Source organism: Ochotona curzoniae, unplaced genomic scaffold, assembly GCF_017591425.1.
Source record: "Ochotona curzoniae isolate NIBS_2020 unplaced genomic scaffold, NIBS_Ocur_1.0 scaffold_3223, whole genome shotgun sequence".
In the NCBI taxonomy this organism is placed as follows: Eukaryota; Metazoa; Chordata; class Mammalia; order Lagomorpha; family Ochotonidae; genus Ochotona; species Ochotona curzoniae.
The window spans coordinates 6015186-6233834 of record NW_024467108.1 but is presented as its reverse complement, the minus strand read 5'-3'; the positions used below and the strand labels follow the sequence as shown (position 1 = coordinate 6233834).

Genomic DNA, 218649 nt, shown 5'->3' with positions numbered 1-218649 from the left:
AATTGTGGTACTTTGTGCTGGCAACGCTGGGGTGAAGCAGTCGTACACACACACACACACACACACACACACACACACACACACAGCTAGCGGGTAGGCGCACACAGGCCCAACAAAGCTGCACATGCACCTGCACCTTCACCCATAGTCCCACAGTCCACCTCCAGGAGTCTACCTTGATATACTGCCAGCAACATGGAGATGAAACTACAGATGTAGAAGGTTTTCACTGAAAATGTAAAAAATGTTTATTATCTATGAGAGTGTGGGGAGAGAGCAAGAGAGAGAGAGATTCTGTTGACTTTGGCGTGAGATTTGGAGCCAGGACCCGGAACCTCCACCCCCAGGTCTCCCACGTGGCTGGCAGGCCCTCACTGCCTAGGCCGTCGCCTGCTAACTCCCAGGGTCTGACCAGCAAGAAGCTAACGCCAGGAGCCCAGAGCCAGAACTCATAGCTGGGCATCTGACGTGGGATTCGGGTGTCCTAACTGGGGCTCTCACCACTGCGCCTGCCCGTCAGGCCGTTTTTTAATTGCAAAAGGCTGGGAACAATGGACATACTGCTACTTGCTACTTGGAGGAGCAGCTGAGTGAGCTAGTGTGCACAAGGGGGCGCTAAGCGACTGCCAAAGAGAAAGGCCTCTTCGAATTGACTGTGTAAAGATTCCAGCCTTCTTCCACCAGGAGGGCCCCATCCCTGCTCACCCCTATCCCCTTCAGCACCGGGCCCAGCACCCCCTGAGGGCCAAGGCCACTTCCTGTTCCCTTCACTCCCCTCTGCTGCCCCTCCCTGCCATCCAATTCACCCCACCCTGTCCACTCAGCTCCTCCCTCACTTTACTTATCTTCCCCTCCACTTCTGCCTCTGCCAGGCTGTGCACCTGTCCACTCTTACTAACCACCTTACTGCCCCTCAGACCCCATCACCCCCAATGCCCAGTGGCCTTGCCTGCTGCACCCCAAGGGCCTGGAGGATGACGCTCACCAGAGAGCTAAGGGCCCCGGGAGGGTCAGAATTTGTCCAGCAAGGAAGACAGCCCAGCCCTGGGTTAGGCCACACCCATGGAGCTCTTTGTTTTGCTGGGCTGCTAATGGCCGGAGCGCCTTTCACCCAGACGACTCATGGAGCCCCTGCAAACCAACGCAGGTGCTGGTGTGGGCAGAAAGTTGGAAATGCGCCTGTGCTGTGGGAGGTGCTTAAGGAAAACAAAACACCTGTGATAAAGGAACACAGCAGCCCGTGGCAGTCTTGGAGGCTGCAAGTCCTGCCTGGACCCCTCAATAATGTTATAGGGCAGTCCAGCCTGTCCCCAAGGAAGGTGCCCCAGAGGGAGTCTGCCCTGTGCTCCCCAGTCTAAAGACAATGGGAGGAGGAGCTGCACCTGCTTCCCCTTGTCCAGGGAAGAGGGCAGGCGGAGAAGGAGCTTTGGGAAGAAGCAGCTCTGCTCCTTTGTGGGCCCCACCCCAGGCTGGACATACACTGTGCACTCAGCTCTCAGCAGTCACCCAAGTCACCCACTTGACCTGCCGGGTGACAGAAGTGGGGGCTGTTCCTTCATTAGACCGTGGAACCCTGCCCTCCCCAGTTGGAACTGAGGGGGCGCGCTCACTCTTGGGTTCTGTCTGCAGGGTGCCCATTCTTTCTGACAGATGCCAACCGACCCCTGGTGACCTTGCTCCCTCCCCTAGCCCTGCTTCCTGCCTCACATCTGTATTTCTTCTTTGTGAAGACAAGCAGCTCTGTTCCAGGAACCTCTGCTGCCGTATGAGCCCTCGCAGGATTCCTGAGATGCAAGCCCTGCCCTGGGGCTGTAGTCCGACTGGCAGTTCCCTGGGCACCTAGCTCTGTTTCCCACCCACCACGTGTTGCTGGACTGGCCTCTGCACCAATCTGGGCCCTCTTTCTCCTGGGGAGGGGGAGACATCCTTTAGGACTTGGGTGGAGTGGTGGATGGGACACTGGACTGGGGGAAACTGAGGCAGGATTTCCCCTTTGTACTTTGCCCTCCATCCTGCCTGGCGCGTCACCTCTGGTCTCCAAGGGCTCCAGCTCTCCGGTGGCTTTGTCCTGGGTGTGTCTTGTCTTTCTAACATGTTGTTGTTGTCGAAGTGTCCTGGACACTGGGATCCAGTGGGAGACACAATGCCCACGAGTGCCCTTGTGACTAGGTAGCCAAGTGGTGGCCTTTGAACCCCAGGCCGGGGCGGATGGTAGGTGTGGTGGTGGGGGAAGCGGGTGGTACCCAGGAAAGGCACACAGGATGCCTGAACTCTGTCCACGGTGACCTTGGACAGGTGCCTCCCTCCCTGGGTCTCAGTCTCCCCACCTGTCAAATGGAGATGACACTCCCTGTTTTCTGGTTGTTGTCTGGGTGAGGACCTGGAGAACCCAAGGGCTTAGAGACATTGTTAACATCTTATGTCCATGTTAATGTGTGTGTTTTAAAACATTTTTTATTTTAACTTTTTTCCCCCAAAAAGTTACATGGAAGGCAAAATTAGAAAAAGAGAGAAAGAGAATTCCCCATCCAGTAATTAACTCCACCAGTCAGAGCCCAGCCAGGCTGAAGCCAGGAGCCAGGAGCTTCATCTGGGTCTCTCACATGGATGCAGGGTCCAAGCAAGGGCTTACCTTCTGCTGTTTTTCCAGGCACATCAGCAGGGAGCAGGATTGGAAGTAGAGTAGCTGGGACTGGAACCAATGCTCATATGGGATGTCCATTGTGCCACAACATTAGCCCCAAAATATATTGTAACTTTTAAGATGATTTCCTATCTAGATTGTAACTTTATAATATTCTTTCGGCTTTTACTGTAAGTGGTGCTTTTTAAAAAACGATTCTTCCCAATTGTTTGTATAGGAATTAAATTGGGAAAGATGTTTGGTGTAGCAGCGAATAAGGTCGTGCTTGGGACGTTCCCGTCCTGTGCTGGGAAACAGGGGCTGCACATGGGTTTTCTGAAAGGATGGGTTTCTTTTCTTTTACTCATCTCCAAGGTCCCTGGGTTTTTCCAAGTAGACTGTTAATTCTGGAAGAGGAAGACCGCCCCCTAGTGGGCAATGTGGAAATCGCTAAGGAACTTAGCGTTCCATTCAATAAAGGACTGGTCCCAAAGGGTCGCATCTGTTCTTGGTGTAACGGGCAAAGTGTCTCCATTTCTCGGCGATAGTCTTCCTCACCACGCTTGTCCGGGGTCTCTGGGACCGTTTCCTGGGGGTCTGAGCCTTCCTGATGAGCTTCTCTTGTCGGGCGGGTCGGGTGTGGTCAGAGTGGCGCTGGCCTTAAAGGGGACTGGGCCTCTCCGGCTGCTCACGGCCAACCTTCCCAAGTGCGCTCACCCTGAAATCAGTCGTGCAGGCTAAGGCAGGATTTGTCCGTCTGAGAGCAGTCGGGCTAGTTGGGAAGAAACGGAGATCAGGGGGCCGCATTAGGGGCAGGCTGATAAGGACACCCACGTCTCACTGCCAGAGCACCTGCCAACACAGACCCTTGGAGGCAAGGTCTGTCACTGGGGCCCTGCCATTCACTTGAGAGAATCTGACTGAACTCTGTTGGCTTCGGCCTGGCCCAATCTGTCTCTGTGTGTCTCATAGAAACAATACACACTGGGTTATTCAGTGTGATAATCTAGACATTTATGTTCCCCCACGGCTTGTGTGTGGAACCCACACCCTTTAGGGGAGCTAGGTGGAGGGCACACAACATTCGAGCCCTTATGAAAGCAGCCCCCGCTCCGCCCCCTTCCACCACAGGAGGACACTGGAGGCAAAAAGGAGCAGCCCATAGCAGATACTGAGTGACCGTGGACTTCCAGCCGCCTGTTATAAAGAGTCTTGCTCATCGGCCATCTAGTCCCTGGCGGTGTTGGGTCTGACCAAGCACCAGGAGGCCAAGGCTGTGGACACAGAGTGTGGGCAAACTCCCAGGGAAGGCTGAGCTGAATATCCCAGCCCCGGTGCTCAGGGCAGCACAGCTGTGTGTGTGTGTGTGTGTGGGGGGGGGTGGTACTCTGTAAGCCTCTTGGTTTCCTGCCTCACCTTATGCCATGGGTACATTCTGGGGGTGTCTGCCCACCAGAGCACCATTTGGCAAGCCGTGATGGGAGATTTATGGGTGTCATGGTCTGGGAGTGACACTGGTGACTAGGGGAGAGGGGACCGGAGTGTGCTCCCCATCTGCTGGCGGGCACCCCTATCTGTGGGGAGATGTTGGCAAAGACAGGCGGGGCAGGGATGTGGTGGCCGGCTAGCAGCCTCCCTGCTACAGGAGATGCGGACGGTGCTGGTGGCTGATCTTGGAGTGAGAGCCCGAAGGCAGAGAGCCTGACCTTGCCTGGCCAGAGTCCCACAGAAGGACAACGGGAGGCGAGCAGCAGCTGGGGCATGAGTGCTGGGCTATGCAGTCTGAGCTTTGCCAAGAGGCAGGCGAGGAGGGCACTTGGTCAGTCTCCTAACTTCCTGTCCAGGCTCAGTTTCTCATATCCACGTGACACAGTTGGGACTGCTGCTTTGCTCTTTTGCTGTTTCCTGGACTTCTACTTGGGCCATGGTGACTGGTGGCTGCTGGGGGTCAGGCCCACACTGGCCCTGCAGGCCCCAGTTATGGCCCTCCCAGCCTGCCAATCCTGGTCCTGCACTTGGGCTCCAGCCCCACCTGCACACTCCCTAACCCTTGTCTTACACAGCCACTCATCACATGACCCCAGCTCCCAACACATTCCACACACTGCCCTCCCTCCCTAGCATCCCGTGGACTCTGCCACACCCCCTACAACTTCCCACACCCACCTTGGCTCTCCCAGGCTGAGTGGCCTTGAGGTCCTGGCGAGGAGCCAGTCTCAGCCCTTCACGAGTGAGTGTTGGTGGGCACAGGTAGCTAGCTCTGGTCAGGGTGAGTGTGCAGGTGACCACAGTGGGCATGCTACCTGGTGGTGGCCGTAGGTTCCCTGGAGGGTTATTGCCCTGAGGGGGTCTTGGGTTCCCCTGGGAGAAGGCAAGGATGGGAATAGCACTTGGCAGGTGACACGGATCCCAGGCACTATACTTTTCTTGCTCGATTGCCTATGATCAGTGAGCTTGGGAGTCAGGTGCCAGGAAGGCCCGTGGCAGGAGCCCTGGAGCTGGGCTGCAAGAATGAACGAGCTCTCCTAGCTTCGTGGTGCCTAAATCTAGCAACGCATTAGAATCTCCAAGGAACTTAAATAAAAGCCACCTACCTGTCTGGGGCCACCCCGGGGCCAATAACGTCAGAGACTCTGAAGACAGGGCCAGGGCGGAGGTATTTTCCGCCCTGTCTCCCTGTCCCCGAAGTCATTCAACGTGCACCCGAGGTTCAGATGCCCATGCCAAGAGTCCAAATCACAGAGTGCAGGTCAGGCATGCTCTCAGCACGGGAAAACTCCCTCCCCGGTATGGAGGCAGGCAAGCTGGGGGCCCAGCGCAGCCCCCCGTGGCTTCAGGACAGCTGGTGTCCGCGGCTGCAGCTCAGCGCTGAGCTGTGAAGCGCCTTCCACATGAGCAGCATTTGGTAGGGCGCGAAGCGGTGCACGATCAACAGCTCGCGGTAAAAGCAGGGGTCAAAGGAGGGATGGTGGGAGCCAGGCAGCTGCACGCCAAAGGGGCGGATGCCATTGTGGCCACTGGGGGCCAAGCCGGCGCGCTGCAGGCACATGCCCATGTAGGCATCATCAATGGGGATGAGTGGGGTGTCACGGGCGGCGGCACGCAGGGCCTGGGCAGTATGCCTGGACAGCAGGAAGCCGCCGCCGCTGCAATACACCGGGTAGGCAGGCTCTGCAAAGAGCTGCGGGGGCACAAAGTATTTGCTCCTGCTGTCGCGGATGGGCACGGAGCCGTCCATTAGCTGCCCGATGAAGAGGTGGCGGTCGGGCGCCTGTGACTCCAGGAAGCGGAGCACGTTGGCTGTGTGCACAAAGACGTCGTCGTCGCCGCTGAGCACGAATTGTGCCTGTGTGCAGCGCTCCTCCAGCCAGTCGAGTAGGCGCACGTGCTTGAGCGTGAGGTTCAGGAAGGTGTCGGTGAAGTTCCAACTGCAGCAGGTCGCCGTGCTCCTGCGCCTCCAGCGCCACCAGCTCTGCTAGCTGAGCTGCGCTCTCCCCGGCCTCGGGCGGCGGCGTGCCCAGCAGGAAGAGGCGGCGCACCTGCCGACCTCCGTAGCTGCGCTCCTGCCCCCACGTGCGCCGGATGAGCTCGCGTCGCTCGTAGTTGGCGGGCGACGACTTGACGGCCAGCAGCAAGAAGACGCCCCGGCGGCCAGTGCACTTGGACGGTGCGTCCCACAGCAATGAGAAGTAGCGGCAGTGTCGGTAGAGCATGAAGTCTTGGATCCGTTCCGGCAGCTGCTGGAAGTCGGCGCCGGTGTTTGCAGAGGCGTTGGCCACGCACGGGGGCTCCTTGTGGGTCACCTGCGGCTGCACAGCAGTGGCAGGAGTGCCGTCTATGGGGTCCTCTGGCTGGGTCCTCGAGGCTTGCTGGAGCGATAGATGCAGCGCCAGGAACCCCAAACCGAGCAGAAAGCAGGCCAGCATCTGGAACGTGCTGTACCTGCGGCAGAGCAAAGCCATCTGCAGAGGAAACCGAGTCCCCGGTAAGCTTGGTGTTGTCTTTGACCTTCGTGACCACCCTTGCCCCTTCAAGTCTGTCCTAGCTCTAGCCCCAGCACCTTCTCGACTCTGCTGTCCTGAGGTAAGACAAGACAGAAAATGGGAGCAGTCGCCGAAGTATCCCAGGTCTTCTGGAGTCTGGAAGCAACCCTCTACCCTTCAGGTCTGAGTGTCTCGCTGCCTCCTGCCGTTCCCTACGCCTTGGTACCCAGGATGGGCAGGCTTAGCATGTGCAAAGCCTCAGTCTCCAACTGCTTGTGGGTCCAGGACCCCCAACCCCCACCCTGGTACCAACATCTATCAGATACACCTCTGGAAGCCCCGTGCCCCTTTCTGCCACCCACCTTAGCTGGATCCACTCCTCTTCTGTTGACCCAGCATCACGTCCTCCTGTTTATTCCCTCTTCCCCATCCCTGGTCAACCCGGATCCTTTCCAGGTTGCCCTGTGATGCAAGTACAAGGCCGGAGTATGGCTGTGACCCCTTAGAATCCTGACCTCAGCACTTAAAACTGCACCTCACAGCGCATCAGTTGAGACCGCTGCATGTTCTCAGCTAGGTTTAAGGGTCAGCACCTGCCCTGTGGGACTGGCGTGTGCCAGTCCTATGGCCCACTAGCAGGTGACACCCACGACCTGGCATCCTCTCTTTTGCTTAACCAAACTGTAATTTCTGACTACCGAAGCTGACTTATCTTTAACTTTTCAGATAAATTTTTTTTTTTTGAGGATCCCAGAAATAGCTCTTGCAGAAGCATGCTGAGGTGTAAAGTAATCTGGGCCTCCCCTGGTCACCATGATCAGAGGATAGGTTTATGATGTGCCTATGTCTCCAGCCAACCAGGCCTTTATCAACTGACCAGGAAGCAGCATGAAGGGGCCCCTGCCCTTTGTTCTCCTTCCTGACCCCACCTTGGTTTCCTTTTGTTCTCTTTCGGCAACCTGAGATTTTAGAATGATCTTTTTTTTTTTTCATATTTATTTGATTCATCTCTCTCTCTCTCTCACACACACACTTGTGCACACACATCTTCCCTCTGCTCATTCACTCCCCCAGATGTGTGCAAGACAGCCAGCATTGGACAAGGCTAAAGGCTGGAGCCAAGAACTCTGTTTGGGTCTCCTACGTGAGTGGCAAGGATCCTACTCGTCAGACCATCTTCTGCTGCCTTCCCAGGCACAGGAAGAGGGAACTGGATTGGGAGGAGACAGCTGAGACCCAGATGGGCATGCTGGCATAGGATGCCAGTGTCCTGAGGTTCAGCGTTGTGTCACATGCCTGCCCCAGATTGGCCAGTTCTGTCTAGCAGATATGTCATCCCCTTTAGCAGCAGACTGAGCAAATGAAGCAGCTGCCTGCCATGCTGCTCTCAGACCGGCCTTCTGGTAGAAGGCTCTGGACTGTGTGAATTGCAATGCAACATCGTGTGACCAACCCAGCTGGCCATCCGCCAGGTTACAGCCCTGCGCTGCCAGAGTTCGTCCTAGCCTGGAACTTTCCACTGCGTATTCCTCTGCTTGCAGAAACATCCTTCTTCCTCTTAAACAAACAAACAAAAAAAAAGCCAAACTTCAAATTCTGTGTTCCACAAATCTGTTAAAATTATTTTTAAATTTTTCACTTTATTTGAAAAGCAGCAAGACACAGAGAAAGAGTGATAGAGAACTCTCCCATTGGCTCACTCACTTCTCAATATCTATCAGCCAGTCTCAGCTTCCCAGGAGGTACATAGCAGAAAACTGCATTGAAAGTGGAGGAGCCGGAATCTGAATCCGGCACTCAGGTAGGATGCACGTGGCCTAAGTGGTGCCCTAACTGTTGAATTCAACATCCACTCTTTGTCTATTCACCCCCTGGGGCCACTTGAAAAGGCATAGTCTTGGGGAAGCTTTCTTGGGACTCAACGGGAACAGTTGTCTGTGATGGACAGTCCTCGGGGCACAGGGGTTTGCTCCGGGTTGGCCACCGTCCTCTTCCCAGGGCCCTGCAGTGGTGGTAGGAAATGCTGGGTGCCCAGGTTGTTTCCACCTCTTGAGCAAGTTGATTTAAGCTCTTTTATACACACCTCTTAGGGGTTACTCTGAAAACTAAATGCTAATGGTTATAAAAAGAATTTCACATTGTAAGCTTTGATATGATGATGATCAGGGTGCTACTACATGGTTGCTGGATGGCTGCATTTCTTGCTTCTGTGCTCCATAAGCCTTTCTAGATGGAGCAGCTTATGCCCAGAAAGTGTTAATTTTAATGAACTTTCCTCTAGTGCTGTGTGGTACCATCCAGGGACAGGCTGGGCACAAAGGAGGCATTAGGAACATGAACCACAAATGCAGGGGATCCTTGACCTGAGAGATGGTTGTTGCTGGTGAGAAGACAAGAAAAAGGCAGGCAGCAGGGTGGGTGTTAAGATGCCACTTGGGACATCTGCATCCCAGATCTGGGTATGTAGGTATGAGTCGGGGCCCAGCTCCTGCCTTCAGCTTCCTGCTAATGCACACCCGGGAGACAGCAGGCCAAGGTTCAAATATCTGTCTGTGCCTTGCTAACAAACAAAACAAGTGGGAGAACCTTGCAGAAACCAGTGCCATCACTGCGTACCTGCTAGAAAGATTAGATAAATTTCGCTTTCTTTTCACATGCTGTGTTTTGGGGTGTGGTGTCCTGGGAGGAGTGGAAGTTGGGGAACAGGGCTCCTTTCTCTATTGCTCTACCTGGGGCACAGTCCCATGCCTGGCTCATTTGGGGCAGGCAGTACTTTGGGTTTTCCAATGAAAGAAAGAATAAGAACATAGGATTCAGGCTCTGAGTTACTGGGTTTGAGTCTAGCTCCATTCATGAGGAAGTAAACCCCCTAAGTTTCATTGAGATGAGGAAGTTAACACTCAGGAGAATAGGAAGAGAATGCCGTGAGCACCAGTGCACCAAGTTAAAGCCTTCTTCCCCCTCTTCCCTTCTCCTGCCCCCGCAAACCATTTCTAGAAGGGAGAAAAAAATGATCTTTGCCTTCATAAGTCAAGGAAACTTGCATTTTTTTTTTTACCTTGATAAAACTGCTCCAGGCAACTTTCAGAAAAGGCATGTGGGGCCAGGCCCTTTTCTTGAGGCTTGACTGTTTCTGGCTGCTGTGCCAGCTGGGCAGCTCTGGGTCTCATCCCCAGCTCTGTGCTGGATCCGCTCTTCCTCAGAGTACCCCTCTAGGAGCCCCAGATCTCGCACCTTAGTGTCCCAGTCCCAGACCCTCAGGACTTTTGTGGAGCGGACTGTGTGGGTGAGTCCGGCTTCTCAGCCCACCTGGCAGAACACAAGCATCTGTGTACCCCTCCTGCCACAGCCGCAGCCCAGGGTGCTCACTGCCCAGGACGCTCACTGCCCCACACTGCTCGCTGGTCTTAGTCTGCTTAGAATGTCCCCTTCTTTTCTCTTTTTGCTCCTTTCCTGGTTTGATGCCTGGCTGGCTGGTCCTGGGTCCCCTGATGGCCGCCTACATCCCCAGGGTATTCCCGGGGAGTGGGATGTGCACAGAAGATGGCACAAGAGCCTTCTTACCTGTGAGGGCTTCAGTCCCAGACCCCAGAGGGCGGCTCCCGCCCCGGGGGCTGCCCTGGACAGGAGCTAGTATCCTGCTCCCTTTCCTCTGTGCCTCCATCTGGATCTCAGGTGCTTGAAGGGGAGGGGATAAAGGCACCTCCCTCCCAGGAGGGGGAAGCCCAAGCCCCTGTCTTACCTTGCGTGTCTGAGAGGGAAGAGGTTGACAGGAGCCGCCCCAGATTGGAACCAACCTTTAACCCCCTGGATTTTTACTCTGAAGTCCCCACCCCCAGCTCCAGTGTTCTTGCATTTGACCAATCCATAATATCACTCCTCCTCCTCCTCCACCTCCTTGGGGGTAGGGTGCTGAGGGGAGGGGAGCTGCAGGCTTCCTGCCGGCTCACTCTTCGGGATTACACCCAAACATTTCTCCTAGGAGCCTCTTGACCGCTCCACCCACCAGCTACCCTGTGCCCTTTAGGAAGGCAGATGGGTCTCCAATGAGATGCTGCAGGGTCAGCCTGTGCTGCGGGCTGGAAAGCAGCTGCAGGGCAGGGATCAGCAGGGTGTTCTGGGCACACAGCACATGTTTCTTTGTTTGGTAAGCTGCACATAAAACAGAGCAGGGTAAGCTGCATGTAAAACAGAGTGTTAGAGTGTTGGTATAATGTTAGTATGTTAGAATGTTAGAATATTAGCGTTAGGCGATATTAGGTCCTTTGTGGCAATGAGCCGCTGCTTTGCTAGGTCAGGAGGTGCCTGAACTGTGGGAAAACACGTTAGCAATAAATCTGTCCTTTGGTCCTCTGTAACCTTATCTATCAACTAACCCGGGTGCAGGAAGGTAGGGGCACAGTTCCCTGGTCCCAGGGACTGGAGGAGCCATAAAGATAAGGGTGCCAGGATGGGATGAGCCGTAAACAATAAGTGTGGGAGCATAAATAATGAGTGTGAGAACGGAATAGACTGCTTGCACCATAAGTCTAAATTTGTTACTTTTGAGTTGACTTTGATATATGTTACAGCCAAAACAGGGTATATAATCTCCAGCCTTATGTTAATTCGGGGTCCAATCCGCTTGGCTGGCCTGTGCGCCCCAAGTGTGATCTGACCCCAGCATGCTGGCACAATAAACTGTTTGCTTTTTGCATTACCAGCGAGGCTCTTTGTTGTTTTCTGGGGGTTGACTGGCTCGCACCATAATGTCCCGGAGGGGGGTAGCTCTGGCCCGGACTCTAACAACAGCAGGGCTTTTAAACATGGGAGTGACACCTGTGGATGTGAATTTGGCAGAAGGTAAGGTCTTCAAGCCTTATCAAACCACAAGGCATGGATATATTGCCATGAATCAGCTAAGACCTGGTCCTTATAGAATTAGTCATTTATTGGAAGAGGTGAGCCAGATCTGACGATGTTGTAAAATGACGTGATGTGTACCAAGCACAGGCTTGGGGCAGGAAATGTGTGTGCGTGAGGGAAGGCTTCAGAACTGTGTGATAGGGGCTGTCATTTGGTGCCAGGTAAGCTGCTGTGTGGGCCATCTGTATTCCCTGTCTGTGTGCCTGGAGACCCAGCCCCTGCACCTCAGAGCCAGAATCCCGAGAAGCATCAGTTGGTGGCTCATATATTTGAGTCTCTGCCAATCACGTGGGAGGCACAGATCAAATTACTGGCTGGGCATCTGGGAGATCTCTGATTCTGTCTCTTTCTGCTTTGCAAAAACTTAAAAATTAAAAAAAAGTACTCTCAAGCAAAGAACCACATTTTATCAGGTGGCTCTTGCTGTAAATCTTCCCTTCGCTTGGTGGCCTAAAATGAACACCAATGGTTGCATCTTAGGATTCTGTAGATTGACAGGAGGGTCTTGTGCTGCACTCACCTGGGTGGGCTCGTGGCCATGTTCTGCCAATGGAAAGCTGGGTCTGGGCTTGGCTGGGATCAGGCCTCCTTTCTCCCACCTGCTTTCCTCCTGGCCGTCTTGTGCCATGACCATGTCCGATTTCAATGTGACTTTGGAGGAGATCTGGTTTCTACACTCGCTCTGATTCACTTCCACCACATTTTGTTGCCTGAAACCTTGTATGACTACCCCAGATGCAAGAGGTAGGAAGGAGTTCCAAAAACTTGTAGCCATTCTTGACCTGTCTCAAGAGTTTTGAAGGTAATAAGGAGCTTCCCAGCAGGCAAGGAGATGTGCAAGCTCTGAGTGGGAAGAAGCATGTGTCTGGGCAGCATGCAAGGTTGGGTGTGAGGAGCAGTAACTAATGGGAGTGATGGTTCCAAGATGGGTTAGGGTACTCTGAGAAATGGGCCTGGCATACCATACCTGAAGTTTTAACTTAAAAGTTTTTCCAAGATTCTAATTTCAAGGGCTCATTATAACAGCCCGCATGCTGGTTTGTGTGCTGGGGAGAACAAGACTGCATGGAGGGGACCCAGAGGGAAGTGGTTCATGGTCCAGAGGAGAGAGTGAGGCCCAGGTCAGACTGGCAGGGACAGGCATCCACATAGCTAGGTGATGTATTGGATATTCTGTGAGGATGTTCATTCCTCAGGCTCCTTGTGTGTTTTACTGGCCTAGGGGGCCTTGCAGGAGTGAGGAAGAGGGAGAAGCGTGTGGGAAAGGAGGGCAGGTACAGACAGAGGCCTCAATGGGGCTAGGCAACGGCACCTGGAGAACCAGGGAATCCAAAAGACTTCCTGCCATGTCCATGGAGGTGATACAAGGACTGGGAGGGGCTGGAGAGCAGCCAGGGCAAGACAAGCTTGGCCCTCCCCAGACTGGGAGCCCACTCGCCTCTCAGAGTCAGGGCCTGGCACAGGCAGGCGTCTCAAGGCTGATGGAGTGACTGCATTTTAGAAATTGATTTTCTTTAGGCCCCCTCTCATCCTTCCCCACAACCTTACCCCAATACAACCACCAAAATCCCATCTCATCTTTTTCTCTTGAGCAGAAACGTCTTTGGGGGGAAGACCTGAAATGGGGGAAAGTGAGATGGAGGTGAAATTAAGCAGTCAAATGAAGACTTTAGCAGTCAGCTGGGCCTTCTCTAGGAGTGTCCTAAGGCTAAGCCCTAGGAGTCAGTGAGCTGGGCAGAGGGGGCATGGCTTCAGCAGGATGTGTGCTGTTCAGCTGCAGAATCCCAGCTCCCTTGCAGCCCCATTTTATGGTGGGTGATGTAAAAAGCTCCTATTCTGCTACACTGTAATTTGGACAAAGGAAGGTTGAATAAAGCAAGGCAACTTGTTCATGCTTCTAAGACAAACAAAAAGCTGGCATGTGATGACCAGGAAGAGAAGTTGGACAGTTTCTTGTTTTTGGTGAGAGATGAGCAAGAGCGACTGCCTCCTCCTCCCCTTTGTCCAGAAACTTTGACGTGCCCCTGGAAGGCCCAGGCCTGCCACTCTTGCAGAGGGAAGGAACCTGTTGAAATTTACATTCATGCTACCTTATGGTGCTAACTCTAAAACAATGTTACATTTTACAGAGGTAGGATTCAACATTTAAAGTTAAGTGGCTTGGCCATAATCACACAGCTTCAGTGGAGGACCAGGACCTAACCTAGGTCTTCAGACACCCAACAATGACACGTTGTCTCTGATAGGAAATTGTACCCATGCCATTGAGCTTCCCCCCATCTGCTGCCCCAACAGTGTGTTGTTGGTGTTACTGCCCTTACCCATCAGGCTGCCTGGCTACCTCTGCTACAGACCTGGGGATCTAGTAGTCAGGCCCACATCGAAGACTTCCTTTCCAAGTCCCTGGGATTCCTTTTGGTTTGAAGTAACCTTGTCCTTCAAAAGTTCTCCATGTAATTCATAGTTTGGCTTCTAGGTTTGTCTGAGAATCTTATCCTCCATGCTCTCCTCCACTTCCAAACCTTCTATTATGTATGGTCAGTTTTTAAATTGATACTTTCAGCCTGACCTCTGGGGAGATTGGAGTTCAGTCCCAGATCCACCTTTCTTGTCCTTTAGAGTTGGACCAGGATGTCGCACACAAACTCAGGAGACCCACACTTTCTGCATGTTAACCCCCAAACTTCTTCCCAAATCATTCCTAGTTGATTTGCTAGCTACCACTATCTGTAATGTGGTGTGTGCGTATGTGTGTGAAAGAAAGAGTGGGAGAGAGAGAAAGTTTAGAAAGGTGCAGACTTCACCAGCTGTTGGCCTTGCACCTCAGCAAGTGTTACACTGTTGGGAGAAAAGCAGTCAGCAGTTGGCAGGCATCCTAGGCCTGGTTAACGCCAAATTTGTATTTATTATACCACTGTATCAGCATACTTGCTCTTTTCTTAAAGGTATATGGGGAAGGCAGGAAATGCTGGGCCAGGACATGTCACCCTAGCCTTCAGGCAAGAGGGCTGCCTGGTGAAAGGGGTTTAGGGATATGTTGGAGTGGGAGCAGCTGAGGGCATGTTTGACAGGGAAGGAATGACTTCTGGAGACTTCCACAGAGTGGGCCTTTTTATTCACAGGTAGGTGGGGGAGCTGAGACAGAGTGGCTTAGAGAGGGGAAACTGGAGGATATGTCTGGGTCAGGCCAAGGTACCTGTCCAGGTGGGAAAGCTGGGCTGGGCTAAATAGAATCACCCACCACCTGCTGGCCCATTGCAAAAGCTGGGGTTGGGAGCATGCCTGGCTATGCTAGGCTGCAGCAGCCACCAGTGAGTATTGGAGCATGGGGTGGGTCCCCTGAGGCTGAGCTGTAGCACCCATCAGAACATAGAGAATGGGGTCTGGAGGCATATTCTTCAGGGAACTTGTGGGTTCACCTCTGTGGGACTGCATTACCTGACAGTTTATAGAACTCTTGGGGGGGGGTAATGGCAAGCTGAACCAGGCTGGACCACAGAATTCATTTGACAGGAGCCCACCAGACACTTGCAGGAGCTGGGGCTGGGAGCATCCTTGTAGGGAAACTTGGGGAACTCCCCTACTAGGCAGCAGCTCCTGCTGGGGAGCACAAGAGCTGGGCTAGGGCAGGGCCAGGCCTGGCAAGGCCACAGCACTTGTCAGCATTTGTGCGGCCAGGTCTGGGGATAGGCTGTGAGCCAGGCCACAGCACATGCTGGCATGCAGAAGATCCAAGACAGGGTATGGCCTGTGACGGACTGGGCTAGGCTGCAACACCTATAAGTAAGAGCTGAGACTACAGGAGAGTCATGCATGCAAGGGTAGGTTGAAGTACCTTCCAGTATGTGTAAGACCAGAGACTGGGAACAGACCTGATAGGGGACCTTGGGGACTCCTCTGCTGGGCTGCAGTGCCCATTGGTGAGTGTGAGAGCTGTGGCTGGGGTGGACCAGGCAGACAAAGCTGCAACACTCACTGACATGCATGTGAACTGAGTTTGGGGGCAGGCCAGACTAGGCTAGGCTCCAGCACTGCTAGCACTCATAACAGCCAGCATGGGTATGGGACAGGCTGGGCTAGGCTGTGGCACTCATCAATGAGAGCTGGAATGGGTAGGGCTAGGCCACAGTGCCTGCCAGTGTGTGTCAGGACTGGGGACTGGCCATGTTAGTCTGGGCAGCAGCACCCACCAGACACATGAGATCCATTGCTGGGTGTGGGCCTGGTAGGGGAACTTGAGGAACTCCCCTGCTAGGTATAGCTCCCACTGATGAGCTCAAGAGCTGGGCTGGGAGCAGGCCAGATTAGGTTGGGATACAGCACACACTGGCATCCGTGTGAGCCAGGTTTGAGGGCAGGGCAGGTCATCTCAGACTGGGCTGCAATACCTGCTAGCATGCACAAGGCCCAGGGCTGGGAGTGGGCCTAACAAAGGAACCTTTGTGTCTTCCCTGCTGGGCTGCTGCTTCCACAGGTGTGAAAGCTAGGACTGGGGGCTGGCCAGGCTGGGCCAGGCTGCTGCACCAGCTGGCAAGTGCTAGCAATGGGTGCAAGTCATGTCAGGCTGAACGTAGGAGTGAGTTGGGCTGAGCTAAGCTGCAACACTCATGGGTGTGTATAAGAGCCAGATGGGATGTGAGCTGAGCCAGACTAGGCCACAGCAGAGGCTAACATGTATAAAAACTGAGGCTGGGGGCAAGCCTGGTGGGTTACTGGGGGTTTCCCTGACTAGCCCGCAGTACCCACTGGTATGCATGAGGACTGGGTCTGTGGCCAGTTGGGCTCGGCTAGGCTACAGTACCTGTTGGTTCATGTGAGGTATGGGACTGGGGCAGAACTGACCAGGCAGCTTGCATCCACTCTGGTAGACGCACTTGTTGGTGCAAGTGACAGACCAAATCTGACCCTGCGCTAGCTGTTGCACACAAGAATCAAATTTGAGGCAAGGTTTCTTGGGAGACTCACCAACTAGATGTCTGGGCTCAGATCCTGGCCACAGAGAACATCACAATATATGTGATATATGTGGAAAGACCTTGGAATGCACATATAGGGGCTGGGCTTCCTCAGTTGATGATTTTTGTGCAGTGGATAACATGCCCAGATGCACATGGAGAAAATGACAGCCAGTTCTCTGGGTCAGCAGTGGACATCTGCTGGCTTGCCAGAGGATGGAAAAGCAGGACAGGCTGGACAATTCTTCTGGCCGATCTTTGCAACACATTCCTGGATCTGTGGGTGCACTAGTGTAGCTTTTGTCAACCAATAGACCTTGGATTTTCTCAACCCTGGAGCAATGAAACCAATAACTTCTTAGAACTATCAAAACCACACAAGTGACACCTGTGGAACACTCTTCTTCCTGTTGGGGTGTCTAAAGTGTCATCAAATGACTGTCCCCCATTCCTGGGTGTTGATGTAGCGTGATAGGAAGGAGTGGTCCCTTCCTCTCCTCCCCTGCAGAGGAGAAAACAAAAACTGAAACATCTGTCCCACCCACCTTCCTCCATACGTGACCCACCCCACCCTAATTGGAGGCACATGGGCGTGCATTCCTCTCAACTATGTGAACAATATTACAAATAGAAAAGCAAAAAAAAAAAAAAGGTGTATACTATTCAGAAGTGGAATTAAAAGTAATCCCCGTTTCTTTTTGTTCATTCCCTTCACAAAGTCAGGTGAAACTGTGCTGTGGTTCACTTCTTCGTGCTGTCAGCAAGGGCTCCTGGTTCACATCTTTCCTGTTCACACCCAACTGTAGACCTAGGGAAGGCTGCCTCTCCCTAATACACAGAGGAGGAACTAGTTGAAGAATCAACCATATGGTCAGCAGTGACTTAATTGCCTATTCCAGGAGGAGGCTTAACTAAGAAAGTTAATATTTGAAAGGTGTGGTTTGGGGCCAGCACTGTGGAGTAGTAGGCTGAGCCTCCACCTGTGATGCTAGCACCAGTTCAAGTCCTGGATGCTCTGCTTCCAATCCACCTCTGTGACAGTGTTCCTTGGAAAAGCAGGGGAGGATGGCCCATATGTTGGGTTCCTGTGCCCACATGGGAAACTGGAGGAAGCTCCTGACCAGCCCAGCTCTGGCTACTGCAGCCATGTGGGGAGTGAACCAGTGGATAGAGGATTTCTCTGTCTCTTCTTCTTGTAACTCTTCTTTCAAAACAAAAAATTCAATTGAAAAAATTTTAATTTTAGCCTTGTAACTCACTCAGGTGTGGAGTAGAAAGGCCCCACAGCATATGTTAGGAATGTAATGACAAGCCCAACGTAATCACTGAACATCCTTCCTTTGTACGGCCTTGCCATGACCTAAACAGCTTCCTTGAACGAATCAGAGAAAGGCTTGTCCTCTGAGATGCAGCCCCACCTACCTGGCAGGCTGAATGCAGGCTGGGTTTTAGCCCTGCGCAATTTCCTCCTTCAACGGTGCCCACAGACAGTGAGAAGCTGTGCACTCCTGAAAGGTGGCCCCACATTTAAACAAGGGGTTTAACAAGGGTAAACCAGGGGTTAAACATTACCAGAAGTCTCATTCAAAACACTATCACTTAGTACTTCAACCTAAAAATCAGTCATGAATACTCAAATATTCAGCAGTTTAGATAAAAAATACATTATTCTATGATGTTTTAGAAAAATGACTGCAGTAAATCAAACAGAAAATATGAGTCAGTAAATATTAGAGATTACCTATAAATGGTGAGTTCCTTGTAAAGACTCAGGACTATTTATATTTTTATTAGATAAGTTCTAGTAGAATAAACATTTGCAGACAAATATGATCCTAGTAAATGTGATATTAGCTGAAATGGGTTATCTGTTGGTCACACAGTTCACTTAGAAACATTAAAAGCATAGAAATGCTCCATAGTAAGCAATGCCCAATCAGTATACTAAACAGAGTTTTGGTAAATCATCTTCTTATTATTGTTTTAAAGATTTCTGTATTTGAAAGGCAAAGTGTCAGAGAGGGGGATCTTCCCTCTGCTGGTTCACTCCCCAAATGGCTACAACAGCCAGGTCTGGGCCAGGACAAAGCCAGGAGCAAAGAACTGCATCCTGTCCACCTGTGTAGGTGGCAGGGGCCCAAGAAGTTCCATGCTCCACTAGCTCTTCAGTGAGTACATTAGCAGAGAGCTCATCAGAAGCAGAGCAGCTGGGATTCACACTGTGCGCCTATTTGGGAGACTGACATCACAAGCAGTGGAGCTCAGCTTGCTGTACCACAATACTGGACCCAATAGTCTGTTTCTTAAACCGATTCATTTATTCATTTGTATAAATAACTTAATTCTAAAAAGAGCCAGAAAGAAACCAATGCTAATTGTGGAAGGGGCTTTTAACAGTTCCTTTAAAAAAGTTAAAGAAAAGTATACATGGATCACAATAGCTTATAGGTCTTGAATAATGACCATGTGGCATAGTTTTTAAGACATGGGAAAAAGATCTCAACTTTCTGGAAGTCAACTCAAAAGCTGAATACAACTAGCAATTCTGGATTTTATAGTGTAGAATGGAATTTATCAGGAAAACAAAATTATGAGCTTTTCTTATTTTCTGAAAAGGTTTTAGGCATTATGCTGGAGGCTGCTGCCAACCCAGTAAAACAGATGTTGAACAATAATATGTGAATCAAACACAAATCCTATGATTTCATTCAACAAAGAGCTGAGACATATAGTTTTGGTCTGACACTCTCCCGAATCATTTCACAAAGAAGGGCATCTGGGCAATGCTGCTTTGCATATGGTCTGTGGTAGGGGAGGCACTCCTACAGCCACAGAAAGGCAAACTTATTTTAGGGTTTGCAGGCCACAGAAGTTTTCTGCCACATATTCTGCCTGCCTTCCTGTTGCTTTAAACCATATCTTTAAAATGTACTAACCACTCTTCCCCTTTAGGCCAAACAGCTGCAGAATGGGTCTGGCTGGTGGGTGGCAGCCCTCTGACACTCCGGTTTTTTTAATCATTCTGCTTTAGGTACAGGTGGTCTCCAAAGGAGAAGTATTAGGGACTCATATTTATATGCTAAAAAGATGTAGTAAGTGTGCCCTGATATAATCTTAAGAGATAATTCTGAGATCCTCATTTAAAAGTGATGACCGGCAGATCTGTCTAGGAAGTGCTGGGAAGGTTTCAGAAGCTTTCCAACATTTCTTGAATTAAAAAATTTTTTTTTAAAATATTTTTTTGAGAGGCAGAAAGAAGGAGAAGGTGGTGGGGAGGAGGAGCTTCCAGCCACTGATTTATTTCCCAAAAGCTTCCACGGGCTTGGCAGCTGAAGGCCACTCGGATCTCAATCCAGGTTTTCCCATTGGAAGCAGGGACCCAATCGCTTGAGCCATCACTGCTGCCCCTCAGTGTCTGCATTAGCAGGAAACAGAATCAGGAGCCAGAGCTGGGAAACATGTCAAATGCGGGTTCCTACTCTGGGCATTTAAGGAACCAGTGACTAGATACAGTTTAATTACCATGTTGTGCTCTTTAAAGCAGTGAAGTGGGTCATTAGTAACAGTGGAAAAGAAACTTGGGACAATTGCAGGGTATATGATGAGCTGTGGTTGATGGAGTAATACTGACAGCTGCTCAGATAAATGGCTGGAGAACTTTAGGTCACCTGCAGACCTGTAACTGAGTTTGTTAATTTGGATGTTCTGGGTTTTTAGTGGGAAATACTCTTGTCCACTTTTTTTCTAAAACAGGTAGTAACTTGCTGGGTTTGCTGAAAAATGAAGACTTGGGCGGCAGTGGTAGACATGATGGCTGAGTGTGAATCGGCAGCACTAGATTCTGAAGACCTTGCTTGAATTCTTCAGTGGTTTCTTCCCTTCTAACTGCCCATCAGAGAAAGGCCGATGCCTTGGTGAAATGTTATTATCATTTACATGTTACTGTCAATGTTTAAAAGTTTACTGGGTAAAATCAGAATTTTATCTTTGGTTTAATTTCAAATGACTCTTAATCTGAGTAGAGAAAAGCTGGGTGGGCTTGCGATCTTGAAGAAATGGGTAAGTCCAGTGGCATGTCCATACAGACTTTCGGCAGTGTGGAAATGACCCTTCCCCGAGCCCCACAATGACAGTTAGACATTAGGCAAGAAAGTTTCTCCTGGTTCTTGAAGGAAGTGCAGGAGTTTAAAAACAGTACTGGGATTTGTCAGCTGGGATCACTGTGACATGCTTCCTTTTCTCAGTTTTATAGCTCCTCCATAAAAGGGTATAACTTTGAAAGAAGTTATTTTCTTTGAGAGGCAGAAAGAGAATGAACAAACACGCTCATCCACTGGTTTACTTCTCAAATGTCCAAAATGGCCAGTAACCAAAGCTGACAGCGGGGACACAATCTGAATTTCCCGTGTGGGTAGTGGGAACACAGCTCCTTGAGCTGGTATCACTGTTTCCCAGACTGGCAAGCAAATGCAGGTACTTGGAGGAAGAGCACAGGCTTCTCAACTACTGGGCCAAATGCTTGCCCAACTTTTAACTACATTTTAATTCTTATTTCCAAATCGTTAGACCATAGCAATTAAAACATAATTTTAGATATTAAAAAAAACAAGACAACATGTTATAGCATTGACAGGATAAAGAATTTAAACAGAGGTAGATCTGCAAAAAGCCACAGTTGCAATTTCCAGTGACTGATTCTTTCTGGAATATCAGTTTTATAGAAATGCTTGTCCAGTGGTACATGATAAGCTACGGGGCCAAAAAAACTTCCTATCATGTAAATATGGAGTGGGAGCTAAAACTGTCAAGCAGTAAGTAATTTCTTTCAAGGACAAAATATTAGGGGATTCATGTAACTCCAAAAAAAATGTTCAAATTGTCACATACTGTTAGGGACATTCGTTTTATAACAGAACTTAATAGAGACATTCAAAAGATTTTCATGAACTATATGCAGAAAGTTATTGGTTTCTTGATTTTGATTTACACCTCCTCTCCTTAGCATAAGAAAATTCCTTTTTGCATACACAAAATTCAGACTTACTGAAGTTTTACATTATGTTTAAATCACAGTATTTGTCTACTTCTGTTACTTGGATTCTCATTTGCAGATTATTCAAAAGCAAATCATTATCACAAGGAAAAATGAGACTACCTCAGGGGTGGGGATCTCATAAAAGCTCCAAGGTAGGGAGGGGTGGCTAGAGAGGCAAAGCACAACCCCAACACCTTTCACTTAGAGTTTCCTGAAAAAAAAAAAAAAAAAGAAGAAGAAAGGTAACATTACTTTAGTTTCCCTTAGTGAAATAAACAGATGGCAGTACAAGAGGAATACTGAAATGTATAAGCAAACTGCTTCTCTTACGCCCTCATAAAGCAGATGCTTTAAAGAGACTTCGCAATAGGGTTCAGGGAGGAGCACGTTCCATTTCAAGAGACATGTTCAGTAGGAAACTGGGTTTCTGTGTACTTTAGTAAACAGGAAGATTTTCAAGAAAACAGACTGGAGAGATGGGGAGCAATCCACCCAGAATACTAGCGGGTAAAAAGAAAACCACTGAAATAAAGGTCGTTTAGCAACATCCCATAGGTCAGCAGTTATATAGATGTAAAACCTAGAGTATTTACTTTAGTTGCTATCAAGAGCTACTGTGTGAGGAACAAGCTGATGTGGAAAATGAAGAGACTGGCTTTTGTATGCTCAACACATCTAAGACGTTATATGCTGAGCTTTCATGCTGAATGTTCTACATTAGAAACTAGCATCACTGAAGGATTGGCCACAGTCTTACAGGTCATCCAGGGGTACGGGTGCCTTTCCAATAAGGTACTGGACAACTTTATTCAAGAGTTTACTAAGAGTGATGGCAGCTGAATCCCTCACTCAGCAAACCACTCCGCTGATCTCAGTCTGCAGAATCTCTGTCTGTCAGTGCTTGACAAGGTCTGGCAGTGCGGTCATGGAGTGTCTGTTTCTACCTGTGGGTTCGCTATGAAGGATTAAGCCTGGATGAAAAGTAATGGTAGGAAACTGGTTAATTAATTCAAGAGTTCAATGACTGGTAGTCCAGGTAATTGGAGCTGAAATATGGCTGGAGGTCAACTTTGAGAAACGAGAAAGAAATCATTTGGACTGTACACTGGAATGGTTGTTTTATGTCATGATCCAAATTTCCCAGGTATACGTGTGCCAGTGTTTTTCTGGCCAGAGGATCCCAAAGCTGGAAGCATTCGGCTGGTGGCATGTTGGTGTGCTAAGGGACAGGCTCATAGCAAGGCAAGTAGGACAAGGGAATAGTTCTTGGTTTTAAATTTGCCCCGCGCTACTTAGTGAATAATGAAAAACTCAAAGAAGTATTTACTACCTGTGCATCAGAAAAAAAAAACATTATTTTTCTTCTAAGCAGATACTCAGGATTTCATCATTATATTTTAAGTATCTGCACCTTCTTTTTTTTCCATTTGTGAAAAAATGATTCAATTTGGTATATCTTTAAATCTGAGTTAAAACTAGCTGCCTTACAATGAGCTTTTACTACCATTTCTTAGCACCTCCTGTTCAGGTACTCCTCAAGTTATAACTTAGAGCTGCCCTCAACTCTTTATCTACTCCCTCCCAGAACTAAAGGAACAGATCTTTCAACCAGCTTTATGTAAACAGTATCCTTTACTAGTTACCCTGTTACACTTGCCTGGGCATAACCAGAACATTTTCAGAGACGGGGAAAATACTGCAAAATTTCAAAGGTCAGCTTTCTGTTATTCCCTGATAATTTCAGCAAATTATGCTACTGAGATGGAGTACAGATAGTCCACATCACCGTCATGTTTGTCTAGTCCTAAGAACAGCGGCAACCTGAAGATCTACAAAGATCCAAGGGAACACAGCTACCACCTTGAGATGGCAGGGCTCCTGCAGGTGCCATGGGCTTCAGAAAGGTCTCAACTGTGAGCACACATGGCCATCCAGAGCCCATGGCTATCTGGGAAGTGATAAGCATGAAACTTGGTGACAAGGCCGAGCTGTTTACAACACTCAGGCCAGCACTGGGATGCGGGGAAGAACTCCCCAGAATCCTGCAGCTGGCTTTTTTTTCCTATCTTGGAAAATGATCCAAGAGGTTCACATGACAAGTGCTGGCTGAAGCTGACCACCTGCATATGGGGTTTTATCAATCCTTAGATCATTGTTTTCATTATTAATCAAATATTAAGGAAATTTATAATTTACATACAACTTTTGTTAAAAAAAAAAAACCAGAAAATAGTTAACTTCCTATATCCAGTACAAACTGTTAATCTGTTAAGAAAAGCTCAATTACCCCAGCATTCAAGTATGTACATACATATCATTCTCTCTTTCTTCATAAACATTTTAGGATGAGATAAAGCCATGAGCTAAGCACCCAGCAGGTCCCATTCGTCATGTTCTGTGTGGCTGGCAGCGTTAATCAGAAAAGGCCTCCTTTATTGCGATGGACATGATATATTTGAACATGAAGATCTCTAAGGATTTTCTTATTCCTTCTGCGAGGCTTATGGTAGGTATATTTTAGTTCTTGGTAGAATAATTCATCAGTGGTTCCTGAGAGGCTCAAACATGATCACTGGCCAGATTCCGAAGAGAAACTGTTTGGAAATAAGTTAGGGCAGAATGAGAGTAGTTCAAATTGTGGCATGCCATCTCTCAGCATAAGAATAAATCTGTAGGGCTAAGACAGTGCTTGGTTGGTTTGCTAGTGATTGTCCTGACATTAGAGGCCTGTACTCCTTCCAGACTTGCATCCCATCTCAGAACGTGTTTTCACTTAATATATTTAAATGTATTTTCAAACATGGAGCTGGGCATGTAAATCCTCCATGATCCTAAAAACAGCTAATAGCTCCCTCTTACTGTTGAAGTAAGTTGCTTCAAGGTTTAAGGAGGAGAGACTTTTCTAGGATCGTTAATAGTCGTAAATGGAAGATGGAAGATTCAATGCCTTTTGGTTCCAAGGCCTCTGCTCCCCCCACTGGCTCTCTGTTTCCTTCTGTCTTCTTCGTCCTTCATCCCATTCTGCCAAAGTCTCTCCTTCCCCCAACACACATGCACACACAGCACTTGTGGACTTACCTTCACTTTTGGTCTGTATCTTAGGTAAAGTGTTCTTGTATATAAACTGAAAGAAAAGGGAGAGAGGGAAAGTTCTTCAGACTAATCTTTAATCCATGCAAACTGGCACACTGACCACTTTAACCAGAGTGCTTCCAATATACAAAGGAAAAAATAACACGGGCGTATTTCTTTTTTGCTCATTTACCATGTTTTTTTGAGCAGCTACTCCATGCAGAACATTTGGCAAGATGCTAAGGAAGACAGAAATGATTGGCTCATAGACTGAAGGATGCCTGTACCTTAGTAATGAGTGATCCACTAAATGCTTGATCTGATTCCAATTGAAATTAGTGAATCCTTCAGTTCTGGGGTATAAGGATTAAGGTAGAGTTTCTTTGGGTATTTTGGAAATCGGTCTGTCAGCTCTATATGGGTTAAATACAGGTATAAGGGTTGGTGTTGTAGTTTGGAGGGTTAAATGCAGGTACAGAGGATAACCAGGAAGGTAACAGAGTCTTCTTCATAGCACCCTTTAAGTGAGTCACCTCTGGAGGTTAGATCAAAGTCTAAAAGTAGTGTTACAAAGTATCTGGCATATGATTCAGTTATATTTATCATTTTATTGTAAGGGAGAAGGAGTAGGGGAGGGAGGGAGAAGGTAATGGGAAAGGAGGGAGGGAGGGAGGGAGGGGGAGAGAGAGAGAGAGAGAGAGAGAGATGCTCCCATCTGCTAGTTTATTTCCCAAATGGCAACAATGGCAGAGACTTTGACAGCTGAAGCTGGGAGACAGAAGTTGGAATGTTGATTCAAGTTTTCCTATATGAGTAGCAGGGACTCAAGAACCCAATGACCTGAGCCATTACTGATACTTCCAAGGATCCTCATGAGTAGAAAGGTGGAGTCAGGAGTCAGAGCTAGGAATTGAACCCAGGCACTCCATTTTAGGACATAGGTATCCTTAGCAGTGTTTCAACAGCTAGGCTAAACAGCTGCCCTCAAATACTATTTTGTTAATAAGTGTCAGGGCGGGTGTCATGGTGCAGCTGATTAAGCTTCCATTTAGAGGACAACTGTGTCCCCTGTCACAGTGCCTGTTCAAGTCCCAGCTCCTCAGCTTCTGCTCCAGCTTCTTACAGATGCAATCTGGGTAAGAGCAGATAATGGCTTGAGTACCTGGGTTCCTGCCACCTATGTGGGAGACCCTGATGGAGTTCCAGCATCATAGTTCTGGCCTGATCACACCTGGCTTTTATGAGCACTGGGGTATGAGCCAATGAATGCAAAATTTCTGTCTCTCCCTCAGTTTGGCTTTCAGAAAGATTGAATTAAAAATAACAATAGGAAATTGCCTCCTGTTTGAAATACAACCTTAGTAGTATGTTTCAGATGCCAATTTCTAAAATAAACTTTCTATTGTTTTTGCTTCTCTTTAGGAAAGAATCATGAACTGGGGGCAGAGAAGCCCTGCATTCTGTGATTCTAGGACTCCTTTAATGCAAGGAGTGGTACTTGACCAAGAGCTTTACATATATTTTATTCTTAAACTACCTACTAGATGGGCTTTAATCATCTCACTTTGCATATAAGAAATGGTCCAAGAAAGGTAAGCTATTTCTTTTAAGTTACCACAGCTAGTAAGGGGCAGAAGCAGGGTCTGAATACAGGTTTTGTGTAGCCAACTGTTAAGTAGATCCTGGACAAGTCACTTCTCTTTAGGCCCCAGCTTCCTTCATCAAATGAAGAAGGAAGGTTTCTGACATTGGTGCAGGGATGTAGAAAACTCTCGAAAAATCTAGTCTGGCCCTGCCAAGGCAAATGCAGGCAGGAATCAGCATTTAATAAATCAGTGGTAGGCTAATTTTTAAGCTGATAATTGGCCCATGAATGATGCTATAAATATCCAATGGCCCCTAATGGAGGAAAGATTCCTCACCCTTGATTTAGGAAGAAAGAAAATTCTGGCCTCAAATCCAGGTAATAACACTAATTGGCCATGAGATCATCTGCGAAGTACTTCCCCCTCTGACTTCTTTCTCCAGGAATAAAACGACCACTTTAGGGGATCATTATGCAGACTAAAGGAGATAGTATACATAGATATAAATAAATAATGTCCTCTGCCTAAATGAAGCTTTGTGTTAAAAATCAAACTATTTCTATGGAAAGTTTGAGACATACAGAACTATTCATCACATAAAGTTGTTAAAATTATCTTTCCCTTTATTATAGCATTTATAGTTAGGCTTGCTTAACTGCTGACACTGGTTATCTAGGCTTTTCTTGCTACTTAGTTGTACTATGTATGATAGTTAAGTTACTACACCTCAGTTCTAAATCCATTTTTTTCACAATTGATATAAAAATTGCATAATTTACATAATTTCATGAGTTTGGACATATGCATACACACCTGAAAATATCACAACAAAGTAATAAACATGTTCATCAATATTGAGAGTTTCCTTGTGCTACTCTTCTTTATTTTTTTAAAAAAAAATATTTATTTATTTATTTATTTGAAAGACAGAGTTAGAGAGAGAGGGGAAGAGATAGAGAAACCTTCCATCTACTGGTTCGCTCCCTGAATGGTTGCAACAGCAGGGCTGGGCAAGGCTGAAGCCAGGAGCTTGAAACTCCATCTGCATCTTTACCACTTCCCCAGGTACTTTGGCAGGGAGCTGGATCAGAAGTTGAGTCCCTGGGCATTGAATTGGCATCCATACAGGATTCTCATGTTGCAGGTGGTGGCAACATGAGGTGCAGCACTGTGCCATAGTGCTGGCCTCTTTTTTTCCCTCATATGCAAATTAATTTTTCATTTTTCAATAAAGATTTTCATTTAGTTGACTTAAAAATTATGGTATCTTTTATGTTGCTATAAAATTTTTATATTTACAATGTCAAATGGTTGAAAAAAGGGCATTCTAAAACTTACTTTATGATTCTGTCCTAACTTTTGGATCACTCTATTGTTGTTTTTACTAAATTAAGTAACATTGTGATAAACATTTTTGTGTTTACATACATTCAATTTTATGGATTATTTATTTGGGACAAATTCCTGGGAATATAATATCTGGATTTTACAAATGTGAACCTCGGGACTGGTGTTGTAGTGTAGCGTGTTAAAGCCACCACCTGGGATGCTGGCATCCCACACAGGCACTGGATCAGTCCCTGGCTGTTCCACTTCTGAATTTCTAGATGGAAGATCTCTCAGCTTCCTGCTGATTTTGTCTCCTAACATTTCATATATACACCATCCTAGCCAATGAGTAAAGGAAACAAAGCAGAACAAAACACAAGCTACTTCAATACTGGGCTTAAAAAATTCTGTTTCCTACCTGAAAAGGATGTGAAGATAAGAACCAAGGCCAGTTAAAATATGCCACCACGCATGAAACTGGGTGGTGACACCTATGAGAGGTGGCACCTTCTTTCTAAAGTTCCTGGGTAGAAGGGAAAATCACATTAAAATTTAAAAATATTTAGTAACTAATGCTGGCAGTCTTGGAACACTCTGAAATAACATTCTCAAATATGGTTATTATTTAATTTCCTTAAGTCTGCTATAGTCCACCATGTTGTTTTCCACAATGTATTTTGAAAAATAATATTCCTGGCAAAAATTTCTTGAGAAAATAATTCTTGAGGTAAAAGAAATATGACAAACATCATATAGTTAGTCACTGTCTTAGATTTTTAATACATGTTAACAGATTAAAGGCTTTGAAAAGTCCTACTGTAAATAACATAGTTTATCTTTCCTTTCTCTTCAGATAAATGAAGAATCTATGAACATTCTTCAGGTAATTCTTATTAATACTTTGTGGAACACGTGTTTCTGGAACATATTTTGGCAAACATGACTCTAATCAGCTACAGACTTACCTGGATACACACTTTTCTTTTATACTACAAACAAATGTCACCTCTTATAGTACCATACATACTACAAAGTCCTTTTATAGGTGTCATTTCACTTCATAGTCAGTGATTATTTGGGGAGGATATTAGTTTTACTTTATAGAGTAGGAATCTAAAATTCAGAAACTTTTAAATGAGTTGCCCAAGTCAGTTAGCTAGGGACAGCTGAGTCCCAAAGTCTAGATCTTCTGATTCAATGCATACCATGGCATTACTATTTACTTGAGACTTCTGAGATGATTCCTATCTCCAGGAGCCGACATTATTTCTTAGTGGTTCCTTCCCAGGGGTGATGCTCTCTCCCTCAGCAGATGAAAAGCTTTGTGGGGTATGCTCCTTTCTCATTCAGAAGCCCTCATCTAGATCTCTGTTTTCTAAGCATGACATGTGGCTTGTATGTCCTCATTGAATGTCTACAATTACCTGTTTAACTCTCTGCCATAAAGAATTTCAAACAACACAAAAGTAGATAAAATGAAATGTACTGGTTACACTACTTCAACAACTTACCAGCTTATTGTCAATCTGTGGCATCTAAACTCTCATCTACTTCTACCTTTCATGTTACTTTGAAGCAAATCCAATACATTCTATTATTTTATTATAAATCATTCCTAATTATTCAAGAAAGATGATGAAATGGATTCCAAAAATACATTTAAAATATGATGAGCTGCAAAAGTTCTGAGATGCAATACATAAAAACCCAGGCCCTACAGACATTATGAGGTATTCTCCAAACTTTCAGGTATGTTAAATAGGTATTCCCAGAATGTTACTGAGGTGCATCCATCTTTTAAATGTCAACAATGGTAAAAATCCATTTCAGGTCACTATTATTTCTACAGGCATAGTAAACTCTATGTTCATAAAAAATTTTCTAAACATATTTCTCAAGGAATAGAAAGTTTTGTCTTACCTCAGTGACACACAAAATATGTTATCTATATTCCATAATAAAAATCCAAATAAAAATACACCTAAGGAGGTATAACCCAGTCCTCTAAGCCATGGATAGACCCTGTGGAGGGAAAAAGAAAACAAAGGGAAACTTTTCTTAGGTCATGTCACAGACAAAGCTTGAAGTTAACACCTTTATGAGAAGGAAAGTTTTCATTAGTATTAAAATTAAGCCTATCCTTTACATTCTGTAATAAATATGCCTACTGTATTTACTCATTAAAAGGCACTGACAAAGAACAGACCTCCAAGACTTTGCTAAGTATGTAAGAAAGGCAACTGAAAGTGTCCAACAACATTTTTCAGTGTCAAAGAGGAGATGTGGTGGGTGGTAAATTTATTTTTTATTTGTTTGTTTAAACACACAGAAGCTTTTTATTTAATTTGTTCTAATTTATTTAATTTATTTTTATTATTATGTGACACAGTTTCATAGGCTCTAGGATTTCTCCAGCCCCTCCCCGTGTCCTCCCTGCCCCCCATGATAGATTCCTCCACCTTGTTGCAGTATTACAGATCAAATTCAGTTGAGATTCTTTCATTGCAAGTATATATCAAGCAAAAAGTCTAGCATCTAATTGTCCAGATACATTCAATGGTTTCTAGGGGAGACCATCTCTGGTCTGGAAGTAGAGCTGGCAGAATATCATCTCAGTCAATTAAAAGCCCCAATTTAACATCAACAACAATTTACAATATTATGGAATTAATTGACATAGTATTGAGTAACCAATAAGTTAGAAAATGCAAGTTCTTAACCACATCCTGTGACTACTTCATTGACATTTTGATTTTAGTTTATATACAACCAGCTTCTATACACCTTAAAATGGCTAAAGGGTACATTCAGTTGTCTCGTGTCTATCCTCACTTTAGTTTTTAGCAGTCTATAGCATTGAAGCATAATTCTACTGAACTTGGCAGATTTTAGGATAGTCTAAACTGGCTTATAACTCTAGCAAGGCATATGTCAACAGTTGAGTTGTAGAACTGTTTTAGGAGGGGTGTGCAGAGAAATCTTCCACTGCCCAGTGAGTAACTAATCTGTGTGTCCTACCTAGTAAGGTTTATGTGAATCCTTGCTGACCATTTCCTGTCTGGTTCTAAGCTTTCCTTGTTGTTTTCTTTCTATTTTAATTTTGTTAGTTTTTTTTGGGGGGGGGGTGGTGCTCCGGAGCGACCCTGATGGTCATTGCAATAGAGGATGGGGATCCAAAGTTGAACTAAATAAGGACCAGAGAAAGCTCCTTTCCCTAGTCCTGAAGGAAGTTTACTGTTCTGTTTCTATGGACCACTCAGGGCTCCTGGCTGTTGTTCTGATAACCTTGGATCCTGCAAGGAAGGATTTGGGCTTCTTTCATCCCATGTGGTAGATCCAAGCGTGGGTGGATGACCTCAGAGTTTTCGGCCTCCGAAGGCTCTCCAATTCCCAGTGGTCTCCTTGGCCGTTGTGATGTAGTCCTTGGTGAGGATCCAGGGTTCTCTACGGTTGGGATACAAGCCTCCTCCTGTCCACCTGCTCTACTCTGGGGCACCCCTGCTCTGTGCATATGACTTCCTGTTAAGAGGTTGTCAGGATCGTTCTAGATTCCACCTATATGTTCCTGATAGGTTATACTTCACATCATCCTCACATATTCTAAGGAGATGGAAGACATCTCTACCTTCCCGCCCCATTTCCGAGTAGCATAGGGTCTAAAAGTATAATTACAATCCTTTGATGTAGGTCATAAGCAGTCTGACTCACATTGATTGTTGGTTCACATCACAATAACATTGCATGTGATACAGGCTGTTTGAGGTTGATAGTATTACAATTTACAGGTACTATTCTTCAGATTGACATTATTTCATCTTAAATTAAGGCAAACATGTGGTATTTAACCTTTTGGGATTGGCTCATTTCCCTTAGCATAATGGTTTCCAATTGGGCCCGTCTGACCACAAAGAAATGCATTTCGTTTTTTTAAATAGCTGAGTAGTATCCCATGGAGTAAATGAACCACAGCTTTCTTATCCATGGGTGGTAAATTTGAATCAACACAGGTTGAGTTACATACTCTAATGTCAAGTACTCTAGTTAACACACACACACACACACACATTACATCAATAATATAGAGCAATTCAGAAAGTTCATGAAAAACACATTAATTGAAGAAACTGTTGGCTTCAAATTTTTAACACTAAAACAACTTGTATTATTTTTTAAAATGTTCACCTGAGACAGAGAAAATAAAAGGGATGATGAGGAGCTGGAATCTGCTTGCTGACCCCCTGACCTCCAATACCTGCAACGGTCATGACTGGGAGCCAGGAGATGGAAACTCAACCCAGGCTTCTCATGTGGCTGGCAGAAACTTATTACTTGAGTCCTCTTTGCTGCCTTCTGGGGTCTACTTTTAGTAGGAAAACTGAAATCAAGGGCCAATGTCATGACTGATTCTAGGTACTCCAATCTGGGATGTTCTAACTGGAGGCATAACTGCTTGGCCAAATGCCTACTCCTGAACTTATCTGTTAGTTTCATTTCCATGAATTTCTTATTGTATCTTTGTACATGTTGAAAATTCTTTACCAAACCCTATTCTAAGCACTTGGGAAAGTAGCAATGAATAAAGAAAAAGTACTTTGCTCCCAAGGAATTATATAGTTGGGGAAAATAACCAACCAATATATAATTGGTTATGAATGCTTTGAAGAACAAGACTTGGGAATGGGAGAATGATATGCAGGTATTTGGATGGGGTGTGAATACACACGTGCGCACACTCACACAACACACCCTGAAACTCTTCAAGTAGATAATATTTTTTCTGCTTTGTTGATGAAAAAGCTGAAGCTTATTTAGTGACTCAAAATAATGAAAGTAGCTTTATTTTTATGGTTTTATAGTTTTAATGAAGTTTTTATTTTTATTGTTTTATAGTTTTAATGAAGCATAATAGACTTACATTAAACTGCATAGATTAAAGTGTGTATCTATATACATCCATGGAACTATCACTAAAGTCACAACACACATCCACTACTTTTAAAAATGTAGTTTGCATTTTTTAAAGATTGGAATAAATACAATCATACCATACTTATATTCTTTCCTGCATGACTTCTTTCATCTGACAAGGAGTTTGGGATTCGCCCATGCTAGGTATAGCAATATTTCCTTTCCTTTCACTGCTGAGGATATAGCACAATTGGTTTATCTATTCAAATCCTGGAGGCATTGTTTCCAATTTTTGACTACTTATTTACAAATAGAGTAGAGCAGCTATGAATATTAATAAATAAGACTTTGCATGAACATATGCTTTCACTTTTTTTGGATAAATAGCTGGGAGAGGAATGGCCAGGTTGTACAGCAGGTAAATGTTTACCCTTTTAAGATAATTGTGAAATTATTTTCCTACAACATTATACCATTTTATATTACTACCAACATATGAGTGTTCCATTTGTCCTCTATCTTTGCCAACATTTGGTATGATGTCAGTCCTTTTCATTTTAGCTGTTCTGGTACATATGTAGCAGTATGTCATGTGATTTTAATGTGCACCTAATGATTAATATTGTTGAACATCTTTTCATGTACTTGTTTGCCATCACATACTTTTTTCAATAGTATTATCTGCCTTATTATTGAGTTACCAGATTTCTTTGTGTACTGAATAAATACTTTGTTATATACATACATACTGCAAATATTTTCTCCAAGTCATTGACTTGTCTTTCATTTTATCAACATAGTCTTTTGAACAAAAAATGTTTATAGTTTTGATGAAGCTCAATTTAACACTTTACAGTTTGTTTTTATGTATCTGTGTCCTAATTAGTGAATTTTCACATAACTAAAAAATAGGATTTATTGAGGTATGAAGTTGCTATTGGAACAAGGACTTCTTTTTTTTTTAAAAATTTTGTTTTATGACACAGTTTTTTCATTGCAAGCATGAATTATGTATAGAGTCCAGCTTCTTATTGTACAGATAATTTCAACCATTTCCTTGGGAGACCATCCCTGGTCTGAAGGTAGAGCTGGCAGAATATCATTCCCTCCAATGAAAAGCTCCAACATAACATCAACAAACAATTTACAACATTATGGAGTTAATTGACATGGTTTTGAGTGGCCAGTATGTTAGAAAATGCAAGCTCTTAACCACATCCTGTGACTACTTCATTGACATTTTAATTTTAGTTTATATACAACTGGCTGCTATACATCTTAAAATGGTTATAGGGTACTATTCAGCTGTCTCATGTCTATTTTTATTTTTATATTTAGCAGTTTATAGTACTGAAGCATAATTTTTACTGAACTTGGCGAATGTTAGGATAGTCCAAACTGGCTTGTAACTCTAACAAGGCATATGTTAACAATTGAGGTGCAGAACAGTTTTAGGAGGGGTGTGCAGAGAAGTCTTCACTACCTTAGTGAGGAGTAACTAATCTCTGTGTCCTACCTAGTAAGGTATATTGAGTCCAAGCTGACCCGTTTCCTGTCTGGTTCTAAGCTTTCCTTGTTGTTCTCTCCATATCTAATCTAATTTTAATTTTTTTCCTTGAAGTGTCATAATTTTAACACTTATACTTGGGGTTATAATCCATTGTTGTTAAAGTTTTATAATAGCATTAGGCTGAAGTTAATTTTTTTTCATGAGTATATCCAGTTTCAACACAATTTGCTGAAAAAATGATCCTTTCCTCACTGGATTACCTTGATGTATTTACTAAAATTAGGTCAGTATGGGTGTAGGGTTTAATTTTAAATGTTCTAAATTTCCTATTCATTACCAACACATTGTCTTTATCGGTGAAGCATAGAGTAAATCAAATAATCTAAGTCCTCTAACTTTGTTCCTCTTTTCCAAAACTATTTTGGCTATTCTAGATCTTTTGCATTACCACATTGGTGTCAAAAACAGTTTCTCATTTTTTGCCAAAACACCTGCTAAGATTTTGTTTGTGATTGTATGGAATTTACATATCAGTTTGTGAGAACTGACAATTTACTAAATAATATTGAGATTTATAATTATAATATGGTATATCTCTCCAACCATTTAGATCTTTGATTCCTCACAGCAAAAAACTATATTGTAGTTTTCTATGCACAAATCTTGTATATATTTGTTAATGTAATCCCTAAATATTGGCTGGGTTTTTTTTAAGATTTATTTATTTTTATTGCAAAGTCAGACACACAGAGAGGAGGAGAGACAGAGTGAAAGACCCTCCGTCCAATGATCCACTTCCCAAGTGACTGCAACGGCTGGTGCTGTGCTGATCCGAAGCTGGGAGCCAAGAACCTCCTCCAGGTCTCCCACGTGGGTGCAGGGTGCCAAAGCTTTTGGGCCATCCTTGACTGCTTTCCCAGGCCACAAGCAGGGAGCTGGATAGGAAGCAGGGCTGCCAGGATTACAACTGGCATCCATATGGGATCCTGGCGTATTCAAGGTGAGGACCTCAGCCGCCAGGCCACCACACCTGGTGGAGTTATTTGCTGTTTTTTGATGTTATGTTTTTACAAATTTCACTTTTCAATTGTTCATTGATAGTCTATAGGAATGACTTTTGAGTAATACCTAGAATTCTATGATCCTGTCATTGCTTCTAGTTTTTTCCCCTGTACATCTTCTATACTATTTTTTATGTTATCATCTACTAATACCACATTGGATAGGACTTCAATTATAAAATGTTGAATAGAAATGGTAAATGTATAAAGCCTTGTTCATTTTTGCTTTTAAAGGAAATTTAAAAAAGTCTCATGGGGTTGGTGGCAAAGCATGTGAAGCTGCTGCCTGTGATGCTGGAATCCGCATGGGCATCAGTTCAACACCTGGTTGTTCTTCAAACTGTTGCCGTCCTTGCTAATGTGCCCTGGAAAGTAGTGGAAGATGGGTCAAGTGCTTGGGCCCTTATACCCACATGGAAGACTTGGAAGAAGCTCTCTTCTGCTTGGTCCAGTCTTGGCTATAGTGGCCATTTGAGCAGTAAAGCAGTGGGTGGAATACTTATCTGTTTCTTCCCCTCTCCTGTAACTCTACCTTTCAAATAAATAAGTAAATATTTTAAAACATTATGACTAAGCGCATTATATTTTGAAGAGTTTGTAGGTAAAGAGTGCTTTGCTTCAGGAGAAGGGGTTTAACCCAGCAGTTAAAATGCTTCCCTCTTATATCAGAGCAGCTGGATTTGGTACTTGGTTCTGACTCTCTACCCCAGCTTTCTGATAAAGCAAACCATGGGAGGCAATGGTGATGGTTTAGCTCATTAGGATCCTACCTCCCAGGTGGGGTGAGGGATTGTTTTCAAGGCTCCTGGTCCTACATGGTTACAGGTATTGGGGGAAATATATTACACAGCTGATGGGAGCTCTCGGTATATCAGTCTATCCCTGCCTCCCAGATTCATAAGAAAAAAGTTTTAAGTTCTTTAGTGCTAGTAGTTTGTAAATGATTTTGATTTTTAAAAGATTTACTTATTTATTTGAAAGCTGGGATTACAAACATAGAGGGAGGGAAGGAGGAAGGAAGGGAGAGTGCTGGAGGGGAAAAGAGGGAGAGAGAGAGTGGAGAAAGGAAAAATCTTTCCATTCTGTGGTTCACTTCCCATATTGTTGCAGCATCTAGGGCTGGGACAGGCCAAAGTTAGGATCCAGGAGTTTCTTCTGGGTCTTCCATGTGGGTCCAAGCACTTGGGCCATTTTCTGTTGCTTTCTGCAAAGCATTAGCAGGACAGCTGGATTGGAAATGAAGCAGCCAGGATTTGAACTGGCGCCCATATAGGATGCCCGTTTCCCAGGCAGTGGCTTTACTCATGACACAACAATGCTGGCCCCACAGATTTTGACTTTACCAATTTATTTTCAAGATAAGAAATGTTGAATTCTACAGAATGCTTTCTTTAAATCTATTATGACTATGTAGTTTCTTTCTATGTTTTAAAAATATGATAAATGGCAACAATAGTTTTTAAGGAATATTTTGTTATTTTAAGTATAAATAAATAAAAGAGGCAATTAATTTAAAAATTACCAGGAAAGCACAAACCTGGCAACATATACATAAAAAGCACTAATGCACTGTCTGATAAAAATCTGCAAAAGAAAACCTGAAGAATATAGTAGTCTGGCTTCAGTTTTTCAGGGTTTATCACAATTTCCATTTGGTGAAGAAAAGAGTAAGTTCCAGAAATCACAGGGCTCAACACTGTGAAGGCATCTGGAGGAAATAATGTGGGCCAGGTGCTGAGATGGGAGGAAAGTACTGCTGTTTTCTGCCACTAGACTTACTTACCATGGCCAATCTTCAGCTTTCAGAAGAAGGTCAAAGCAAAACTTCTGTGGGGTGAAATGAATGTCTTTGGTTATCCAGGTAGCAGAGCATGGAGGAGAGAGTAAGATCATCAGCACACGGTCCATGCAAGCTAAGTACAGATAAGACTCTGGGGACATCCTACCTGTTGTGTTACCAGGTATGAGAACACATAATATAGCAAGTCCTCAAAAATAATCTCTCTGGAATTACACTGCTTCATTCTTGACCAGTCTGGTGTGTGGGTATCTCTTCCTTTTACCTTCACTTTGGGAACTGCCTTCACCTCTGTCTTGTGTTGGATCTCCTGTCCTGTATCCCATGCCTGTCTCATTTTGATGAAACACATCCCTTACTGGGATGGATGTGTTCTTCAGCAATAGTTTATAAGATATAAGCTTTTTTCTTCTTAAAATTTGAAGGTATAGAAATACATTTTCTTCATTTTTTTTTTAACTAATAGTTTTGTTGAACACAGGATATTACGGGAGTCTCTTTTGTTTAGAAATCTGGAGGCATTTATCTGATGTCTTCTAGTTTATAGTATTGGGAAAATCCAAAGCAGTTCTGAGCCATGAGCCTTTGTATGTCTAGCTGCCACCCGATTCTGTGAACTGTGGAATCCAAAAATCACATGGCTCTATTTCCATTCATCGTGCTGGGCATAATTTTTTTTTTCAATTTAATAGCTTAAGTTCTTCCATCATAGAATATTTCCTCAAATGATTCTGATGATTTCCTTCCTTCTCTTTTCTGTTCCCTTCTTTCCTTTTTTATGTTGGTTATTCTATTTTGGCTCAACATGATCTAGTAATATTCCTAGGGTGTCTCTTCTGTTGTTCATTTCTTTTTGTCCTGTACTAGTGTGGATTCTTCAACTGTATCACTCAAACTTTTAGGCTTTCTTTTCATTGTATTTTTAAAATTTTAAAGTATTTAAGGAACTCTTTAAACTTCCTTCTTGAAACAGCATCCTATTCTTAATTCATAGGTATACATGAGTTAATGATACTTATTGTTTTTGAATTTCATTCTTCCCGTGTAAGTTGGTTTCTTAGGTTGATTTTTCTTCCCTCTTATCATTTGTCTTGCTTTCCATATTTCACATTGGGTGAATTCATCATACATTTGCTATTTCCTCATTTTAAAAGGCTAAGAAAAGTGAATACAAGCTGTGAGCATATGATTGAGGTCTTGGTGTATCAACCTTTATTCCTAGTAGGGTTATTTTGCTGTGTCAGTCAGTGGGGAATCCCAGTATCAGTATTTCAGGTCTTTCAGGCTGCTGTTATTTACTAACAGAAGTCTTGATTAGATGCTTGGAAATCTTGCAGTCACCATTCAGAATGGTATTCTAATTTTCTGGTTTCAGGATGGTGTTTATACAACTGTGTCTGGGAAATACAGTCCAGACACATTGTTTAGACTTTCCAAAGAAAAACCTTCAAAGATCTGTAGTTGTTCAGTGTTAAGGAGTGGGTGAAGGGATCTATGGATATTATCAGCTTCTTAAACAGTTTTGAACCAATTCTCCTCTAGACTCCTTCTCTATCATCTTTTCTAAATTGCCTGGTGTTGCTACTGCCTGATACTTGAGAAAATTTTGCGATGTAAACTGAAGGTTTCTGGCTTAAGATCTGGCTTTCTTGAGTGGTTAAGTCAGCAGTAGTCCAGCCTTAAATTTCAATTGAGTTGTCTGTGGTTTAGACTTTAAGTAAATTCCTTTGTTGTAGTCTTAGTAGGGCTTCAGAAGGGAACAAAATTAGACACCTGGTGATCTTTAATATTGTGTGTCTTTTTTTCTCATTCATTAGTTGTTGTCTTTTATTCTTTCCATCTTCTCTCTTGAGATTTATTCTACTGATTGGATTTCTAATTTTTGAAGTTGTATGTTTAGTTTGTTATTTTTTTGAGTTTTAATTTTTTACAAATTTGTTTATCTGAGAGACACATGGAGGAAGTAGGGTGGGAGGATGCAGAGAGAAGGAGGGAGCAAGGAGTGGAGGAAGAAAGAGAAGGAGAGAGGAAGGGCACTCCCATCATTGGTTCACTCCCTAATTGTCTGTAATGGTTGGGGCTGGGGTTAGGTTAAGCTGAAGTTAAGAGCTAGAAACTGATCTAGGTCTCCAACACAAGTGGTAGAGACCCAGATACACCAGCCAGCATTGCTGTCTCCTCTGGCTGCTAGAGTGTGTGCAAGTTGGAAAACCAGGTCAAGAGCAGAGCTGGGACTTGAAACTACGCACAGTGATATGAGATAGTAGAGGCACCCCAACCAGTGTTGTAGTGTTGTTAAGGCCAAAGACTCACACATAGTTTGTTTCTGATGCAAACATCCAAGAGCATAAATCCTTCCCCCCCATTACATTAGCTACTCCCTACTTGATTCGTACTGTTTCCATTATAACTACATTCTAAGTGTTTTAAAATTTCCCATTATGAGTTCTCTTTTTTACTCACAGGTAAGTAGAAGTATAGTTTTAAATTTCTAAAAAATGTGGGCTATATTTATTTTGTTTAAACTAATAGAGAAAATGTGTGCATGATACCAATTCTTCAAAGTGTGCTGAGCTCTGCTCTAAAGCTAGTAGGTTGCTTTGATAATTATTGCATGCATGCTTGAGAGAGCTCTGTATTTTTTTTTAACTCCTGAGAGCATTTAAACTTTATGGAATCGCTTTATGGTTTTCTTTTGAAAACTATATCTGAAGGCCATCATCACTACTCTGGTGCTTTGGGGTCATTATTCAATAAAAAAGAGTTACTGAAACACAAGCACTGTCACACCAGACTATCTGATCTATTAGTCTAGCCAGGTAGTAAGTGACTAATGGGTGGATAAATTATCCAACATGGATATGCAGAGAAAGGGATGATTTATATCCTGGCTAGGATAGAACTGGATGCTGGATAGCACAAGATTCTATCACATTACTCAGATGATGTATAATTAAAAACTCACAAGTGTGTATCTCTAGAATTTTTCATGTTATATTTTTAGACCATTGATGACTGGGGATATCTAAAACTAAAAAGCAAAACTGGATCCAGCACAGTAGCCTGGTGCCTAAAGTCCTTGCTATGCACGCACTGGGATCCCATATGGACACTGGTTCGTATCCTGGATGCTCCACTTCCCTTCCAGCTCCTGGCTTGTAGCCTGGGAAAGCAGTGGAGGATGGCCCAAAGCCTTGGGACCCTGTACCCTTGGTGGAGACCCGGAGAAGGCTTTCTGGCTCCTGGCTTTGGATCAGCTCAGAGGATCTTTCTCTCTGTAGATATGCCTTTCCAATGAAAATAATGAACAAGCTTAAAAAAAAAAAAACCTCCTTAAAAAGCAAACCACAGCTAATGTGCTAGGGATTGTTTTACTGGCAAACTCCATTTTTATTTGTTTCTAAACATCTTTACCTAACTCCAGTTCTTGAGATATATTTGGATATAGAATTCTAAGCTGATGGTTAATTTTTCTCTCAGTGCTTAGAAGATAACAGCCCATTGTTTTGGCTTCCAGTGTTGCTTTTTACCTCTACATGCTATCATCTTTCTCCTTGGATTTCAGCAACTTCTATATGTTTTTTTTTTTTTTTATAAGCACTGACCTAGATGCAAGTACAGATAAGAGAAACTGCTGAAGTATAAATACTAGAAACAATGTTATGCTTTAAATTTCAGTGGACATGTCGGATAAGCAAGATAATACGCTTTCCAGGAAAGGTTCATGAACATCAAAGAAAATCTTGCCAAAGGATTTTTTTTCCTCTTGTTAACTAGGAAACTAAAGAATTGGGAAGCCTCTGGATCAACTGCTACATCCATCATCCCATTACCTTCAGAAAGCTGGCATTACACCTGTTTGCTCCAGTCATGATGCATATCCTAGATCCAAACTGGGAATGAGATCTTGGCACAGTACCACTTCTATTCCTCAGTTTGGTTCTGAATTCAAGCTTTAGGTGATACATATGGTTGGCAGAACCTGAATGCTATCTAGAACCTTACCTGGGAAAGCAATGTAGGAAATGTGACTTTTAAAAGAATCTACACAAGGGTGGGGGAATGTCTGGCATAAGGATGCCTGAGGTCTATGAAATCATTTGGTCTGGCTTTGCCAAGGCAACCACAGGTAATTAGCAGGCCCACTTTTTAAGGTGGTGATTTCTTCTGTCCCACAAATGACGTTATTAATATCCAAATGATCCTTAGCAGAGAAAAGGTTCTTTACCTTGATAATGTAGGAAAGTATACTTGGAAGAAGTGAGCTGATTTATCAAATCTACCATGGCTAAGAAAGATTTCTTTTTATTAATACTACCTGTACTTGACATTTTTCTTGAAGCTGAGAAGTCATGTCATTTGTTAATTCTAGGAAATTTTCATCTGTTATTTTTTGAAGACTTCTTGTTTACCCATTTTTGCTATTCTCTAATTTTGCAACAGTGATTAGATGCATGTTATTTCTGTAAAGTATTTTCTACTTTTCCTTTTTTGAACTTTATTTTTTGAAAGGTAGAATGATGGGGGTAGAGAAAACAAACAGCGAGAGTGTACACCTATGTCTACTAGTTCACTCTCCAAATGACGATAAGGGCCAGATCTGGACCTTGCTGAAGGCAGGAGCAAAGAATTCCATTTAAGAGGTCTTCTACACAGGTGGCAGGGGACTAAGTGCTTTGACCATCTTCAGCTGCCTTTCCAGGCACATTATCAGGAAGCAAGATCAAAAGTGGGGCAGTTCAGATTCAAATTTGCATCTTTCTTATGAGATGCTGGTGTTTGAAACAGTGGTTTAACCACTATGCTGCAACACCTACCTTGTTCGCTTATTTCTTTAGACTTATTTTTCAGTATATTCTCTTTTTAGCTGTATTGATTTGCTTTTTGACTTATAAACAGTATTTTTTCCTTTCAATGGTTTTATTTTAAAGTCAGAAGTTCCTTTGTTTTAAGTCTCATTTTCATTAAACTTTTTTTTTTAAACGTGGAGAGTGATTAAGGCTGAGACAAGAGATCTTGCCCTTGCTGATTCACTCCTCAAATGAAGGCACCCAAGTGTTTAAGCCATTGCCCACTGCCTGTGCTAAAAAGGTTCAATGGAAAATGGTGAGAAGGCCAAGCAGAGAGGACCTGGGACTTAATTTCCCTACTAATAATGAGCATTAGTAAGCTGTGTATTCCTTGAAGATTTTGTGGTGGCTATGTGAGTAGCCTCGACCTCCATCTTCATGTGGAAATAACAGAGCACTCTTATCTTCTCAGATGGTGTTGCATGAACTCTACTGGTAAGTTGGAAATTCAGTTACTGGTGAGTTGTAACAAGGATATACCTCTGTGATGTTAATGGAGATCACATGGTGAGAGATAGGCATTCCTGCCCTGCTTAGCCAGAAAGGCCTTGTAGAGTGGGACAGTAGAACTCACACCTCAGCCCTGAGGCTAAGGATGACCCTCCTCCTTTGTTATGTTACTAGAAGATGTTCAGGAGGAGCTTTGGCTGGACTATAACAGAAGATCTAAGTTTCATGTTACTTGTGATTCGAAAGAGGAGTAAGAGGGCCTGGCTTAAAAAGTACTGGATGAAATATTGTCTAAAAATTTCTAAATCTGACAAAACAAAACCAAAAACCAACAACTTCAGAAAAAGGAAGGAAAGTATAAATAATGCATTTACAAAACTGAGTCGACATTAAACAACGTTAAACCCAAAGATAATCGCATTGAAAAATGCCATATCCAAACTTCGGAAACTAAAGACACAGAAAAACTTAAAAAATTTGAGATAAGCAACCCCTTACCTGTAAAACCAATTCAAATAAAAATAAAAACAGGTATGGAAGTTCACTAAGGAGAAAGGAAAAAATGAAAAAGTCATATATGAACAATAGTGAGGATAAAGGATGATGCAAAGAGAAAAATACAGGAAAATAAATCATTTTCTCCTCTGAAGTTTGCTAAAGTATGCACTCCAACTTAGGCAAAATCATAATATTGTCTGATGTGAGTAGCCCTCTAAATACATATAGAGAAAACATTTAAGATAATTCACTTTTTTTGTTTTTTAAATTTGAGAGGTGAATTTATTTCACAAACTCTTAATGGCTGGGACTGGGGAAGAGCCAAAGCTGGAACTCACTCTGGATTCGCACATGGGTGGCAGGAACCCAATTCTTTGAGTTATCACTGCTGTCTCCTAGGGTCTGCATTAGCAGGAAGCTGGAGTGAGTAGGGAACCACTACAAAAGTTCTTCCTTTTCCAGGGGGCAAGCAGCCATTGCATCTCTCACAAATATTTGACCATATCTCACAGGAAAGGGTACAACCTCACATGCCCAACTAGACCCAGCTGTGCAGCTGTGATATAATCACCCAATCCCCAAAAGTACCCTGAATACCAGGAAAAAAGTGGACCAACAGAGGATTGGGGCTGCCCCTACCACCAAGCGAACTTATTCTCTGGTGTTTGAGGACTCATTTCCCAACTCCCCTCTGACCCTGTACTTTGGCTGCCATCACAGCCATCAACATTCTTTTCTAGGACCCGCACCCCCACAGCCTGCGGTCCTGGATTTGTGGCTGGATTTGTCACCTTCAGAGGTTCTGCTGCCATTGGGAGACTGGAGGACACACCCCTTCATATCCTGTAACTCTGACAGTATACCTGCCACTTTCAAAGACTCCAGTGCCATTAAGCAATTGCCTCATGGGGCCTGAAGACAAACCTCTGAGTCCATATTCCCGGCTTTTAGCTGCCACCAGCACTACCAGTAGTACTTGCCTCTATGGGGACCATAGTCACTGCAAAGATTCGGTGCTATTTCCACGGGAACATTCAGTCTAGACAACGGAAGCTCTTTCACTGCAGCTGAACAAGTGGTTATTCTTCTGTGTCTACTCTCAAACCAAACCCAAAGCACCTTCCCATTCAATACTCTACAATCCATTTAAAATCAAAGTTTTCCATGGGAAAGCTACTCCACAAAATTGGAAGAGGTGATTATTACTAAATGCATGGACATCAATGTAGAGATACAGGAAGCATGAAAAAGCAAAGAAGTATGGCACTTCCAAAGGCACAAAATAACTTTTCACAAATTCTCCAAAGAGACCCCAACATAGAGGAAATCTACAAAAAGATAGAAAAATTATTCAAAATAATTATTCTAAGGAAACGATGAGATGCAAGAGAATACAGGTAGAGAATTCAAGAAGGGGAGGAAAACAGATTGAGAAACTCAATAAAGATAGACATTCCCAAATGAGCCAAATAAATCTCACAGCTGAAGAATATAATTAATGAAATAAAAAAATACAAGTGAGATGTTCAATAACAGACTAGACCAAGCAATTACTTCATGGAATAATTCAGGCACAGAAAGACAAATACTGAATGTTCTCATTCATTTTAAAAGCTGAAGAAACAATTCTCTAGAAGGGAATAGAATAGCTGTCACTAAAAATCAGGAATGACAGAAAGACGTTAGGCAACAGATATCAAACTGGAAACAATTAGTTCTAGTGTCTATAAGACATAAGAGTAACTCAAATCTAAATTAATTTTTAAAAAAGGTTTCAAAATAACCAGGAGAGCCTGAGGATTCCAACATATAGAAATAATAAATCTTTGAGGAGATGGAAATTCTAATTGCTCTGCAATTCTAATTGTTCATTACACAGTATCTTTGTGTACCAGATTATCATGATGTATCCTATAAATAGGTACAAATGTTACTAGTCATTAAAAAAAAATCATCTATCTCAGAAAGAATGTAAAGTATCCATATCTGTAGCAAATTTCAAGAAATCTGTAATAAATTGTCCTAAAATTATATACTTTATCAAGGTGGTCAAATACAAGCTAAACATAAAGTTAACTATATTTTTATATATTGGCAATGGACATGTGAACACCAAAATTTAAAATCATAGGCCAGTATTGTTGCTCGGCAGATTAAACCACAGGGAGACCTGGATGAACTTGCTCCTGGCTTTGGCCTGTTCTAGCCTTGACTATTACAGAGATCTGGGAAGTGATATCTGCTTCTCTGTCATTCCTTCTCTCTGTGTCACTATTTTCCAAATAATGAGTAACTATTAGAAAAAAGGGTATCTAAATAAATGGAGATACAAACGATGCTCATGATTTAGATGACACAACATAGTGAATGATATTTAATGTAACAAATATCAACAAAAATTTGAATAAAGATATTATTCTAAAAACATATATGGAAACAGATAGGAACTTGAAAAACTAAAATAATTTTTGAAAGCAAGAACGAATGGGAATAATCAGCGTATATGCTTTGAAGACACTATAAATCTATAGTAATGAATATTATATGATTATTTGTGGAGGAACAAACACATTGGTCAACAGAATAGGCATTAAAAATAGCCCTACACAAATAAAACCAGATTATTTTAACACTTTTAACCATTTTTAACACAGGAATTGAAGGGAGAAGGGAAAGTCTCTATAGTGGTCCTGGAGCAGGCGGACATCATTATGTTAAAAGACAGAAACACATGCTACATGTTACATCTTGGTTTCTCTATCTCTCTCTAAACTATTATTCATTTTGAAAGGCAGAGATACAGGGAGAGAGGAGACTGACTGAAAGATCATCCATCCACTAATTCATTCCCCAAATGGTCACAATGGTTAAGGCTGGGCTGGGCCTAACCCAGGAGCCTGGAACCCCATCCGGGTTTCCTAACTGGGTGTAGGGGCCCAACCACTTAGGCTATCCTATTCTGATCTCCCAGCAGGGAGCTGGGTCAGAAGTGTAGCAGCCAGAATCTGAACTGGCACTCATATGGGATATTAGCATCACAGGTGGCAGCAGCTTAACTGGCTGCACCACAATGTTGGTCCCTGTCATATCACATACAAAATTAACTCAGAACAAATCTCATACTTAAGTGGAAAATGTAAAACTAAGTAATCTCTTAGGAAAATAGGAGGAAATCTTTGGGATCAATGGCTAGATATAAAATTCTTAGATTTGACTCTAAAAGCATAATCCATATCAGGAAGAATTGGTTAATTTGACTTCATCAAGTTTGTTTTTGGTCATTAGTTACAGATTGGAAGAAAATATTTGCAAATCACACACTGACAAAAGAATTAAAGTCTCAAAACTCAACTCCAGAAGCAAGAGAAACTATATCTGCTATGATTTGAATAATTATTTGTCTTTCTATGCTCATGGAAGAGTTTAATCCCTAGAGTTTTATGTTGATACTATTAAGAAGGGAGGAACCAAACCTGATTATCATGCTTAGAGGTAGGCCTTTGGGAAAGTGAATGAATTAAATTAGGTCATTAGAGTGGGGCCCTCATGACTGAATCTTGGTGGCTTTAGGAGGAGAGAAACTGTAAGCACAGCTGCTCCTACCAGGATATAATGTGCTCAAAACGGACTCAAAGGCTGAATCATACTTGTTGGACTTCGAAATTTCAGAATCCTAAGCTAAAATTAGGTCCTTTTCTTTACAAGCAGCCTGTCTCAGATATTTTGTTATAGCAACAAAAAGTTGTCAAATATATTAGGTCTTGTTGTTTCTTTTTAAAAATTGTTCTAAAACAAGAAAAAACAGCAGAAACATAAATATTTCTCCAAAGATGATATACAAATGGCAAAAAAATATATGAAAGTATGTTCAACATCATTAGCTACTAGGGAAATACAAATTAACAGTAATACCAATACAGCTATTAGAATGGCCAAATAAAAAACACTGATAAGACCAAATGCTGGTGAGGAAGTAGGGAAATTAGATCACTACCACATTTATAATGGGAATGCAAAAAATGGAAAACCAGGGCCCAGTACTGTGGTGCAGTGTGTTAAACTTCCCCCCACCGCAATACTGACATCCTATTTGGGCACTGGCTCATGTCCCAGCGGCTTCACTTACAGTCCAGGTCCTTGGATTTATTCCTATTAAAAAAAATGAAACTAATCCAGGTTATTATTTAACAGAAGAATGAAACTATGGGAGTGCTCTGTATCATGGGATATTACTCAGCGGTAGAAAGGAATGAACTATAAAAACATTCAACAACTTTGTTTAATCTCCAGAAAAGTATGTTGGATTTAAAAAGCTAATCCCAAAGATTATACAGTATACAACTCCATTTATATAATATTCTTAAAATGACAAAATTATGGAAATGGAGGGCAGGTTAGAGATTATTACGGGTTAAATCAGGAATGTGGAGTGAGGTAGAGTTGGGAGTGAATTAGGTGTGGCTATAAAGAAACAACATGGGGATCCTTGTGATGGAAGTGTGTTGAATCTTCATTGTGTCATTAACAAATTCTGGTTGTGCAACATACTATAGTTTTTCCAAGACACTACACTGGAGGAAATTGGTAAAGGATTCAGGGGATCTCTATTATTTCTTTCAATATAATTTTCTATAATTATATCAAGGTTAAAAGTTTAATTAAGAGATAAACGGATTTATGTATCATTCCACGTATTTATTAGGCACCTGCTAAACAGCAAGGTCATGTTTAACATACATACTCCCATAAATGTTAGTTCTTAATGTTCCTTAACTCCTAAAGATTATGCCCACTTTCCAAATGATCTTCCCTAGGATAAGAATTCCTTGTGAGGTTAATGGCCGTCCTTTAAGATGTTCTGTAGCTGGGCAGATTTGAGAAAAATATAGTTTTTAACTGTAGAATTTTTCAAGGTCTTTATTATACCATAAACATTATAAATCTTCAAAAGGAGATCATGATATACAACTTTTTTCAGATTTCTTTGAATTCTCACATGAATTTAAATTGCCCTCTCCCTTATACTTTACCATAATGACTGTTGGCTTACAATTTTCTGTCAACATCTTTGCTGGAGTCGGCTTCGGTATGTTCTTTAATTTAGGCTATAGGTTTATAAGACTAAATATACCTTATTTACAGTGTTGGTGGTCCAAACGACTTACCACGTAACAATATAAATTGATCGTAGGACTAATGTGAAAACCAACATCCCATACATGACCTGAATTGGAAAAGAAAAACAAGTTAGCACAATCACTTATTTTTTTTTGTCAAAGTAAGTTTATTTTGTCTACTAAAAGAGCCCTCCAAATTCAATGAATACATTTATTATCTCTCCTTACAGTTTAAAGAACAAAATTTTAAAAAATGTTTGATTATATAATTGAGTAATTTTAACTTCTAGGGAAAAATTAAGACCTTATTTATAAATAAATAATATCAGAAGTATAATTTCAATTCTGAATGGTTACATGAAGTTTTGACTATTTGCACAAATCTAAACAAATGATACAATTTTGCTCCAATCTTCATGACTCCCCCCCTCCTCTGGAGCTTCATTTTCAGCAAATAATTGTGTTTCTGCCTACACAGGCAACCTCATTTGTGTTCTTTCTCCTGTTGCCAGTCTCCAAAAATAAGAAGTAACTACTTGTTGACCCAGGTCATGCTGTTCTGTGCTTTGTACTATATAAGCTCCCACACATTCCTAGACTTCTTTCTTTTCTACATTGAGGCCTGAATGTCTGTCTATTACTACATGGAAAAGTAAACCTAGTGGGAACATTTAATTTTCCCTATTGTAAATTTTAAATACAAAAAATTTGTACAGAGTACAAAATATATAGTTGACAAATATTTACAAAGTCAACAACTGGAAAAGCACCACTCAGGAAAAGAGAATGATCTGTTCATAGCTCAGAGATGCTATGTCTCTTGTCAGTGCAACTGCCTCCCTTAAGAAAAATCACTTTCCTTTTATAATAAGTCTACCTTTTCTCCTTTTTAAAGTGTATTTACTAACTTATACTGGTTACTTAAACATACAATCCTAAAATTCTATTTATTTCTGAATTATAATAAGATTTTAATTAAATCTTAAATTGTGATACATTAAATAATCTGAAATTATTTTTATGTAATTTTATATAATTGAATTTTTCTCTTTATGACTGCTATATTGTAGATATCCATGGTTTATTCATTTTTTGATGCTACATACCAGTTAATTGGATAAGACTTCCATGACTTGCTTACCTATTCTTTTGCTGATGAACATTTAGTTTCCAGTTTGCATCCCAATGGACACTTTTATTAACATTGCAGTAGAAACATAAGTTTTTCTAAGGTATGCTCTTATGTATTCAATTATAGGATCAGGGAACATATATACTGATACTATCAAAATGACTAAAACACCAAACTATTTTCTGAAGTGGTTATATCTATTTATATTCCAACCAATGTGTATGAGTGTCTCTTTCTCAGTAAAATGTGAAACATCAGGAATAAAAAAAGTGACATGGGAGTTGAGAACCATAGCATGAGGCAGTCAACAGCCTACATCTCACCTGCACTCGCTTTCCTTGCTCAGGAAGACACAGAGCCACCGGAAGGCCACTAAAAGGTTCTGTGCTCATGCTCATCTAACACCATGTTTCAAAACAGCAACCCAAACCAACATCAAGCTGTCCTATACCCTCCAGAGGAAACAGAATGAACATTTCTGGGCAAGGCAGGCCAAGCCCCAGGGAGGGTAGACACATTGTCTAGAGAAGTCTGCAGATTAACATGGCTTTGGGTATCATCGAGCATCTGTAGCTCTCATTTTCATATAGCCCCTCCAAGCTTGGCAGCAGGACTTCAGACTCCTTGGTGGTTTCTCTCTTTTTAAAGCTTTATATATATATATATATATATATATATGTCAGACTTACAGAGAGAAGGAGAGACAGAAAGAAGATCTTTCCTCCAGTGGCTTACTCCCCAAGTGGTTGCAATGGCTAGAGCCAAACCGATCCAAAAGCAGGAGCAAAGAGCTTCTTTTACGTCTCCCATGTGGGTGCAGGGTCCCAAGGCTTTGGGCTGTCCTCTATTGCTCTCCCAGGCCACAAACAGGGAGCTGGATGGGAAGTAGAGGAGCTGGGGACACAGACTGGCACCCTCGTGGGATATAGGTGCGTGCAAGGCAAGGAGTTAGGCACTAGACTATTGTACTGGGCCCCAGTGATCTTTTTCTGAAATGACTGAAACAGCCTGTGTAGGTCAAAACCTCCACGAAGACCTCTGCTGGTTCCTGTTCATCCTCTGTCTATTGTTCTGGTGCTCCTGATGCCCCAGAAGCACATGCAGGATTCTGAAGTATCTCAGCTGTGTCAAACGCTTTGAGGAAAATGAGCTCCTCCTTCATGTCGCCTGTCCGTGAAACAACACCACCAGCTGCCACTGCTGCCTTGCTTATTATGTTTCCATAGGTGGTTTATTTTTAAGGACTTTGTTCACTTTAGAAAATAAATTTTAAAGCTTATTGGTGTAAATTTGTTTATCATATTACACTAAACTTTTAAGACATTTTTGGTGGCAAAAACCCAGTAAGTTTTACCATCTTAATTTTTCAGTGTACGGTTTAGTAGTTTTAAGCATATTCACAATGTTGTGCAAGAGATTCTTAGAATTGTTCGCTTTCAGCTTCCCTTTCATCTATCCCCTAGTAACCACCATTCTATTTTCTGTCTTTTTGAATTTGACTACTTTAGATACCTTCTAGAGATGGAATCAAACAATGTTCTTTTTTGATTGGCTGATCTCCCTTAGCATAATGTCCTCAAGATTCCTGCATGTAGTGGCACAGGACACAGTCTCTTCCTTTTTGAGGCTCAATGATATCCCACTCTATGTGACACAGTACACTTTGTTTATTCATTCAGACACCAGAAGATATCTGGGCCATTTCTACTGCTGCTGCTGCTGTGGGCGGTGTTGATGGAAATATGGGTAGGCAATTGATTTTTTGAGTCTTTGCTTTCAGTAGATTTTCAATAATCTCTTATATATAAGAAATGAAAAATGTTTTCCTCATTCTTTAGTTGTCTGGTCACTATTTTGAATCTATAATTTGTTCTGGAGGGTTTTTTTTAAATTACACATTTTATTTATTAGTAAGGCAGAGAGTGCTCTGCCAGAACCTAGGGGAGAAGCATTGTGCAAATTAATTATTCAACACTTCTGACTCTTAAGTTGTCTTACCCATAAAAAGAAGATGACAAATCCTATTCAGATTTTATTTTTAATAAAGTAAGGTAAGTCAAACTATATAAGCAATGTGAATAGATATACTAAACATATAATATTTGTCTTAGACTAGACATAATATAATACTAAAAAATTTTACTTTCCATCTTTTTCAAATATATTTATGTTAGTAGTGTCCTTATATCTCTAGGTGATAATAAAATGGCATAAATGAAACAATAAAATTTAAAGAAATCTGTCATTTATTTTTTCCCAGTTTACATAGTATGCTCCTTATCACAAACTCTGAGGGTCAAATGAGAAGGGAGAAGCATTGATATATTGCTGTGTCATGTTTAGAAATCTTTTTAAAAATAATCATCTTTAGGAGACCTCTATGTCGGCAAGATTCTTGCAACAAAGTTCCGAGACATCAGATGAGATCTTATCTGACGTATTCAATTATTGATTTGTTCAATCAGCTGCTTAAAGAGGGTCCATTAACTTCTTAAACATTCTTTTTAATTTGTTTTATGGATGCTTTCCTTTTTTATCTTACTTAAGGTGTAATGTATTCCTATTCAATGTGTGAGCTATATGCTCTGGCCATTGCCCTTTATAGGGTCAAATTAAATAAATGGCATTTAGTTCTCATCTGATCACCTTGGATTTAATATAGTGGGGAAATTATATCAGTATTTTCCTCCTCAGGGAGCTTATCTGATATGCAAGACAAATAATCCAGGATGTAGCAAACATTTTTTAGAGTATTAACCCTTTCAATCCTAAATTTTCTCTCACTATGAATCTCCCAAGGCTTCCTTTCAGGAGCATTTCATGATTTCTCTGTCACTTGATATCTTCATATGTATCTTTATTACACTGCATTATTATTTATTGCCTGTGCCTTGAGCTATCTTGTATTAATTACTTCTAAACTATGTCTGTAAATAAAATCTGTGTGGGACACTTTTCAGGTGAGGAAATGAAGAAGTAGAGAGAGCAAGACACTGGCCCAGGAGCATGGGGTCAAGGTTCCAACTCTGAAGCCATCGCTAGTTTAGGTTAGACAACGCTGTGTGCTTTTCTATTGTTTTACCATTGAAAGCTATTTTAAATCTTGTCATTTACAAATTGCAAAACAATTTTTCTAAGTTTCTATGTATAAGAATGTCAAGAGTTACATAAGGAATGGGGAGCAACACTCAAAACTTGGACAAATACAAGAGTCTCAGAAAAAGCAGTTCTTTTAATGTACAAAAAGAACTGATTTTGTTAAAGTCATACATATATGGTCTCAATGCTAATTATGTAACATATCAGCAATAGAATATTATGGATTAGACATCTGAGACAAAGGCATCTTCAACTAAAACACTCTATAGTAGTGAGAAAATAAAGCATAACAGTGAGCCACTTTCCCTAAACAGCTTATTAAAGCCAAAGTAAATAATAAGAAATATACCAAGTAAGTATTTTTAACCTAAAATACTAGTTCCAATCCCATTTTGAAGTTTTGAACCAGATGGACTCTAAACTGTCACATCATTTTATACTATTATAATCTTCAAGTTTTGGGCTACTATAGATAAGAAATTCACTTTAGAAAACTGAATGAAAATTGTCTTTCCTTTCCATTAGTTGCTGCAAAACACCAAGGCTGAAACAGATATCTGAATATTAAAATGGGAGATTATTGCAACTGAAAGCACAAAATACAGGGAAATTATGCTTATTAAAAACATTTAAAGAATAATTGGGGCCGAAATTGTGGCAGCAAGTTAAGTTGCTGCCTGTAGTACTCACTGGCTTAAATCCCACTTGCTCCAGTTCCCATCCAGCTTCCTATTACATCTGAGAAAGCAGCAGAGGACAGTCCAAATGCTTGGGCCTTATGGGAAACCCAGATGAAGCTCCTGGCTGGAGCCTGGCCTAGCCCCAGCTGTTATGACCATGTGGGAAGTAAGCTACACACACACACACACACACACACACACACACACACACACACACACACTCACACTCACACTCACACTCACACTCATGGAGAGAGAAAGAAAGAGAGAAAGAAGTAGATATGCTTTCTGGTTCTTTTTGCCTGTAAGAACAAAGGTGAACTCGCATTACTGAACACCAAGAACCGGATGGATCTGAAGAGTGGCTGTCACAGGTACATTCCTGTAACCTCCTACCGGTTCTTGAATTGGCAACTGTGGTTTTACACAATGAAACTCTGCCATTTTATTTTTCAAAATTTGTATCTGTTATAATTTCTTAGAATGAGAAAACACAAAGTAGACATGTGTTATTAAGCAATCACATTATGATAATTTTAAAAAATTACCTGATGGAATATAGGCTCTTTTACTTTAAGGTAAACCTGCAAAAACATTAGATGAAACAGATATAAATGAGATGCACAATGGAGAAGGGAAACAAATCTATTTCAATAATGCTGCAAGTCCCAGATCTCTGTTGCTTCCCTTACGCTATTTAGGACTGACTTCAACCCTATAAATCCAATCAGATTAGGGTGGATGGCTCTAGGCAAATGCTAGCCTTGCCACAGACAACAAAGTGCTTCAATCTGTAACGCATTCCTCTGGCCTCCTCATCTTTGCATCAGCACCAAAGAAAGACAAGGAAACATGGATTCTACCAAAATATGAAGAGCAATTATGTTGAGAATTTCTGTAGTAGATCAACAGGAGAGGAATGGAATTGGAGACAACAGCTGAGTTCCAACTTACCTGCTTATTACATGTCATGAGCGTATTTAACCTAAAGATTCACTTTTTTCCATATGTAGATAATGAAGAATAATGATAGTGAATAAAGATAAGTTGAAATTGGTGTAACTGCCTACTACACAGTGGGTACTGTTAGTGAAGACATAAAACCAATTTCTTGTGCTCATCTCTGCTTCCAAAATTTGCCAACTCACTTGTATTCCCAATTACACAAACCCTAATTTCAGGTGCCAATGACATGTGGGTGATTAAATTCAATGCTTGCTTAAGATTTAGCAAAGAAATATTCCTCTAAAGGAGCACAATATTTAAATGACATGGCATAGAGGAATTGATCATAACTTAAATCCTAACTATGTCGTGGTCCATATCATTTACAAGACAAAATTCAAATGTCTCAGCCTGACATTAAAAATCTTCCATGGCTCCTATTTTTTGTTGGTCCCTCTGTTGAATTCTTGTCTCCTTCTAATCCTAGGTCCCAGAATGTACTATGTTTCTTCAAATATGTTTCTTCTGCATCTTTAAATATGTTGTTCTTTCTTCAGAAATACTTCTCATTTGAAAATATTCATCTTTCAAGAGCCAATTCTAACTACACCTCTTAAAGTTTTTCTGATCCCTTTTCCATATAGCAGAAGCAACGCTCATTCTCCTATTATCACTGTCCAGATACAAACTTGGCATCTTTTAGTTGTCCTTCCCCATATTAAGACAATCATCTTTTTGAAAATAACAACTGGTGTTCAATGTATTTGTATCCTGATAAAATTTTATATAATTTTGCATTTTGGCTATGCTAAGTTCTTGTTTGTGGAGAAAGTATCTATTGTTACTACCAAAAGTCCAGATTATTTCCTTCAGACACCCACAGAATTTTGAAAATATATTGTGTAACGGTGGCCGTGAGCTCCTGGGGCTTTCAGCAAAGCCTCACGCCTGGATCGCACACCGCGGATGCCACACACAAGTGGTGAGCTGCCACTTGGGTTGGCTGGAGCCACATGGGCTGCTCTACTGCTCGTCCGAGAGCCTGACAGCCTACGGACTGGAGCTGAGGGCAGGGCCAGGAGGAGGTGGGACTAGGGCCAGGGAGAATGACTTCACAGCCACTCGGCCAGGGAGTTCTGAGAATTCTGTACTTTGTTTGCTGCTTAGATAGCTCCATTTTGAACCCTCAGTGCTTTGTGAATGTGAATCAATCTTAACGATCCCCAATGACAGTTAATCTTCCTCAGATGAACCTGTAATTATTACTGTCTCAAACCATGTGTTATGAAAAATTGCAATACCTAATATACTGTCAAAATCTTGTGCTACTCAGAAATGGAACGGGAGAGCAAGGATGTCTTCCATTTCCTTTGAATGTGTGAGGAAGACCTGTAGAGTAACCTATCAGGAGCATAGCACGTAACCTATTGACAATAGACTCAAAACGGAATTAGACAATGGTAAAAACACAAAGATATACAGGGGGAATCAAAAGAGACCCTAGCAACCTATTAACAGGTGGTCACATGCACAGAGCAGGGGAGGCACCCAGAATGGAGCAAGTGAACAGGAGGAGGCTCGTGTTCCAAACCGGGAGACTCCCGGATCCCCACCAAAGACTGTCAGTACTGGCACCAAGGACTGCATCCCAACTGCCAAAGAGACTACGGGGAACTGGAATGCCTTTGGAGGCTGAGAACTCAGAGGACATCCCTCCCCCCCCACCCGCTTTTCTCTGGACCTACCACTCAGGATGGAAGAAGCCCAAGCCCTTCATCATGGGACCCAGGGTCATCGGAACAACAAACAGGAACCCTGAATGGTCCTCAGAACCAGAAGAACAGTAAACCTCCTTCAGAATTGGGGAGAGGAGCTTTCTCTGGTCCTTGTTTGGTTCCAACTTTGGGTCCTCACCCTCTCTGCAATGACCATTAGGGTTGCTCCAGAGCCCCCCCTCCAAACACACACACACAAGTTAGAATAGATAGGCAGAGAACAAAAAGGAAAGCCTGATCAGCATAAACTCATACATACTTCACTAGGGAGGACACGAAGATTAAGTACTCCTCACCAAGGTATTGAGAATTTCTCTGCACACCACCCCTCCTAAACTGTCTCGCACCTCAATTGTTGAAATGTCATCGAAGTAGTCACAGAATGTGGTTAAGAACTTGCATTTAATCTTAATATATTGCTTATTCAATACTATGTCAATTAGTTCCACAAAATTGCATATTGTTGCTGATGTTATGTTGGGGCTTGTAATTGACCGGGATTTTACTTTGTTGGCTCTAACATTGGACCAGAGAGGGTCTCCCCAAGAAGCTGTTGAACTTATCTAGAAGATGAGATGCCGGACTCTATGCTAGGTATATGCTCGCAGGGAAGGAATCTCAACTGAACTTGACCTGTGGATACGCAACAAGGTGGAGGAATCCACCATGGGGAGAGGATTGGGGAGGAGAGGAGGGAATTCCAGTACCTAAAAAGCTGTATCACATAATGCAATGTAATAAATTAAAAAATATATATATATATTGTGTATGAGACATTATATACCTACAACTCTAAGTTCAGTAGAGGAGAATGATTCTAATCTGAAATCCTTTTTGCAAAATACTGATTTCTTTTTATACAGATAATGCTATCAAATCATGACTTTATTAATAAAAGAAATGCAAGAGGTCATGCATCTTTTATTTTAAGGCAAAAGACTGTGGAATGTTTACTATTTTCCAGGTGTTAGGTTTCATAACTAATATGAAAAATATACTAATACCATCTTCATTTTACATGCAATGCAAATTAAAGCTGAATGGGAATTATAACTTACCCATGTTTCCATAGTTACTCATTACCATTGTTGGATCCAAACTCAGATCTGACAGACTCCAAAGCATGTTTCTAACTATATAATCTCTTAACCTACAAAGGGATCTATTCTTGATTCTGCTACCAATTCTTTCTATATAAATTTGGTAGGCGAGGCAAATCATTGACACTGTGGACTTTGTGCTCTTTCTTTTATATATTTATAACTATATGACTTTCTTTTCCTCTCTGGAATTCAGGGATCCTCTCACTATTTGTCAGTACGTAGTTCAGACAAAGGAATGTAGAAACTTAGAAAAATAGTTTACATGTACATGCTCTTCCAATCCCCTACTTTAATATCTCAACTAATTGAAAATCAGCTTCTGCCTTCAACTGCTGACAGTATTCTTGTTAAGGTTACCAGGACTTCAATTAAAAAATTTCTATCAGTTAGCCCTCAATCTTCATTTCACTCATTTGTTCAGAGTCAAATAATGCTACATACTTTTTATTTCTAGATATCTTTGACTATGTGACATCAAGTTCTTGTAGCTGTCAACATCTCCTGTTAACTTAGTCTCTTTCAAAAGTTCCATTTTTTCCCCAAAATATTTGGTCTTCAAGTGCCAGTATTCCTAAGTATCGTATCATTATAGTCATCTTGATGGTCTATACAATCTGTGCCAGTTTATTACCACAATGCTAGCACTACCCAATACCTCGACAACTCCCAAATCTACATCTTCAGCTCAAGCTGTCAAGCCTTAGATATTATTAGTATCTATATGTTCCAAGTAGAACTTAACTTATGACAAAAACCTACTCATTATCTTTCCTGAAAAAGCAGCTTATCCATACTGTATATCCTGACTGAGGAGTCAGTCATTCCAGACAAATCCATTCTTACTCCACTTGTGTTCTAATTAGCTTTTCTTCATTGCCACAGTCACATTTCTTCAGTCTGAGTCTACTATCTTGCAGATCAAATGCAAAAGTCCATGGTCTACCCTCTAGTCCCTAATCCATCCTCCACAGAGTGATCTTCCTAAAAGTCTATGATTATGTCTTTCCTCTACTTTAAACTTGTTAATGGTTCTACATGGTATGGATGATAAAAATCAAACTCATAAATAGGGCACATCAGGAAGGGTCATTGTAATCTGGCATTTGATTAACTAGATTCATCACTGCTCTCCACTTGCATATGTTCTACTCATACAAAAATATCTGATTGTTTAACGAGGCAATGAAGGTCAAGTACTCAGTATAACATCTGGCATACAGGTGGTAATTAAATTAGTTGTAATTTAACAGGTTGTTTTAAGGCTCTTTGTCTATGGACACACAAAATTCTAGAAATGGTTCACCATATACTTTCCCAGAGGCCTGAAACACTAATCATCAGTTAAAACCCAGTTTAACTTCCTTCTTTATAAAACTTTCCTTGACTTCTAAAACTGGTTTTATCGGTTCCTCTGTGACTAGTTCTTATCTCCAGTATTCTAGTTGTCATCTTGAGAAGCAATTCTTTGCCAACATGTCTTAGTTCTCTAATAGAATGGAATGAATCCCTCATGGAGAGCAACTACTTTTTAGTCATTGTTTTATTAATCATTGTTTTATTTCTAGTGTGTGTCATGGAGACTTTCAATGTTTGCTGACATGAACATATTTCTTAATTAAAAAAATTCAATTTACTTGAGGAAAAGAGCACCTGGGTAAGATCAGAAGTGACTGCCTAGCACAATTTAATAGAAAGGGATTAACTACTAAAGCAGTCACACTAGGCACAATAGAGCAGATCAATGTCTTGTTTTGGCAAATAGGAAGTAATATGCCCATCCACGATGAGAGCTGATTTTCTTGTATTGGTACTACTTTTACAGAAACAAATTTTAAAAGTCTCAGTCTTACAGTGAAAAACTGTAAACAACACTTGAACAGGAAACAAAGGAGCATCTCTGTGAGGTATTCCAGTTTTGTGCAGGAACATTTCAGTTTGAGCAGGATGGGGTCAACAGTGGGGGTAGAATGTACCAAACTCCATAAATGGTCATTTCACATATACTTGATCTGTGAGAAACAAAATATGACTTACTGTGGTTACTATTAAACTGAACAGAACTAAGGCAAAAATCAGATGGTAGTTTACTGAGTTCTTGCTCTTGAAACATTCAAACCTTTAAAAAAAGAGAGAAAAGATTTTTTAGAATGTTACTAGAAAGAAATAGAATGTTATGTATCACTTGCTTATGTAACTGTGTGATCTAATTAAATTCATAATTTCTTCCTGATGTAGAGTAACTAGGTAGTTAGCTCAGGTCTGAGTGAGCTGGAAGTTCCTCTAAGCCCCAGAGTGTAATGTCTTTATCTGTCAAATCAACCTCAGCCACCTTTCTAAGATGCCCCTGTGTTTCATCTGGAACCAAGAAGGAGCAGAAGCCACAAGGATGTATGAAAACAAAGCCTCATGTGAACATTACGGAGGGGTCATAAGCATCCCAGATGGTTTCAAGCATGATGAAGCACCACCCTTGCCTCATAAAGCAGACGGGGAATGGGTGAGAGCACTCCCTTTCAGAAGTGGACCTTGATGGGGTGCTACTCAGATTTCCTGCCTGGCTAGGTACAACTCTCTGGCCCACTCAGAAGGGCTATATTTCTCTCAATGCGGGGGCGCACTGTCACACATGAATGTATGCCTTCTCACTCACTGTTAAATAAATTGTTTTTCTATTTGCACACCTATGTAAATGTTTTCACATGGGTTATTACCTCTGTGAGGCAAGAACCCAGAATACAGTCAAAGTAGAGATGCAGGTGAAACTCAGGTCTGAGGATGCTGTTTGGGGACAGTGAACGTGAGTGAACAAGTGAGGGAAAAACAGAGGAGTGATCTGCAAGGAAAGAAAAATGAAGGAGAAATCAAACATAGGAAGTCAAGTGGAGAGGAAAGGTGGAAGAGGGAGGGAACAGGCAGCTTTTTCAGCTCTTGTGAGAGAAGGCTGTACTTTCTGCTACTGGGCTCTCTACAAATTTTTCATGTTCTTTCTTTTTTTTTCATGTTCTTTCAAAAAAGTTATTTCTTAACTCTGGCTAGCTGGAGAGGGTTTATATCTTGTGACTAATGATCCCTAATTAAAGAACACTACTACAGGGACTGGCATGGTGGCCGAGCAAATTAATCCTCCTCCTGCAACATCAGCATTCCATTTGGATGCCAGTTCATGCTCCAGCTGTTCCACTTTTGGTCCAGTAGGGGCTCATGGCCTGGGAAAGCAGCTGAGGACAAGGACCTGCACCCATGTGTGAGACCTGGAAGAAGCTCTTGGCTCCTGGATTTGGATCAGCTCAGTTCCAGCCATTATGGCCATTGTGGTGAACGTATGGATGGAAGATTCTCGCTCTCTAACCCTCTGTCTCTCCTTCTCTCTGTAATTCTGTATTTCAAATAAAAATAAATTTAAAAAAAAAGCACTATTACAAAACTATTTTATTATAATTCTTCCTTTCCTTATCTTTAGCCAGTCAAACTTGACTGTAAGTTCCTATATGCAGGCTTGAAAAATATCAACATATTTAGTCAACAGGATAGTGCCTGACAACAGAAGATGAGAAAATAACCGGATATTAGCAAGTATCCAACTTTTGAAGACTGCAATGGCCAGGGCTGAGCCAAACCAAAGCCAGGAGCTTCACTGGGACTCCCAGGTTGGTGCAGGGGCCCAAACACTTGGGACATCTTCCACTGCGTTCCTAGGCTCATTAGCAGGGAAAGAAAAAGAGGTGGCAGAAACCCTAAAATTTGTTCTCTTCTCCCAGACAATGAGAGTAAAGATACTATGGCTCCATTTTCTTATTATGGCAAGCTCTATCCTTTCCTACTCTACTGAACTTTGTATGTGTCTAATTTTGATTATATCGCATGGAGGCTGCCTATTTCTGATTCTGTGTTCTTTACTAGACCACAAATGTGTTGAGGTAAAAGACTACTTCTTACATAATTTTCAAATTTCCAATGTCCAAATAAGCAGCTTAATTTCATCTCCATGAGAAACTGATAGTAACCTCTAGTTTTACAAAAGAAGAAATAGAAAAATTAAATGACAAACATGAAGATATCAAGTTAGTAAATATGAAGCGAGAAATGGAACTAGAAGTTTAGCATTCCTACCATCTAAATGATACCTGATATAGTGTAACCAGGCAGTTAGTAAGATTTTAGGTGAGATGAAAGTCTTGAATTTCTGCAAAGTGATGCTATCTATCTGTTAGCTTGATAAGTTCACCTTCTAAGGATGCACGCTAAGACCTTATCCCATGTATATGCTTAATCAGAGTACAACCCATTTTCTTATAAAGGGTTAGAAAAGCAGGGAGAGACAGGTCTAGGTGTGCCTCTTTCATTTTCATTTGGAGGTGCTGTTCTAGTTTTCCCTCTTGCTCACAGTTAATTCTTTGATTTGCTCATGATAGATATTTCTCTCTCCTTTTTTTTATATAAAGTCTTTTATTTTTATGTTGACAATCTTTACATAGTTAATTAGGGTAAGAAGGTTCAAGGGCTACAGGAAAGTGGATAATACTAGTATGTTTTGATAGATATTTCTCTATGGAAGAGAGCTCATATTCATGCATGAATATGCTTTCTTTCCTCACTGTTAAATAAATTCTGTTCCTATCTGCACACGACACAAATCTCCATACAAAGATCCACTACAGGAGACAAAACTCTAGACTGGAAATTAATATATTCATCACCCACATCAATATTCAATGTTCCTTAGCACTTTGAGTATAACCACAGGAATGCTCTGAACCAATTCCATAATGAATTTCTGGTTCTTTTCAGCCTGTTCATCCTTCCTAGTTCAAGAATATTTCCTTTTAAGATAAACAAATCTCAGAATAGATTTTAATGTGTTATGAAAAAGAGCTGATCTAGAGCCAGTGTTGTGTTAAATAGGGTAAGCCCTTGCCTCTAACAGTGGTATCCCACTTGGATGCTGGTTTGAGTCCTGGCTGCTCCATTTCCAATTCAACTCCCTGCTAAAAGCCTGCAAAAGCAGTGGAAGGTCTGAGTGCTTAAGCCCCTGCTCAGTCCTGGCCATTGCAGCCATTTAATCTAGGGAGTAAAACACCAGATGGAACATTTCTCTCCCTTTGTCTTTCTCTCTCTGCCTTACTCTCATTTTCTGTAATTCTTTCAAGTAAAAAAGCATTTTTTTAAATCTCTAAAAATCAGTAAATACATACAGTATATCTGAAACTATTTTTTTCAGATTGGGGATAGATAACTATATAGCAAGGGCCAATTTCTCAGGGTGAATCTGTTGTAAGTGAAACTCTACTGGCACACAGTTATATTCATTTATTTACATATAATTAACAACTGCTTCCACATTTCAAAAGCAGAGTCGAAGAGCTGTAACCCTTGTACTGCAAAGCCTAAAATATTTATTCTTTGACTCTTTATTAGTTAGGTAGATCCTGTTCTAGATCTTGTTGTTACTAAACTTTGAAACAGAGTTTTAATGCCATGTAATCTTCCTTTTATTATTTCCAGATAAAAATTTGTCTTAGTAATTAAAAATATGAGCCAACAATGATATGGTGTCTAACAGTTTACTAAACATAAAAATAGACCTGCCTTTCCCCAACAATGGCAATTTCTTGAATAAATCTGCTTCCTAGTATCAACTCCTTTGAATTGCCTGTACAGCATCAAGCAGCCCAGGCTTAATTTTATCTGATAACATTCTTACAGCAAGTTACAGCTTCATTTTGTCTATAAAATGGTATAATATCCATTTACTCTGTAAAATCATTAAAAAGAAGTTATAACACAGAAGCTATAACACAGTACCAAGTCAATAAATAGTCCAATGTGCATATATATATATATACATATGTATATATTTAAAAAGCTGTATATATTTGAAAGTCAGCATTTATAGTAAGGGAGGGAGAGACTGAGAAACATCTTCCATCCATCACTCCCTAAATAGCTAGAGTGGCTAGGGCTGGGCTGACCAAAGCCAGGAACTAGGAGCTTCTGCCAGTTTTCGCACATTGGTACAGGGGCCATCTTCTACTGCTTTCCTAGATGCATTAGCAAGGAGCTGGATCAGAATTGAACTGACACATGGGATGCCAAAATTGTAGGCAGTAGCTTAACCCCCTAACCAACAATGCCAGCCCTAACCACTTATTTTTTCAAGACTGATTTTATTTCCCTAACATTCAAGAACAGAAAGTTAGCTTGATATTGAAATAAATGGAAAACAATCCAAGAAAGAAATCTTGGACTAGACTGGTTTGTAAGCTTTTTCATTGTTCTCTTCCATCTCTGTGAATAGTTAACCAAAATAATCATAGTCTTGAAAGTACTTATTTTGATTTAGAATAGTTTATATAAAACAAATATTTATTTAGTATACAACTTCAAAGCCAAGAGGAGAGTAAGATGACGTACTCACTATACAACTAGGAACATACTCCTCTTTTCAGAATAGCTTCTATTAACAAAGAAACTTTATCTAAAAATTTATGGCATAATTACAAAATATTTATTAATATTTATTCATAGTCATTACTCAAGGAAATGGTTCCTAGCGTAATGCCTGTGACATAGGGAGGTGGAGAAAACTGCCAAGCCACCTGAAAATAATGGTTCATGTTATCTCAAGACATACAGGATATGGGTTTGATTTCCCAGGCTGTGAAGATAAGTGCACCCCCTCCCAGGACCAGGCTCAAGCCAGTTAGATGGGACCGAGCTGACTTATACTGATCCATAGCTCATTATACACTCATTGTAACACACTAGTGAGCTAAATGATATTCTGTCAGTTACAGGAAACATTGACCTCCTTGAAACAAAGGATACCAGAGTATCAGGCAGCCTTTCCTGTTCTGCACCACCTAGTTAAATTTCTATCCGCATTACAACATTATTTCCCTTTGAGGACAGGATACTTTGCAGGACCAGTAGATTCAAACTTCATTTTAATCTCACGTCTACGTTAAATAACATACCAGCACCATGATGGTTGGCAATCACCATGAAAACTATGAGGCTTTAAAAGGAGACAAAGAAGGTGGCTCCTCTTCTGAGAAGTACATTGCTCCTTTCCCAGAAAATCCATGAGTATTCTTCCCACATATTGGCATGCTGCTCCCTCATTCCTGTTGTCCTGGACCTATGACTACTCAGTCCCCAGCAGTGGAGTGCTGGGGTCAGTGTAGTAGGTGTGGACAATAGAAAGGTGTGAAGAGAACAGCTCCCCTGTTTGGAAGGGCCTGGGGGAGCTTCCCACTGCATGGCAGGGCACGGCGGATGTCTCTACAACCACCTGAACACAGTTCTACCTCCCTTTGCAAGGACACTCACCCACCCCGCTAAGAATTATGTAATCTATTGAGGCATTGTTGTTTGCCCCTGCAAGATGGTTTTTATAACCAATGTGAGCTTGGGAGTTAATGTTGCTGATAATATCTTGGTGAACGTGCCTTTAACAATGTATGCTGTCTCGGTTGCTCTTATGACCCATTGGCTGGAACAGCTCAAAAATGTCTGTGCTAACATCATAATACATGCTTTCAAACTAAGAGTTATTGAGTCTAGTTGTAGTGGGAATTTATGTTTGTAGTTTTTCTGTTTCTGATCTTTAGCTTTTCCCCTCTGTGATTTATTTTTTCCTCTAACTGATAAGTTGTAGAATGAGAATTATAGTAGAAGTGCATTACTGATTAATAGTGTGTACTGAGGAATTCCTGGATGCAACGTCAGAATGGATGATGCCCTGCCTTAAGGTGAAAGAATTTGCAGGATTATCTTTGGAAGCAACCACTTGTCAATTGTAGAGTTGAAATCAAAATGGAGTAAACATGGCTCATTGCTAACTGCAATTCTTTTTGCCTTTATAACTCCTGCTTTACTTGTTTAGCTAACAAACTGTGTGAGCTTGTAGGCCTAATGGCCAACTAGTGCCAATGGCCCCAATCTCCATAAACCAAGGCCCATACTTATTAACCCATAGATAATTCAAGATCGGGGTCTGGTGTCACAGGTGGTACCAAGGTTAGAGCCCAGAACTGAGGAGAGCCCAGGCACAGGCTGGCAAGCTGAGATAAGCAAGGAATGCATAATCCTTCCTCACTTACCTGTTATAAATTGAGCCCCGCTTGAAGCTATGTCAAACTGACCTTAAAGAAAACTTTGTAATCGTATTGCTCGGGGTGCGCGCTTTGTGGTTGAGTGGATGCAGCACCATAACGTAAAAGGTCTGTGCCAGAGTTTGTGACTGCTTCTGTATAAACAAAGGGGACAGCTTCCTTGCATGGTCCATCACAATCCTGAAATTGTAGTGGTCCATTTTTTCTCTCTACATCTACTGCATGCACCTTTCTCTTGTTCTGAACTCAGCTGGAGCTGGCCTCTGGCAAGTGGAGCGGTTCATATGTGGTAAAGGCTTGTGCTTTCCTACTGTTTGGCTAATGAATAAAGCTTGTGCTATTGATCCTCAGTTTCAGTTTCATCACTGGCTTTATGATACCAAATGCACAAAGGACCATATTTTGGGGCTCTCTATTCACATAATGGGGGTAACAAATTGGGAAGGATTAATGGACCTCTTGCTCTGGGGAAACTAAGTTGTGCTCCTGTCTGGATGCTGAAGGACTGCAAAATGTCACTCTGGTATAGACTGAGTTGTATTCAACAGCCAAAAAAGGATCAGATTTGGGGTGGCTCCAAGAGAAAGTGGTGAGGAAAGAACCCCCAGGGATAAGCAGATTGAAGACATCTGTCCAAAACCAGGGCCATGCAGACATCTGGCACAAGGTGATCAGTCGCATCCCAAGTGTGGAGCCTGGGTTTTTAAAATCCTAGAAAGGGGCAGAGGAGGCTCACTGGTGCCATCTGTACTAGGGATTCCATCCTGGAACCATTAAGAGTTGGCAGAGTGACCATGACACTCACATCCATTACCTGGGCTATGGAGCATTATGTAGGATGGCTGGTTGTTTATTTTATGTGCACATTCTATGCTTTAGTGGACACCCGTATCACAGTCTTCTTGTCTGTCCTGATTCTACCCCTTGCCTTTTATTCTGAAATTTCATTTTTTACTCTCTTGTGTTTCCTAAGGAGGGTAAGTGCTTCTCTAAAAATGCACTCCTCTGCTGTTTCATTTAATAGCTCCCATGACTTGTTTTCTTTTTTTTTTTTTGTATTTTTTATTTATTTATTTTTTATTGGAAAGGTGGATATACAGAGAGGAGAGACAGAGAGGAAGATCTTCCGTCTGATGATTCACTCCCCAGGCGGCCGCAACGGCTGGAGCTGAGCCAATCTGAAGCCAGGAGCCTCTTCTGGGTCTCCCATGTGGGTGCAGGGTCCCAAAGCCTTGGGCCGTCCTCCACTGCTTTCCTGGGCCACAGGCAGGGAGCCGGATGGGAAGCGGGGCTGCTGGGATTAGAACCGGCGCCCATATGGGATCCCGGGCGTGCAAGGCAAGGACCTTAACCACTTGCGCCATCTCGCCGGGCCCAACCTGTTTTCTTAACTTACATACATTTTTTCTTTGAATTTTCCTACATACAAAAAGCTTTTTCTTTACTATGATCAGTCTGCCTTTTGCATTCTATTATAATCTTTCCTGGCTAATCTCATTTCCTCCACCTTCACAGCAAGGCTCTGAGCATTTTTGCATTTTATAAAGACCCTGATTGAACTAAGGGTTTGATGATCCTCTGATCCCATTTTACACCTCAAAATGCCCTTCCTATTCAGAGGAAGCTACAGAAGTCACAGTTACAGGCTGGTGGAACTGACTTCTTGGGTTTTCAATAAGTGAGATCCAGAGATTGAGGAAAAGATGAAAGCACAAGAAAATGGTCAATCCGTTGGCCTTCACTCTTCAGGTTAGCCTGGGCCCAGGGAACAACAGGGTCCCTCCAATAGAGGTCCTGAAACTCCAGGTCACTCAAATTCCAGATTAGGAGGATCCAGGAAATACCAGAAGACCAGGGAACAACAAGTTTATACACTAAAAGGAAGAGGGTCACTGGAAAGGAGAATATCTCCCACACTTTCAGAGGCAGCCAGATGGCACATAAGGGTCTGACCCACCCTGGTAGATGGCACAATTACCAGAAAGAGAAGACTGAAGGGGCCAAGAGGTTCCTTACAAGTCCTTTAAAGTTACCACTGACCACATGGGAGCAGAGCACAGAGGGGGAGAAGTTGATCTTTAAGTCCACATGGGTCTTCTACTCAGTCTTGAAACAGTCAGAAGAATGGTATAACCCAAGACAACTGTGCCACTATGGGAATGGAAGGAAAGTCAGTAATAACAGGTCTTTCTTAGTGCACTCAGAGTATGACCTAGATGGACAGGTATTGGCCCATACTTTAAAAATGTCTGAGTTCCTGATACCCCTATTAAGGTGAGATCTTTTCTATACATTAGGAATAACTATGTATCTAGCAGATAAAATTCATAAAATTAAAAACTTTAAAACTGAAGAAAAGATCCTCTCTTGGTTCAAGACTTCCATACCTCAGTCCTGGAAAAATTCATTCACCAGTAAATTTACCAAGGGACCATTCCCAGATCTGGACAAAAGACAAGGTGAGGAGAGTCAGAACAGCCTTCTCCAAGTTAAGTAAAAACAAAGACATATTTGTCTCAATAAAAACAATATTCCTTTTAAGCAGAAGAACTTAATAAGAATCACACCTGCCATTGATGAATTGTTAAAACAGGAGTTGCTTCAGTTGTGATAACTCCTTTGTAATACATCTTTCCTGTAAAGAAAACCCACTGGTAAGCTTCCTTTGGTATAAGTCCTGAGGGTGATAAACGAGGGAGGCCACAGAGGATAGGTGGCCCCTAATCCAAACCCCTTACTCTCTACCCTTCTGCCAGACAGGATATAGTACTCTTTCCTGGAGTTAAAAGATACTTTCTTCTATATGTCTTTAACTTCAAAATCCCCATACCTCTTTGCTTTCCAATGGCACAATTTTCAGAGTTCCCTTACATATCCAATTTCGTGGACAGTCTTTCCCCAAGCATTCCACAAAATCCAGGTACCACATTTGGGGAAGCCCTAGAAGAGATCTTTGCTGTTGAATGAGGGACTCTACTTCAACATGTAGATCCACATTGTCAGTCCCACCAGGGCATTACCAGTTTAGAACACAAGGGCAGTTCCTAATCTCCTAGCTGAAAGAGGCTACAAAGTCTCACACAAGAAAGCTCAAATTTCCTGTGGACAGATAAGAAATGTAAGCCTTCTTTTGAAAAAAGGAAACAAAGAAATGATATATCAGTTTCAAATTCTGAGGCTTGCTGGGAATGGCTGGATTTTGTTGGAAGTAGATCTCTAAATTACCCATGACTTGACTTCTGTGTGAACAGGTAAAAGGAAAGGGTTCCATTTGGATGGAATTCAGAAAGTAACTGGGCATTCTAAGACATCAGTGAGCTTAATGTTCAGCTCATAAGCACCCCAACACTTGGTCTGCTTCACTTGAAGAAACTCTTCTATGTTTGCACCATAAGAGAACAGTGTGGCCCTTGGAATGCTAACTTCAAAGCTAGTTTGCTTACACAAGTAGTAGCTCATTTCTCTGAATGAATATCTACTGAATGGCTACCCTGCCTCTGCTCATTGGCAGTTATTGCCCTTCTTTTAAAAGATGTGGAAAAACTAAGTTTTTGGCCGCTCCTAACTATTTGGATGCTCATCATACCCTGTCTCTGAAAACAGAAATGGAAGGAGGAGTAGCTGTCACTGGCAGACCTCTTCAACTATAAGTAATATTTATAACCCCAGTATACCTTTCAGAGTGTACCACCACATCCTAAATTTTACAATTCGTCTTCCTGCTAATGATGGCTAAGTGTCCCAAAGCTGTCTAGAAATACTAAAAGAGATATGTTGCAGTAGACCAGAACTCAAAAGCAAATATCAAAGCCTGAAGTTCAATAGTTACAGATAAGAAGGAAAATAGGGGAAATACAAGATAGTTCTCCTAAGTGAACTGCTGAAGCTGGAGCACTTTCATCAACACAAAAAAACTGAGTTAACTGCTCTGCTCAGGACACTGGAGTTGGGTGAACAAGTAGCCTTTAAAATGCTATTGATTCTAGACATTCACATTCCATCCTACAAGCACATGGAGCCATATGTTAACCTCTGAAAATAAATGGGTCAAAAATAGTTTCAAAACCTTTCATCTTTTGGAAGTTATCAAAAAGCCTAAAAATGGCTGTAATTCACTGGTAAGTACACCAAAAAGGGGTGCATTGAAACAAGGAAGGGAAACAACAGAGAAGATTTAGTGGCCAAATAAACTGCAAAGAGAGGGGCACAGAAGATAAAGCAGCATGACTCTCCAGGGCAAAGGAACAAGGAATAAAAGAATGGGAAAAAAAGTAAAGGCTTCCCATAGATGTAAAGGGATGATTTAAAGAGTGGCAGATACCAGTTGGGGGTTAAAATACCTTACTTGTACCTAGGTTATACAGATTAAGAAGGAAAATAGAGCTAGCCAAGAAAAGGACAATTGTATGAAGGAAAATATGGTATGCCAGTGAGGCATATCAGTCATTTGCTCTTCCTAGGCCTTTTGCTGTCTTATTTCTCTTGATTTTGGAGTTTATCTCTTAAAATGTCTCATCCATGTCCAAACAAGTGAAGGCTATAAAATTTATTATTTAGGAGTATGAACAGCTAAGTCTTCAGCCAGATGATATTCAGACTTACTGAGGGTTAGTTAGAGAGAACTTTGAATCCTCTCCTAGGTCTCTTGCCAGTTCTCAAGTTCAGCTTGAAGAAGTTATGGAAGATAACCTGTGTCCCCCAGTATTTCTCAAGAAGGAGGAATGAAAAACATATTAAGAATGAAAATAAGAAAAGCGGGTTTATTATCAAGGACAATGTCTGACAACCTATCACAACAATTTCTCTTTGAGACTAGGATACTTTGCAGATAATAGTTTCCAATGGAATTACACCAGTAGAACCAGAGAGGCAATATGGCTGCCTGAGTAACCTTCAGAAGACCAAATTTCCTTATAAACTAGCTCTTTTTTTCTAAATAACACTCCTACTAGTGCCATGACAGTTGATAATCACTATGATACACAAGAAGAGACCATAAAATGAGACATAAATAGCTCCTGGTTCCAAGAATTATGCATCTTTCTCAGAAAATTCATTAACATTCTTCCAATTTATTGCATGTTCCTCCCCTCATTCCTGTTGCTCTGCATCTAGGACTCCTCAGCTTCCAGCAGTGGAGATGATGATTTGTGAGTTAGGCTCCCACTTGTCCATTCCTTTGCCACCAAATAAAGCTTTTGCTTCTGGGGTTCAGCTCTGACTTCAGCATTGGCTTTGCCATATTGAATGTATAAAGCATCCAACTTGGGGTCCTATCCACATAATGGGGCCTCCCAAAACAGGGGAGACCAAACACAAATTATGCAATGTAAGTCAAATTAAGATGCTATCTAGATTGGTGACAGGCTTTTGAGATCACAACAGCATTATTATGACTCCCCACAATTTACATTCTGCTTTAACAGGATAAAATTTATAATCTACATGATTATACTTTTCTAGCAATGTAACTGGGTTGTTATAGTAATTCATTATAAGACAAACATGAGATTTAAAACACATTAAGCAACTGAATTTTAAACATAAGTACTTACATGCAGTACACAAATATGCAACAGCTATAAATCATTGGAAGCTCATCCAACAACTATAAAAAAAAAAAAAGACAGATACCAGGCTTGAATATCACTGAACTGAAACTATTATACAGATCACAATAAAATATCAGAATGACTGAGACTGCCACCTTATTTGGCTATTTTTAATGTGATTATTATCATTTAATCACCCTGAGAACGTACGGTTCACTGTTTATGAACAAACTTATCCACCCATCTGTCTTAATGCACACACCTCTACGGGATATCTGACTCCCCATTCCTGGCCTGTAGCTTTATAACTGTGCTGCTCATATCATTGTAATACAAACTAGGATATCATGCTTTCATGAAAGAATGCCATCTACAATCTGTAGGTCTTTTTCGGAATTGTTTTGTACTTTCCTTCTTCCTATAGCACTGGTTAAGTAAACACTACAGCAGACCATCTATGTGAACTAAAGTGCTGCAGTGAGCCCCCACAGACAAGGCTAAAAATAAAAATAAAAATATAACTATTCCTTACCAAACTAAAACTGCTCTGTTTATCTGACCTTCTCAGAAATCAAGATTAGAGAGATAATAGCCAAATTTTCCAAAGGGGATTGTTTCAATTTGCATGACAATGAAGGTTTTCTGAGTTAATTCTCACACAAAAAGTAAACTGAAAAAACCTCAGTTATTTTTCTATTGCTTTTTGTTTATGCTTTCTTTGGGCTTTTCTGTCTACAAAACCAACTTGTTCAGCTCAGCTCATTAGAATACTTTTTAAATTTGTATAAAATGGGAAATAAAGCGAGAAAGTGGGAGGGAAGAACACAGAGAAATAGAGAGATTGTCTTTCATGCATTAGTTCATTCCCCCAAACACTTGCAGAAATTGATACTGGGCAGACGGTAATGGCCAGGACCAGAAGCTTCATCCCGGACTCTCATATAGCTGGCAGGCACTCATGGAGTTGGACCATCACAGAGATGGGATGCAAGGTTTCCCTAGTGGTGGCTTAATTAGCCCACTATTACATTGCCTAATCCCATTAGAATACTTCCACTATTGAAAATAAAGCCTTAATTTTTTTCGTTTGACACACTTTAAATGGATAATGATATGCATATTAACATACATAAAGAGAAGTAAAAGCAACCAAGCAAATTACTCACTAATCTGGGTAATCTATGCCCTAAAAAACTTAGTAGCAATAATAATGAAACTGAATAGTTCCATAACTGAGTTTCCTCTTGACATCCTTGAAACTCAGATGTCTCCTGCTGTGCCTTCATTCATTTCCATGCTAAGCTTTTGTCAAAAAAATTTTTTTCTTCATTATTTGACCAGCAGCAAAAACAGAGAGGGAAGGAGGGAGAGAAAGTGTGCACTCCCATTCCCTGGACCACTTAATGCCAGGGCTAGTCATCAGGAACTCAATCCAGATCTCCCATGTGGGTAGCAGGAATCCAGCTGTTTGACCCACCACGACTATCTCCCAGGATCTGCATCTGCAGGAAGCTGGAGTCCGGTATTGATCCCAGGTATTTGGATGGATGTGAGCATCTCGACCTCTAGGCAAAATGCCATTCTAGCCTATGGTTTAACAATAACTTCAGGCTATAAAGGTCTGGTTAGGAGGGTTGTAGGTCAGAGGGAACTGGGCATGTGTAGAAGGAAAACCCTAACCTGTGGAACCAAAGAAACGGGGAGCATAACCAGAACTTAAACACAAAGAGTCCATTAAACAAAAAATTTGGTCTGGGATCCCATCGTACTTTACCATAATGACCTGATTCCAAGCCCCTCCAATCAGAACTTGCCTTGTCAGTGTTTCTGCACGCAAGTCTTTCCTAACCAATCCATAAAAATTTCCCTGGGTTTCCAACTGGGGAGACAGATTTGGGTTACGACTGTCTCCATGTGATTACATACATGGACAAACCCTTTCTTTTCCCGAAAGACATTATGTATTAAACTGCATGCTGGAAAGCAGTCTGGGTGTTACTAACAGGTTATTTCTAAACTTCAAATCAATTCTATTGAGTTTATCTGTTACTGGCTGCATAATTAATTCTTTAATAATACATCTTTATGTGCCAGGCAATGTGTTAGAAGCTGAGGATACAACAATAAACAAGACACAGTCTAAAAAATAAAGGAAATGATGAACATGATTAAAAACAAATTGGGTAGGCCTGGTGCAATGGCTAATTCTCAGATGGTAAGGGCTGGGATCCCACATGGGCGCTGCTTTCTGTCCCAGCTGCTTCACTTCCCATCTATTTTCCTGCTGCCTTGGCCTGGGAAAGCAGTTGAGGACAGCCCAAAGCTTTGGGACCCTGTACCTGTGTGGGAGACCAAGAAAAAGCTTCTGGTTCCTGGCTTCAGATTGGCTCAGCTCTGACCTTTGCGGCCACTTGGGGAGAGAAGCAGTGGATGGAAGATCTTTCTCTGTATCTCCTTCCCTCCATAAATCTGATCTGCCTTTCCAATGAAAATAAATAAATCTTTTTAAAAGATGGGGCGTAGTGAGAAGGTAATGGCAGGAAATGAAAAGTGTTTGTGGAGATACATTTTATGGAAGAAAGTATATGCAAAGTAAATGATGGTAAATTATTAGATGAGTAAATTAGCAAAATCCTGATAAATTATTAGAGTAGAGGGGAATGGAAATACAGATGTTACCAAGGTCTTATGATTAAGCATGTTATAGTCATTATCTCATTTAATTTCTACATTTCTATATATTCTATTACTTCCATTTTAAGATGAGAATTCTCAAGTTTAGATGGTTTACATTGCTTGTTTGATATCATAAAGGTAATAAGTAACAAAACTAGATTTTGATATGAGTTAGAACATATCTCTACATTATACTGTGTCCAAAATGTGTCACTTGAGTAATTTTTAGAAGTAGAACAAAAATAAACAAAAATAACAAATATAAACTGGCACTGGATCATGATATGCTACAGCTAAACTGACTAAGTTTTATGATTTGCAGGAGGATCTATTTTACACTAACCATCTATTATACTTTTGCCTTCTTTATTCTAGTTTTCTGGTTTTCATGTGTTAGTAAAATATTAGTGTAGTCATTTTACATTTCCACAACTTCCTGATTGCTGAGAGCCTTCATATCTAAAATCTAGGCAGCACAGAAAAACTGTCTCATAGAGCTATCCACAGTTTTTCAATGGCAATGGAAATAAATGCTATCACTTTTTCATTCATTGATTCAACTAATATTTATTAAATATTCACTATGTGCTTAGGACTATGTTATAAGACAAAATAGTCCTTGCTTTCATGGTGCTATACAATATAACAGGCAAGAGAGACAGTGAAGCATGGGATGCGCTTTCATTTTTAGTTAGCAGACAAGGGGCAAGGCAGGGAAGGAGATGGAAAGAATGAAAATAACTGAGTGACAGAAACCTATCCATCAATTTGCTCTTCAACTGGCCATGCTGAAGCCAAGAGTCTGGAATCCTGGTCTCCCTTATGGTTGGCAGGGACCCAAGTACTAGAGTCATCATCTACTGTCTACCAGGGTATGTATTAACAGGAAGCTGGATGGAAAATGTAGTAGCCAGGACTTGAATCAGGCACTCCTGTATGGAAGCAGGTACGTCCCAAGCATCAGCTTAGCATCTGTGACAAACATCTGCCTAATTAAGTATTTAATTATAATTGCATGCTCTGCTGCTTGGCCGCAGCTCCCACTGGTGAGTGCAAGAGATGGGACTGGGGGTGGGCCAGGCTAGGCAAGGCTGCAGCACCTGTTAACATGTGTGTGGGCTGGGTCTAGGGGCATGCAACAGCTGGGACAGGGTTTGAGCCAGGCCTGATTGTGTCACGGCACCTGCCACTTCGTGTGGAGCCTGAGGTTGAGGACAGGCCAGGCTGGGCTTGGTAGTACCACCTGCAAGTAGAGCCGGGACTACAGGTGGCTTGGGGTGGGCATGTGTAATAGTCAAACAGGGTATGGGCTGGGCTCGCCCAGATGTACCACCCATCAACAGGGTATGGGCTGGGCTCGCCCAGATGTACCACCCATCAGTTTACATGAGTCAGGGTTGGGTTTGGGGGTGGGCATGGTGAGGTTTTTCATGGTTGCCCAGGGTAGGCCGCAGTACCACTAGTTTGTGTGAGATGGGACTGAGGGTGAGACTGAACAAGTAACTACATCCACTGGTATATGTGTTGGCTGGTGTGGGACATAGAACAATTCTGACCTTACACTAACTGGTGCACACAGAAGTCTGAAGACATCTCAAGTGGGGCTTCTAGGAGGACACCCTGGCTAGACTATTGGACTAAAATCCTGTCCTCGGGAAAATCACAATATATCTTGTCCAGTCTTACAGTGCATGTATTGAGCCCGGGCCTTCCCAGGTGCTGATGCACATACAATGGACAGCATGCCCAGATGCACACAGGGAACATGACAGCCAGCTCATCTACACTAGCAGAGGACACTGAGTGCCTTCTCAGAGGATGGACAGCAGAATAGGTGGACAACTCTCCTGGCTTAGCTTTGCAGGAATTGTCTGGGTCTGTGGATGCACTGAAGTGATTTGGTTAGCTAATATCTTGCAAAGTTTTTCTTAATGAAGCTGACAACATCTCAGAAAGATCAAAATCACTCAAGTAACAGTCTCACAACATTCTTCCTCATATCAGTGTCTCTAAGGCATTATCAAATGACTGTTTTCCATCCTCAAGTGCTGATACAGTTTAACATCAAGGAGTAGCCCCCAAACCCTTTCCTTCCTGCAGAAACAAGAGGGGGGGAAAAAAACCCAGAAACATTTATCTTATCCATCTTCCTCCACACCTTGAGCCTCCCCACTGTATTCAGAGGTCTATATGGGTATGCATCACTCTCAACTATGTAATCAATATTAAAAATTTAAAACAACAAAAAAAATTTTAAAAAGTAAGTGCAGTGAGCTATAGAGGACCAAAATCATAAGGGTTTTAAGTCAAGGCTAAGGAAGTTGCTATCTGGATAAGGTAGCAGAACTAGGAGTGGATTCAGGGGAACTGGTTTAAGAAATATTTAGGAAGTGGGCCCGGCGGCATGGCGTAGCAGCTAAAGTCCTTGCCTTCAACACGCTGGGATCCCAATCCCATATGGGTGCTGGTTCTAATCCTGACAGCTCTGCTTCCCATCCAGCTCCCTGGTTGTGGCCTGGGAAAGTGGTAGAAGACAGCTCAAAGCGTGGGACCCTGCACCCACACAGGAGACCTGGAGGAAGTTCCTGGCTCCTGGCTTTGGATCAGCATAGCACTGGCCGTCGCACTCACTTGGGGAGTGAATCATCGGACGTAAGATCTTCCTGTCTCTCCTCCTCTCTATATATCTGACTTTGTAATAAAAAGAAATAAAATTTTAAAAAAGAAATATTTAGGAAGTAAAACAATTAGGCATTGTGATTAATTTGATATGGAAGAGAGGGAGAAAAAAACCCACAAAAACCAACAGATCAGCAGATGGTAGCATAGGCAGTTCACTGAGATTGTGAAAAAGGAGACAATTCTAAAAACAGTTCTCAACATTCAGAATTTGAAGAATCTGTAAGATAGTCAAATTGAAGTGTCACCCAGGTAACTGGAAGTATTCATCTAAAGCTCTGGAGCAAGATCCAGACTCCAGATACGGGCTGCTTGCTTTTTGAAAATGGACTATATTGAACTGAATATATTAAAGATCATAGACTTAAAAATCTGAGGGATACAAATAAAAGGTCTATTTTAAAACCATAACCAGGGGTCATTGTTGTGGTAAAAAGGATTAGGTTCTGTCTGCAATACCAGTATTCCGTATAAGCATCAGTTTGAGTCCCAGCGCTTTACTTTCAATTCAACTCTTTGCTAACACACCTGGGAAAGCAGAGAGCCCAAGAGTTGTTGAACCCCTACCACTCAAGTGGAATACCTCGATGGAACTCCAGGCTCTTGGTTTTAGCCTAGTACAACCCTGGTTGATGTGGCCATTTAGGAAAATCAGCTGGTGGATAGAAGATCTGCCTCTCTGTGACTCTTTCAAATAAAATAAATCTCTTAAGAATTAAAAAAAAAAATTAGGGCCAGAGTTGCAGCATAGCTGGTTAAGCTGCCTTCTACAACACTGACATCCTATACGAGCATGGGTTGAAGTCCTGGCTGCTCCACTTCCAGTGCAGCTCCCTGTTAATGACCTGGGAAAGCAATACTGGATAGACCTCAAGCTTGGTCCCCTGAACTGATGTGGGAGACTCAAAGGATCTCCCAGCTTCCAATTGGACCAGTCTGGACAGTTGCTGCTATTTGAGGTATGAAGCAGCAAGTGGAAGATCCCACTCTGTTTCCCTCTTTGTAACTCTGCCTTTCAAGTAAATAAATCTTAAAAAAAAAAAAAAAACAAAGACAATAATTAGCAAATTATGATTGATAGAACAGCAGAGTTCTGGAACGTGTATAAAGATGGGTATGGAGGGTTAACAGTGTCCAGATTACAAACTTTATGGTTTGAATTTGTAAGCTTGAACTGTAAGAAATAGTAAAAAGGTTTTAAAGGTAATATGATATCTGCCAAGTATGGACTTTTGAAGATTTATTCCATCCGCCACATTTGTCTATGCCCTAGCAAACAATGCCAGAGAATGGAAGCAGTTGTGTGTAAGAAAAAGATGTCTGTGCTAGTGTGATGAATGGTTGGGGTTGGAAGACGTTCTAACAGTACTAGGTTGGAGATGGTGGTAGAGATGACAAATTAAGATAGTGGCAATGGAGATAGCTGGAAATAGATTGGTTCATGAATCACAAGAGAAGTTGAATTAAGAGGTTTCAGTGTTGTATAAATAAGAAAGTGAGACACTAAAGATGAATTTCAGGTTTGGGACAATAGCTTTGAGTATAGGTGATTCCATTCATTGAAATAGGAGCAAAGGAGAATGAAGGCCAACATTTGTATAAACAAATAAATAACATTCCAAACATCTATTATTTATATTATAAATCCAAGTTATCTTATATTTTTAACATTTAACTTATGCTTGTCTTTGCATTACAAAAGTATGATGAGAAAACATTTTTCTTCATATTGTTTTCTAGGAAAACATTTTTATTTATGAGTATTACATGGATACATTTCTTCTCCATCATTATTCATTTTTTTCTAATATCAAATACAAGCTTGGAAATATGTATCTGTATATACACAGATATATAACTGGGAAAAAGCCAAAAACAAAAGAATGCCTTGATTAAATGGGATTTATCCCAGAAACTAAAGGTTGATTCTACATATGAAAATCAATCAATATGATTAGCTATGTTAATAATGGTGAAAAATCAAATGATCAACTGTCAAAATACAGAAAATAAACACTTGAAAATTCCAACACCTTCTTATGATTAAAATACTAAGTAAACCAAGAATAAAGGGCCGGGAAGCGGAGTCAGACTTTGGCAATCTAGTCAAATGCATCTGCAAAAACCCATAACTAACATTATAACTGGAATTAGGAATAAAACAAGGATGTTTACTTTCTCTACTCTGTTCAACAGTGTACTGGAAATTCTGGCCAGGACAATTGGGTAAGTAAAAGAAATAAAAGGCCAAGTAAAACTTTCTCTATTTGCAGTTGTTAAACAAATATTTAATTGTTAAGGAAGAACTAAAACTATATTTGAAGATAACATAACCTTCTTCACAGAAAGCCCTAAGGAGCACATAGAAGCACACCGAGTAGAGGCAGTAAATCCATAAGACTGATTATCAGAATACAAGATCGGAATGTAAATATCACTGGTATTTTTGTAGACATGAAAAACCAAAAAATGAATTCAGCAGAACAGTTACACCTACAATAGCATCAAAAAGATTAAAATACTTAGCAGGTAATTTAACAAAGACTTGCATACTAAAAATAAAAATATCATTGAAAGAAATTAAAGATATACATAAATAGACATCCCCCATTCATGGATTGGAAAACAACATACATTGTAAAATTTTTATGTGTTTATTTTAGAAATGGGGGAGAAGATTAAAGAAAGACAGTGAGACACACACAGAGATAGAGATCGACAGAGATATCTCCCATCTGTTGGTTCCCTCTTCCATTCCCCAAACAGCTGGCAATAGGCCAGGTTAAAGTCAAAAACTGGGAACTCCATCCATCCACCATGTGGATGACAGGGACCCAAGTATCTGGACCACTACCTTCCAGCATGTGCATTGCAAGAAGATGGAATCAGAAGCAGAACAGGTTTACTTGACCAAGGTACTTCAAGGAATGTTGGAGTCTCAAGAGGGATCTTAACTGCTGTACCAAATACCACAGAAGACTTAAAATGTCAATTTCCATCTCATTGTTCCTTAAGATCAAGAATAAGATACAATGCCTGGTTATGGGGTGGTGTCATGGCACAGCAGGAAAAGCTACTATCTGCAATGCTAGTACCCTATATGGGCATTGGTTTGTGTCCCAACTGCTCCACTTCCTATTCAGCTCTCTGCTGATGGTCTGGGAAAAGCAGCAGAAGATGATCCAAATACTTGGGTCCATGACACCCACACTGGAGATGCAGATGAAGCTCTTGGCTCCTGCCTTTAACCAGGCCTGGCTTAGTCCTGGCTGTGATGGCCACCTAGGTGTGAACCATCATATTAAAGCTCTTTGTCTGTGTGTGTGTGTATTTCTCCCTTTCTGTTTGTAACAACACTTTCCAAAACAAAATCCATAAAAAAAAAGTCTGCTCCTTCTAATTCTGTTATTCTCCAATGCATTGAAAGTTCTATCTAGAGCAAGTAAGAAAAGAGAATGAAAATGCATCCAATTGTTATTAGACTGCTTTAGGCAATGGCCTCTTACAACAAGCACAAGCATCCAAAATCCAAAAATAAATAAATAAATAAATAAATAAATAAAATTAATTCACCATAACTAAAAACTTTGTTTCAAAAGATTCATTGAGAAAGTGAAAAGACAGCTCACAAAATAACACGTGCCATATAATTAATTAGCCCAATATCCTCAATATATAAAGTATTTTAAAAATGCACAAAGGATCTAAACAGCTGTTTCTTCCAAGAAGACATACAAAAGACCAATAAACACATGAGAAGATGTCCAATGTCATTAGTCATTAGGGTATCCGGCACTGGGGCCAACCTTCCAGGGCACTGACACCAAAACCAAACTGTGTCCACTATGAGGCAGTCTCCCCACTCCAATCAGAATACAACTACACCAAAACAAACAAACAAACAAACAAAAAAAAACCTTTCCAATTTACATTAGGTTTCTCCTGGTATTGCACTCCACGACCCCCATGCCAAATGGATATTTTGTATGTCCCACTCAGGTTTGATTTTCCACGCTGGGCCACTCTCCAATATGGAAATTCTCCTTTGAGAAAAGGCTTCAATATCATAGGCTGAGCCAGAACATCCCTCTCTCATTTTGAAGGCTTCTGATAATGTTGACAACATGCCCCCTAGAAAGTTCATGTCTCTCATTAAAAACCAACCAGAATTATTTATTTATTTGAAAGGCAGAGTTACAGAGAGAGATAGACAGAGAGAGAGATCTTCCATCTATTGGTTCACTCTTCAAATGCTATAACTGCCAGAGTTGGGGTGGTTCGAAGCCAGGAGCCAGGAGCCAGGAGCCAGGAGCTTCTTCTGAGTCTCCCACATGGATGGAAGAGCTCAAGCTCTTGGGCCCTCTTCTGTTGCTCTCCTAGGCACATTAGCAGGAAGTTGGATTGAAAGTGGAACAGCCAGGACTTGTAGTGCCCAGGTGGCTATACCACAGTGGCAGCCTCAGTTTGTATCTCTCACGTACCAAAGGACAAGGGAGATCAATCTGGGGATAAGACTGCAGGATTTGAAATTAGCTAAACTGAATTTGGGGTACGTTTATAACCTGTAGGTGATTTTGGTCAAATAATTTAACCTCTTCTAGTTCCAGAACTAGGATTCTTAAAAACACAAGTAATAACTATATGAAAGCTGTTTTCATTTTTTAATTAGACAGCATTTGGTGACTGGTAGAGCTAGCAAATTGCATTCTTTCTTAACATGTTAACATGCAAAGCTTCATTTTCAGAGTTATTTAGCTGTTGATCACTGGTTTGCTTATTATGATAATTTGTATTTTCCATAGAGTCATTAAATATTTGTCTTTAGAAATTTTATTTATTGAAAGGCAAAATGACAGAGAAAGAGGAAGGCACAGAGACAGAAAAATCTGCTTTTTAATTTACTCTCCAAATGCCCAACATTTCAATGGGTAGGACAGTCAAAGTCAGAAGCTAGAAACTCCATCTGGGGCTCCTACATGAGGTAGCCAGTATCTGCTACCTCTCAGGTGCATTAGCAAGAAGTCAGTTTGCAGGAGAAGGAGGAACTCATTCCCAGGTACTTCAATACCTGATTCAGGTATTCCAAGTAGATTTCACCTGCTGTGCCAGAATGCCTTTGCTCAGTTGTTAAACATACTGACCACTGCCATTTCTTCCAACACACTTCACAAGTGTTGTCAAATATACTGAACATTTTAATGACACCCTGCTTCTGCTTCTATCACAGGGTATATCTAGTGTGTCTTTTCCTCCTTTTTTCAACTAAAAGTTTTCAACTAATTCTTTCAGATTTTGTTTAAATGCCTTCAAGTCCTGCTAGATTCTTCCCAACCATGCTGTATTGCCAAAGATTATTCATAGTTTATTACTGTATATAGGACTGCTTTTCCAGTTAGAAAATCTAGGAATACATATGCTCTATGCTGTATTAAGGCCACATCAGTGTCTTATCCATGTGTAAATTCTCCAACTCAAGCAGATTATTGGGATCTATCCTAATAATTAATTACTATACACATAATATAGCTGTAATCAAACATCCAAATTTTTGCATATGCAGATCTTTTCAGAATGTCACTGCCTAATATAGTAGCTAGTAGCCACTACAACATGACTAAGGAACACCAAAATAAACCTAATAAATATTTCCATTGGAAAAAAAAAAAACATGTTTCAGAATGTGAAATACCTCATCAGTAAATTTTATATTGATTATATTTATAGGTTGAAGTAATACTTTAGATATACCAGGTTAGATAAAAATGTTAATTTCCTATATTTCTTTTACTTATCTCAATGTAGCTACTAGAACATATTTACATTTGAAAAATTAAAGACATTTATTTATTTGAAAGGCAGATTTATAGAGAGAGAGAAAGAGAAGAAGAGAGAGAGAAATTTTCTACCTGCTGGTTCACTCCCAAAATGGCTGCAAGGGTTAGGTCTGTGCCAGCCTGAAGTCAGGAGCCCAAGGCTTCTCCCAGGTCTCCCACATGGGTGCAGGGGTCTAAACACTTGGGCCATCCTCTGCTGCTTTCCCATGTGCATTAGCAGGGAGCTGGTGTGGAAGTGGAGTAGCTGGGACTTAGTACTCTGATACGGGATGTTGATGTTGTGTGCAACTGTGCTATACCAGCCCCAGAATATTTTAAATTATACACATAGCTCACATTTATTTCTAAATAAAAAAGTGTTGTTTTAGAAAGTTCTGAGTTTACTATGAGAAACCAAGGGGTCAACTGTTTGAAGACTAGACAGCTGGTATCCTTAGAGCAAGAATAAGAACTACAAATCTTTGAACAGTTCTAACACACCTTACCAGGTAGTAGGACTGGATCATTTAAGTAGGTGCTATAAAGACATGAAAAACTGTATGCATCTAAGAATAAGAATGCATTGCCCTAGTGAACTGATTAAGTCTTTTAAGGATGTTTCCCTATGATTTTTTAAAAAATAATTTTAAGGTTTATCTATTCATATATTTGAAATCCAAAGCAACAAAGAGAGAGGGAAGGTAGAATAGAGTAAGACTTTCCATCCACTGGTTCTCTGCCTAAATGCTCACAATAGCTTGAGCTTGGCCAGGCTCAAGCTAGAAGCCTAGAATTCCTTCTGGGGGTTTCTCACATGAATGGCAGGAGCTCAAGCCCTTGGATCATCTGCTGCTGCTTTCCCAAGACCATTATCAGGGCGCTGATCAGAAGTGGAGCAGTCAAGATAAAAATCAGCATTCCAATATGGAATATTGGCATTCAAAGCAGCAGTACCACAGTGCTAAGCTGCTGTACCACAATGCTAGTCCCATGTGAGTCTATTTTCTAACGCTGCTCTAGAAGCACACATGCTGGCAAAGAGGCAGTCCAGAGGCTCCACTGCTTTGACTTGTTCCCTTTTGGACAACTTGTCTGCTCCATCCTTAACTTCACTCGGTTAACTTGAATCCTTTGATTGGAAAACAACCCTAGAGAATTTAAATCCTAATTAAAAAAAAATGAAAACCATAAACTTCATGGGTGATGATTTTAAAAATGTTATTTATTATCTGAAAAGTAAGGAGATGAAAGGGAGAGCGAGAGATAGAAGACAAGCTTTCATACATTGGTTTATTCCCCCAATTGCCCAAGGCAACAAGGGCCAGCCTTGCTGGGAAGCAGAGAGCTGGGAACTCACATCCATGTCTCCTATTGGTGACAGGGACCCAACTATTTAAGCTACTATTGCTGCAAAACAGGGTGTTCACTAGCAGGAACCTGGAATCAGGAGCCTGGAGTGGTTGTTGAATCCTGGCACTCTGATATGGGATTTGAATTATCTAGATGGTTAGGCCACTTGCCCCTATGACTCTCATCTATCAACCACCCTTTAGTTAAGCTTTTTTCTCAAATTTGAAGTATGTCTGGAGTCTCTGGATTAACAGAACGAAGCATTTAATCAATTTAATCATTACTAACCTGCATTTCGTATTTCAGAGTCATGTGGAAGCACCAGGATCCCATTCCTACCACTGAAATTAAAACAAATTTTAAAATTAGCATACAATTCTTTGGGATTACCAGATGACTTGAGAAGACAATAATACATTTCAAAGCATTTGATTTTAAAGGAAATAAAGTTTATAAAATCTTGTGGCAAGATACAGCTGACTAAGCTCTATAATTGATAAAACAAACATAAGATAAATATTTCTCTCAACTTTTCTGCACTAAGTGATTTATTATTACAAGAATACTCTACTACTTCTAGAACATATTATCTAACAGTCAGGTAAATTTAATGCTTATACTGATTAGCTACTCATTGTCGAACCCCTGCTCTTCGGAAGCACAGCATTATAGCAGTTGTGCTATACGCTTACGAAGAGACTATCAGTTCTGCTTGCTCCCAGTCATGTTGCTGCCACTGAATTTAGTTACCAGGAATATGACTACAGAAAGAGAGCTGCTATTTCTATAAAAATCATTTAAGATGCTACAACAGGTTTCATAAAAGTTGCTAATAACAACTGCTGTTAAATTAGGTTTGAGTGATGCATCTCTAAAGCTTAAGAAAAGCAGTCATTTGTGATATAGACATCCCACACTAGAGTGCCAGTTCAAGCCCCAGCTTCCTGTTAATGTGCCACAGAAGTCAGTGGAAGATGGCTTAAGTGCTTGAATACCAAATGCCCATATGTTAGACCCAAATAGACTTTCTGGCTTCTGCCTTTGGTTAGGTCCTGATCTGGCAGTTGTGACTGTTTGGAGACTAAACCAGTGGTTGTAAGAACAATCTCTCTCTCATCTATCTCAATCTCTCCAAACCAGCGGAAGTAAGAGCAATTTCTTCTCTCTCTCTTTCTGTGTGTGTGTGTTCCCTCTCTGTTACTTGGCCTTGCAAATAAGGAGCTACATCTAAAAAGAAAGTCTGATTAGGATTTGGATTTTACCCTAAGGGCAAAATAAAACTGTTACAAAACTGCATACACATATATACATAAGGAATTGGCATGATATGTTTTACATTTTAAAATATATCACTGAGGAAAAAGAGAGAATGCGGAAACAATGGTCTTACCCACTTTCCTGTAGCCCTTGACTTTTTGTGCCAAAATCAACTATGCAAAGATTATCAGAATAAAATAATAATGTAAAAAAGGTTAAAAAATATATCACTCTGATTGCAAGGCAAATGATATCTAAAGGAGCACTTCCTAACTATGAGAGTAAGAAGATTGTTATGGAACCTCATATGCTCCATTTATTTATGAAGTATATATGATGTAGTGCTAACATTTTAAAACACACACAATTGAGTTTTAGAAAAATGTAAACAAGAAACATGCACAAACAGTAGAGGTTTCTTTTTGCATCTCAACAGATCAGTTTTCTGATGCCCAGATATGGGAACATCATACTTGGTTATTTAAATGACAAAGAATAAACCCTTTACAAAGGCTACATGTGGCTTCACAATCTGACTTCACTTCTTCACATTATAACACTTGCCTCTGCTCTGATCTAACTCTTAACTCCTGTCTGCTTTGCTTCATTCACCCTGAGCTTACCCTGTCCTGTCTGCCTAGAATGCTTGTTTATTCTCTCCATCATATCATCTTTCCCACAGCTTATTCTCTGCTTATTGAAATCTTTTGCAATCTCTAGATTAATTTAATGTTTTTAAGTTCTTTATCCCTCTAAAAATGTTTCTTTTGGTATAGACATACTATGAGTATGATATATCATGCCTTTTAAATTTTCACTTCAATTTATTCCCCTGAATCTCCTACACTAAATATTCCTTTGCTCCCTTTACAATTAAGTTCACCATACAAGGCATTGGAGAAATAATGGGTACTCTTTTTCCAAGACACACACACACACACCCCTTCAAGGCAGCCATAATTATTCCCATAATGTGCTAGAAGGCAGTTTTTAAAAAATGTAAGAAGTTAACCAAGACCACATGACTAGTAGGTGGCCTGGCTCAGAAACAAAACCTGTCTGACCCCTAAAGTCTTTCTATATACCTGCCCCTGGAAGCAATCAACAGAAGTATCAGAATTTTGATATAGTTGTAGGTAGGCAGATATACAAAACCAAAACTTTTTACTAAGGAAAATAATCTATATTTCAAGCCATTATGAAGTCAGAAGGAAGTTCAGCTAAGAAAAACACAGTGGTCTCAATTAGTGATGACACTAAAAATGAGAAGCAGCAGATTCTAGAGATTACAAAGACAGAACCTAAGCACTTGGAGAATAAGTAAATATGGGAATCCAGTGAGGAGGAGGAAGAGGATTTGTCAAGAAGAAAGATGTGATTTTTGCAACTAGGATCTAAGAAACCTGTGGTGCAGGAAATGGTATGCAAACAGAACTGGGTGAAATAAATGTGGATGCCTAAAATCAGTTTCTTAAAGTGAACCAGGTGGAATGCAAACACATTTCCATGCTTTACAAGTCATCAAAGGAGAGCTAGGGAGCCTTTTGAGGGCTTCCTTTGTAATTAGTGATTAGCTCTAGTGCCTGTAGACACTAAAATGTTGAAAAGAAAATGCCAACAGCCAAAGCATTTAGTTTAAAATAATTCTCTGGTTCTGAGAGAACCCTGTGATTCCCATCTCTATTCTCAGTCTTGTATCCAATGCCACCACCCAGCACAGGTCAAGACTTCACTTGATTATAGCCCTTCTTTCCCGAGTCACCAATTTCGACCTCTTGAATGCATCATCTACATATTCTCTCATATCTCCAAAGTCCACCCCCCAATCCCTTTATTCATCAGTGCCTCTTCAGTTTCCTGAAGTCTCAAAAGAGGGGCCTCAAATTTGTCATTTGTCCTTGCTTCAAAACTATTCATATCACTGAATCAGCCCCGTCTTCCATTTACTCAATTTCAGCGTCTAATAGCTGAAACACTTGTCTGTTTAGCCTTTTGTAACACTCAATTCCCTTTTATAGGTTCTGTTCTTGATGTCTAAATTCAAAAGCACAGAGAGGCATTTGAATAAAACAGGCTAAATGAGGAGAGACAGAGAGAGCTACCATCTGTTGGTTTACTAACAGATATTTTCTTAAGAAAATTTAAAGTATACTTTCAAAATCATAATTACCACCGAGAGGCCAAATATTAGGATTCTTCATTCATCAGAAGCATTCTATAAAACAATAGTAAAATACTAATATTTGCTCATTCTGGCAGGATGACATGAGAATCTTACTAACTTCCTCGTACTTTTTACACTTCTAATTATTTCATCACTCATAATTTTTACATTTAAGAATTGGTATTATATAATTCTTAGTTCTATATTGCTATGTAATACTTAGTTCAGTGATTCTTGGCAACCTAAAACTAGTTTTGAAGAACTTCGACTCACAAACAGTCCTCTGGTGACTCCAGATGCATGTCATGTCAACTGACAGATGCAGAACAACTCTTCCAAAATGACTTACAAATAAATGTATTTCCTTTACCTAAAAAATTAATTTTGGAGGGCTGGCATTGTGGCATAAATTAAGTTGCCACCTGCAATGCTAGCATCTCATACAGGTACTAGTTTAAGATTCTCCACTTCCAATCCAGCTCCCTGCTAATGTACGTGGGAAAAGCAGCAGATAATGATCCAAGTCCCTGGGCTACTGCCACCCCCATGAGAAACTCAAATGAAGGTCACGGCTTGTGGCTTCGGCCTGGCCAACCCCTGGCCACTGAGGGGGTGACAAAAAAACATCTTCCTTTCTCTAACACTGTCTTTAAATTAAATAAAATAAACTTTTTGAAAAAAAAAACAAGCTGAATGAAAGTTTTTTTTTAAAAAAGGAGGTATTGAAGTACAGATGGAGTATTGGGTTTGTGATCAATTGGATAGATAATACTACAAAAAAAGTGCAGGCTGGTTGTTACTATGAAGAAATACAAGAGTACTTCAAAAAGTTTCTAAAAACATACAATTAAAAGATAATTTTGCACCAAAAAATCCATGTATACTTTTTAAAATCTTTTTTTACTTTTTAATATATTTTTTATTTTTTTATCATTATCATTTTATGATACAGTTCCATAGGCTCCTGGCATTTCCCTTATCCCAGTCCGAATCCCTACCCCCACCACCTAGTTCCTCTATATCATTACTAAAGTATAGTTCTTCATACACAGTCATATGTCCGTCATTGCAGACATGGACAATGGCAGAGAGTCCAGCATCCAATTGTCAAGATATAGTAAACAGTTTCATTCTAAGCCCATCTTTTTCTGGAAGTAGAAATGCATATTGCATTGTATCCTCACATCTAGATATGTTAGTCTCCATTTCACAGCTACTATACATCCCCTCAAATGAAAAGTCATAATACAAAATCAAAAAAAGAAAAGTAAAAATTTACAATGCCATGAAGTTAAATAACATGTTACTAGATATGACAGTCTCCATTACACAGCTACTATACACACCTTAAATGAAAAGCCACAAAACAAAATCGATAAAGGAAAAAAAATTAACAACCCCATGAAGTAACATGCTACTGAATGACTAATGTGTCGCTGAAGAAATGAAAATCAAGAACCTTCTTGAGAAAATGATGCTACGGTATGATCTATGAGTCACTGAAGAATTTAACCAGAAGAAAGTGTTTTGAAGAAGTGAAACTAACAAGACAATCAAAATCCATGAGATACAGTTTCTGCTGATCTTTGTTGGTGAAATGTGTCTCTTCTAGACAACAAATAGATGGATTTTGTTTTTTAATCCAGTCTACTAATCTATGATGTTTGATTGATGAGTTTAAGACACTGACATTCAGAGCTAATATGAGTGGTGGTAATTTGGTCCCATCATTTTAGCAATGGGTTGTTCACTGATGTAGCCTTCTGCTGTTATTTTTCTAGGATGTTCTTCACATTTGCCTTTGGTTTTGGTGGGTGCTATTCCTCTTCTCTGTCAAGAGAATATCTTGAAGTATCATTTGTAGGGCAGGTTTGAAAGAGGCAAATTCTTTTAATTTTTCCTTACGTGGAAGCATTTTATTTCATTTTCAAAGACAAAGGAAAGCCTTGCTGGATATGTTATCCTAGGCCAACAAGTTTTTGCTTTTAGATTCTGGAATATGTCAAGCCATTCTCTTCTGGCCTATAGTTTCCTGTGAGAGGTCTCCTGTGAGTTTAATTCACATTCCTTTATATGTCAATTGATTTTTTTCATGTATACACTTAAGGATCTTTTCCTTATGTTCAATTGAAGAGAGCTTGAATATCATGTGTCTTGGTGAAGATTGCTTTTGATCAGGCCTGTTGGGACTTCTGTGCTCCTCCTGGATATTGTTTCCCAATTCTTTCTCCAGATTAGGGGAATTTTCCCTTATTATTTCACTAAATATATTTGTAAACCCAGTTTCTCTTTCTGTACCTTCTGGGACTCTCATAACTTATAATTGGCCTTTCAGTAGTGTCTTTCAATTCTTGAATACTTTTTTTGGCCTGATCCAGCTCTGCTTCCAGCTTTTTGTTTGTTTCCCGCTGATGACAGCATTGTTTTTAGCCACTAGGCTATCGCACTGGCCCCTTCATGAACTTTTTGAAGTCATATCATATAACCTTACTATAGTAACTTACATATACACACACAGCCATAATATCCTATTATTAGCCTCATCAATGTACTCTGGGTTACTCTCTCCCTTCTTACTGACCACAAGGATGGTGCTACACTCACAGCAGATGGGCTGACAGACTAACTCAGCAACTACCGGGCTGCAATAATATGAAATCATTACTGTCATAGAGTCAAGGACCTCCAACATGTCTATGTGGTAACATAAAATAGCATGTTAACTAAAATGGCACACATAATCTTTCAAATGTGATTAAGGACCTTCAGCTGGGAAAATTATTATGATTATTAGGGTCTCTAAGCAACTAGGTCCTCAACTGAGAGACTGGAGGAGAAAATATTGGGTTGAGGAGGCAACTTGAGGGAGGAGAAAGGGCGACCCCAGCACCAACTAAACTATCAAAAAACAATCAAAATAAAATTTATCTTACCTGAAGTCAGAGTCAGAGGGTAACATGCTGATGCAGAGTGGTCAGAGCAGTTACTAGGTTTGAATATGGAGGAAGGCAGCAGTGAACCAAGGAAATGTGGAAGCAGAGAAACTGGAAAAGGCCCAGAAACTGACCGTGCTCTTGTGACTCCAGAAAGGAGCTGACCCTGCCGTTATCTGATCTTTGCCTCGTGAGACCTGTATAAGAATTCTAAGGTATAGACCCATAAGGCAATAAATTTGTATTATTTTTTTAAAGACTTATTTTATTTTTATTGGAAAGGCGGATATACAGAGAGGAGAGACAGAGAGGAAGATCTTCTGTCTGATGATTCACTCCCCAAGTGAGCACAACAGCCGATACTATGCCAATCCGAAGCCAGGAGCCTCTTCCGGGTCTCCCACGTGGGTGCAGGGTCCCAAAACTTTGGGCCGTCCTCGACTGCTTTCCCGGGCCACAGGCAGGGAGCTGGATGGGAAGCGGGGCTGCTGGGATTAGAACCAGCGCCCATATGGGATCCCGGGCGTGCAAGGGGAGGACCTTAACCACTTGCGCCATCTCGCCGGGCCCAAATTTGTATTGTTTTAAGTCATTAAGTCTGTGACAGTTTTTTTATTATTATACTTCTTTTTATTATTATCACTTTATGATACAGTTCCATAGCCCTGGGATTACCCTTATCCCCTCCCTAACTCCTCCCACCCTTACTAAGTTCCTCTATATCATTACCAATTCTGAGATTCTTTCTTAAGTCTCCTTCATTCTGTTTTGGAGACTCTCCACTGAACTTTTAATTTGCTCCACTGTATACTTCATTTCTGATATAGCAGCTTTCATTGGACTCATTTCCAGTGTGACATATTCCTTAAATTCCTTGAACTCCTATACTATCTGCTTCTCATTGTTGATAAGGAGTTTTATAACAAGTGTTTTGAATTCTGGATCCCCTGTTTTCTTGATGCCTTCCTCAGTTAATTCTGAGGTTGGCAGAGGGTTTTGCTCCTTTGCAGGAATGTTTTCAGTAATATTCATTGTGCCTTTGTCTCTTCTTTTGCTCTTGGTCGTTGTACTTCTGGTTAGCAGATTCTTCTCCTTGGTGCAGGTTTCCAAGCTGTGTCACCCACAGGTCTGCAGTTCAATTTTACTGATTGCAGTTCGCACCCTGCTCTTTATTTGCAGTCACTTGTGTCACTCCCTCCAGCATGTTTCTGGTCCGGGTTCTTATGTTAGTTTTCCACCACGGTCTCAGTAGCCTCAGCTCCTGACTTACCTGTCTCCACCTCCTGTGATACCGTGCTGAGGCTGCACAGTTGTCTGCATAACCTTTCTCCCACTTTGTTGGAGCAAGTCCCAGGATTAGGGAGATACCAGCTGTCCTATATAGCTAGGTTGTTGGTGGCGCTGATCTTGCCAGAACCAGTTGTCCTTTAGGTCTGGGTGCCACACGGACATATTTTGACCTGTACAATGCCACAGTCAGCATTATTTTTCTGTGGGACTGGTGCAATGCAATGAGCTCAGTGAGTTTTCACCGAGCTCAGCACATGCGCAGCTCACTGTTGTCCCCTGCAGTCTTAAAGTTTTTGCCACAGTGTACAGAATGGCGCCTGATGTGCCACTACTAGAGTTCTTGATCTGCTGGCCATCAGTTCTGAGGGCTACCCAGACCTGTCTTGGGTGGAACTTGTAGGATGCCATGTTGTTGTAGTTCACTGAGTCAGAAATGAGTTCACTCCCAGCTCAGTTTATGCTCAGTCCCTTCCCCTGCCTTTGCTTCCTTATGCAAAATGGTGCCCAATTCAGCTCTAGGGGATGGAGTGGGCTGTAAAATCCACCCTATTCTCACACTGTCCCTCTGGGATTTGCTGCTCTGTCTCTGCTCCTTGTCAAATCAAACAGACCAGCAGGATGGACAGTTCTTTGTCTGGGTTCACCTCCTGAGCTCCCAGTGAAAGCTCCTACCCACCTTGTTGCTGGTGTAGTTTTGGCTGCCAGTGCAAATCAGATCGCCACTCACTGCATGCCACTGGGGTATCACTCACTGCAATACTACACCGTTCTGTCCTCTCCTGGTTCCTGGAATGTGCCCTCTCTGCTTCACACTGGCTAATATTTCTCCATCTGTATAAATGTGTCCTTACCCTGTTTCACCATCTTGATTCTCCATTTGTAACTGTTTGTTATAACAGCAACATGTGATTGCAGTTAGTAGTAAGTGGCTAGTACATTGATTACACAGATTTTAGATTTGTCTTTTGAAAGCTTAGTTTGTGAATTTTGGCTTGTCTGCAAACCCAACTGAAAAAATAAAAAGACAAAACTATAGACTTGAGAAATATTTACAATACATATGATATCTGGAACAGAAGACCTATGTTCATAAAATATGTGATACAAAATCACTTTTTAAAACCTTAATTTCAAGATGCACAAAAAAGTTGTACAAATGTATCAAAAGAGCCAGTAAAATTAAAGTGTTCAACACTATAACTCATCAGATAAATGAACATTAAAATCTCAAATCAAAATGGTTAGCATAAGACCAACAATACCATAGGTGGCAATAATGTGGAGTATCTGAAATGCTTGTATTTTGTCAGTGCGAGAGTAAAATGGCACAGACATTTAAAGAAAATCACTTGGCAGCTTTTAAATAATATTTAATGATGTAGAAATTGTATTTCTAGAAATACACTCAAAAGAAATGAATACATATGACCCTGAAAAGATATGTATAAGAATCTCCATAGGAAGGCCCAGTGTGGCAGTCAAGTAACTAAAGTCCTCGCCTGATATGTGCTGGAATCCCATGGGTACCAGTTCATGTCCCAGCTGCTCTTCTTCTCACCCAGCTCCCTGCTTGTGGCCTGGGAAGGCAGTAGAGGACAATTCAAAGCCTTGGGAACCTGTACCTGCATGGGAGACACAGAAGAAGCTCCTGGCTCCTGGCTTCGTATTGGCTCAGCTCCGGCTGTTGTGGCTACTTGGAGAATGATTCAGTGGATGGAAGACTTTTCCTTCTGTAACTCCTTCTCTTTGTATATCTGACTTTCTAATAAAAACAAATAAGTCTTAAAAAAAAAGTCCATAGGGTCTGGTCTGATGGCTCCCGAGATAACCCTCTGCCTGCAAGCAGTGGCATCGGTTCATTTTCCAACTGCTCCACTTCCCATCCAGTTCCCTGCTTACAGCCTGGGAAGGCAATAGAGGATGACCTAAAGCCTTGAGAGCCTGTACCCATGTGACTTGCCAGTGTCACTTTAGGCCAAAGCCAGGAGCCAACCCCATTCTGGTCTCCCACATGAGTCTAAGGGACCCAGGAACTTGTGTTATCTTCTGCTCTTCCAGGTTACATTAGCAGAGAGCTGAATCAGCAGCAGATCAGCCAGGGCTCCAATCAATACTGTAATACGGAATGCTGGCACTGCAAACAGCAGTGTCACCCACTATACCACAACACTGTTCTGTAGGTTGAACATATTTATTCAATAAGCAGTTATATGAAAACTGCACGTATACACAAAGCAAGAACCATTAGCTACAAAACAAAAAGTTTTTCTGTGAGATGATAGGGTTATTGCTATTTTGCACTGCTTTCCTAATTTTTCTTTATTGTTATCATTTAACAAGTTAGAAAAATAATCACTGACTGTTTTTTGAGAATGGACTAAAGAGAAATAAATAACACAGTAAGCAAATCATAAAGTGATTTCTGAAAGTTCTTTCCATGGCAAACTGATTTTATGTTGTTTCATCACTAAGTGTAACCGTTACAATTTAAATGGCTATCTGTCTAGCTCACAGGATGGCTCAGTGGTTGAATCCTTGCCTTGCAAGCTCCAGGAGGTCATGTGGCTGTTCCACTTGCCATCCAGCTCCCTGCTTCTGGACAGGAAAGGCAGTAGAGGATGGCCCAATGCCTTGTGGGACCCTGCACCCATGTGGAAAACCCAGAAGAAGCTCCTGGTTCCTGGCTTCAGATTGGCTAAGCTCTAGCTGTTGTGGCCATTTGGGGAGTGAACCAGCAGATGGAGGATCTTTCTTCCTGTCTCTCCTCTTGTAAATCTGGTCTGTCTTTCCAATAAAAATGAATCTTTTTTTTTTTTTAAAGGCTATTTGTCTAGTTTGCAGTATTCTAAAGCATCCACTTAGGCTCTCCTTCTTATGAATTACAATGTTATGAGCATTTAAAATGATTTTTCTGGAGCCAATATTGTGGTGTAACAGATTAAGCCTCTGCCTGCAACAGTGACATCTCATATGGATGTTGTTTCATGTCCTAGCCAATCCAGCTCCCTTCCTTATGTGCATGGAAGGGCAGGAGAGGCTAGCCCAAGCACTTAGGCTTCTGCCACTGACAGAGGAGACCCAGATGAAAGATCTAAATAGAGCCTCTAGCTTCAACCTGCCTCAGTCCTGGCTGTTGTGCGACTTGAAGAGTGATCAGCAGATGGAAGTGCTTTGCTTCTTGCTCTTTCCCCCTGCCCCCTCTGTAACTCTATCTTTCAAATAAGTAAATCAATTTAAAAATAAAATGTTTTTCTTCTCTCTATATAATTTAATGATTCTGAAAAAGTTTACTTAAAATAAACATTGACATCATTTCCCCTTCAATTTAAAGAACAGCAGCTTATTTACTAAGACAACTATTAGGAAAATAACTGGTGGACACAGCATTGATTCTATTGATCCAGATAGGACTTTTTTCATAAATATGTGTATTTGTGATTTAATACTGCAGAAAAACAAACCAAGAGAAACATGAAGATATTTGAGAAAGGCACAGATCCCAAGGGCAGCTTTAACTAGGAGGGCAAGTCAAACTGAAGCCAAGCTCACCCAAAGATCTGGCACTTGCTTAGGGACACAGATTGGAAAAAATATTATGAATGCTTTTAATGTTAGGTTCCTCAATTTGCCCATGCTGACCTTCTATCCATTCTTTACAGCATTTAACCACAATTGTTAAGTACATATTCATTTGGGAAATCACTTGGTTAATGTTTGTCCATCCTACTAGATTATAAGTTCCAATGAACAATATTGTGCGGTATATACCTAGCATGTAATAGATTCTCAGTAAATATTGTGGAATAAATTGAAAGTGAACTAAATTTTTAGGCTCCAAGCCAGGACACAGTGACACTTACAAATTTCTAATAATCTATTTCTAAATTATTTTCCCATAAAGCTAAAATTCCTAATACTTTCAGCAAAATCTCCCTCAACTCCAAAAAGTAAGTGTAAATTAGTAAAACAGTATGGGTTTTTGGTCATAAAATACTGCAAATCATTCTGTTATGTGATGGATGCTCTTGATTTGAAAATCAAATCTGCTTCCTGATTTGGTATTTGGTATTTCTCTCCCCTCTCTCCATTAAGAAAATAGACACATACACAGGATGTACATGTTTTCTGCTGGCTAAGTACAGACTGGAATACTCACATTACATGAGTGCCTGGGCTCAAATCTCAACCCCACTCCTGATTCTAGCAGATCCTGGGAAGAAAGTTATGTTCAAGTACTTGGGTTCCTGTCATTCACGTGGGAGACCTGGACTGAATATTCCCAGCTTCCAGGTTCAGCACGGCCCTACCTCCAGAAACTGTGAGTATCTGGGGAATGAATCATTGAAAAGAAACCCTGTCTGTCTCCTTTTGCCTTTTAGAAAATTAAAATATACATATATATTCCCATATGCATACATGTATAGTTAGAATTTGTACAAATATGACGGGGAGACTTAGTCAAAATTCAAAGAATATAAAGAGGTTTTAGTAAGATTGTTATTTAGAGGCATTTAAAGTACTCATCCATTAATGTACTTATCAACTTGTATCTGGTATTTTTGAATTTTAGGAATATAGACAATGACTCAGTCTCACTTTCAGGAAGCTTAGTCTTACAGATGGAACAGACACTTGAAATAGTACAGAGTTTACATATACTCTCACATATCCTTAACCTTTATGTCATTTCCTTTTTACTGCCCTATAAATTAAGGAAAAAAATGTATTGAAAACAAAGCAACAGACATATTATTGTTATTTTCAGAACCATTTAAGAGTAAGTTACAGACATATGACTCATATCCTTAAACAGTCCAGAAAATATAGTTGCCCCCATATGCTTACATTTCATTTCCACAGATGAAAAATATGTGAGAAGGAAAAACTGCATCAACTGTGTTGGTTTTATACAGAGCCTTTTCTTGAAATGATTCCCTAAGCAATACAGTAAAACAACACCATAGAGCATTTACATTGTTAGGTATTTCAATTATCTACAGATGACAAAATATACATGGCGATGTGGATAGATCATGTGCAAATGCTATGCCATTTAGGATCTTGCATGTGGACAGATTTGGATGGCCAAAAATCAATTCTCCACAGACACCAAGGATGACTAAGCAGTCACACTCTTTTTTTTTTTTTTTTAAGATCCTCTGTCAGCTGATCACTCTTCTCTCAGTATGATCGTACTACAACAATCAAATTCAGGAAAATTACTAGCACAGTATTATTACGCATTCTACAGTTCTCATTCAGGTTCTGCTGATTTGCCAAATATTATGCCAGAATTTGAACCAAGTACTCTAATATGGGATACAGGTATATCAAGCGGCAACCTAACTACTGTGACACATGCCTGTCCCAGTACAGCTGTTTTTAAAAACATCCCTTATTGGTTTTTTTTTTTTATCTGATCACTATTTTCTCCATTTGGCTGCACTTCATTTCTGCACTTTCAGCTGTAACACTCATGTTTCCTTTTCTTTGCATCACCTCAAAAAAAAACCTGCTATCAGTTGTACCATTGCTAATGATGTTAACTTCCGTTACTTGAAAGGTAGTATCTGGTCCTCGTTTGTTTTCCCTTCTATAAATAATAAATAACTTGTTAAGAGATAATCTGAGGTTGCAATTATAATGTCACAAAACATTTTCACCCAATAATCTCAGCATTTACATTTATTAGTTGGCACCCTACTGTTTAAGAAAAAGGGTTTCCATCCTCACCCCAGTTGTCCAGTTTTTGGAATCATATAACCCAGTGGATTTTTTTATACTGTGTGTTATAAACCATTACATTCATTTTTCACTTTGAAGTTCAGGTTATCTTATTTGGCAAAAGATCTTCTATGTCACAGTGACATGATCAGTCTATTTTCTGAGCCTGTTCTTACTTTCTGGCATGACAAGATGTTCCAGACTGACTCATCATGTATTTTCCATGACTCAGCTCAGAAATTACTTTTCCAAAAATTTTTGGTTCCTTGTTTTAGAAACCAAGGTCTGGGCAGCAAATGCATTCATTGCTACTAGAAAGTTGCTTCTTACTGGTTCTTTCAGAGGACAGACCATTTGACATCAACTTAATAAAAAACCATGTTGACACCTCGAATTCCAACCTAACACTATTGTGTATGTCCTTACAGGTAAAGTGAGTCCCTTGGAGGAAGCAGATAGTCAGAGTTTGTATTATATTTTAAAGATTTTTATTTATCTGAAAGGCAGAGTGATGAGGGTGGGGGTAAGCCACAGAGAGGGAGACAGAGGTGGGGAGGGGGAGAAGAGAAAGAGAAGAGGGAGAAACAGAGTCATCTTTTTCAGCTGGTTCACTCCCAAAATGCCTGCAAGAGTCAGGGTTGAGCTAGGCCAAAGCTACAGTCAAGAACATGTGGGTAGCTCACAAGGATGGCAGAGACGCACATTAGCAAGAAGGTGGATTGGAAACACAGAGGAACCAGGACTTAAACCAGTAACTCCAATTTGGAATGTGGGCATACCAAGTGTTGGTTTAATCTGTTGTGCCACAACATCTGCCCTAGGAGTTAAGATATTTATTCATTTGGCCATACTGTGTCTTCTAATTATGGAAAATTTAGTCAATCATATTCATGGTAATTATTGATAGGCAAAGACTTACTATTGTATTTTGTAATATTTTCTAGTTATTTTGAATATTCTTTCTTCCTAATGTTTTCCTTGGTGATTTTCCCCTCAATAATTCTTTAGTACTCATGTTTTGATTCGATGCTTTTTATTCTTAGATTGTTGTTATAGGTTAACCACTTATGTCAAGCAAATAACACAAGTGGATACTTAAACCCCCCCACCTTTGTATTTTGAATTTGTACTATTGTACACAATATATTCGTTACAATTATATTATTATTTTTAATACTTTTGTCTTTTTTTCTTCATTTTAAGGATATAAATGGTTTGTACCCCACTACCAACTATCCATTACAATTATATTATTATTTTTAATACTTTCATCATTCACTGTTCATACTAAGGAAATAAGTGGTTTGTACCCTACCATTACATTATTAGAGTATTCTGAATTTCATTTGATTATACATTTACTCTTACCAGTAAGTTTTATACCTTCAATTGTTTTCATATTGCTCACTGAGGTCTTTTTCTTTCATCTCAATGCAATGACTTTAGTATTTCCTGCAAACTGGCCCTTACAGCGATAAACACCCTCAGCTTTTGTCTGGGAAATTTTTTATCCCTTCATTTCTGACAGACACATTTGCTGGATTCAGTATTCTTGATCGGCAGATTATTTTTCCTTTTCTATCAGCGCTTTGAACAGATCATCACCCTTTGTCTGAGTGTGGGAGGGTTCTGCTGAGAAGTGAGCTGCTAAGTATTCTGAATGCCCCTTGTGTGTTATTTGCTTCTTTTTTCCTACTGCCTTTAAGGTACTGTTTGTTTTTGATTTTTTACGAATTTGACTGTTTCAGTCTTTTGGTAGTTAGCCTTGGACTGAATCTGATTGATGACCTGTGATCTTGTTGTACCAGATATTTGTGCCTGTCTCCAGGTCTGGAAAGTTTTCTGATACGACTTCTTTTGAAAAGAATATTTATTTTATTAAAAGGGCAGATTTACAGTGAAAAGGAGAGACAGAGAAAGATTCGTCTGCTGGTTCACTCCCCAAGTGGCTGCAACAGCTAGAGCTGAGCTGATCAAAAGCTAGGAGCCAGGCATCTCTTTCAGGCCTCCTATATGTGTGTGCAAGGTTACAAGGATTTGGGCCATCCTCGGCTGCTTTCCCAGGCCATAAGCAGGGAATCAGAGCAGAAATGGAGTGTCTGGGACATGCATTGGTGCCCATACGCGATGCTGGCACTAGAAGGTGGAGGATTAACCTTTTGAGCCATGGGCCATGGTGTGGCCCTTCCACTACAATTTCTTTAATCTATTTTCTCTATTGCTTGTTAACTCACCATGCTACAACAATCCCTTCTCTACTCCCTTCTGAACGCAATGACCTGTACACGTTGCTCTTCTGATATTATCACATAAAATTTTTAAGTTCTCTTTATTCCTTTCATCTCTTCTCACTGTATAAATTAAAATAGCCTGTCTTTAAAGTTCATGGTTTCTTTTGCTTAATCAATCCTGCCATTCATACATTCTAATGAGTTTAATTTCTTTCATTGTATTATATTTTTCAGCTCCAGAGTTCTGTTTAATTTTTTAAAATTATCACTTAAATTTTTCTGTGAAGTTTATAATACATCTCGCTAAACTGTTTCCATATGCTTTCTCAAATTTTGCTGAATTTCCTTAAAACAGTTATTTTGAATTCTTTGATAGATCACATATCTCCATGCCGTTGGGATTCATGATTGGCATCTTATTTTTGCCCACATGGTGAAGTAACATTTCCTGGCTTGTTCCCAATGCTCACAGACACGTGCCCACGTCTGCTCATGTTAGATGTTTACTCTAGTCTTCCCTTTCTGGCTTTGTTGTATTCATCCTATTTTATTGACACCACCAGACTTGTTTCCTATGTCAGCAAGCACTGCAAATATTTCATCAAAGGGGGTGTCCTAGGCCCAGATTTCCTGCAAGTCTTGCTTTGAAAAAAAGTTGATGCAGTGCCTTTGTCTCCAGGGAGGTTATCCAGGCTGTGTGGCGAAGCTGGCCAGTCACCGAAGTCAGCAATCTATCTGAGTGACCCAGACGGTTAAATCTCCCAACAGTTCCCTGCACAGGTGGGATATTCCCCAAGTGCCATTAAAGGGCTGGTGCCAAAATTGGCCCTTCTCAGCATCTACTGTAGGATGGAGGCTAGTAAGTCCATCCCTGTGGCCCACATAGGCATAAATACTCCAGCAATTTCTATAGAAGCAGAGGGGCTGGAGAGGTAACTGGGCGCCCTCAGAATCTGCCATGCATAGGAGGCTTGATAGTAAAATACAGGCAAGCCTTCCTTTGAAGACTATGCCAGAACTACAGCTGAAGAAGGCTGCTGTGGAGCCACAGAATAACTAGTTTTCAAATCTACTAACAAGGTCCACATTAGCGAACAAACAAGCTTCTATATCAAAGCATTTGTATGCATGGTTCCACTTAGACTTCCGGGAAGATGGTCTTGACTGCTAGCTAAGGGCCAAGCAAGTTTGTAGTCACGCCCTTTGGAGTACAAAGCTATGTATATGGGTTTGAACCAAGAAGCACTCAGTGACAAGTCCACCACCTGCTTGCGGATCTGCAGTCTCAACTCTCCTGTGTCTTGGGTTCCATTGGAGTTTCCAAGAGTACCACGGCTCGAAAACAGACTGTGCTGGACAGGGGGCAGGGGCTGACCTCCTAGCTTACCATCATGCTGACATCAACTCTCACGTGTTCTATTTTCAAAAATTTTAATCAATTTCTTTGCTTGAGGCTGCTTAATACAGTTAGAAGTGTTGTGCTATAATCTTCAGCTTTAGAGTTACTTGTGGGAGGGAACTTGTATTAGCCAAAGGTGATTTTGATGCTTATTTTCTGCTTTCTTTCTTTTTTTTTTTTTTAAAGATATACTTTTATTGGAAAGGCAGAGAGGAGGAGAGACAGAGAGAAAGATCTTCCACCCGCTGGTTCATTTCCCAAGTGGCCAAAACAGCCAGAGCTGAGTTGATCCGAAGCCAGGGGCCAGGAGCTTCTTCCAGGTCCCCCACAAATGGGTGCAGGGTCTCAAGGATTTGGGCCATCCTCTACTGTTTTCTCAGGCCACAGACAGGGAGCTGGAAGGGAAGTGGAGCAGCTAGGATATGAACTGGCACCCATATAGGATTCCAGTGCACGCAACACAAGGACTTTAGCCACTAGGCTACCGCATTTGGCCCTTCTGCTTTGATTTTGCAGTAATTTTTAAGGAGGTATAAGGTAGTATATTGTTTATGTAGTTAACATTTTTTTTTCCTGCAGTTAAGATTTTAGGTGGCTTACATAACTCCTATCTCAATACTGCCCCCTTCTGTCAGAATAGTGAAGCATACCCTCCCACAAGCATATTTCAAAAAGCTCATGAAAAAAAAAGGAATTAAAATGAGGGGAATCCAAAAATTTCATGAAAAGTATATTTTATGGAAAAATGATTTGTGGATTTCAATTGTTTTGTGCAAAAATAAACTTATTGCTTAATTTTATTTTTTCAGAAGACAGAAATGGGATGGAGGAACAGAGAAGGGGTTGACACACTTTATAATTCTTTTGTTCCAATGGGATCTTAATTTCCACCTCTAACTTTCTTGTATCATTCACTACAGTCTCTCCAACAAAGGGTATCTCTCCCTTTCTATTTAGAATGATGGCTTTCCCAAATGGCTGCCTCAGGTCACTTCCTAGTCCTTTCCCTTCAGTCAATGCTGTGACCCTCACTGAAGTGACCTTCAGTAAGATTTTAGGATGTTTTTAGAGGTTTGGGAATTATTGGGGGGGGGGTTCTTTTTGATATTTTGTCAGACTTGGGTCCCTGACTTCTCCCTCTTCTTTTCCATACAGTTTCAAGCCCTAGTCCATACCCCACATTTGAAAACCAGAGTTTGGTATTCATTTATTTTTAAAATTTATCTTTTAGAGAGGTGCCTCACTCTTGCCAAGTGCCTGCCCATCCTCTAGAGGCTTGGGGCTTGAGCTGGGGACTGGCAGAGCTGAGCAAGCCTGGGAACTCCCATGTGTATCTGGGTCCAAGGCAGGCTGGCATGCTGACATGGTTTGCTGGAGGATGGAGCTTGGGTATTTGCTAGTGTGTTTGAGTCCCAGATGGGGGAGGGTTAGCATCCCAAGCTGTTTCGTGTGCTGGAGGATTGGATCTAGTGTCCCAGGTGGGCAGGAAAGACTTTAAGCCAGCACATTAGCTCATCAGAAGACCAGGCTGGGGAACCCATGTGCTCATGGGGCTGTGGGTTGTTCAGAGAAGGAGGTATAGGATGTGTGGGAGGGAGGACCACTAAAGGAATACTTTACAGGTGAGGAATGACCTTCTCGGGGGACTTTCACTGACATGGCCACTGTACTTGCAGGTAAGCGATGGTGGGAGGCTGAAGCCGAGGGGTTTGGAGGAGGAAAGCTAGAGAACCTTTCTGGGTCAGACAGATGCACACACCCACTTGGGAGACCTGAACTAGGCTAGCTAGCATGACCACCACTGATCATCATCCCACCATCCACCATCATCCTACCACCACCATCACCCATGCTAGATCGAGGATCAGGAGTCTACCTGAAAGGTCTAGATCATAAAACAGGTAACATTAGCCTGGGCCATAACATTAACCAACATGCAAGAGAACCGTATCTGGGAGCAAATTCTGTGGGGTGATTTGTGGGCTCACCCCTGTGGGACTGCCATAACAGATGGTTTGCTCAAGAGCTAAGAGGGTGATGGACTGATCTAAGCACGACCATGGAACCCCCAGACACTCATGGGTGCTGGAGTTGGGAACAGGCTGGGCTGGTCCAGGCTGCACCACCCATGGTACACACAGGAATAGAGTGTGGGATGGGCTGGGCCTCAATACCCACCAGCACACATAAAGGCTGAGAAAGTGGGGATAGACAGTGCTGTGTAAAGACCTAGCACTCACTGGCACACATGAGATCTGGGTCTGGGAGTGTGCCTGGTGAGGGAACTGCTATGATGGGCTGTAACTCACACTAGTGAGCATGTGAGTCAGGCCTGGGTGTTGGTCAAGTCAGATCAGACCAAACCGGGGGAGGGGGTGGTGGCAGTGGACCGGGAAGGGGCAGGGCAAACCTTAGCACACAGGCATGTGAGGAGACCAGATGGAATGTAGGCCATGCTAGGCTAAGCTATCACACCTCTGGTTTGCATGAAAGCCAAGGATGGGGAAAACTGGGCAGGGCTAGGCTGCAGTACCCGTCAACAGAGTTGGGACTGGAGCTGGGCTGGGTCACGTCAGATTGCAGAAACTGATGGCAAAGGCCAAGACAGGGGATGGGCTATGCCAGGCTGGGTCAGATCAACCACCACTACATGTAATATCTGTGGCTAGGATCAGGCTTAGTTGGAGAGCTAAGGGGATGTTGAGCTGGGTTGAAGTTCCCACTGGTGAGCATGAGAGCTGGAATGGGGGCTATGAATTGGGCTGGACTCCATTACCTGCTGGTGCTCACAAGGGCCAGAGAAGGTGAAGGTCAGGCTGGCCTAGGTCTCAGCACTCGCTGAGCTGAGTGTGAGGCTGAAACAGGCATGGCTGGGCTGTAGCACCCAACAGTAAGTGCCAGAATGGGAGAGGGTTAGTTGGGCAAGGCCAGTGCATCTGCCAGGTCTGGAGGTGGGCCAAGCCAGGTTGGGCCAAGTATCCACCAGTATATGTGAAATCTGCCACTGGGAGGTGGCCTGATAGAGGAGCTCAGGGAACTCCGTCAGGATCCAATCCCTGCAGATGAGTGCAAGAACCAAGGCTGGGAGAAGCCCAGACCAGGCCAAATCACATATACGTGTGGGTCAGGTCTGGGGGTAGGATAGGCTGAGCCAGTTCATAGCACCCACTGGCAGATGTGAGAACCAGGACAGGGTACAGAACAGGCCAGGTCGGGCCACAACACCAGCTAGTTCACATTAGGGTCAGGATTAGGGACAATGCAGGCCTTGCTCGGCTGTAGCACCAACCAGCATGAGATGAACTGGGGGCAGACCAGGATAGGCCAGGTTGTAGCACCCACTGGCAAAATGCCAAGGTGAGGTAGGTCATGCCGCACTGGGCTACAGCATACGTAATGCTCAGTGGAGAGAGGCAAGTTCAGTAGGGGAGTAGCATGGGCTCCCCTGCTGGGCCACTGCTCTGGTTGATGAATGTGAGAACTGGGACCAGGGGAAAAGCAGGCTGGGCAAGGTACAACACCCATTGGCCTGCATGTGGAGGAGAGTCAGGCTGGGCTAAGCAACCATTTCCACTGGTGCATGCATGAGTCAGAGTAAGTGTGGGCTAGTTGGGCTTTGTCAATGAGTTCGCTGGCAAGGTTAGGAATGGGAGCAAGTCCTGTCAAGCTAGACCATAGAACATCACCTGGAAAGTGCAAGATTTGGGGCTGGGAGTAGGACTAGAGAACTGTGGGAACATTCCTGATGGGCTGTGGCTCCCACTGGTGAGAGGTGGCTGGACCTGGCTGGACAGGTGGTAGCAACTGCCAGTATAAGTTGAGTTTGATGGCGGGGTCACTTGGGTTGGGTTAGCCAGTAGCACCCATTGGTGTGCACCATAGCTGAATCGGATGCAGAATAGAACGGACCAGTCTGCTACACACACTGTTATGCACAGGAACCAGGGCTGGGGGTGGACCTGGTGGGAGTGATTGGGGGTTGCTCCAGTTGGGTTGCAGTTCCCACTGGTGCATGAGGGAAAGTATGCATGAGGGCAGGGTTGGGCTGGGCCACAGTACTCATTGGTTTGTGTAAAAGATGGGGCTGAACAGAGAACTGACCCAGCAACTGCAACCACCAGTGTGAATGTAGGCTGATGTGTGTGATGGACTAAACCAGACCCTGGGCTGGCTGGCATACACCGGAGTCAGGTCTGGGGTCACTTCAGATGAGGTTTCTTCGGGGACCTTCCAAACTGAACCACTGAACTCAGAACTCTAACCATGGGGAAAATCACACGATCTGTGGCCTGATCGTGGAGCACATGTGTCAGAACTGGGCCTCCTCAGTTACTGAAGCCAGTGCAGTGGACGGCATGCCCAGATGCACATGGAGGATATGGCAGTCCACTGGGGCCCGCAGAGGATATCCAGTACCACAGCAGAGGATGGAAGGTAGAACAAATTGGACAACTACCCCAGCCAAGCACTGACAGCAAGCATTTGGGCAAATGAAAACTAAGTGGACCATGTCAACCAATGGACCTTGGAAGGATTTTCTCATCCTTGGAGCAATGAAACCAACAGCATTTCAGAACTACTTGAAACCATCTGAGCAGTACCCTCAGAGCATGCTCCACATGAGGGATCCTGGATGACACTGGGTGGCCACTCCCCAGCCCCGTCACCAGGTATTGATGCATCTGGGATGCTGGGTATGACTTTTCCCCTATTCTTCCTTCTGCAGGAAGGGAAGAAGAAAATTGGAAATAATTATCTCACTCACTTTCATCTATTCCGTGACTCTTCCCACCCTAATCAGTGTTTCAGATGGGCATGCATCATTCTCAACTATGTAAACATCATCAAAAAATAAAATATCTATCTATCTCTATATCATTTTTTAAAAAATTTATTTATTTATTGGAAAGTCAGATATACAGAGAGGAAGAGAGACAGAGAGAAAGATCTCTGTCCGATGATTCACTCCCCAAGTGAGCGCAACAGCCGCTGCTATGCTGATCCGAAACCGGGATCCAGGAACTTCTTCCAGGCATCCCACATGGGTGCAGGGTCCCAAAGCTTTGGGCCGTCCTCGATTGCTTTCCCAGGCCACAAGCAGGGAGCTGGAAGGGAAGTGGAGCTGCCGGGATTAGAACCGGCGCTCATATGGGATCCTGGCGCATTCAAGGCGAGGACTTTAGCCGCTAGGCCATGCCGCTGGGCCTCTCTATATCATTTTTAAAGAGTTACAGAGAGGGAAGGAGAGAAATCCTTCCACGTAGGATTCACTCCCTAAATGGCCATAACAACCAGATCTGGGCCTGACTAAAGTCAGGAGCTAGGGATTCCTTCTGGGTCTCCTACATGGATACAGGGGCTCAAGCACCTGAGCTTGCCTCCACTGCATTTCCAGGTGCATTAGAAGGGAGCTGGATGAGAAGTGCAGCAGTCAGAACTCAGATAAGCATCCATATGGTATGCCAGTGTTACAGGCAGCGGCTTTGCCTGTTACCATAATGTCAGCCTTGGGATTTATTTCTTATTTTAAAATAATTTAAAATTCATAATAAAGTTACATATTGCTTAGTGACAGAGATATAGTCTGAAAAACATGTTCTTAAGGAATTTCATTGTTGTGCAAAGATCACAGAGTGAATTTATACAAACCTATATGGCACAGCCTGACATATGCCTGGGCTATTTTATATGGCCTATTGCTTCCAGACTATAGCATGTTACTATACTGAGTACTATGGGCAAGAATAACACAATGCTAAGTATTTGTGGTTAGAGTCTACGGGAATGTAAGCTGTTCTGCACTTCAGTAAGTAAAGAGTGAATCAATGGGAAAGCCTAGAATATTATTACACACTAACAGACTTCACAAACACTGCACACAAAGATGCGTAATAAGCAAGACTGAGAACCAAAATTAATAAGTAAGGGAAAGAGTCCACATGAGAGCTGCACCTTGTTTTCTTCAGACAGTGTTACATACCTGTTAGTGCTAGATACGAAGCAATGTACCGCTTTTCCAGTCCATCTCTAGCACTTTGAATTGCACCAAAAATTGGAGGTATGATCATAATCAAGTTACTCACTGTATTCCCTGCAGAAGAGAAACACAGAAAAAGGTACTTAAGCAATCAATGACATTTTACTTTTTAAGATTTATTCATTTTTATTGGAAAGGCAGATATACAGACAGAAGGAGAGACAGAAAGATAGATCTGTCTACTGGTTCACTCCCCAAGTGGTTGAACTAATCCGAAGCCTAGGGCCAGGAGCTTCCTCCCGGTCTCCCATGCCAGAGCAGGGTCCCATGGCTTTGGGCCATCCTCTATTGCTTTTCAAAGCCACAAGCAGGAAGCTGGAAGGGAAGTGAAGCAGTCTGGACACAAATTGGCATTCATATGGGATTCCGGCTATGTAAAGCGAGGATTTAGCCACTAGGCTATCATGCCGGGCCCAATCAATGACATTTTAAATAAAGATACATTCACCTTGCCACAAACAACAGTTAAACAAGTGAGTTCTCAGAAAGATGGTGGGAAGATATTTTCAAGCTGCTCTAGGAAGTGATTCTGTACTCAACAACAAAAATCCTCACAAGAATCCAAGTAAGATAAATCCAAGTAAGATAAAGATAAATCAAACTAAGATTTTTCCACAGCATATTCATGAAAGGCAATTATAAATTCTGGCATCAAGTGGAAGAAAAGGATCTTAGAAAGAACCTCAGAGATAATGTGCACGCACACACACACACACACACGCACACACACACACACATAGAGAATTGGAGACAGTAGCCGATGCCTATGCTGCTGAGTCCATGCATACAGTATTAAAAATCTATAGAATTAACGTTGGAGTTAAAAAGCAAAAGCAACAAACTGAGGTTTTTTATTCTGCATGTTACTGCAGTGTGAATGTGGCTTATCCCCTAGAGTTCACATGTTGGATATACAGCCCCCAGGGTGGCAGTATTAGGACTAGTGGGATAGAATGTCTATCAGCTACTGCATGCTTCAGTTTCAGCTCAACACTAATGTACCTAGAAGTCAAGTGCTGGGAACTGGGTTCCTTGAACCTGGGGCTCAAGTCTAACTTAGCTAGGGCTCTTACAACATTATTTGGATTTTTGTCTAATTTTAAATGTACTGTCCTAATAAGATGAAAAATTACAAACCATTTAGGGGAAAAAATAAAGTAGAATAAAATAGCTCCAGGTAGTTTCACAGATGTAATAACATTTGAGCTAAGACCCTATAAAGAAAGAACTAAGGCTATTAAGTACAAGGTATTTGACATTCACATTTTACGTGTGCTTAGTTGCTCTCATAATGACTTTGTGAAGTACTTACGTCTCCATTAAACAAATGTAGGCAGGGATACAATACCTGTGCGCCTCATGTGGACTAGATCAGGGAAAAGCCAGGCTGGGCTGATTGTTCCTACTGGTGCAAACAAAATTAGAGTGGGTGAGGGTTGTTGGGGCTTAGCCACAGCATCAGCTGGCAGAAGCTGGCAATGGGGGCTAATTCTGTCAAGTCAAACCACAGAACCACCTGGAGAGTGCATAATGTGGGAGTGGAGGAGGCCTGGGAGGGAAACAGTGGGCTCCTCCCTCTTGGGTTACCACTTCTAAGGGAGGGCATAAAACTAGGACAGCAGCTGGGGTGGCTAGACAGAAAGGCACTCAACAACATCCATGAGGGCTGGAAGTTGAGCTGGTTAGATGGAACTAGGCTTTAACACCCATTGGCATGTATGAGAGCTGAATGGGATGTGGGACAGACTGGACTACTGCTACACATACTGGCAGCATGGGAACCAGGGTAGGGGGCAGGCCTGCTGGGGGTTATTGTGGGTCACTCCGACTAGGCTGCAGCTCCTACTGGTTTATATGAGGGCCGGGTATGTGCTGGGCAGCACCAGGCTGGACTGCAACACCCATTGGTTCCAGTGGAAGTTGGGAGTGAAAACAGAACCAACCCAGCAATTGCAACCACCAGTTGATTGGGGTGATGGACTGTGCCGGGCCCTGTACTGGCTACTATACACAAGAATCAGGTCCAAGGACACCTCAGACAAAGTTTCTTTGGAGATCTCCCCAATAGAATTGCCAGACTCAGAACCCTAACCACGAAAAGACAGGACAGAACAAGTCAATCAACCACCTCAGCAATATGTTGGCAGTGAAAAACTGGGCAAATGGAGACTCTAAGATGGACTATGTCAATCAGTGGAATCCTCAAGGACCTCATCGTGCTTGGAGTGGCAAGATTGGCAGCGATTCATAACTGTTGAACTATCAAAACCACTTGAGCAAGAATCTCAGAGCATGCCCCACATCAAGGACCCGGGGTGAGTGGGAGACTGGGTGGAACTTCACCCTTAAAATCTCCCTTTACCTCAGATACATGAAGGAAACAATATGGAAATAATAATCTTACCCATTTTCCTGTAGCCCTTGAACCTTTTTACCCTAACTAACTATATAAAGATTGTCAAAAGTATAATAAAAAAATGGAAAATAAAGATTTATTTTAAAATTATGCATCTAAGAATTTGCCTATATCAATTGCTATGATCAATTTCATTTCATGTGTTAATTAAGTTCATACGTAGTTCCCTGAGAATTTTTAGTGCTCATTGGTATTTGACATCATCTGGACATTGAAAATTTAAGTTTTATTTTTTCCCTTTCCTGTGCTTACCTCCCAGAAGCCCTATGCACACTGCTTCCATACTCTGAACCTGTGCTGACTCCCCTAGCTCAGCCTTCCAAGACAGCCAAGTGAAGGCCTGCTCGCTCTGCCGTTGGTGTATTGTCATTGTTTCAGCACCAGAGGGCGCTCCATCACAAGATGGTGCGTTTTTCAGAATGAACCAGGATGATAACATTTCCTGTCAGCCTGTTCCTGAGCGCAGAGCAGAGGGCAGCCGGCCTGTGGCCAGAACCATGGAATTCCAACTGGCTCGGGGCCTCACTGTGGAAGTACCAGCCCTGGGTTTTTGCGCAAGCTCTTTCCTTTTGTCAAGAAGGTCATTAACGGGCCCGGCGCGGTGGCGCAAGTGGTTAAGTCCTCGCCTTGCACGCCCGGGATCCCATATGGGCGCCGGTTCTAATCCCGGCAGCCCCGCTTCCCTTCCAGCTCCCTGCCTGTGGCCTGGGAAAGCAGTCGAGGACGGCCCAAAGCTTTGGGACCCTGCACCCGCGTGGGAGACCCGGAAGAGGCTCCTGGCTTCGGATCGGCATAGTATCGGCCCGTTGCGCTCACTTGGGGAGTGAATCATCGGACGGAAGATCTTCCTCTCTGTCTCTCCTCTCTGTATATCCGCCTTTCCAATAAAAAATAATAAAAATAAATCTTTAAAAAAAAAAAAGAAGGTCATTATCTGTTGTACTGCCTGAAATTTGAGCAGCTCTGTGGTCAACTATGCCACAGTGCAGATCACACCCAGAGCCCAGAGCCAGTAGAGATGAGCACAACATGAAAACAAGCCAGGCCCACACGGCCTGGAGCTGAGAACCGACAAACTGACAACCAGCGCAACTCACTGCGCAAAAGCTATGGATGGCCGACAGTCCCCCAGCAACCAGATGGGTTTCTAAAATAGAGAAATAATGAGTTTTCTTCTTTCCTCCAAATTTCCTATAATGTGGTTATACTGTTTTTATAACTTAAAATTAAAGTGCCAAAAGGACAAGTGATAAATTAGGGCTAACTTACTACTGCTAAGAGTTTAACTTGATTTGGGTTTGACGGCTCACAAAATTCAAAACACGTTCTTTTCTGGAAATAAAAGCTAATGATCACAGTGTACTATTCCATAACATTTAAAAGTTTCTTTTTCTTCAGGAGGGCAACCCTGTTTAAATATAGATTTAAGAGATTAAAAACATTGAATATCATGCTACTTTTCTACCACCCCCCCATATTCTCCTTATATAATACAAATTATAGGCAAAGTGGAAAGCACTCCAGTGATTTTAAAATTTCTTCATGTCATCTTTGAGCAAAGGACAGGAAACACTCAAATGCTAAAGTACTGGAAAGAATAGTTAGAAGGAAAAAACAACGCACAACAGGGTAAACTTGGAAACGCTGAAAGCAGAAGACATTTGCCTTAGCCTGACAGCAGGTGGAATCAGTGCGCCCAAGGGTCTGAGGAGCTCTTCAACCCTTGGCAGTATGCAGAGCCCTGAAGAGATCAGAGAAAGTTTGTAACTCCATTGTCTTTACGGTTGTATAACCATCACCCAGAGCTAAGGAGAAAGTGGAGGCATTAAAGCCCGGTGAAGCCGGAGGAGTGATGTGTCCTGCTTCAGTGCCGTTGTAAGGGACTTGCTGCACAGTCAGCAAGCCAGCTAGGTGAAAGCCACGCAGCACTCTCCACAGTAAGTTCATCTGAGGAAATATGTTACCGATTTTGTCTAAATAATGTTAAACATTCTCAGAACATCAGAGACTTCAGGGCTGGAAGGCTAAGCATTTGGGAGGCCGCCTAATTTATCATCCCAGTTATACTAGATACCATTTTGTTCGTGTCTACGCTTACTTTCTAGCTGTGTGAACTTGTGCAAACTAATTTATGTTACTTATTCTCCTGATCTGCAAAATGAGAAAAGCAGTTACACTTAAATTATCTCAGTAATTAAATAGGAATAAAATATGAACAAGACACATAAATACCATTTCTGATATGAGAAAGGTCCACTGAATCTTATAAAGGAAATGTCATAGTCTTGCTATGCTGAGCTTTAGCTACCACCTGGCAATTGCCTTCTACTTCAGACCAGCAATATTTAAAAACAAACAAATAGGCCCAGTGCAGTAGCCTAGCGGCTAAGATCCTTGCCTCACACATGCCAGAATTCCATATGGGCGCCAGTTGGTATTCAAGTAGCCCCGCTTCCCGTCCAGCTCCCTGCTTGTGGCCTGGGAGAACAGTGGGGGACAGTCCAAAGTAGTAGGACCCTGCACCTGCACACACGGGAGACCCAGAAGAGACTCCTGGCCTCGGATCAGTGCAGCTCTGGCCATTGCAGCCACTCGGGAAGTGAATCATTGGATAGAAGATCTTCCCCTCTGCCTCTCCTCCTCTCTCTGCATATCTGACTTTCCAATAAAAATTTTTTTTAAAAAAAAGGATATTAGCATACTAGGTATTCCTTACATGGGTTTTTAATTAAGATATCTATCAGAATAAAAACAGAAAACCAATGTAAGTATATCTCACTTTAAATAGTATCAGACACAAAATCAATTCAGTTTGACAAACATCCATTAAGTGTTTTCTTTGGGCAAGATCTGGAGTTAGCAGCTGATAGGAAAAGTGAATAACTCTGATTTGAAAAAGTATGTGTAAAACTTCAATGTGAACCACCAGTAAGGGAGAATGACAGGACCTGTAAGCACAAACCTGGAGTGGAGGAAATTCAAGTCGATAAGATAGTGATTGCTGAGCAATGACTTGAATGATGGAAAGAAAGAAAAGTTTTATCACTATTAATGTAAGAGTTATCCTAATTTCTTTGGGGAGCATATAGTAGCTAAAAGTTTTTAGTTTATGAATATTACTTTATTCACTTTGTTTTAAATTATGAGTGGAAATTCATCAATGCATAAATCCTTTAAGTGCATTTTAAGTTATAAACAAAATTAACTTAAATGAATAAAAACAGATTGTTACTATCAAATTCACTATTACTAATTTTTTTTTTTGAGACCTAAAAGTCATGAAGTTGCTTTATTTTTTTTTAAAGATTTGTTTTATTTTTATTGGAAAGTCAGATATACAGAGAGGAGAAGAGACAGAGAGGAAGATCCTCCGTCCATCGATTCTTTCCCCAAGCAGCCACAACGGCTGGAGCTGCGCTGATCCAAACTCAGGAGCCCGGAGCTTCCTCTGGGTCTCCCACACAGGGGCAGAGTAGTCCCAAGGCCTTGGACCATCCTCCACTGCCTTTCCAAGCCACAAGCAGGGAGCTGGACGGGAAGTGGGGCTGCCAGGACATGAACCGGCACCTCTGTGGGATCCCAGCATGTGCAAGGCAAGGAGTGTAGCTGCCAGGCATCAGGTTCTTTTCTTTTCCTTTCTTTCCTTTCCTTTTCTTTCCTTTTCTTTTTCTTTTTCTTTTCTTTTCTCTTCTCTTCTCTTTTCTTCCTCCCTCCCTCCCTTCCTTCCTTCCTTCCGATGAACTTATTTATTTGAAAGGCAGAGCAAAAGAGACAGAAAAAGAAAGAGTTCCATGGTTGCAGTGAAAGCCAGCTGCCCAGAATTCTACCCAGGTCTTCCATGTGGGTCCAGGGGTCCAAGCACTCAGGTCATTCTCTGTGGCTTTAGCAGGGAGCTGGATCACAAGTTGAGTCCTGGCAGCTCGGCTCTGATCCAGCTCCCTGCTAAAGCCACAGAGAATGACCCAAGTGTCCTGGCAGCCCCACTTCCCGTCCAGCCCCCTACTTGTGGCCAGAAGGCTCCCAGAGAGAAACATCAGCCCAGGACATGTTATGCAAGTACTTTCCTCCAGCATCAAAGTCTTTAAGGTCCTTCAGCAGCTCCTTGCGGCTATCAAGTCCAATATCCATGAGAATGCCTTTGATCTTCTTTCATGCCTTTCTAATGCTGTCAAGATTTTCCACTGGTATTTGAAACATTTTTGAAATTTTCTGCAGCAGCACTGTGTCCCCTACACCCCGGGACACCCGCCTCAGCAGGAGCCCACCCCCGGTGCAGCCTGTCCCCTCCTCCTGGCACAGCCAGAAAGAGAAAAGATCCACTACTACTATTAAAATCTCACCAACAGCATCTTCCACATTTTTTACTTATTTTCATTAAATTTTTATAATGCCGTAAAGATTTCCTAAATTGCCATAAAATATGCAATAAGTTTTACAAATAGCTTTTTCTTGTGCAAACACAAGAGGAAAATGGTTTTCCCTTCTGAATCCCCACACTACCTCCACCTTAGTCTGCTCAGCCTCAGGGACACCCACAGATGACTGATGTGGGTCTGTAACCTCTGAGTCTGTAACTTCTTTAAAAACAAAACAACAGAGCCCACAATAGTGCAGTGGTTAAAGTCCTCGTCTTGCACGCACTGGGATCCCATACGGGCGCCAGTTCTAATCCCTGAGGTCCCACTTCCCATCCAGCTCCCTGCTTGTGGCCTGGGAAAGCAGTCGAAGACGTCCCAAAGCTTTGGGACCCTGCACCCACGTGGGAGACCTGGAGGAAATTCCTGGCTTCTGGTTTTGGATGAGCACAGAACCGGCCATTGCAATCAATTGGGGAGTGAATCATCAGCTGGAAGATCTTCCTCTCTGTCTCTCCTCCTCCGCATTTCCAAAAAAAAAAAAAAAAAAAAAAAAGCAAAACAACAACAAAAAGCAATGCATCATTAAGTTTCCACTGACTTAAGAGATAGATAAACAGAAGACCAGAGAAAGAGTTTCTATCTATTGGTTCACCCCTAAATGCCCAAACAGCCAGGACTTGGAATGTAATTCAAGTCTGCCACATGCGTAGCAGGAACCTAATAAACCTGAGCCATGCCCACTGCTTTCCAGGGACTATAAGAACAGGAAACTGGGTGGGTCTCAGAATGGGGCGTCTCATGCCTGGATCCCAGATGACAGCCACCATGTGTACGTGGTGAGCTGTCCCCCGGCGGCCAGTGCGCCATTTGGTCCCAGGCTCCACCTGCTGGCCACCCTGCCAGGGAACTCTTGGAGCCTAGTTAGCTCCAGTTTGAACCCACTGTGCTTCTAGGACGTGCAGCAATTGTAAAGATCCCCAATGACAGTAACTCTTCCTTTGTAAAACTTGTAATCACTGAACAATGCTGACCACCAAATACCAGCCCATGCAAACGCTGAAGAACCTAGGCGTTTTCTGCCTTTTGTGATTCTGCCTTAATGGCTTGGCTGGGGGCTGTGTGAACCTCAGGCCTGATAGTCTACGTGACACCCGGCAGGACACCTGGCAGGTCACGTAGGCAGACCACTCCTCAGGAAGGAGGTACCTTGTGTTTGATAAGATTCACAGCCCAATAGCTTATCAATTTGTACTTTTTAAAAGTTGCTTGTTTCAAACCCGCCAATAGAAGCCTGCTAAGTCATGACTGCATAATTAATAGCCTGAAATGTATAAGAACTGGGGGGCTTGGGCTCTCGCCCCGGCCCTTGGCTCTTCTGGCTGGCGCTTGTTTTGTCCTCCTTGCAGCCTCTGCTGCAGCTGCCCCTCCCCCGCCCAGCCATGCTGGGCTGGGGGAGGTGGCTGGGTTACCTAGGCTAACCTGAATAAACCACCTTTTTGCCTCAGCACCGACTTCAGACTTGATGATTATCTGGGGGTTTCAAAAACCGGCACAACAACGCTATGGCTTGGGGCTTGTCCTGCAGAATTATATCATGTTACCTGATATGATGGATCAGGAGAAGGGTCACATTAAGTAAGCCATTATATTAACTAGCACTCAAGAACCATAACCGGGGGTAAATTCTGTGAGGGATGTGTGGGCCACATCCTGCGAAAATTCTAGCCCCACTGGTTATCTCAAGAGTTGGGGTGGTGATGGACTAAGCTAGGTGTGACCAAGGAACCTGCCATCAATTACAGGTAAAGGAACCCCCAATAGTCTGGACTGGTCAGGGCAGCAGCACCTGAATGTGCATCCTGAATAGGATGTGGGGTGGGCCAGGCTGCAATGTTCACCAGCTCATACAAAGCCAAATGGAAGTCCAGACTGCGCCGGGCACTGGCCTAAACCCAATGGCATGTATGAGAACTGGGTCTGGGAGTGGATCAAGTGGAGGCACTTGGGAAACTCCCCTGGCGAGTCATAGCTCCCGCTGGTGAACATGTGGTCCAGACCTGGAGGTTGGACAAGCTGGGAAAAGTAGCTCCAACAGCTGGCAAATGTGTCAATTGGTAATGGAACAGAGTGGACCAGGCAGAACAGAGCAAACCTTAGCCCACAAATGAAACTAGAGACCAGGATGGAGCACAGGTCATACTGAGCTAGGCTCTTGCACCTACTGGTCTGCGTGAACCAGGAACGCTAAGCCACAGTGTCTAAGGCAGAGGTCAGGACAGGTGAGGGGCTGTGCCAAGCTGAGTCAGAGCAACCACTGGCATGTGCATGATCTATGGCTGGGAACAGGCCCGGTTGGGGAGCTAAAGGGACAACCCTAGCTGGGTTGAGGTTCCCACCAAGGGGTGTGTGAACTGGAATGGGGGCTGTGTTCTGATCAGAAAATGGTTGTAGTCTCCCTTAGCACAAATGTGGACTGGGATTGGATGCACCGAACCAGGCCAGACACCAATACCCTCTGGTGTCCTGGAGGACAGGGATAGATGTGTGATGGACCAGGCAAGGTCTCAAACCCCTACTGAGCCATGTGTGAGCCATATGTGGGAATGGACAAACCATGGCTGGGCTGAAACATCCAACAGCAAGTACCAGTTTGGGTTGAAGGCCAGTCATAAAAAGCCACTGTTCCTGCTATGACTGGAGGTGGACTGAGTAGGGCTGGCTCATGGACCCACTGGTAAGCGTGAAACCTGGCATTGGGAGAGGTTCTGATGGAGGAGTCTGAGCAACTCCTCTGGCAGGACACAGACCCGGCAGGTAAGCGCAAGAAACATGATAGGAAACAGCCCAGAACAGGCCATGGAAAGTTACCCACTGGCATACAATTGGCAGGGGTTGGGGAAAGACCAGGCTGAATCTGTCCACGTCATCCACTGGCAAATCCAAACACCAGAACAGTGTGGGTAGAGCCAGGTTTGGTCGCAGCAAAGACTAGTACACAATACAGAATACCAAGGTGAGGTTGCCTATACCGGAAGGGACTGCAGTGCCCAACCATCAAGCATGAGAACAAGGAAGGGAGGGAGCAGAGCCGGCAGGGGAATAAGGGAGGGTTCCTTTGCTGGACAGCTACTCCTGCTGGAGAGCGTGGGCTGGGATGGGGGCAGACCAGACTAGGCAGGGATACAACACCTGTGGGCCTCAGGTGGACTAGATCAGGGAAAAGCCAGGCTGGGCTGATTATTCCTACTGGTGCAAACAAAATTAGAGTGGATGAGGGTTGTTGGGGCTTAGCCACAGCATCAGCTGGCAGAAGCTGGCACTGGGGGCTAATTCTGTCAAGTCAAACCACAGAACCACCTGGAGAGTGCATAATCTGGGAGTGGAAGAGGCCTGGGAGGGAAATAGTGAGCTCCTCCCTCTTGGGTTACCACTTCTAAGGGAGGGCATAAAACTAGGACAGCAGCTGGGGTGGAATGGGGTGTGGGACAGACTGGACTACTGCTACACATACTGGCAGCATGGGAACCAGGGTAGGGGGCAGGCCTGCTGGGGGTTATTGTGGGTCGCTCCGACTAGGCTGCAGCTCCTACTGGTTTATGCGAGGGCTGAGTATGTACTGGGCAGCACTAGGCTGGACTGCAACACCCATTGGTTCCAGTGGAAGTTGGGAGTGAAAACAGAACCAACCCAGCAATTGCAACCACCAGCTGATGGGGCGACGGACTGTGCCGGGCCCTGTACTGGCTACTATACACAAGAATCAGGTCTGAGGACACCTCAGACAAAGTTTCTTTGGAGATCTCCCCAAAAGAAATGCCAGACTCAGAACCCTAACCATGAAAAGAGAGAAGACAGAACAAGTCAACCAACCATCCCAGCTATATCATGGCAGCGAAATATGGGGCAGAGACTCTAAGATGGACTATGTCAATCAGTGGAATCCTCAAGGACCTCATCGTGCTTGGAGTGGCAAGATTGGCAGCAATTCATAACTGTTGAACTATCAAAACCACTTGAGCAAGAATCTCAGAGCATACCCTACATCTGGGACCTGGGGAGGGTGGGAAATTGGGTGGGCCTTCTCCCTTAATATCCCCCTTTAAACATGAAGGAAACAATATGGAAAAAATAATTGTCTTACCCTTGAACCTTTTTACCCTAATTAACTATGTAAGGATTGTCAAAATATATTAAAAAAAAAAAGTGTAAAAAAAAAAAAAGAACAGGAAACTGGAGTAAGGAGCTGGAACTGAGTATGAAACCGCAGTGTAGCAAGACATCTTAACCAGTAGCCTAAATCCCCGCTCTGACATCCTTAACTCATAAACAGGTCTATCGTTTTAAAGAATGATCATATAGTATTACATGGTGTGCAATTATTATATTTTGTGAAATCAAACATTTATTTGTGGACAGTTATGTTATTTTCAGATTTTTACACTGAATGGACACCCACATTAAGTTTCCCAGGACTGCCATAATAAATGAGCACAAAATCAATGGTTCTGAAAAACAATTTATTTTCTCACAGTCCAAGAGGCCACAAACCCCAAATCAGGATGTCAGAAGGGTTGGGTCCCTCTGAGGGAAGCCTCGTCTCACACTTCTCTTTGACCTTCAGATGATTACCAGAAATCTTAGCCATTCCTCTGTGATAGAAGGTTTCAGTCTCTACTTCTCTGCACCCAGTCTCTCTCTCTCTCTCTCTCTCTCTCTCTCTCTCTCTCTCTCTTTTTCTCTCTGTGTATGTATTTTCTTCTGACAAGGGTACCACTCACTGGATTTTAAGACTCACCACTATGACTTACTTATGAGAATATTTCAAATAGTTTGTGGAAAATAGAATGAAAAGATAAGTTTATTCTGGTCCCAAATGTTTTAAAATACATCCATAATTTTCTGTTGTTTTAGCAACAAACATTTTCAATCAACTTTTGTGAAGGCCCCTCATATGTCTGCAAAGACTTACTTTCAAATAAGGTCATATTCTAAGAACATATTTCTTTGTTCATGCATTTATTAAGTTCTAGACTAGAATCTTGCCACAAAATAATATGAAACAAACAAACATGAAAATATAGATATAATAACACCAAAAGCACATCCAGGAAAATCAGATTAGTTTAATGATGCAGGGCTTACAATTAACATTTGAAATATCGTCTACTGAGTTCCAACCTACTGAAGACTTTCAAGTACAGAAGAAACAATCAGGTAACAATAGAAAAGTTGCTGGAGAGTATAAATGACAGATGTCACTGACATTCCTCACACAAAATAGTCCCTGGCCCTATCCATCACAAAGAATACTTCCTAAAGTTGTACCTCAGAATATACCCTGAAGGGAGTACTTTAAAGTAATGAGAGGAATTTCAAGAAACTGAGGTATTAAGATTTCTTAGATCAGTTACTGATTTACTTCTTCTAGAGGAAAGAGTAAAACAAACAAGCCAAACAAACAAAAAAAAAGGGACAAACTGAATCTTTTAATATCTACTTTGTACCAGATGCTATATAACATGTTTGCTTAAATCTGAAAAACTGTAAAATTTTAAAAAAATGTAACAAATGTATGCACCACTCATAATTGGTTATTGTTTATATTTCTATCATTTTTGCATCAAACTTGCTATTTTAGTAAGGGGAATAAATTATTGCTGATAAAGCCAAAATCAGCCATCTTTCAGTCCACTTCTCCTTCATGCAGTTCCAGAGAGAACACACAGCGTTACTTCAGTACGTTCTAAGGTGAGATGCGATTTGTTCCTGCTTGGGACTGAACAGGAGGATGTGGCTCCCAAACCCACGCAGACATTTAAACACTGGAGTTTTAGGTTAACTAAGGTGGGTTAGGGGTGGGGATTTTTGATGGTATCTGACAGGCAGGACTGGCAGGAGGTCTTTGGCTCCTGGGAGAATTCTCCCGAAGGGTTGACAATGCAAGCTGGGTTTGGCCTAGCTTCCGGCTCAGCTTTCTGGCTCTCCATGAGATTGTTCCTCTGCACTTTTTCTGCTACTGTGAGCCCCTATCAGATGCCAGATTAACAGGAATATCTGATCCTGAACTGATTTCATTCTTTAAGCCAAAATAAATATTTTCCTTCCAAGGGTGTTTTAGTTAGAGTAATGAAAAGCTGACTAACAGAGTTCTCCAAAGCTTCATGTTTTGGAAGTTTGGTGTACAAAGTGGCAGTGTGGAGGTGTTCTAACCTTCAAAGACTCAGGGCCTGAGCGGGCTGAGGGGATTAATGCTGGTCTCTACGAGGGAGTCAGTTCTCAGAGCAGCCTGTTGTGGCCTCTTTGGCATGCAGCAGTTTCTGCTTCTCTGCCATGTTGTGACAGAGCCCTCAGCAGCAGCTGAACAGATGGGACCACTTGATCTTACCTGTCAGCCTCCAAGATGGTGAGCTAAATGAACCTCTCCTCATTACAAAATGGTCAGCTCCTGATGTTCTGTTATAGCAACACAGAATAGACTTAGACGGTCTATATTGCTGCCATTTGTTCAAAAATTATTTTATATAAATATGTGTATAAACATGTATTTTGCTTTTGTGGTTTTTATTCCATTAGTTAAAATTATGATTAAGCGATCATTTCATACTAAACATCAAGCCTTTGCATTCTGTACAGTAATTCTGGTATGGGAGTAGACAGCACTTTTTATTATCCATTACTATATCCATGAGCATTCTCAGTTTTATACTAAACAATACTACAATGGACATCCTTGCTTACACTTCCGTCGATACATTTACACAAACACCGTTTAATTGTGCCTGTTGGATCTGCTCAAGACGGGTCTCATATTTATCAATTTCATTTTGTAAAGGAATACTAAGAACAATCAATGTGACTTTCACTTTTTTATAATTTCTGTATTTTTCCTTCACAACACTTTGAAGAGCTGAAGTGTTTAAATACTTGTCAGAGTTTAAACTACAAGCTCCCACGAAGATGTCACCCATTTGCCACAGACTGAACACTGTGCCTGGCACGGTGAAGGTAATCAGAATCAATCATCTGACTTGTTGAGTAATCAAAATATGATCTACATGTGGACTGCAATTACTTTCTTTTTAAGATTTATTTTTTTTATTTTTTTTATTGGAGAGGCGGATATACAGAGAGGAGAGACAGAGAGGAAGATCTTCCGTCTGATGATTCACTCCCCAAGTGAGCGCAACGGCCGATGCTACGCCAATCCGAAACCAGGAGCCTCTTCCGGGTCTCCCACGCGGGTGCAGGTTCCCAACGCTTTGGGCCGTCCTCAACTGCTTTCCCGGGCCACAGGCAGGGAGCTGGATGGGAAGCGGGGCTGCCGGGATAGAACCGGCGCCCATATGGGATCCCGGGCATGCAAGGCGAGGACCTTAACCACTTGCGCCACCGCGCCGGGCCTGACTGCAATTACTTTCTAATAAAAAAAGATTGTATATTAACAAAGGAAATTTATGTGAATATAAGATCAGTCTAAAAATGCAACACACCATAATTGAGGTTACTACAAAATGATACAATTAATCCTTGTTTCCACAGACTTTAGCGTGCCTTACAGGGTGATTGAAGTTAGACAAATGTGGAACAGTATTAGGGCAAAGATCAAATATACACATGCATCAGCATGAAAGAGCATGGCGTGCCTGGGAAACCATAAATACCTTACTGTACGTCTTGGAGCAAACTGTGTAAGAAGATAGAGCTACAAGATAAACTGGAAGTAAGACAAACATGGAAAACATGTTTGTGACCCCTCTATCAAACAGCAAAAAACTTGAACTCTTAAAAGAAACAAATGAAGACCAAATGAAGGCGAATTCTGGAGCCTATGTCTTAGTGGTGATTTTATTCTCTTTCTAGTTGGCTATAAGTGTTTCTTAAAAATTTATTGGATTGTGGGCCAGGTGCAATGTATGTCTAGTAGTATCTGATTCTTCAATGATGTAAGCAACAATAATAATCCTAAAAGAATATATTGGGAAAGGGCTTGGCGTGGTACCCTAGTAGTTAAAAGCCCTTGCCTTGCACGTGCCGGGATCCCATATGGGCTCCGGTTCAGGTCCCAACTGCCCCACTTCCCATCCAGCTCCCTGTTTGTGGCCTGGGAAAGTAGTCGAGGATGGCTCAAAGCCTTGGGACCCTGCACCCGTGTGTGAGACCCAGGGGAGGTTCTTGGTTCCTGGCTTCAGATCAGCTTGGCTTCAGCTGTTGTGGCCACTTGGGGATCAGTGGATGGAGGATCTTTCTCGCTGTGTTTCCTTCTTGTTATGATCTGCCTTTTCAATAGAAATAAATAAATCTTAAAAACAAAAAACATGTATTGGGATGGACATTGTGGTGCAGGGATTAAGCCACCACTTGGAATGCCTGCATGTATTATCACCTTCATCCCATGTTGAAGTGCCAGTTTGAGTCCTACTTATTCTGCTTCTGATTCGGCTTGCTGCTAGTCTCCCCTGAAAACAGATGATGGCACAAGTTTCTCAGCCCCTGCAACCCTTATGGGAGACGTGGATGGAATTAATGGCTCCTGGTTTTAGCATGGCCTAGCCCTGAGTGGTATCGTGATTTGGAGAGTGACTCAGCGGATGAAAGTATCTTTGCCTCTCCCTCTCCCACTGTACTCTGCGCCTTTCAAATAAGTAAATTAATCCTTAAAAATAAGATATATCCAATAAAATTAGGTTTATGAATTTAAACTCCTAAGTTTTCAGAATTATATCATTTATGTGATAACACAGGATATGCACACATGATCAAATGATCAGAACAGGCATTTCTTTTTTTGTTTTATATGAACTTTCTTTTTTTATTATCATTCAAGTATATATACTATTTACCACAATACAGGTTTGTAGGTATAGAGGTATTCTACAGAGCTACTGTAGGTATAGAGGTATTCTCTCCCCCTCTCCTTTCTCCTTTCCTATTTTCCCCTCCTGCCATTTTCCCCCAAATTATCACAATAGCATTGGCCCTTAGTAACCAGTATAATATTAAGTTTCTGCTATTTAAATGTATTATGGCATGGTAGGTATAAAGCAAAGGAAGAAAAACTAGTATTATACTATACAAGTATATTTGTAGGTTTCATTGGAAATCCTACCTTTATTCAGAAGTAGTCACTGCGACATAACTTCACTTTCAATAGTTAGGATTTTCATCACCTTAAAGATTTATCATTTCTTTGTATTGCAAAGTTTCAAATTCCTATTATCTAGTTTTTAAAATAAAATGTATAATAAATATTTTAAACTTAAGTCACCCTACTGTGCTGTGGGATGTATCACTTATTCCTCTGTTAATGATTTATTTATTTGAAAGAGAGAGAGCCAGTAACTGTATTTTGGTACCAATATCTGATCTCTCTCTGTCTCTTCTCTCACAATCCTTCCTGGTGCTTAATGACCACCACCACTCTCAACTCTACATACATGAAATTAACTACATACTCACCTTTCACATATGAGGGAGAACGTGCAGGATTTATCTCTATGTATCTGGCTTATTTCATTTAATATAATATTTTTCATATTGCTACAAATGTCATGATTTCATTATCTCTCTTTTTTAAAGATTTACTTACAAATTTGAAAGAGCTACAGAGAGAGGAAGAGGGAGAGAGAGAGAAAGATCTTCCATCTGCTAGTTAACTCCGCAGATGACCACAACAGCCACAAAGCCAGGAGCAGGATCCAGGTCTCCCGCAGGGGTGGCAAGGGTGGTGGGGCTAAACTCTTGGGCCATTTTCTGCTACTTTTCCAGCCAATAGCAGGGAGCTGGATTAAAAGTGGAGCAGCTGGACATGAATTGGTGCCCAAAGACAACAATTTTGCCCCACTGTGCTATAGTACATGCTGTGATTTCAGTCCATTTATGGATAATAATATCCTGTTGTATTTGTATGCCATATTTTCTTTACTCATTCATGTTTCAGTATAGACATCTTGATGGAATCTGTATCTTGATTATTGTAAATAGTGTTGCAATAAACATGAAGGTGAAGGTTTCTCTTGAGATACTGATTTCAATTTCTTAGGTTATATATGAGTTAGCTTATCATATGACAGTTCTATTTAAAGTAACCTCCTTACTGTTTTCCCATAATGACTGTAACTTACATTCCTATCAACAGTGTCTAAGAGTTTCCCTTTCTGCCCATCACCACCAGCATCTGCCATCTTTTTTTCTTTTTTTTTTTTGTATTTTAGCTATTCTGAGTAAAATCAGATGGTATCTCATTGAGGTTTTGATTTTTGTCCTGATGGTCACTGATGTTGAGCACTTTTAATATATTTATGGCTATATATGTATGTGTGTGCATACATATAAATATATGAGAATCAGAGGTATGTAAGATTATTCATTTACATTTTTGTCATTGGGGTTTTTATTACTTCCTTATATATTGTGAATATTAATCCTTTGAAGAATGAAAAATAATTTAAGTTATTTTTTTATTGGAAAGGCAGATGCACAGAGAGGAGAAACAGAGAGAAAGATCTATCCATTGGTTCACTCCCCAAGTTGCTGCTATGGCCAGAACTAAGCTCACCCACAGCCAAAAGCCAGGAGCTTCTTCCAGGTCTCACACACGTGCAGGGTCCCAAGGTTTTGAGCCATCCTCTACTGCTTTCCCAGGCCACAAGCAGAGGGAAGTGGATGGGAGGTGGAGCAGCCAAGACACAAACTGGCACCCATATGGGATCCCGGCACATGCAAGGGATTTAGCCACTAGGCTATTGTGCTGAGCCCTAACTTCAGTTCTTAAACAGCGATGAATTTAAGTCTAATTCCCAAGCAGTAGTGACAAAATAAATTATGAAACCCAAGTTTTAAATTTGCTTTAAATTCGCAAATCTCAAATGAATTATACTAATTCTACCAGAATCCTTTGGCGCAAAGGAAAAACATGTTTTTCCAGGGTATTTATTGACTGTGAGCTTTTAAAAGTTTGGATGTGGCATGGAAGGAGATGGGGGCAGGAGACCAGAAACTGCTTTAAATAAAAACAGAGAAAATGGGAAAGGTCAGCCAAGACAAGAGAGCCACAGCACCAAACAGAGGGTCTCTATAATCCAACCACAACAGCCGTGTTGTTAAGCACTGCCACACATATAATCAGACATTTCCACAGTCTTTCCCACCAAGCTGCAATCTAATGATTGACTTTTTTAATGAAATAAAAGTGAAAGAACATAAGTAAAAGAAAAAAAAAGAGTACTAGTATCTATTAAGTTTACATGCCTGAAACCATGCTAGTGATTTTATACCAACTATCACCTTATAAACTGGATATTGTCATCTTTATTGTACATACCATGAGACTTTAAAAAACAAGAATATTATTGTGAGTTCAAGATCAACTTCCATTCAAGGTCAGGAGGTATTATTTGTGTTATTGATTTTATTTATTTGAAAGAGAAAGAGAGCAAGTGATCTAATTCACTCCGCAATGACTTCAACAGTTGAGGCTGAGCCAGCTGAAGCAAGGAGCCCAACACTCCATCCCAGCCTCTCTCCCACATGGGTAGCAGGGGCCCATGTACTTGAACTATTATCTGCTTCTTTCCCAGGTGGATTAGCAGGGAGCGAGATGAGAGGTAGAGTAGCTGGGAATGGAATTGGCACTCAATTCCAACGTGGGATACTGGCATCACAAGTGGTGGCTTAACGTGCTATACCAAAAAGCCAGCCTCTCAGGAACGTGAGGTCAAGCAAGAATAAAGAAACTTCCCAGTGTTATATACTCCTAAGTGGGAATATATAGATTGAAGTTTAGGTCATGTTTCTTTAACATTAGCCATGTTCCTAATACCATGTTATTCTGAAAAAGCAATGCCAAAGAAAGAAGACAGAAGAGATACACCCACGAGTGTTGGCATTCACCAATAATTCATAAGAAACAAGAAACCCATATAATTCCAGCAAGCCTACTAGACTCATCTGGACCTCTAAAACATTTATTCACTCGTATTCCACGTGCTTAAAGAAATGACACTGTTCTAAGACAATCTTTCACTGCTACAAAGAATTTTCATCTTGAGCTATCTTTCCACATTTTAAAATTTTGTATATAAGCTAAACAGGAAAAAAAAAATCTACCCACAACACTGTTGAGCAGAACATATACAGTGAGTTTAGTTACCCACTGAATATTGTGAATATTCCCCAGGCCCTGAAATAAGTACTTGAATAGTTGATTACCTCAGCCCTCAGTAATGTTGGGTTTAAAGCTTGGGCTTGGGGATGCAGTCTGGAAAAAGTCCTGCTTCAATGATCAAGACCAAGATGCACTACTGAATCCAAATAGATTCATCACTTCTCTAGCATTGTCCATTTTTACTAAAATGGCTTAGAATGACAACTAGATATAATACATCTTATTTATTTTATAAATAAGATTCTGTAATGAATAGAATGTGCCATACAATTCTATATTCACTCAACAAATACCTACTGAAACCCTAAATACTGGAGGTACAAAGCCAAAGCTTAAAAATTCTTTAATTTCACGTGCTATCAACATGTGGAGAAAATATACATGGGAATAATTATAATAGTTTATGAAAAGTAGAGATATATCATTCACTCAATAAATGTTCATACTAAACACTGCAACAAGTATTGGGATACAGCAATGAACAAGACAAAAGCCCTGTGCCCTCACATTAAAGTCAAAACAGTCTCAAAGATTTCCTAAGTCTCCAACTGAACAACAACAAAAAATGTATTTCAGGTCAAAAAAATATCATATCACATGAGGAAATAGGTGGCCACAAGAATCAGCAAGGGCTTGGCATGAAGGTTCAGTGGCTAAATCCTCTCCTTGCATGCACCGGGATCCTATGTGAGAGCTGGTTCATGTCCTGACTGCTCCACTTCTCATTCAGCTCCCTCTGCTTGTGCCCTGGGAAGGCAGTAGAGGATGGCCCAAAGCCTTGGGACCCTGCACCTACGTGGGAAACCTGGAAGAATCTCCTGGCTCCTGGGCTTGGGTAAGCTCAACTCCAGGTACCTTAGCCACTTGTGGAGTGTACCAGCGAATCGAAGATTTCTTTCTCTGTATCTCCTTCTCTCTGCAAATTTGCCTTTCCATTAAAAAAATATTTTTTAAAAAATCAACAAAATGATAAGCAATGGAATTAATTAGAGAAGCAGAAATTGAAGATAACTGAAATTAATACTGATTTAAAATATTTTAAAAGTATTTCTGAAATGGTTACAGAAATAAAAGATAACAACAAAAAATGAAGGAAGAAAAACTATCAAAAACACACTTGAATAAAAAACAAATCGAGGACGAAGCTGTAGCATGGTGGGTGTTAAGTTGTCACCTGCAGTGTCAGCATTCCGTATGGGCATGGGTTTGAGTCCCATCTGCTCCACTTCCAATCCAGCTCCCTGCTAATGTGCCTGAGAAAGCAGCAGAGAATGGCCCTGGACCTCGCATCCACTTAGGAGACACAGAAGAAGCTCCCGGTTCCCAGCTTCAGCCTGGCCCAGCCCCAGCTATTAGTATTTGTGGACTGAACCAGAAGACAGAAAATTACTCTCTCTTTTTCTGCCCCTTTCTCTGTGTAGCTCTGCCTTTCAAATAGATAAAATACATCTTTTTACAAAAAAGAAAAAGAAGTAAATAGAATTTCTAGAAATGCCTCCCTACATGTGACGGCATGACAGGCTAATCCTCTTCCCTGTAGTGCTGGCATCCCATATGGGCACTGATTCATGTCCTGACTGTTCTACTTCTGATCCAGCTCTCTGCTTATAGCCTGAGAAAGCAGTGGAGGATGGTCCAAGTCCTTGTGCCCCACTTACATGGGAGATCTGGGTTAAGCTCCTGGCCCTGGTTTCTGATCAGCTCTGCTCTGTTTCAGTCACTTGGAAAGTGAACCAGCAGATGGAAGGCCTTCTCTCTGTCTCTCCTTTTCACATTTCAAATAAAAATAAGTAAATCTTTTAAAATATGCATAAAATACTTAAAGAGGAAAAAAGTCAACTTAGAATTATGTATTTACTAAAAGTGTCATTCAAAAAATTAGACTTGTTTAAAAAAAGAACTTCTGGAAATGAATAACAAAAATATTATAGAGAAAAAGTAAATATAGAATTTAAAAAGTAGGACTGGATTAACCAAATGAAGAGTGATGGGAGGGACATAGCAAGGCACTTCAGGCTAAAAGGGTACACATGCAAGAAACTGTGACGCTGTATTCTGTGCTTGGGAAAATAAACGCAGTACCATATGAAGTGCAGGTGCTTAGAAAGGCAAGAGATTAGAAAGTCTTCTTATGCTACACCACTCAACTCTATCTTCCATGCACGCCGTCTTGATTATTTGAAATTTTTATCTTATATGTTTGTGAATACACATAGTAAACAGCATTTCGAGTTTCAAGTACAGAAATCCTTGGGTAAGAAAAAGTGAAAAATAACTATTGAGCAATACAGCAGATAACTTTCAAATTCTTTCATCACGAGTACTGGGATAAATTAGAAATTTTTAATAACTATAATTTAAGATATATAGCTGATCTTCAAAAACTGTCTTCCAACTGGGTTGTGAGTGCCCTACAGAGAGCAAGGCAGTGACGGATTGTCAGTACCACAGGAGGCTGCTCCAACATCCCCACGGGATGGGCACTGGCTCCTACACAGAGAATCTGTGAGATGTGACATTACCTGCAGAGAGCTGAGGTGCTTGTGAGGCTGTCTACTTAGAAGCACAGAAAAATAAGTAAGCCTGTCTATGTGGAGCTGCTAAGGTAAATAAATAAATAAATAAAACAATGAAAACAATAATCACCTCACGTGGGAATGTAACAACAGGGTAGGTAACATATTGACTATGGTCCTTATAATGCTCGCTTCTGGAATCCACACCCTTGTACAACTTGCTCCCCTGTGTAGGTCAGTCCTGTATTTTGCTGCTAACCATACGGGCCATCTGCTGCTGCTTTCCCAGGCATATGAACAAGGAGCTAGATTAGAAGTAGAGTAGCTGGGATTCAAATCAACACATGGAAGACCTGAAAGAGCTCTTGGCTCCTGGCTTCACAGTGGCTCAGTTCCAGCTCAGCTACAGCCATTGAAGCCACTTGGGGAGTGAACTAGTGGATAGAAGATCTCTCTCTCTGTAAATCTGTATTTCAAAAAAATAAATCTTTAAAAAACAGAACAAGAGAGACTCAAGGTGGCAGATTAGCGTAAGAACATGTTTAAACAGATGAGGAAACATTATCCAGTAAGAAGCAGAGAGGCACATTCCAGAAAATAGGAGAGAACAGAATGACAGCAGAGGGGTACCTGGAGTCTGACAGACACAGGAAAGCAGCAGACACAAAGGTGTGGTGTTGCAGTGACTGATACCCCAGTGGCATTCAGCAATCTAAACTGCCCCATCAGGCAAAACTCCACCAGCAACCAGGTGGGAAGGAACATTCACTGGGAGCTCAGGAGGTGAACCCAGACAAAGAACTATCCATCCTGCTGGTCTGTTTGATTTGACCAGGAGCAGAGACAGACTGCAGTGACTGCAAACAAAGAGCCATATACCAACTGCAATCAGTAAAACTGAACTGTAGACCTGTGGGTGACACAGCTTGGAAACCTGCACCAAGGAGAAGAATCTGCTAACCAGAAATACAATGACCAAGAGCAAAAGAAGAGACAAAGGCACAATGAATATTACTGAAAACGTTCCTGCAAAGGAGCAAAACCCTCTGCCAACCTCAGAATTAACTGAGGAAGGCATCAAGAAAACAGGGGATCCAGAATTCAAAACACTTGTTATAAAACTCCTTATCAACAATGAGAAGCAGATAGTATAGGAGTTCAAGGAATTTAAGGAATATGTCACACTGGAAATGAGTCAAATGAAAGCTGCTATATCAGAAATGAAGAATACAGTGGAGCAAATTAAAAGTTCAGTGGAGAGTCTCCAAAACAGAATGAAGGAGACATAAGAAAGAATCTCAGCACCAGAGGGAAACAAACAAAAAGCTGGAAGCAGAGCTAGATCAGGCCAAAAATTAAAAAAAAAAAAAAAAAAAAGTATTCAAGAATTGAAACACTCTATTAAAAGGCCAAATACAAGAGTTATGGGAGTCCCAGAAGGTGCAGAAAGAGAAGTTAGATTTACAGATGTATTTAGTGAAATAATAAGGGAAAATTCCCCTAATCTGGAGAACAAATTGGGAAACGACATCCAGGAGGGGCACAGAACTCCCAACAGGCCTGATCAAAAGCGATCTTCACCAAGACACATGATATTCAAGCTCTCTTCAATTGAACATAAGGAAAATATCCTTAAGTGTATACATGAAAAAAATCAATTGACATATAAAGGAATGCCAATTAAACTCACAGATGATCTCTCACAGGAATCTCTACAGGCCAGAAGAGAATGGAGCGACATATTCCAGAATCTAAAAGGAACAAATTGTCGGCCCAGGATAATGCACCCAGCAAAGCTTTTTTGACTTTGAAAATGAAATGAAATTCTTTGACTGTAAAGAAAAGTTAAAAGAATATGTCTCTCCCAATCCTGCCCTACAAATGATACTTAAAGATGTTCTCTTTTCCAACCTGGGCCAGTTCACCCCTCCTTAGGCAACCTGGTGGTGCCCTGCTCCCAGGAGGTCCCCATATTGATGCCGAACTTAGTGCGGACACCCAATCAGCATAGTGCACTACCGCCCAGAACTCCTAGACTCAAGCGATCATCCTGCCTCAGCCTCCCACGTAGCTGGGACTAATGGTGCATGCCACCGTACCCGGCTAAAGATGTTCTCTTAACAGAGAAGAGGAATAGCATCCACTAAAACCAAAGACAGATCTGAAGAGCATCCCAGTAAAAATAACAACAGAAGACTACATCAATGAACAACCCATTGCTAAAATGATGGGACCAAATTGCCACCACTCCTGTATTAGCTCTGAATGTCAATGTCTTAAACTCATCAATCAAATATCATAGATTAACAGACTGGATAAAAAAACAAAACCAATCTATTTGTTGCCTACAGGAGACATATCACCAACAAAGATCACCAAAAAATCTGTATCTTATGGATTTTGATCTTTTTTTGTTAGTTTCATTTCTTCAAAACACTTTCTTCTGATCAAATTCTTCAATTATTCATACATCATACAGTAGCATCATTTTCTTCAAGAAGGTTCTTGATTCTCTTGTTCATCTCTTCAGCCACACATTAATCAGTAGCATGTTATTTGACTTCGTGGTGTTTTTAATTTCTTTTTTTCTTCCTGTTGTTGATTTTGTTTTGTGGCTTTTCATTTGGGGGATGTATAGTAACTGTGTGATGAAGACTATCATATCCAGATGTGAGGATACAATGCGGTCTGCATCTCTATTCCCAAAAATGGACTCCCAATGAAACTGTTAACTATATCTTGACAATAGGATGCTAGACTCTCTGCCATTGTCCATGCCAGCAATGATGGGCATAAGTTTATAAAGAGCTATACTATAGTAATAATATAGGAGAATTCAGTGGGGGGGAAGGGTTTTGGAGATGAGGTAACAGAAATTCCAGGGTCTATGGAAATGTATCATAAAATTAAATAATAACAAAAAAAGAAATAAAAGAAAAAAACAGCATCTAGAGATGCTGGCACTGCAGTCAGTGATTTTTTTTTTAGTCAGTGATCTTAATCCACTACATGATTCTGGCCTCCAAACCTATATACTTTATTTCATTTTTTAAATATTTATTTTTTATTGGAAAGGTGGATATAGAGAGGAGGAGACAGGGAGGAAGTTCTTCTGTCCGATGGTTCACTCCCCAAGCGGCCACAACAGCTGGAGCTAAACTGATCTGAAGCCAGGAGCCAGGAGATTTTCTGGGTCTCCCACACTGATGCAGGATCCCAAAGCTTTGGGTTGTCCAAGCCACAAGTAGGGAGCTGGATGGGAAGCAGGGCCGCCGGGATTAGACCAGCACCCATATGGGATCCTGGTGCATGCAAGGCGAGGACTTTAACTACTACGCTATCATGCTTGGCCCAATCCTATATACTTTAAATAGGTATTACTATGTCAAAATATTTAAAGTAAAAAAAAAAAATACATGCACAAATTTAATCTAATCATCTAGTTAGTATTTATTGATTTCCTGCTGTGTGTGAAGTACTGCTGATTCAAGATGATACAAAGATCATTAGGGCTTTGAAAAACAGTCTAGAGGTAAAACATGGATATAAAAAAATAAGAACTGAAGAACATGCAACAATATATATGAAGAACTGAGAGCCCAGAGGAGAGAGCAAGTCCACCTGGAAGAATTGGGGGAAGTTTCCAGGAGCAAGCAATATTTAATCCGGTCTCTAGACAGTTACAGCAGAACATGAGTAACTGAACCAATGTGTGTGTGGGGGGGGGGGGGGGGGGGGGGAGGGAGTGGGATGTGTGAAAGTAACCGCATAAAACCATTTGTGAGTCTTACAAAAAGAACAGCCTCTTCAGTCACCCCTGAAACTAAAGAGAACCCTATACAGCATATTCAAAATCAGACTGACTAGACAGAGAGAAGAATTAGGTCCTGAAAAAGATTAGGCAATCAGATTCTGCTATTTAAGATTAATTCACTCAGGGCCAGCACAGCGGCAACAGCAAGCTAAGCTTCTGCCTGTGTGTGTGCTAGTTTGCCATCCCGGTGCCAGTTCAAGTTCCGGCAGCCTTGCTTCCCATCCAGCTCCCCAGGAAAGGCCTGGGAAAGCAGCAGAAGCTGGCCTAAATCCTTGGGTCCCCTGTACCCACATAGGAGATCCCAAAGCAATTCCTGGCTCCCACTTCAGATAGGTCTAACTAAAGCCACTGCACTCACCTGGGAAGTGAACTAGCAAATGATAGAAACAAATTTTAAAAGATTAATTCATTCAACTCTTATTTTCAATGAGTTTTGTCTTTGTTCTTAATGTATACCAAGATACTTTCAAAACTTTATGGTGGGCCCAATGCAATGGTTCAACTGGCTAATCTGCCGCCTGCAAGTGCCAGGATCCATATGGAAGCCGGTTCATGTCCCAGCTGCTCCATTTCCCATCCAGCTCCCTGCTTCTGGCATGGGAAAGCAGCTTCCTGCTTATGGCGTGGGAAAGCCCAAAGCCTTAGGACCCTGCACCCGCGTGGGAGACTGAAAAGAAGCTCCTGGCTCCTGGCTTTGGATCAGCTCAGCTCTGCCCACTGTGGTCATTAGAAGACTAAACCAGGTTTAGGAAGCAGATGGAAGATCTTTGTCTCTCCTCTCTGTAAATTTGTCTTTGCTATAAGTAAATCTTTTAAAACAAAAGCTTATGCAGCTGAACAGTGTTTTGGCATAGCAGTTTTATCTGAATGCACCTAGGAAAATAGTGGAAGAGGCATAAGTATTTGAACCTCTGTCACTCATACAGGGGATCTGGATGAAACTCCTGGCTCCTGTCCTTGACGTGGGCCAGCTCTGGCTGTAGCAGCCACTTAGGGAGTAAATCAGTGAGTGAAAGCTCTCACTCTCTCTGCATTTCTTCGTGTGTGTGTGTGTGTGTGTATGCGTGTGTGTGTGTGTGTGTGTGTGTGTGTGTCTGCAATTCTGCCTTTTAAATGATGAATAAATTTTTGAAAAAATATATGAAAAATGCAATTAAAAATAAGTTTATGGGTCCGGCACAATGGCCCAGTGGCTGGACCCTCGTCTTGTATGTGCTGGCATCCCATATGGTTGCTGGTTCATGTCCTGACTGCTCCACTTCCCATCCAGCTCCTTGCTTAAGGCCTGGGAAAGCAACAGAGGAAGGCCCTAAGCCTTGAGACCCTGCACCTACGTGGGAGACCAGAAAAAAAGTTCCTGGCTTTGGATTGGCTCGCTCTCTCTGTATCTTCTTTTGTCTGTAATTCTACTTTACCAAGAAAAATGAATATATCTTTTTAAAAAGCTTGTTTCAGTCCAAATTTTGAAATACACACATAGCTCTTTCATTATACACATTTTCTAAGAACTCTTTGAAGACCCTTTATACAATACCTGTGCTTTCTTAGAAGATTCAACTGATTGTCAAGCTCAGCTCAATAGTCATACATCCTCAATGAAGTTTTCCATAATGCTAAAAATAAAATAAATTTCTCTTTTTCTACTTTCTGGTGATTTTGTTCACACTATCATTCACTGAATCACAATGCTTTATGAATAATGCCTGTTTGTTTTTTCCTGCCAGACTTCAGCTTTCTGACAGTAGAATCTATCTCCAACTTCCTTAGGCCATCAGAGCACAGCACTGTCCTTGGTACAGAGTTTCCTGTGACTTGGAATGGGTCCCCACCAGGTGACCTGAGGAAACTGCTTTACCTGCATGTACCACAGCTCCCTCACCGATAAACTCCAAAGATCCTGAAAGTTTCAAATGGTTGCAGGTACATTTTAGGATGCAATACCGGTAACATTTTTACTGTAAAAATACAGTAAGAATCCCTACATTAATGTTTAATATAGAAAACATATTTATGTTAAAGCTAATCAATATACTTTCCCAGTCAACTGATAATGACATATGACTTACATGAAGTATTTTTTTTCATTTTCAAGAGAAGTCAAAGGTTTATTTTTACTGAAATTTGCCACTATTTTCTATTTGTGATTTTTAATACACTTTAAAATATTTCTTATACTAATTAACAGTCTCAGGGCCCAAAGCAACTTCAACTAGTGATGGTAATGCTTGACATGCAAGAGGAGTTACCCTGCAACTAAAACATGCACAAAAATAAGGTTTTCAAATATAAATCAATTTGTATTTCTCTTCTCATTAGGCTTTTATAATTCTGCTCCACAGGCACAGATAAGGCAGATATTTTATTTATAACAACTTCTTTTTAAGATTTTAAAAATTTATTTTGAAAGTCAGAATTACAGAGAAAGAAGAGAGACAGAGATCTTCCATTCACTCCACAGATGGTCACAATTGCCAGGGTGGGGCCAGGACCAAGCCAAGAACCAGGAGATTCTTTCAGGTCTCCCACGTGGGTGGCAGGGTCCCAAGCACTTGGCTCATCTCCTACTGCTTTTCCAAGACCATAACAGAGCTAGATTGGAAGTGGAGCAGCTGGAATACAAAATGGCACCTTTATGGGATGAGAGCATCTCAGGTAGCAGCTTTACCTACTATCCCACAACACTGACCTCTATAGTGTCTTGGGTTTTTTTTCCTTAAGGTTTTTTATTATTATTATTTTGAATTTTATGGTACAATTCTACATGACCGGGGATTTCATTACTTCCTCCCCAAACTCCCGCTCCCAACTGATTTTCCCCATATTATCACAATAGTATAGTCCTTCATAAGCATAAGCAGTCATAAGTCCATCAGTCTGTTATTTAATTTGCCCTGACATTGTTGGTACAGTCAATGCCAAACAGGCCAGCGTCCTATTGTCTAGATATGTCCAACAGTTTCATTTGGGAGTCCATCTTTGATTTGGAAGTAGAGATGCATACTACTTTGCATCTTCACATCTGGATATGATAGTCTCTATTATGCCATCACTATGTATTCCCTTAAATGAGAAGCCACAAAACAAGTCAACAATAGGTATGAAGTTGAAGCAAAAAATTTACAGCACCATGAAGCCAAAAAATGCACCGCTGAATAACCAATGCATGGGTGAAGAAAAGAAGAAAAAAACACAAAATCTTCTTGGGTAATATGATGCCACTGCTTGATCTATGAGCCAATGATGAATTTCACAAGAGAAAAAAAAAAACTATTTCAAAGAAATGAAACTACAAACATCAAAACACATGGGATGCAGCAAAAACAGTATGGAAAGGGTTATTGATCTTATTTGCATGAGGGCTACCTTAGAGAGAACAGGTGGCATGTGTGCTTTCAGGATTGACTTATTTCACTGAGCATAATGATCTCTAGTTGGGACAAACTAGTTGCAAATTGTATAATTTCATTCTTTTTAATGGCTGAATAATATTTTATCAAGTAGCTGTACCACAGTTTCTTTAGCCACTCTTAGATGGGCATCTGGGTTGTTTCCATGTCTTTGCTATTGTAGATTGTGCTGCACATACAGGATTGCAGATCCCCTTCTCATATGCAGTGTTCATTTCCTTTGGATATATTTCTAGGAGTAGGATAACTGGGTCATATGGCACGTTTATTTGCAGTTCTCTAAGCACTCTCCATACTGATTTCCATATTGGTTGCACTAGCCTGCACTCCCACCAGCAGTGAAGGAGGTTACCATTCTCCCTACATCCACACGGCAGGTGTCTTCAGTAGAGTTCTGAATGCAGGCGAACCTCACTGGAGTTAGGTGGAACCTCAAAATGGTTTTCATTTGGATCTTCCTGATGGCTAAGGAGCCTGAGCACTTTTCATATGTCTATGAGTCATCTGAATTTGTTGTTTTGAAAAATGTCTGTTCATGTCCTTCACCCATTTCTTCACAGGGTTTTTGGTTGGTTCGCTGGTTTGTTTTTTACTGTCCCTGGATTTCTGAAGCTCTTCGTAAATTCTGGATATTAGTCCCCTATCAGTTGTGTAGTTTGCAAAGATATTCTCCCATTCTGTTGGTTGCTTCTTGACTTTGTGTCCTTTGCTATACAGAAGCTTTTTAGTTTGATGTACTCCCATTTATTTATTTTGGCTTTGACTGCCTGTGTCTTTGGTGTATTTTCCAAGAAGTCTTTCCCCATTCCTATATTTTGGAGAGTAGTTCCTACATTTTCCTATAATAGTTTGATGGTTTCTGGGTGTAGATTTAGGTCCCTGATTCATTTAGAGCTGATTTTTTATATAATGTGACAGGTGCGGGTCTTGCTTCTTAATTCTGCAAGCTGCTATCCAATTGTCCCAATAGCATTTGTTGAATAGACCATAATTTTTGCCTGGACTGTTTTCAGTTCTCTTGTCAAAGATTAGTTGACTATACATGCGTGGGCTCCCTTCTGGTGTTTCTATTCTGTTCCATTGATCTCTGTTTCTGTACCAGTACCAGACTGTTTTGATGACCACTGCCCTATAGTATGTATTGAGGTCTGGAATTGTGATTCCTCCAGTTTCATTTTTATTTTTCAGGATAGTTTTAGATATTTGTGGTCTCTTGTATTCCAGATGAACTTTTGTATCTTCTATTTCTGAGAAGAATGTTTTTGGGATTTTGATTGGGATTGCATTAAATCTGTATATTGCTTTTGGTAATATGAACATTTTAATGATATTGATTCTGCAAATTCAGGAACATGGTAAATTTCTCCATTTTTCAATGTCTTCTTCTGTTTTATTTTTAATGTTTTATAGTTTTCATCTTAGAGGTCTTCCACATATTTAGCTAGTTTAGTCCCTATATATTTAAGATTCCTCTCCTCTATTTTAAAGGGGACTGTACTTACAATTTCTTTCTCAGCCATGGAAATATTTGTGTACACCAGTGTCATCGATTTGTGTTCATTAATTTTGTATCCTGCTACCTTGCCAAAATCTCTTATGAGTTCCAATAGTCTCTTGACTGAGTCTTTTCGTTCTCCAAAGTAGAGAATTGTGTCAACTGCAAATATAATGTCTTTTTCAACTTTAAAAAATGCACTTATTAGAAAAACTCAAGAGAAGTGACTTCAGATCACAGAAACTCTCTCACTTCTACTTTATTGCCTCTCTCTTCTCTTCTTGAAAATTTTTTGACGGATAACAAGTTTTAGATTGCTTAACAAGCAACTTTGAAGCCCACTAATAATTCTATTTTAAGATGTCAAATTAATCAAAATGCTTGAGTCCTTGAAAGCCTGCTGTGACAGGACAGAGAGAAAACATTTCACATAAGTAATATTTATTCTGTACTTATTACTATATCATTACTTATTGTTGTTTTCAACTTTAAGATACTGCAATCATATTCTTTTTAAAAGACTTAATCTAAAGCATTTGTAGCCATTAATACCTTAAAAATTATTTTTGTTCCTTTTGAGGTAAAATTTAATTCTAAGAAACTGACAAGAGCACATATTGACAATTTCCTTGCAAAATATTTAAAGTTGTAATATTCTAGCTACCAATTTGACTCTGTGAAGATGATTCTTTTTACTTAATCCAAGGCTTCTAAATCTACATTAAGCAATCACTTTGAGTTTTCCTTTATTTTCTCATTACCCATTCATAACCTTCACTCCCTTTTTTTGTTCTAGATTCATTTTATCTATTTGAAAGGCACAGTGACAGGGAGACAAAGGGAAAGGGACAGATAGGCAGGGAAAGAGATCTTCTATCCACTGGTTCATTCGCCAAGGTTAGAGCCAGACCAAACCAAAGCCAAGACCCAGGAACTCCATCTGGGTCTCTCACAAGGGTGGCAAGAACTATTTTCCACTGTTCTCCAAGGCATATTAGTAGAGTGCTAGATCTGAAGGGAGGCAGCCAAGTCTCTGGGCTCTATTAGATGGGAAGCTAGCATTGTAGGTGATGGCTTGACTTGCTGTACCAACCACAATGCCCACCCCTTTACTCCTTAAAACCAATATTGCCTTAGTCCCCAATTTCTTATTTAAAATACTTTCTAAAAACATTGAGCACAAAATATCTGCTCTGTTCTTTGTAACTATTTTATATATCCTTTTATTTTCACTCACTTTGACCATTCTTAACATTAAAATTTTACGTATATATTGTTTCTAATGACAATTCTTTCTTAAGAAAAACTAGTTATTCTATTGATTTTAAAGGTAGAGAAACAGGGCCCGGCGCGGTGGCGCAAGTGGTTAAAGGTCCTCGCCTTGCACACCCGGGATCCCATATGGGTGCCGGTTCTAATCCCGGCAGCCCCGCTTCCCTTCCAGCTCCCTGCCTGTGGCCTGGGAAAGCAGTGGAGGACAGCCCAAAGCTTTGGGACCCTGCACCCGCGTGGGAGACCTGGAAGAGCTCCTGGCTTCGGATCGGCATAGTATCGGCCTGTTGCTCTCACTTGGGGAGTGAATCATCGGACGGAAGATCTTCCTCTCTGTCTCTCCTCTCTGTATATCCGCCTTTCCAATGAAAAAATAATAAAAAATAAATCTTTAAAAAAAAGGTAGAGAAACAAAGAGGTTAATTTCTCATCTGTCTTTTTGCTCCTCAGATTCTCACTACAAAGGGTGCAGGAGCAAGCAAAATCCAGGGGTTAAAAACTAATCTAGTTCTTCTACATGGGTGTTAGGGACCTGATCATTATTGCTTCCCAGTGTATGCATCAGCAGACATCAAGAATCAGGATCAGAGCCAGAACACAAACAAAACCACTCCAATATGAGTGTGTCCCAAGCAGCATCCAAAATATTATAACAAACACTGGCCCTGGCAAGTTCTCACATTTAAGATTATGGCACCCGAGCCATGAAAGCCTACTCTATTGGATTTTCACCTAAAATGCCATCCTCAAGGCCAGGCCACTAATGTGGTTCAACAGCCTAAACCACTGCCTGCAATGCTGTCTTCCCATATGGATGTGAATTTAAGTTCCTGTTGCTGCACTTTCAATACAGCTTCTTGCTAATGTGCATGTGAAAGCAGTAGAAGACTTGGGCCCCTGTACCCATGAGGGACACCTGAAAGAAGCTCCTGGCTTGGCCTCAGTCTGACTCAGTCCAAGCCATTATGGCTATTAACGGCTATTTAGGGAGCGAACCAGCAGAACCACTTCTCCCTCTTTCAAAAAGAAAGGAAAGAAAAAAGGAAGGAAGGGAAGAAGGGAGAGAGGGAGGAAGGTAAGGAGAGAAGGAAGGAAGGAGGAAGGGAAAAAAAGAAGGAGGGAGGGAGAGAGAGAGAGAGAGAGGCCAATCTCCTATTATAAAACAACTTTTCCAAACTCTCCTCACATCCCACATCAGTAAGTTTACAGAAGACTAGCACCACAATCTACAGATATCAGAATAGACATCAGAACACTACAGTGATTTTAAGAGCTTCTACTTCTAACAACCATGACATAATAACTGGGATTGGACTTTGCTTGTCCTACTTACTAACAAGTACAAAAGAGAGCAATAGTTATGAGAAAAACTCTTTTTAGACATTAAACAACTAGGAAATACAGAAAGTACAATCCCTGAAGAAAGGGAAAAAAATAAATTCTACGATTACCTCAGTTTTCTGTAGGAAGCGCTTTCCAGATCTTGGTGCATAGAAAGAATGTGAGTACAGAATAGCAGTTTCAGTTAGTCATAGAGATTATAGACCAAGACAGTTAAGATTTACAGAACAGAATATCAAAGGATGAAGCTATGTAGAGAATGAACTTTAAACATTTAAAAGGAATTCTCTGAGCCTATCGCTGAAAGCTGGATTGCACAGGAATAGAGATTCCATTGGATTGAGAAAAGAATTACTGGAGCAAAATATAACTACCAGAGAGAGCTGTAAATAGAGCAAATACTGTAGCACATTAGCACAGAGAACTTCAAGTTGTGAACAGATAGAATGAAAATCATGTTGAACAATTACAAGATTTAGCAGCAGTCCCAGAAAGGTCATGTTTTAGTAATGAAGTAAACTTAGCCAAAAAGTAAAGACAAATTTAGCCCCCCCCCCCCGATATATGCTTTAAAACAAGTCTTGAAAGAAGCAGTTGACCAGAAATTTAATGGTTAGCCAAAATAAAGTCTAAAACTTAAAAAAAAAAAAAAAGCAAGATTGAATCATTCAGCAATCTAATGCTACAATGTCTGGAATCCAAACAAAAATTACTAAACAATCCAAAAAGAAAAAAAAAACTCTATCAAAAGAAGCAATGAAGAAATAACAGTGATGATGAAAATGATGAGTATTTTACATCAGGTATTACAATTATTTTTTAAGAATCTAAGGAAGGACCCTGCAGCGTGGCCTAGCGGCTTAAGTCCTCGCCTTGAACACACCGGGATCCCATATGGGCTCTGATTCTAATCCAGCAGCTCCATTTTCCATCCACCTCCCTGCTTGTGGCCTGGGAAAGCAGTGAGGTGGATGGCCCAAAGCCTTGAGACCCTGCACCCGCATGGGACCTAGAAGAGGCTCCTGGCTCTCGGCTTCAGATCGGCGCAGCACTGGCCGTTGCAGTCACTTGGGGAGTGAATCATCGGACAGATCATCTTTCTCTCAGTCTCTCCTCCTCTCTCTGTATATCTGGCTTTGTAATAAAAATAAATAAATCTACCAAAAAAAAAAAAAAGAATCTAAGGGAAAACATGAAAGCTGGCGTGTCTTTAAAAAAATCATTCGTTATTAATTAACAGATGGGATAAAAATTACATGATTTCAATAGATACAGAATAATATTTGACAGAATTCAACACCTGTAAGCAAGGTCAGAAAAGAACACCCTGAGTGGGTGTTTTTCCAAGTAGTTGAGACACTCCCATCCCATATTGGAGATCTAAGTTTGATTTCCAGGTCTAGCTCCTCCCTGTCATGCAGGCCCTAGGAAGTAGCCAGCAATGGCTCAAGGAATTGGGTTCCTGAGACCCATGTGGGAGACTGGAACTGCATTTCCAGCTTGCAGTTTCAGGCTCTGGCTGCTGCAGATATTGGGGCATTATTTTCTTTCTTTCAAAATGTCTCTCTATGTATCTCTAATAAATCAACAATGTTTCTTTTTTTAAAGATTGCTTTCCCAGGTCACAGCAGGGAGCTGGATGGGAAGCCAGAACCGGCGCCCATATGGGATCCTGGCGCATTCAAGGTGAGGACTTTAGCTGTTAAGCTACTGTGTCCAGCCCAAAAATGTTTCTTTCTTTTTTTTTTTCACAATTTTAATTTTTCATCATACAGTTCCATAGGCTCAGGGATTTCTCCTTCTACCACCCTCCCCATTCCCCTTCCCACCCTCTTCTCTTCCCACCTCCCTTCATATTATTATAATAGTATAATCCTTCAGCACCAATAAGCCCGTTATCCTGCTATTTAAGTGTATCATGACATTGTGGGTATGACAATGGTAGAAAAGTTCAGCATCCTACTGTTAAGATACATTTAACAGCTTTAATGGGAGCCTTTCTTTTATTTGGGAATAGAGATGCATACTGCAATGTATCTTCACTTCTTGGTATGCTAGTAATGTTTCTTTAAAAAAAAAAAGAAAAGAAGAACTTCCTCAATCATATCCACAAAAAGAGTAACTAACATTAAGTCTAAAATGAAATACTGGGTACTTTCCTTCTTATGCAAAGAAAAGTCAAGGATGTCCACTCATACCAGCTCCATTCAATATTGCAGCATGGATATTAGACAATACAGTTGCAAGAAAACAAAGTAAAATGCACAAAAACTGAAAAGAATACATAAAAATTCCTATTTGGAGACAACCTGTTTTGACCAAAAATATCTAGCAAGTGAATTTAGTTGTATGTGATTAACATATAACTTGAAAATGAAATTTAAAAATATAACTTGTAATAGAATCCAAGAATATTAAGTACCTTCAAATAAATTTAGTGATATTTTTTATCTCTACACTGAAAATTGTAAAACTGCTGAGAAAAATTAAAGGAGACCTAAATAAATGTGGAAATGCACCATGGCTGGCTACAAGACTCACAGTTTAAAGCTATCTGTTCCCCTCAAACTGATCAACTGATATAACACAATCCCAATAATAATCCCTAGAGGCTACTTTGATAAAAATGGATGCATTCATTTTAATGTAATTTGTTAATGCATAAACTACATTAAAACGTAGGAGGTTAAAACATCAAATATTTGTGGGCCCAGTGCGATAGAGTAATAGTTAAGGTCCTCACCTTGAACGCGCCCGGGATCCCATATGGGTTCTGGTTCTAATCCCAGCAGCTCCACTTCCCATCCAGCTCCTGGCTTGTGGCCTGGGAAAGCAGTCAAGGACGGCCCAAGGCTTTGGGAGCCTGCACCCACATGGGAGACCTGGAAAGAAGTTCCTGGCTCCTGGTTTCGGCGCAGCACTGGCTGTTGTGGCCACTTGGGGAGTGAATCATCAGACAGAAGATCTTCCTTTCTGTCTCCTCCTCTCTGTACATCTGCCCTTCCAATAAATAAATAAATCTTTAAAAAAAAAAACTTAGCAGGTTAAAACATCAAACATTTGTTATCTCACATATATTCGAAGTGTCAGGAATAAGGAAGCAATTTTGACTTAAGATCTCTCATTGGTACACAGTCAAAATGTTGGCCAAGTCTGCAGTCACCTAAAGGTCTGTGAGGAGCTGCGGGATCTGCTTCAAAGATTGCTAATTTGCAGTTTACACACCTGTTTTTCTGAGGCCTCAGTTCTTTTGCCACCTCGGCCTCTTTTCCTGACAGGAGAGCTGCCTTTCCCTGACAGTGAATGATCCAAGAAGCAGGCCAAGAAGAAAGCGACGATGCTTTTTATAATTCTGTATCCAGGTTCTCAATCTATAATGTCTATTTAGTTAGGCATTTAGTTTTTAGAAGCAAGTCGCTACATTTGGCCCATATTCAAGGGCAGAAAAAGTAATTTCCACCTGTTAAACAGAGAAATAGCAAAGGGTTTGTGCACATCTTTTAAAGCTACAGCAATTGAAAAGTGGATCTAAAATTTATATAAAAATGTTTAAGTCCTAGCCTATCCAAATCAATCTTTAGAAAAAATCAAGTTGAAAGACACAGTAGTTGGCTTCAAGGCTTACTAATACCTATTAAGACTGTGGTAATGGCAAAGCATAGGCAAAAAAAAAGAAAAAGAAAATAGCCTAGAAATAAACCCACATGTGCAATCATTAATCATTGACAAAGGTTTTAAAAAAGCAACCCCTCAAGGAAAGAAAAGTTTTTGCATTAGCTGATGCTGCAGTAATTCAATATGCATATGAAAAAAGCAGTTTCAACCACTGCATCATATGTATGTGACACTCAATTTGAGATGGGTTACAATATTCTGAAATATATACTTGCTGCTCCTCTTCATTTCCCAGCATATAGCACTTAAAAACACTTGCAATTTCAAAGTGATGTGCCTTTCTATTTCCCAATAAGTTGAGTGACAGCCAGTCATCCTTCATGGCTTCAGGATAAGGGCTGGAAGGTCATGGTTGGGGCAGTCAGTCCACTCCCCAGTCGTCAGAGAGAGGAGGACAGCTAAAGACCCAATTATCACCCGTGCCAAATCATTTGATCAATCACAGCTATAGTATGAAGTTTTCACAAAAAACCCAAAAGCACTAGGCTAGGGGATTTTGCAGAGCTGAATACGTGGAGGTTCCTGGAACAAAGTTTATCTTTATGCCCCTTCCCAAATGCCTTGAACTATACTGCTATTCAGATGTGTATCCTTTATAGTAAGCCAGTGAATGTAATTAAAATGCTTTCTTGAGTTCTGTGAGCTGCTATAGTAAATTAATAGAACCTGAGGAGGGGAGTCATGCAAACACCAAATTGCAGCAGTTGGTCAGAAACAGAGGTGAAATAGTCTGGGGTGATTAGTAATGGAAATGGGTTCGGCTAGTCTCTTAACTCAGCCCTCAACCTATGGGATCTTACACTATCTGAACGGGGAACTCAACTGAATCTCAGGACACTCAGCCAGAATAAGCCACAGAAGTGATCACTTGTTTGCCGTGTGTGCGTATGGCAGAGGGACCTCACACATTTAGTTCACAACACATTCAGTGATGTAAAATTTCAGGAGAAACTGTTTTCTTCCACACATATACACACTTAAATATACAACTATTAATGGCAAAGCTTCTAGAAGAGAACATAGGAGAACATCTTCACAACCTAAGTGCAGATAAATGTTTCAGGTAAGATATAAGAAGCAACAATTATATTTTAAAAATAGATATGACTTACACTCCATTAAAATTTAGACTTTTTTCGCTACACTAATTGTCCTGATTTGATCATTACACAGTATATAGAAGTGTCAGCCCATAAATATGTACAATTATGTATCAATTTTAAAAAATTAAACTTTTGAAGAGGCAATTCAAAAGAAGCAGAATGCCACTTTAAAAATTAAAACAAAAACTAAAAAAAAAAACCAAAAAACCAAAAAAAAAAAAAACACCTCATCAAAAGTCAGCTTTAGAGCCCGGCGCGGTGGCGCAAGTGGTTAAAGGTCCTCCCCTTGCACGCCTGGGATCCCATATGGGCGCCGGTTCTAATCCCGGCAGCCCCGCTTCCCTTCCACCTCCCTGCCTGTGGCCCGGGAAAGCAGTCGAGGACGGCCCAAAGCTTTGGGAACCTGCACCCGCGTGGGAGACCCGGAAGAGGCTCCTGGCTTCGGATCGGCATAGTATTGGCCAGTTGCGCTCACTTGGGGAGTGAATCATCGGGTGGAAGATCTTCCTCTCTGTCTCTCCTCTCTGTATATCCGCCTTTCCAATCAAAAAATAATAAAAATAAATATTTTTTTAAAAAAAAGGATTGTAGAAGAAAAATTACTTGGAGACAAATAGAAAAAACTTAAAAAAAAAAAAAAAAAAAGTCAGCTTTAGGGCCCCAGTGTGGTAGCCTAGTAGCTAGAGTCCTTACCTTGCACACGTCAGGATCCCAGTAGGGCGCCGGTTCTTGTCACAGTGGCCCCACTTCCCACCTAGCTCCCTGCTTGTGGCCTGGGAAAGCAGTAGAGGCCAGCCCCAAGCCCTGGGACCCTGCACCTGCATGGGAGACCTGGAGGAGGTTCCTGGCTCCTGGCTTCAGATCAGCTCAGCTCTGGCCATTGCGGCCACTTGCGGGGTGGGTCAGTGGACAGAACATCTTCCTCTCTGTCTTGCTTCCACTATATATCTGACTTTCCAATAAAAATAAAGAATATTTTTTTCAAAAAAGAAAAAGCTTTACGCAGCTAAACAGGCTAATCTACAGACAGGGAGGAAACAGTCCTAAAATATCCACCTGACAAAAATACTTATATCCAAAATATGTAAGTGAGCTCTATAATTCAATAATAATGGCAAAAATCACTTTGTAAAAGAAGATACAAGAGTGGCAAAAAAAAAAAAAACTACATGAATATGTACTCAACATTATTATCAGGTATGCTAACTAAAACTAAAATGTAAAACTACTCTACACACTCCAGAATGGATAAAATTAAGAATGTAAACACCAAATGTTAAGAATGTGGAACATCCACAATTTCCGTGACAAGAATGAAAATGGTACGCACATCACTTTGGGGAAAAAAGGTCTATAGCCTAGTATAGAGTCAAGTATAAACAAATTATGCAACCTAGCAAGTCCATGCCTAAGTGTTTAGCCAAGAAAAATGAAAGTTTATGTGCACAAATAAGACTTGGATAAGAATATACACAGCAGCTTTATTCATAATTGCCAAAAACTGAAAATAGCTCAAGTACAGTATCAACGGAAGAATGAATAAACAAACTATGGTATATTCACACAACAGAATACTACTCAGCAATAAAAAGGAATATACCACAGAAACAACAACACAGATAAATTTCATTTCTCACCAGCCTAATTTTTTTTTTAGATGTACTTATTTTTACTGGAAAGGCAGATATACAGAGAGGAGGAAAGAGAGGAAGATCCTCTGTCCGCTGATTCACTCCCCAAGCGACTGCAATGGCTGAAGCTGCACCTATCCGAAGCCAGGAGCTTCGTCCTGGTCTACCATGCAGGTACAGGGTCCCAAAGTTCTGAACCAGCCTCCACTGCTTTCCCAGGCCACAAGCAGGGAGGTGGATGGGAAGTGGGGCCACTAGGATTAGAAATGGCACCCATATGGGATCCCAGCATGTGCAAAGCAAGGACTTTTAGCTGCTTGGCTACCATGCTGGGCCCACCAGCATGAATCTTAAATGGATTAATAAAGATTTAACTTCCAGATAAGTTCAGTATCACATAATACAATGTAAACAACAATAAAAAAAAAGATTTAACTTCCTTTCAATTTTAACTTTAATATAGTAAATACAAACATTTAACCAACAGAGCTCCTGGAGGTCCTCAATAATGTTTGAAAGTAGAAAGGGGTCATAAGACAAAGATGTTTGAGATCTTTTGATCTTGTTAAGGTTGAATACATACATGCCCTACATTGTAAAAATTATACTCCCAAGTACAAAGAGAAACTCTTCTATTTGTGTATCCAAGAAGCTTTATAGGAATGCTCACAACAGCATTATTGGTAATAGCAAAAAAACCCTAGAACCAACAAAATCTGCAAAATTTGAAGCATGAATACATCAAATACATTACTACAGTGGAATGTTAAACAATGACTTTTTTTAAAATGAATTATATGTCCACTCACTGTCTCAGTCTATTTTCTGAACACCTGAAACTAAGTGATTTATAAAGAACAGAGATTACTATGCCTCAGTTCTGGAAGCTGGGAAATTCAAAGGCATACTGCCAGCAACTGGATGAAGGTCTTTATGCTGTGCTATGTTCGCCAAAGGCAGAAGAGTGAGCAAGCATGCAACATTTAAAAAAAAATCAGGCTGAATTCATTCCTTTTATTAGGAATCAGTACCAAAATCATGGCATAAACCCACTGCTGAAGGCAGAATCCTCTTGACTTAATCACTTCTTAAAGGTCCCACCTCTTAATAATTTTGCAATGCCAAGTAAATTTCACCATGAGTTTTAGAGGAGACATTCAAACCTACAGCATATATCAGCATAAACAATTCTTAGGAACATGGATGGTATTAAGAAAAGTCATTTTGAAAAGTATGCAATATAAGCAGGGGTTTGTCCTGGTGGCTAACATGCTCTTGGGATGCTAGCAGCCCATATCCAAGCACCAGGTTTCAGCCCTAGCCCTGCTTTCATTTCCATTTTCCCCACAAATACACACCATAGGAGGCAGCAGGCAAAGGTTCAGATCCTTAGGGTTCTGCCAAGTACATAGGGGACCTGGACTGAATTCCTGGCTTCCATCATCAGCCAGGTCTAGTCCAGCTGTTGTGCATGTTAGAGAAGAAACACACGGACCGCAGGTGAAGGAGCACTTTCTGCTCTCTTCCCCTGCCTCCCTCCCACTGCTTCTAAAATTAAAAAAAAAAAGTAAAATAAGTAATAATTTCTTCCAACATGTACTATCAAATGCCAAATTTGGGTACATACTAAGGAAAAAATTATAGCTCAAAACAGACATAGATTTCAAGTACTTAGAGAGCTCTAAATGTTACAAACTTAAGTTTAAAAGGTGGCTTGGTATGTATGAACTTGGTAATAAAAATGAAAATTGGTCAAAAATGAGGAAGTTCAATTTAGCTAATTAGCTAGGGAAGACCATTTTCAAAATTTTTTTCAAATACAATGCTTTCAGTCTGCTGTTAGTATGCAAAGATATCAATACCCAGCTTGATTTTTACAGTCAGAATTTTAGCTTCTAGTACCAAGCCCTACAATCTTGAACAAGTTGCTTATCCATCAGAATTTGGTTTTCTTATATACAAACAGGAATAACACCTCCATATCACAGGGGGAAAAAATACATGAAAGTACTTTGAGACCCATAAAACCTTGCTTTCCAAGTGCAGTCCCTAGGTCAGCAGCATTGGTGTAGTCTCATACCTTGTAAGAAACTCAGATTCTATGGGCACATTCCAGACCTACTAAACCAGAATACGTGTTTTAACAAGCTCGTCGACTGATTCCCAGGCACATTAAAGTCCGAGGAGCACTGGTATAAAGTACTTGGTGGACAGCCATCTTTGCCATAATAACTCATTAGAGGCTCCTTTTGTTCCCAGATAGTCTTGTGATCTGCTAACTCATTAACAGTATGACATCAACAACACTGACATCACCTCCCTCAGCTCACCATTTCACAGGCTGCGATAGTAATGAACATGGACCCTGGTCTAGGCTTCATTGCTGACCTGCAACCTAACTTTGGGAAGATGACTTCACTTCTCAAATCTTTCCTAATTTTTAAAATGAGGATAGATCATTATGTTTCAACTTGAGGTCCTTGGAATCAATGGAGCCTAGAAAGACGGTGAGAGAAAAAAGCCGGCAGTTTAATGGCTAAGTACATTGGGTCAGTACAGCTTTGGCACTTAGTAGTGTGTGATCTTGGCCAACTTACTTAATCTACCTGAACTTCAATATCTTCAACTGTAAAATTAGTATTATGATAATACCTAACCTGAAGATTAAGCAGTAAAAGAATACGATTAGAAATGAGTGTTTTACTAGGTAACTTTTTCAAGACAATACAAGCAGACTACATCATGATTGAATTGGTGGTCACACAGGTGTACATACCTGTTGAAATTTTTCAAGCTATACACTTTGAAAGCATGCTATACCTCAAAAATCTCATTTTAAAAGAATGAGAGAATGTACTCTGAAGTTAACCTATATGAGTTCAAATCCTCATTTTGCCATCTGCAAACTGGAAACTTCAGATAAATGATTTAACTCCTCTATGCCCTAAATCGTCAGATTTATAAAGTGATACCAAAACTTAAAAAGTCACTTTAAGAAGTTGTAAGAATTAAACATTCCTATCAGATAATATATAGATAAATTTTGCACTGTAAATCCCATTGATGTTAACTATTATTACTTTTATCCACTATTTTTAACTATTAAAAAAAACGGATTTATTCACAAAAAGATTATAGTCACAACATTATGCTTTTTCTTTGGATTAGAATTATAACATAAAAAGCAAATAATCTCATGGATCAATAAAGTATGATAACAGTAACCAGAGATTGTTTGATAATTACATGTGCCTTTGATTAATTAAAACAAGGATAACTTCATTAACAATTACAATTTATATAGGAGTAATGAATTCATGGGACACAGGAAAAAAATAATAAAAGATTTTCTTTTAATAACAAGGTAAAATAGCTGCTGTGTTGCCATCTGATCCAGGTCCTCGACTTCTGGAATTTGAAGAGTTATGTGGCTATCCACAGTCATAGCAGCACTATTTACAATAAGAAAGAGCTGGAAGCAACTCATGTGTGCATGGACAAGAAAATGTGGGGTGTGTGTGTGTGTGTGTGTGTGCGCAACAGAACAGTGTAGTCTTTAAAAGGAAGGCAATTCTGTGCTCCACTCAGCAGCACATAAACTAAAAAGGAAAGAAATTCTGATAACATGTTATAACATGGATGAGCCTTGAGGACATAACACAGCCTCAAAAATACATGTACTGTATGACTTCACTTTCATAAGGTACCTAAAGTCCAATTCAGAGAGACATAAAGTAGAAGATGGTTGATAGAGCTGGGTGGAGGAGAGAAAACGGGGTTCATGGGCATAGTTTCAGTTTTGCAAAATGAAGAGTTCTGTAGATTGCACAACAATGTGAATGTACTTAACACAACTGAATGGTAATTACACTTCCAAAAGGTTAATATGAACCATTTTATGTTTTTCCACAACAAATAAATACCTAGTACAGTGACTCCTACAGCATTAATACTTTAAAGCTTTTGTGAACCTATTTAGAATGCATGTTTCCTTTCCTTTTATTCAAATGATCTGCATATTTTTTATGTCTGTAACTACATCTAAAACAACTTTACTGGCAGGTCTTTGATTTTATATACATTAAATCTTTAGATTTAATCCTTTGAACACAGTACTGGCCTTTCATTTGGCTTTTGTTCTTTAATTGACTTATGATACTTAGGTGCTTTGAGGTGGAGGCAGCATTGCTAGACTATTAGTGACCCTCAGAGAAAGAATGACATTCCTTAATGTAGCAGGAATATCACCTCTGCCAGCACACAGGGTCTCAAGACCAAAAGAAGTCTGATTTGTGGTCCATTACTAGAGTCTCTTACTATTCGGGGAAAACATTAGGAAGGGGCTTGAAAAAGGAAAGGAGAAGAAAGAGAGCAAAGGGCTACCAGCAGCCCAATGCCTTTTGTGGTCTGTGTGTATGCCAGAGGCAGCTGGTTAAGCTGCTGTTGTTTTGTGCTGCTGAGGCAAGGAAAGGAAAGCCTTTTTCCTCACAAAGGTGAAACTCAAAGGAAAAAATATATAAAGATTAAAGGTTGTCCTGCTTTCCCTCTGCTCAGTTTCCCTGAATAGAAGAACAGTAACCTATGCAAAAGAACCATATTTAGCTTGAGTCATCCTAGCCCAGGAATAAAAGGGAGATGGCTAGATAGTCAAGAAATTACTATTCATTCTCCCCATCCATGAAAGTTTTACCAACGAGTTTACCTCCTCAGACTGATGAGAGACCCCCAAAAAGCATAATGAGATATTTTCAATTTTTTTTAAAGTTCAAAGTTCAATTATCACCAGATGTTAACTGAGTACAGAACAAACTTTGCTGCTAATTTTTTTAGTACATAAATTGTTTCACAAATAGAGGAGCATCATGATCACCAACCAAGTCAGTTCTTTACAAAGTTGTTGGTCATCAAACTATTCATCTCAGTTACTTCATTTCATGTACAGATGGCAAAGCATGTAGCTCCTGAAGTTGCCTACTCATCTCCAAGAACAAACCTCTGTAATATTTTACAAAAACAAGAGGATTCTGGCTAATAATGATAAAAGAACAGCGGAGAAACAAAAAGTTAATATTGCCAAAAGTGAAATTCTAATCAAACATAAACAGAGTTATAGATGAAATGGATGACTGTGAAATTGCTGACACTGTTACAATTTAAGAGACTCTACAGTATGCTGCTTGGGAAACTTAGCAACTGCAAGCTTATCAAGGCAAATGAACAAAGAAGTTGTGGTCAAAAAGATAAATGTCCAAGGAGTGAAACTGCAAAAAAAAAAAAAGTTGCATTATAGGAACTCTCAGAGATTTTTCACAATAATGAAAGTGCAAATGACAAACTATTAAAAGCTGATACAAACTTAGAAAGGATAAACCAGGGCACAAAAAAGATTCCATAAAAGTTGATGAGAAGGCAATCACTGTTGAAACTTCTCTTGTTATTTTACAAAGAAGCAAAACACTTTAACTCACATGGCTTTGTTTAAAATTGATGTTCAAGTCACAGTGGACAAAATAAAATTTTACTTTTTTTACTTCCCTATATATTTGCAAACAACAGTAAGAATGTTTATAATGCTTAACTAAAAAACTTTCCTTCAGATTTATTTATTCATCAAAAGGTAAAGAAACATAGAGATCTTTCGCCTGCTGTCCAAATGGCTGTAACAGTTAGGGCTAGAGTAGGCCAAAGCCAGAAGCCAGAAACTCCATCCCTATGCCCACATGAGGGCAAGGATCCAAGTACCAACCATCACTGCTGCCTTCCCAAGGGTAATAGCAAGGGAGCTGGATCAAAAGAAGAGTAGGCAAGACTTGAACTAGCTCTATGACATTGAATCAACCCACTGCACCTTAATGCTGGCCCCTGGAGAAAAACTTTTAAAGGTCACAGACCAAAGGTAATGTTTCCCAGTGATTATTGATTTTGCTTTGCTTGGTTTTAACTGGCATGGTCATTTGTATAGTTCTACACTATTAAATAAAATGAGAATTTTTTGTATCTACAATTTCAGACACACTAAGAAGCTTATTATTCATAACTAAAGAAAGACCTTGTACCATTTCCCCTACTACTTATAACCTGCTCAAAGAAAAAGGATTTAAGCTACTTTAGAGTAATGTAGAAAAAAGTTTTTCAGGTACTGATAATGACTAAAAACCAATCTAAACATGCCATATCCAAACATGCAATTCTTCAAACTCATAATATTACTTACCAGTGATAAAAATATCATGAGACATTTGCTTTGCACATTTAATATTTTAAGCATATTGCTAGTCAGCATAGTTTTTTTTAAAAAAAGGACTGTTTCTTTTTTTTTAAATTATTTATATTTATTGGAAAGGCAGATATATAGAGAGAGGAGGAGAGACAGAGAAAAAGATCTTCCATCTGATGATTCACTCCCCAAGTGACTGCAGTGGCCAGAGCTGCACCAATTCAAAGCCAGGAGCCAGGAGCTCTTCCGGGTCTCCCACACGGGTGCAGGGTCCCAAGGCTTTGGGTTGTCCTCGACTGCTTTTCCAGGTCACAAGCAGGGAGTTGGATGGGAAGCAGGGCTGCCGGGATTAGAACCAGCACCCATATGGGATCCTGGCGCATTTAAGGTGAGAACTTTTAGCTGCTGGGCCATGGCGCCAAGCCCAGGATTATTTATTTTTATTTGAAAGGAAGAGTTACAGATAGAAGGTCAGAGAGAAGGAGAGAGAGATCTTCCATCTGCAGGTCCACTCCCCAAATGGCGGTAACAGTTGAAGCTGAGCCGATCCAAAACCAGGATCCCAGGGCTTGCTCCAGGTCTCCCACATGGGTGTAGGGTCCCAAGAAACTGGGTCATCTTCCACTGCTTTCCAAGCTATATGCAGGGAGTTAGATTAAAGTGGAGTAGCTGGACATGAATCAACAGCCATGTTAGATGCCAATGCTGCAGGTGGAGGATTAGTTTGCTAAGCCATTTCACTGGTCCCAAAAATAAATTTTCTTACTCCAAGATATGACAGACATCCACCACTTGGTACAGTCAGAAGACTTGACCTCAACTTCCTTCAGATAATTTTCACTCAAGACAAACACATAAAAGATGTCAACTGTTCTCACTCATCCTCTTCTTGTAACCCCTCTAATTCCCAAGTCAAAACTTCATTTCAGCTCAGAGTCTCTTTTGAGGACCTTGAGAACGAAAGCCATTTGCCATTTCCCATTTCTCGGAGCTATCTGCCAGAACATTAGTATCTTGCTCTCATGGTCCACATGACTTAAGTACCAGTTTTCTCTTTTGATTCAAATCCAAAATCTTGGTCCTAAACTAAGTAATTACTATCTGTGGACCCATAAGACTGCAAGGGATCTAAAGCCACCTAAGGCCAGCTCCTTTTCGCTACTAAAGAATTCATTCCTCCTAAAATATTCACAAGAGTTGGTCCAGCAATGACTGTTTTAACACTTTCAGTGACAGAATGCCCTCTACCCTCCACCAACCAGCTCTGACTATACATCTGGTTAGAAAGATTTTTATTAGCCAAAACAAAACTCCTGTACAGTTATTTTTGACTCATCTTCCTTAATTCCATATTTTGGAGAAATGCATAAAGTTAATTGTTCTTATTGAAAGCTCGCTTAATATTTAAAAAGCCTTGATTTCTTTTTTCCATATTACACATATTCAGTTCACAAAGCATGGTTTTCAAGTCCTTCCCCTCATAGTCACAGTTCTCTGAACCAAGAATGAGCTTGCAAAGTGATTGAACAATAAATTGGTGAACTGCTTCCTTTGTCAGCATTTAGGTTGTCAGATAATTACAAGTGACCCCTTTGCTCATACAGCTCCATTATTATGTAAAAGTTACTCATTTAGAACCAAGCTGGACTGCAACACCCATTGGTTCCAGTGGAAGTTGGGAGTGAAAACAGAACCAACCCAGCAATTGCAACCACCAGCTGATTGGGGCGATGGACTGTGCCGGGCCCTGTACTGGCTAGCACATACAAGAATCTGGTTTGAGAACACCTCAGACAAAGTCTCTTTGGAGATATCCCCAATAGAAATGCCGGACTCAGAACCCTAACCAAGAAAAGACAGAAGACAGAACAGGTCAACCAACCATCTCAGCTATATCTTGGCAGCGAAATACGGGGCAAACAGAGACTCTGTGATGGACTATGTCAATCAGTGGATTCTTCAAAGACCTCATTGTGCTTGGAGTGGCAAGACGGGCAGTGATTCATAACTACTGAAATATCAAAACCACTTGAACAAGAACCTCAGAGCATGCCCTACATCTGGGACCTGGGGAGGGTGGGAAATTGAGTGGGCCTTCTCCCTTAATACACCCCTTTAAACATGAAGGAAACAATTTGGAAAAAATAATAATCTTACCCACTTTCTTGTAGCCCTTGAACCTTTTTACCCTAATTAACTATGTAACGATTGTCAAAATATAATAAAAAAAATTTAAGAAAAAAAAAGTTACTCATTTAAACGATGGAAGTGGCTCTCAGCATAAACCACGATCTTCAAGGAATGAAAAACTAAAGTTCTGAAAATGGGAAAGAGCTCTATTTTTCTTCCTTTTTTTTTTAACTTAGCCAATTACTGGAACAGAATAAAGCAGAGGCATCTGGCACAAAATCCTCCTCTTTGCTACAAAGCCAAACACACATGTCCGGCAGAAGGACTCAACAATGGGAAAGTTAGTTAAGAAGCAATTTTGCTTCATGTCCCTAAGATACTTGGACCCAATGTAAAGAAAGCAGTAATGGTTAGCTGAAGAATATTCTTTGTACTTTGCCTGAAGCAGGTACCTGAAAGAAAGATCAAACATCGTGCGCTCAAAAGTTGAAAAGAAGTGGCCGATTTCTCCTAGCCTGGTAGGAATAATCATCGAGGAAAACAACCGCCATCACCACCAGCAATTCAGCCAGCGGTGCCTATCAGGGCACCAGTGAGAGGATTCCTCAAATTCTCAGTAGGTGCAGACAGTTAAAGTCCTGTCCTCAGAGGAGCCCTTAACCCCAGGAAGTCCAACAGGAGGCAGCGCAGAGCAGGGACTAGGTCCCCTGCACTCAGGGAAGCCTAGCTCAGCAGCACCTAGATGAGGTGCTCTGTCTGCGACTTCTAGTGCCCCACGACAGTGGAGGAATCCCATACTCAGGGGGCAGATGATGGCTGGAACCGAAGATGTCCTGGGTGGGAGTGTGTGCCTGTGCGTGTGTGCGCGGTGGAGGGGGAGGGGGTCTGACTGTTAAAACTGTCCCCTGGAGATGAATGAAGAGGTCTGATAAGAACAGAAAAAAAGAGGAAGGGAAAGACGTAAGAATTGTTTCATATTTGGTTGCAGAAACTAGGAACTGTCTCCTTGTCCGTGCCCTTCGAGCTAAGGTGGTGGTAGCAACAGCGGAGCAGGTGTCCTGGGCCCTCATCCAATGAGCTGAGTCCTCGCCTCTCTCAACCTCATCTTGGGCTGCGTCCGCCAGCCTGTCCCCACAACTGCCCCGGAGAATTCCCAGTCCTGCTCCTCAGGCTTTTTCTCCTCTGAGGTCCAGCTGAGGGCTCCCCACTTCTCTTCGCCCTCCTCCCCACCTCACCCGACCGCACACACGGAACTCCACCTCGGCTTCCCCCGGCTTCCCCCAGCCTAGGGCTCCGCACCACCGCCCGCCGGCCAGGCCTGCCTCCCCTCGGCCAGGTTCGCCCTTTGCCTCCTTCACACGGCGGCTCCCCTCAGACCGGCGTCCTCCCTCCCCGCCTCGGGCCACACTCACAGAACTCGGCGATGTACCAGGTCACGGCGTAATTCTCCTCGCACCAGTCCAGCGTAGAGGTCGTGGAGCCCCAGTAGCCCTCGCGGTCCACCGCCGGAGCCATCGCGCCGCCCGCCGCCGCCGCCCAGGCGCTCCGCTCGCTGCGCTCGGCTCGGCGGGATCCCAGGCCGGCTCGGGCCCAGCTCTCCTCACGCCCGAGGGGCGTGGCCCGCGCCGTCACTGAGGCGGCGGGCGGGGAGGCCACGCCCACCGGCGCCGCCGGGCGCCCGGGCCGGTCGGCAGGGCGCGGGGTGGCCGCAGGCCCCCTCCCTCCGTGGGCGGGACAGGGGCGTGATCCAGGAAGGAGTGGGAAACCTGGGCGGGCCGGCCCGCCTAGACACGCCCTTGGCAGGAGGTCGGGGGATCCTCGTGTCCTGGGGCTCTCTTCTGTCAGGATGAGTCTCAGCCTCCGTGTGTGTGTGTGTGTGTGTGTGTGTGTGTGTGTGTGTGTGTGTGTGTGTGTGTGTGTGTGTGTGTGTGTGTGTGTGCAGATTTAATTGGGACGGGGGGGGGGGGGCGGGTGGGAGAAAGGCTTCTTTCCAACCCCTACTTGATTAAACTTGTGCAGCAATGCGCCTCAATGTCTTCCATTGTCCCCAGGCCTCAAAAGGAGCCCGGAATCACACCACAATCACCCCACAATCAACTCTCAGGCAATAAGTTGATAAAGGTGTGTCTTTTGCGGTCAAAGGGAAAGGGCTGCAAGCCCGGACGAAAGAAAAAAAAAAAAAAAAAGGAGTGCAGCTTGACAGAGCATTGAAGCCAAATCCAGGGCTTTCTGCCCGCTGGCTGCGTCCTGCCCTCCGGGTCAATCTAACACCCCATCCAGCTGCCAGAGTGATCCTGTCAAAACACGATGCAGCCTCCCTGGCCTTGTGTTGAGCTAGTTAGGACTGCGCTGGGTCACTGAGACTGTGTCTGCTTTTCCTGTCCAAGTTCGGCTGGGCTGGCCTGCTTCTCTTAGCCTGGCTAACTCTTTACTTTGTCCTTTAAAATCCTTTAAAAATCCCCCTCTTTCATACCTAAGAGTTCCTTTGACCACTGCTCACATCCTACTGTGATACTATAGTAATTTGGCATCTTGCTTTCTCTTACCTTTTAAAAAATATTAATCAATTGATCCATTGGTTGATTGATTCAAAAGATAGAGAGATACAGGGTGAGGGTGACAGGAGAATGAACTTCCAACTGTGGGTTCATTCCCCCAAAGATGGCAACAGCCAGGCAAAAGCCAGCAGCCTCCGGTCAGTTCTCTCACGAGGGTGGCATGGGCCCGAGGACTCAGGCCAACTTCCATTGCTTTTCCCAGGCGCATTGGCTGGGAGCTGGATTGGAAGTAGGACAAGGAGAAGCAGAAGTGAAGTAGCTGTGCCTGCTTGGAACGCTGGCTTCACAGGGGGCAGCATAATCTAAGCCAGTGTGCCACAATACCAGCCTCTCCATTCCTTAATCTTAGCATCCAGGACTCTCAAAATGGAAGAATATAGATGAAGGATGATACTACTGCTGTTTTTCAAAGCAATAAGTCAAATGAGGTGTAGTCAAGATAAAAAAAGAAGACAAGAAGAAACAAGGCACCTACAACTTCTTAGCAAATTGATCCTAGAATATGACAGATACATAAACTTTTCCTGCAAGGTTTTCCAGAAACAAATGCAGAGAGTTTTCTAGAAATAGTAGGCTATCTAAAATTTTTCCTTATTTATAAACTTGTTTTATTTTTAATGATGTTTACATAGTTGAGAAGAGTGTATATATAATGGTGGGGAGGGTTGAGGTATGGAGAAATGCTACTTCACATATACTGTGGTGACAGTAATAATAATAATAATAATAATAATAATAATAAAAGACCAATAATAACAAGTGTTGGAAAGGATGTAAAGGAATTGGAACCTTCATATGTTGCTGATATTTCAAATGGTACATCAGTGAGGAAAACGTTTGGCACTTCCTCAAAATGCTAGACAGAGTTATCATATGACGTAGCAATCCTACTCCCAAGTATATACCAAGAGAATTGAAAATCCAAACACACAGAAAAAAAAAGTTTTCAATGGTGTTTTTAGCGGCATTATCTAAATAGCCAGAAAGTGGAAAAAATAAATGTCTATCAGTTGATGAACAGATTAATAAAATATGGTAAGGGGACATGTGATATGGCATAGTAGACTAAGCCTCTGACTGTGGGTGCTGGCGTACCATATCAGCTCTGGTAGAGTCCCAGCTATTCCACTTCCAATCCACCTCCCTACTTCTGGCCTGGGAAAGCAGCAAAGGATGGCCCAAGTCCTTGGGATCCTGCATCCATGTAGAAGACCCAGAGGAAACTCCTGACTCCTAGCTTCAGATTAGCTAGTTCTGGCCATTGAGGCCGTTTGGGAAGTGAACCAGCAGATGAAACATCTCTCTTTCTCTGTCTTCCTCTGTCTCCTTCTATAACTCTGCCTTTCAAATAAAAAAGAAAAATAAAATCTTGAAAAAGAAAAATATGGTATGTCTGTATGATAAAATACTATTTGATAATAAAAAGGAATGAAATATTTACACATACTATGGCATAGATGGATATTGAAATATTGTATGCTATAGCAAAGAATCCAGACACAAAAGGGCACACACTGTGTGATTCCATTTGTATGAAACATCCAGAACATGCAAATCTGTAGAGATGGAACCTAAACTAGCTGCTGCATAGGGTTGAGAGATGGAACAGGAACACAATGTAACTGCTTATGGGTATAAGATCCCTTTTGACAATGAGGTAAATACTCTAAACTTAGACTGTGTTGGTGACTGTATAACTCTTTGAATATGCAAAACTGTCCCATTGAGTTATATACCTTTTTTCTCTTCTATTTTATTTTTACTTATATGGTGCTATTTCATAGACTCTGGGATTTCCCCTATGGTTGAACCATGAGATATGTAAATTATATCTTAATGAAGCTTTTTTTAAAAAACATAAATTCTTAGTTTGAAAGTTTCTAAAAAGGAAATCACTCTTATTGCCACCACCATGAGGTAGGAGTTTGGTTTAGAAGTTAAGATGTCATTTGGGATGCTTGCATCTCATATCCAAAGTCCCAGGTTCAAGTCCTAGCTCCTCTCCTGGTTCCAGTTTCCTGTTCATGGGTGCCTTGAGGGGCAGTAGGTGATGGCTAAGGCAGTTAGGTCCTTGTCACTCCAGGGTGAGACTCAGCATGAGGCCCTGGCTCTTGACTTTGTCCTAGCCCAGTCCTGACCATATCTCACCATTGTCTCCCCAAGAAAACTTGGTTCAGAACAAGTCCTCAGTAAATATGCTGTGATGGCTGATATACGAAGACAACGGCCAGGAAAGGTATCAAAGAATGAGAATGTTAAAAATGACATTCATTTATTATTCACAACCTCTTGTTTAATGCTTGATTGTTACAGAAAAATTAAAAGAACAGATTAAAAATGTTTTATTAAGAAATATGTAAATATAATGTATGCAACACATGTGTAGTATCCAGAATGAGATCAATCTTAACATAGCCATCACTCAGTAAGAAACAGATCTTAGCTGACTCCTTGCACTCTGGGGATACTTTTCCAATATTATTACACCCACCCCTCAGAGCAAACACCTGCTTAAATTTTGTTTTTATCATTTCTTTACTCCTCCATATACTTTTATCACTTGAATGTGTAACTGAACATACACTTTGCATATTTTTGAATGTTACATGAATAGACTAATATAGTACTTACGCGAATACCTTAAAAAATTGTGGGAAAAAATTGTGGGTAGATGGAATTAAAAGACAAAATTTTTGACTTCGGTGTTCTTGTACACACTATGGGTGTTATAACTTAGCTCAGAATAACTTGCTCACAAGTATGCCAGTATGCCATCACTTTGTTCAGCCCAGCCCACTCCCAGCTCTGGCTCTCTTGCTCACCAGCAGGAGCTGCAGCCCAGCAGCAGGTGCCCACAGTTCCCCTACCAGGACTGTTCCCAGCACCAGATCCTGTACCTGCCAGGAGCTACTACAGTCCAGTCTGACATGACTCGCACCCAATCCTGGAACTTGCCAGCAGATGTGGCAGCCTAGTCCAGCCTGGCTTGGACCGAGAGCCAGACCACATACTGGCTGATGGACGCTGCAGCTCTGCTCCTTGCCCCCTAACACTCTGCACTTTCCACACTGTGCACTCACTGCCAAGTGACTAGTTTCTACACACAATGCAGCTTAAGCTATTAGAGAAAGGGTCACCTATAAGTCTCTATGTTCCTGCTGCCAAGCACTAGGCTGGCATGTAAGCAAATTTGTAAATGTTTCTCAGATTAAGTAACCAAGCCTTTTTAACGAAGCAATCAGGCAACATGGCTAAGTATTATCAGTTCTAGAATGAGACAAACATTATTTTGCTTTCCAAACTCACCTCTTAATAAGCTGTCACTTTGGCCTATTAACCCTGCTAAGCTTCAGTGTCATCATGTTTGAATTAACTTTTTAAAGATTTATTTGTTTTTATTGGAAAAACAGATTTACAGAGATAAGGAGAGACAGAGAGAAAGATCTTCCACCCACTGGTTCACTCCCCAAATGGCTGCAGTAACCATGCTGAATTGATCCAAAGCCAGATGCCAGGAGCTTATTCCAGATCTTTGACGTGGAGGCAGGGTCCTAATGATCTGGGCCATCCTCTGCTGATTTCCCAGGCCACAAGCAGGGAGCAGAATCAAAAGTGAAACAGGGCATAAACAGTACCCATAAGGGATCCTGGCACTTACAGGTGGCGGGGTTAACCTATTGAACCCTGTACTAGCTCTGAATTAATTGCAAAAAAAAAAGGGAGTGAGAAAGAGAACAGAATAAGATGAATTCAATGACTTCATTACTTTGAAGAAGAAAGCTTCCTCAGGGGAGCAGAGGGTATCATGCTGCCAACAAGCAAAGGGAAAATTGAGCATACTTGAGTTTTTCTCATAAAACCTATTTTTTTAATGATTTGCTAGTATTTATTTAAGAATATTTATATAGAGAGAAGTCTTCCATCCCCACATTTACTCTCCTAACTGCAGTGTGAAACTTTGTGTCTCGACTTGGAAACAGCAAAAGTGAATTGGACATCTAGGATAAACCCAGACTTAGCTTCTGTGTTGGGAGCACAGAGAAGAGTAGTGTGGCTCCTGTCTTCTGAATCTGGCAGTAATTTAACTGGTGAAATGACATAACACACTAAGGAAGCAAGTTAGTAAATTCATTTCCCAATAAATATTTAATGAACCCCTCCTACACATCAACCACAACTTTAAGCAACAGGGGAGTGCGAACATCCCAGGGACTATAATGGGTGTTAAGGATAATTATAACCACCAGCCCTTGCATCATCCTCTTCTGGATACTCATTAGGATTATCTTTTTAATCCAACCATTCTTTGAGTACTCCACTGAACCCTCATCTACAGATGATGCCACTGTCATCCTGAGGTTAGATATTTCACCCAAGGACACTAGGATAGTCAGCAGCCAACATGAGGCTCGAATCCAAGCAGCCTAGTGCCAGAGGCTGCGTTCTTATCTGCTGTGTTGAACTGGCCAGGCAGCAGCCCAGAAGAAGGGTCTGTACTGCACAGAGAACTGTGGGTCGCTTAAGAGCAGAATTGTGATGGCTTTCCCTACACTGGGAGTGTAGGAATGAGGTTTGGGAGATCTGCAGGGAAATACCACCTGCAGCCTAAGGGTTTGAAGCAAGACACAGCAGTGGGTGAATTGGAAGGAAGGATGTCAGATTGGCTGAATTGGAAAAGACAGAAGACGTGGAAACTCCCAAAGATACTGTGGCACTGTAGAAGCTGAGGTGGTGGGGGTGAATTTACAGATCTCTTGCAGATAGCATCAACAGTTTTTGGACGAAGTCTAAGGGGAAAGGCCAGAAAAAGAGGAGGTGGAGTTCTAAGCATTCACAGCTGCTGGGGAGACCAGAGAATCATTGGGATAGCAGTGGGTGGCTGGAGGCAATAGGTCAGAGCAGGAGGCGGAGAAAGCATTTATGGGCAAGCAAACAGCCTGCAAGGGCTTGACAGGGCAAGAGCAAAGCCAGCAACTGGAGACTGAAGGCCAAGTGGAGAGCAAGGATGGGGGAGGGAAAGGCCCTCTGAGGAGCTGAGGCAGGAATGCGTGTTAGGGACGGAGGGAGGGAGAAAGGCAGTGGGTTTTCAGATTGTTTTTTAAGTGGGGTCCAGTGGGGAGAAGAGATGGGTGGGGAAAAGCCAACCAGGAGCTAGGACTAGTACCATCTGCTAAAAACAGGACCGTCAGGTTGAATTCTAGCACAGGTCCTAGGCAGTCCTGGCACTGGTCTTCCCAGAGGACATTCCAGGGCCCATTGCTTCATGAAAAATGCAGAGCTTAGGTCTGCCGAGTCAGTTCCTGAGCCCAGGGAAAGAAATTACCACTCATATGACCAGAGCCCCCAGCCCTTTCTTTCTTGTTTGTTTCTTTCTTTCTTTCCTTCCTTCCTCTTTCTTTTTTGGATTTATTTATTCTTATTTTATGATACAATTCTACAGGCTCTGGGATTTCCCCTCCACTCCTCCCCAAATCTCTCCTCCATCACCAGCCCCCTGATTTCCCCTATGTTATTACAATAGCATCATCCTTCAAAAACATTCATAAGTCCGTCATTCTGCTATTTAACTGTATTCTGACATTGTAGGTATGGACCTTGTAAGTTGTTAGAGAATCAGTTGAATTGGGCTGGTTTTGTGGGGCAGCAGAATAAGCCACTATCTTGCAACACCAACATCTCACATCACAGTGTCTGTTCAAGTCCCAGCTATTCTGCTTCTGATCCATCTCTGTTCTTGCGCCTGGGAAGGCAGCATGTGAATCCCTGCCACCATGTAAGAGATCCAGATAGAGTTCCTGGTTCCCTGTTTCAGCCTAGCCCAGCGCTGGAGATTGGGATAATCTGGGAAGTAAACCAAAGATCTCTCTTCTTCTCCTTCTTCTTCTTCTCCTTCTTCTTTTATTCTCTCTCCCTTTCAAATGAATAAGTCTTTGAAAAATCGCGTAGTCCTAAGTTGATAGCTTGGCTTAATTGAAACTATCAACAATTAAAAAATAACCTAAACACATTTATCCTGTGGATAGGAATTTCTTCTTTCAACATTGGTTGTAAACCAAGCTCTCAGAGGTCTTCTAGCACATAAGAGTTATTTACATCTGTGTATATTCAGGTGTCTGGTTTTCTTGCATACATTCCAACAATATTAGTTACTATTTGGGTGCTGACCAGAATCTCTATCTCACCTAGATCTGTCTCCAGAGCCTCGAACCTTAAATGAATTAAGATTATGTCTTGCCTAGTTGACAGAAAATTAGTTCTAGTGTTTGAACCAGATAAAGATTTAATTTTTGTCATGTGGTGGATAGCCCAGGGCCTACCATAGCTCTATAGAGCCAAAATCCTTCTTCTTTCTTCCCTGCCTCACTTAGCAGATAGCTTTCATCCTCATAGTGCAAAGGTGACTGTTGCTCATCCAAGCATCCCTACTCTGTATAAGCAGAAAGTCAAGGGTAAAAGGCAGAATAAGTCAGCTAAGTCTGTCCATCGTTATCAGGAAAACACAGTCTTTTCAGAACCTGTACCCTGTGATATCCACTTAGAGCTCTTTAGTCAGAACAGGGGATTGTGGGTGACGAATGCAGAGAGTCTCATGATGAGCCATAGAGCGTCTAGGAAGACTAGCAAAGAAGTCTGAGTGGATATTTTAGCTGGGCACATCATTGTCCCAAATGAAATTGGTTTCTGTTAGGCAAGAAGTAAGAGGGAAGGATACTGAGTGAGCAATTGACGGGATCTCCCCAAGACCTGCCTCTCTTCCAGACAGCTTTACTTGGACATTTCATAAAGATGTCAAGTTCGGTGTGTTCTAAAGCCATCTTCTCATGTCCCCTCCTCACTGCTCCTCTTCCAAAAGTGTCTTTAGTACAATGAAATTCACAACCATTGACCCAGTTTGCTTAAGAAAGAAGGCCTTCACTCCTCCCTAGTCCCCTGAGTCCTGTCCCGTCAGCTACCAGACCTTATGGGTTCATCTATCCACACACCTTCCTCGTTTCCCCATGGCCATTGTTTCAGTCCAGATCAGCAGTGCTTGTGCCCTAACTGATAGCCTTGAGGAAGGTGAAGAAGGCATTGCCCTGTTCCAAGCTCATGAGCAATTTTTTTTTATGTGTGGCTGCCAAAGAGTTTGCTCCTTCCTTCCTACCTTCCTTCCTTCTTTCCTGCCTGCCTGCCTGCCTGCCTGCCTTCCGTTCCTTCTTTCATAGTTATTTGTTTATTCATGTGTGTATTTATTTGAAAAGCAGAATGACAGAGAGAGAGCTCTTATAAGCACTGGCTTATAAGCCACAATGCCCATATCCCTTGAGTCTGGACCAGACAAAAGTCAGGCACAGGAACATTAGCAGGATGGGAAACAGAAGCAGGACTCCAACTCAGGTACTTCTCAAGCAATGACTTAACTTCTTATACCACAACACATGTCTTCCTTTTTTAAAATTTATGTATTTTTGATGGAGGGAAGGAGGGGGGAGAGAGAGGGAGAAAGAACTCCCATCCATGGTTTGCTGCCCAAATACCTGCAAGGGTCAGAACTGGGCTGGGCTGAAGCCAGGAGCTGAGAATTCAGTCCAACTCTCCAGTGTGGATGAGAGGGATTCAAGTACTTAAGTCAATACCTGCTAACTCTTCAGGGTGTGCATAGCAGGAAACTGTCAGGAACTGAACCCTGAAACTCTCGTGTGGGTGGGGTCTGGTGCAGTAATCGACACCTTAACCACTAGGCCAAATGTCTAAGGACTCTTTAAACTTCAAACCAACAACATCCTCACCGTAACAACAATCATTTTGCACTATCTGTAGGATAAAATTCAAACTTCCTAACATGAATAACAAGGTGCATGTGAACTGGTCCCTGCCCACCTCTTAGACCTTATTGCTTCAATCCTAGAATACTTTCCATTCCGAAAAGAGCCACCTGTCTCACTCCTGAGCTCTTGTGAACATTTGCCCTTCAGTGTGAATCTCCCTTTCTGACTGGTAGGTAGTTCACTATTTCAGTTATTTTAGGTCTGCGCTATCTTTCACTGTAAATCTTACCACCTGCCAGCACCATATAATCTCTTTGTTTTCCTCCTCAGAGCGAGAAGTGACTCTCAAACTTGAGAGGACCTCAGAATCACTGTTTGCTAAGTTTCTACCAAAATCTAAAGGATCAGAATCTCCCAGAGTTAGCAGTCTGCAGGTTGAGCAAGCAGCTTGGGTAATCTTACAGCAGATAAGATAGTCTTGGAATCTCATTTTGAGAAACACTGAACTAGCCTTCGGGCAACCCCAGGGCAAGGAAAGTCTTGGTCCATGCTTTGTTGGTAACACCACAAGCCCAGGCATAAAATGGGCCACCTGTCTAACTTCCAGGCCTTTTCTCTTACTCTCCTCTGCATTGCCTCATCCAAATATAGTCATGAATACAAGGTATGGGCTGATACAGACTTTGATAGCAGGTAAATCAATTCATCTCTTTGGATGATTCTCCATTGCCCAGTGTCAAGTCTAATTTCTCTGACAGACCTGGGATTTGAATCCAGCAGTGTCCTTTATCTAAGACTTTGAGCAGTTTGCCTGAATTTTATACACCTTGACTCCCTCAAATGAAAAAATTAGGCTTAATACTGTAGCAACCTCGTAAGGCAGCTAGGAAGAGGAATGAGACAATGAGTGCTGAAAATACTTTGGACAACACTTGCAACCAACAAAAATCCAGTACACACGTTTGTCATTCATTACTACTGCATCTGCTCCATTCCCTACTGCTACCACTTATGGAGGGCCTGTTAAATTCCAGCCAGGCATTTAAAAGACGTTTTAATTATTTGAGAGAGAGAGAGAGAGGAGAGAGATTCTCATCTGCTGGTTCCTCCGCAACAGCCACAGCTGGGCTAGAGCTAGAGACATTGACCAGAGTGTAATTCAGCTCTTACACCTAGCTGGTGGGAACTCAGTTACTTGAGCCATCACTGCTGCCTCCAAGGTCTGTATCAGGAAGAAGCTGGAGGCCAGGGGTCAGAGCAGAGAAATCAAACCCAGGCTCTGTGATGTGGGACACAGGTACGTTAACTCATGGGCTAAACATTGGCTTTCTCAGCTAAACATTTGAATAAATTCTCTTACACACTTCATATACTTCTTCTAGTCGTCTAGCAAGATAAATATCACTATCTTCACTTTGTAAACAAGAAAGCAAAGCTAGATGAGGAAAGTAATTCATTTAAGGTAAATCAAAGAGGATGCTAGAAGAGATAAAGTTTGAACTTAATTTTAAAATATTTTTATGGCTTTGTTGAATATAAATCAAGTTTGGCAATAGGTGAAAAAAAATGTGAACTTTCATACACTGCTGGTGGAAAGGTAAAGTGATGTGCAATCACTTTGGAGAGCCATGTCTAACAAAGATGAAGATGCGCATACTCCATGGTGTAACAAGCATGCTCTTAAGGATTTAGCCTAGAAAATTCTCATACCTGAGTATGAGGAGAAGCATAGCAAAGTTTCACTGCATGGGTATGCAACAGAAAGATACTGGGATATAATCACCTAATGAAACAGTACATAGTTTACTGAGGGAAAAGAAATTACAGAGTTGTCATAGTAGAGTATATATAAACTTGGAACATACAAAGCAAGTCATCTTTTCATTTTATTTATCTGGATCTGGTGCATTGGCTCAACTGGCTAATCCTCTACCACCAAGCACAGGCATCCCCTATGGGCACCTGTTTGTGTCCTGGCTGCTCCACTTCTCATCAGCTCCATGATGTGACCTGGGAAATCAGCAGTTGATGGCCTAAAGCCTTAGGACCCTGCACCCACTTGAGAAACTCAGAAAAAGCTCCTAACTTCTGATTGGTTCAACTCTGGCTGTTGTGGCCACTTGGGGAGTGAATTGTGAGTGGAAGATTTTTCTATCTCTCCTTCACTCTGTAAATCCGACTTTCCAAAGAAAATAAATAATTTTTAAAATAATAAAAATAACACCTGCTAGCATCACTAAGCCTTCCACTGTGAAAGTAGTTTAAAAACATAATTAATGGTTTAATTGAAAAGCAGAGCAAAGGGGGAGAGAGAGTGAGAAAGAGAGAGAGAGATTCCATCTACTGGCCCATTCCCCAAATTCTCCAGTCAGGGCTGGGTCAGGATGAAGTCAGGAGCCCGGAACTCCATCCAGGTCTCCTGTGAAAACGGCAGGGATTCAAATACTGGAGACATCACCTGCTGTTTCCAGAGTGAACATCAGCAGGTGCTGGATGAGAAGCTAGCCAGCATCTTATACAAGTGGCCAAATGCCTGCTCCCTTTTGCTTATTTTTATTCTTCTTAGTTGCCTGTTGGCATTTTCTTATACGATATAACCCACTTATTCAGAAGCTCCATGTTGTCTTCCAAAGGTGATTCAAGAGCTTTTTAATCTGACAAGATACTTTTTAAAAAATGTTTTGCATTTTAAAGATTTAAATTTTCCTAATTCCTAATTATTTTTAACAAATTCAATTTAGTTCCTAGATATGATTTTTATATTATTTTCCATGATACAGTCTTGTAGGTCCCAGATACAATTCTAAGGATATAATGATATTGCCCCTCTTCCTCCCTTGCTCCCTCCAACAAGCCATTTATTTTTTGTGGATACATACATATGGACTACACAAAAACACACATAAATTCCATAAACTCTGGACTCAAGATGACTGTAGCCAATAAGGAGAGAAGTGAGAGGAATCAGGAAAAATTATATAGTCATCTGTATTTCCTAAAGCACAAAAGAACTGAAGCTAACACAGGTTGAACCTTTTTTTTTTAATGGTTAAAACCAGAAGTGTTTCACAGTTTGGATTTTGGAAGTTTTTCACATGTATAATAAGCTATCTTGGGGATAATACCCAAGTCTAAACATGAAATTATGTTTCACGTACACCTAGCCTGAAGGCAAATTTTACAATATTTGTAGGACACCTGTGTTATGACATCAGGTATGGAATTTCCCACTTGAGGCATTATGTCAGGGCTCAGAAAGTTCAGAATTGGGGTTTTCAGATTAGGGATACTCTAACTGTATAGGAGAATACTAAGAAATGACAAAGTTGGATAAAGGGTGCATAGATTAGTTCTATGTTCTATTTTTATACATATATTGCCTAGTTAATACTTTTAAAGACTTCACTAAGAACTTATTGAAGAGGGACTTTGGGTTCAGAAATATTCTAAGTCCCCGGGGGCAGTTTCACAGCCATTCTTGACACCTGAAATCTCCTGGCATCTGGGGACCTCCTTTTTGTAGCACTTGTGTCAATTGACAACTCCAGCCTGAGTCTAGCCAGCCCTGGGCACATGGGTGACCAAGTCTGCAACTTTCCCCCAGCGGGGGTGCCTGCTGGTCCAGGCCACTGAGCTCCTGATTAGCCCAACAGTCCTCTCTCCTAGAGCCAGACCAGGCCAGAAAAATTGGCCCAGTTACCCTGCCCAGCTCCAATCATGACCTGCATGCACTGCAGGGAGCTGCTGCAACTCCCACCTCTCTACCGTAAAGCTTTGTGGGACTGTGGGAATGCTAGAAAATACCAGAGGTTGCACAGACGCCATAAATTCCAGCAGAAAAATAACTCATCTCAGCATTTCTTTTTTTTTTTTTGAAAGATTTATTTATTTTATTGGGAAGGCAAATGTACAGAGAGGAGGAGAGACAGAGAGAAAGATCTTCCGTCTGTCTGATGATTCACTCTCCAAGTGACCACGACGGCCAGTGCTGCACCGATCCGAAGCCAGGATCAAGGAACTTCTTTCCGGGTCTCCCATGTGGGTGCAGGGTCCCAAGGCTTTGGGGCATCCTGGACTGCTTTCCCAGGCCACAAGCCAGGAGCTGGATAGGAAGTGGAGCTGTCAGAATTAGAATCAGAGGCCATATGGGATCCTAGGCACATTCAAGGCAAGGACCTTAACCATTACGCTATCGTGCCAGGCCCACATCTTAGCATTTATAGCAAAGAGCTTGTGAGCTACCTGAACTTTAACCATATTGATGACCATGGAAACATGTGATGTGGTATGAGCAACTGAATGCAAAAAGCAGTTGACAAAACAAATGTCTTCAATATAATCTCATTTTAAAGTGTATGCATGGAAAGAATCCAAAACTTAGTTCCTATGTAAAGTGTCCAGGTCTTATTGTTTTTTCATTGCTAATGTTCTGCTATGTTTTAATTTGTTTAAACTTGGGTTAGAAATGTAGGCACAGTTTTACAAATTCAGCAAGTTCAAAGTTTTCCTCTTTGTTGCAGAGCCTTGCTGTGCAGGAAAGGGTTTTTATATTCAGGGAATACTGCTTCTAACCAAAACCAAAAGGACATTTGCATTTTGATATATAAATGAATATATTGTTCATCTCTGGGTTTGTATCTCGCATTTAAGAGTGTTGGAGATTCTTAGTGCAAAGAGAGAAATCAGTTTTGGAATCAATTAGGAATTTGAACCACTGCCGTGCCACTAGGTGTGGGGTTGAGCAAGTCACCAAGTTTTTCTAGCCCCTCTCAGCTTCACTCCCATTGCTGATTTCCTGTAAACGCACACCATGGGCAGCAGCAATGATGGCTCCAGTACTTGCGTCCCTGCCACTCACGTGGGGGGATGTAGACAGAGTTCTGGATTCCTGGCTGAAGTCCACTTGAGCCTCACTCTTACACACATTTGGGGAGAATGAATCAATAGATGGGAAGATCTCGCTCTTTTTCTCCCTTTCAAATAAAAATTTTTTTTTTTTAAAGATTTATTTTTATTATTTTTTATTGGAAAGGCGGATATACAGAGAGGAGAGACAGAGAGGAAGATCTTCCGTCCGATGATTCACTCCCCAAGTGAGCCGCAACGGGCCGATACTATGCCGATCCGAAGCCAGGAGCCTCTTCCGGGTCTCCCACGCGGGTGCAGGGTCCCAAAGCTTTGGGCCGTCCTCGACTGCTTTCCCAGGCCACAGGCAGGGAGCTGGAAGGGAAGCGGGGCTGCCGGGATTAGAACCGGCGCCCATATGGGATCCCGGGCGTGCAAGGCGAGGACTTAACCACTTGCGCCACCGCGCCGGGCCCTCAAATAAAAATTTTAAAAGAAATTTAAGTGGAGGCAATAATCCCTTCCCCACATTTTATTGTGGAGATAATTAATGTGTAGGAAGCACTTAGTGCAATTGTGCACTTATAAATGCCAGCTGCAATCATTATAGTAATTATTACTGGTGTGTGACACATCAACTGACACTTCATTTTCAGAAATGTTCATTAGACCATTTGATCTTCCATTTATTTTAGCAGGAGGCATTTCCTGAGATGAAAAACCAAGTTTGCAGAAATTCTCTTGAAAGTTATATGGGCTCCAAGGAATCACAAATTCTTTATAGCTGAATAAGCTGGGGTTGAGGTGAAGTGTCTAGGATGGGAAAAGGATTGAAATGAAGCTGTGTGGCTGAAATGGGCCACATAGGCTATGGACAAACAGGCACATATGTGCTCAAAGGTCTCAGAAGAACCAAGCCACCACCCATCCCCAAGAAAGATTGAGAGCTGGACCCAGGAGCGAGGGAGTTAAAATACTTCTTCCTCTCACCCCAGTCTGTGTACCTGCCTCCTCCAAGAGAGCAGCTCCTGGCGCGAGAGACTGATACTTGGCTTTAGGGTGCAAGACCTAGAACTTCCGCATCAGTATCCTAGGCACTGGGGACCGGGAGAGGCATGGTGGCGCCAGGTACGAGATTGGCATTTACTGAGCCTGACAATAGGTCAGACCCGTGAATATGCGTCTCTTTTTGCTTGACTCTGCATCATCTTTTGAGGTAGGTATGATTGTCCCATGGACAGATGATGCTCTCAAGAATACAGAAGTTAGGGTTGGGATATGAGCCTTCTCCTGTCCACCCCCCCCCACTCTGGGGTCTCCCCCACCCCACCCCCGTTCCATACACACAACCTCCTGTTAAGAGGCTGTCAAGATCGCTCCTGATTCCCCCCTTATGCCTGTGTAGCTTTATTATTGTGTAGTGCCGATTCGAGTTTGTTTTCTATGAGTTACCAGATTTGATCCTGATAGGCTATATTTCACGTCTTCCTCACACTTTTTAGGGAGATGGAAGATTTCTCTGCATTCCCTTCCCATTGCGGAGTAACATAAGGTATTCATAGTGTTTTAGGTTTTACAGTTCTTTGATGTAGATCATAAGCAGTCTGACTCACATTAGTTGTTGTTTTATGGATTACAACACATTATCTTATTGCATTGGATACAGGATGTCAGAGATTGCAATAATATTACAATATACAGGTACTATTTTCCAGATTGACATCTTTTCATCTCATATTAAGGCAAACATGTGGTATTTAACCTTTTGGGATTGGTTCATTTCTCTTAGCATAATGGATTCAAGTTGGGCCCATTTGGCCACAAAAAACTGCATTTCGTTTTTTTAAATAGCTGAGTAGTATTCCATGGAGTATATGAACCATAGCTTTCTTATCCAGTCTTCTGTTGATGGGCATTTCGGTTGCTTTCAAGTCTTTGCAATTATTGATTGTGCTGCTATAAACATAGGGGTGCATGTTGGTTTCTCGTGGAACCAGGTGTTTTGGATATATTCCTAGGAGTGCTGTTGCTGGGTCATATGGTATGCTAATTTTCAGTTTTTTGAGTATCCTCCATACTGATTTCCATAAAGGAGGCTCATATCCCAACCCTGAAGACTCCCAGATCCTCACCAAGGACTATCAGTACGGACACCAAGGACTACATCCCAACTGCCAAGGAGACCACGTGGAATAGGAATGCCTTGAGAGGCCGAGAACTCTGAGGTCACTCACCCTTATCTGTAGCTTCCACGGGGGATGGAAGAAGTCCAAACTCAGCCATGCAGAAACCAGCGTCATTGGAATGACAACCAGGAGCCCTGAGCGGTCTGCAGAAACAGAAGAATAATAAACTTCCTTTGGGACTAGGGAGGCGCGCTCTCTCTGGTCCTTGCCTAGCTCCGGCTCTGGGTCCCCACCCTCTCTTGCGATGATCATTAGGATCACTCCAGAAACCCTTCAAAACAAACGAACAAACATACAAAAAAATCAAAAAACCTAGAATGGACAGACAACAACGAGGAAAGCTTAGAATCAGACAGGAAATGGTCAGCGGGGATTCACTCATACCTCACTAGGTGGGACACAAAGATTAGTTATGTCTCACTGGGGTGTTGGGGATTTCTCTGCACACCCCTCCTAAACATTTAATTAATTAATTAAAAGAATAGAGAAATTAGTGACTTGATGAAAGGCATGTGGTGACTGGGTGAAGGAGCTAAAACTCAGAGGCTAATTTGCCCAAGCTGGCACCTTTACCTGCTACACCATTCCATAGTGCCAAATCCCACTGGAAAATGTGGCTACTGTCAGAGGAAAACAAGGGCTCTTGAAATTAGAGAAGGTGATTTCAAAACTTTCTTTGTGGACCAGAGTGCATTTTTTGTTTTGTTTTGTTTTGTTTCCCTGCAAGGTGGGACTCGTTGATACCCTCAGCACTGAGTACTTGGATGCATCACATGGGTCTGAAAGTGCTGCATACATTTCACCGAGCACTATAACTGCTGTTGGCTTCCGGGGAGCTGAAATTTTAGGATATCCCTAAAGAAGACTGTGCCAGTAAGTTCCCCAATGCAGTGGGGAGAGAGGCCACAAAGTGAATGCTCCTTGAAAATACAAGAGTATTCCAAAAGTTCATGGAAAACAGAAGTAAAAGATGAGTTTGTGTTGGGCAAGAGATTTAAAACCCATGAATAGTTTTTTAATTTTTTTCTGTAATATCCACCTCCAGGAACTTTTTGGAGACCCTCAGACTGCCATGGAAACTGGTCACTAAAACAAATATAGCAGTCTCTAAAAACTCTTTAATCCATCCCCTCCCCAAAGAAAATGTCTGTACATTTTAAATTGCCCAAAGAAAAGCAGTCTGGGGTTTACCCTTTAGGGCTTAACTATGGGGTGGTTTATCCACTCAGGGAGGTTTCTCCAGCCATGGCCTGCTTCCCTAGATGAGGGCCCTTGCCCAGGGTAGGCACAGATTCCAGTTTATCTCTTTGCCCCGGAGCCATGCACAAAGGTGCTGGTAAAATTTCACTTAAGACAAGAATGGCCACATTGAGGGTTTGAACAGTTGAAGCCAGGGCCAAAATGTACTAGTTTCATGCCAGAAAGCACTGTGCCTGGGTAACCTGTTGTCCAATCCAGCATTTTGGGGGTTGTGGGAAATTTCCACAGGACTTTGCCGCTGAGAACCACTCAGTGGAAGTCTGAACAGGAGACCTGGGGCAGCTGATGCGGAGGCATCTTTTGCTATCTGTCAGCAGGATGCTAAATAAGATGCAGGAGTCAGCCTGTGCTGGGGTCCTCATCCTCATTGGCTCCAGACCCGCTTTGACCTCATTCCCTTCCTGGCTCAGTGGATCGCGAGCATGTGCTGGACTCAGGTGAGCCGAAGATGGATGCTGACCATAGCCCACATCCACACAGGCTTTTCGCCTCAGCCATAGGAACCCAGCTATATATCACTGCCTAGACAAAATGCTTGGCGCCTCAGGGAGGCCCAGTACCATCTGCAGGGTGAATGTAGGTGGGGTGGGGGTGTGTAATGGGGAGTGTTCTTGAGGCCAGCCAGCTGCTCCCACGCTTTCCTCAAAAGTGGGTTGTAAGGTTTATCGGACAACAGAGTTGGGGCAGGAAGTTGAGGTGGGAGGAATGTCACTCAGAAAAGGGGGCACAGTATGTGCCAAACCACAGAGGTCTGCAACAGCGCAGGGCTGCCTGGCCCTGTAAGTGGCTCAGGATCTGTGCAAGGAGGCGTGGGCTGGAGATAGGAAATGAGCAGGCGCAGGAGGAGGGCAGGCAGGCTTGACTGTGTGCCAATGGGGAGCTTGTGAAAAGTTTTCAGCAGAGGAAAGGTTGGGTCAGAGGTTCAGTTCAGAAAGATCCCTTTGGTTGCTGAGTGGGGCCCAGACAGAGAAACGAAGGCTATTTGTCACAGAACAAGGACAAGGTGCTGTGATCTGGCTTAGAGCAGTGGCGGCAGCAGATTGGGGAACAGGAAACTAATTCAAAACAGTTGTATTGATCAGTACAGATAATCAGTACAGGTGATTCACGTATTAAATATGTATAGACAAAAACATGCAGGTACACGGGAGGGGAGTGGTGCAGAGACAGACTCATGTGGAGTGACCAGCATGCCCCTTCCTCCCTGGTGACCCAGTGTCCACTTGGCCTGTGTCCACAGATCAGTACAGGGCAAGGCTGCGAGTGGCAGCAGTGCATGGAGCACTACAGGAAGGGGGACACTGTGGGTACCAAGAAACAGGAGGAACCTGGGAACATGAGGTGTGGGATGCTCTGGGGGGATCACCTGAGGCAGGGAAACAGGTGCAGTGATGTGAAGCCCAAGCAGTTGTGTGTCAGTGGGAGGGCAGAGGGCTACAGGGGACAGAGAATGACTAGAAATGCCAAGGGCAGAGAGTGCTGAGGCTTAAACGGCAGCCATGGTGCAGGGGAGCTATGAATCAATCAAGCAGCATCACAGAAGCTTCTGAGTCAGGCACAGGAGGTGCAGGCATGGCCATGTTCTGTTCAGTGCTGCTTGAGGAGACATGGTCTTCCCCGATCCAGGATACCAGTAGGTGGCTGTTGGCACCACTGCAGTGAAAGATGATGATGTTGTGGTAGAAAGAATGCAATGGGAGGAGCTCCATGAAAGATATGTCTACAGACATTCATTGTTTGTTTGCGAGCTTTGCACTGCATGCTGAGAGTGTGGGTAGATTCGGGCACAGCTGGCAAACGGAGGAAGAAAGCACCCATTTGGATTAAGCCCTTTTGGACTAAGGCCCAGAAAATGGTATACGTGATCTGATTTCTTCTCAAAGTTACAGTGGATGAGGTAGGGTTATCTCATTCATCAGACAGGGAAACAGATTATGAGAAGATCCAAGGTCACACTAGTTGGCTAACCTCACCACCCCCTCCTGCCGCCCCCTCAAGACATAGTTTTGTCTTACATACCAGGAGTCCCTGCTGAAACCATTCTAATCTTCCTGGTATGTAGAATTGATTAATAATATCTATGACCAATAGTTGAGAGATATTGATTGTTCCAGGTACTCCACGTATGCTGCCTAGTCTAATATTTACAACAAAGCTGTGTCTTAGCTATTACTATTCTCCCCATCGGGTAGATGAGGAAATGAGATGCTAAGTGTCCTACCTGAAGTCAAACCTCTGTAGGTGGAGAGGCGGGACTCGGCACTGTGGCAGTCCGACTCTAGCCCATGCTCTTAACCAGTGCCCTTTCAATAAATAATAAGAAATCTGTCACTTAGATGTAAATGGTTGTTTGCAGGATTTTCTAGCCACATCTATCTGTTCATCTGGTGGTCACTGAGCTTGTTTTAGGTGTCCAATCCTATATTCAGCACATAGAGGATCCAAGAATATTTAGGGCAGGGATCTGCCCTCAGGTCAGAGCCAAGAAATAGGAACTTGGTGGAGAGACATGATCCAGTTTGGATTTTAACATGATCATTTAACCTGTTGTGCAGTCAGCTAACCTGGGGAAGATGTCTTAGTTTATGGTCCGTTGTTAGAACAGTCTGAATAATTAATAAAGAATCCGTTCATTCTGCACACAGCTCTGGAAGCTGGGAAGTCCAGGGTCAGAGGGCTGCATCTGATGAGGCCTTCTCACTGGTGGGCATGTTCTTCAGCTTCCCTGGGGTGGCCAAGGGCATCACAGGCAAGAAGGGCATATGGAACCAGCAGAGTTATGTTGGCCTTGGCAGCAGACTCAGCTGTCAACCCTTTAGCCTACCCATCTGCAAGGTGCAGCCTCAAAGTCCTGCTCACCTGTAAAGGTTACACTTGATTCCATTTCTTAATATGACTGGGGTGCAAATTTCAACCTGGCCCTCGGTGGGGACAGTCAACTCATGGCAGCAATGGTAGGAAGGAGTGGGAGACAGACCAGTAAAGGACGGTGCGATTGGTCTAGGGAAAGACATGGAGCCGGCTAGTCACAGCACTGCCAGATGTTACTGGTTCTGCTGACAGTTCTGTTTTAATACCCTGGAAAGCTAGGAGGTTCCAATGTTTCCAACTCACTGGCTTTGTGAGTCTCTGGACAGGTCTGTACTGCTGGACCGAAGTGAGATTTCTGTCTTCTGTCAGGTTGTATAGCACTACTGTATCCACATGACCCCTGATTGCTAAGCTCTGTGCCAGGGACCTCTATAGGTCCACCTCTCCCACAGCATTTTCTGGCTCTTATCCTATCTTTAATATACACCAGTCACATTGGCCTCCTTTCTATACCTCAAATAGTCAAACTGGTTTGTACCATAGGGCCTTGGTATCCCCTATTGCTATTGTTTAAGAAGTACTCACTCTAGATTATGGGGTGACTAAGTCCTGGATCTCAACTTTCTGATCTCAGCTCAAACCCTTATCTCCCCAAGGAGCCCATTTAAAAATCAATCATTTTATTTACTTGAAAGGCAGAGTGACAGAAAGAGCAGAGATAGAGAAAGAGATCTACCAACTGCATCCGGTTCAGTCCCCAAATGACCACTCTGGCTGGGCCTGGGCCAGGCCAGAGCCAGGAACTCCCAGGTGACTACATGATGCATGTATTTGGGCTGTCTTCTACTGCCTTACCAGACATATTAGCAGGGAACTGGGTTGGAGGTGGAGCATCCAAGATTTGACCATCACTACCTGTGGCCTAGCCAGCTGCACCGTGATACCAGCTACCATACCGTGTCACTTCTCCCAGTTTGCGTTTCTCAACTTGTAGTATACGCTGAAATTGTCTGACTCAGCTGATCAAACGTTTGTTTTATCTTCCCATTCAGTATGAGTTCCATGAATGCAGAGGCCTTGCCTGCCTCTGGTTCATTATGATATATCCAGTGCCTATAATAGTGCATGTTCAGTGCACAGTTGACACCCCCAGTACTTGCTGAATGAATGAATGAGTCATCTTTTGCCTTTTTATAATATACAGTCTAAAGCATTACCCACTTCCTGAGTCAGAAAAGATTAACTTAAAAGGATTTTAAAAATCAGCTGTAAGAAATGATTAATTCTGAATTAATAGTTTTTAAACTTTTTTTTTTTTGTAATTAGAGACTCCTCCAATTGACCATGAGCCTCTTGATCCATAGGATCAGAAAGACTCCACTGCCAGCTCTGCAGCGTGCCAGCTCCGTGGCTGCACATAAACCCCTGATCCTCTTGAGCCCAGATTCACAGTCATAAACCAGAAATAATGGGACCTTCCTTAGAGGAGGCATTAATGTAGATCTTGGCTAGTAAGGACCTGGACACAGCTGGTACTCAAGAAATAGAAAGTCACCCTACCTCCCTCTGAGGGCTGTGGGGCTGTGAGCCAGTTCTGCTGCTAGTCAGGCTGTGACCTCCTGAGGACAGCTTGCCTTTCCGCCTTTCCTCCATGACACCATGACAGGTCTTGAGGACCTGTGGGCTGTGTGTGCCTTCATTAGTTGCCTTGGGCCTGGTGCTTACACACCAGAGACAGTTACCAGTCATAGTCCTAGAGGCTGGGGGTCAGAGACCAGGGGATTTGCTCAGGACCTCCTCCTCCTCCTCACTGATTGCCTTCTTCTGTATCCTCTCCAGGAGGAAAGACAGAAGGAGAGCCCCCTGGTGAGCTTTGATAAGGGCACTCACTCATCTCATTCAGGAGGGCCCCAATCCCATGCCTGTCCCTCTCCCAAAGACCCCACCTCTTAGCCTTAGCTCCATCATCTGAGGGCTTAGGAGCTCAACACAAAAATTTCAAAGGGACACACATAGGGAGTCCAGAATATCTGGTCATCCAATGGATGGGGAAGTAGCCCAGAGAGGCAAAGTACTTTTTCAGGTCACACAGCATGTGAGAGGCAGTGAGCTGGACTGAAGGAACCCACTGGTTTGTATCTGTCCTTATTCTGTGGCTTCCGTTTTCTTCCTTGCTCACACACAACACTGTGGGTCTGTGCAGCCCTCCAAGGCTCAGGAAGGCTTTGAGGCTGTGAAGAAGCCTAAGCCAGGGCTAGGAGATCAAGTTGAAATGCTTTACAAGTTTATAGCAAGTGTTTACACCCGGGCTTACCAAGTCATTCACAAGGGTAAACGCTCTCTGAAATAAATTCTCAGCACCGGAAACAGGCGGAGCTGCACAAGTATATCCAGCCCTCTCCAATGGGGCGGCTGTGGCGATCTTTTGGCTGTTCCAATGTGTACCTTGTAGTGGGCCCTGGACCCCTGAAGGCTTGGGAGTCTAAGCTGGGCATAGGACCTGACTTGAACATAGGCCACACTGTAATCTGAGCTGAGATTAAGACAGAGGGAAGTATAGGAAGCCCAGAGACCCTGTACTCAACCTGGCAGAAGGCTGTAGATAGGTGACATCATATTTTTTTTATTGATTACATTGCATTATGTGACACAGTTTTATAAGCACTGGGATTCCCACCCCCTCCTCAACCCCCACCCCCATGGTGGATTCCTCCACCTTGTTGCATTACCACAGTTCAAATTCAGTTGAGAGTCTTTCATTGCAAGCATCTTCCAAGTATAAAGTCTAGCGTCTTATTGTCCAGATAAGTTCAACTGTTTCTTGGGGAGACCATCTCTGGTCTGAAGGTAGAACCAGCAGAGTATCATCACGATCAATTAAAAGCCCTGACATTACATCAGTAACTATTTATAACGTTATGGAATTAGTTGACATGATATTGAGTAACCAACATGTTAAAAGAGAGAGGAAAAAAAAAAGAATGCAAGTTCTGAACCACATCCTGTGACTTCTACATTGGCATTTCTGGTTTCTACACACATTAAAATGGCTATAGATTATTATTCAGCTGTCTCATGTCTATTTTAATTCTAGCATTTAGCAGTTTATAGCGTTGAAGCATGATTTTGCTGAACCTGGCTGTTTTTCGGGTAGTCTAACTCTATAACTCTAACAAGACATATGTCAACAGTTTAGGTGAACAGATTTAGGAGGGGTGTGCTGAGAAATCTTCAATACCCCAGTGAGGAGTAACTAATCTTTGTGTCCCACCCAGTGAGTTATAAGTGCATCCCCGCTGACCGTTTTCTGTCTGTTTCTAAGCTTTCCTTGTTGTTCTCTATCTATTCTAGGTTTTTTTTGTTTGTTTATTTGTTTGTTTGTTTTGAGGGGTTTCCAGTGCCATCCTGATGGTCATTGCCAGTGAGGGTGGGGACCCAAAGTCGGAACCAGGCAAGGACTAGAGAAAGCTCTTCTCCCTAGTTCCGAAGGAAGTTTATTGTTCTTCTGTTTCTGCTGACCGCTCAGTGCTCCCGGTTGTTGTTCCGATGACCTTGGATCCTGCAAGGAAGGGTTTGGGCTTCTTCCATCCCATGTGGTAGATCCAAATGGGGGTGGGTGACATCAGAGTTCTTGGCCTCTGAAGGCACTCCATTTCCCCATGGAGATGACATCATTTTTTTTTAAATTTATTTTTATTATTTTTTTTTATTGGAAAGGCGGATATACAGAGAGGAGAGACAGAGAGGAAGACCTTCCGTCTGATGATTCACTCCCCAAGTGAGCACAACGGCCGATGCTATGCCGATCCGAAGCCAGGAGACTCTTCCAGGTCTCCCACGCGGGTGCAGGGTCCCAAAGCTTTGGGCCATCCTCGACTGCTTTCCTGGGCCACAGGCAGGGAGCTGGAAGGGAAGCGGGGGTGCTGGGATTAGAACCGGCGCCCATATGGGATCCTGGGCGTGCAAGGCGAGGACCTTAACCACTGTGCCACCGCGCTGGGCCCGACATCATTTTTTTAAAGCAGGATTTATTTGAAAGGCTGAGTTACATAAAGAAAGGAAAGACAGAAAGAAGAGCTTCCATTTGCTGGTTCACTCACTAAGTGGCAGCAATGACTTGCAGTCCAGGTTGATACTAGCAGCTGGGAGCTTCATCTGGGTCTCTCACATTGGTTGGCGGGGACTCAAGAGCTTGGATCTTCTTATACTGCTTTCCCAGGCACAGTATCAGGGAGTTGGATAGAAACAGGAGTGTCCAGTACTCAAACTGATGTCCAAATGGGATGCTGGCATTACAGGCAGCAGCTTAGTGTGCCAGGCCACATGCCAGCTCAGTGGTGTTCTTCTGTGTTCGTGACATGGCTTCTACCAAACTTAGAAAAATCTGTGGTTGAGAATCAGTGAACTATCCTAAAAATACTAGCTCTGTTCCTGGGAGGTTGGGATGATTTGGATTGGCTCATAGGATGCTGACAATTGTCCACAACTCCATGTGAATGACCCTCACAATAGTGCAAAACAAAATATCTTGGAAGGAAAAATCCTGTAAAAATTAACGCTTCTCTTGTGACTCCCATCTCCCCAATAGGTTTGGCAAGATCACGTAAAGTCCACTGTTTATAAGAAAAACACCAACAAATACAGTCCCCAAGGAACAGCAGTGGGGCCAAATCACCATTGGTACCTGCAGCATCATCGTCAGATTGAAACTTGTGGTCTTGTCCTTCCTGCTAGACACAGGGGACCATTACAGCATGTTACAGCTGTGCAAGAGATTGGACTCATCAAAATGAGAAATCTGATCCAAGGTTTAGACCTGTGGAAAAACATGATTTTCTGAAATGCAAGGGGAAGTATGTCTACAGATCTTATCCGCACTCCCCACTTCCCCGGAGAAACTGACATAATGGAAAGAGTAGTGGTTTTCCAAGCTACCAAATCAGCCATCACTCCACAAGCTAAAGGTGTTCATAGTAAGGTTCTCAGAGCTTTTATAATGGCTCTTAAAATGCCATGGTGTCCTTTAATTAATAAATGTTCATTTATTTGAGAGAGAGAACACTCCTGTGTGCTGTTTCACTCCCCTGCAGCAGTTCAGTCTGAGATAAGCCAAAGCAGGGAGACAGGAACTCCATCCAGGTCTCTCCTATGGGTGGCAGTCAGGGGCCCAATCCCTTGAGCCACCAACGCTGCTTCCCAGGGTCAGCATTAGCAAGAAGCTGGGCTCAGAAGCCAGAACTGGGAATTAAATCTGGACACTCCATGTGCCGCTGGCTTCCTTTCAATGGAGAGAAAGCTGGTTTCTGATGCTTTCAAACCAGGAACAAACTGGGAAATGCTGCGTATGAATCAATCCAACTTCCACATTCCATCTAGGGACACCATGTCCCTTGTTACCAACCCTGCAAGAGCTATTCCTGTGAAAGACAACATTTCAACAGCTTCTTCTTTTTGCAGATATATTCATTTGAACAAAGAAGGAGTGTTGCAGAGAGCAAGAGATTACACACCAGACACAAGTAAGATGTAAGGAAGAGTCTGTTAGTTAAGTCTATTAGCTAAGCTTGGCGTCGGCAGCTCCTGCTACACCCCAGGAACCACCGCACTGCATGGCCAAAGACAAGGGTTTTTAAGCCCCCGTTGGTGCACAACAGCCAGGGATTTTCAAATCAACACAAGTGGTGTGCATTATAAATCATGCAATCAACTCAAACAGCACATTATCCAATCAACTTACACGTTAGCCCAATCAACTAACTAGCATGATTACAAAGCTGATAGCTGGGGTTACCCACACTTTAAACCTAGTCAAAAAACCAAAATGGTGTCACATCTTCCCACTGCCATGAATGCCATTACCCAGCTATCTCCCACCACAGGATGAAGAGACAGAGAGAGAGAGAGAGAGAAAGAAAGAGAGAGAGAGAAGGAGAGAGAGAGAGAGAAGGAGAGAGAAAGAATGAGAGAGAGACCTTCCATCTGCTGATTCATTCCCTAAAAGGTCACAACAGCCAGTGCTGGGTCAGGCAGTAGCCAGGAGCTAGGAATTCCATCCAGGTCTCCCATGTGGGTGCAAAGTCACAAACACTGGAGCCATCTTCTACCACTTTATCAAGGAGCTGTATTGAAAGTGGAGCAACCGGGCCTGGCGTGGTAGCCTAGTGGTTAAGGTCTTCACTTTGCATGCATCAGGATCGCATATGAGCATCATTCTAATCCCAGTAGCTCTGCTTCCCATCCAGCTCCCTGCTTGTGGCCTGGGAAAGCAGTTGAGGACGGCCCAAAGCCTTGGGTTCCTGCACCTGCATGGGAGACCCGGAAGAGGCTTCTGGCTTTGGATCAGCGTAGCTCCGACCATGGTGGCCACTTGGGAAGTGAATCAACGGATGGAAGATTTTCCTCTCTGTCTCTCTTCCTTTCTGTATATATGCTTTTCCAATAAAAATAAATCTTAAAAAAAAAAAGTGGAGCAGCTTAGGACTTGAACTAACACTCAGGATGCCAGCTTAACCTGTGTGCCACGTGCCTTTGCAGTAGACTCTTGCTCAGTTTTTTCCAGCTGTAATAACAGTTCAAGATATGCAGTTGGCAGATATAACCTTCATGGGCAATACCACCTCTCTCACACTCACTCATGAAGGTCCGGGGCCACCAGTCTTGTGCCAGACCCCAGCCATGTGGTCTCCCCCTGCGCTGGTGGAGCCAGGCCAGGCTTATTTCTGAGACAGGTTGATGTTGCTTTCCTTCTCAAGGGAGGGTGTGGCATTGCGAGAGAGCCAGGGACACCTTATAGAGAAGCTAGAGATGGGACAGGAATCTGGCCAGGATGAGAAGTGAGGCCGGTGGTCTCCTACCCCCGTGCTTCCACCCCCAAATGCCAAGCTAACACCTGTGTCCCGAGGGAGACTCCCTAGCTAGACAGCGGTCCTGAGAGGGTACGTGTGTGGTCCCTTTGCAGTGCCCTGCAGAGAAATTCACCTATGTGCTCAAGGTCATGAAGCTGCTGAAGTAAATCCTCCACCCACTCACTCCCTATGCACGCGACCTGTTTGGCCCTGGAAGTACCAGAGACCTGAGGGCAGGCGAGGGTGCAGGGGCCATGCTGAGAGAGGACGCCCCTCCTCCCCTCACCACCATGCAGACTCAGAGGCTGGGAGTCCTGCGGGTGAAGCCAGGGCTGTGTGTGGGCAGGGCGGGGTCCACACTAGAGAGCAGCCAGTGTCACTCACTTCTGCCCACCTGCACCCCATCCTGACTCCAGCAGGGAAGTTCCTCCTTCCTTATGCCACCTGACAGGAGCCTTCCAGACAGTGTGACCTATGTACCTTGACCTTGGCTATGAGACTCCTCCCAGCCCACGAGTATCACAGTGGGAGCAGCCACAGGTGACTGAGTCATGAAATGGGGTGAGTTGACACAGGCCTAGATTCAGGCTTGCTGGGGTGCCTGGGTCTCTCCATGGCCTGGATGTGGTCCCATGGCAAGTAGATAGATGAAGAGGATTACAGCTCAACAGGACCTCGTAGAAGGGCAGCTGGCCTATCAGAGGGGGGGACAGGAACTGGGCTGAGGAAAGCAGCACAGCTTCCAGCCAGAATTGGCAGAACGACCTTGAAGAAAGCTGCAGTGCCAGGGTAGAGCTACAGTCAAGTCAGACCTTGCTGATCCCTTGCCTCTCCTCCTGCACATTTGTTCACCTGTGCCCAATAGGGGTGGCAGCAGGGTGACAACAGGAGCTAGAGAATAGGGAGGCAGAAGCCCTCCAGAGACCACTGAGCCAATTATTACTCCCCTTTGGACACTGCATGGTCAGCTGTTCAATATCGCTGATTTTCTTGTGCTGAAATCCTCCACATTTGGAATGAATCATGTCCCTCCCGGCAGCACTGGGGGCCTGCAGAGCCCTCCCTCACTCCAGCAGCAAAAATCCTGCCCTGGGCATGGATGGAGGAGCCCTTGGGGAGGACCCAGGACCAGGTATAGCTTCTGTCACAGGAGCTGCATCTGGAGAGATGATGGGAGGTGAGGGCTCGGTGTGAAAGAGATAAGGAGAAGTGCCAGTCCCCTCAGTCTGGGTTCATAAGCTATCAAATTTCTTTGGGGTCCCCAGGGCTGCTCATTAGCTGTGTATATTTGGTGGTGGCTGGTGTCAACCTGTTCAGGGATGGCTGGGCGTAGGGGCACTGTGCCAGGCTCATCATGCCCAAGGGAGCTCCTAAAGCAAGTATCAGAGAGGGGGAGCAGGTGGCTCCTACAAAGAGGTGGCGTTTTCCCATTTCCATGTTCTCTGACAGTTTCTGTGGAACAGGTGTTGGGTTCTATTCCATGTGAAAATTTTAAGTTTTTAAATGATTTTTTTGAAAGGCAGAGACACAGAGTGACAGAGATCTCCTGTCCTCTGGTTCAGTGCTCAAATGCCTGTATGACAGCTGAGACTGGGTCCTTCTGGAGCTAGGAGCCCAGAGCTCAAGTTAGTTTCCCACATGGATGACAGGGACCCAGTGGCTCTGAGCTGTCTGCTACTGCCTTCCACGGTGTACATTAGCAGGAAGCTAGAATCAGCAGAAGCAGAGCCTAGACTTGAACCGAGGCACTCTGACAATGATGCCAAAAGCCTAACTTGTAGTTTTAATATGCCTCTTTGGGGGAAAACTAGAAACCTCATTTCTGTAATGACAATCACCGGACATGCCCCAATTTTACAAGACAGCAGAACAATGTGTGTTGTGGGGTAAGGAGCTGCAGCGGCTGGCTTGGAAGGTCCCACTCTGGTGTGGCCACCCTGCCTCTCCTGAGACCTCTCTGTATAGCAGGCCCTGCACCCTGCACCTGTTTCCACACCCCCGCCCCCAACCAGGATCCAGCTCCACCACTGCCTGGATCCCTGGGAATTAAATACCGTCCCAAGACTCTGAGCAGGTCCTGGATGACAGAACAGGGTGGGGCTTGTGTCTCCAGGAGGTCCCCTAGTCCAGGAACCCTTTCCCAGAAACACATCAGGCTGGGTCCTGGGCACTGCTGGGACAAAGAGATTCAAGGCAGAAGACAATAGGATAGGGTGGGCTGCCCTGTGAAATATCTTTTTATGTTGTCTTACGTGCTCTGCATTGGAAAATAGTAGATAAGGCAAAAGAAAAAATATTATTTCAACACTCCCAGAGATTTAACATGTTTATGATTTTGGAATGTGGTACACACACTCTGACCTGCCTGTCCACAGCCCTTCCAACACACATACCACACCCTCCCAACCACATACACAGACTACACCAGACCTAAACGCACACCCACACACCCTGCCCACACCCACACAACAACCAGGCACAGACTCAATGGCAGGAGAGCAGAGGGACTGAACAAGATCCCTGCTGGCTGACTCAGTCTGTCCTTCCTTCATTCAGGGAGAACCAGGAGGCCAAATCTTTCAGACCTCACCCTGAACCCTGGGGCACTACAAACACTCCCGACTTCTGACCTTTCCCAGGACTCTGGTCCAGCAGTGTGGGATGAGGATCAGGCCTCTGAGCCAGCACCGCTGTGGTGCTGATGCAGGGACCAGGGACCCTCCCGCAGTCTGAACAGATACGCACAGAGGGTGACAATGTCTCTGTTATTCTGAGGGGCTCCTAGACCAAGGGAAAAACACCAACCCTTTCTTCAGCAAGTTTGGGGTGTTGCAGCTCCCTGCTTAGCTTTCCTGCCTGGAAAAGCAACAGAGGATAATGCAAGTCCTTGGGCGCCTGCACCTACATGGGAGGCCCAGAAGCTCCTGGCTCTTGGCTTTGGATCAGCTCAACTCTGGCCATTGCAGTCATCTGGGGCATGAACCAGTGGATGGAAGATTTTTCTCTCTGTGTGTCTCTCCATCTCTCTGTAGCTCTGCCTTTCAAATAAAAATAAATCTTAAAAAATTGGGGTTGAGACTTTGCTTCCTCTTGCTCTGTTCTTTTTTATCATCACTTTTTTTTTAACTAAGAAAATAAATATGTACTACAATCATGCTTAGCCTCTCTGATTTTATGTGTACACACTAACACTTGAATATTGGGATTGTAATACACTGGAGATTGTGTTACAAAGAATGCACCAATCTCCCTTGCCTACCTAATGCAACTGCATGTAATGTATACCAATTTGCTTTTTCATATTAGGGAACGTCCTAGAACTGACTGGCAAATTTTGCAATCTGTGACACTGAAATGGCCCTCTTCCTTCCCTTTTTCCATGATAATGTTTGATAAATACATACTTGTCTTACACTTGGTTATCATGAGCTGTGGGGATATAGGAAAGAGATTAGGGTAATGATAAGGAACAGGAGAACTGGAATGCTAGATTGGGGCTGCTTGCAAGTTTAGCACACCCTAAGAGCTCTGTCCCTCGGGATGAGGAGGTTGGCACCAGGATGAGCTGAGGAGAAAGGCAGGGAGCTCTGATGGTTTTGGCATGACTCCAACCAGAAAACAGCAGTATCAACAACAGCAATCTTTAAAGTCGCATGTATCAACAGCAAATTATCTGAAAAGGAAATTACAAGAAGTCATTTGCTATAACATTAAAAAGAATAACGATAAAAGAAATTAAAGATGCAAACGAGAAGACATTCTGTTAACATTTCCATAAACGCAAAGTGATCTTCAGATTCAATGCAGTCCCTACCAAAATCACAATACATTTTTAAAAATTTTTATTTATTTATTTTTAACTGAGAGGCAGAAGAACAGAAGTCTCTCCTATGCACTGGTTCATTCCCCAGATACCTGCAAGGGATAGGTTGTGGCCAACCCCCCTGCCCTGTTCTAAAACAAGAGCCACTGCCTCTAGCAAGTGTGCAGACAGCTAGTGTTCCTCTTTGATCTATGGTGCTCAATCCAGAAAGTTCCGTGGTTGAAGACAAATGGCCAACCGGAAGGAAACCCTTCCCAGGCTTCCCCTTCAGGGACATTGATAATTGTGGGAACCTGCGCTCAGGCCTCGCGTTTCTGAGCTCCTTCTTCCCTGGCTATTCTCAGGGAAATGACTTTGACAAAGCCCAGCCAGCTAAGGACTGCCATGTACTGCTGTGATTGTACCAGCGGTGGCTCAAATGCCTGTGCTCCTCCAGATGCCATACCTTCAAGGGGTCATCAGAGCATGAGGACTGCACTCCTGGGGACAGGATCAGCGACTGATCAAAGGCAGAAGGAGCTGGCCAGGCTCCTGCAGCCCTTCTGCCCTCTTTCCCACCGTGGGAGGTCCAGTGCTTCCCCCACACATACAGGGGCACAGCAACTGGGCACTGTTTCAGAAATAACAGCTAGACCTCGAGCAGGCACCAATCCTGCTGGCACCCTGACCTTGGACTTCCTAGCAGCTGTGACAGTGAGAAGTGAACTTATTCCTAAATTCCTAAATTGCTCAGTCTGTGACATTTTGTTACAGCACCTCAGATGGGTTGGGACACCTGGTAGCAGCCAGGAGGGGTCACTGTGGCAGGCAGGTGCTGCTTCCCATTGAGGCATAGGGTGATGAAGGGGAGGCCAAAGAGTCCAGAGAGGAAATACTCAGCCCCAGGTGACAACCAGGAGGAGTCACTGTGGTGGGCAGGCACTGCTCCCAACAAGTGAGGCACAGGGTGAGGAGGGGCGGTGAAAGGGTCCAGGCATCTGCTGGGAACGCACAGCCCCAGGTGGGGACTGAATTTCTGGGAGACCAGGATAGAGGCTGATGGCAAGAAGGGGGCCTCCTTCTTTTGGAGAAAGATGTGAATCTCAGAGCCCAAGATTGGAATTTAGAAATTGGGCACTCTGGGGAAACCTACTCCCTTGTGGCTATTGCCCCAGGTTTTACCTTCTGTAGCCGGGAGAGTTCAAAACAGTGTGACCCTTCCTTGCCCTCCCCTGGGCCCAGCAGGTGATCCCATGATGGTCAATGGTCCTAGTCCCCTGGGAAGCAACGCTCATTCACAGTGCTCATTCACAGTCAGTGGGACGGGTTGCCTGAGCAGTGACGGGGGAAGGTCCTTGTTCCTTCTGGCCTGTTCCAGGCTTCTGCAGAGAAGGGTGGTCACCAGTCCACCAAGGGAGCTATAGCCCAGGTCCCTGCAGGGAGCTGCAACCCAGTGGCCAGTGTCTGCAAGTGGTCCCAAAAGTTTCTGGATGGGCAGTGTGAGAGAGGCATGAAGACAGACCCGCTGCTGATCCCTGCCTTGAAGACAGTTTCATTTTTGAAAGGAAAATGAGGGAAAGACCCAGGGGCTAGCCTCCTGGCCGCCCACTCGGCGCTCTGTGCAGACCAGGTAAAGTCACCCATCACTGGGATTCTTGACCCCACTATCACCAATCCTCACACTATCTTGAGAAAATAGGCACTTTATTTCTACCTGTTGGAAAACTGGCAAGGAGTACAGAAATGCTCTGTAGTGAGGACATGACCCCAAGTGGAGCTTGCAATACCATGTGTGTGGCAGCCCTGCCTCTAGGTGGCTGGGAATCTTCAGACAAGGAGTCCGAGCTGAGTGATGAGTGCAAGCCAGGGTCCCATGGAGACCCTTAGAGGTTGAGCCCAATCCAGCCAGCTCAGCTGCGGAACCCAAGAACCACACCACTACGTCATCCCATCTTTGTTGGAAATGTCTGTTACTTCCTCATCTCCTGGCAACCCCTGACCATGATCCTGAAGGGACAACTCAAACATCACCTTCTCTGTGATGCCTTCATTAACCTCACTAAGGTGGGTTGGTCGCTGCCTCTCCTGTGCCATGTTCCCCACTCCCGGACTTTAAACAGCACTCCCGGTAGCTTCTACCTCTGGCTTCCAGGCTGTGAGCAGATTCCTCAAGGGCTGCTGAAAACGTAGAGTTTGGCCCAGGGCCTGGGCCAGAAGAACGGATCAACAAAGATAGGAAAAAAGAACAGAAAAGAACTTGCCAAGGAGGAGACTGAGCTTGGCACTTGCCCGGGACCCCTCAAGTCCTGACTGGCCTCTGACCCTCTGTGAATCAGTGTGTTAGACTCCTGCCAAGGCTGGGGCGGAAACCACTGTGCTGCCTGGCAGAGCCAGATCAGATGCAGGTTCATTGCCAGCAAACAGAAGCAGGATGTCTATGCGGGAGCCGTCAGAGCGATTCAATGGGAAGTGGTCTCATTCAACGTCACGGAGCTTCTCAGCAGGCACACAGGGGCCCATTAAATCCCACCGAATGCCCGAGGCAGAGCAGCAGGAGAAACTGTCAAGGTCATCGCTAACTTTGGAATCTCCTAGATGCTCCTAACATTAATAGATGTCCAGAAAGGGATTGGGCAGGGGGCAGTGGTCTGTCATTCTGGAATCAGAGCATGTGAATAAGATTCTCACTAGAAGAAGGCCTGGGGCTGTTTGCCAGCTTTGGTTGTGTGTCCTAGGACAGCCCGTGTGTGCACAGGCCTTCCCAGGGGAGGCGTGAGAGAGGGGTAGTCAGCCACAGTCAGTGAGGCCTCTGTGTCCAGCCAGCCGCCCCATCCTCCCGCCCCTGACACAGGGGAGGGCAGAGCACACTTTGCCGGTAGAGCCCAGTCAGACCTGTAGGGCCAGTGCTGTCGCTGCCCACAGAGTCTCACTAATACCAAACTCTACCACCTGTGGTGGGCTGCTGAGATGCACCAGCTATGCTTGGTACCAGTATCTCAATCACTCTGTTTAATTAACTCATCATTTGTGAGAAGGATTCCTGATGTAGCTGAAACCGTCACAAACTTGATCTCGCTCTTTGTGAATTGAGCTATTCACTGGGTTTTTTTGTGTGTTTCTTAATCATCTGCCATGTGCTCTTGGCCTAGCTTAACATCACCATACCCTTGTCCTTTTCCTCTCCCAGACTCTGGGCTTTGGCAGGTCATCTTCCCCCTCTGCAATTGAGTTCCCTGAGTCCACCTGGGCCACAGGTCCTGATGCCATTTGTTGGTGGCCTCTGTCCCCTCTAGACTAGGACCCAAGAATCAGAAGGGATTGTGCCAGGGCCTGCACAGTGGCTCAACAAGCCAATCCTCTGCTTACAAGCACCAGCATCCCATATGGACACTAGTTTGTGTTCTGGCTGCTCTTCTTGCAATCCAGCTCCTTGCTTATGGCCTGGGAAAGCAGCAGGGGATAGCTCAAGGCCTTGCACCCCTGTCCCAAATGAGAGACCTAGAGGCTTCGGATCGGCTTAGCTCTGACCATTGGGACCATTTGGGGAGTGAACCAGCAGATAGATGATCTCTCTCTGTCCTTCTCTCTGTAAATCTGCCTTTCAAAGACAAATAAATAACCTTTAAAAGAAAAGGAAAAAAAGGCTGTGTCACCCAGAACCCAGCAAAACAGAACTCAGCTGTTGCTGAGCCCCCAGGGCTGCTCCATCCTGTGACAGAACACACTGGGTGGAACACGCAGAGGGGGGGCAAAGGTGACTTCAGATTGTGTCACTGCCTTGGGGCTGTTGTCGCACACTGTGCATCTTCATAGCACAGGGTCCAGAAAAGTGACGTTTGTTGCTGTTCCTTAGAAAAGAATGAATAAGACACACAGAGAAGATAACATGCCCTGTGATGCATCCAGAGGCCTTTAAGCCTTTGGGTGCTCGTTATTCTGTTTTTAATAAAGAAAAATCTTATATAGACACATACCTCTCTTCTTACAAAAATAGGATTATCCCACCATCCTTTTGTATGACTCACTTTCGAATGTGAGTTAGTTTAACTATTTCTCCACGTCATGTTTCCAAGCGCTGTTGTGAATGTAACAGTCTATTAAATGTACGGCTGTGACGGAGTCGCTCAAGTATTTACATTTTTCCCCAATGACACAAGAGGTAAATCTTTTGGAAAGCAATGGTGGGCATTTCCTGCTAACTCATTTTGAAGTCTGCCTCTCCTCTGGGTTTTCCCCTTGCTGCTTACAATACCTGTGCACCAGCCAGGCCAGAGCTCTGGAGTCTGCCTGGAGCCTGGCCCGACTCACCCCCCACGCAGTCAATCACCAAAGCATCAGGTCTTTCTTCCTTTTCAGACCCTCAGCCCCAGGCTCAGACTCCCTGCTTCTTCTGGACCACCATGAAGGGCTCAGACTCCCTGCTCCCTCTGGACCACCATGAAGGACTGGCCTCTCCCGATTCTTGCTGCTCCTCCACCTCCTCCTCTATTCCAAGTTAGCTTAACCCACCTAGTGTCCTTGAGGACAGAGAGGGGAGGAGAGGCAGGGAGAGGCGCCTCCTGGGGATGGCTGTGCCTGCATTTTAAGGGAACAGGTGTCAGAGCACTAGGGAAGCTGGTCAATAAGTAACAGGATGGGAAAGAATCTCTGCAGGACCCCGAGGTCTGAGTGACGGCTGCACTGGCCTGCCCCTGGAAGCTCAGGCCTGGCCAGCAGCCATCAGTGTACACATTCTGTAACAGGGCTGTCACTCAGGAGGTTGCCTGGGGCCCAGGCCCTCCCTGGAGAAGCCCAGGCTGGGATGCTGAGAGCTGAATTCTGGGAAGATGAAAACCTTGGGCGCCTGGCAGGAAGGGCTGTGCTTGTCTGGGGTTGCCTGCCACAACCTACAAATCCCACTGGGGAGTTGTGTAAGACTCTGGCTTGGGATCCTCCAGTCCCAAGGCATGACATGGCCTCTTGGTTGCAGAAGGAAAGTGACCTTATGTTTTCTTTCTAATCAGGACCTCAGAGGCCTCTCTGTTCCCCACCTCCCAGAGCACTCTAAACAAAGCCCAATCCTTCCTGAGCACTTCCTTTTGGGGAGCTCCGGAATGCTTTCTCGGGTTGCCTGGCGCACCACCAGGGGAGGCCTATCTTACACCACGTCCTTCCTCGTCTTGGCTGTCAGGGAAAATTATGTTGTCTGCCAGGCCCCGGCCAGCTCCTCGCGTCCTGCAGGCTAGGTTGATTCCGTGGCTCCCCAGTGCTCTGTAGGCCCATGGACACTCACCCCGATAGCAGTGCCCTGACCAACTCCTCTGTCCATCCCAGGACCAGCCCCAGGACTGGGCTAGGAGAGGATGCACCAAGAAGTGACAGAATGAACGAGATGGGAAAGCAGGAAGGCAACAGCCCCCGAGGCCTTCAGCTTCCTGAGCAGGTCCCTGGGTTTTTCTCAGCCCTTTGTTCTCCCCACTCTTCACCCAACCTTTGCGATGGCCCTACATGCTTTGCCGGGACAGCCTCATTCTGACTGGTAAATACAGAGGCTGGGGCCCCTAGCTGAATGGTGCCTTGCACAAGGTCACCTCAGAACTACCTGGAACTGTCTCTTTCCTTCCTGGTATTCTCTCTCTCTCTCTCTTTTTAAAGATTTATTTATTTTTGTTGGAAAAGTGGATATACAGAGAGGAGGAGGAGAGAGAGAGGATGATCTTCTATCCGATGGTTCACTCTCCAAGTGACCGCAACGGTTGGAGCTAAGCCAATCTGAAGCCAGGAGCCAGGACCTCTTCCATGTCTCCCACACAGGTGCAGGGTCCCAAGGCTTTGGGCCATCCTCGACTGCTTTCCCAGGCCACAAGCAGGGAGCTGGATGGGAAGCGGGGCCGCCAGGATTAGAACCGGTGACCATATGGGAGCCAGGTGCATGCAAGGCAAGGACTTTAACCACGACGCTATCGTGCTGGGCTCTCCTGGTATTCTCTTCTTTGGTTCCTGCCACTCATTCATTTTCCTGTGGGTTGCAAGAGTGGAACTGGGGTTCCTGTGGCACTTGAAAAATTTGAGAGGCCTGGCAGTGGTGCCTGGATGGTTAGGTATGTGGATGGTGGATATACAGGCTCCGCATGTGAGTCCTAGGGAGATGACCCTAGTTCCCCGAGGGTTCCCCACAGCTGGCCTGACATCTCCCATGCTCCCTTTCCTGCTGCTTCTGAAAGCACCCCTGTGTTCCCCCAATGTCCAGGTAACTCTGGCCACGTTACTGGACATTTACTCTGGAGTACTGTGTCAAGGCAGAAACCCCATAATCTGCTAGTGAAATCGACTCTGAAGTTTCTGCATGACCTTCAGTAAGTCACTGAACTTTCTGGAACTTGGAGTCCCAGCCCCAGGAATATGACCTATGTCTCTGAAATTCTGCAGGACTGCTGCACCTGTGTGCACAGTCCAAGGAGTGGGATGAAGAGGGCCAAGACAGGTAGAGGAGGACTTGTAGGTCTGGTGAATGGGGATGCTGAGTGAGTTGCTGAAAGCTGGAGCAGCTCTGGGTGCCAGGGGCTGTCTTGGGCTGCAAGAGGTACGCAGACAGGGGATAGGTAGCCATCTAGGGGATGATGTAGAGGATGGTGGGAGCTGACTGAAATATATAGGGGGAGGTTCAGCTCAAGGGAGCTCTGACTGTAGTTACTGCTGTGCCTGCCATGGGTGTGGCTGTAGTTACTGCTGTGCCTGCCATGGGTCTGGCTGTAGTTACTGCTGCGTCTGACAGGATGTTTTGCCTGTGGTAGTGATGGTGAAAGCTTGGGATGTAGTTGGGAATTCATCTCTTTGCTCCTTTACGTACCTGATATGGTGAGACTTTAGATAAGGGGCCTCCCTCCCTGACCCACATTTTCCCAACCTGAAATTGGAATGGTCAATCCATGTCCTGCTGGTCTTTCTGAGAACATGGTTATATAGAATACTGTTGTGATGCAAATATCAAAAATTAGCACATGAAGCAGCTGTTCAGTGCTCCTCCTACATACTGCTCACACAGCACAGATGAGACCAAAGGAGAAAATTCTGAATTCTGCGTTGCTCCAGCATCCAGAGAGAGAGACATTGCTAACATGGTGGCCTGTGTTAATGCATACAGCATTGCCATTTAAAGACAGGCTAGCTGTCATAATGACTATGAAATCCATCCGAGTTATTTGTTACATTTCCCTTTTTGGTGCTGTGTAGTATTCCATCATAGGTGGATATTGCTCTTTGCATAGCCATTCATCTGTTGAACTGTTTTTGTGTTTTTACTATTTACAACTTACTATGATGAATATTTACAGATAGGTCTTGTGTGAATACAGATCTTCATTTCTGTGGGATAAAGGCCCAAGTGCAATTGTTGGGACATGCAGTGAGTGTATCGCTGAGTTTTATTTTGCTTTTTCCATTCACCATGCATGAACTCTTCCAGAGTTTCAGGGTAACCCAGGGCCTTGGCCATCAGGCAGCCTTCGGAGTCTGTCAGAAGTGTCTGCAGGTTCCGCCCAGGCATTTGTGTAGTTCACGGGGGAAATGAACTACCTTTGGCACTGGCAGGGAGTAAGCTTTCTAACACAGTAAGCAGGCTACACAACCTCATACTAGTCATGTGTGTGGATGCAACTGCAACGTAGGCTAGGAAGAGGCCAATCAGCTGGAAGCAAACAACTCCACAAGAAACTCCCATGACAACTCGTTTCTGACTCACTACTGGCCATTGCCTTTATAGAACAACCCTCCCTGTCTACTTATCTCACCATGGAGAAGGGTCTTCAAGTTGACAGCAACTTGGAGTAATAATTAGTACCTTTTCTACCTCTACAATCAGTGACATCACAACGATGCAACACACTTTGATCTTGTCTCCTGTATTGCTTCTATAATCTTCAGCAGACTTGGAGTGCTTTAAAGCCTTCTCATAACTGTTCATAATCTCACATCTGAAGGCAAATCCTACGATGGCAGCAACCAGTTCGACCAAAGCAATGAGAGCCAGAAGCACTGCTCCAGGCTTCAGCCACCATGCATCTCAGCAGGGCGCCAAGCAGCCGCTGGTGCACACAATGCTGGCAACGGTGTCCCTGCCAGCGAGCATGAAGAGGACATTAATGATCTCTGCCATAAAAAGTGAAAAAATATCTACTGCCGTGTGCCGTTACACTGTGTCACATAATGCAATGCAATTAACAAAATAAAGAAATTAATTTTAAAAAAAGTGAAAAATAATTCTTCATGTTCAGCTCACCTTAAATGCCAAAGATAAAAAAGAATCTAACACCAGTGATCCAGAAGATGGGCGTGTACTTCCAGAGGATGTTCTTGGACCCAAGCAATCTCTGGTTTGGTCTGCAACCTCCGAGGTGGAATGCCATGGCTAGGCTGAGAGCCTGCCCATGGCACCAGGTTAGAAACCGAGTCCCTGAGTCTTCCTGGAAACTGTCGAACACTTACAAGCATCCTCAGAGAGGCAACTGAGCTTTGTAACAAATTCCAGGTCGTTCCCACAGTGGCCATGTCCTTTTGCATCCCCACAAGTAATGCATGAGTGATCCAGTTTCTGCACAAATACATCAATAGTCTTGTCACTATTTAAAACATTTTAAGCTTATTTTTAGTTTAGTTGGAAAGCAGAGAGATTGAGACAGAGATAGAGCTTCTATCCATTGGCTCACTCTTCAAATGCTGACAACCATTGGACCAGACAGAAGCCGGCAGCCTGGACCTCTGTCCCAGTCCCCCGGGGGGCTGGCAGGGGCCCCGGGATTTGAGCCATCTTCTTTCCCAGGTGCATTAGCAGGGAGCTGGATCACAAGTGCAGCAGTTGAGACCTGAACTGGCATGCCAATGTGGCATATTGGCTTTGTAGCTGGCAGCTTAACTCTCTGCACTGCAACACAAGCCCGATGTACCCTACGTGTTTAATTCTCCTTACAAGGTCTTTAACATAGCTGGCTTCTCACTTTTATGAAGCATAATTTGTCAATTTTTTCTTTAGTGGTTATGCTTTAAATATGAAGTCTAAAAGTCTCTTTACCTAGTCCTTGATCTTAATATTTTTTTTCTTATTTTTCCTCTGAAAATTGTAGCTTTGTGTTTTACATTTAAATCAGTGATTTAATTGGGATTAACTTTTGCATAAACTGTGATGCCTGGATCAGGGAGTTTGGGAGGGTTTTTATTTTGCTTTTTTATCTTTGCTTAAGTTCAGCTTAATGTTTAGTGGTTGGCCAATGTTCTGTCCTTATACGTGCCTTGTCAATTTTGCTGTTATAAATAATTTTGCTGTTATAAATAACAGTATAGATACTGTTATAGCTATACTTTTCTTGTGTCCCTAAATGTTCCCTGAAAAGATCATTCTAGAAATGGGATTCCTGTGACCATTTTTAGGGTGTCAGGTTTGTTTGCTGCACTGTGCTTCAGCAGGTTTTGTGCCCAGGTTCTGTAATGCTGCAGGGCACTGGGTGACCTTCCCACTGCTTCCTCCAAGCGAGGGTCCACCCCTCCAAAAATAAAACCCAAACCAGGCAAACAGCATCACATTCCTTCGATCACTGAAGGCAAGCAGAGGGGGCCACATGGGGAGGAATATTGATTTCCAATGCCCATCTATGCTCCTCTCTCCACCTTTGGTCCCCCTTCCCCCACTCTCAGCTGAGCCAGGGGTCAGGGAGCAGGGCTCTGCTCTCTGCTGTCACTGGACAAAGCCCACCCCTCCCTTCGGACCACCAGTTTCCTCATTTGTAGAGGCTGCTGACAGGGAGTCCTCCCCCGAGGTTTTCTGTGGATTGAGATGCTGCAGCCCAGAGGTGTGGCCTGTGGTTTAGGTGTCACAGGCCCTGCTAGTTTTGTGACTGTTTTCAGCTCCTTTCCTGGGTGATTTCTGGCTACCCCACGTTCGTGGCGTTTGTTTTGCCAGCGCCCCCTGCTGAGTGTTGGGGCAATAAGCACCCAATCCCACGCAGGGTACAGATTAGAGCTGACTTGTTGACGGCAGAAGGAAGTTAAGGATGTCAACCAGATCCTACCCGGATGCCTTCCCTGAACCCCACAAAAAGCCAAGGAGAGAGCCCCCGCTGGCTGGGCCCTGCAGGACAGTGGGGGGCACTATCTGGTTATCCTGGCAGTTCTTTATAGGAGGCTCTGGGCTCCTGGTCTGTGTGCTAAACGACACAGCAGAAAACAGCTGCAATTTGAGGTGTCCTCCAACCCTACAGTGGACCAAGAGTCTCCACATAACCTCATGTGTTTAGCTAAAGGTCCGAGGATCCTATAAAAGCCAAGGATTCAGGAGAGGGAAGGCCAGGCTCTCAACTGTCAAGAACAGAGGCAGTCCATGAAATGGTCTTGGCCTTCCCTGTTTTGGGCAGGGAGGAGGCCTGGGCAGGAAGCACAGGGAGCCCAGATTTGACACAGCTGGTGGCCATGAGCAGGTTAGCCAAGGAGGGCAAAAAGGAAGATTGGACCCCACTGCCCTTGCCCGTGGCCACCCACTGATCCTGGTCATGGGCTGGGCTGGACTGGGATGGAACTCAGAAGGAAGCAGGAGTGGAGTGGCCACAGCTGACCAGCAGGACATCTAGAACCTCCTATCCAGCAGCCCAAGTTGTGGCTTCTATGAATTTAAAAGCCAAAGAGGCCAGTGCTCCAGGTTGACCTACTGCCCGCCTCTTTAGGGCTAACACTCTGCTTCCCATCTTATGCATTTGATAGCGTGCTGATGAGCTCTGGAGTCAGACAGGCTTGTTTTTAAAATACAGGCCCTGCAGCCAGTGTGTGGCACAGCGGGGTTCAACTACCACCTGCAACACCAGTATCCCACATGGGAGTACTGGTTCAAGTCCCGGCTGTTCCACTGCTGTTGATGCACCTGAGCAAGCAGTGGAAGAATAACCAAGGCTTCCGGGCTCCTAGGTGCAGCCTGGCCCACCCTCAGCTCTGTTTCTTTCTACTTCTGCTGCACCCATAATTCATCAGCATCCTTTCTTTCTATGGCAGCAGCAAAATTCTGTTTCAGTCGGCTTCTCATTACCACATACCTGAAGGCAGCTGACTTCATGGAAAGGCTGACTTCCAACCACGACTTTGGAGATTCACAGTCTGAGGCCTGCCAGGCTCCACAGGCTCTGCCACCTGTAGAAGCCTCAAGGCCGTCATGACAGCGTACATGTGGCTGAAGGGTTGTACAGTGAAGCCCAGAGCAGCCAGGCCCAGCTTGGCTTCCGTGCCCAACCCCCTACGAGATCGGCTTCTGAGGGCACACCGCAGTGACTTCTAGGCCTCTTACCACACTGCCTCCAGACCGCCCCTGGGAGGTCCCTGGCGTGCAATAACCAAGCCATCACTTGGGATGCCTGCATCTTGTATCCAAGTGCTGGTTCACAGTCCTGACGATCCTGTTTCTGGTCCAACTCCCTGCTCATGCATCCCGGGAGTAGGCAGATGAGGCCTCCTGTGTTTGGGCTCCTGCCATCCATATGAGAGACCTTGGCTCATGGCTCCAAACTAGCCCAACCCTGGCTGCCTTAGGTATTGGAGGAGCAGACCAGCTGACTGGAGGTCTCGTTCTCTGTGTGTCTGGCTTCATTCTGCCCCACCTTTCCAGAAGATGAACATGAATAAATGAGTGTTAGGGTTCACCCCGAATTCACCACCAGAAGCCATGTCCCACCCTACCTGTCTGTGGGCACCCTGGCATTGGCAGCCATGGGTTCTTTGTGACATGTCTATGGAAGCTCGGCCTTTCTCTGATTGGCCTCCCAGTGCACCTTGGGTAAGCTCTATGCCCCCTTTCTGTGGCCTCTTGGACCAGCTTCACTGACCTCCCTGTCCCTTCCCACCCTCTCCGTCAGCCTCAGCCACGCTTCCTTGAGCGGGCCTCTCTCCTCATTCCCCCATTACCCTTGGGATCCCCTGTCCTGGCCATGTGACCTCAGGCCCCGAGAGTGAGATACACCCAAGTCACCCTTGTTGGCACTATCATCCTCATCACCTCCAGCTGGCGATCTCTGCTCTCTCCCCAGCACTTCACCACTCCTCACTCTTCCAAAAAATTATTTTTAAATTTTTATTTGAAAGGTAGATTTATTTTTAGAGAGAGAAAAGCCACCCACTAGCTCACTCCTCAAATGGTCCCAGTGGCTGAAGCTGGGCTGGTCAGAGACTAGAAACCTGGAGCTTCTTCTGGTTCTCCAATGTGGATACCGAGGCCCCAGGAATTGGGCCATCTTTCATTGTTTCCCAGACACATTAGCAGCTTGACTGGAAGTGGAGTGACCAGGACTCGAACTGGAACCCATAGTAGATGCCAGCACTGCAGGTAGAGACTTAAGCTACTACACCATGGCACAACTCCTCTTCCCTTCATTCTTATGAAGCCCTCTCCTTCTGGCAGTGTCCAGGAGGCAGAGACCTTGTTGGGGGATCACTGCCCTTTCTGCAGCACCTGCTCCTGGGAGGTACTCACACCTATTTATTGATTGATAGTATATAAAATAAACATTCTTAAGTTCTGTGAAGCACAAAGATTGGAGATCACGCTACCAGACGGGAAGATGGGAAGACAGCTGTGTCTTTGCCATTCTGGTTCTTCAGACTTGGCGCTTTGGAGTTTCTCCTTCTAAATTTTCAGCTGAGAAGCCGAGCTCATCCCAGCCCCATCCACCCACCTCAGCCCCACGCTTGGTCTTAAATCATTTCTGGGGGAACAGGGAAAAAGAGGAGCAAAGGAGTGAAGACAGCGCCCTCTGGTGGACTCAGCTCCGCCACACTCTGAGACCTGGAGTCCCTGGGTACCCCCTGCCTGCCTTGATAGAGAAGTCAGAGCCTTGTTCAGACTCTGTCATTGGCTCTCTAGATTTGCAAGTTATCTGATCTCCTCCCCCTGGGGACAGGGAGCTGCCCAGACTAGGCCTGGGTTTGACCTCTGGATGTCCTGTGGGGTCGCTGCCAAGTGTACCACTTTGAAGTGCATGTGGAGATGGAGCTTGCACGCTGAGCCCTGGGAACTTCCCACATCCTGGGCTGCCCAAATCCTTTGAGTGGCTAGGCATCCCGCTGTCTTTGTCCTTCCTGGCGTCACTCCCCACATGTGTCAGCCCTGCCAGGTCGGTCAGCCAATTAGTCCCATTCATCTCCCATCTTCCCTTTTCACTCTTTCCTCTTTGTGTCATTTCCACCTGAGTCACTTGGCACAGAGCTGGAAGGAAGATGACGGGGCCTTTGGGTGGCCCAGGGTCGTGCCGTTTGTTCTACAGGTATTATCTCCTCCCATTTGTGTAAAGGGTAGTGAGGAATCCTGCCGTTTCTCCCCACAAGATTCTTGGGAAGAGAAAGTGGGCTACGGGTGCAGAATTTGAGGCCAGGTCCACAGCCCAGGGTCTACGGCCCTCAGAGCTGGAGCTCGCCTCTGAATGGTGCCACTCACCCGTCCCCAGCCGGTCAGCAGAGCAGATCCTGGCCAGAGGGCTGGACAGGCAGCGGTGGTGCTCACAGGTCCCTGCCCCTCCTCGGATGAGGCCTTTCCATGCGCATACCTGCTGTCTGTGGGTCACTGCACCCCGCCCGCCCCTCACCAGGAGAAGAGAGAGCAGAGCCCCAGCAGCTAGGCTCTGATATGTAGCTTCAGGGAGGTCACTTAACCTCTCCGGGTCTCCCACTTAACCATCAGTAAAACGGATGTAATAGGTATATTTTACTCCCAAAGACAGACACCGACAACTAACTCTGCATCAAGCACCGGCCAGGGTGCCAGGGACCCTTTGGGAACCGAGGCAAACCCAGGTTCCACACTCCATGTAGGACAAAAGCAAACACAAAATAAATGTGATGAGAGAATGTCAGGTGCTGCGCTGGCATGAACGGGGAGCCTCCAACCTCATTTGGGGAGAAGTGGGTGGTATAACTGGAAGGCTTCCCAGAGGAGGCAGTGTGGAAGCTGAGACTGGTGGCATGAAGATCTTTTCCTTCCTTTAGGAAATGTTGGCACAGAGAAGTGTGGCAGCCATCCTGAGAGGCCCACTTGTGCCCTGCCCAGCACAGCCCCAAGTGTCTGCCGGGGTTTCACTGTTGGGTGTGGTGAGGTGTGAGAATTGCCATGTCTGTGTCCTGTGTGGGGGAGGAGGGAAGAGAACTTAAAGTCTATGGGAAGCACCTCCCCCGGAGGCCACCGCACTCCTTGTCTCTGAGCCCCTCTCACCTGCCCTGCCTGGGCACCACGCTCCCAGGAGTGCCTGGGACTGGAGCAAAGGCCTGAGCCAGGGCGAAGCACCTTCACAGGATGACTCCAGCATGGGGTTGTGTGACATCACGGCAAGTCCCAGGGTGATGGGTAGGTCAGTCTGGGGCTGGGGGTGGGGAAGAGCATGCCAGGCTACAAGGAGGGGCCACGCCACGGAACTCTAAGGGAATGAGCCCGTGCCACCTTTATGGGAGATGCAAATGAAGCTCCTGCTCGTAGCTGCCGCAGCCCACTTGGGGAGTGAAGCAGTGCGTGCAAGCGCTCCTTCTCTCCCTACCATGCTGCCTTTCAAAGAAATAATCTTCCTAGAAATAAAAGACATTGTACTTAGTAAAGTCCTGGGCCAGCCCAATTCAAGAGCATTGTAAACATCAAAGTATGAATTCCCAAAGGCCAGGTCCACTGGGGCCGCTAATGGAAGACCAAGTTCTGTGGGTCCACGAAGAAAGTGGCCTACAGAGAGGACCCTGCCCTCTGTCTGCCCTCCTCACGGATCTCACCTTAGCATCATGGTCTAGCAATGGTGGCCTCATCCTACCAGCCAGAACATGCTTCTGAGGGCAGGACCCTTTTGGACAGCATGTTCTGGTAGCCTTTGCTCCCCCTGGGCTAGGGAATACCCTACTCCATGCCCAGCCCCAATCACTCTCTTGGCACTCTGAGTCCTTGCCTACTCAGCAAGGACATCAGACAACGGTCCATGCAAGCCAAAGGTCCCCATGGTAGACCTTGGGGCAGGTGCTGAGGCTACTGAGGAGCAAAGAGAGGAAGGCTTTTTGCTCATTTTTCAAGTTATGGCAGGTCAGCCACTCCATCTGGAAGCCTCCGTCCCAGCGTGGGGGAAGATGGTGGCCTCAGGACAACAGTCTCTGGGGTCATTTCCTCGGTGCTGCGTCTAAGAGCAAGGAGTCAGAAGGAAGTGGCGTGGCTGGGTGACTCTGAAATGTGCTGGGACACAGGGTGGAACTTTGAAGCACAGCAGTATAGATGCTAGCACCCTGGGGAGCTGACACCAGCTTCAGAAGCCTTGGCTGAGAACACTGCCAGCCACAACAGCCTGCGACGTTCAGCCAAAGAATCTTCAAGATGAAGATATTTCATGTCTGGCTCTTGTTATATTCAGGCTCCACACTGGTTTATGTGCACAGACTTGCTGAGTCCCCCCCAAGTTCAGATCCCTGAACTTGGCCTTTACCTCCCATGACTGGTACTGCAGCTCCGTCTCACAGACATGGACAAAGCCTGGAAGCGAGGGTGAGTGGCCCTCCCCAGGTCACTGAGCCATAGGCAGCAGAGCTGGGCTCCAAACCCAGACCTAGCCTAGCCCTTGGGAGCCTGGCCACTACTCACGTGGCTACATAGCAGCACCTGAAGCTCCCAGGGACATCTGGCAGGGGTTAGTACTTTGTGCTACTCCCCAGCGGGAGGGCTGGTCATTCCTTGACTTTGAAAGTTGCCGCTTCTAAGACTCAGCTATGGGAAGCTGCTCCTAGGGGGACGGTGCTGGCTGTCAGGGCAGTTTGTCTCTCTCCACGTCTGCCTGTGTTCTGTTAACCATGATTACAGCATATGACACGTGTATGTGTGACTGCTTCCACTCCTGATCCCCAACATGCTGACTAATGACGATGCAAAGTTAAATGCTAAATGGCTTTGGAAGCTAAAGAATAAACATAGGAAGAATTTCCCTCCAAGTTCAACAAACAATAATCCCATCAACACAACCACTAGTACTTAAATAAATAAAAGATGACAAATAACTAGGAGAAGAATAAACCCAGGGCTGTGACTGGACACATGCTGCTGCCAGCTGTTGAGCTGTGGACTGACACCGGGGCACAGAGCAGGCTAGAGCTTGACTGCAATGTGGCTCCTGAACTCAACCCCAAAGGCCTAAGTTGATGTTCCTGACAGGGTGAAGCTTAAATCTCCAGTGTTTAAGAGACAGGCCTAATAGGAGGTCCCTGGGTTATGGGGGGGCATCTGGGGTTGGGGTAGAGGAGAGACGGAGGGTAATCTACAAGCCACATTGGGCACAGCTGGTCTCTCTGCTTCCTGGCTGGTTATGGGATCTCTGTCATTACATCACCAGACCCCCAATGGGAGTGTGGGGGAAGATGCCTGAACTTGGCCTTTACCTCCAAAACTGTGAGCTAAAAATAGGCCACCCTTTCATTCAAAATTGAGCTTCCTCAGACATCTCATGGTCGTCATGGGAAGCTAATCAGCACATAGCAATTGTGATCCCAGTTGGCAATGTGGACACCGGTGCTGGCATACAGCAGCCACAGCTGCCACGGGACATTCCCTCTGTGGAATGGAAGCTGTCATGCAGATGACATTATGTACCAGCAGGCATTTGCACCCTGGTGAACAGGCATTTGCACCCTGGTGAACAAGAGCCCCTAAGGAACACTGGACATCGAGGGGCAAGGTCACATGAAGCCTGCGGGGACATTGATTGTCATGCACACTGCTGTTGGTGGACATACAGTAGGAGTGAGCTACAGAGCTGGTGGACTGTTGATTCTGTGAGCAGAGGGCATGCTTCTGCCCCTCATACCCCTGGTGGTCTTGTACTGAGAAATGTCTCATGTGTGAGCTGGTCTTGGGGTACTCAGGCAACAGTACCTGCCTCTCCACTTGCCCTTTCATTCTGAAAAGCCCTAGGCCCTGGCTGCTTAGGAAAACCAGGACGAGGGAAATGCCTGCCTCTGGAAGAGTCCCACCAGCTCCCAGAACTAGAGGGGCTGGATCACGCAGACTTAGACTCTCCTCCAGCACGCTGCCCACTGCCCGGCCAGAGGGAGCCAGGCAGCCCTTTGTGCTGCCCTGAATGCCTCGTTCTTCCCTCCTTGAAATTCTCCATTCTTTTCAGATGAGAAATCTCTCGTTCTCATTTCACCCAAAGGTTTCACAAATGCCACAGCTCTGAAGCACAACGCCCTGGCCACCTGCCCTGGAGAACTTGGGCTGCTCCCCACAACTCCCTGAAAAGAAGAGAGGGAACCAAGAGAGAAGGGCCTGTTCTCTGGCCCGTGACTTTTTACACTCTCAGATCTGGGGCTGATGGCCTGATTGGTGGCACTCACAGCCACACAGCTCCCCACGACTGATCTGCAACAGAAACATAAATGGAATCTCAGGGCTGTTGAGTTTCTCAGAACTCCATTTCCCTTGGGTGTAGGGACTGTACTGCCAGGCTGATCTCTGAGATGCAGAGAATTCCTGACCCTGATTCCAGACCCTGACTGACAAAAGGAGCTGGCACCTCTGTGAGAGATGATGGCAACTGGGAAGTACATAGGTCCAGGACCTGGCAGCTATATGGCCAGTGGCCCTACCTGGCTGTGTCAGCATATGTTACCTCCATTTCTCTTATCTCTAAAGCTGTACTCATACAGAGCCGAGATCCCATGGACCCAAGAGCACTGCTCCAGGCAGTACTGGCCGGTGCAGTGGCATATTGTGTGAAGCCATCATCTGAGATGCTGGCACCCCAAATGGGCACCAGTTCAAGTCCCAGCTGCTCTACTTCCAATCCAGCTCCCACCTAATGCTCCTGGGAAAGCAGCAGAGGATGGCTCAAATACTAAGACCCCTGCATCCACATGGGAAATTTGGGCAAAGTTCCTGGATCCTGGTTTCAGTGTAGACCAGCCCTGTCAGTTACAGTTATAGAAACAGCAGCTGAAAATCTCTGTCTCTCCCTTTCTGCCAATTAACTCTCCATTTTTAAAAAATTTTATTTTTTACTGCAAAGTCAAATATATAGAGAGGAGGAGAGACAGAGAGGAAGATCTTCTATCCAGTGATTCACTCCTCAAGTGGCCGCAATGGCCAGAGCTGAGCCCATTCGAAGCTAGCAGCCAGGACCTCTTCCTGGTCTCTCGCGTGGGTGCAGGGTCCCAAAGCTTTGGGTTGTCCTAGACTGCTTTCCCAGGCCACAAGCAGGGAGCTGGATGGGAAGCAGAGCTGCCGGGATTAGAACCAGTATCCATATGGGATCCTGGGGCATTCAAGACGAGGACTACTCTCTCCATTTCAAATACATAAGAATACTGCTCTGTGAGTCTGTAATCCTATGAGTGGACAAAGCTCTTCAGTTCTGAAGAAGTTACCAAAACAGGATTCTGAGAGGAGCCAGCTCTGTAACTTTCCCTGTGGCGGGCCACCGAGCCTGGAGAATGCTCAGGGAACTCAGCGGTGCTTCCCTCCAAGCCATGCCATTCTCTTCAGAGGGACATTTTTGTTCCCACTTTCCAGGCTCAGAGAAATCAAATGACTTAACCCAGGTCACACAATCGATTGTTTTATGATCGGGCCAGGGATTTTAAATGTTTGCTGTGAATCCCAGGATAGTACCTTAGCTCTACCCTCTGAGATTCAATGAGGTTTGAATGCCCTCATCCTGGGTACCAGAACTCCTGGAGGGTGGAATATGCAGGATGAAAGTGGTCTGGCTGTTAGGGAGTGAGAACTGGCCAGGAACTGGGCATCTTTCCTGGGATACCAGCTTGGCTCTGGTGACCACCAGAGGGAGCTGTGGGTCAGACTGGCCCCGGGATGGGCCTGTGCTCTGGTTCAGTGGGGTCCCTTGCAGGGGAGGGGCTGGACATGTGAGCAACACCCTTTGGTGGGGAAGGCTGAGCCAGTTGAGTGCACTGGGAGCTCCTTCCCTCCGAAACTGTATCCCTGCCCTTCTGGCTGCCGAAGAAGGCGAAGCAGCCGGCCAGGGCTATGTTCCTGAATAAGCTGCCCTCAACCATCCTGACTTTGTCTTCAAGACCCTTGGGCATTAGGCATCCATCACCCTTCCCCCTGCACCTGAAGCTACTAGTGTTTCATGGGATGTGTCTGGGACATTGAGGGGCTGAGGTCTCCCTGGACACCTCAACTGTCTGCACTGATCAGTACGCATCCTTCAGGACGCTGGCTGGCTGGCAAGCCCCCCACAGTGCCCAGGGCCTGAAAGGTCTGGACTGTTCTGCTGATCCTTACTCACCATCCCTCCCACAGGGCAGCCCTTTGTCCAGGACTGTGTGCAAACTTTCCTGTTCTGTCATGGGGCTCCCACCACACCTGGGTCACCCACAGTTTCTGGAGTGTCACACGTGTCTCTTCCCTGCCCAGCACAGGGACAGCAGGAAGCACTCAGCAATGTTGCTGAGGGTCAGGCTTGTAACTGCTGGCCAGTCAGCCAGCAAAGGCTTGAGCACAAGCTGGGAGAATCCACTATGAGAGCCAGTCAGTTACCCCATGTGTACCAATGAGGCAATCTCCCAGCAGGGCTCAGGGTCCACAGAAACAGCCTGAGTCACAGTGAGGCAAGAAAAGGTCTGTCAAGTTTGTGGGTGTGGCTGGATGGTGGGAGGAGGTAGGGAAGTCAGGGCGGTAGTGAGAGGGTGACAGAGCAGGTAGCCAGGAAGCAGGCCACCACCAAAGCCACTCTACATCCGTGCCCTCAGTCCCAGGGGCCTGACACATCAGGGGCTTTACAGGACTAACAAGGGCCTCCCTGGACCCATTCTTGTTTTCCCTTCCCCTCAACTCAGTCTGGGGGTGGGGTGTAGCTGAGTGATGGAAAGAACTCTTGATATTTATATAGTGTTTATTAAACCAAGGACCTGTTGGGTGGCTAGGTTGGGCCGGTGGAGGACCACAGAGCACTCACAGCCTCGTGGGCATCTCATGGGACCAGCCCCAACACTCCCGTGGCTGCAGAAGGCTGGCTTCTGCTTGGCACCCCCACAAGAGTCCAACACCCAATATTACAAAAGTGAAAAGATACAACTCTTCTCCTTTTACAAAAGACAGGTTCCCATCCCCTTGCCAGCAGAGGAGGAGAGTAAGGGTGAAGGAGATATTCTGTTAAAAAGGCAACAGTGTTTACAAAATGAAGACAGAGGGAGGAACAGGCCCAGGGTTTGGAACTGAGATGCTGCCCCAGGAACGTGTGTGTGTGTGTGTGTGTGTGTGTAAGACAGAGAGTGTGTGTCCTCGGGGTACCTGTGTCCAGGAGGCTCTGGAAGCTCACAGATGGGGCCCCAAGACCATACCAGCTCTTTAGGGGAGCTCCTGGGGCACAGCATCAGGGCTGACTCCCATCCTGACGTTGGGGAACCCCAGTCCAGAGCAAAGAACTTGCAGGGCTGGGATGAGTGGGTCCCAAGCTTCCAGGGGTTCTAAAAGAACTGACTTTGCCCCATAGCACCTCACAGCTGGCCTCTGGGATGAGACACGCCTCTGCAGGCCTGCCTGTGCCCAGAAAGGACTGCAAACAGACAGCCCGGGGTAGTGTCTCTGCCCACTGGAGATTGTCATTGTGTCTCAGGACAAGGGTGGACCTGCTGTGTTCTTTCCAGGTCCCACCCCCCCACACACAATTTAGGTGCTATCCAGGGCTGCAGGAGAAAGGGCACAAACAACAAGGGGCTATGCTTTGGCCCCTAAGATGGTGCCGCAGACGGGTCCAAGGGGACCCTCGGCCCTGCGGCACTGACTCCTGCCCTCCTTCCTCCTGTCAGGGTCAGCTAGGGCTGGGCAAGAGGGAAGGCACTTTTGGAGGACAAGTGGAGGAGGGCAGCAGGAGTTGATGGAGTCTGGTCTGGAATCAAAATCCCTCCTGCTCATGATCTGAGGGAGGCAAAGTAGCTGTCTCCGCCAATCAGTCCTGGGCCCAGGTATGAACAGCAGAGCTTCTCCTTGGTCCTCAGCGGGGACACCTGTGGCCCCTGCCCCAGGGCAAAGGCACTCTGGACCTGAGCAAGCCCAGGGTAACAGTCTGTCATGTGGCCCCAGGCCACACTGTTTGTCACAAGATGTCAGGGCCCCTGGCAGCAGCAAGAGCCTCCTGCATGTCCCCACAGTGCAGGGCCACTTTGGGGCTGGAGCCACGCTGCCGTGGGTAGGCCCCCTTCCGCACCAGGCGCCGGCAGTGCACATCGTTGCCCACATTCACACTCTGCAGGGCGGGCAGGTGATGCAACAGCAGCTCAGGCAGGGGCCCCAGGCCCGTCCCTGACAGGTCCAGCTCCTGCAGTGAGCCCAGGCCTGAGAAGACCTCAGCGCCTGTCCACTGGAGCCTGGGGTTGCCTGACAGATCCAAGATCTGCAGACCTGTCAGTTCTTGGAAACCATAGGGTTCCAGCTGGGGGACACCTTGCAGGTTGGCCAGTGACAGGTGGGTCAGGCCTGCCAGCCCCGCGAAGGCCCCGGAGCCAATGGTGGCCAGAGGGTTCCCATCCAGGTTCAGGTAGCGCAAGGGCAGCTGGTGGAGGTCGGGCACAGCGCGGAGTCGGTTCCAGGCCAGGTTGAGGCTCTGGATGGTGGGCGTGGGCAGGGTGGCCCGGACTGGGTGGGGCAGCATATTGTGGGTGAGGTCGATGTGCTGTGTGTGGCCCTGGCTGGGCGTGGTGAAGGCCCACAGGGAGACCTCCCGCAGCCGGTTGTAGCTGAGGTTCACGTCGCTCAGAGGGGAGCTAGTGAAGATGCCGGCCGGCAGGGCAGCCAGGCCATTGTGACTGAGGTCCAGTGACTCCAGGTAGCGCAGACGGGAGAAGGCGGTGGGTGGGAGGCTGGTGAGTAGGTTGTGGCTGAGGTCCAGGCCAGCCAGCGTGGTGTAGCCAGGGCCTGCCAGCACCGACTCGTTCACCGTCTCCAGTCGGTTGGAGGACAGGTCCAGGTGGGCCGTGTCCAGCGGGATGGGCACAGGCATGATGTGGGGGCCCAGACTGCTGCAGTCCACTCGCGTCAGGCTGAAGCTGTCGAAGAGCCCAAAGGTCTCCACGTCACACTGGCACCCGGGGAAGCACGGCCGGGTCGTCGGGGTTCCACTCGTGGCCAGAGCCAGCAGCAACACGGGCAGTAGCATGGTGGGGGCTGGAAAGAGAACCAGAGGCAGGGGCTGGATGCACCGCACAGGACTGACTGTACCTTGTAAGGGGTGAGCTGCAGTTGCAGGGGTGGCTGCCAGCAGACCCACTTCGTACCAGATTGGCAGTGGAACTGCTGCGGCTGAAGTAGGCCCATCCCTGCCCACTCCCTGTCTCTGCCAGAAGGCAGCCAGAAACTCCGAGTGAAACCCCTGCATGGTTTCTCAGACTGGTTTCTTTAGCTCCAGCAGTTAAGGTCATGGGCTAGACCTCAGCCCCACCGGGAGGAGTTCACTGAGTAGGCAGGGGTCAAGGCTGGAGGCTCATTGCCCTCCACTTCTAATAAACAAGTAAATAAATCTTAAATTAAAAAGGAAACAAGCTTAGAACCACATGATTACATGAGGTGGCACTAGACAGGGTACACCTAAAAGGAGCACAGCCTTGGTGGCTGGGCAGTGGCTGAAGCACCCCAGCCTTCCAGACCAGGGGACCCTATGTGGCTCTCCCCACCTCACCCTAACTTGCCCCATCTCCTAGGCCTATCCTCCAGTCCTGAATCCCCTCCCCCGGGGACTCCTCATCAAGACTCCCAGATGGGTTTTCGGCACTTCTATCCCCAGCTCATGGCTGACAGTTATACTTGTATACCTTCCTTTAATCTTGGGCAGGCAGAATCAACAGGCTCAGGTGGTGGGAGGACCTGATACCCGAAAGGATTAGAACTCAACCCCTGTGTTCACACCCATCACTTCTAGCAGGCCTGGCAGGGAGAGGAGCTGGAAGGAGATCAGAGCCAGCTCTTCCCTTGGGCAGGTACTGGGCCTGGAGCTTAGCTCCCTTCTTTGTTCAAACACACCTGTGGCTGCCACAGCTGCCCAGGCACTCCACACCGGCTACCCCATCTAACAGGCACCCAGGTGGACCTCAAGGCCTTGTCTGCCTCCACTAACTGAAATGGTGCTGGCACCCAGGCGCACTAGTGCAAGCAATCAAAGGGTTAAGCAGCAAAGGCTCCTGTGGGCGCAGCCCGGGCATTCTGAGGCTACCCTGGCCAGCACAATGCTCACTGGGGCTGGGGGCAGGAGGAGGTGCTAGCTTCTCCCCAGCAGGTCTCCTCACTGGGCAGGCCCTGTGCCCCTGCCTACCCAGCCCTCCCCCAGGCCTTCAGGGAACAGGGTGGGGACAAGGGGCGGATGGGCCAGGGAGCAGCGGGATAGCGTTTCCAGGCAGGCATGAAACTTTAAAGGGGCGGTCACTTGATCTGCACTTCCACTTCACCCAGGGGCCCCTTCTCTCCCACCCCTTCCTTTTGTAGAGGCCAATTTGAGGATTAAATCCAGCCCAGGTGCATCCTCGGCAGAGTCCCAGCGCAGACAGGACAAAATGTTCCAACGTTTGAAACTAAGAGGTTCAGGTTCCTTTGGTTCCCGGGTGAGAAGGGTTCATCACCGCCCCATGTCCCTCCTTCTCTGTTGGGTTGATCTGCTCCTAACCACCCCTCCTGGGGCTTAAACAAACAGCCCGAGGTGACCCTTTGGTTCCCAGGTATCCTGGAGATGCCAAGTGGCTCATGTGAACCCGCTTATGTAACTGACAGCAGAACCCCGTCCAAGTGCTGCCTCACAGTGGAGGGGACCCCTCCAGGCCTTGGCCTTGCCTTGGACCCTCTGCCTTCCTCCCAGAGGCTGATGGGCCTTCACTGGAACGCACTGCATGCTGTAGCACCATGCACACACATGGGGTGGGCCCCACTGGGCAGCACCAGTGAGAGCAACTGCAAGGAGCAGCAGCATGGATAGAGACCCACCCAGATGACTCTGCTCAGACCTGCTCCCAGGGCACAGGACCAGGCCGCGCTCAGCCCTGCCCAGGGCGGGACACTCCTCCAGGGGCTCCAGACTTACGCCCAAGAGCTGGGCACCAGCACCAGAATGTGATGACAGTGAGCCCAGGCAGGACACATGTTCTCTTATGACTCTATAAGGTGGGCAATTTCATCCTCATTTTACGATAAAGCAAACTGAGGCCCAAAGAGTGACTTAGTGGTGCCATGGAGGGTGTCACAGATCAGAGAAAACAGAAGTTACACCCCTCTTCTCCAGGAGAACACACATGAAAATGCCCAGCCAGGACTCTGGACCCAGTGCGCTCCTGGGTGCTGCCTCCCCCAGACTATTTGCAGGATGCAGCCCAGGGCAGGGCAGCCAGGCCATGCTTCCCTGCTCACACTCCAGGGGGTGGACAGGAGGGGCCATACTGGGGGAGAGTCTTAGCTCCTGTTCTACCCCAGACAGTTCTCATCTTTGGATAATTCCCCTCCCCCTCTGAGCCTCAGTTTGCCTGGCTACACGGTAAGCAGTTTAGTTTAGGTAACTCAACTCTGGAGTTTCAGCATTTAAAAATTAACAAAAGCATTTACTATGCCTCTGCTGTGTGCAAAACACTGGGCAGAGCCAATGTGAAGGTGTGCAGGGGGTACGGTGTGCTGGGGAGGAAGGGCTGGCTCCCAGCCTCCTTCCGCACAGGGTTCAGAGACCAGCAGTGGGGGAAGACCCAACAATAGCACTTACACACCAGGACCCAAGAGATCAGGATGCTGCTCCCAGGCCTGCCACCCTAGGGTGCCCTTGGGGGCTGCCTGCACCAAGCCTTGGCTCTTTTGTCCATAAACTGCACTAACAGTGCTCCCTGGGCCTCTGCCTGGGCAAAGGGGGACGGCAGACAGAGGTGGGATGACTACCAAAGCAGGCTGAGGAAGATAAGAGGTGCTTGAGTCATGACTCATCATGTTCTCCAGCCCTGGCCTGCAGCTCACGCATCTGCTGGGTACAGCAGAACACACGGGCTTGAGCAACGACCCCCACTCCCTCCATCCCACGTTGTGCTGCGCTTATGAGGGACAAGTTCATGGCGACCCTAAAGAAAGTGTGCCGATGGCCTAGGAGCACAGGAGAGCGAATGGCTCAGCCCTGATAGCTCTTGCCAGTGTAGCAGCCCAGCCCTGCCATGAGACACCTCCCTGCAACAGCTGCTCTGGGCCTGGTACTCTCCTGACCAAAGGTGGCTCAGGTTCTGATTTCAACCTACAGGAATCAACTTGTGTCCCTGGCACAAAGGCATTCGCAGGCTGTCCCCACCTCCTTCCCTTCCCGAACTGAGCCCCCATCTGGATTTAAGCTCTCCTTGGTGGCCACAGTGGAACAGGCCCTTGCCCTGTGAGGCTCTGCTTGCACTTCTCAAACAGCCTCACTGGGTGAGTGAGGCCCAGAGTAGCTTGGGCAGGGCAGCCAAGGAGCTGGGCCCTGGCCCCTCCTGCAGTGGCTGGAGCCACTCAGATCCAGCCCGCAAAACAAGGCCCATTCTGTGCATCCCGAGCCCAACTCCCTGTGGTTCCCCAACCTCAAGTGTGGGCAGCTTAGGGACAAGGCCCTGCTCTCTTCACCTGCTTGCCTTCCACAGCCTGGGGACAGAGCCAGGGCAGGGCGGGCAGGGGCATCAACCAAGAACTGGTTAAACATGGCAGAGCCAGGCTTTGGGCAAGTCTCAAGGTACCCCCCACCCCCGCTCTAGGGACCAGGACACAGGGCTTTCCCCAAGAGTCAAGCTTTCAGCTGAGTGCAGGCCTTGGGCCTCGTGCCACAGAGCTTAGCATGTGCCGGAATGACAGGGGTCACCTAACCAGCCTTTGGATGGCCATGATACTCTTCATGCCCTTCCCTCCCAAGTTCCCAGTGCAGGGCCAGCTGCCTGGCTTGTGCCCACATTCTCCAGCCACTTCGCTCCTGCGGGTCTCCAAGCCAGCCTCCACTTTCTCCCTTCCTCTGAGACACACCCGCTAGGGGGCTTGGAGTTCCAGTACAGACCCTCCTCCCCCGCAGGTTCTGGCTGCCTTTCCTTGGTGCCACCCCACAGCATCTCTGGGCCACAGAAGTTCCAAGCTTCTCCTAAAACTTCAAGAGAGAGGCTTTCCCCCATTCTACTGCCTCTCTGGGAGCTGGGCAGGAAACAGAGTTGCAGCCTGACCTGGGGCTCTAGCAGCCACCTGAGTCAGGGCTGGCTGCTCCTCCAGCTGTGCTACCTCCCGCCCCTCCACCATGAGCTCACCCACACTGACGCCAGCGGAATCCCCAGGTGGGATTGCATCAACATCCCGCCTCCAGCTCTGCAAGCACAAGGCACTTGGAATGGCTTGGCGCCTCCTGGCCGGCTCTCCTAACACACATCTAACCTGGCAGGACAAACGAGGCAGCTTACCACGCCCCTCACCACCATCTTGGTCATGTTGCCACAGTCAATGCCAGCAGACTAGCAGCCAGACATGACTGAGCCAGGGAGGAGTGGAAGCAGGACCCACAGCCCAGGCGTCTCAGCTCCAAAACTGGGATGACACGTCTGTGCCAAGTGCAGTGACAGGGTTACCTCCAGTCTTCCTGGGGCAGGGGGAGCCTGGACTCACTTTGAAGTCCTGGCCAGAGGCACACGCCAGGTGGACACAAGGACTGTTCTTGGGGCCCAGGCTCTGACACCATGACATCAGCCCTGGTGGGGGGCAGTGGGAAGGCCAGCAGCCTGTCCAAGGAGGATCATGGACTGGGAGACAGGCACGGCTCCCTACCCCACTTCCCCCCTGCAGCACATCCTCCTCTAGCACTTTTCTAAGTTCCCACCCTTTATGTGGGCGTAAGTGGAGGTGGCTTGGGGTGGATAGAGGGCTACTGCAGCCAGGCAAACTGGGCACTGACCACATAGGACCTTGCCCACCATGTGGCCTGAGTCTGAGTGATTACTCATTCACGACTCGGTGATAATCATGGTGCTGAGTCCGCCAGGATGGGGGATGTCTCTGTAATGATATGCCACAAATTGACAAGGACTCAGCCCCGGGCCTGCCCCCTTCTTGGTGCTCACTCCATGTTAGGCCCCACTCCGTAAGGAGTGACTTTGGGGAGTGGGGAAGGAAAAAAAAGAGCTGTGACAACAGCAGGTGCCAAGGCAAGGCAGGGACATGGGATGAAGCCCAAGCCTTGGCCTTGGTGCTCAGCACGCCCAGGTCCCTGGCGGGGTTTCCTGGTGTTGGCCAGCTCTCCCAGGGAGCTGCTGAGGGATGGCTGGAGAGTGACAGGGAGCAGAGAGGGCTGGAGCAGGAGGAGCTGGTGCCCTGTCAGCTGCTGCTCCCAGACAGGTGGACCACTGCCTGCTCTCCCCACCTCCCCAAGCTGGGCAGTCACCTCACCTGCCCAGGCTGGGACCAGGAGGCCTGCTGGCCTGTGCCTCTAACTGGCAGCCACTGGGTACCAGAGTACACCTCCCAGTGGAAGCCCAGGACTCCACCACGGTTCCCTGTTCAGAAGCCACACCACACAGAACTTGCAGAGACCTGTCCCACGCTGCCTCTGCACAGGCTGTTCCTTCCGATGATCACAGAGGCCCCCTCTCCTCTGTCCACCAAACTCACACTTGCCTGATCCAAATGCTGTCTCCTCTGAAGCCTCTCGGTTTAACCGACCCCTCACTCAGCAAAGGCTGCCCTCCCCCTGGGCTTTCCCCTTGCCAAGGTACCAACCCACTTCATGGTCTACAGCTGTTTTTGAGTCCATGTGCCCCTCCTCTATTCCTGGGCCCAGCCATGTGATGAGGTAAACCAGATGACCGCAGTGTCATGGCTAGAAAGCTCCCCTCTGCCTGGGAAGGCTTACAGGCTGCTTAGGGCATTGCTGGTACTCAGTCAGGTTGAGGACCAGAGCAGATGTGGGCCTAGCCATCTGTACTTGGTGCACCCTAGCTGGTGTCTGCACCCAGTGGCTCAAACCACTTCCCACCTCAGGAGTCGCTCCTTAGCCTAGTTCACACCTCCACAGCTCGGTGGCAAAGGAGCACCCACTCACAGGATAAAAGGACTGAGGATCAGAGGTGAGGCTCCTCGGCCCAGGCAAATAGCTGGAAAACAGTGATGGGCATAACTCCCAGGGCCCCAGAGCTCTCAAGGCTAGCTCGCTTGGCCTGCAGCGCCCATCAGAACCTGGCGGCTGAGCTGCTCTCCACTGCCCAAGCTTCCACCAGCTCCGAGTGGTCCAGGGTGCTCTGGCCCCTGCCATCCCCCTTCTCCCTGTCGTCTGCCAGCCCACAGTGCTCCTCCACCGTCTAGGGGCTGGTTTCAGAACACATGGAGTCTTCTATAGGCTCCTCTACAGGAGCCTCTTCCTGCTTCCCTGGGCCTCTTCTGGCCAGGGCACTTCTAGGGCAGTCCCAACATTGTTTCATTTTTCTTTTCCCAGGATACACTTTTCTTTACTTGAAGGGCAGAATTACAGAGAGACAAAAAGAAACGGAGATTTTCCACCGGCTGGTTCACTCCCCCAGTGGCCCCAGCCAGGGCTGGGCCAGATCTCATCTGGGTCTTCCATGTGGTTGCAGGCACCCAAGTGCTTGAGCCATCTACTGGGGTCTTTCCAGGTGCAATGGCGGGGAGCTGGAGTGGAAGTGGAGCGGCCGGGACTTGAACCAGTATCCACATGGGATGAAGGTATTGACAACACTGTCTCCCCCATAGTTTTTAATAAGTATCCTCTCAGTGCAGCCAGCCTTCCCTGAGAAAGGACAAGCAGGTTCTAAGTGAGTCCCTTGCTGTGAATCAGAAATCATATTAAGGAGAAAACTGTCGGGCTCAGCGCAATGGCTCAGTTAAAATCCTCCCCTTGCAAGTGCCAGGATCCCATATGGGGACTGGATCATGTCCCAGCTGCTCTACTTCCGTTCCAGCTCCCTGCTTGTGGCCTGGGATCCAATCCTTGGGACCCTGCACCCACGTGGGAAACCCAAAAGAAGTTCCAGGTTTTGGATTGGCTCAGCTCTGGCTGTTTGCCACTTGGGAGGCAGACCAGCAGACTGAAGATCTTTCTCTCTATCCTCTCTCAAATTGATTTTCCAATTAAAAACAAAAAATTTTAAAATAAATCTAGAAAAGAAAAGTGCTGTGGACTCCACCACCCACAACCTGTCATTGAAAAGATAAGGGGGGGGGGGGGGCGCCGCTAATCCTCTCCCAGGGGTCCACATGGCACTCTGGGCCTCTGTGCTTCCTCCCATGGTGCAGAAAGCCTGCCAGTGACTGGGCAGTCCCTCAGGGCCAGGGCACGCTCAGTTCCCAACAGAGATGCATGCTGCGCATCAAAGGGCCCTGGGGTCCCAACAGTTCCAGACAGGAAGAAAGGAGAGAGAAAGGGCATCAGCCTGCCACCATCACTGCTCCTCCCAGAAGGAAAACTGAGGCCCTGAGAGGGAAGGGGCAGCCCCCACTTCGGCCACTTCCCCTTCCAAGTGGTTAAAGGCTGGGATGGGGGCGGGGAGAAGGGTTATCTGTGACCCAGGATGGCCCACCAGGCTCTGGCCACTAGCTCAGACCCCTCCCGTTCTGGTCAGTTCCTCCCAGGCCCGGCAAGTGTAGACAAATTCAACAGGCAGTCGTGCATCGTGGAAGGACAGGACTAGCTCCTGAGTCACCTCCTGCCCAGCCAAGGCCGGGTGGCGGGGTGGGCTCCCCAAGTGCACACTCTAGCCCAGAGAACCCACGGGTGGACTCAGCAAGAGTGGCCGCCACTCAGTAACGCTGGGCTACGTACCCTGTGCCCCAGAGTGGACCCCTAAAGGTTCCATTCGAAGCCAGTGTTTCCCTGGCCATGCGGCCCAGCCCGGGCTCCTTTGGGGCAGCGGGGCAAGCCCGGGTCGGCTTCTCTCTCACCTACTGGATCCCGGGGCTAGTGTCCTGACCAGGGGCACGACGCAAGCAGATGGCCTATGGATCTCAGAGGGGGAGCCGGTCCCCACACTCATGCAGCCCCCTTCCTCTTGGTCACACTCATACTCTCTCCGAGAAACCGGGCGAGCTCGTCCTTCCAGCCCAGGCCCAAGCCGGGGGACCAGCCGCGTCCCTCGCGCTCCCAGTCGGGTGTCCGGCACACTCCGCCCTGCCCTGGCCCGGCCGACCCCCCTTCCCCATCCCAGTCCCTCGGAACTAGAGGAGGTGAGAGGGGAGGGCTGCGCGCGCCCCCACCGCCAGCGCGCCGGGGCTGCCACGAGCGCAGGGAACCTGGAGAAAAGTTTGCGCCAAGTCGGGGGGCCGGGCCGACGGCAGGGGCCGAGCAGCCGGGCGCGCACGCAGCCCACGGACACCCAGCCCAGACACGTCGACAGCACCGGCCGCGCACTCGGACACGCGGCGGCGCGCCCACGGCAGCCACGCACACACAAAGGCACGGGCGGATGCGCGTCCCGCACCGCGACCCTCCACAAAGACGCGCACGTGTGGGCACCGACCCCCTCGGCCGCAGCCTTTGTCTCCGGGAACCAGCTCCTCTCCAGCCCCTCCGTCCCGCCGCCCGGGGGGCCCGGGAAAAGTTGAGGGGGGCCCTTGGCGAGCCCCAGCCCCGCCCCCTGCGCCGCCCGCAGGCTGGCCCGGGCAGGGGGTGCTCCCGCTCCGCCCGGGCGCCCCGACACCCACCTGGAAGGCTGCGCGGCCGCCGCCTCGGCACGCTCCCCCGGGGACGCCGCTTTTCTGGGCGCCGCGCGGCCCGCCCCCCGCTCCCCGCCGGGGCTCCCCCCGGCCCGGCGCCCGGCCCGGCGCAGGGAGTGTCGCCAAAGTGCCGGCGCCTCGCCGCGCGCTCCGCCCGCCTCCCCGGCCGGCGCGGCGTCCACCTAGGGAGCGTCTGCAAAGTGCACGGCGCAGCTCCCGCCCTCTCCGGGCCGCGCACTCCCAGCTTCCTGCATCCCGGAGCCCTGCCTCCACCCCTGGCGCGGCTCAGCAGATGGCCGCTGGGTCGGGAACATCTGGAGGTCGCTAGAGGGAGAGAAGGACTGAGAGAGAGAGAGGAAGGGAGGGGTGGAGAAGGAGTCGTTGGTGAAAAGCAGATGGGTGGGTGGGTGAGGGTTTCCTTTTCTGGAGTTCATCCCCTACTTTTTTTAAGAATGAAAAGAAGTCCAGAGGCGTTAGAGGGAGAGACCAAGACTCTGAGCAGGGAAAGACCGGCAGAAAGACAGAGGAGCGGCGAGAACTGCTCAGGAGCTAGGCAGGACAGAGAGAAATCTCTGCATTATATGGTGGACTTGTCGTTGTCACTGTGTGCATCCCGGGCAAGTTTAAGGCTTCCCATGCACTTGGGAGAGAGCGCTGGGTGGAGAGACGGGGTAATTCCCACCCTCTGCACCCTTGCTGATGCCTGCAGGGGTAGGAGAGCATCTACAACGGTTTTCAGGAGGGGGCTGGGGGCAGAAGCGGCCTAGTGGAGGCGTTTTCTGGAAGGAGCCAGCTGAGCGCCTGTGTGTGTGTGTCCCATCCACAAGCCCAGACCATCGCCTCCCTTGGCAAGGGGACTTTCCCAGGCAGCTGATAGCATCTGGTAGCAGGGCCCGTGGACCTCCCAGAAACTTCTCATGCGCTTTGTTGAGAGAGCACTGGGTGGAGAGATTGGGTAATTCTGCGCGTCCCCCTCCCAATCCACCAGACTTGTTTCACCCAATTTCTCTGCTCCCTCTTCTTTACCTATTACTCCCCCCCCCCAACATTAAAAAGCATCCCTTGAGCTCTGGAAGCCCTGGGGGAGGGAAGAGGGCTGTACCCTCGCACTCTGATGGGACCTCCCTGCACTGTCCATGTGAGGTCCCAGGGACTTGCTTGGGCTGAGTCCTGTCCTCTGCCAGCTGGGTGTCTGGAGGAGTATGGGCACCTGTCCTACCTGAGTGTGGGAGCAAGGTGAACTCCCAAACTCCCCCATCAAACAGCCTTCGAAGTGGTGTTTGTATCCAACGTCCCTGTATGGCCAAGCTGAATGGACTGGATTGAAGTCTAGTCTACTGAGAACCTGAACCTGGGGCGGCAGAAGGGCGGAGTCAGAACCCTGGTAACCCCACCCCACCCCACCCCACCCTGCTCTCTGCCTGCTGGGCCAGTGGTGAGAGCCACTCTCGGAGAGCGCTGTCACTTGCTGGTACTGGGTAACCTTGCCCTGCGGGAGGAGGAGTGGGCCTCAGCACCCAGCAGGTGCAGCTAAATTCACGGCCCCTGAGGAGTGTGGGGGTGCAGGTGCCAGACCCCTCACTGCCCACAGCTCCTGGGCAGTCCCAGTTATTGTCCTCACTAGGAAGTGACCTCTAGGGGCCTCAGAGGGGAGAACTTCTTTCAGTTCTATTTCCTCCCCATTCCTGTCTCCTGTAAATTACCCACCTGGGCTCCCCTCACCTGTCCGCCGTCCACGCTGGAGGTAGCAGGAGTGACTGTTCCAAGCTGCAAATCTGTATAGTGAATCATACCTCCTTGCACTTTTGCACTTAGAACTTTTCAACAGCAAAAGTCATACTCCCCCGCTTGGCATTCAAGGCCCATGTGGTATGCCCTCGCTCCCTGCTCGTGGGTGTCAGGTCCTGACCGCCTGCTTTTACCTGTCATAAGCTCTAGTACTCCAGTCACAGAAATAAGGAGAAGGTGATACCTCTGCACGCTTCCCAGTGCCCCCTCCTCCAGGTAGCCCTCCATCTGGGCTCCTGGCTTCGGATCGGCACAGCACCAGCCGTTGTGGTCACTTGGGGAGTGAATTATCGAATGGAAGCTCTTCCTCTCTGTCTCTCTCCTCTCTTCACACGCATTGGTCTTCCCTCCTGTGATGATGCCAAGATGGTTACAGAGACGCACTGTCTTTGTTGCCTTGCTTTTCATGTCCCTGCCAGGCTATGCCAGGGACCATGTGGTATACTTTGATGGTCATCATTTATTTATTTGCTTATTTATTAAATTTTTAAAAATTTCTATTGGAAAGGCAGATATACAGAGAGAAGGAGATATAGAAACAAAGATCTTTTGTCTGCTGGCTCACGCCCCAAGTGGCCGCAACGGCCGAAGCAGCACTGATCCACAGCCAGAAGCCAGAATCTTCTTGCAGGTCTCCCAGGCAAGTGCAGAGTCCCAAGGTTTTGGGCCATCCTAGACTGCTTTTCCAGGCCACAATCAGGGAGCTGGATGGTAAGCAGGGCTTCTGGGACATGAACTGATACCCATATGGGATCCCAGCTTGTGCAAGGCAAGAACTTTAGCCATTAAGCTACCATGCCGGACCTAACAGTTATTATCTAATCCGGACCACAGCCACCTCCTAAATAGATGGTGGTGAGACCCAAAGAGGGTGAGAGATCTAGGCAGGTCGGGGGAGGGTTGCGCAGCACATTCTGTTCAGACCTAGAGTGACAGTCTGGGCCCCAGTTCTCAGGGTGCTGCTGTAGGATCCACACCCACGGCAGAGTGTGGTGTGG

The 218649-nt window shown here is 44.1% G+C and overlaps 3 protein-coding genes across 7 annotated transcripts in view; all 3 read right to left on the bottom strand.

Moving 5' to 3' along the window:
• Nucleotides 1-5456: 5456 nt before the first annotated feature.
• On the bottom strand, nucleotides 5457-6585 carry B3GNT6 (UDP-GlcNAc:betaGal beta-1,3-N-acetylglucosaminyltransferase 6). The gene is given in 2 exon segments (XM_040963926.1): nucleotides 5457-6050; nucleotides 6052-6585. Coding segments are annotated over 2 exon segments (1128 nt in total).
• A 15916-nt stretch (nucleotides 6586-22501) lies between these two features.
• ACER3 (alkaline ceramidase 3) lies at nucleotides 22502-154751 on the bottom strand. 3 transcript variants are annotated; one of them, XM_040964438.1, is made up of 11 exons: nucleotides 154584-154751; nucleotides 105577-105687; nucleotides 82887-82939; nucleotides 70084-70136; nucleotides 58449-58530; nucleotides 53140-53175; nucleotides 47729-47787; nucleotides 29409-29510; nucleotides 27907-28011; nucleotides 24580-24625; nucleotides 22502-24095 (listed from the first exon to the last, which is right to left on the bottom strand). In XM_040964438.1, exons 1-11 carry the CDS (start codon nucleotides 154684-154686, stop codon nucleotides 24042-24044), a joined length of 804 nt encoding a protein of 267 aa, XP_040820372.1. In that variant the 5' UTR covers nucleotides 154687-154751; the 3' UTR covers nucleotides 22502-24041. The 3 variants fall into 3 exon arrangements, with proteins under 3 accessions (XP_040820372.1, XP_040820374.1, XP_040820373.1); XM_040964440.1 differs by lacking the exon at nucleotides 154584-154751 and adding an exon at nucleotides 121027-121031; XM_040964439.1 differs by lacking the exon at nucleotides 105577-105687 and having other exon boundaries at nucleotides 154584-154725.
• A 50520-nt stretch (nucleotides 154752-205271) lies between these two features.
• The window catches only part of TSKU (tsukushi, small leucine rich proteoglycan), a 13717-nt gene continuing 339 nt past the window's right edge, over nucleotides 205272-218649 (bottom strand). The window contains exons 1-2 of one of the 3 annotated variants that reach the window (XM_040964247.1): nucleotides 217836-217933; nucleotides 205272-207358 (exon numbers count right to left, since the gene is read on the bottom strand). In XM_040964247.1, coding sequence (XP_040820181.1) covers nucleotides 206292-207350 — 1059 coding nt within the window. In that variant the 5' untranslated portion in view covers nucleotides 207351-207358; nucleotides 217836-217933 and the 3' untranslated portion in view covers nucleotides 205272-206291. Of the gene's footprint in view, nucleotides 207359-217082; nucleotides 217189-217835; nucleotides 217934-218649 lie in introns of those variants that run through there. The other 2 variants (XM_040964249.1, XM_040964246.1) reach the window with 2 other exon arrangements.

Coding starts and splice junctions, on each gene's coding strand:
- ACER3 (XM_040964438.1), bottom strand. CDS start 154,686: ATGGCTCCGGCGGTGGACCGCGAGGGCTACTGGGGCTCCACGACCTCT. Junction 53,176..58,448: donor TCAGTTTAATAGTAACCACA/GTAAGTCATATT, acceptor ATGTTTTTGCAG/GTTTACCTTAAAGTAAAAGA. Junction 24,626..27,906: donor TATCTTCACATCCTTTTCAG/GTAGGAAACAGA, acceptor CTTTTCTTTCAG/TTTATATACAAGAACACTTT.